The following is a 288,358-nucleotide window of genomic DNA, read 5'->3' as shown; positions in this document are numbered from 1 at the left end:
GTAAAAATCTAAGGAGCAGAGGCAAGGCCAAAGGGTGGCACCACAAACGGATAATTCTACTCTCCCACTGTGAAGCAGAGGAAACCGCTGGTGTGCCTGGGCCAGATGGGGATGTGCAGATAGACATCAAGGATGCCTACTGATGCAAAAAAAAAAAGTAAAAAAAAATCCCATTGACGAAGGGAGGCCAGCACAGACCAAATTGGCTCATTCTGGAACTTTTGCACGTGCACGAACCAGTTCAGAGCTTTGACATCCAGGATCAGGTGAACCCTTCCTTTCTTGGACCATGAACAGGGTGGAGTAGAAACCCCAAAAGCGTTTTCATGGCCAGAACCTGGACAGTCACTGACACAGCAAGTCTTGAACAGCCCTGTACAATGCCCACAGGCAAGCAGATGCAGACTGGAGGGAAAAAACCCGGTATGGAGGACAGAATTTAAATTCTATTTTGTACCCAACAGGATCAACTGGTCAGAAAATGGACCCACTTGTTGGAAATCAAAGAGATCCATGTGGGCCACAAACTAGCACAGACGACCCCCCACCCTAGACATGCAAAGCTTTCTGTGACATCACCACGTTCCGGCCGGTGGTCTGACACCGCTGGAATTTTAAATGTTTACACTGCCTTTATGCACCTTATCTATACAAGTGCAATACTTTAATAAATTCTTTGGTGGTTTATCGGGTTGCACTATGAAGTTTTCTGTTTTAAACCTTTTCTTGCATGATGTGGAGAGCTGTCTGATGTGATGGATTTGTTCAAGTGAACCTGCAGTTGTCTATTCATCTCCTTGATACCGCTAACTAAGGTGTCAGTGTGGGATCCGAACACCATCTACTCATTTGATCTTTTTGATTGGAGATCAAAGTGTCTGGTAAGAGGCCAATTTGTGTTTTTTTTTTCTTCTTTTATGTCAAGCATTTGTGGACACCTATGCACTTGTCGTTGGAGGATTTCTTTAGCACACAGCACAGTTATTGGATTTTGGGACTTTACTATATAAATGTGGACCTATATCATTTGAATTAATTTATGCATTTTTTTTATGTAGCAGCATTTATGTGATTGATTATTGTTTATGATTATTTAGTGTACAGCGCACTCACTTTATATATATATTTCTTCTGCATATAGCTACGAATTATAAAGTGTGCGAATTACTAGGAGTCAAGCTGCAAGTTCCTGAAGATCACGTATACGAACTCTAATCGGTGTGTGACTATGGTTGACTCAAGCCTTGCTGGAAATGTATGGTTTTATGGATCTTCTAGCAAGACAGATGTGCAGTATTTAGTTTCTTGATAAATTGCAAAAGCTTTGAACTCCTGCACAGAGCTCCGTACGCATGCAATGGTGGAATGGCCCCAGGGCAACTATGGGAACACATGCTTGTGAGTCTTTATACCATTAGGAAATTAAAGAAACCCTAACTACACTTTCGCATGTATCCTGAGGAGTTTTATTCCACTCTGTTGACAGTGTAATATAGTATAAGCTTCAGAAATTCTAGCTTAGATGCAATTGCTTGTTTGAAAAAAATAAATAAATACAATTAAATCACACCTGCACACATTTTATTGCTACAGTAATTACACAAGGCACTGGCTGTTAATCTCCAAGTAAAAGAGAAGTGATTGAGAGTAAAAAAAAAAAATGTAGTCACAGATTCAGCATCCAATGTTAGCAATGCTGTGAGATTGTCATAAGTCACTCTACAAAATGAGCCCTTTATACTGCACTTGTGGCAATTTGCAGCCGGTAGGAAACCATTTAATATACAAACATTTTTTTTAATGTAATATTTGGTTGTAATGTCCAAACCTGTACTATTTATACCTGAGTGTTAAAGCAGGCATTTTTTATGGATAAAGATTCAGTCACACATACCTCAACAATGAGGTTAAAAACACTAGCTTCTACCACAGAAGAAGCTTTAAGACTTATGATGATGAATGCAGTGGTGTTGATTTGTGAGAATGGAGGCGCACCACAGACACAGAGTGACAACAGCAGTAGAGGAGTTGACAAGGGTACGCAATCATCAGTCTATCGTGCAGTGCCCTAGTGCACAGGGTTTGGGGCCTGCAGACAACACACTTCTGAGATGACTGGGAATCAGTGCACTGGAATGAATAAAAAAGAAAAAAAAAAAATGAATAAAATATAAAAATGAATTCAAATTTAATAACCACAGATAAGTATTAAGACAAAAAAAAAGGTACGATATCTAAAATTAGTAAAAAAAAATAATTCAGTTTGCCAGGACTTTTATTGAGGGATGATAGCAAAAGCTGCTTGCCAATAGTTATAAGTGTGCACATAGGTGTAACATTCTTTCAGATACCAGATATCCCTTTAGAACAGACAGCCTCCAGAACATTATTAATTATCTGAAAACTACTGAAAATATGACAAAACTATTTCCACCCAAGAATTACAAAAATATAACAAGGTCTTTACTGCGAGCTCTGGAGAAAGCTGCCAAGATGCTTGCGAACACCACATCTGGAGACTGTGCGGCATCTACTGCTGTATGGATCCCATGGCGTTGGTAATAGTCGACAAGTGGTGCAGTCATAGTGTGATAGGCCTCCAGCCTGGACTTCAGGGTAGCTTCATTATCATCAGAACGTTTCACCAAAGGCTCACCAGTCACCTGTAAAGCAGTTAGTCTCTATAAATGAGAAGCCCTGGTAACTGCCATGCACAATCTTCTGAATGGGAAAAAAAAATAAAAAATCACCGAGGCAGAAGCCTCGGACAATAGGTGCCCAGCAAAGGCCACAAACACATTAAAGTGTTACAAAACTCAGGACCCTGCATGCACTATATCTGGACTACCAAAATACACAGAAAATGGAAATGCTATTATTTTAGTAAATATAAACTGCTAAATACCTTTTCTCATTGTGATCTGACCTTGTGCCAGTATGTAAATAGCGGTTGCACCAAGCATGTGAGGCATCGCCGTGAACGTCAGATCAAGTAGTAATTCTAGCACTAGACCTCCTTTGTAAATCTAAAATTGTAGCTTGTAAAGACTTTAAAGCGTTGCCTATGGATATTAAAAAGGTATGCAGTTTGTCACCATTGCATGGGGCATGCGCAGTTTTAAAGCATGTCATGTTTAGTATCCATTTACTCGGCATACCATCATCTTTTGCATTTTACCAAATTGGCCAATATATTGTGTTTTTGTGCATTAAAAGTAAATAAAAAAAAAAAGAAAAGTTTTTTTTTTTTTTTAAATTTGCGTTTGAAAAACATCGCTGCCTGAGTACTATGTGACATAGAAAAATTGCAGCACCCATCATTTTATTCACTAGGGTGTCGAATTTAAAAAAAAAAACAAACAAAAAAAAAAAAAACGTTGTTTGGGGGTTCAAAATAATTTCCTAGCAAAACATACTGATTTTTTTTCATGTGAACAAAAAGTGTTGAGTTTTTTGGAAACTGACAAAAGTTTTTCCCCTCCCACACAAAAAATTGTCAATGAAATGATTTATTGCTCACACATGGCTTCTCCCAAGTATGCAGATACAACATATGACACTTTTTGGCAGTCTAGCCGTGTACAGGACCCCAAAATCCAATAAAGCCCTTTAAAAGCATGAAGGTGCTTATTTCCTCATTACACTTCCTACCTATCTCAGTTTCGGAGGCCCTGAAATGCCAGAATAGCATCAAACTCCCCCACAAATGACCCCTTTTTGGAAAGTAGATACCCCAAGGAATTTGATAAGAAGCATGGTGAGTATTTTGCAGATCTCATTTGTTGCCACACATTTTTGGAAAATGAAAGAAAAACAAAAATTTTTTTCTTTTCTTTTTTTATATTTCAAAACCTTGTGAGAAAAAAAATGAGATCTGCAAAATACTCCCCATACCTCTTTTTAAATTTCTAGGGGTGACTACTTTCCAAAAAGGGGTCATTTGGTTCTATCCTGGCATTTCAGGGCCTCCAAAACTGTGACAGGTAGTGAGGAAGTGAAGTGAGGAAGTTACGCACCTTCAAACTTTCAAAGTGGTCATTGGATTATAGGCTCCTGTATGTGGCTAGGCTCCAAAAAGTCTCACACATGTGATATCCCCATACTCGGTAGAAGTAGCAGAATGTATTTTGGGGTGTAATTCCACATATACCCATGGCTTGTGTGAGCAATATATCCTTTAAGTGACAACTGTGTAAAAAAAAAACAAAAATTATGTGTTTGTCTTTTTATTTGGGGGGGAAAATATTCCATGGACTCAATATGCCCCTGAGCAGATAGCTTAGGGTGTCTAATTTACGAAAAAGGGGTCATCTGGGGGTGTTTGTACTGTCATTTGGAATTTTTAATTTTTTTTTTTTAAAAACACAAAGCTGCCACATAAATGATAGACACAAGCGATGGGTATATATGGAATTACACCTCAAAATACGTTCTGCTACTTCTACCGAGTATGGGGATGCCACGTGACTTTTTTTCAGGAGCCTAGCCGCATACAGGAGCCCAAAATCCCATGATCCCTTTGAAAACCTAAAGGTGTGTAATTTTTTAATTTCACTTCCTCACTACATATCAGTTTCAGAGACCCTTAATTGCCAATGACCCCTTTTTTGGAAAGTAGACACCTCAAGGAATTTAATAAGAGGTATGGAGAGTATTTTGCAAGTCTCGTTTTGTGTCAAAAGGGTTTGGAAAAGAAAAAAACAAAACAAAAAAACACATTTTCGTTTTCCAAAAACTTGTGGCAACAAACGAGATCTGCAAAATACTCACCATGCCTCTTAGCAAATACATTGTCTACTTCTCCAAAAAGGGGGTCATTTGAGGGGGGTCTGTACTATTCTGGCATTTCAGGGCCTTTGAAACTCTCTGATAGGTAGTCAGGAAGTGTAATGAAGAAATAAATCCCTTTAAATCCTAAAAGGTGCTTGTTGGATTTTGGGGTCTTGTATGTGGCTAGACTGCCAAAAAGTCTCAGCTGGTATCCCCATACTTATGAGAAGTAGCAGAATGTATTATGGGATGTAATTCAACATATATCCATGGCATGTGTGAGCAATATATCATTTAAGTGACAACTTTGTTAAAAAAAAAAAAAAAAAGTAAAAATATTTTGGCAAACCAAAAACTTGTGGTAAAAAATAAATTATTCCATTGACTCAACATGCCCCTTAGCAAATAGTTTGGGGGGTCATGGGGGGAGGGGTTGTGCTCTTCTGGTATTTTATGCCCAACATTAGAAGCTTCTGCAACACATCACCCACTTGAAGACCAAGCCTTTGACACATTTTGTTCACATGGGGGAAAAAAATAAAAAATAAAAATCAGTATTATTGCTAGAAAATTTACCTTGGCCCCCCCAAACATTATATATATTTTTTAAAGCAGAAGCCCAAGGGAATATAAAAAAAAGCAACGCCCACCATTTTGTTACACAGTACTAGTGCAGTGATTTTTCAAATGCACATTTTCTGGAAAATATACACTGTTAAATTTTAATGCACAAAACCACAATATATTGGACAAATGTTGATGTTATGCCAAGTAGATACCAAACATGGCATGCATTAAAACTGTGCATGCTCTGTGCAACAGCGGCAAACTACATATATTTTTAACCACTTGCCCTCCAGAGGATTTACCCCCCTTCCTGGCCAGGCTATTTTTTGTGTTACGGTACTGCGTTATTTTAACTGACAATTGCGCGGTCATGCAACGTTGCACCCAACTGAAAATTTACATCCTTTTTTTTCCCCCCACGAACTGAGCTCTCTTTTGGTGATATTTGATCACCTGTGTATTTTTTATTTTTTTGTGCTATAAAAAAGAAAAAAAAACAAAAAACAAAAAAAAAAGCCGACAATTTTGAGGAAAAAAAAAAAAAAAAAAAAAACTAAAATTTGACTTTTTGCTATTAAGCATGTCCAGTACAAAAATGAAAAAAATTCAAACTTGGTCATAAATTTAGGCCAAAATTTATTCCGCTACATGTCGTTGCTAAAAAAAAAATCCCAATAAGTGTAAAATAATTGGTTTACGTGAAAGTTAGTGTTTACAAATGGCGGTATAGATAATAGAAATTTTTTTTTGTTGGTACCAATAATGGCGGCGATCAGCGACTTATAGTGGGATTGCGGTGGGCATCCTGACACTGGGGGAACTGTCTTGGTGTCATTGACATCCACAGTGACACCAATACAGTGATCAGTGCACAAAAAACACTGACACTGTACTAATAGCACTGGGCGCACAGCCATCCAGAGCAGCGTGACTGAGCCGACGAAGGACTGTTCGTAAACAAAGCAGCCCTGCTCCCAGTTGGAGATCCTCGGTAATCTCAGCTGGGTAATCACCAGCCGGGACCCATTGATTGATAGCTGCGGTCGCGAAAGACGGCGTGGGTAGGGCTCGTGCACACCCCTTACCCAGAAATGCAAAATCACACACATGATTTTGCGCACCCCTGTAGCAGTATATCTGCTATAGTGCAGCGGGAGATGGTTAATATCTATAAGCAGCACTTCAAAAGCCTTTACAAGCTACCACTTTAGGTTTACACAGGAGGTCTAGAATTAGTTCCCTCAATTGGACATTCGCAGTGATACCTCACACGCATGGTACAATTGGTGTTTACCTACTGACATGGGACTGCCACTTGCGTTCATCTTTGCGCGCAAGCACGGGGGCGTGTTACTTTGGATTTTTTCTTCTTCTTAATTTTCACACAGTCCCTTTCAGAGCCAATTGAAATAAATATACAGACAGTTTCCCTTAAAGCCAGATGCTGGTACAAAAAAGTACAAATTTATCATCTGGTCATTGAAGTCCACCCTTCCTATGTTAAGGTTATAGTCGTGGATGCAGAGGAGCTTTGCATTGTTGTGTCTGCGTGAATGGAAGACTGGACGAAAACATCCCGTTTGTCCTTCCACTTCACTGCAAGCAATTCATTTTTCATCTGCAAATTTCTGGTTAAGGCGATTTATGAGGGGCCAAATTTTGTGGAGCCGATCATATTCAGGGTCACTGAGGACAGCAAAGTGTACGGTCATTGAAATGCATAAATCGCATTATATTCTCATATCTATGCCTGGCCATGACAGCAGAAAACACGGCATATGATGAAATCGGGTCTGTGAACCAATATGACCGCGACTCTTTTTAGTAATGTCCATGTTGAGCGTTAGGCCCCCCAAAAAATGTTAAACTTGGAAACTAATAGGTTTCCATGCATATTGTCTGGCAAGGTATGAATACGGGTTGGTGGCGATAAATTGTTGTGTATAAAATGCTTTGGTCCACAATCAATCCACACAGATCTTCTGTGACAGAAAAAATAAATAAATAAATAAAAAAGCAGTCAATATTGCGGTTTTCACTTGAGTTCCAGTTAGGCAATGAATGAGGAAGTACAGGTGCTTCAGAATTTGTGGGCTGCCAATCAGGATTTGCAAGCACATCCGGAAGGACACTATGGGCTCCATGGTCCTGTGTTCGAATTCTTGGTGGCTGCGGGACAATACTTGTGTTAGCCACTGCACTAGCTTGTATGGCACCTATGGGACTTACCATGTCGCCAAGTGATACTGCATTGCTGGTATGTAAAATACCAGGATGTACTAGGCCACTGGTGTGGTTCTTGTGTGCTCCTATCAAAGTGCAGAAAGCATGACTTCTAACTGATGTGTAAAGACTGGCAAAATGTTTATTGCGATGCACTGTAAACTTACGTCATCTTTCATGTGTACTTTAGGAGGATTGAACTCTTCATGGTATGATCGTCCACTTGTCGGGTGTATCAACCTACAGCAAAAGATAAGGATGGAGTTGACAAAACCATGACAACACAAAACTAAAAACACCACAAAAGGCTGCCGTTACCTGCCACAGATCCTTCTTACAAGCAAAGAATCGTCTACACTAAATTCGATGACTGAATCAAGTTTTTCTTGACGCTTTTCAAGAAGTTCATCAAGCTAAAAACGCAAGAATGAGATATTACAACATAGGAAAGATACAGCTTTATATGCTGCTCTACCTGTAAACCTATTAAAGCTGAACTTTAGGCAGATATAAAAAGACATTTTATCGTTAATACATCATTAACTTTAATACAAACAGCATTTGGTATTTGAAATTCACCTCTTATAAGCCTCTTGCTGCGCCTGTACTGGATTGGATTGTGAGAGAAGGAAGTAGTTAAAGTAGCCAATTCGTTCATGTGCTGACAAGTAAGCCACTAGGAATTAAATTGACAAAGATGAGCTCATCACTGCTTTTTCTAAACTTCCCTGTCCAGTCACAGAGTAAAGGTTGGCAAGACAATCTGGGCTCAGAGGTAGTGGTTAAATAGTGTTGGCCATTGGATTGAGGACAACCAGTGCAAGAATAAAGTACTGTGGGGAAAATCTTTGGAATGAAGGCAAGCAAGGCTGGTTTTATTTATGTTTTCTTCTTTTACTGGGATATACAATTCTTCTATCTTGTTTTCTTTGGCTGGAGTTGTTCGTAAAATATTGCGCTTACTATTTAAATGAAAGAGGAACAGTGAGATGTCAGTTGGTCTCTACTTAGCCAAAATAGTTGTTTAAGTGACTGTCACCCAATTACAGAACGATTTTTAAACAGGTTGGAAAATCTGTGTGTAATATTGAACTGAAGAGTCTTGTCTTACAGTCAGTTGATCATGTCGACTGCGCTTATCTTATCGGAAAAGGTTTCACGGAAACCATATATGCGGTTATAATCTCTGATACTGTAACTTGCGGCAAGGCAAATAAATTGTCAACTCTGGTCACAGAGGAACAAACTAAGTAGGCAACAATTTGTCCTCTCTAAAGCTCAGTAAGCTCTGACATGACCATTAATAGCAGCACACGTAGCGAATGATGAAAGTGAGGTTTCCCACCCGTTAGCTAGGTGTCTCATCACACGTTACATCACCTCCGCTTGCAACGTGAAACATGTCACTTCAGACCTGCAAATCGTGTAGCGTTTCAATTTTTGTCCGATCCTTGTATAAGCAAAACCTCACACCCCAGTTTTGGATAGACTAAGGAAGTTTATAACTGTAGCAATTGTGCACACTGAGATGGATGCGGTCATCCATCTTGTTCAGAATCTTCCATTTTGTATCATTCCTACTCCCAAATCAGCTTTCCTCATCCCCCCTCCCTCTCTGTTGAGTGACATGTGGTCTGTTTGATGCAGATCACAGGCAGCAAACTCAGTGGGAGGGCATCATGGTTATAAATCCCACAACTAGCTGGTGCCCCCCTGTCTGAGACCCTTGCTGGAGAATGGGTTATAAAGCCATAAACTGAGCCCTCACAGAGCTTCAAAAGGACATTCTAGGGAGTCGTAAAAACAGACTTACATTTAAAAACTCACTTTTCCATATAATTTTACATCTTCAAATAGGACAATTACATAAACATGGAGCACATATTCGGACGGCTCACTTTAAGACAGGTCGCCTGGTATATTACACCCCCTAGCTGGCATATATACTGGAGAGCAGAAAATCAGATCTCCTTAAACCAGCCAAGCAGATATGTCATATTTCATATCTAACTGTTCAGCAGATGCATCTGCATAATACTCTACTAGTGGCCAGGCTGCTAAATGCACCAAGAATAAGTTCTGAACCATGACATCAAATGCGAGGGTTTTTGGTCATAGCTTGGGTCTCCGCCTGCAACACCCGCCCAAATGAGGCGATTGGTTCCCTGCTTCAGGGAGACACCCTGTGGAGTTCCTATAAAAAAAAACTAAGCTAAGCTGAAGAATCTCCCTTTTTAAGATCGGAACTAACTTTGGAATATAAGACCCTTTTGGCTCATGAAACCTGATCTGCTTAACCTAAGGCTGACGGCAAGTACTTTATCCCTCTAAACTTGTTATCGCTTTGCTGTGCTATTGTTGTTTTCTATAGAATATATATATACACATATATACATACACACACACATATAGGCTACATCTTTTTCTGCAAGTATTTTTATTGCACTCTTTTGACCTTTTAGTAATAAATCTTACTTTCTGAAAGTGTTGAACTGTTTCTAAAGCGCTTTAATGCAAATTAAGCACCCCTGCCTCTGAAGAGCGCTACTGTGTGTGTTTTAAACTTCAGTATATTGCTGCCTGCGGTGACAGTGGTATACCGACGATTATTCAAACATCAGTGTTATTGCTGATATTGCCGAGTTTCCTCTTTCTCTGTACAAAAAGGAGATGGTGGCAGTGTGAAGGGTTACTTGCATAATTAACCTGACCCAGTAACAATCGCTCCCAGGCTGCCAGAACACCGGTTGTGGTCCATTAGCTGGAAAATCTTTGTGTAGGGTACAGCTGGGCGTGGCATTGTTACGCATCTGACAGCGCGGTTTTAGATTGGCTAGTCCTTCGGTCACGAGTTTGGCGAGAAGGGCTGGGGTCTGACGCCACGATCGTCACAATAACCAGTCAGGTTTTATTTTGTATGCCAACTGTTTCCACCACTTTCTGTCTCGCAGCCAAAATAGAAAGCAAGATGAAAAATTAAGGGAATATGTTGGAGCCCTCCAGGTCAACAGTAGGGTCTCCATTGGAAGATTTCCCCTCTATTACTTTTCTCAGGGCAACCCAAAAATGTGGGATTTTCTTTTACTTTCACTTTCAAAGATAAACAGGACAAATGGAGAGGGTGAATCTCCCTAACAGGGTTACAGACTGCAATAAATATCAAAAATAGGTGTTATATCTCCTAGATTGTAAGCTCGAAAGAGCAGGGCCCTTGATCCCCTCATGTTTTGCATTGTATTGGTATTGTTCTGTCACATGTTCTGTCCCCCTTTGTAATGTACAGCGCTGAGCGAACTATTGGCGCTTTATAAATACTGTATAATAATAATAATAATAATAATAATAATAACAACCCATCCCCACTATCCAAAACAGGAAGGAAAAAAAGATAAAAATTCCTGCTGTTACTTACTGTAAGCAGGCAAGCTCTTTATTGCAGAAGAGACATGCAATATCTCATCTGCAATAAAATACGCGTACCTGCTATCTCTCAGGCATGTAAATCAAGCTGTGCATGGGCAGCTCAGCTTACAGCGCCAACACAATCCCTATGTGCTGTGATGACTGGCTCCTGCGCATATGCAGGAGTGACATCCTGCCCTGGCTAATGAAGATGATCGAAAACTGGCATACAAAAGATGTCAGAGCTCGTAAAAATCAGAGAGGTTGGAGGAAAGGAAAGTATTGATCCCTTTTGCTCCACTTTTAATTCCTCCATAGTCCATTAGTATCCAATTGTTGCAAGAAAAGCTGAAACCTCTTGCTTGTACCTGGAGTAGGTTTTGTGGTAAATCTAAGATCTGACCACTTCAAAAATTAGATAAAAACATTAGTTTTAAAAACTTCATTTCAGAGAAAATGACATGTCAAAATGGCTAGTGGGTTCAGAGATTTAGGCTGCTGAATGCATATGGAAATCTTCTCATTTTCAGTGAAAGGTAAAAACAAGAAGGAACACTGAAAACACATCAGATCTCAATGGGGAAACACTTTAAAGTATATCAAAACTCAAGAACAAGTCCATCAGTGCCTATATGTGCTGGCTGTATTCATTTTTTTTTCTGGCTTTTTTTTTTTACCTGGGTATCCTGCTAGAGAATGCAGCTGCTCCTCTCAGTTAAATAAAGATTTTTTTTTTACTTTCTGAAAGTCTTTATTTTGTTACCCGAGGCACAACCCCAAAGGGCACTGCTTGGAAAGTGGCTGATCAGGCAATAAGGGGTGAAGATAGGAGATACCCCTCACTCCCAATACTGTGGAACTAGCAAATGGTACTATATGGGAGCAAATTATATAATAGTGCTTTTAACTTATTTAAAAAGCCTGATAGAAACAAGTGAGAATAGTAAAAGGTATATCACAAAGAGAAAAGACCAGCTATGATATACCACTGTAGACTACACTGCTCCAAAAAAGTTAAGGAACACTTTGAAAACACATCAGATCTCAATGGGGAAAAATCTCATGCTGGATATCTATACTGATATGGACTGGGTAATGTGTTAGGAACTCAAGGATGCCCCATCGTTTGATTGAAATTAAAATTATCAACCTACAGAGGACTAAATTCAAAGACACCCCAGAAATCAAAGCAAAAAAAAAATGATGCAGCAGGCCAGTTCATTTTGCTGAAATTTCATTGCATATCAAAATGGTACTCAGTAGTTGTATGGCTCCCACTTGCCTGTATGCATGCCTGACAATGTTGGGGCATGCTCCTAATGGGACGATGGATGGTGTCCTGGGGTATTTCCTCCCAGATCTGAACCAGGGCATCACTGAGCTCCTGGACAGTCTGAGGTGCAAATTGGCGGCGTCGGATGGACTGAAACAGGACATCCCAGAGGTGGTCTATTGGATTTAGGTCAGGCGAGCGTGGGGGCCATTCAGTGGTATCAATTCCTTCATCCTATAGAAACTGACTGAATACTCTCGCCCCATGAGGTCGGGCATTGTCGTACACCAGGAGGAACCCAGGACCCACTGCACCAGCATAGGGTCTGACAATGGGTCCAAAGATTTCATCTTGATACCTAATGGCAGGTTTCCATTGTCTAGCGTGTAGAAGTCTGTGCATCCCTCCATGGATATGCATCCCAAGACCATCACTGACCCACCACCAAAACAGTCATGCTGAACGATGTTACAGGCAGCATAACATTTTCCACGGCTTCTCCAGACCCTTTCATGTCTGTCACACGTGCACAGGTTGCCAGTGGTGGACCTGCCAATTCTGGTGTTCAATGGCAAATGCCAATCAAGCTCTATGGTGCTGGGTAGTGAGAACAGGGCCCACTAGAGGATGTCGGGCATTCAGGCCACCCTCATGAAGTCTGTTTCTGATTGTTTGGTCAGAGACATTCACAACAGTGGCCTGCTGGAGGTCATTTGGTAGGGCTCTGGCAGTGCTTATCCTGTTTCTCCTTGAACAAAAGAGCAGATACCGTTCCTGCTGATGGGTTAAGGGCCTTCTACGGCCCTGTCCAGCTCTCCCAAGCATAAAAGCATGTCTCCTGTAATCTCCTCCATGCTCTTCTGGCAATGGCATGTATTGATGTGCCATCCTGGAGGAGTTGGACTGCCTGTGCAACCTCTGTAGGGTCCAGGTATCGCCTCATGCTACCAGTAGTGACACTGAAAAATGTAAAAAAACAAAACCTCAGCGCTCAGGACTTCCTATTTACCATACAAATCCCCGTGAGATGCTGCTGTGCACAGGTACAAAGGACCAAAAACTTTTAACAATGAAAACCAGCGCAAACCCACATGATCAATTACATTACTCAGTTTAAAAAAACATTAATGTGCTAATAAAGTAAATTATATATAAAATATATTGATATATAAAAATTTAAAATTATAAGTCCAGTGACAAAAAAGCAAAGTGACAAAAAATCAAAAAAATCAAAAAAAAAACCCAGAATATATATATATATATATATATATATATATATATATATATAATTACAGTCCCGTGACAAAATTAAATCAAATTAAATTATAATATATTTTCCATTTGATTCTTCCGTGTTACTGATCCCTTCACCATCCACCAGTGCAGAAATCAACATTAACCGCACTCACCAGATAATGGTGAGTCACACGCCTTTCAGGATTGTTAAGGGCTCCTGGACCCCCTTTACTTTGTCTGAGACCTCCAAGTGCTGTTTCCTCTTATGTCTAGGTACCTCTTCTGCTTACTCCTCTCACCGAATCCCCCAAAGGAAAATCAGGAAGAAGAAAAGACCATAGCGTGATACCGCAGTAACTTCTCCTCAAATTAATCTCTCCAGACCACTCACATTCTTTTGCGGGGTATAGCCCACTTTTTATTCAAAACAACAGCGATTCTCTTCAAGAATGATCCACTTTTCATGTATACCGATTATACAAGGACCCCACAGTTTAGTGTGCAGCAGGATGGCAGACCTCAGCTACAGACTCTTCTACTTAGGCTAAGATGGCCCCTTGGAACGCACCGCTCGGCGTGCGCTCCACTCACCGGAAATGACGTCAGACGACGGACCAGGCAACCGGAAGTGCGTCAACGCGTTTCGCCCCACCCACAGGGCGTTATCAAGACCAGGGTCCAGGAGCCCTTAACAATCCTGAAAGGCGTGTGACTCACCATTATCTGGTGAGTGCGGTTAATGTTGATTTCTGCACTGGTGGATGGTGAAGGGATCAGTAACACGGAAGAATCAAATGGAAAATATATTATAATTTAATTTGATTTAATTTTGTCACGGGACTGTAATTATATATATATATATATATATATATTTTCTGGGGTTTTTTTTGATTTTTTGTCACTTTGCTTTTTTGTCACTGGACTTATAATTTTAAATTTTTATATATCAATATATTTTATATATAATTTACTTTATTAGCACATTAATGTTTTTTTAAACTGAGTAATGTAATTGATCATGTGGGTTTGCGCTGGTTTTCATTGTTAAAAGTAGTGACACTGACCCTAGCCAAATGCAAAACTAGTGAAAAAGTCAGAAAAGATGAGTACGGAAAAAAAAAAATGTCAGTGGCATCCACCTGTAAAACCTTTCTTGTTTTAGGGGTCGCTTCATTGTTGTGCATCTTGTGCACCTGTTAATTTCATTAACACCAACGCAGCTGAAACAGATTAACAACCCCCTCTGCTACTTAATTGACCCGATCAATATCCCAGGAGTTTAATCAACTTGATACTATACTCTGGTTAAAAAGTGTTCCTTTAATTTTTTGAGCAGTGTATCTCATGAAAGCTTGCTGCCTGCAAACAGTGATTCCTGTACGGAATGTGCTTCCTAAAACTCCTGCTCAGCACCTCTGTAGTTCAGAAGGCAGGCTCTGTAAGGCTCCATGCACACTAGCGGTTTTTAGAAGGCCAAAACAGGCGATCAAAAAAAAAAAAAAAGCTGGATGAAAAAACTCACTATATTATCATTATTACAAATGTATGTTTATATATAGGTCATTTTGGATTTTTGTTTTAGTTTGTTTCATATTTTATTACTTTGGTGTTACATACAAAATGTGCTTGGAGTTGTTGTGGGACCATTGTGCAAATTCTCATATTCAAAGCAAAATGTTTGCAGAATGAGCGGTCAATATCAGCCTTCATGCTTTTTTTCAGGAAAAGTTTTCTTTAAGAAACAATTATGCATCAAAGTTATGCATTAAGTCACCATTATCAGTAATCTAGGAGTTCTGCTTGTTTCATTCAGCAGGAGTTACCATTTCTGCTTGCTTGACAGTACGAGGAAATCCATCTAACAGGAATCCCTTCTTACATGGAGGGGTATCCAGGTTCTTTTCAATCAGTTCTACAACCATTTCATCACTGACCTAAAGACAGAACAAAGCAATTACACGTTAGCAAACAATGTTACAGAAATGTGAATTTTAGGAGAAGACAAACACCAACCAGTTTTCCTGCATCCATTGTAGCTTTCAGACGTTTTCCCAGCTCTGATCCTGATGCAACCATAGCTCTTAACATATCTCCTGTGGCAAGGTGACAAACGCAATATTTTTCTGCTAGTTTCGGGGCCTGAAATAAATAGAAAGATCTTAAATGAAGGTGCATCTAAAACAATGTTTCACACCTTACAATATAAACATGACTGAATACATTTTTTCTATCAATGAGGTGTGAAATCCTAACTAGACAATTTGCTGGCAAAGTACTTATTTACTTACTAGCAAAACACAATAGCCAGAGTGTACTATGCCATCTGTAAGCCCAATGGACATCCCTAACCCCATCCCCACCATGAGAAACATCAGTGAATTTCAAGGATCCTTACATTCTCCAAGAAATTCTATGGAATAATAATTTTGATCTGAACGAGTCCCACTTTCCAGAGTGCAGAACTGCAACTTTAGGGCCCATTCAAATCTATGCATTTTAAAGAAAGTCAATGCATGAACACAGGATAGCCATTATTTTACATGGTACCAAGTTACATCTGTGTGATGGGTTTGCATGTGTTGCAAGGCCCATTGGTGGCAATGGTAGTGCATGAAAACACAAAATCACAAAGTGTGAACCTAGCATTAAAGAGAGACTGGCTCATGTTCTATTTCCACAGGTCTTTAACTGCTTTCCGACCGCCCTATAGCAGAAGTACTGCTACAAGGCAGCAGGAATGTGCAAGAGCATGTATATACACATGATTCTGCATTACCAGGTAGGGGAACTATTGGTTCCTCGGCATGTCAATCACTGGGTCCCAGCGATTCTCGGCCGGGACTCTGACCGTCAGCGGAGCTGACAGGGCAGAGGTCTGTATGTAAAACAAAGACCTCTCCACTTTCAGGACGAACAGGCTGCTTTGTATTGCTCTGCACAGCAGAGCAATACAATGCAGCTTGTCTACATAGTTAAACACAACACAGCACACTGTTAACCTTTTGATCGCCCCAGATGTTAACCCTTTCCTGCCCAGTTTCATTAGTACAGTGTCAGTGCTTTTTATTAGCACTGATCACTGTATTAGTGTCACTGGGGATTTCAGTAGCAGTTAGTTCCCCCCCAGTGCCAGAATGCCCATCAGTCCTGACGCTATATCTTTCACCTAAACCAATTCATTTACACATATTGGGTTTTTTTTTTCCCTAAACTCTCTGATCACCGCCATTACTAGTATAATAAAAATAAAATTTCCAGTATATATACCACCATTTCTAGACGCTATAACTTTCATGTAAACCAATTTACATGTATTGGGATTTTTTTTCTTAGCAAAGACATGTAACAGAATACATTTTGGCCTAAATTTATGAAGAAATGTTATTTTTACATTTTATTTCACTGGATATGTTTTATAGCAAAAAGTAATAAATACTGTTTTTATTTTCAAAATGGTTGGTAGTTTTTGTTCATAACGCAAAACAATAAAAAAAAAATTTGTGGGGAAAAGGACAAATTTAATTTAACTGACAATTTATGTCAGTTAAAGTAATAGCGCCATATCGCAAAAAGATGGCCTGGTCAAAAAGGGGGAGGGGGAGGAATTAGGGGTAAATCCTCTGGAGGACAAGCGGCTGAGTAATTACATAATTCACGTGGATTACACACAAGGTCTGCTATAAACAATTACTGGACAAACTTATCGCTCAATCTTCCTTATAGCTTTAGTGAGCTAACTTACCTGTATATTATTATACATATTTATATAGCGCCAATAGTTCGCTCAGCGCTGTACATTACAGAGGGGGACAGAACATGTGACAGAACAATACCAATACAATGCAAAACATCAGGGATTCGAGGGCCCTGCTCAGCAGGTACCACATTGTGCAGCAGACTGGATCCTGAGGAAATCTGCACAGGTCCTCTCCCCTGAGATGAACTTACAGCACTGCAAGCGGTAATAGTTTTGAGTCTTCTGTGAAGCTGCAGTGAACAAGCTCCTGACAGGGACTCACACCCTCCTTCCTCGGGAAAAGTTATTTCATAATGTACACTGAATGTAACACAATCTGCCAAGGAGGAAGAGGACTAATCAAACTCTTCCCCTATTCAGACTGTAGTGTACACAATGAAACAACTTTTCCCAATAGTGGAGAAGGGGCGGGTCTTTGTCAGGAGCTTGTTCACTGCAGTTTCACAGAAGACTTTGCTATTAACCATCACAGCACTGAAGTTCAGCAGCAGGAAGAGGACTTGGCATCCCTTCACAAGATCCAGCTGTGTGCATGAAGCGGGACCTTGATTTTATTGATTTTCCTATCACTACTACACTTAGACAGTGACTCGCTCTTTCCCCCCACCTGGATTTTTGCTTTGTAGCCTCCCTGGCGGTATTCCCGAGTGTAGCTCGGGGTAAAGTTTCAGTACCACAAGCGGTAACCCCGAGCTACACTCGGGAATACCATGCGGCGCTGCTCCGGGATCTGTTCTTCACTTACCTTGTCCTGCGCTCCCGCGATGTCCCTCCTGCAGTGTCCCCGGCAATGTCCTCTGGCGGATGCCGGCATCTGTCATCTGGGTTCCGTCCCCTGCGAGCGTCGGGACGTATGGGGGACGGAACGGTGGGAAATTTGAATATGACAAAAAGTGACATTCACTAAATTCACATAGTAAAACATTACTGTATCAAACCATTTCACATACATTTTGTCCCTAGTGCTTTGTCCTGTGCCCTGCCTGCATTTTTACTGTTCTTTCTGCCTGGAAACTGAGAAATGTCCATGGCGTCCAAAAAGCGTCCCTTTAGGTCAAAAGCGGTTTTAGACCACCTAGAGAACAGCGATAGTAAATTAGAACTACTTGCAGAATTGAGTGATGATTCGTGGAGAAATTCATCATCAGACACTGAAAACGATTTTGTGACTTTGCTCAGTGATGTGTGAACTTGGCTCTATATTTCAAATTTCAGTGTTTTTGGTTTGATTATATTATTGAATTAAATTTATTTTTATTAAATTATAATTTATGATTTTTTGTTTCAAATTGTAACATACCCGGGATGTTTACTAGACTCTTGTTCGGACAGATTTCAGCGACTTATTCCTAAAAATTACATGCCTACAATAAAAAGACATATTTCCATGCAAAAAAAGATACTGCTTTGAGCACAGAAATAAGGACATAATCAGACCGCTAGAGATGTTAAATGGTACATGAATCATCTGCCCTTACTCAAGATGACCATTACCAGAAATGCTAGGGTTTCTTTTCAAAGTGAATTTCTCCGCAAAACAAAGCATGGATGGGCGAGTTTGCTTAAAAGTTTAGTTCACATTTTTTGTTTTTTTTCACAGGTAATAAATATATTATTGTTTTGTTGCAGGAGCCTGTAAAGCATTGCAACAGTAATCAGATAGCTGGTACTATGCAGGTCTCCTGCAGACCTGTCAGTACATCTGCTTGCCCGTATGAGCAAGCCGATACAATCTGACAGGAAGACTCAATGAACTACCATGTGCTCCACAACATCGTGGTAGTTCATGGAGATCTACAAGCTGACAGCCGCTAAGGCTGTCGGGACTTGTAGTCTTCTCATTCACAGAGGACTGTGAATGAGTGACAAAGGCAAAGCAGGGGTGATGTTATGTGCTTGAGTGTAACTTTTTTGCAAAAAACAAAATTGTGTAACTTTTTCCCATCTCATAGAGGACACAAAGTGACAGGTCCTCTTTAATGAGACATGCAAGGTTCCCTGAATGTCTACTCTGGGTGTCACTGAATGCATTGCAATGCAGATAACAGCTGTCTGACTGCTTCCACCTGAGTCTGCCTGTCAGTTTTATTTATACACAAACCCAGCTGCAGCCACTGGATTGAATGTAAAACCCCTGCTGTCAGGTCCGTACAATGTACAGACCTGGCAGTGAAAGGGTTAAGGAAAAGTTCACCTTTGAAAAAAAATGCACAGCATTTCCAGATTAAAAATGAAAAATGTGCATTTATTTTTATTAGGAGCCTGTAAAGCATTGCACCCATGATCAGCAGATCACGGTTTAAGTCCAGGCTCCTGCAAACTACCAGTGTAGCTGTCATCCCATACCTCATATGGGCAGGCAGTTACTAAATGACAGGAAGCATTAATTAACTACCTAGAGCACTCTTCAGCACCCTGGTAGTTCATTGAGAACTATATCGGGGCAGCACAGTGGCTAAATGGTTAGCACTTCCGCCTGGCAGTACTAAGGTTGTTGGTTCAAATCCCAACCACGGCACCACCTGCCTGGAGTTTGCATGTTCTCCCTGTGCCTGCGTGGGTTTCCTCCCACACTCCAAAGACATGCTGGTAGGTTAACTGGCCCTAGTATGCGTATGTATGAATGTAAGTTAGGGACCTTGTGAATGTACAATACGTATGTAAAGCGCTGCGTAAATTGACGGCGCTATACAAGTACCTGTAATAATAAATAAAATAAGCCATCAGCCGCAATGGCTGACAGTAGTTGTAGTTTTCCTATTCACAGAGCCCCCCACAGCCACGTTTATTTTGTTTAGTAAATTGTGACAGTAGGTGCGAGGAGAAGATCCCTAGTCCGCTGTCACAACAGGAGCTCGAGGGGGTATGGGGCTGCTCGTTTAGTAACATGTTACACCCTGGCTACGGATGTAACAGGTTATGAAAGCCGTTATCCTTTAAAAAGAATTCTCTGCAGTGGGGCTGCGCCTGCACTGAAAGAGTTAATTTCTAATCTAGGTCTGGGAACTTGTTAAAGATGATTTACTTACCCAGTCTTCTGAAGCATCTTCTCTCCTACACGCCAGCATTCTAAGGTTCTGATGTCATCAAGACCAATGCAGAGTTCAAACCCTGCATTGGATGTGATGATGCCAAAAGACAGTACACCACCAGAGTGTGGGGGAGTGGAGGCTCAGGTTAGTGCTTCTAATCTCCCCTAGAACAAACAAGAAGTCAACCTTCGCAGTCTGGGTGTATCCCTACTGCATGGGATAATTTTAAAAATTTCTTGGAGTTGGGCCTTAACAAAAAATCTGTTTTGCACAAACTATGTACACTGCATTGCTGACCTCTTTACAAAACACTATTTTTGTCTGGTCATCATTTCAACACAAATTGCTTGAATAATTACTAAAGCCTGGTTCACACCTGTGCAAATGGTTGTGGTTATTGCACCTGTTACAGCACCTGCAAGCAAATTGCGCTGCTCTGTAGAGATAGTGGGGCTGCCATTCATTCTTAATGGCAACCCCATGCATCTCAACCCTGAGCGAGTTTGAGTGTGGGAACCACAGGGGGAAACAAAAAAGATAAATAATAATAAGACGGTGCCAAAGCACCATGCAATTTCCCCACGGTCAAATTTTGAAAAGGGTGCACCTTCTTTCATTGAGACAGGCAGGCACAGTAGCCCATTCAAATGAATCTGTTTAACCACTTGCCTACCGTGCACTTTTACCCCCCTTCCTGCCCAGGCAAATTGTCAGATTTCATCACTGTCGCACTTTGAATGACAATTGCGTGGTCATCTGAAATAGTGCAGCGCTAAACAATAAATATCAAAGTCATGCAACCAACTATACCACAATTATTAAATGAAATAAATGTATATATAAATAACGTGCATGAAGTGCTCAAACTAGTGTGACCTGTGGTCACATAAGTGACCTAAAATCAGTGCAAAAAACTAAACAAATGTGACATCTCTCTATTATATGAATAATATTACACCCCCTATTCATACGATGAAGACCCCCTATATGTAGGGGATATAACACAAAAAGTGATTGGCACCAATGTGCCCAAACTACAAATCACACAAAAAAAACACAGTCTTTAATAGTCCATAAATATTCAAAAAAATGGTGCTTCAAACAACAAAAAAATCATGCAACTTAACAATGGTGGCGATATCCGTGAAAGTGTCAGCACACTTATCCTCAGTGGCTAAATTGCCCCCTTACCTCCTTTAGGCGACCCAATAGGCCACTTCACTTTCAGAATCACTTCTGGATCCTACTCCAATCCTGGCTGGTAGTATTCCACCTGTAGTTCCTCTCCCAGGTATTACTTAAGATACTCCAGGCCTCTCAGGAAAGGTGTATCTGCTAAATACGTAGGGTCCCCCTTTTTTAGTGAGTGTTAACGTAATTAGGAATTTATTGATGCCCGTATTATTAATTCATTTAATATATTTATGTATTATTAATAAAGATTGTTACTATATTTTTAATAATTTAATAGCAATTAGGATGTATTAGTTGTTTTTCCTGTGGCAGTGGGTTTTATTATGGCCAAGGGTGACTAGTCAATAAGGTGATCGTTGGGGTAGGTTTTTTTTCCCTATTTATGGTTGTCGTTACATCACCTTTTTAAATTAATATTAGGAATTAGTATTCCCATTTGAGCTCTTTAAACATGGCCGACGGAGGTCGGACTAAACAAAGCGGTTAAACAAAGTCAGCCACTGCAGAGTATTTTATCCAGAGAACAATTCCCTTCCACAGATGCACAACAACACGGCGCTACATCTAGTGTCGATGCATAGGCACATATTAATGTGAGCATTATACTTCTGTTTTATTTGGATTTTTACTAAACGTACTACACTATGGGCTCTGATGTGGTTTGTGGTGGAAATACTTGAGGAGATTGGAACTTTAACCACAGGCCAAGCGTCCTTCCATTCCTACAGTTACCAACAAGCACAGTTGACCTTTTAAACTAAAGAGGTCATATCTGTCTGGTGAGTTAATTAGGACTACCATACCACTGGGTGATACACGGACACTTTTTGGCGAAGGAGATATTGCACCTAACAACTGAGGATCACAGAACTGTCAGACTGATGTATTATGGTGATTTAACCATTAGCCGCCTGGCCTATAGCTGTTTGGCAGCCGCAAGAATGTACTAGCTTTCTGGGTGCACGCCATTTGGCGTCCTCCTGCACATGCGCAGTTGGCGCGGTTGCAGAGCCGCGCAGCAGCACGATCTGTCACCGGCCGTGTACCTCGGACACGGCAAATGACAGATCTGAGTACCGGCCCCCGTTGCCGGTACCATGTGACCTGCTGTGACCAATCACAGCAGGTCACATGACAGTTGTATACAATGGATGGCTTCATTCATGCCAGCCATTGTATACTAGTTCCTAGCTGTGAATGGCCACAGCAGGTCACATGCACATGTCATGTGATTAGCTGTGGCCAAATCACAGCTAAGCACAAAAAAAAAAAAAAAAAAAAAAAAAAAAAAAAAAGCTGAATGAATCGATTTCATTCAGGTAAATGCTTGCTTATAGCAAAGTAATTCTTTGCTATAAACAAATTGTGTTAAAAAAAAAAAATACTGATCACTTCCCCAAAGTAGTGCAATGTTTCTATGGTAACATTGTACTACTTTGGTCATAGTAAAATATGAAAAAAAAAAATCTTAAAAAAAAATTAAAAAGTAATAAAAAATTAAAAATAATTAAAAAAAAAAATATATATATTTTTTTCATACTGTCACCAGTCAGTGTCCCTGATCACTGCCATGCCAGTTATATGATGACGCTGTACTGCGGTGACAGTATGTAAAAAAATAAATAGTGAAAATAATTTTTTTTAATTTTTTAATTTTCCAAAAAAATGACAAAAAATACAACTTCAAAAAACTCGCCATGCCTTTTATGAAGTATGTCGGACTGTCTACTTTGCAAAAAGGGGTCATTTGGGGGATATCTGTACTGTTCTGACATTCTTGGACCTCAAGAAATTAGATTGGCTGTCAGTGCTTCAGGATTGATCAATTTTCAGATCTATACCATAGTTTGTGAACTCTATAACTTTCCTACAAACTAAATAATACATCCTAATTTGGGTTATTTTCACCAAAGACATGTAGTAGAATACATCTCAGCCTAAATTTATGAACAACAATTATTTATTTGTAAACTTTTATAACAGAAACAAAGAAAAGCGTGGTTTTTTTTCAAAATGTTTGGTCTTTTTTTGTTAATTTAGCAAAAAATAAAAACCCCAGTGGTGATTAAATACCACCAAAAGAAAGCTCTAGTTGTGTGAAGAAAATTATAAAATTTTAGTTTGGGTACAATGTTGTATGACCGCGCAATTGTCATTCAAAGTGTGAGCGCTGAAACGTGAAAAATGGCCTGGGCAGGAAGGGGGTAAAATTGCCCGGTATTGAAATGGTTAAGGACCAGGGGAGTGGAAATTTTTAAAAAAACTACTTGTCCAGGACTAAATCGGGGCCCCAATCTACTTGTCCTTCATGACAATCTACTTGACCAGATAAAAAAAAAAAAAAAAAAAAAATTTTTTAACCAAAACCGTATTTAAATTAGAGGTGCTTTTAGGAAGGTCTGGGGCATTTAAAAACAAAAAGAGGCTTTAAGGCGACTTGAACGTGTAATATTTTTAAATTTGCGCTGTTTATCTCCTCCTCCCCTCCCTGCCTGTCTCCAGCACCGCACCCAGGGACTAGCAGGGAAGGGAGAGACTTTGCAGTGTAATGAGCACCGATTGGCTGCTCAACAGGAAAGGGGAGTGTCAGGGCTTATGCTTTATGCCTTTCGCTGCCAGAGCCGTTTTTGCGGTTTTTTTTTTGCACACGTTTAAAAAATCATTTGTGATGTCCCCGGGTGGCCCCGCCCCTTACATATTGAAGAGCTGTCAAACCACCAGAGCAGGCAGAAGGCTGGAAGCCATTGTCTGAAGCGGAGCCTTTTTTTTTTAAATTCTTTTTTGTGCCAGCAGTGGCGACGGGCATCGTGATTGACGTAGGATCTACTGTGGAGGACATTCTTTTTGTTTTTTTCTTCTATTAAAGGACTTGACCATGTACCCCATACTCATTCACATGGGTTGGGCCCCGGGATATGGGGACCCCCTTGTTAAAGGGGGCTTCCAGATTCAGATAAGCCCCCTGCCCAAAGACCCCCACAACCACCAGCCAGGGTTGTGAAGAAGAGACCCTTGCTTCCCCCCCCCCCCCCCCCATTTCCTGACCTGCCGGGCTGCATGCTTGGATAAAGGTCTGGTATGGATTTTGGGGGGGACCCCCATGCCAATTTTTTTTTTTTTTATTCTGGCGTGTGAGCTCCCCTCAAAATCCATACCAGACCCGAATTGGTATGGATGGGAGACCCCGCGCCGTTTTTTTCATTCATTATGGTGCCAGTCTTTTTAATGAAATTACCGCTTTTTTTTCCCTTGACTATAGCTCAGGAATTCAGCTGTCACTTTCCCCCAAGCTAAGAGAAAAAGTTTTCTTTTAGTTTATTTCCCCCAGTTACGAGAAACAATTATTATTATACAGCATTTATAAAGCGCTAATAGTTCGCTCAGCGCTGTACATTACAAAGGGGGACAGAACATGTGACAGAACAATACCAATACAATGCAAAACATGAGGGGATTGAGGGCCCTGCTCTTTCGAGCTTACAATCTAGGAGGGAGGGGAACAACAATGTTTCCTTTTAGTTTCTTAAAAGAAACAAAGTTTCCGTTAACTCTGGGGAAAGTGACAGCTAATTCTGTGAGCTATAGTGAAAAGAAAAAAAAAAAAAGCCGTCAATTGCATTTAAAAACCAGCACTGACATACACTTCGTATTGCAAAAACAATTTTGTAAACCAAGGTATTATTTTCAATGGATTTTCATTCGTAAACTGAAAATTACGTTAACCGAGGAGTTTGTAAACCGAGGTATTACTGTACATCATTTGCTGCAAAAAAACTGCCAATCACTCCAAACATAATACAATGTATATGCATATTACAAAGGTCTAATCCCTTGTTAAAACCTGTGTCATATGTAATGGGGATTTTACTTTTTCACAATTATTTTTAGAGACATCTTCCCACTGACATCATTGATCTTTTTAACTATCCCACCGACCATCACACCAATGTATCATGAGTTGTACATATAGTAATTTTTAGCTGTGGTTTCCTGAGACTGGGGAGTTATTTATAGGGTTCCTCTGTGTTGAAAAGGTTGAGAAAGGCTGCAAAACTTTTTCATATTGAATAGAGTAATGAAGGATTAGAACCCCTGCCAGGTTTTTTTTTTTGCCATCTTGTGTCCCAGTTGGGAGTTTTATCTTCACCTCCTGTCCCATAGCCAAAACAAGAGAAAGGAAATAACTGCAAATTAAGGGAATCCGTTGTGGTCCCCCAGGTCACCATTACTAGTGTCCCCATTGGAAAATGTCCCCTCTATTACTTTTTTTTTTTTTTTTTAAGGGGACAACCCAAAATGTGTGATTTTCCTTTAATTTACCTTTCAATGATAATGGTAAACAGAGAAAGAGAGGGTGAGCCTCCCTAATAGGGGCACAGACAGCAATAAAAACCTAATGGGTGTTCTAATACCTCTCCAACCCTATCCAAAACAAAATTAAAAAAATATAAATAAAAGGAGGTTTACCTTTAGTTATGTTATACTTGGAGTAAATACAAAACACCTTTCTAAATGTAAAATATTGAATGAACGTAGTATCAAACATCACATACATATATAAATAGCCTAGGCTATTTATAGATGTGTGATTTTTTTATACTATTTTCATTCAATATGGGGTTTATATACTAAAGCTTAAGAGTGAAAACACAGGCTCAATTCTGCATAGAAACCAATCAGCTTCCAGGTTTTATTGCCAAATCATAACTGAACAATCGGAGGTTAGAAATGGATTGGTTTCTATACATAAGTGAGCTTGAATTTGCACTCACCAGCTTTAGTAAATAAACCCTACAGCAGGAGTCGGCAACCCCCCGCACACCGCAGCATTTATAATGGCACGGGAGCTGGGTTGGCAATCAACAGTATTGCCATCTCTCAATCCACTGCCGCTGCACACAATCGCCGCCTCCCCATTGATTCCTGGCGCAGTTGCGCTCATCACTGGATGGCAGTGAGTGCGCAGTTGCTGGGCATGACATCACACTCCGGTTCACATCGGTGGCAGTGGGTCCCGTGGGACTACTATAAGGGGGAAGCAATGGCTGCAGTCCTGTGCTACTTGGAAGCTGGGACACACTGTGAAGGAGGAGCGACTGTCCTCTCCGATAGCTGGTATGTGTAAGCATTCTGTCTGCTGTCCTTTTTATGTATTAGGTACTTACTGGCATTGCTTTTTATTTTTTTTCCCCCCTACCTCCTCTGCTGTCTGGGTCCGTGGGGTTTGGTTTGTTTGCTCTTGTCTGTTGGTTGTGGGTATGGGACTATGAATGCAGGTGGACAGGGTTGGCTGGCAGTGTATTGTTTCATGAATGGGGTGTTGTGACTTTGTAAGTTTGCTGGCTGATGTGTGGCGAATATGTTGCAGTGTGTGTATGTGTATATGTATGCATGTGCAGGAATGTTGTGCGTGGCAGTGTGTGTGTTATATGTGGTTGTGTGCAAATGTGTCGGCATATATGGTGGTGTGGGTGTTGTGTGCTAGTGCGGATATGCGATTTGTCAATGGTAGGGCTATGTATGTGCATGGTTTTGAATGGGTTTGTATGTGATGATGTATGTGTGAGCACACATGTATGGGTGGGTTTGGACATGTTCAGTATTATGTGGTTATGGGGCATTGAGGTACTGCTGGGTTGGATAGAAGGACCCCAATGCAATGCGGCGGGGGGGGGATTTTTGGAACCCTGAAGGAGAAACTCTGGGGATCCTGAAGCAAGAGGACCCTGATGATGAGTGTTTAGGGGGATGCTGGGGACCCGGATTTAATGCGGGGGAACTCTGGGGACCTTGATGTAAGGAGTCTTTGGGGACCCTGATTTAATGGGGAAACTCTTAGAAACCTAAAGGGAAGAAAAACTCTAGGGACCCTGATGCAAAGGGAGGGACTCTGGGAACCCTGATTTAATGTGGGGGAACTTTGGAGACCCTGATGTAAGTATGGGGGGTCCTTGGGGATCCTGATTTAATGAGGGGACTTTGGGGACCCTGATGTAAACGGGGTGGGACCCCAGTGTAAGGGGTTGACTGGTGACTGATGTAAATGTGGCAGCCTCTGGGAACTCAGATTTAATGGGGTGCTCTTGGGACCCTAATGTAATGGGGGAGAACTCTTTGGACCCTGAAATAAGGGGGAGGGGACTCTGGGGATCCTGATGTAAGAAGGAGGGGGGCTCTGACGTAAGGGGGGACTTTGGGAACCCTGATGTGTTTAGTCAGTGGTTGCTAAAAGCAATAGCTAGTGAAGGTGCATCAATGGGGCTGATCTGAGGTGTAACGGTGAAGGAAGTGGGACCGACCTGAGAGGGGGGGGGGGTGCAGGAAGTGGGACTGACCTGAGGGGTGGGGGGGAGATGCAGGAAGAGGGGCAATCTAAAGAAGTCCTTGGTTGGCATATTCATTTCAACCTCACCGCACTTGCCTCTCAACACAGGTCTTTTGAAACAAGTGCAATGTTAATTTCAAATAGTTTTTGTCATTGAGAGTCTGAAGTTAAAGCGGAGTTCCACTCGACCTATCAAAAAAAAAAAAAAAAAAAAAATCAGCAGCTACAAAAACTGTAGCTGCTGACTTTTAAAAAAACAGCCACTTACCTATCCCTTGGTGTGTCCCCTGCAGCTCGTTTCACCGGCCGTCCTGTATTCCAGGAGGCCGGCATCTTCACCGTGGGCACCCAGCTGTGATAGCTTGCATGTTCACCTCCGGGTACCCACTGCGCATGCGCGAGTAGCGCTGCGATTTGTGAATGGTCCTGTAGTCTTCTGGGACCTGTCATGTGTCCCAAAAGACTACAGGGAGGGAGGGCACCTTCTGTTTCGATCGCCTAGGCCAGGGGTCTGCAACCTTTAAGACATAAAGAGCCACTTGGACCCGTTTCCGAGAGGGAAAAAAAGACTGGGAGCCGCAAAACCATTGCAACATTTAAAACAAATCCGACACTGCATATATTGCAAAAAGCGCTCTGGCCATGAAGGGGGTTTAAGGGCCCAGTAAGCAAAGGGTTAACCAGGGCCACAGTGTATCGTCATAATCACAATCATAGCCTTAGGTCAGTGGTGGGCAACCTTTTTTTTCAACTGAGCCAAATCTCGCCAAAACCACGATTGAAATTTATTTTGAGAGAAACATTTTTAAAACTGAAAATACATCCCCCATATAGTAATTCATCCCCCATATAGTAATTAATTCATCCCCCTATAGTAATTCATCCCCCCTATAGTAATTCATCCCCCCTGTGTCAATTCACTTACCTTTGCTCCGCGCGTTCCTCTAGCTGTGTTCCCGCGCCGTTCTGGTCTTCAGGGCGGACTGTGAGAGGAGAGGAGTTCGTCACGCTGCCCCGCCTACATCCTGACAGCCAATGTTTGGAGGAGGGAGGGGAGCGGGCGCCCGGCACATAGAAGAGCTGCATTAAAAGAGCCGCGGCTTGCCGACCCTATTGCCTGTCACCTGGTGGGCAGTGTGCTCCGGAGCCGCAGGAAAGGTGAAAAAGAGCTGCATGCGGCTCCGGAGCCGCGGGTTGCCGACACCCGGCCTAGGCGATCGGACCGGAAGTGGGAGCGGGTACCTGTCAAATTCGGGTACCCACTCCCCAAAGGTGCCAATCCTTAATGGGGAGCGGGGGAACAGTCCTTTTGGGTGGAGCTCCGCTTTAACTTTTTTTGTTATACAACCGGCACTCTCAATTTTCTTTTTAAAAATTTCTCGGCACACTGTGCTCAAAAAGTTGCCTACCCCTGCCCTACAGTGTCCTCTGAGAGTAGCTTCCCTTTGACTGACGATATTCTAGTCACCTTTTTTCTTTTGTATTAATACATTGGCTGCAGGGACTGCACTGACTTCATGAATTTGCATATTTCTAAGGTATAAACCATTTTAACAGTTTATTAGTAACAAAAACTGACAGGGGTTCTAATTATTCTCCACTATCTCACTGGATATTGTATGAAATAAAATACCGCATGGTTTCAGGAAATAAATACTGCCTATTTCGGAAAAATACAGCATGTGGTATTTTAGATGCTTTTTTTGTGAATACCAAAAAAAACTTTGAGAAAGTTTTGTGAATGGAGCCCACTGTATCTTAACTTGTACCTACAGGTAGAGCTTACAATCAGGCTTACCTGGAAGTACAATGAATATCTTCTAAAATGTGCACAGTTTAGAAGATATCCACATTGGCAGTAGCTGATAACTTCACCTGTGCATGCGCTGTGATGCTCTGAATGCCTGCTCCGGTGGTGTGACAGTTCTTAAATATGTAAGAGGTGGGGCCACCCGTGGACATCACGCATGTGACCCAGCTAAAAGAAAGGTTTTATTTTAGTTTGAGTTAAGAGAAATAATGTTTCCTTTTAGCTTCTTAAAAGAAACAAAGTTTCCGTTAACTCCGGGGAAAGTGACAGCGAATTCTGAGCTATAGTGAAGAAGAAAAAAAGCCAACAATTGAATTTAAAAATCACCACTGACATACACTTCGTATTGCGAAAAAAAATGTGTAAACCAAGGCATTATCAATGGATTTTCTTCGGTAAAAAATTGAAGATTACATTAACCGAGGTGTTTATAAACCGAGGTATTACTGTACTGGAAGTTTTATTTTTATTATACTAGCAATGGTGGCGATCAGCGAGTTAGGGCTCGTTCACACTTGGCTGTTTTCCCAACGCCCCTATAGCGTTTGGCAAGCGTTGGTCCGGCATTTGCGGAGCGTTTTTAAACACTTGGCAAACTCTCCGCAAACGCCACATGCGCGGTTTAGCGGCGGTTGCCGAGCGTTAAAAACGCCCCACAAACATCTATAATGCAGTTTGAATGGTGTTACCGCTCCGCAAACGCCCTGCAACCGTGACGCAACCGCACCGCAAACGCCAGCCGGGCGTTTGCGGAGCGGCACCATAGACTAGAATAGGAGGCTTCAACGCCTCCTGACTCAACCACAGGGCGTCCGTTTTGCCGCGACGCAAACGCTCCCGTTAGAACAGAACCATGTGCTGTAATGTGCAGAATTGGCAAAGGCGTTTGGGAAGAGGTAAAAACGCTTCCCAAACGTCTCTCTGCCGCCTGCACACAACGCTAGTGTGAATGTAGCCTTATAGTGGGACTGCAGTGGGCATTCTGACACTGGGTGGTAACTAACTGCCACCGACACCAATACAGTGATGAGTGCTAATAAAAAGCACTGACACTGTACTAATAACACTGGGCAGGAAGGGGTTAACATCTGGGGACATCAAAGGGTTAACTGTGTGCATTTCACATGTCCTGTTTTACAATGGAGCCATGCTGCTTTGTATTTCTGTTGTGCAGAGATATACAACGCAGCATTTCCTTGCTGACAGGAGAGAGATCTGTGTTTATAGACAGATCTCTCCCGTCAGCTTCCCCCAACAATCACTGAGTGCCGGCGGGGAAATCGCTGGCAGGGACCCAGTGATTGACATCTCTAGCCGCCAATGGTGGAATGGGTAGGATGGCACACATACCCCCTACCCGGAACTGCAAATCTCACTATATATATATATATATATATATATATATATATATATATATATATATATATATATACACACATATACACACACAATATATATATATATATACATACACACATACACACACACACGTGATTCTGTGCAGACCTGTAGCAGTACTTCTACTACAGGGCTGCGGGCAAGCGGTTAAATTGTGGGTGCAGGGAGAAGATCCCCTACCCGCTGTCAGAGGGGAATCAGAGCTTGCTGCCCAGTAACATGTTACACCCTAAATATAAGTAACATAATACTGAAGGTGAAATGTGCCTTTAGTATTCAGCTGGTGTGTTAATTTGGAGGCATTGATCCAGTTCTGGGTGCAGTGAAGTAGATGTGAAGCTAGGCCTTAAATGGATGTTATTGCTGTGTGGTCACAGCCAACGTGCTCCCTGCCACCAGCCTGCATGGTTTCATGGACAATCGATTGAATGGGGTTTAGTTGCTCAATTCATAATCCACTCCTACACAAAGGTAGGTACATATCACTATGCATGAACCGTCCGTAATCCAGGGCACATAGCCAGTGTTTAGGACTCCATGATTAGAGATCACAGTTCATGGCCAGTAGACACAGCAATTTCCTGACAGCCTGAACGACACTGAGCGACCTAACGTAACAAGCCATGGGACAGGCTGGCCAATCACAAACCAAACACGCCCTATGCCCACACTTTCATAGTAGGTGGCAGCGAATGTAGACTCTGGCGAGCCTTAAACGATCTACTTTAGCAAGGGAACGTACATAGTGTCATGTTATTTACCTGAGTCCCCTTACCGGCTCCGGGCGGCCCCAGAAGGATGGCCCTAATACCGTCCATGACGGAACCGCGCTCCGTGCCCTCTCTGGGAGCCATATTTCACACTAAGCAGCCGCCGTAAGCGTCCCTGCCACCTTCACACACTCAAAGACAGGCCCGCCCAGTTCACAACATAATTGGACAGGTTGACTGCGTGACTTTTGAAAAGAAGCCCTATTGGATAAAGAGCGTGTCAATCACAAACCATATTCGGTCAACAAAAAGGTCATTGGACAGTCGCGAGGTTTGTGGGTTGTACTATAAAGGCGGGAAGCGGAAGATCGCCAAGGTGTCCCGGTGTAGGGTAACACGTGGCTGTCATAAGGCGTGGCTTGTCCGTCAAAATGTCACCTTGTGAAATGTGAGCGTATATGACTCGGAGAGGGTGGGACATGGCATGTCATGATCCATGGAGCGTAGTCATAGTCTGATACACCATCTGTAGTTGTCACCTGAGGCTTGGAATGGCTGACAATCTTTGTATTATCTTATGGTACGATGGTGACTCTCAGGTGTTTTCTGTCAGTGTGTGCCGTACTTTAGGACTGGGGTTGCCACCTCATCCCTTTCACCACTTGCCCTCAAGAGGATTTACCCCCTTCCCAGCCAGCCATTTTTTTGCTGTTGGGCACTGTGCTCTTTCAACTGGTAATTGCATGGTTGTAAAACAAAATGTATGTCCTTTTTTTTCCACACAAGTAGAGCTTTCTTTTGGTGTATTTGAGCACCTTTTGCGGTTTTTATTTTTTTGCGTCATAAACGAAAGACAGAAAATGTTCAAAAAAACTATATTTTTCACTTTTGGTTATAAATTAAATCCAATAAACTTAAAGTTAGTCATAAATGTAGGCTAAAATGTATTCTGCTACATGTCTGGTAAAAAAAAATCCCAATATGTGTATATTGATCGGTTTGTGTGAAAGTTATAGTGTCTACAAACTATGGTATAGATACTGGAATTTACACAGCTTTTACTTTCTGACTACCTATCACATTTCTTGAGGTGCTAAAATGCCAGAGCAGTATAAACACCCTCCAATGACCCCTTCTTGGAAAGCAGACCCTAAGCTATTTGCTGGGAGGCATGTTGAGTCCATGGAAGATTTATTTTTTTCACAATTTTTTGCAAAATTGCAAAAAAAGGGTTTTTTTTGGAATTGCACCCCAAAATACATTCTGCTACTTCTACTGAGTATGGTGATACCACATGTGTAAGACTTTTTGGGAGCCTAGCCACATACAGGAGATCCAAATTAACCCTTTGAAAGCCTGAAGGTGCGCTACTTCCGCATTTCACTTCCTCACTACCAATCACAATTTCAGAGGCCCTGAAATGCCAGGATGGCATAACCCCCCCCCAAACATGACCCCTTTTTGGAAAGTAGACACCCAAAGGAATAGAATAAGAGGCATTGTGCATCTCGTTTGTTTCTCACAAGATTTTGAAAATAAAAAACAAAAGAAAAAATAATGGGGTGGCGCAGTGGATAAGTGGTTAGCACATCTGCCATGCAGTAAATGGGTCATGGGTTCGATTCCTGACCATGGCACCTCTTGCATAGAGTTTGCATGTTCTCGCTGTGTTTGCATGGGTTTCCTCCTAAAACTCCAAAGATATGCTTAAGGGTAATTGGCTCCTGTCTAAATTGTCCTAGTTTCATCCCTGGCCATGCAGGATCTCCTGCATGGTAGAGGTTGGGGAAAAGACCTGGCAACCTACCCTGTAAAAGAAAAAATAAGTTTTCATTTTTTTTTTCATTTTTCCAAAAACTTCTGGCAACAAACAAGATCTACAAAATACTCACCACGCCTCTTATCAAATTCCTTGGGGTGTCTACTTTGCAAAAAGGGTCATTTACACGGCTTTTACTTTCTGACTGCCCAACACATTTCTTGAGGTGCTAAAATGCCAGGGCAGTACCAGTACACCCTGCCCCCTCCCAAATGACCCCTTTTTGGAAAGTAGACATCCAAAGGATTTTGCAGAGAGGCATGTTGAGTCCATGGAACATTTTATTGTTTGCCACAAATTTTTTGAATATGACTTTTTTTTTTCACACAAAGTTGCCATTTTAATGAAATATTGCTCATGCATGCCATGGGTATACAGTTGCAAGAAAAAGTATGTGAACCCCTTTGGATTACGTGGAGTTTTGCATGAATTGGGCATAAAATGTGCTCTGAACGTCATCTAAGTCACAACAATAGAAGAACACAGTCTGCTGAACATAATACTACACAAACATTAGATGTTGCCATGGTTTAATTGCACATAACATGTAAACATTCACAGTGCAGGGAGGAAAAAGTATGTGAACCTTTGGACTTAATAACTGGTTGACCCTCCTTCGGCAGCAATAACCTCAACCAAACGTTTCCTGTAGTTGCAGATCAGACCTGCACAACGATCTGGAGTAATTTTGGACCACTCCTCTTCACAAAACTGTTTCAGTGTAGCAATATTCTTGGGATGTTTGGTGTGAATCGCTCTCTTTAGGTCATGCCACAGCATTTCAATCGGGTTGAGGTCAGGACTCTGACTGGGCCACTCCAGAAGGCGTATTCTGTGCTGTTGCAGCCATTGTTTTGTTGAATTACTTGTATGCTTTGGGTCATTGTCCTGTTGCATCACCCATCCTCTGCAGAGCTTCAGTTGGCGGACAGATGGTCGTACGTTTTCCTGCAAAATGTCTTGATACACTCTGGAATTCATTTTCCCATCAATGACAACAATCCATCCAGGCCCTGAGGCAGCAAAGCAGCCCCAAACCATGATGCTCCCTCCGCCATGTTTTACAGTGGGGATGAGGTTTTGATGTTGGTGTGCTGTGCCTTTTTTTCTCCACACATAGTGTTGTGTGTTCTTCCCAAACAACTCAATCTTGGTTTCATCTGTCCACAGTATATTTTGCCAGTAGTGCTGTGGAACATCCAGGTGCTCTTTTGCAAACTTCAAACGTGCTGCAATATTCTTTTTGGACAGCAATGGCTTCCTCCGTGGTGTCCTCCCATGTACTCCATTCTTGTTTAATGTTTTCCTTATTGTAGATGTGTCAACAAAAATGTTAGCATGTGCCAGAGATTTCTGTAGGTCTTTAGCTGACACTCTGGGATTCTTCTTTACCTCATGCAGCATTCTGCGCTGTGCTCTTGCAGTCATTTTTACAGGACGACCGCGCCTAGGGAGAGTAGCAACAGTGCTAAACTTTCTCCATTTGTAGACAGTCTGTCTTACCATGGACACATGAACATCAAGGCTTTTGTAGATACTTTTGTAACCCTTTCCAGCTTCATGCAAGTCAACAATTCTTGATCGTAGGTCTTCTGATAGCTCTTTTCTGCGAGGCATGGTTCACATCAGACAGTGCTTCTTGAAACCAGTAAACCCAAAACAGGTGTGTGTTTTTTAAGGGCAGGACAGCTGTCAGCAACACATCCAATATCATCACACTGATTGGAGTCAAGGTTGGCTCACTCCTGGCTCCAATTAGCTCTGGGAGAAGTCATTAAGCTAGGGCTTCACATACTTTTTCCTCCCTGCACTGTGAATGTTTACATGTTATGTGCAATTAAACCATGGCAACATCTAATGTTTGTGTAGTATTATGTTCAGCAGACTGTGTTCTTCTATTGTTGTGACTTAGATGACATTCAGAGCACATTTTATGCCCAATTCATGCAAAACTCCATGTAATCCCAAGGGGTTCACATACTTTTTCTTGCAACTGTATTTTGATAGATTTGGTAAAATGCCTATTCAGTTTCCTGTTTAAAATATACATTTTATATATATATTTACTTTTATATTTTTTTCATATTTCTAAATATATGTGTTGTGCGTATATATTTTGTCTGCTGGGCTTTGCAGTCCTCCTTGTTTGTTCAGAGCGATGTTCTCAACCCCTCCCTTCGAGCTGTGAGGATCTTATACTTGGGCTTTAAAAATGTGAGGGGGAGTGAATAGATAACGGGCGAGAAGCAAGCATCAAGCTTCTGCACTTCTCTCATATTTCAGCCAAGGAAAATGTGCCTTTTAGAATGTGACTATTTACATAATAGTGACGTATACCCTATTGTTCTCATTGTATAAAAGGTTAGGTACTGCCCTGCAATAAACAGAGATGATGTGAAAGTGGTTGTCCTGGACAGTTGTCCGTGTAATTATATTCCGGCGTGTACGCAATCCATATCTCAAAATTAGGAGCAGCAGCAGACATTCAACCCTGAGCCCGATTGTGGTTCCCAAAACCTTTTTATTATGTGGAATAACCCCCCAAAACACATTCTCCTACTTCTGAGTATGGGGATACCACATGTGAGAGACTTTTGGCAGCCTATCTACATACAAGCCCCCAACATCCAATGGCCACCTCCAGGCTTTCAAAGGGCATATTTCCTCATATCACTTCCCCACTACCTGTCAGAGTTTTGGAGGCTCTAAAATGCCAGGGTGGTACAAACAACCCCCCCCCCCCTCTGTCAAATGATCCTTTTTTGGAAAGTAGACAGCCCAAGGAATTTGCTAAGAGGCATGGTGAGTATTTTACAGATATCATTTTTGTCACAGGGTTTTGAAAAAAGGGTTTTCCAAAAACGTGGCAACAAATTAGATCTCCAAAACACTCACCATGCCTCGTAGCAAATACCTTGGAGTGTCTACTTTCCAAAAAGGGGTCATTTGGAGCGGTTGCTTCTACTATCCTGGCATTTCAGGGCCAACATTAGAAGCTTATGCCACACATCACCCACTCTTGAAGACCAAGCTTTTTCTGACACTTTGTTCACATGAAAAAACATTTTTTTTGCTAGAAAATTACTTTGAACCCCCAAACATTCTATATTTTTTTAAAGCAGAGGCCCTAGAGGATAAAACGGTGGGTGTTGAAATTGTTTATGTCACACAGTATTTGCGCAAAAACACATTATATTGCCCAATTGTTTGATAAAATATAAAAGATGTTACGCTGAGTAAATAGATACAAAACATGACATGCTTTAAAATTGCGCATGCCGTGCAATGGCGACAAAGTACATCCATTTTTATTATCGATAGGCGATGCTTTAAAAGCCTTTACAGGTCACGAATTTATATTTACACAGGAGGTCTAGTGCTAGAATTACTGCCCTCGATCTGACGTTTGTGGCAATACCTCACATGCATGGTGCAACCGCTGCTTACATACCGGCATGGGGTCAATGCTTGTGCACGCAGGTGGGCAAGAGTGCTTTTTATTTTTTTTATAGTTATTTTTAATTTATTTTTACACTGTCCTTTTCATTTTTTTTAATCACTTTTAATGCTATCACAGGGAATGCAAATATTCCCTATAATTTCAATGGGCATTGTATTCTTTTTTGAGAAATCTGGGGTCTATCAGACTCTAGATATCTCCTCTGTCCTTACATTATCTAATCTCACCAAGATCGGTCTGATCAGATGCTTTCCCAATGTACAAATGGCGCTTTTTATATCCTGTGAAACTGAAGTGATGAAATGCTAGTAGCTTCCAATTTCTTAGACTATAGAGATGATTGAAGCCATTCTGGTCTCTGACCAGCTCTATGGTCAGCCAGCGTAACTTCCGGCTGCATTCTCAGATTCCCCTGTGGGACAAGAGAGCCCAAGAAAACTGGAAGGCAGCAGGAGGGGGGATATCCCATCCCACTGCTCGTAAAAACAATTCAGCAGCTAATTGGCCACTAGGATTGTTTTTATATGAAAGCCAACCGCCAGCTGAAAAAAAACAATACCAGGATGATGCCTGTAGCTGTATAACCACTCAAAGTCCAGCGACGTACCAGTACATTGCTGGTCCATATTGGGCATACAGTTAGGTCCATATATATTTGGACACAGGCACAATTATAGATTTTTTCAGGTATTTACCAAAATACAGTATATTCAAGCTATAGTTATATAATGAATATGGGCTGAAAGTGCACACTCTCAGGTTTAATTTGAGGGTATGTACATCCAAATTGGAGGAGGGTTTAGGAATTACAATTCTTAAGAGTAGCCACCCCCCCTTTTTAAGGGACCAAAAGTAATTGGACAAATTAATATAATCATAAATAAAATGTTCATTTTTAATACTTTATTGAGAATCCTTTACTGGCAATGACTGCCTGATGTCTGGAACCCATGGACATTACCAAAGACTGGGTTTCCTCCTTTGTGATGCTTTGCCAGGCTCTAACTGCAGCTGTCTTGAGTTGTTCTTTGTTTGTGGGTCTTTCTGCCTTTAGTTTTGCCTTCAGCAAGTGAAATGCATGCTCAATTGGGTTGAGATCAGGTGATTGACCTGACCATTGCAGAAAATTCCACTTCTTTTCCTTCAAAAGCTCCTGGGTTGCTTTTGCAGTGTGTTTTGGATCATTGTCCATTTGTATTGTGAAGCGCCGTCCAATCAACTTTGCTGCATTTGGCTGAATCTGGGCTGACAGTATATCTCTAAACACTACAGAATTCATCCAGCTGCTTCTGTCACATCATCAATAAACCGCAATGAACCAGTGCCACTGGAAGCCATGCATGCTCATGCCATCACACTGGCTCTACTATGTTTTACAGATGATGTGTGCTTTGGATCATGAGCTGTTCAAAGCCTTCTCACACATTTTTCTTCCTGCCATTCTGGTACAGATTAATCTTCATTTCATCCGTCCAAAGAATGCTTTTCCAGAACTGGTCTGGATTTTTTAGATGTTTTTTGGCAAAGTCTAAGCTGACTTTTCTATTCTTCAGGCTTATGAATGGTTTTCACCTTGTGGTGAACCCTCTGTATTTGCTCTCGTGAAGTCTTCTCTTGATTGTAGATTTTGACAATGATACGCCCACCTCCTGGAGAGTGTCCTTCACTTGTCTGGATGTTGTGAATAGGTTTTTCTTTACCATAGAGAGAATCCTGCGATCATCCACCACTGTTGTCTTCCATGGACGTCCATGCCTTTTTATGTTGCTGAGCTCACCAGTGCATTCTTCTTTCCTCAGAATGTACCAAACTGTTGATTTGGCCACTGCTGATATCGCTGCTATCTTTCTGATGGAGTTTTTGAAGTCTTACAATGGCCTCTTTCACTTGCATGGACAGCTCCTTTGAACGCATGATGTAGGTTGACAGCAATAGATTCCAAATGCAAATACCACACTTACAATCAACTCCAGACCTTTTACCTGCTTAATTGATGAAGAAATAACAAAGGAGTAACCCATACCTGGCCATGAAACAGCTTTTGATTCAATTGTCCAATTACTTTTGGTCTGTTGATAAAGGGGGGATGGCTACTCTTAAGAGCTGTAATTCCTAAACCCTTCCTCTAATTTGTATGTACATACCCTCAAATTAAACCTGAGAGTGTGCACGTTCAGCCCATATCCATTATATAACTATAATAACTATGAATATGTTTTGGTAAATACCTGAAAAAAACTAAAATTATGCCTGTGTCAAAATATATATGGACCTAACTGTATATGTAACAGCAGAGAACACGGGCATATGATGAATTGGCTCTGTGGATTAACATGACCGCAATTCATTCTTTTCTGTAATGCCCATGTTGAGGGTTAGCCTCAAAAGAGTTTTAAATTCAGAAACCGCGATAGGTGTCCATATGAATTGTCTGGCAAGAGCTGAATTTAGGTGGGTGGCCATGTATTTTTGTGCGTATAAATTGCCTTGGCCCACAATCAATTGATACAAATCTTCTATGAAAAACAGTAGAGGGGCTAAATGCTAGTGCTGGCAGTGGACGGGACCGATCCTGCTAACTCTGCGTTTTTGTGGACACGATACAAACGAGGCACTAGTATGGTTCTGTTCATTATCAATATATTGATCCGTACAAACACTAAACTAGTAATGGTGGTGATCATTGACCTATAGCGTGACTGCGATAGTGTGCGGGCAATCTAACGCTAGCCGACCCTGGCTGGGAGGGACGCTTACTGACCCTGACGCTAGCTGATGTCACTAGTGGCAGGAATGCAGTGATTAGTGAAAAATTCTATATACTGACACTGTACTAATGGCACTGGCTGGGTGATCAAAGGGTTAATAGGGGCGATCAAAAGGTAAACGTGCTAATCTAACGCATGCGTGAAAAATGTAGTGATGCTTTTACTCGGTGCAGTGTTCACTCTTCTCTCCCTGGACCAATGGGTGGGGGGGGGCAGTGGGGGGCTCAGGTGCGTCCACACCCCAAAATAGGAAGCAAGGCATGATTATGTTGCTTTGCCAAGAGCAGCTGCTTGCTTGCAAAATGCGGGTAAGCGGTTTGCAAGTAGTTGGAAAAAAAAAAAACCTTAAAAAAAACGTAAAAAATTATTCTTAATATGGTGGTTTTTTTTTTTTACATTTTTATTATTTTTTTTTAATGCTTTTATCAGATTAGTACAATGTTACCATAGTAACGTACTACTGTGTGTGGGGGTGATCAGGGGTTTTTTTTTTTTTTTTTTACACTTTGCTTTGCAGGAGCAATAAAGATCATGCAATGCATAGCTTGCTGTCAGAACATAACTCATTCATGAACTGTCATGAATGAGTTAAGTTTTGACAGCTCAGGATAGTGATCTGTGCTTGTCTAGAGCTGGTCACATGGTACAGGGTGCTGTGATTGGCCCCATGTATCGTGACAGCTTTGGGCCAATCACAGCTCACTAAGAAGAGAAGCAGAACTGTTATGAATGACATTGATTCATAACAGCTTTGCTTACATAATGATCATGTGATTGCATAGCGATCACATGATCACTGGGTCCCATTCACTGGGATCTTCATTCCGCTGTGTCCGCTAGACACAGCAGTCACGGGGGGGGGGGGGGGAGGGGGGTGTCCCTTGTGTTAGTACAGCCAGAACCACGTACGGGTACGTCACTTTGCCTGTAGCTACTGCCCAGCCGCAGTACATTGCGGGCGGGCAGGAAGTGGTTAAGACTGAGAACATATTAATTACACATGTTCTGTGGCTGATTAACCTCTTCCATACCACCCTATAGCAGAAATACTGCTACAGTTTGGCATGGGTGCACAAAATCACATGTGTATATATACATGATTTTGCAGTTCCGGGTAGGGGGCGTGCACGCCCTACCCGTGCCACCATTCGCAGCCTTGGCTGTAAATCACTGGGTCCCGGCCGGTGATTCCCCAACAGCACCCGGAGATCACCAAGCATCTCCAATGGGGGAGAGACCTGTGTATAAACAATACAGATCTCTCCTGGCAGCTACTGCTTTGTATGGCTCTGCATAGCAGAGCCATACAAAGTAGTGTGCTTACAGTGAAACACAGCCTCATAGTAAAACAGCACACAGTTAACCCTTTGATCTCCCCAGATGTTAACCTCTTCCTGCCCAGTGTCATTAGTACAGTGTCAGTGCTTTTTATTAGCACTGATCACTGTATTGGTGTCACTAACACCAAGTCAGTTTCCCCCACCACCAGTGTCAGAATGCCTACCGCAGTCCTATAAGTCGCTGATCGCCGCCATTACTAGTAAGAAAAAAAACAAAAAAAAATTTCAGTATATATACTACCATTTGTAGACACTATAGGTTTCACGTAAACCAATTAATTTACATGTATTGGGATTTTTATTAGCAAAGACATATAAAAGAATACATTTTGGCCTAAATTTATCAAGAAATGTGATTTTTAACAGTTTTTTATTGGACATGTTTAATAGTGAAAAGTCAAAAATATTGTTATTTTTCTCAAAATTGTTGGCCTTTTTTTGTTTATAGCGCAAAAATAAAGAAAAACCGCAGAGGCGATCAAATACCACCAAAAGAAAGCTCTATTTGTGGGGAAAAAAGGATGTAAATTTCATTTGGGTGCAGCATTACATGACAACGCAGTTGCCAGTTGAAGTAACGCAGCGCCATATCCCAAAAAATGGCCTGGTCAGGAAGGGGGGTAAATCTTCTGGAAGGCAAGTCATTATACCAGATCTTTATTTTTAAAAAGTGGTAAATAATATACTCACAAAATAGCAAATGTCACAAGCTCATAGAAACAGCACAGTCTACTCCACAATTCGTCATGACGCATGACAGGGCAATAGGACCTTCACCATGCTAATGCGTTTTGAGGACTAGCCTCTTCCTCAGGCAGGAAGAAAAGGTGGTATTTGATCACCTCTGGGTTGTTTTGTTTGCTATAAAAAAAAAAAAAAGACCGAAAATTCTGAAAAAAAACCCTGGTATTTTCTTACTTCTGTCATTAAAAATATATAGTAAACTCAAACTTTTTTATAAATTTAGGCCAAAATGTATTTTTGCTATATGTCTTTGGTAAAAAATATACCAATAGGTATATTTTAACCGCTTCCCGTCCGTCCTATAGCAGAAATATGTGATTTTGCAGTTCCGGGTAGGGGATGCGCACCTTACCCGCGCCGCCATTCACGGCCTCGGCTGTCAATCATCGGGTCCTGGCTGGTGATTACTCAGGCTAAGGAAGTCGCTTGACAGGGCAATAGGACGTCCAACAGGCTAACGCGTTTCAAGGACTAGCCTCTTCCTCTTCTTCTTTTGCTGCCTGAGGAAGAGGCTAGTCCTCAAAACGCATTGGTTTGTTGGAGGTCCTATTGCCCTGTCATGATGACGAATTATGGAGTAGACTGTGCTGTTTCTATATTATGAGCTTGTGACATTTGCTATTTTGTGAGTATATAGTATAGTGAGTATACTAGTAATGGCGGCGATCAGTGACTTCTAGGACTGAAGAACTGTGGCAGGCATTCTGACACTGGGGGGGGAACAGACTTGGTGTCACTGACATCCCCTGTGACACCAATACAGTGATCAGTGCTAATAAAAAGCACTGATGACACTGGACAGGAAGGGGTTAACATGTGGGACAATCAAAGCGTTAACTGTGTGCTGTTTTACTATGAGGCTGTGTTGTGTTTCACTGTAAGCACACTGCTTTGTATGTATCTGCTATGCAGAGCCATACAAAGCAGTGTGAATGAGCGGATGGGAGAGAACTGTGTTGTTTATACATAGGTCTCTCCTGCGTCGGAGATACTTGATGATCACCAACTGGGACCCGGTATTTGACAGCTGAGGCTGTGAATGGCGCCCCCTGTATGTACGTGACCTTGCGCACCTGTGCCGCCCTGTAGCAATATTTCTGCTATAGGACGGCGTGGAAGCGGATAAGGATAATGCATTAGGCCAGTGCGCCCTCTGTTTTGGAGTTGCAAAAATGAATGGCACCTGTGTTAGGGTTGCCATCTCATCCTTTTAAAGGCAAAGCAGTGTGTCTCAGGCTAGGTTCACATATGTGCGGGTGGTGCCGCTGCGGATCCGCACACAAATCTGTGCAGCCTCACCACCCGCACAGAGGAATGCGGACCCGCGGGCAGGTGCCATTAATTCTATTAACACGCCGCCCGCACTGGGAACCGAGGTTCCTGTGCGGGCTTCATTTTCAGAAGAAGTGCAGGGACTTCCCTGAGTATCCCAGGGCACGGGAGTCCATTCAAATGAATGGGCTCTCGTGCAAAATGCAGATATGTGAACAAGGGGTTAGACCCCACTGCTAATGAAGATTAATCATTCACCTGTCTCAAGGACTTGACTGCATCTATACAGGATTTTATGCTTCGTAAGGAATTAAGTGAGCACTGAGAAGTATTTATTATTTCAGGTACTTATATAGCACTGTCAATTTACACAGCGCTTTACATATATATTGTACATTCACATCAGTCCCTAACCCTCAAGGGGTGTACAATCTAAGGTCCCTAACTCACATCCATACATACACATATTAGGGCCAATTTAGACAGGAGCCAATTAACCTACCAGCATGTCTTTGGAGAGTGGGAGGAAACCAGAGTACCCAGAGGAAACCCACACAGGCACAGGGTGAACATGCAAACTTCAGGCAGGTGGTGCTGTGGTCGGGACTTGAACCAGCAACCCTAGTACTGCCAGGCAGAAGTGCTAACCATTTAGACACTGTGTTGCTAAGTATCTTAGCAGAAACCTATATACTGTGACCATTCAGCCAACTGGAGTGGACTTTGGATGTCTCATCATTATATGAAGACAGTGCTGGAGCCTGCTCTCTGCTCGGCCAGACAAAATGACACGTATTCACAGTGTCTTATGTCAAGACATATGTGTTTCTGCTTAAATATATAAGTGTTTATGCTGTTGTAGTGGCAGCCATAATTTCTGGTGAGTTTTCAATTAACTGGGAGATGGTGATGGCAGTTATTGATTGGAGTTGTTTTACTACAAGCAAAAGCACTTTATAGTGGTGGATGGACATAATTTCAACACATTTTTAATTAATTTTGGATTGCACCATTTTTTTCTCACGGACATTTATTTGATATTTTGTATTATTTTTTGATATGCTTTAAATATTATATGTTTAGCGCTGCACTTCACATTTTTATGTCAATTAATTGGTTTACGTGAAAGTTACAGAGTCTACAAATGGTGTTATATATACTGGGCAGGAAGGGGTTAACATCTGGGGCTATCAAAGGGTTAATTGTGTGCTGTTTTACTATGTGTGCTGTGTGTGTTTTATTATGTAAGCATGCTGCTTTGTATTGCTCTTCTATGCAGAGCAATACAAAGCAGCATGCTGGCACTGACGGGGAGAGATCTGTGTTGTTTACATACAGACCTCTCCCGTCAGTGTTCCTCTGCGATCGCCGGAGAATCTCCCCAGATGATTGACAGCTGTAGCCGCCAATGATGGCAGAGGTAGGGCAGCGCATGCGCCACCTACCCGGAAATGCAAAATCATGTATATATACGTGATTTTGCGCAGCGCTGCCACCCTGTAGCAGTAGTTCTGCTATAGAGCAGTTGGGAACTGGTTAAGGATAATGCACTAGGCCAGTGCGCCCTCTGTTTTGTTTTGAGGTTGCAGTATTTCTAGACTTGCCCAGTCTTGTGAGGGCAGCAAGGCGAGAGCTATCAAGAAAGCCAGGTTTTGATTGCAGCCAACTATTATCTTTGGACCCACTCTCAAGTGCAGGAGTATTGGTGTTCTTTGTCTACTTGCCATTCATTTTTATTGGCACCAATACACATCCAGCACATGTGTTTGTGGCCACCAAAAGGCATGGTACTGCAGTACTATGTGGTTTGGTGTGATGCAATTTTAACAACCATGCCTACTATACTCTGTGTGTTCCCATGTGTTTAGCAGGCTATTGAAATGAATGGGCCTTTGAGAACACACAAGCACATAATGGTGTGAACCAGCCCTTAAGGTATAACTAAAAGCGAACCTTTTTCTTTTAGTTCTGGATAGAGTAGAGAGGGATTAAAACACCTATCAGTTTTTAATGCTGTCTGTGCCCCCATTATGGAGATGCAGCCTATTTGTCCTGTTTACTATTATCAAAAGTAAAAGACATCATAAAAGTAATAGAGGGTAAATCTTACAGTGGTGACATTAGTTATGCTGACACGCCAGGATTCCCTCACACTTCCAATGGGACAGGACGTGAACGAAAATCTCCCCAATGGGACAGGACACCTATGGGGAAAAAAACTGAGAAGGGCTATAACCCTCCCTTAGCCACTTGCCACCCTGCTACAGTACATTCACTGCAGCAGGGCGGCACGTGCAGGCTCAGTCATGTGCACATATATATATATATATATATATATATATGGCTTAAAATTTCAAGTCCTGAGCTACTAGCCAGGCCTTAAGAGTTACTCACCACCAATTGCCCCACCCAACCCCTACCCTGCTACACCCCTAATTCCGCCCCTAAACACACCCTCATAAATTATTTCATGAAATTACACTATTAAATGTTACCCACATTACATCAGGGTCCCCAGAGTCCCCCCACATTACATCAGGGCCTCCAATGTCCCCCTAAACACTCCATCATATTTAGACCATGCACCGCATACAACCATAACCCCCCATAATCTTTCACTTACAAAACCATAATTCTACCAAGCATATCCTACCTACTATCCAACCCAGCAGTACCTCCAATGCCCCATACTCTACCACCCATAATAACCACATCATCCTGAACCTGACCAAACCACCCATACATGTAGGTTTACATACAGACACATGTACATACATACACACACACACACCTGTACACACACACACAGACATGTACATACACACAGAAACATGTACACACACGCACAGAGACACATGTATACACACACATACATGTACATACACACAGACACATGTACATACACAGAAATACACACATACAGACACATGTACATACATACATACACAGACACATGTACACACAGACACATGTACATACATACACACACACACGTACATGCACACACACATGTACACACACATACATGTACATATACACACAGACACATGTACATGCATACACAGACACACACAAACACACACACAGATACATGGACATACACGCACACACACACACATACAAATGCACACACGCGTACACACAGACACATACAAATACACACACACACACAACCCTAAAAAGTTGCAGTACTTCTTTACGTTCACTCACAGATCCGGGTACTGCACTCTAGGAGGAGGCAGAGAGCACAGTACACACTCCTTCCTTTGCTTTCACTTTGCTCAACTATTGAGCAGTCTGACGGCTCCCAGTGTGAGTGACAGATCCGGTCCCGAGTTCTGAGCCTGCTCAGCGAGACGACCCTGGGGACACACTCGCCCCCACCATAATTTCCACTTGCCAATGCGAGCAGGCGAGTGTAAATTTCAAGGCCTTATATATACAGTGCTCAGCATAAATGAGTACACCCCAACAGATTTGTCAGAAAACCTTTCCTTTCAGAATCATCATTTTCTATGGGACACTATACTACAAAATACTCCCACAAATAAGGGCCATTAAGAGCAAGCTCAAAGCTATTCATAAATTTAGGCTAACATGTATTCTGCTACATGTCTTTGGTAAAAAAAATCCCAATAAGTGTATATTGATTGCTTTGTGTGAAGGTTATAGTGTCTACAAACTATGGTATAGATACTGCAATTTACTCCATTTTTGCTATACAGTGCTGCACTAGTTTAACTGACAATTGCGTGATCATGCAATACTGTACATAAATTAAATTCATTTCCTTTTTTTCCACACAAATAGAGCTTTCTTTTGGTGGTATTTGATCACCTGTGCGATTTTTATTTTTCACGTTATAAACAAAAGACTTTATAAACAAAAAATATCCAAAAAAATCAAGTTTCATCATAAGTTTAGGTCAAAATGTATTCTGCTACATGTTTTTGGTAAAAAAATATCCAAATAAGTGTATATTGATTGCTTTGTGTGAAAGTTATAGCATCTACAAACTATGGTATAGATAATGGAATTTACACAGCTTTTACTTTCTGACTGTCTATCACATTACGTGAGGTGCTAAAATACCAGAACAGTACAAACACCCCCAAATGACCCATTTTCAGAAAGTAGACACCCTAAGCTATATGCTGAGAGGCATATTGAGTCCATGGAACATTTATTTTTTTCCCACAAGTCTTTGGAAAATGACAAAACATTTTTTTTTTACACAAAGTTGTCACTTAAATGATATATTGGTCACACAAGCCATGGGTATTTTGCAGATCTAATTTTTTTCTCACAAGGTTTTGAAATATAAAAAAAGAAAAGAAAAAAACGTGTTTCTGTTTTCTTTCTTCATTTTCCAAAAACTTGTGGCAACAAACGAGATCTGCAAAATACTCACCATGCTTCTTATCAAATTCCTTGGGGTGTCTACTTTCCAAAAAGGGGTCATTTGGGTGGATGGGGGGGGTGTTGCTATCCTGGCATTTCAGGGCCTCCGAAACTGTGATAGGTAGTCAGGAAGTAGAATTCGGAAATAAAGCCCTTTAAAAGCCTAAAGGTGCATATTGGATTTTGGAGTCCTGTACTTGGCTAGACTGCCAAAAGGTCTCTCATGTGTAGCATCCCCATACTTGGGAGAAGTAGCAGAATGTATTTTGGGGATTAATTCCACATATACCCATGGCATGTGTGAGCAATAAATGATTCAGGTGACAATTTTGTGTAAAAAAAAAATATATATATTTTTTGTCATTTTCCAAAAACTTGTGGGAAAAAATAAATTTGTCTCTTGACTCAGCATGCCTCTCAGGAAATAGTTTGGGGTGTCTACTTTCCAAAAAATTTTGGGGGGTGGGGGCATTTTATGCCCAGCATTAGAAGTTTATTCCACACATCACTAACTCTTCTAACCACCTGAAGACCAAGCCTTTTCTGACACTTTTTGTTCACATGAAAAAAAAATCAGTATTTTTTGCTAGGAAATTACTTTGAACCCCCAAACAAAATATATATTTTTTTAATGTAGACACCCTAGTGAATAAATGGTGGGTGATGTAATTTTTTTATGTCACATAGTACTGGCGCAGCGATTTTTCAAACTTACATTTTTTAAAAAAATACACTTTTTTCACTTTTACTGCACTTTTTTTTAAGTTAATTTTATATTTTTTATTATTTTTACACTGTCCCTTTTCATTTTTTTGATCACTTTTGATCACTTTGATCACTTTTAATCACAGAGAATGCAAATATCCCCTATAACTTCAATGGGCATTGTCATATATTCTTTTTTGAGAAATCTGTGTTCTATCAGACTCTAGATATCTCCTCTGCACTTACATTATCTATTCTCACCAAGATCGGTGTGATTAGATGCTTTCCCAATTTACAAATGGCGCTGTTTATATCCTGCAAAACTGAAGTGATGAAATGCTTGTAGCTTCCAATTTCTTAGACTATAGAGATGATTGGCACCATTCCAGTCTCCAATCAGCTCTATGGTCAGCTGGCAGAAACTCCGACTGCATTCTCAGGTTTCCCCAATGGCACGGGACTGCCCGAGAAGGCCTTGGAAGCAGCGGGGGAGGGTGGGCATCTTCTCTTGCTGCTTGTAAAAGCATCCTGCAGCTAATTAGCCACTAGGATTGCTTTTATATGAAAGCCAATCGCTGTTGGAAAAAAATGAGCAGCTGCAGGCATCATCCTGGTATAACCACTCAAAGTCCAGTGAAATACCAGTACATCGCTGGTCCTTGTTGGGTGTATATGCTATGTTCTTTTTTTTTTTTTTTTTTTATGCAGCCTGTGGGCTGAATGAAAAAAAGAGAAGAAATCTCTGCCAGAAAAAGTGTGTGGTATGCCCACCATTAGAATATTCCGCCCTGCATCCACCCACTTCTAATGGTGGGCACGCATGAAATGTGCCAAAAAATATTATAACATATATATGCTGAAGCATAGTTGCCATCCACCCACTGGCCATCCCAGGCCCCCATGCTTCGGCATATATGCTCTTTTTCTAACTGCAGATCAAAAATCTCATCCAACAGCGCTGCCCACACTGACTTTTATGTATATTCTGAGAGCAAGTTCCTATTGCTGTCAGAATAAACAGGTCGGTGCTGCAGCTGAATGACAAAGAAAACAGCAATGGTTAACAATAAAACAGTAAAATCGTAACAGTAGAACAGTAACAACAAGGACAACAACAAAAAAACTAACTATTTTTGGTTTTTAAATTTTTTTTCTCTTTGGAATTTTTTATTTTTTGGTTTCCTGACTACTAACATCTTTTGAGATCCTGTGTAAATATGTGCCTGAACTGTGCCATGCTGTACCCTACACTAATACTCCACTAGTGTATGGTAGCGACAGAAGCAGTCTTTGAGGCAGAGACCAGGTTGGCCAGGACAAGAGGGACAAAAAAAAAGTGGGTGTCGCGTCCTATTCCGTGTCTGCTACAGACTCAACATCTTCTTTGGGATGACCTTTGGGTTGGGGTACCAGAGAGGACACCTGGAAAATGCCTATCACGTACCTGGTGATGGAGGCCAATGGAGAGAGGGCTTCCCTTGCGGTTAAGTTCCGGACTCCCCTGAGAATGGGACAGCGGGAGTCAGGCCCAAAGTTGCACAGGTCGCTTGTAGGAGTGCTGGTTGGTGGTCCACTTAGAAGCACAGCTGGTGCATGGAGATAGGTCTGCAGAGAGGCGCCTGTGCATGATATGCAAACCCTTCCGGGATTTAGATGTTTACTGGGTAGTCGGTTCAAGCCAAGGTCAGGTACCAGGTGGGAATCAGAGCAGACGTAGTCAGATGGGATAGCCGAGGTCATACACAGAAGAGCGAGAGAGAGTATCCATAAGCCAAGCCGAGGTCAGATCAGGGATAAAGCAGAGTAGACAGGTTCAGGAGCAAGCTGAGTCGGTAACAGGATATCACAGGTCACAATCACAGGAAACAGGAACAAAGTACGGGGAGCTAGGGATCATCCAGCAACTTGAGGAAGTGATGAACCTCCTTATAAAAGCCGTCTGGCACCATACTGAGGCTAATGTGTGCTTCTGTGGCCATGCAGAGTACTGGCAGAAATGCCAGATCTTCCAGAACTTCTGCCGTGGTGTCAAGTACCTGGATAGCGAGACTGACGTGAAGAGGCAGGCCTCCCGTACAACTCCGGCTCAAGGACCGCTGATGGTGAGACAGCGGTTGCAGGGGCACGGTGGGGTATGAGTGCCTGTGATCAGTCCAGTAACAGCTGATGAGTTGTAGGCAGGGAGCAGGGTTCTGATGTAGGCGTGCTGGATGGATGGATCCACTTAAGAGCTGCGTGCTGAGGATGCAGGGTCAGACGAGCCAGGTTCGGTATCGGTCAGGCAGATCAGGCTTACAGCGGCAGGAGGAAGAATAGTCAGGTCACAGGCCAGGTCCGCAATGGAAGATCAATCAGACAGGAGAGGAGACAGAAGAATAATCCAAGACAAGCCAGAGGTCAGGACAGGAAGCAATCAAGCGGAGATCAGGAACAGGCTGGTTCGGTATCAGGAGACAATCACAGGAATCAGAGAACACGAGCAGGGAAAAGACCATACGGCAATGGGACAACTACTGCAGCCAGTTTAAATAGCCCTTTTGGCACCAGTATTAGTGACAGGCACGTGTGTGCGCCTATGTTCAAGTGCCTGCACATCTGTTTGGCTAGTATGGACTCTGCGCATGCGCATATTTGTGCGCCGTGGAACTTTACCTGCACTATGGGCATGCCTTTCTTGACACGCGGACAGGACTCTGACAATGCCTCTTATGCAGCCAGCTAACTGCATCTGGATTTGAGGATTGGCCACAGCACCTTCTGGATACAAAAGGGCTGTGATGATCTCTTCCTGGAATTTTAGGAAGGATCCACTTTGTCCAGTTTTGTAAATTACAAAAATGTTATATATAGCCAATTGAAATAATTAAATAGACACATTTTTGTACCATTGTCGAGCTTTCTGGGAAACTAGGTACGGATTCATCATTTGGTCATTGAAGTCCACCCCTCCCATGTTAAGGTTATAGTCGTAGACACAGAGGGGTTTCTCAACAATGCCAGATACTGTGTTAATTTGGACTGTCACGTCTGTGTGAATGGAAGTCAGGATGAAAACATCCCGTTTGTCCTTCCACTTCTCTGTGAGCAATTCATCATTCCTCAAGGAGGTTTTCTCCCCCTTTCTAAGTCGGGTATTTACAAGCCGTTGGGGGAAGCCTCGGTGATTAGGTTGCACGGTGCACATGAACCAATTCCAAGATTGTACAAATGTTTAAATAGTGGCAATAGTGTTTAAATAGTGGCACGCTTGTATACAAATTGTCCACGTATAAGTGGTACCCCTTACTGAACAAACACAAAACAAAGTCCCAAACTATCTTGCCACTGCTCCCCATGTAGTCAGGGCAGTTGGGGGAGCTCTACTTCGCTGTCTCTTCCCTCATAAACCATAAACTTGTATGTATAGCCAGCGGCCCTCTTACAGAGCTTATACAATTTGACTCCATATCTGGCACGCTTGCTGGGGATGTACTGTTTGAATGCAAGGTGGCCAGTAAAGTGAATGAGGGACTCATCCATGCAGATGTTTTGCTGGGGCGTATACACATCTGCAAATTTCTCAGTGAGGTGGTTTATGAGGGGCCAAATTTTGTAGAGCCTGTCATGTTCAGGGTCACCCCAAGGATGACAGAGTGTGTTATCAGTGACATGCATGAAGTGCATTATCGTCTCTATGCCTAGTCATGTCAGCAGAGAACATGGGCATATGATGAATCGGGTCTGTGTACCAATACGACCGCAACTCATTCTTTTTTGTAAGGCCCCTGTTGAAGGTTAGGCCCAAAAAAATGTTAAATTCGGAAACCGTAATGGGTTTCCATGCAAATGGTCTGGCAAGGTTTGAATTTGGGTTTGCGGCAATATATTGTTGAGCATATAAATTGCTTTGGTCCACAGTCAAATTGTACAAATCTTCTGAAAAACAGCTCCATAAAATCAAGGGGAGTAGTTAAATTAGCTGTTTCCACCTGAATTCTGGGTTGGGCAGTGAATGGGGAAAGTACGGGTGCTGCGGAATCTGTGGGCTGCCAATCAGGATTTGCAAGCATGTCTGGAAGGACACTAAGGGGCTCTACGGGCCTGCGAATTCTTGGTGGCTGTGGGGCAATACTTGTGCTCGCCACCACACCAGCTTGTACTGCACTTATTCCACGTCACCAAGTGATACTGCAGTGCTGGTATAAAAAAGACTAGGATATACTAGGCTTCTGGTGCTCGCCAGTTCACCAAATGGTAGTGTGGCACTAGTACTGGCACTCTGCTGCATATGAGACAAGTCATGCGATCCTAGCACTTCAGCTTCATGGGGTCGGGTACGCCTGATCCTAACAGGGACCTCTTCTCCATCGTCCGAGCTACCTGTCAGGGTACCGCTGCTGTCTACAGGTTCATATTCTGAGGCTGATTGTGTCAGGGAGTCTTCCTCTTCGCTATCACCTGACATGCTCAGGATCCTGTAGGCCTCTTCACTAGTGGACCTTTCGTTGGACATTTTGGACTCTAAGTTTACAGGTACCTAGTGCGACTCATGGGAAAAAGAGCACCTGGCTGTCAGGGGCTGCTTGAACCGCTACAAACAAATTTACCGGCAAGTGCTAACAGAGATCAGGCCTGATTCTGTGAACACTGTGGTTTTCTGTGCAATGTATTACAGGTGACAGTGATCAGAAATTATACTGACACTGCACTTCTTGTTAGGGGTGGGGGGAGCATTGGAGCTAAACACTAGTGCTGGCAGTGAATGGGGATGATCCTGCTAACACTGTGTTTTTGGGGACACTAATACTAACGGGGCACTGGTATAGTTTTGTTCGTGATCAATATATTGATCCGTACAAACACTATACTAGTAATGACGGTGATCAGCGACCTATAGCATGAGTGCGATAGTGTGCGGGGAATCTAACGCTAGCTGACCCTAGCTGGGAGGGATGCTAACTGACCCTGACGCTATCTGACGTTGCTAGTGGCACTAATACAGTGATCAGTGAAAAACACTGTACACTGACACTGTAATAATTGCACTGGCAGAGGCCAATCAAAGGGTTAAATGTGGCAATCAAGGGGTTAAAATGTCTCTATCTAATGTGTGTGGGTGCAGTGTGCTGCTTTTACTCACGTGTGATGTCTTTCTTCTCTCTCTGGAACAAAATGGTTTCAGGGAGAGAAGAACAAGCTAGATCCTGTGCCCGCATTTACAAATACAGGCACAGCTCTGCATCTCCATTCGCTGTAGGAGATCGTCGCTTTGCATGCAGACCAGTACATTGCGGGCGGGACGTGGTTAAAAGAACAGTGTAAAAATAAACCAAAGTAAGAAAATAAATAATAACAAAAACATTTAAAGCGCCCCTGTCCCCTTGTGTTTGCGCACAGTGGTGAATGCATATGTAGGTCACGTCCACATATGTAAAAGGTGTTTGCACCACACATGTGAGGTAATACCATGAATGTCAGAGCAATAGTTCTAGCACTAGATCTCCTCTGCAGCTCTAAATTGGTAACCTGTAGGAATTTTTAAAGCGTCACCTATGGAGATTTTTAAGTACCGTAGTTTGGCGCCATTCCACGAGCGTGCACAATTTTAAAGAATGACATATTATCTATTTATTTGACATAACTTCATCTTTGATATTTTACAAAAACATGTGGATAGATATTGTGTTTTTTTTTTTAATTCAAGTGGATTTTTACTTGTCAGAAAAAGGTCTGGTCCTTAAAGCAGTATTAAACCACAACAAAAAAAAAATTGCCCTGTAAAATAATTGCATAATGTGCTAGTATGCATTGATTACTAGCACAGCATGAAAAACTTACCTTAGAATGCCGGCCTCCAGTGGCGCCCTGTCACCACTGCAAGTGCTTCCATCTTTACCCAGTCTTCCTTCTGGGTTCATGGGCTGTAGCCAGGCAGTCTCAGGGCACTTTTGTTTTTTTTTTAAATTACTTTTATTTATTATATTTACAATTTTTTTAACACATTTTTTTTAAATGTATTACTATCACAAGGGGGCTCACAAGCCCTCTATGTAATAACATTGGGCATGTGACAGGTCCTCTTTATGGAGACCCCCAATGTCTTCCCTGCAGCTACTCAAGCACAGGGCTTCTTTCCCAGCTACAGTGGTTGGGAATAACAGCTGTTAACCCAGAAGTGATGTAATACACTCCACTTCCAGGTTCATGATTTGGAGGCAGCTGTCTAAGGAGATGAATTGGAAGTTTGCTTCCTCGTGTCAGTGCTGTCCCCCTGATGATTGGTGATCTGATATCTGGTCAAGAAGCAGCAAGAGAGGTAGAGGAGGCACAGATTTACAGAATTAATTAAACAGAATCAGAGAGATGCATGCAGTGAAGATTCCTCTTCAGCAGGCAGCACAGTGCAGACATCACCAAATCTGGTGAGACTAACAGCAGTGACATACAGCAGGGTCTTTTATCAGGGGTCTCCAAACTTTCCAAACTAAGGGCTAGTTTACTGTCCTTCAGACTTTGAGGGGCTGGACTGTGGCCAGTTGATGTAGAAAATATCCCAACATCATTGGGAGTAAGAAATTAAATAGCACCTTTGGTCAGTTGGATGTGGAATGTTGCTCCATCCTTAGAATCAGCAGGAAGCACAGGTAATAGGTAATAATGGGAGGAATATTGCCCATCATTGGTGTCAGTAGGAGAAAAAGTGTCCCATTGTTGGTATCATTGGGAGAAATAGTGCTCTTTCGTTGGTGCCAGTGGGAAGAATAGTTTCCCATCATTGATATTAATGGGAGGATTAGTGTCCAATTATTGGTGTCAATAGGAGGAATGGTGCCCCATCATTGGTATTAGTGGGAGAGATAGTGCCCCATCATTGATGTTTGTGAAAGGTATAGTGCCTCATCAATTATAATACAAAAAAGTGCAGCGCTACCTATTACTAATATATGAATCTAATGTGAATAGTGGTGAAACTCCCCTACACAAATATGAAATAATATACTTTAAATTATGTATGAAACTACTGTCATAATACTACTCAAAACCCACCCAATTAAAAATGCTTGTGATAACATCCATACCCATATTTCACACATGGGACACCATGCTCTTATAAAGCAATGTTAGAGACCCCTTAGGGTCAAGTATTCAAAGTAACCTGTGCAATACCACAATAATAAAATAACAAGATAAACTGCAGTTGTGAATAATGGTGGAAACCCCCTAGGGTCCATACTTAAATATCATGTGCAAATATTAATGATGGTGGAAACCCCTTAGGTATATATTATTATTATTATATTAGATTTATATAGCGCCAACTGTTTACACAGTGCTCTAGAACATAAGGGTGGACAGTACAAATACAATATAATTTAATACAGTAGGAATTAGATGGCTCTGCACATTCAAGCTTACAATCTAAGAGGAGGCTAAAGAGATACAAAAGGTAATAACTGTGGGGGATGAGCTGCTCGAGAACATAAAAGTACAGTTGTTATGTGGGGGCACGGTGGGCCTCTCTGAAGAGAAGGGTTTTCAGGGATCACCTAAAAGTGGACAGACTAGAAGATAGTCGGACAGATTGAGCTAGGGAGTTCCAGAGGATGACAGATGCTTGGGAGAAGTCCTGGAGGCAAGCATGAGAGGAGATGACAAGGGAGCTAGAGTGCAGGGGGTCTTGGGAGGGAGGTCTTGGTTTGTATTTTGAGACTAGTTTAGTGATGTAGCTGGGGGCAGAGTTGTGGATGTAAGTTACTGTTAGTATTTAATTTGTTGGGTGAGCGAAAGCCAGTGGAGGGATTGGCAGAGAGGGGTAGCAGACACTGAGCAGTTCATAAGGTGAATGATTCTGGCAGCAGTATTCATGATGGTCTGAAGGGTGATAGCCTATGTAAAAGGTAAGCCAATGAGGAGGGAGTTACAGTAGTCGAGGCAAGAAATGACCAGGGAGTGAACTAGGAACTTTGTGGTGTCATTGGTTAGAAAGGAAACAAAACAGAAAGCGCACCAACCTTGCGCATTACCTCAGTAAACCAAATTTTATTCAGTACAATCCCATGTATATATGGGAGAGAGTACTCATTGTTCAGTTAGCTCTGATGAAGAAGGGACGCCCTTCGAAACGCGTCAGTATTCCTGAGTGTCTACCCCTATGATGGGACTCGCGCAAGCTCTACAATTTTAAAGTTCCTTTGAGGACTTACAGGCTTGATTTACTTCGCTGTTTGTGAGTATCATTCTGTATTGAATAAAATTTGGTTTACTGAGGTAATGCGCAAGGTTGGTGCGCTTTCTGTTTTTCTTTCACTTTGCAGTACTGGTCGGGCTTCTCCAGCCTTGTTTGGAGCTGCACAACCCCATATGCACTGCTGGTCGAATTTTTCAAGTTCTGGTTCCAGCCATCCACCCCTTTTTGGGTCTCAGAGCGCAGGAGAGTTCGTTTTTGGTTATTGGTTAGAAAGGGGCATATTTTGGACATGTTGCATAAGTTGAGGTGGCGAGCTTTAGACATTGATTGGATATGGGGCTGAAAGGATAGTTCAGAGTCCAGGATTACACCTAGCACCTTGACATACTGGGATGGGTTGATGGTTGAGCCGTCGATCTTGACAGAGAAATCAAGGGAATGGGCATGTGGGTGAGGAAATATGAGCTCAGTTTTGGATAGATTGAGTTTGGGTAAGTGGTGTGACAGTCTGATATGTCTGTTAGTAAATTAGTGATGCATGTGGAGACTAATAGAGTGACCTGAGGGGTAGAGAGATAAATTTTGGTATCATCAGCATAGAAATGGTATTGGAAGGCTTTTAACTCACCCACGGAGGAAGTGTGGATCGAGAATAGGAGAGGTCCAAGAACAGAACCTTGGGGGACCCCAACAGAGAAAGGAAGAAGAATTGGAATTGTAAGTGGCATTGAAGGTGCGGTGGGATAGGTAGAATGAGAACCAACAAAGAGTAGTCACGAAGACCAAATAATTTTTTGAGGAGAAGGGAGTGGTCCACCATGTTAAAGGCAGCAGAGAGGTCCGGGAGTAGGAGTACAGAATTGTGTTGATTGGTTTTGGTCATTAGTAGATTGTTTGTGAGTATTAGGAGAGCAGTTTCTATAGAGTGTTGAGGGTGAAATCCACACTGAAGGGGATCAAGAAAGTTGTTCTCAGTGAGATGGTCAAGTGAGATGGTACAGCCCAGATGTTCAAGGAGTTTGGGGGAAAAGGGGTGCATTGCTGGGGGGGAGGGATGGACATTGCTGGGTACTTTCCAAAAGTGATTCTTTATACAAGTGATATGCATTTCAGGCTCTGCATAACCTGAATGTCTAATTTGATCATATCTTCTCTGTCCCTCCACAGGTATGTCCCTGCTTTACATTCACCCAAAACTGGAAAACTGACCAATTGCTTTTACTGTGTATATTCCTGCTTTAAATCCACCCAAAACTGAATACTGACTGACTGCTTTTACTGTGTATGTTCCTGCTCTACATCCACGCAAAACTGAAAACTGACTGAATGCTTTAGCCTGGGTTCACACTGATGTGGTGCGGAATTCACAGCGTTTTCTGTGTGAATTCCGCACTGCATCAGAATCGCAACCTGTACATGCGAACCGATGCAGGTGTGTATGTTAAGTTAACAACACCCTGAAATCGGTCCGCAAAACGCAGTGCGATGTGCAGAATCGGATTGCATAGGTGTGAATACCCATATGATTCGATTCTAGTGCGGACCCAAAAAAGGGTCCTGCACCTTTTTGGTGCGGATGGGGTGGGATTTGAGCCATACATAATGTATGGCTCAAATCGCAATGCACAGAATTCGCATGTGATTTGCACTGTAATATTTTACTGAGGCTTAAGATTTGTTTTACCCTTAGGCGTGAAGGGGTTAAAGCCTAAGTAAAATTTTACAACTTTGACATGTGTTAGTAAAACCGTACATATCACAACTACTTTGTACATCCGGGTGAATTATACCGTGTTTTTTTCAGGACAAATTGGGCATTCATTTGGTGGTAAATGGTAAAGAATATCTCCTGATTTTTTTTTTATTATCAAAGAAAAACTGGCCCAAAATAGTAAAAAAAAAAAATCTTTTTTTTTTAAATTTAGCGTGTTTCTCCTTACTACCATAACCTACCACCAAAGAACAACCCAAAATAAATTTTACAGCTCTTGACAATCGCAGCAATACCATACATGTGTATGTTATTTGTTGTTTGTACCCTCAGTACAGCCCAGAAACAATAGTGCACATTTTGTTTTTTGTTTTTTTACCTAAAACACACTAACTGACACCATTTTTTTTCAATCCTGACCTTTGACCCTGACCTTGACCCAAACACAAATCCTGGCACTGACCTAGATCAAACATTGATCTATGTATTTTTTCTTTATTTTTTTTTAAATATCTATTTATCTTTTTTTTTTTTCTTTTTTCTTTTTTTTTTAACAAAACAGTTGTTTTTTTCTCTCTGCAAGGAGAGAGAGAGATGCAATGTATCTCTCTCCTTCATTCAGAGAGAAAAAAAACAAGGGGGGTGGGCTTCACAGTGACTGATCACTGTAATAGCCAATCAGAGGCTATCACAGCAATCATGTGACCCGGAATCGGGAGTCCCAGGTCCCGATCCTTAGAACGGGACCTGGGGCTCTCAGTGACACCCTGGTCTTTGTGCTTAGAGCACGCTGTGTAGCGCGCAACCAGCACAAAGACAAGTACGCAAATATGTGGCCCCATGGAAAAAAGCTCAGTTCTTTGAGGCTGCATATTTGTGTTGTATCGGCGTGAAGGGGTTAAAGAGCCAAAAATTAGCTGGGAAATTGCCATTGTCTAAAACGTTTAGTCACATCATAGTGGTGTCTTCAAAACTGGAAGCACCCTTTAAACACCTTTCTCCTAGTCTTTTTTGAACTTTAAACCTTGTTGTATCCATTTTGGGGATTTTTAAGCCTGTTTTGACACCGTTTCTGCCTCCTTGAGCATTTGGTCAAAGGCGTAAAAATTTTAAGGGGCACACCCCAAAAACTGCCAAAAAAATTGCAACTTTGTTTTGCATCTTTTCACTCTCTGCAGCTTTTTTTTTATTTTTTTTTACTAAGGATTGACCAGAGGTATGAAAAAATAGTTGATTTCAGCTTTAAACCACGAAGAAATATGCATTTTTTTAAACTGGAAGGGTTTCCTCAAAACCGAAAGTCAACTGAAATCAACTAATTTTTTATCCCTCTAGTCACTCCATCATAAAAAGGAGCTTCAAGGAGTAAAAAGGTGCAAAAAAAAAAATTGGGGGCAGGTTTTTTTGGGGGTGTGCCCCCAAATTTTCACACCTTTGACAAAATGCTGAGGGTGGCAGAAAAGGTATCAAATTGGGCTTAAAAATCCCCAAAATGGATGCAAAAAACGGCTTAAAACTCAAAAAAGTCAAGCAGAAAGGGGTTTAAGGGCTACTTCCTGCTTTGATGACACCCATATGACGTCACTTCCGGTTTTTCAAAATGTCAGTTTCCCAGCCAATTCATTGGCTGATATAGCTGAAATCAACTAATTTTTCATCCCTCTTGGTACAAAGAAGCTTCAATTAGTAAAAATGTGTGAAAAAACATTTTGGGCAGTTTTTGGGGGGTGTGCCCCATAAAATTTTCACATCTTTGATTGAAAGCTCAGGGAGGCAGAAAAGGTGTCAAAACGGACCTAAAAATCCCCAAAATAGATGCAACAAGGCTTAATACTCGATTGAGTCAAGCAGAAAGGGGTTTAAGGGCCACTTCCATTTTTGATGGCACACTTATGACGTTACTTCCAGTTTTAGACAATGGCAATTTCCCAGCCAATTGATTGGCTGTTGAAAGCTGAAATTTTAGAGGGGGGGTGCCTGTCACAGGCCGCGCAGGATGGGAGGAAAGTGACCCCTGCGGCGGACCTCACACCTCTATGGCCATATAGCCGAAGAGGAGTGTCACCCCGCTGAGGGATTCCGAAGCTGGCCCACCAACCGGTCGCAAACCGGGTACAGCGCGGGCCCAAGATTTTTCCACGCTCTCTGCCCGCCAGGAGACAAAGGCCGCACTCACAAGAGCGAGGCCCTAGTCAAGGGGGCATGCCTCGTTGCCCCGGCGACGCGGCGCTGGGCCGGATGTTGCCGGGACAACCAGGTAGCGTCCTGGCTGGCCTTAAAAAGGCCGGCGCGGGACCCGGCCTCTGTCTTTTGTTTCCGCCCCAGCTATTCCGTTGGGAGGTCCGGGTGGGGACCGGACCTCCACAGCCATCCCCGCTGGGCACTCTGCAAGAGACCCCCCCCAAAGGTCAGAACCATTACCTGCTGCCACTCTGCTAATACTCCAGGGCTGGGAGTGTCCCTGGTAGCTGTCCATGGGTGCGTGTGTGCTCGATCCCCGCTCGGAACAAGGTGCTGTGCGGGGTCTGCGCTGAGGCCAGACCCCACAGCCAAGACCCTGCCGAGCCCCTGAAGCCTGCTGTGCCCCTACCTACAAGCCTGCTGTGTTGATCTGCGCTTGGGAGAAGCGCTGTGTGGGGTCTGAGCTGAGGCCAGACCCCACAGCCAGGACTCCTGCTGCTGTCCCTGGGAAGCTGACCACTGTGAGGGCCCTGTCTCAAGCTGACCGATGTGAGGGCCACTGACCACTGCTGTCCCTGGAAAGCTGACCGCTGTGAGGGCCCCTGTCTGCTGATCGCTGCTGTCCCTGGAAAGCTGACTGCTGTGAGGGTCCCTGTCCGCTGACCGCTGTGAGTGTCCCTACAAGCCGCCTGCTGCTGAGTGTCTGCAAGCCACCTCCCATGAGTGTCCCTACAAGCCGCCTGCTGCTGAGTGTCTGCAAGCCACCTCCCGTGAGTGTCACTACAAGCCGCCTGCTGCTGAGTGTCTGCAAGCTGCCTCCCGTGAGTGTCCCTACAAGCCGCCTCCCGTGAGTGTCCCTACAAGCCGCCTGCTGCTGAGTGTCTGCAAGCCGCCTCCGTGAGTGTCCCTACAAGCCGCCTGCTGCTGAGTGTCTGCAAGCCGCTTCCCGTGAGTGTCCCTACAAGCCGCCTGCTGCTAAGTGTCTGGGAGCCGCCTCCCGTGAATATCCCTACAAGCCGCCTGCTGCTGAGTGTCTGCAAGCCGCCTCCCGTGAGTGTCCCAACAAGCCGCCTGCTGCTGAGTGTCTGCAAGCCACCTACCGTGAGTGTCCCTAGAAGCCATGAACTGCCCCTATTGTGTACTCAGATTACCCTAGAAGCCATGAACTGCCCCTATTGTGTGCTCAGATTACCCCGGCCATGAACTGCCCTATTGTGTGCTCAGATTACCCTTACCTGAAAAGCCCCATTGCGTGCCCGGATTATAGCTACCTGGTCTGCCCCCCTGTGTGCTTGAGCCATCGCTACCCGAATCAGACCCCACAGCCAAAGTCCCGCTGAGTCCCCGTGAGCTTGCTGTTGTCCCTAGAGAGCTGCGTGGGAGCTGTGCTGAGGTCAGACCCCACAGCCAAGGTCCCGCTTAGTCCCTGTGAGCCTGGTGTTGTCCCTAGAGAGTTGTGTGGGAGCTGTGCTGAGGTCAGACCCCACAGCCAAGGTTCCGCTGTGTCCCCGTGAGCCTGGTGTTGTCCCTAGAGAGCTGTGTGGGAGCTGTGCTGAGGTCAGACCCCACAGCCAAGCTCCCGCTGAGTCCTCGTCAGCCTGGTGTTGTCCATAGAGAGCTGTGTGGGAGCTGTGCTGAGGTCAGACCCCACAGCCAAGGTCCCTCTGAGTCCCCGTGAGCCTGATGTTGCCCCTAGAGAGCTGTGTGAGAGCTGTGCTGAGGTCAGATCCCACAGCCAAGGTCCCGCTGAGTCCCCGTGAGCCTGATGTTGCCCCTAGAGAGCTGTGTGGGAGTTGTGCTGAGGTCAGATCCCACAGCCAAGGTCCCGCTGAGTCCCCGTGAGCCTGATGTTGTCCCTAGAGAGCTGTGTGGGAGTTGTGCTGAGGTCAGATCCCACAGCCAAGGTCCCGCTGAGTCCCCGTGAGCCTGATGTTGTCCCTAGAGAGCTGTGTGGGAGCTGTGCTGAGGTCAGACCCCACAGCCAAGGTCCCGCTGAGTCCCCGTGAGCCTGATGTTGTCCTTAGAGAGCTGTGTGGGAGCTGTGCTGAGGTCAGACCCCACAGCCAAGGTCCCGCTGAGTCCCTGTGAGCCTGCTATTGTCCCTAGAGAGCTGTGTGGGAGTTGGGCTGAGGTCAGATCCCACTGCCAAGGTACCGCTGAGTCCCTGTGAGCCCACTTACCGTGAGTGTCCCTACAAGCCGCCTGTTGCGGAGTGCCATGAACTGCCCTGATTGAGTGCCTGCCATAGTTCAATAAAGCTTTGTGTGTTTACCATCTTCTTTGAGTGTTCTGTCCTGCCTATGCTTCCGTCACAGTTGCTTTTTAAATTTTCACACCTCTGACCAAATGCTGAGGGTGACAGAAAAGGTGTCAAAATAGGCTTAAAAATCCCCCAAATGGATGCAACAAGGTTTAAACTTAAAAAAAAGTCAAGCAGAGAGGGGGGTTTAAGGGCTATGTCCGGTTTTGATGGCACCCCTATGACCTCACTTCCCATTTTAGATAATGGCAGTTTCCCAGCCAATTGATTGGCTGTTGAAAGCTGAAATCAACTCATTTTTCATCCCTCTGGTCATTCCTTGGTAAAAAGAAGCTGCAATACTCTTGGAGGAAGAACCTCAAGGTTTAATTTTTCTTCTTTTTTTTTTTTTTTCAGCCCCCGAGGCATGACTCTATAAATGTAATTCATAACAGCCTCTAGCCAGGACCATCGTGCAACCTTGCTACCTGGCCTTGTTTTTTTTTTAAATATTTATTCATTTTCAAATATGACAATACAAAATCCAAAAACATTCTCATAAAACCACTTATTTCATATCATTTTCCTCCCCTTAACCCCCTTCCCACCCTCCCCCCCAGCCCTCTTCAATGGACCCCTGACATCTATCTGATCAACTTTTATCTCACATCCTCTAGATACGAAGATTTAAAAGAAAGAAAGACAAATTACTATATATTTTCTTTTTTGTACTTAATTACAAATTAGCTTATTTCCCCTTTGCCTTAAACTCCTCCCATTTCTCCCATTTCATATAATATGCCTCTATCCTATCTTCCTGTATGTAGTATAGTTTCTCCAATCTGATCCACTCTATTCCTCCAATCCTCTTCCTCCGGCGCCTCAACTTTACGCCAAAACCTAGGTATCAAACTTTTTGCTGCATTTAAATAGCACCATATACCCAGTTCTTTATATTTATTCACTGATATTTTTGTATTATGAAAAAGACAAGTTTCAGGGTCCAGTCCAATCTCAGTTCCAGTAATAATCCTAATTTGATTTATAACCTTTCTCCAGAATACTTGTATTTTTGAACATTCCCACCATATGTGATACATCATGCCCAGCCCTCCACACCTTCGCCAACACCAAGGTTGTTTCTCCCCACTCATCTTGTGCTCTACCGTCGGTGTAACATACCACCTTATCAGACATTTGTAGTTCATTTCCACCTCACACATACTGACATGTACCATTCTATATATTTTTCTTTGTGTGTGCTCCTCCCACTCCACCCCTAAATCCCTTTCCCATTTTTCTATATATCTTAATTTTAACCTATTATCTAAATCAGTGAGAATTTTATATACTTTAGCAGTGCTGTGCTTCCCATCACCTCGAACTTCCAAATACTTCTCAAATAAATTCCAATCTTTTCTAGTTCTAAGAGGCTTCGTCAATTTCCCCACAAATTGTTTTGATTGATTATACCTCCATATTTCTATCTTAGTGAAAATCTCTCCCTCTTCCCTTTTCAAATCCTCTAGTGTCCTTAAGTTTACCCCCTCCATTACATCTCTCAACTGAGCATCTTCCTTCTTAATCCATTTTCCTGTCATTTCCTCTTTACCTGGGGGAAAAAACTCTGAATTTCTTAATGGCATTAGCAGTGAATTAAAATCCCAATCCTCTGTTTGTGCATTCTATCCCACTCCCTTAATACAATCGAAGTATATGGACTCGTACTCTCAGCTAATTCTCTAAACTGTGTTGACACCCAAACAGTCCTACTCAAATCCTTTCCACTGAGTGTATTTTCAATTGTGACCCAATTTTTACCCTTTGAATTGTGCATCCAATCAAAGATTCTTGCTAGAATAACTGCCCTGTAATATCTTCTGAAATCCGGCACTCCCACCCCACCTTTTTCTTTGTTTCTACTTAGCACTTCGTATGATACTCTAGGTTTTTTATTTTTCCATATATATCTTGTTACCATTCTCTTAATTGTCCTAAAATACAGCTCTGGGAGTTTAATGGCAATCATCTGAAATTTATACAGGATCTTGGGGACAATTACCATTTTTATCAAATTAATACGACCTAACCGGGAAGGATTTCCTCCACCTATTTTCTTCAATTCCTTCCTGGGATATAATTTGGTTCATAAAGGTTTTTCTGTGAAGGAGTAAGTTTCACTCCCAGGTATTTTATTTCTCTATCTTTCCATATAAAGGGATATAAAGGGAAATTCTTTCTGTATCTTTACTCTTTCACTTCTTGGAAGATTTATATTTAATATCTCTGTTTTACCCGGGTTAATTTTTAGGTTTGACAATTCCCCATATTCCTTCAGTGTTTTCATTAGGTTAGGGCGTGTTATCCTAGGGTTTCCAATATAGAACAATAAATCGTCCGCAAATGCGGCTACTTTGTGTTCTATCTTTCCTACGCTAATTCCCCTTATATCTATATTTTTCCTAATTGTTGATAACAGGGATTCCAAAGATAAAACAAACAACAATGGGGACAGTGGGCAACCCTGTCTGGTTCCGTTTGACATCGCAAAAGTCTCTGATCTCTCCCCATTTGCCATAACCATCGCGGAGGGTCCTTCATATAACCTTCCAATCCACTTCCTCATCCTAATACCCAATCCCAGAGCCTCTAATGTATCCATCATAAAGCTCCAGTTAACCCTGTAAAACGCCTTCTCCGCATCTATCGAGAGTAACACTACTGGATTTCTTCCCTTTCTACTTTTCTGAATAAGCATCAGGGATCTCAACCCATTATCTCAACCCTCTCATCCTCTAACAAAGCCCACCTGATCCCCATGTATCCACTCTGGCATCAGATCTTTTAACCTATTCGCCAAGACCTTTGCATACAACTTCGTATCTGTGTTCAATAACGATATCGGTCTATAACTTGAGCACTGAGAGATATCTTTACCTTCCTTATGTATTAGAACCACCTGGGTCAGTAGGGATTCCCGTCTTATCTCCATCTCTCCCCCCAACGCATTCATATATGTCTTCAACTTAGGTAGCAGTAAGTCACTATATTTTCTATAATACCGCACAGTATATCCATCTGGACCAGGACTTTTTCCCGTCATAAAACTTTTTAATGCTATTTTTAGTTCTTCCTGTGTAATTTCAGATTCTAAGGAGTTTAATAGTTCTTCACTTAATTTTGGTAGTCCTGCATTTCTTAAATACATCCTTCTTTTTTCAATATTTACCATTTTGTCCTTATTTGTAGCATCATTGGGGGCAATGTTATATAATTTACTATAGTAATCCTTAAACACCTTTGCGATATCTTTAGTTGAGTGGACTAACTCTCCTTTGGAATTTTTTATTTTGTCTATATAATTCCTATTCTTTTTTTTCCTCAAAGCTCTCATCAAATATTTTCCCGGTCTGTCTCCCCATTTATATTTTTACCCCGTAATTTTATTACAGATTCTCATTTTTTCTTCCTCCATCACGTTCTCTAATTCTTCCCTCTTTTTTTTCACCTTTTGCTCTATCTCTTTCGTTATATTACTTTTATGTAGGAGTTCCATCTCTGCTAGTTCCTTCAAAAGCTCACTAATCTTCTCTCGCCTTTCCCTTTTTTTCTTTGCCCCAATCGCTATAAGGATTCCTCTTATATATACTTTATGCGCCTCCCACACTGTAGCCAATGATACATCTTCCGTTTCATTCTCCTCATAAAATCTCCTTATCTCCTCCCTAATCTTCCATTCAGTGTCTTGGTCCATGAGAAGTGTCTCATTCAACCTCCATGATAGGCCTCCTGACGACTTTCCTCCCCATCTCAATTTCATTACAACAGGAGCGTGATCCGAAAAAGTCATTGCTTCTATTTTTACCCTATCTAAATCCTCAATGAGTCGATGGTCTATCAATATATAGTCCAATCTAGAATATGTCCCGTGTACATTAGAGTAGAAAGTATAATCTCTATCCCTCATATTCACAATTCTCCAGCTATCCACCAGTTGACTCTCTCTCATCACCTTCTTCAATAATCCCATCGGCTTATTCCCCCCTCTCTGCGCTAAAGAAGTTGTATCTATTTGTGGATCCATACATAGGTTAAAGTCTCCAGCCACTATCAAAAATCCTTTTCCAAAATCCATCAATCTCTTCAAAACCCCTTTCAGAAACATCTCCGGCTTCCTATTTGGGCATTATATGTTAGCGAGTGTACACTCAATGTCCTGCAGTTTACCCTTCAGGAACAAAAACCTCCCATCCGGATCCGTTTTCCTATCCTCCAGTTCAAACCTAATATTTTTCGCAAATCCTATAGCTACCCCCTTGCTCTCTTAACTGGGGAATCTGCATAGTACCATATCGGATAATATCTAGAGTTCAACTTAAGGTTTTTTTTCAACTCAAGGTGCGTTTCCTGCAAGAATACCACTGGAGCCGCTCTATGCTGTAATTCTCTAAATAACCTAAATCTTTTACCTGGGCAATTTAACCCATTTACATTATGGGTTACAAACTGTACTTCCTCCATATTTCATTTATCTTCTTCCTATTTTACCTTCTCCTTTCTTCTTCCCATTCCTTATACCTCTTCTCTTATACAAGATGTCAAGTTTAAAACCCCCTCTCCCCCCTCCCTCCCTCCGGCCCGCCCCAACCTCCCACCCAGCCCCCCACCCCCCAACTTCACCACCCCCCGACCTACTCCCGCCCCTCCTCCAACCCTCTCCCCCCTCCCCCCCACTAGGCCTTTTGTTTGCCTATGAATCATTTGTGGAAAAAGTCCCACCTTTGATTCCAACCTGGGGGCTTAGCTCCGTCCATGTACCGCTCACCTTCCCCCCCTCCTCCCCAGTGTCCCTCTATCTATAGGCTCTCTATTTTCCCTTCTAACTAGCTGCCACTCCTCTTTTCCCAACACGCATGACTCTCCCTCCTCCTCTTCCCATCCCGGGATCTCCATTCTCTGCAGTTCAAATTTATCACAGAAGTCTTTCATATCTTCAGGAGATCTTAAAAATGCTATAACTCCATCTCTCCAACTGATTAAACATGCTGAGCGACCCCATCTATATTGCACATTATGTTTTTTCAACAATTCCAATAATGGTTTCAGTGACCTCTTTCTTCTCAATGTCCCGGCTGCTAAGTCTGCAAGAATTTGGATATTTTCCCCTTGTACTTAATATTTGTTCTTCCTTTAATCCTCTTCCATATCTCATCTTTGTCTCCATAATTATAGAATTGAACAATTATATCTCTTGATTTTTCTGAGCCTTTTTCTTGTTGGATCTTCCCTATCCTATACACTCCATCCAATTTAAACGTCTCCGCAGCAGATCTATCCATTATGGAGTTCAAAATTTTGCATGTGGTCTCCTTTAAATCTTCCCCCTGTAACAGCTCTGGGACTCCTCTTATTCTAATGTTATTTCTCTTTTCCCTATTTTCTTGATCCTCCATCATATAAAGCAGTCTTTTTTGTTCTTTCCTGGTATCTATTATCAATTTCTCTAATTTTGGGATAATTTGGGCATGATTTTTAACTTTTTCCTCCGTTTCTTCCACTCTAGATAACAACTGACCCATTTCTTTCCGAATTATCCTCATCTCTTGCTTTATTGATTTTTCCAAGTTTTTAAACATCTCCGCCATTTCCTTTTTATTTGGTATTTGCAGTTCTTTTTCAGTTTCTCTCAGCTCCATTCCTTCCATTATTTGTTGGCTATTGTTAATCGATCCCAGGGAAGATCTCGGGCTGTTATCTAAGCTTATTTCCAGTTCACTCTTTTCACTTATTCCCTGAGATCTTGCTGGAGTCAGATTCCCCTGCGACGTGTATTTCTTTATCATTCCAGTTTGGGAATTCTTGGGCATACTCCCTTTAATATTTTTTCCTTTCATGTCACATATAGGACTTTTTCCTTATTTTTAAGATTCTGGGGTATATATTTAAACTGTCACTTCTTTCTTCCACTCCTTCAGACCCTCTCTGGGAACCCCCTTCTTGCTTTTTAAACTGAGTATCAGATAACCTATGACACAGTCAGATAAGCTATCACATAGGAAGACCAGCAGCTCTCACTCACAGTTCTCTATGGAGCAGCTTCAAGATTGCAGTCCTCTGTTATTTGGTCTCCTGTGGCCGTATCCTCTCTTTGAGGGGATTCCATTGGGTCCCTTTTTCCTCTTCTCCTTTATACCCCCGAGTCCCCTGGGGACAGCTTAGTAGTGAAGGCCGGCGTTTCACCGGCTTCCTAGGACGCCGGCCGGCTCATCCTTCTCTCAACGCTCCTCTGCGGCAGCCCACGTGGTCACGCCGCTCCTCTTCGTCGCCTGGCAACCCTGCGTTCTCTCCGGGATTACCACAGGCAGGCCTCAGGAGCATTTTATCCTGATAGAAAGATGAGCCAGTAAATTCTACCCAGCTGGACCAGCTATTATAGAATTTTTCCTCCCTCTTTGAAGGGGATGTAAGATGTACTTTTGCCCTGGGGACATTAATTGTACGTAACCACATTTTCTTGGCTGTTGGGCCCTGTCCATGCATATATATACAAAACTAACATCATGAGCTCTCAGAGGAAAAATCTCCAGCTTTATTGTTTCTTCCTGATTTTTTTTTTTTGCCCCCCCATACACACACACTTACACACACTCAAATAGGTTGTTCCCGTTTCCCTTGGGACGTAGAGCGAAGTTTGAATAGATTTTTTTTTCTTTTCTTTTCAGACTTGAGGAATATCCTCCAGCCCCTGATACAGTTTCCTCCTCCTCTTTTTTTTCCTACACTTTACAATAAGTGTTGGGGACCCTGTCCCTCAGCCCAGAGGCTTCTGATCAAATTCACCTCTTTTAATGTGAAAGGGCTTAATGTAGCGGAAAACAGATTAAGCCTGCTGACAGATCTGGCTAAGATGGGGCGTAATATTGTTTTCTTACAAGAAACCCACTTTAACACCTTCCCTCCCGGCCTATAGCAGATTAAAGGCCGGGCGGGACACTCACCATTGTGACTGGGCGCCATATGATGACCTGTCAAACTGAGCCGCTCACGCAGCGGCGCTATCTGCCATCGGCTGTATCCAGCCGATGACACATCACTACACCGGCCCGTTACCAGTGTCATGTGACCGCTATGATCTATCACAGCAGATCACATATAAATTGTATGCAATGGATGGCTTCCTGTCATGCCATCCATTGTATACAATTATGTTGTTAACTGTGTCTGGTCAAGGCAGTCACATGATACAGACAGGGCCAATCACAGCCCATCTGTATCATGTGATCAGCTTTGCCCAATCACAGCTAATCACAACAAAAGACTGAATGAATCAATTTCATTCAGTAACAATGTGTCAGGGACCATCGCGACGCATGGGTCTACACATGCGTAGGCGTCTGTCAAGACATACAGGTAGCAGGGCACTAGGACCCAGGCGCACATGTCGTCTTGACAGTACTAGTCAGGCACTGGGACCTAGGCGGCGATGGTCAGGTGCAGGGCGGGCTACTTAAGCCAGCCCTGCACAGATGCTTGTTGCCGAATGGTCTTTTGTATCCTGTTGCCTGTGTAGTGAGTACTCTGATCTGGATTGTCTGACCTTCTTGCCTTCTCCTGTCCTGACCCCTTGGCTTGCCTGACTCTGCTCCTGGATGTTCCCTTATAGATCTGATCTTTTGGTATTGACCCTGCGTGTGACCCGACTATCCTTTGCCTATCGTCTTGTACCTCACCGACCCGCTAGTTACCGACCCAGCTTGTTTGACTCTGACTTTGCTCATCCGTCCATCCATCCCTCAGGGATCCCTGGGCTCCCTCACATCAGACTCTTAACCCGCTGGAGCCCTTGGCAGACTCCTCTACCTCTGGTAGAGATACCTAGCAGCTGCGACCTGGTCCCGGAGCGCTCCAAGTCCATCCCCACCATCAGGGGCCCTGGTGAACAAGTGCTCCGGTACTTAGACTCTGCACTCTGGGGAGGCTCTATCAGGGGACTGATAGAGGTACTGTCAGGCGGTCCGTTACAGTACCATTCGGCCATGACTGAGTCTGGAGGGGGGCCTACTCCCATAGAAGAGATTTGCCGACATTTGTCCGCCCTAACCCAGGCAGTAACTGCCCTCCAGGACAAATGCTCCCGGTTAGAAAATCGGTTTGACACCATGACCATGTCCGAGGCTCCCCCTCAGAGCCAGGCCTCAACTGTTAGCCCTGAGGTAGCCTCTGGATCTCCCATAGGGGATGCGGCTGCAGATTCACCAGCCGATCCTCGTGTTCCCATGCCTGAACGTTTTCGGGGAGATCGTGCACGGTTTAGGTCCTTCAAAAACGCATGTCTGCTGTATTTTGACCTGCAACCTCGTACCTTCAACACTGAGTCGGTTAAAGTAGGATTCGTGATTTCCCTACTACAAGACGAACCCCAGGACTGGGCCCATAGATTAAGGGAAACGCAGGACCCCCAGTTACAGACCATAAACACATTTTTTGAGGCCATGTCTGTCCTCCTATGACGACCCCCAGCGGGTGGCTTCAGCTGAATCCACCCTCTACTCCCTCCGACAGGGTCGTCGAGCTGCGGAGGAATATGCCTCCGAGTTCAGGCGATGGATGGGGGACACGCGTTGGAACGACGCTGCCCTGCGTCACCAATTCCGGGTTGGACTCTCGGAGGCGCTAAAGGATGAGTTAGCCCGGGTTGGCCTCCCAGAGTCCTTGGAAGATCTGATCGCCCTGGCGATCCAAATCGATCGCAGGTTGCGGGAACGCCGGTCTGAGAGGTCAGGCCATGGTCAAGGAGTCACATGGGCACCTCCCAGGGGCACAGGTCATCTCGCCCCTACCGATGTTCCATCAGCCGTTCCTGTGGCTACTTCAGAGCCCATGCAACTGGGATTGGCTCGGCAGGCCCTCACCCCAGAGGAGCGCCAGAGAAGATGCACCAGGAACCTCTGTTTCTACTGTGGAGGAACTGGACATGTCGTGCGGAACTGCCCGGTGAAGGCACGTAAGTCGAGAACTACAGTTCCCTTTTGTTCCCTGGGTAATATGAGTCAATCCAGTTACTTAGCAGTACCCCTCTTTTTTCAGCTTCCGGAAAGAACCGTGGAGACCACTGCAATCATTGACTCAGGGGCCTGCAGTTGCTTTTTGGACATTGATTTTGCCCGTCAGCAGGAAATACCTTTACAGGCCAGGAAATGGGGACTTAATTTGTTCCTGGCTGACGGTTCCCAGATTAAATCGGGTTTGGTTGACCAAGAAACTCCCCCTATACTCACCACCATAATGGGTCTTCACCGGGAGTTATTACGTTTTGACGCTATCGCGTCACCCCTTTTCCCAGTGATCTTGGGGCTTCCGTGGCTACAAGCCCACAACCCCCAGATCAACTGGGAAACTGGGTCCCTCAGTTTTCCCTTGGCCTATTGTCGGGAAAACTGTCATGCCTCCGGGCCCCGGGCCCCCCAAATCCTCCTATGTGCAGAGGAGGATTCCAGCTTGAGACAGGTTGTTCCAGTGGTATACCATGATTACCTGGATGTATTTAGCAAACGTGGGGCCAACACTTTGCCCCCTCATCGACCATATGACTGTCCCATTGACTTACTGCCTGGATCCGAGATCCCTTTTGGTCGCATATTCCCGTTATCTGAGGTGGAGTTGGGGGTACTGAAAGAGTACATTGAAGAAAATCTCCAGAAGAAATGTATTCGTCCTTCCACTTCACCGGCAGGGGCGGGTATTTTCTTCGTGGAGAAGAAAGATAAGACTTTAAGGCCTTGTGTTGATTATCGGGAACTGAATCGGGTTACAATTAAAAACCGCTACCCTCTACCACTGGTCCCCAAACTTTTTCAAAGCCTAAGGGCAGCGGTTTGCTTCACTAAGTTGGATCTCCGTGGGGCATACAACTTGGTACGCATCTGAGAGGGGGACGAGTGGAAGACGGCCTTCCGTACTCGGTTTGGCCACTTTGAGTACTTGGTCATGCCTTTTGGGCTCTGCAATGCTCCGGCCACCTTCCAGCATTTTGTGAACGATGTCTTTAGGGACTTTCTGGACATTTTTGTCATTGTTTACCTGGATGACATTTTGCAATTTTCACCATCCCTAGACACCCATAGAGTCCATGTGATTAAGGTTCTGGAGCGGTTGCACCTACACGGCCTATATGCCAAGGCCGATAAATGTAGCTTTGAGCAACAGAGCATTTCCTTTCTGGGGTTGATCATCTCCACTGCGGGGATCGCAATGGATCCCCAAAAGGTCTCGGCAATCCTTGAATGGCCGATCCCAATCGATAAAAAAGGCGTCCAACGGTTTATTGGGTTCGCCAACTTCTACAGGAAGTTTATTAGGAATTTTTCAGGTCTGGTCTCCCCTATCACGCAGTTTACTAAGTCAGGGACCCGCTTCAAATGGACATCAGAAGCTCAGGAAGCATTCGAGACCCTGAAACGACTGTTTACCACAGCCCCCATTCTGGGTCACCCGGACACTGCACTACCTTATGTGCTAGAGGTGGATGCATCCGAGAACGCGGTGGGATCAATTTTATCCCAGAGGGAAGGACCAAAAGAATTGTTGCACCCAGTGGCATTCTTCTCCAGGAAACTTACTCCGGCAGAACGCAACTATGACATCGGGGATCGAGAACTATTGGCCATCAAAACCGCCCTGGAGGAGTGGAGATACCTGCTGGAAGGAGCGGCTCACCCAATTTTGATTTTTACTGACCATAAGAACCTCGAATACCTGAGAACAGCTAAACGCTTAAGGCCACGCCAAGCTAGGTGGGCTCTTTTCTTCTCACGTTTTTCCTTCCACATCACCTACAGGCCGGGTTCAAAGAACACAAAGCCAGATGCTCTTTCGCGCATGTTTGAGGATCCCAAGGAAGAACTCAGGCCGGATACCATTCTGTCATCAGGAAACTTTTTGGCCCTGCAAACAGAGCTGCGTGCTAAGCTGCAAGACGCATCTGGGACTTGCCCCCCTCTACCAGGAATACCACTCTCCCTCGAAGGAGGATTGTTACGAAAGGAGGGATTGATTGTGGTACCGGAAGATGTGCAGACGCAGGTGTTAGGGCACTGTCACGACCACCCAATGGCTGGGCACTTTAGAGTGGCAAAAACGCTGGAGCTGCTTAAACGCACCTTCTGGTGGCCTGACATGAACAAGGATTGCAAACGCTATGTAAAGTCTTGTGCGATTTGCCAGAGGAATAAGCCAACCAAAAACAAGGCTTGGGGGCTGCTACGCCCACTACCCATTCCTGCTCGATGCTGGCACATGATAGCAATGGATTTTATAGTGGAACTACCCCCGTCCCAGGGCCATACGGCAATCTTCGTTATTGTGGACCGTCTGTCAAAGATGGCCCATTTTGTACCCCTGAAAGGTACCCCATTAGCTGAAGAGACCGCTCGGATTTTCATCAAAGAAGTGGTCAGGTTACATGGGGTTCCAGAAGATGTAGTGTCTGACCGGGGGGTACAATTTACCTCTAAGTTTTGGAAAGCCCTATGCAAGGCTCTGGGCATTAAGCTCTCACTTTCCTCCGCCTTTCATCCACAAACCAACGGACAGACGGAAAGAACCAACCAGACGTTGGAACAGTACCTGAGGTGTTACACATCGTTTTTACAGAATGACTGGCTGACCCTCTTGCCCTTAGCAGAATTTGCTTTCAATAATGCAAACCACTCCGCCACAGGGCAATCGCCATTCTTTGCGATTTACGGATTCCACCCCACCTTCATGCCTGATCTGGTTGTTGAAAGCACGGTTCCAGCTACCCAAAGCATGATCGATTTTTTCTCAGATAACAACAAACTGTTGCAGGAGGCCATGGCTAAAGCCCAGGAAGACAACAAAGAGGCGTTTGACAAGAAGCGAAGGGGGGAATTGGTGCTGCAGCCAGGAGATAAGGTCTGGCTGGCAACAACTAACCTAAAATTGCGTTGTCCGTCAAAAAAGCTAGGACCAAAATTTTTAGGCCCCTTCCAGGTTAAAAGCATGATCAATGAGGTGGCTTATGAGCTTGCCCTTCCGGAGACCTTTAAGATCCATCCGGTGTTTCATGTCTCATTACTGAAACCAGTGGTCGCAGACCCATTTCCGGACCGGGAATCCAGGCCCCCTGAGGCTATTACAGTGGAGGGACAGGAAGAATTTGAGGTGGAAGCAATTCTGAACTGTCGTAGGAGGGGGGGCCAGACCCAGGTTTTGATTAAGTGGAAAGGCTATGGTCCTGAGGAGAATTCTTGGGAACCTGCTCAAAATGTTCATGCCCCTAGACTTATGCGGGAGTTTGTGCGTGGTCACCCGCAGTGGAGAGATCAGTTGGGCACCCGGAGGATGCCCATATGGGGGGGGCAATGTCAGGGACCATCGCGACGCATGGGTCTACACATGCGTAGGCGTCTGTCAAGACATACAGGTAGCAGCGCACTAGGACCCAGGCGCACATGTCGTCTTGACAGTACTAGTCAGGCACTGGGACCTAGGCGGCGATGGTCAGGTGCAGGGCGGGCTACTTAAGCCAGCCCTGCACAGATGCTTGTTGCCGAATGGTCTTTTGTATCCTGTTGCCTGTGTAGTGAGTACTCTGATCTGGATTGTCTGACCTTCTTGCCTTCTCCTGTCCTGACCCCTTGGCTTGCCTGACTCTGCTCCTGGATGTTCCCTTATAGATCTGATCTTTTGGTATTGACCCTGCGTGTGACCCGACTATGCTTTGCCTATCGTCTTGTACCTCACCGACCCGCTAGTTACCGACCCAGCTTGTTTGACTCTGGCTTTGCTCATCCGTCCATCCATCCCTCAGGGATCCCTGGGCTCCCTCACATCAGACTCTTAACCCGCTGGAGCCCTTGGCAGACTCCTCTACCTCTGGTAGAGATACCTAGCAGCTGCGACCTGGTCCCGGAGCGCTCCAAGTCCATCCCCACCATCAGGGGCCCTGGTGAACAAGTGCTCCGGTACTTAGACTCCGCACTCTGGGGAGGCTCTATCAGGGGACTGATAGAGGTACTGTCAGGCGGTCCGTTACACAATGATTGCAAATATCAATGAAATACATTGGTATTAGCAATCATATGTTAAAAAAAAAATCCTGATCACTTACCCAGAGTAGTTCAATGTTACTATGGTAACATTGTATTGCTTTGGTCACAGTGTGCTGAAAAATAAAATAGTGAAAAAAGAAAAAATTTAATATAAATTAATAGAAACATTTGAAAAAAAAATTCAGTTATTGTTATTTTCACCAACGAAATGTAGCAGAATACATTTTGACCTAAATTTATGAAGAAATGTTATTTATTTGCAAAATTTTATAACAAATGAAGAAAAGTGTGTTTTTTTTTCAAAAGTTTCAGGTGTTTTTAAGCAAAAAAGAAAAAACTCAGTGGTGATTAAATACCACCAAAAGAAAGCCCTATTTGTGTAAAAAAAAAAGATAAAAATTTCATATAGGTACAGTGTTGCATGACCGCGCAATTGTCATTCAAAATGTGACAGCGTTGAAAGCTGAAAATTGGCTTGGGCAGGAAGGGGGTATAAATGCCTGGTATTGAAGTGGTTAAAAAAGTGCCCAAGCTGGTGAGTAAAAGCTTCCCAATTGCTTATCACTGCCCCTCACCTCTATCAAAGGCTACAGGGGTCAGCATCCTCATTGACCACATAGTTCCATGGAAATTGTCCTCACTATTGTTTGACGAGAGGGCAGATACATTTTAGATAAAGGTTTTATAGGCAATATTCAGGTGATGTTACTAAACCTATACCTCCCTAATGTAGACCAACTACAATTTCTTAAACAAGTGATCTGCATTGTGCTGGAACACAGTGATTTTAGGCGGATATTTTAATTTTGCTTATGACCCCCTGATTGATGTTTCCAGGGAGCCTTAAACCTAGCCTAGTCTTATCTTAAAAAACTAAAAATGGAACTTCACACATTATATCTGGTAGATGCATGCATCCATCAGTAAGGGACTGTATGTTTTATTCGCCTATGCATGGCACATATACTAGCCTGGATTATTTCTTTATTCTGCATAAAGACTTGATGTGAATTGTGTCCTCTGAAATGGATTTGATAGTACTTTCTGGTCATTATTATTATTATACAGTATTTATATAGCGCCAAAGGGTATGCTCAGCGCTGTACAGTAGCAAGGGGACAGGACATGAGACAAGACAGTAACAAAACAGTACACGAGGGGTTCGAGGGCCCTGCTCTTTCGAGCTTACAATCTAGGAGGGAGGGGAAGGTGATACAGGAGGAGATGGCTGTGGGGAATGGAGTGGTGGGAGGAGTGGAGGAGGTTGTTAGGTGAGGTCGGGTGTTAGGTGAGGTTGGGGTAGGCTTCCCTGAAGAGGAGGGTTTTCAGGGTGCGCCTAAAGGTGAGGAGGGTGGGTGACAGTCTGATGGATTGGGGTAGGGAGTTCCTGAGGATGGGGGAAGTCCTAGAGAAGTCCTGCAATCGGGCATGGGAGGAGGAGACCAGGGAGCTAGAGAGTAGGAGGTCCTGTGAGGAGCGGAGGGCACGGGTAGGGTAGTATTTGGGTATCAGGTCAGTTATGTAGTTTGGGGCGGCATTGTGAATGGCTTTGTACGTCAGGGTTAGCAGTTTGAATTTGATGCGTTGGGCAATCGGGAGCCAGTGAAGGGATTGGCAGAGGGGGGAGGCAGATGTGGAGCGGTTCGTGAGGTGGATGAGTCTAGCCGCTGAGTTTAGGATCGACTGGAGTGGGGATAGCATTTGTTTGGGTAGGCCAGTGAGAAGGGAATTGCAATAGTCCAGACGTGAGATGATGAGGGAGTGTACAAGTTGTTTGGTGGTGTCTGGGGTGAGGAATGTGCGTATCTTGGAGATGTTGCGGAGGTGGAGCCTGCAAGATCTAGATAGCAGTTGGATGTGGGGTAGAAAGGAGAGGTGGGAGTCCAGGGTGACACCCAAGACTTTGGCGTGTGGGGTGGGAGAGATGGTGGGGGGGGGGGGGAAGACCAGGAGCTTTGTTTTGGATAGGTTAAGTTTGAGGAAATGGAGCGACATCCAGTCTGATATGTCGTTTAGGAGGTGGGCGATGCGGGCAGAGAGTGAGGGGGTGAGGTGGGGGGTGGAGAGGTAAATTTGGGTGTCGTCGGCATAGAGGTGGTAATTGAAATCATGGGAGTGAATAAGTTTGCCAAGGGAGGAGGTATAGATGGAGAAGAGGAGGGGCCCGAGGACAGAGCCTTGGGGGACCCCGACAGAGAGGGGGAGGGAGGGGGAGATGGTAGTGTTGTAGGTGACGCTGAAGGAGCGTTGGGAAAGGTAGGAGGAGAACCAGGAGAGAGCAGCGTCCCTGATGCCAAGGGAGTGCAGTCTGGCAAGGAGGAGAGAGTGGTCAACAGTGTCGAAGGCCGCGGAGAGGTCGAGGAGCAGGAGGATAGAATAGTGGCCATTGGCTTTGGCGGTTAGCAGGTCATTGGTGATTTTAAGTAGGGCGGTTTCGGTGGAGTGCAGGGGACGGAAGCCAGACTGTAGGGGGTCAAGGAGATTGTTATCAGTGAGGTGGGCGCTTAGTCGATTGTAGGCCAGACGCTCAAGGAGCTTGGAGGTGAGAGGCAGCAGGGAGATGGGTCTAAGGTTGTTAAGGTTAGTGGGGTCGAGGGAGGGTTTTTTGAGTATGGGGGTGATGTGCATGTGCTTTAAAGAGGAGGGGAAGATGCCGGTGGAGAGGGAGAGATTGAAGATGTGGGTGAGGGAGCGAATGATGGAGGGGGGGTGACTGGAGGAGCTGTGAGAGGATAGGGTCCAAGGGGGGCAGGTGGTGAGGCGGGCTTCAGTGAAGACCGCTAGGAGGTTGAGGGAGTAGGAGACAAAGAGGTCATGGATGGCGGTGAGCTTGTTGCAAACCGAACGGGCGTTCAGGAGTGCAACCGAGAGGGGAGGGGTGGATGTGGGGAGGAGGGGGACAGATATGAGATTGAGGGGGTTGCGGTGGTTGGCGTGAGTAGGGGGGTGCCAGGAGGGGGAGTGGGGAGATGGGGGGCCAGGGTTCGGGGAGATGTCACCGGCGGTTAGCAGAAGAAGGAGGGTGAGGAAGGTGGCATGGGAACATGCCCCCATACATTTGCTTCTGGACTTTGCTATTGTATCACACAAGACCACTTCCTGGAGGAGTAATGAGCAGGGGCGGACTGACAACTCATGGGGCCCCCGGGCAATAGGGGATCATGGGCCCCTGTGTCCTTGCCCAAACTCAAAAAAGCCTATAAAAAAGGTACCAGGGGCATCTCATGGGGCCCCCTACTGACCCTGGGCCCTCAGGCAGTGCCCGAGTTTCCAAATGGTCATAGTAACGAGACTCTCTTGAAAGATACTGTCACTTTTCAAAAGGTCTCCTCTGAATTGGCTGCCTATTTCACACTCAATGACTCTACGATACTATGGGAAGCTCATAAATGTGTAGTGAGGGGATTATTTTTGAAACACGAATCCAGAATTAAGAAGGAATGCACACAGTTGCATTACTTAGATCAAGACACTGGAACAGGCCCACAAAAAAAATCACTGGACACGACAAGATATAAAGAGTGACAGCAGGCTTAAGGAGGGGGAGGCAGAAGACTGTGCTTGAAAGCCTACCTGCTTCAAAAAAGAAAAAACAAGTTCTCTAAGGAAGAGTGGACACAATACAAACTGAATATGAAGTTTTTGGTTGCAGTTATTGCAGCTAAAGTGGTACAACCAATTAGATGGCAGTTACACAGTGCTAGCTGGTGTTACCAATTTATTTAGCTGTAGAACTGAAAGTCTTTAATCTCATATATCTGACCTGAGAGAGTCAATTTGAATAAGAAAAAAAAAATGTTTTCAAGGAATGTGGTCCTCAGCAGTGATGGGTTGAGGTAAGAATAGGGCAGGACTCGAAAGCACCTAGACAAGGAGGGGATGGGAGCTCAGCAAAGGGTTTTGGAAGATAGTACCTGATGATATGACATACATAAATATGATATATTTTGAAAGGCTGGATTTTCTGTTTTGTCTGGAGTGTACCTTTACCATTTTTTTATAACAAACCTGGAAAATGTGAAGCTGAGAGCTAAGTTAGTTTACATTCCCTGTTCATTGTTTTTTTTCTGATAAAATCTACTTTAAATGCTTTTCAAAGCCTTGTAGCTATTTTTCTGTCTGAGAAATGAAGGATGAACACTCACACATCAGAGCTGCTTCTGGGAAAACATCTGTCTATGTGTTATCTTTTCTTCATCTCAAGACTGGAAGTTTCTAAGACCAGAGTCAGATATGCATGCAGGAAATGTTAGCACTGAGTTCAAATTTCAGATTTTTTTAATGTACTGTATATACAGTGCATTCATAAAGTATTCAGGCCCCTTCACTTTTTTCAATGTTGTTATGTTACAGCCTGATACTACAGTTGTTTACATTCATGTTTTTTTTCCATTAATCTACACTCAGCACCCCATAATGACAAAATGAAAACAGAATTTTAGAATTGTCTGTGAATTTATTAAAAAGAAAAAACAAAAATATCACATGTACTTAACCTACCTGACGGTAATCCCGAGTGTGGCTCGGGGTTAATTTTCAGTACTAAAAGAGGTAACCCCGAGGCACAGTCAGGATTACACTATAGTGTAATTTACCTTGTCCCTTCGATCCCCTGATGTCCTCCCACTGTGTCCTCCGGCTGATGCCAGCATCCATCTTCCGGGTTCCCTTCCCTGCAAGCACCGCGCCACAGGGGGCGGAACCGGCGGGAGATCAAAAAAAGTAAACAAAACATGCCATACACACAATACATTGTCATCTGTTAGGATTACATTACTGTATCAAACCATTTCACCTCAGTTTTGTCCCTAGTTCTTTGTCCAGTGCACTGCCTGCACTTTTACTGTTCTTTCTGCCTGGAAACTTGAGAAAGTCCATGGCATCCAAAAAGCGTCCCTTTAGGTCAAAAGTTGTTTTTGGTTTGATTACATTATTGAATTAAATTTATTATTATTATAGTATTTTTTATAATTTATTATATTATAATTAATGATTTTGTGTTTCAAACTTTATCATACCCAGGATGTTTACTAGACTCTTGTTTGGACATATTTAAGTTTCCTAAGAATTACAGGCCTACAATATAAAACAACAAATTTCCATGCAAAACAATGTACCGCTTTGACACTCAAAAATATTGACATAATCAGACCGCCAGAGAGGATAAGTATTCAGACCCTTCACTCAGTACTTTGTTGAAGCACCTTTGGCAGCAATTACAGCTTCGAGTCTTTTTGGGTATGACTTGTTCTCTTGGTGGTGATAAATACAGTCAGAGGCGTATCTACCATGAGGCAAACAAGGCACTTGCCTTGGGCGGCATTTTTCAGGAGGGAGGGGGGGCGTGGTGCCACCCCCCACGCAGAAGGGACACTATGAGCACTGGCCATGCTGTGTCCAGATTTCACAGGATGTGGCTACGCTAGCTGAGGGAGGGAAATTGCTGTCAGTGCTGTTCTCTCAGAGTCCGCCCACCACTTTATTAAAGTCATCCGTCGGGAAGCTGCCTCTCACAGAGTGACCTTGCTGATAGATCCCCTGTACATTCAGAATGTTGGAGAACATAGGAGGACCCATCTCTCTGACAGGCAAACCACTGATTCTTGGGGTTGCTGTATAAGAAGATGAATATCTAATGTACACAGACCTCAGACTGGAACTGGTATGGAGAGAGCACAATGTCCTGTAACTTCCTCCCAACAGACATCTGTGTACAACGGGAGACCTGAAAGGACATCTGTACAGAGAGGGGCCCCTCTCCAGCTGGGCCCCCTGCCAGCCAAATGCAGGGCCCCACAGAGGGAAAAAGCAAGGCAGAGTTTTACAAGTTGATGAAATGTTATATGTGTATGTAGAATATTATGTGTAGTATATCTGTATATACAGTGCACAGCATAAATGCGTACACCCCAACAAATTTGTCAGAAAACTTTTACTTTCCTTTCAAAATCAACATTTTTTATGGGACACTATACTACAAAATACTCCCACGAATGAGGGTCATTGATTGTAAACAAGATTTATTAATTTGCACACACAAAAAGTATTTTTTATATCAAATTCATTCAAGACCACATTGCAAAAATGAAGCCTCTCCTAAAGCCCATGCAGAAAAAAGCTCACCTAGAATTTGCCAGGGCCCATGCTGAAAAAGAAGAAGACTACTGGGACTCTGTAGTCTGAAGTGATGAGAGCAAGATAAATGTTTTTAAAACTGTATGACGTTGCAAAGGTGAGGAATACAAAGAAAAATGCATGGTGCATACTGTGAAACATGGTGGTGGCAATGTCCTGCGGGGCTGCATGAATGCTGCTGGTGTCGGGGAGCTGCACTTCATTGATGGTGTCATGAATTCACAGATGTACTGCTCTAAATTGAAAGAGAAGATGCTATATCACTCCGTGCTCTTGGTTGTCATGCACTTTTCCAACATGACAATAGTCCAAAACACACATCTAAGGCCACTGTTGCATTTCTAAAGAAGAACAGGGTGAAAGTGATTCAGTGGCAAAGTATGTCTCCTGATCTGAACACAGTCGAACAATTAAGGGGAATTCTGAAGAGACAAGTTGAGCATCACTCTCCATCCAGCATCCAGGCTCTAAAAGAGGTCATTCTTGAAGAGAGGAAAAAGATAAATGTTGCAATATGTCGCCAATGTGTTTATCACATGCCTAGAAGACTTGGTGCTGTCCTTACAAATCATGGAGGGCATACAAAATACTAGATGTAGTAGTTTTTGTTGTGGGTGTGTTCATTTTTGCATCAACTAATTTGAGTAAAACTGAAGATTTTGTAATCTAAGTTATATTGTTAACCTTACTTTCATGTAATGAGCTAAACAAATATTCTATAACATTCAGTTTTGGAAATTGTTCTTGTGTTCATCTTACTTTTCAAAAGGGGTGTGCTCATTTATGCTGAGCACTATATGTGAGATATGTGCATGTTATGTAACCCCTAAAGTGCTGCAGTGAATATATATGAATTTATTTTAAAGACCTTATATATCAGGTTTTCTGCAAGATGCTGTTTTTTCACTTGTTGATAATATATATAAGTATGTATAGCTATATATAAATAGAAGATGTAATATACAGTATGTATATGTAGTATGTGTTTACGTAGTATGTGTGTACTATGTAGTATGGGAGGGGGTGCAGTGGTGGAACAGGTTCTCAGGATGGGGTGCTGAGGTGGACCAGGTGCTCAGTAGGGGGTGCTGAGGAGGAAAAGGTGCTCAGGAAGGAGTGTTGAGGTAGATCAGGTGCTCAGTAGGGGGTGCTGAGGAGGAAAAGGTGCTCAGGAAGGAGTGTTGAGGTAGACCAGGTGCTCAGTAGGCGGTGCAGAGGTGGAACAGGTGCTCACGAGGGGGGTGCAGTGGTAGAACAAGAGGGGAGTGCAGAGGTGGGATAGATGCTCAGGTGGGAGTGCAGTGGTGGAACATGAAGGGTGGATCTTAAACAAGAAGGGGTGGGACAAAATTTAGATGGGGGGGTGCCCAATTTTGCCTAGGGTGGCACAAAACCAAACTACACCACTGACTACAGCATCAACATGATCATCCTCCTCACCCTTAAGAGAAAGTTCTAAGCAAGGCAAAGAAGACCAAGTTCTATTACTCAAAGGATATCTACTTTTATTGGACTTAAAATTTCATGTGTTATTAGTATGTAGAATGTCAGTGGAAAATTAACAAAAGCCATAGTGGCCACACCTTTTTAAAAATGTGAGGTCTTTTAATTGTAGCCCTCAAGGCTTTTACTTATTTAACATAATATACATCTCTGGTAAGTTGTGATCTTATAGATACAAGCACTTCTTTACAGATATCTTTCAATCTTTAGTTTTTGACTCACTTGAGGATGCTTTGTTGTCATCCTGCTAACTTGCCGGTAATATGGACACATCTCTCTCTTTTTTATTTATTTTTTGATCTTGAAAAGGAATTATCTTCACATATCAAGTTCTGATCCCACAGAAAGACATGCTTCTTAAAAAAATATATTTCAGTATCTTGAGAATGCATTGTCATACTGTTAATGTGCTGAAATATAGACATATCTGTTCATGTTTCTCTTTTTTTTGGGGGGTTCAAAAAATATTAACTTATTTTTTTAGGAAAAAAAGTAACTTTATATCTCTAAATCCTGTTACTGTTTACCAAATAAAACATTACAAACAAATGTCAAGGCGTCCATCATCTGATTCTGTTATGATGATATTTTATGGTTGATGTCCTGATGCAAATCTAATAATATGATTAGATTCTCTGTTAATGCTTCTATGCATGTACTTTTTTGCTGCAAGGCACTCCTTTTCAAAATAAAACTAAGATAAAAAAAAAGTTCTGGGGTTTTCATTTATTTTTGGATATATTGTTTTTTATTGTATATTGTATTAATAGGTTCTTTATTTTATATTTGTTGTTGTTGCAAGGCTCCTCTTTAAAAAAAAAAAAGAGGGATTTTGTTTTGGGGGACAGGGGGAGGGTGTTATGTGGGAGTTTTAATTCTTTTGGGGGTATATTGGTTTTTGTTGTATGTTGTTAGGCTGTTTTTAGGTTTGGGGTGCTCAAAGTACATTTGCTACTTAAAAGAGAGGATTCAAACATGACACTTCAGTGCTCGGAAAAAGGTAGAGGCACCCAATGCATTAACCAAAGATCACATAATCTTTTTGCAACCCTAACTGGAAAGAAGTGGCAGTGCAGCCCTCTTCAGTTCGGGGAAATCTGACACTACAAAGCACAAACAAAGAGGGCGCAAACGCCTAGCACATTTTCTTTGACACTTTATTAAAATTATTAGGAACACAAATATTATACTCATAAGCCAAGTGAGCTAAAGGCATGTAAATGCATAAAGCACACACTGTAAGACACCGCTCTGCACCTCCAACTGGAGACAGGATGACAATGACAGTTGACACATTTTGGGGACCCAATCCCCTTCCTCAGAGCTATGGCTAATGTCTCCCAAGCCTCAACCTTCTTAAATAAATGAAATTACTTGGTTTAGTTGGACAGCCCACCTACCATCAGGGGTAGAGAATAGTGATGGGCCAAAAAACCCCATGTTCGGTTTGCGGTCGAACATTCGGACCGAATGAACCTAATGAACTCAATGCAAGTCTATGTGACTTGAACCTTTAAATTCATAAGTGCCCATTTTGAAGGCCCTCATGCAAATTATTGGACATAAAGGGGTATGGGTACTCGGGTGCTACCCTGGGGGACATGAATCAGTATACAAAAAAATTTCAAAAAGTACAGTGACGTCACTGCTAGCCCAGTTACCAGTCAGACGTAAACAATTGGGCAGAGCTAGCAGTGACATTGGCGCCCAATTGTTTACATATGACCAGCAAATGTCAGATTGTGGCAAGTGGTTGGCGGGTCCAGATGGGTTGGCCGGCGTCTGTTTTTTTTTTTTATGTTGGGGAGTTGACGTCATTGTGACAATGCTGGATTCCGGGATTGACGATGGATTACAATGATGGAACCATTTTTTTGGCTTTTTTTTTTATTAACTGGTTGCCGATCAGCCACTGTATAAAAACGGCGACAGGGCGGCACTGCTGTGCAAAATCACGTTTTAAAACATCATTTTGCAAAACAGGTAGGGGGCGCGCACCCGCCATACCCGTGCCGCGGGTGTCAATCACCGGGTCCCGGCCGATCATTACCCGCCGGGTCTCAGCGATTGCCGGCAAACAGTGACACAGAGCACAGCTGCATTGTTTTCAATGCAGCCTGCTCCCTGTCAGTTCCCAACACACTGTTCCTGAGAGCGGAGTTTAGCTCTTGGGATCAGTGTGTTCCTGTCAAGTACACAACCCCCGCCCACTAGTAAAACACTCCCCTCACACAGGTAAAGTTAATCCCTTCCACCCCAGTGCCATTAGTACAGTGTCAGTGTTTTTTTTTTTGCACTGATCACTATATTGGTGTCACTGGGGATGTCAGTGACCCCAAGTCAGTTGCTCAACTTGTGGAGAAAAAAAGATGTACAAAGATTCGTTTTGGTGCAGCGTTGCATGACCGTGCAATCGTCAGTTAAAGTAACGCAGCGCCGTAACACAAACCGCTTATGTAACCGCTTCCTGACTGCCCTATAGCAGAAATACTGCTACAGGGCGGCACATGTGTGCAAAATCACATATATATACGTGATTGGCGCTCCCGTGGTTTTCACGCCCCTCCCAGATGGCGTCAGATTGCCCGTCAGTACACCAGTCATCACATTTAACCCCTTGATTGCCAGGAAGACGCTCATACACAATAAACCTCCATTGCTAGTATAGTGTCTGAACGGATCAATATCTTTGATCAGATCAGATCAGCACTATACCAGCGTTCACATTAGTATAGCGTCCCCAAAAATGCAGCGTTAGCGGGATCAGCTCCGGCACCTGCCAGCACCTGCGTTTAACCCCTACGCTTACCCCCGCCTTCTCCCCCAGCAAGTGCAGTGTTAGTAGGTCTCTGTCACTTGATACATTGCACACAAAACCGCATTGTTGGCAGAATCAGGGCTGATCTCTGTTAGCACTTGTCGGTAAATTTTGATGACTCTCATATGCAGCAGAGTGCCAGTACTAGTGCCGCGCTACCTTTTGGTGAACTGGCAACACCAGCAGTCTAGTGCATCCTGGTCTTTCACATACCTCTTAGATTGTAAGCTCTCAGGATCAGGCCCTCCTAACCCTCTTGTATTGAACTGTATTGTTGCTGTATTGTCTCCTGTTATATTGTAAAGTGCTGAGCAAACTGTTGGCGCTATATACAGTGGGGCAAAAAAGTATTTAGTCAGCCACCAATTGTGCAAGTTCTCCCACTTAAAAAGATGAGAGAGGCCTGTAATTGGCATCAAAGGTAGACCTCGACTATGAGAGACAAAATGAGAAAAAAATTCCAGACAATCACATTGGCTGACTTGGAAAGAATTTATTTGCAAATTATGGTGGAAAATAAGTATTTGGTCAATATCAAAAGTTCATCTCAATACTTTGTTATATATCCTTTGTTGGCAATGACAGAGGTTAAACGTTTCCTGTAAGTCTTCACAAGGTTGGCACACACTGTTGCTGGTATGTTGGCCCATTCCTCCATGCAGATCTCCTCTAGAGCAGTGATGTTTTGGGGCTGTCACTGGGCAACACGGACTTTCAACTCCCTCCAAAGGTTTTCTATGGGGTTGAGATCTGGAGACTGGCTAGGCCACTCCAGGACCTTGAAATGCTTCATACGAAGCCACTCCTTCGTTGCCCGGGCAGTATGTTTTTGGGATCATTGTCATGTTGGAAGACCCAGCTACGTTTCATCTTCAATGCCCTTGCTGATGGAAAGAGGTTTGCACTCAAAATCTCACGATACATGGCCCCATTCATTCTGTCCTGTACATGGATCAGTCGTCCTGGTCCCTTTGTGGAGAAACAGCCCCAAAGCATGATGTTGCCACCCCCATGCTTCACAGTAGGTATGGTGTTCTTTGGATGCAACTCAGCATTCTCTCTCCTCCAAACACAACAAGTTGTGTTTCTATCAAACAGTTTTATTCTGGTTTCATCTGACCATATGACATTCTCCCACTCCTCTTCTGGATCATCCAAATGCTCTCTAGCAAACTTCAGACGGGCCTGGACATGTACTCGCTTAAGCAGGGGGACACGTCTGGCACTGCAGGATCTGAGTCCCTGGCGGTGTAGTGTGTTACTGATGGTAGCCTTTGTTACGTTGGTCCCAGCTCTCTGCAGGTCATTAACTAGGTCCCCCCGTGTGGTCCTGGGATTTTTGCTCACCGTTCTTGTGATCATTTTGACCCCACGGGGTGAGATCTTGCGTGGAGCCCCAGATCGAGGGAGATTATCAGTGGTCTTGTATGTCTTCCATTTTCTAATTATTGCTCCCACAATTGATTTGTTCGCACCAAGCTGCTTGCCTATTGCAGATTCAGTCTTCCCAGCCTGGTGCAGGTCTACAATTTTGTTTCTGGTGTCCTTCGACAGCTCTTTGATCTTCACCATAGTGGAGTTTGGAGTGTGACTGTTTGAGGTTGTGGACAGGTGTCTTTTATTCTGATAACAAGTTCAAACAGGTGCCATTGATACAGGTAATGAGTGCAGGACAGAGGAGCCTCTTAAAGAAGAAGGTACAGGTCTGTGAGAGCCAGAAATCTTGCTTGTTTGTAGGTGACCAAATACTTATTTTCCACCATAATTTGCAAATAAATTCTTTCCAAATCAGCCAATGTGATTGTCTGGATTTTTTTTCTCATTTTGTCTCTCATAGTTGAGGTCTACCTATGATGCCAATTACAGGCCTCTCTCATCTTTTTAAGTGGGAGAACTTGCACAATTGGTGGCTGACTAAATACTTTTTTGCCCCACTGTAAATCCTGTATAATAATAATAATACCAGCACTGCAGTATGACTTGGCGATGTGGCGAGTCCCATAAGTGTAGTACAAGCTGGTGCGGTGGCGAGCACAAGTATTGTTCGAATTTACAAGGGAGACCCCCAGATGCCCAGACTACATGGGGAGCAGTGGCAAGATAGTTTGGTGTCGTCCTTCTCCATATGGGGTACCACTTATACGTGGACAATTTTTATTCAAGCATGCCACTATTTAGACATTTGTACAATCTTGGAACTGGCGCATGTGGCAAAGTGTGACCTAATGTGTGCCCATCATTAGAAGTGGGTGGATGCAGGGCGGTATATTCCAATGGTGGGCATACCACACACTTTTTCTGGCAGAGATTTCTTCTCTTTTTTTCATTCAATCCACAGGCTGCATACAAAAAAAAAACATAGCATATACAGTAATACCTCGGTTTACGAATGCCTCTGTTAATGTAATTTTCGGTTTATGAATGAAAATCCATTGAAAATTATGCCTCGGTTTACAAATGTTTTACTAATTTTTTTCACAATAGTACAGTTAGTGTATGTCAGTGCTGATTTTTAAATGCAATTGTCATCTTTTTTTTTTTTCTACAGTATAGCTCACAACATTAGTTGTCAGCTTCCCAGAGCTAAAGGATACTTTGTATATTTTAAGAAACTGAAAGGATACATTGTATCTTTTAAGAAACTGAAAGTAAACATTGTATCTTTTAACTTGGGGAAATAAACTAAAAGAAACTTTCTCTCAGCTGGAGGGGGAAGTAACTGCTGAATTTCTGAACTACTGCATAGTCATAGTGTAAGGGAAAAACAAAACAAAACCGGTAATTACATTTAAAAACTGGCACCTGACAGCTGAGTGAATTACCTGAAATTAAATTTTTTTTACATTGCAATATTAACATATGGTTGTCACTACTAAAATACTGCATGAGTTAATAAAATAACTCATGCAGTATTTTAGTAGTGTTTACTGTTTTTCTGACCTTCTGAACGGATTAATTGGTTTTCAGTGCATGGTTTTCAGTGCATGGGAAACAGTGTTTCAGTTTACAAATTTTTCGCTATATGAAGTGTCCTGCAGAACAAATTAAATTTGTAACCGAGGTACTAGTACATCACTGGACTTTGAATGGTTATACCAGGATGATACCTACAGCTGCAGGCATCATCTTGGTATTGTTTTTTTCAGTCTGCGATCGGCTTTCATGTAAAGGTAATCCTAGTGGCTAATTAGCTGCAGGATTGCTTTTACAAGCAACAGAAGACGATGCCCCCCCTCCCCCACTGCCTTCCACGGCCTTCTCGGGCAGTCCCGTGCCATCGGGGGAACCTGAGAATGCAGCCGGTGTTTCTGCCTGCTGACCATAGAGCTGATTGGAGACTGGAATGGTGCCAATCATCTCTATTGTCTAAGAAATCGGAAGCTACGAGCATTTCATCACTTCAGTTTCACAGGATATAAACAGCGCCATTTGTAAATTGGGAAAGCATCTGATCACACCGATCTTGGTTTGATTAGATAATGTAAGTGCAGAGGAGATATCTAGAGTCTGATAGAACCCAGATTTCTCAAAAAAGAATATATGACAATGTCCATTGAAGTTATAGGGGATATTTGCATTCCCTGTTAGAGCATTAAAAGTGCAAAAAAAAAAAAGAAGGGACAGTGTAAAAATAATTAAATCAAAATAACTTAAAAAAAAAAGTACCCTTGCCCCCCTGCGCACGCGTGCATCTGTGTTCGTCAGCATTGACCCTGTGCCAGTATGGAAACAGTGGTTGCACCATGCATGTGAGGTATCGCCACGAACGTCAGATCAAGGGCAGTAATTCTAACACTAGACCTCCTCTGTAAATCTAAAATGGTAGCTTGTAAAGGCTTTTAAAACATTGCCTATGGATATTAAAAAGGTATGCAGTTTGTCGCCATTGCACGGGGCATGCGCAGTTTTAAAGCATGTCATGTTTGGTATCTCTTTACTCGGCATACCATCATCTTTTATACTTGGCCAATAATTTGTGTTTTTGTGCATTAAAAGTAAAAAAAATGTATTTTTTAAAAAAAATTGCGTTTAAAAAATCGCTGCGCGAGTACTATGTGCAGGGGCGGACTGACAATTTGGAAACTCGGGCACTGCTCGAGGGCCCGGTGTCAGTGGGGGCCCCATGAGATGCCCCTGGTACCTTTTTCATAGGCTTTTTTGAGTTTGGGCAAGGACACAGGGGCCCCATGATCCCCTATTGCCTGGGGGCCCCATGAGTTGTCAGTCCGCCCCTGACTATGTGACATAAAAAATTGCAGCACCAACTATTTTATTCACTAGGGTGTTTAAAAAAATATATAATTGGGGTTTAAATTAATTTCCTAGCAAAAAATACAGATTTTTTTCATGTGAACAAAAAGTGTCAGAAAAGGCTTGATCTTCAGGTGGTTAGAAGAGTGAGTGATGTGTGGCATAAACTTCTAATGCTGGGCATAAAATGCCCCCACCCACCAAAACGACCCCTTTTTGGAAAGTAGACACCCCAAACTATTTGCTGAGAGGCATGTTGAATCAATAGAAGAATTTATTTTTTTACCACAAATTTTTGAAAAATGACAAACAAATTTTTTTTTTCTTTTTTTACACAAAATTGTCATTTAAATGATTTATTGCTCACACATGCCATGGGTATATGTGGAATTACTCCCCAAAATACATTCTGCTACTTCTCCCGAGTATGGGGGTACCACATGTGAGAGACGTTTTGGCAGTCTAGCCAAGTACAGGACCCCAAAATCCAATAAGCACTTACATTACACTTCATTACACTTCCTGACTACCTATCACAGTTTCGAAGGCCCTGAAATGCCAGGATAGCACCAAACCCCACCAAATGACCACTTTTTGGAAAGTAGACACCCCAAGGAATTTGATCAGAAGCATAGTGAGTATTTTGCAGATTTCATTTGTTGCCACAAGTTTTTGAAAATTGAAGAAAAAAAACAAAAACATATTTTTTCTTTTCTTTTTTTATATTTCAAAACCTTGTGAGAAAAAAATAGATCTGAAAAATACTCGTCATGGCTCTTTTTAAATTCCTTGGGGTGTCTACTTTCCAAAAAGGGGTAATTAGGGGGGGTTTGGTGCTATCCTGGCATTTCAGGGCCTCCGAAACTGATAGGTATTGAGGAAGTGAAATGAAGTTACGCACCTTCAGGCTTTCAAAGTGGTCATTGGATTTCAGGCTCCTGTATGTGGCTAGGCTCCCAAAAAGTCTCACACATGTGGTATCCCTATACTCGGTACAAGTAGCAGAATGTATTTTGGGGTGTAATTCCACATTTACCCATGACTTGTGTGAGAAATATATAATTTAAATGACAACTTTGTGTAAAAAAAACCAAAAACTTCCATGGACTCAATATGCCTCTCAGCAGACAGCTTACAGTGTCTACTTTCTGAAAAGGGGTCATTTGGAGTGTTTGTACTGTCCTGGTATTTTAGCACCTCAAAAAATGTGATGAGCAGTCAAAAGGGAAAAGCTGTGTAAATAGTTTGTAGACGCTATAACTTTCACACAAAGCAATCAATATACACTTTTTGGGATTTTTTTTTAACCAAAAACATGTAGCAGAATATATTTTGGTCTAAAATTATGATGAAATTTTAGTTTTTTTGGTTATTTTTTATGACAGAAATGATAAAATATTGTTTATTTCAAAAACATTTTTTTCTCAAAACTTTTTTTGTTTATAGTGCCAAAAATAAAAAGCGCACAGGTGATAAAATACCACCAAAATAAAGCTCTATTTGTGTGAAAAAAGGACATAACTTTCATTTATGTACCGTATTGCATGACCGCGCAATTGTCAGTTAAACTAGTGCAGTGCTGTATAGCAAAAAAATGGCATAAATTGCAACATCTATACCATAGTTTGTAGACGCTATAACTTTCACACAAAGCAATCAATATACACTTATTGGGATTTTTTTTTTTACCAAAAACATGTAGCAAAATGCATTTTGGCCTAAATTTATAACTAACTTTGAGTTTACTATATATTTTTTATAGCCGAAAATAAAAAATATTGCTTTTCTTCAAAATGTTTGGTCTTTTTTTGTTTATAGCGCGAAAAATAAAAAGTGCACAAGTGATCAAATACCACCAAAAGAAAGCTCTATTTGTGTGAAAAAAGGACGTAAATTTAGTTTGGGTGCAACATTGCATGACCGTGCAATTATCAGTTGAATAGTGCAGCGCCGAGTAGCAAAAAGAGGCCTGGTCATTAAGAGGGGTAAATCCTCAGGAGGGCAAGTGGTTAAAGGATTTTTTTGTTGTTGTTTTGTTTTTTGTTCAATAAAGGAATTTTTCAAAAGTCTGGCTTCTTTATTTTTTACTCAATTTAGCCCTTTAGTGAATGGATAGGGGCATAAATTCACAAGGGGGGGGGCTGCATCAAGGTGCTTTAAGGGGTACCCTGATGCTAATGAGCTCCCCTACCCACAGACCCCCACAACCACTGGGCCAGGGTTGTGGGGAAGAGGCAAAGTGCAGGATTGGACCCTGCTCTAAAAATTCAAATTATATGCACCTGTCACACAGTGTGTTGAAAAAATGGGCCTTGAGTGTTGGTGCCTCTGCACTGCACATGAGCACAGGAACTGGCACTGCTCTAAAAAACTGAAATAATATGCACCTGTCACACAGGTGCGGAAAAATTGGGCCTTTGGGTGTTGGTGGTGCCTGAACAGTGTAGTCCTTCACAGTTACTCTTGCCAGGCACAGGAATGGGCCCTGCTGTTACAAATTGTTAAAAATTAGAAAAATATTGTAAAAAAATTAAATGACATGCACCTGTCAAACAGCTGCAGAAAAATTGGGCTTTGGGTGTTAATGGTGCCCTAAATCAAATACGTTGTTGTAAGCTAGCATAATCAGGAATGGAATAGGCAGCATAAGCAGTTTTCAAAGGATCCCTAACAAATTTAATCAATTACATCAGCATCAGGGGCATGATAGCTGCTGTTGATCCAGGACTGATTCATTTTGATAAATGTCAGCCGATCAATGGAACCTGTGGACAGATGCACTCTTTTATCCACAACAAAGCCTCCAGTAGCACTGAATGTCCGTTCAGAAAGCACACTGGATGCAGGACAGGCCACTAGCTCAATGGCATATTGAGCAAGGTCAGTAATCCATCCTCAAGACCCAGTAACCCAGTGGATCCTCAGTTGGAAAGGTCTCCAAGTCTGCTCTTGCCCCTAGATAATCCTGCACCATATGATGCAGAAGCTGCCAATGGGTGCTTAAACCTAACAGCCCTGGGCACTGAGGACTAAAGAATTGTTTAAAGACATTGGTCAGCCAGCCACCTTCCCCACCGCTCTTCCTTTGATCGAACGAAGCCCCAGAAACACGTTGTCCAGGAAATGGTAACCTCCCAGTGTCTGGAAAGGTGTTAAACAAATTTTTCTTCAAGGCTACCTCAAGATGTTTCATCCTCTGCTCACTCTGTGAAGGCAAGATGAGCTCTGCAACTTTACCCTTGTAACGTGGATTAAGAAGGGTTTCCAACCAGTAATGATCCTTCTTCTTTATACCACAAATGCTCGGGTCCTTTCACAGGCTTTGCAGAATCAGGGTGCCCATGCAGTGTAAATTTGAGGAGGCATGAGATTCTGAGTCCTCTGGGTCACTGAGGGTGACACTGTCAGGAGCTACTTCCTTTCAGACACATACTACTCCTGGGGTTTCTGGGGACTAAAAACCATTCCTTGCAGACTGCCATATGTTATATCTACTTCCATGCTGCCACAATCCTCCTCCTATTCCTCCTCCTGTGTATTCTGCAGATCACTGCTGGTTCAGAGGACAATTCAGCAGTAGAGGCCATAGAGGAAGAGGAGGGGGTGGAGCAGAAAGATGTGGCAGAATCACCATCAGCTTGTTGTAGGCATGGTGGTGGAACAAGCTCCAGCACTGAACCCTGTCCTGCAACCTTCCCAGCTGTCAGCAGAGTTACCCAGTGCACCGTGAAGGAAATGTAACGTCCCTGACCATGCCTGCTGGACCATGTGTCAGCAGTAATGTGGATCTTGCTGCTGACTGCCCTGTCCAAAGAGGCGAAAACATTGCTTTCTACATGATGGTACAGACCTGGAATGGCCTTGTGTCAAAATAATTTTTTTTTTGGAACCTGCCACTGTGGTACGGCACATTCCACAAATTCACAGAAGGGGGCAGCAGTTGTAATGCTACCAATTTGGCCAAGCTAGCATTTAGAGGCTGAGCATGTGGATGTATGGGACAGTTTTTTTTTTTTACAGTTCAGCAACTGGGGTAGCGAAATTTGCCTGGTGAAATCAACAGGTGGTGGACTGCTAGCAGATTGGGTGCAAAAACTTGTGGCACCCATTGCTATACCATCATCCATTCCAGTGGAGGCTGTTGAAACAAATTGAGGTATAGTAGGGGTAGGGATCCTAGATGAGGAGCAAGTAAACGTCTGCACTTTTTCATGATGTGGGTCGTTCAGGTATTGCTGCCAACGGACTGCATGGCAGGTTGTCATATGTCTTGTCAAACATGTGGTGCCCAAGCGGATGGTGTTTTGGCCACGCTTCATCTGCTTCAGACAGAGACTGCAAACAGCAACGGTGTGGTCTGCTGCAAATGTGTTGAAAAAAGCCCACACCAATGAAATTTTGGAAGTCAGCGGCGAGTCAGCAGCGCCCTGCACAAGTGGAGTGCAGTGCATTGTGGGGCGCGGCGGGCAAACAGCTCACTGAACGCCCATACCGTCCTTGTGTTCTGTGAAAACACAAACAGCCAATGTTCTTGTTGAACTTACATTCGGCTTGAACATTAAGCCCATCACTAGTGGAGAAAAGGGGAAGGGGGGTTTTTGGGAGACATTGACCACAGACTATACTCTATAAACATAAAATCAGCAGTATGATAGCAGTACATGATACACAATATAAAAAAATTCACCACAAACAATAACTACCGTGTTTTTCGCTCCATAAGACACACTTTTTTCCCCCAAAAAATGGGGGGAAATGTCTGTGCGTCTTATGGAGCGAATATGGAGCGGCTGGCCCAGTATTCCCCCCTCGCCGACATCGTAGAATAACAGGCCGGCCACTCGGGTCTTCTGTGCAGCAGAACCTGCTCCTCGGTCCTACCTGTTCCTCGGTCCAGCGGTGTCCTTATCACCTCACATCATCTTTAGTGTGGGCACCTGGCTGTGACAGCTTGCGGCTTCACAGCCGGGGGCCCATTGCGCATGCCTGAGAGGCGCTGTGCTTTGTGAATGGTCCTGTAGTCTTCTGGGACCTGTCACATGTCCCAGAAGACTATGGGGAGAGAGGCGATCGCAGCAGAAGTGGGAGCGGGAACCTGTCAAATTCAGCCCCCCCCCCGCTCCCCAAAGGTCTGAAAGTCTCTGGTCATCTCCTGTAGTATGTCCGCAGTCTCTGGTCATCTCCTGTACTATGTCCGCAGTCTCTGGTCATCTCCTGTACTGTGTTCACAGTCTCTGCTCATCTCCTGTACTATGTCCGCAGTCTCTGGTCATCTCCTGTACTGTGTCCTCAGTCTCTGGTCATCTCCTGTACTATGTCCTCAGTCTCTGGTCATCTCCTGTACTATGTCCGCAGTCTCTTGTCATCCCCTGTAGTGTGTCCGCAGTCTCTTGTCATCCCCTGTACTGTGTCCGCAGTCTCTGGTCATCTCCTGTAGTACAGTTGTGACCAAAATTATTCAACCCCCAATGCTGTAAAGGGGTTTAGGGACTATAGTGTACATTTGGAATTGTATTCAGAATCAAATCCTACAAGGACGTTGTAACTACCCAAATGCAACTAAAATGACATCAATTGTTTATGTAATACAGTAGTAAATGGTTCTTATGTGGTTTCTTCATTGCCACAATTATTCAACCCCTTAAAGACTACCACTCTGAAGAACAGAGGTTCATACAGGTGCTTTCCATCAGGTATTGAAAACACCTGTGGATGTCACCGAGCAGCAATCAAGCATAATAAGCACCAATTAGGCAGCTTTAAAATGACTGTGATACTCAGCTCCTTCTAGACATTTACTGGTGTGGTTACAAACATGGTGAAGGCAAGAGAATGGTCCAGGAAGACAAGAGAAGAGGTGATTTCTCTTCACAGGAAGGGCAATGGCTATAAGAAGATTGCAAAGATGTTAAACATACCAAGAGACACCTTAGGAAGCATCATTCGCAAATTCAAGGCAAAGGGCACTGTTGAAACGCTACCTGGTCGTGGCAGAAAGAAGATGCTGACTTCGACTGCTGTGCGCTACCTGAAGCGTAGAGTGGAGAGAAGTCCCCGTGTGACTGCTGAGGAACTGAGAAAAGATTTGTCAGATGTGGGTACAGAAGTTTCAGCCCAGACAATAAGACGCACACTGCGTAATGAAGGCCTCCGTGCCAGAACTCCCAGGCGTACCCCCTTGCTGTCTCCAAAGAATAAGAAGAGTCGACTGCAGTATGCCAAAAGCCATGTGGACAAACCACAAAAGTTGTGGGATAGTGTTCTGTGGACTGATGAAACAAAATTAGAACTGTTTGGGCCCATGGATCAACGCTATGTTTGGAGGAGGAAGAACAAGGCCTATGATGAAAAGAACACCTTGCCTACTGTGAAGCATGGTGGAGGGTCAATCATGCTTTGGGGCTGTTTTGCTTCTGCAGGTACAGGGAAGCTTCAGCGTGTGCAAGGTACCATGAATTCTCTTCAGTACCAGGAGATATTGGATGGAAACGTGATGCAGTCCGTCACACACCTGAGGCTTGGGAGACGTTGGACCTTTCAACAGGACAATGATCCCAAGCATACCTCCAAGTCCACTAGAGCATGGTTGCAGAGGAAAGGCTGGAACATTTTGGAGTGGCCATCGCAGTCACCAGACTTAAATCCGATTGAGAACCTCTGGTGGGACTTAAAGAAAGCAGTTGCAGTGCGCAAGCCTAAGAATGTGACTGAACTGGAGGCCTTTGCCCATGAAGAATGGGCGAAGATACCCGTAGATCGCTGCAAGACACTTGTGTCAAGCTATGCTTCACGTTTAAAAGCTGTTATAACTGTAAAAGGATGCTGTACTAAGTACTAAGATTGAATGTCACTTGGGGGTTGAATAAAACTGATAATGCTGTGAGCACAGAAAAGACATTTGTGGTTATTTCATTATAACTGTTATGTTATATTTGTCTGACCTACAAGTGCCTCTTTAATGTAAATGTAAGCAAGATGACTGAATGATCAAAAGCAATGTCAAACTGGCCAAAACACTCAATTTCAGTGGGGGTTGAATAATTTTGGTCACAACTGTATGTCCGCAGTCTCTGGTCATCTCCTGTAGTATGTCCACAGTCTCTGGTCATCTCCTGTACTGTGTCCTCAGTCTCTGGTCATCTCCTGTACTATGTCCGCAGTCTCTTGTCATCCCCTGTACTGTGTCCACAGTCTCTGGTCATCTCCTGTAGTATGTCCGCAGTCTCTGGTCATCTCCTGTAGTATGTCCACAGTCTCTGGTCATCCCCTGTGCTATGTCCGCAGTCTCTGGTCATCTCCTGTACTGTGTCCGCAGTCTCTGGTCATCTCCTGTACTGTGTCTGCAGTCTCTGGTCATCTCCTGTAGTATGTCCGCAGTCTCTGGTCATCTCCTGTAATATGTCCACAGTCTCTGGTCATCTCCTGTACTGTGTCTGCAGTCTCTGGTCATCTCCTGTACTGTGTCCGCAGTTTCTGGTCATCTCTTGTACTGTGTCCTCAGTCTCTGGTCATCTCCTGTACTATGTCCTCAGTCTCTGGTCATCTCCTGTACTATGTCCGCAGTCTCTGGTCATCTCCTGTACTATGTCCGCAGTCTCTGGTCATCTCCTGTACTATGTCCGCAGTCTCTGGTCATCTCCTGTACTATGTCCGCAGTCTCTGGTCATCTCCTGTACTATGTCCTCAGTCACTGGTTATCTTCTGTACTATGTCCACAGTCTCTGGTCATCTCCTGTAGTATGTCCACAGTTTCTGTTCATCTGTAGTACATCCGCAGTCTCTGGTCATCTCCTGTACTATGTGTGCAGTCTCTGGTCATCTCCTGTAGTACATACGCATGTCTGCAGTTTCTGGTCATCTCCTGTACTATGTCTGCAGTCTTTGGTCATTTCCTGTACTATTTCTGAAATCTCTGGTCATCTCCTGTAGTACATCCGCATGTCTGCAGTTTCTGGTCATCTCCTGTACTATGTCTGCTGTCTCTGGTCATCTCCTGTAGTACATCTGCAGTCTCTGGTCATTTCCTGTACTATGTCTGCAGTCCATTGATTCAGAATATTTTTTTTCTTGTTTACCTCCTTTAAAACCTAGGTGCGTCTTTAAGGTAATAAGGTATATGCAGAAAATAAATAAATAATGATATTAGTAAGCATAATGATAATGGTGATCGTAATGCAGAAATATATAAAATGTACTTTAAATACAACTGAGCACTGCACACTTGAGTCGCTCATCAATCCACTCCTCCATACAACACAAATATGTCTAATAGAATTTGCTTACCCTCAATGAGGAGTAAATAAACTCACCGGCCACTTTATTAGGTACAGCTTGCTAGTACCTGATTGGACCCCCTTTTGCCTTCAGAACTCTCTTAATTCTTTGTGGCATAGATTCAACAAGGTGTTGGAAACATTCCTCAGAGAGATTGGTCTATATTGACATAATGACATCATGCAGTTGCTGCAGATTTGTCAGCTGCACATCCATGATGGGAATCTCCCCTTCCACCACATCCCAAAGGTTCTCTATTGGATCGAGATCTGGTGACTGTGGAGGCCATTGGAGTACCGTGAACTCTTTTTCGGACCATTCTCTGCCTAGAGATAGCTGTGCATGAAAATCCCAGTAGATCAGCAGTTTTTGAAATACTCAGACCAGCCCATCTGACACCAACAACCCTGTCACGTTCAAAGCTACTTAAATCCCCTTTCTTCCCCATTCTCATTCTCGTTTTGAACTTCTGCAAGTTGTCTTCACCATGTCTATATGCCTAAAGAAATATCTCCCCCCAAGCTGGCATCCAGTATAACAATATTTGCCACTGTGCTGTGGAGCACCGTGGTAGTTCATTGATTCTTCCTGTCAGTACATCTGCTTGCCCATACATCCTGTATGGGCAAGCAGATATACTGACATGTCTGCAGGAGATATGCTGATCACTGGTGCAATGCTTTAGAGGCTCCAGAAACAAAAAATTATAAATGCACATTTTTGTAAAAAAAAGCGAATTTATCCTTTAAGTGGCAGGTCACTAATTTGTCTAGTATCGTGATGCATAATCACAACTTCTTAAGGTAAAAAAAACCCAAAATAAAACAAAAAAAACCTGTAACTATTGGACATGATCACAAAATAGGATGTAAATGGTATGTTTAAACAGTACAGTACACCTAATGATATATGACGATCAGAATCTCCAAGAGACAGTGGATCACCTAGAGAAAAAGTTATGGACATTAAATGTTCCAAATATTTACGGGATGTTAAGTAAGTGACCTTGTTTATAAATGGGGCAGATGAAATCATAATGCTACCCCCACTTCCCGATCCATTCTGAAAAAAAGAAGGAAATATTAACCCCTTGTGCGGACACAACACAAATATGCAGCCTCATAGAACTGGGATTTTTTCTGTGGGGTCGCATATTTGCGTACCTGTCTTTGTGCTGGGAGCGCACCACAAGGCGTGCTCTCAGCACAAAGACTGGGGTGTCACTGAGAGCCCAAGGTCCCATTCTAACGATCAGGACATGGGACTCCCGATTCTGGGTCACATGATTGCTGTGATAGCCTCTGATTGGCTATCACAGTGATCAGTCACTGTGAAGCCCGCCCCCCTTGTTTTTTTTCTCTCTGAATGGAGGAGAGAGATACATTGTACCTTACAATATCATAAAATTTTACATCTTTTGTTACAGGGGAAACTTACAATATTGTCCAATATATTAATTGTGGCTCAGACCACGTAGTCTATCTAGTACAGCAATGGGCAAACTACGGCCCGCGGGCCGTATACGGCCCGGCGGACCTTTTAATCCGGCCCGCGGAGCTAGGCTCCCGCTAGGCTCCTCTCACAGTCCGCCCTGAAGACCGGTGTAGCATGAAAATCTGTCTCCTATGAGGATCTGTCCCCCTCGACGTATCTGCGCATGTGCCGGAGATCGCCGATCGCCTGCTAATGCCTGAAACTGGCACATGCGCAGATACGTCGAGGGGAACAGATCCTCATAGGAGACAGATTTTCATGCTACACCGGAACGGCGCGGGAACACGGCGAGAGGAACGCGCGGAGCAAAGGTAAGTGAATTGACACAGGGGGGACTTGGGGACTTAATATGGGGGATGAATTAATATGGGGAATGAATTACTATAGGGGGGATGAATTACTATATGGGGGATGAATTACTATAGGGGGGATGAATTACTATGGGAGATGAATTACTATATGGGGGATGAATTACTATGGTGGATGAATTACTATATGGGGGATGAATTACTATAGAGGGGATGAATTACTATAGGGGGGATGAATTACTATGGGGGATGAATTACTATATGGGGGATGAATTACTATGGGGGATGAATTACTATATGGGGGATGAATTACTATGGGGGATGAATTACTATATGGGGGATGACTTACTATATGGGGGATGAATTACTATGGGGGATGAATTACTATATGGGGGATGAATTACTATGGGGGATGAATTACTATGGGGGATGAATTACTATATGGGGGATTAATTACTATGCTTACTATGGGGGAATATTACTATACTTACTATGGATGACACATACACATCATTCATCTACTCTTGGTCCGGCCCCCGGGTCCAATATATGAACCCATTGCGGCCCTCAAGTCCAAAAGTTTGCCCACCCCTGATCTAGTACAATGTGATAAATGTAAATTACAATACGTGGGCTGTACCATATGCCCCCTGCATATATGGATTTCAGAGCACTTTTGTGACAGTATGAATCCTAATGCAAAAAAAATGTGTCCAATGTATCAAAACACTTTAGAGATGTACAAGGGGGATATGTCCACTTTCTCATTTTGTGGTATTTAAAGGATCTTGCTGTGAGATAGAGGTGAGGATAGACATCACAGACTCCTGGAATGTGATTTTTTGGGGGATTTTCAGATTACAGACCCTCATCCTACAGGGATTAAGCCATAGGTGGGATGTGGATGTCTTTCTGAAATGGCATTAGTAATGTCTGTGAATTTTTTCTTTTCTTTCTTTTTCATCCTTTTTGAAATATTATTATAGTAAAGTTTTTTGTGGTTGTACATTCTTTCTCAGATATATGGGATTTATCTATACTTATACTGTTTATGCCTTTATTAACCTATAGAATGGTCTGGTGCACCTAGCCATTTTGAATTTTCCCTTTTACTTTTTGTATTTCCATAACTGAGGATTGACCGTCTGAAATGCATTGGCTATTTTTAGCTTTGTACTTGCTGTTATTTAATAAAGAAGTTTATGGTTGGATATTATCCTGAGTGTCAACCTTTCCTGCTTTCCACATTGATTTTGGGGGCATCGGCTTCTCCCAGGTCTGAGCATCGGGTGGAGCAGTAATTGAAGGAGGTTTGCAGGGACCTTACACCTGTTTTTCCCTGATATAAAACGTTTTAGCTGGAGTTTCACTTTCAAGTGGAATTCCAGGTGTAGCACCAATTCTGCAGGAGCCACTTGGTTTGACGGGTCCTCTGTTCTCTGACCTGCTTGCTCCCTACCAACACACCTGGTTATAGGTTACTCACACCTGTTTAACTTAAACGTTATTATTCTATGATGGTACATAGAAAAATAGACTACAAGCAACTTGATGATTAATGTATTTTTAAAGGGTAAGCAATTGCAATCCATAAAACAAATAAATAGGACAAAAGAATATGTTAAATGAATTGACAGGCAGGATAATCTCACCTATGGCCATTAACTTATGCCACAATAAGGATAAGCCCCATTACACAGTTCACACAGTATTAATAAAAATTGTGTCAACCATGAAAGCATGAATGGCATAAAAGAAATCTCACTATATTTCCTTGCAAGAAATACTCAATGTTCCTGAGTGCATGCTATACATACAGCCCCAATAGTGGGTGGGTATATGCATTACTAACAAATGGATACCCCTGCTAAAGTACCTGGTGCCTAATTGTCAGTGTTGTTCAGCTTTTGTTTGGGCCCTGCTGTAGGTGGTGCATATGTAGCTGTCAATTTAAGACTTTGTTCAAATTGTGGCTGTCGGGCTGCTAAGTGAGGGGCAGTCTTAGTAAGCATTAACTGTGGGCAACAAGGGGTTACGCTTAATAGTTCCACTCACCACTCCCGATATACAACTGATCAGATCCAGTATGCTTAGCAATCAGTTGTCCCAGAGGTCTCAGTCCACACAATCGGCCCCTCATGGCCAGATTTTCCTGTCCTCTCTAAGTTGGTGGCACATGGCAACAGGTCTCCCCAGTATGGGTTTCAAGGCACAGCAGATATCTCTATGGCACAGTCTCTCTCTTAGTCCTTGCAGGCCCTATGCCAGGCATAGACACCAGCATTGGTCTGCCACTGTTTGCTCCCCGCATTGGTCCCCACATTGGCTGTATCTCTCCTCCTCTGCATGCAGAGAATTGTGAACCTGTAGTTCTGTAGCCATTAGCCTCTATTCACGTGTGTTGAGCAGTGCCCCTTTAACCACTTCCTGACCACGCTATAGCATCTATTTCTTGGAGGGTGTCCATGTCTAGAACCCTAGAAATTCTGAAGGACTCTCTGCACACTGGTATATACCCTTTCAAGCAAACTATGCAATAAATAGGGATATTTGGTTCACACATATTGCAATACATGCTTAAGCTGGCCAACTGCGTCAAAGTAATCCCTCTATGGCCAGTCCTACTCTGCCCTGCCTACGCAAGTGCTACTGTGGACACAATGCTAGCATAGGGGAAAAGACACAATGGGGAGAGCTACAAGGTTCAGGTCTGGTTACTGACCCAACAATACAACAAACAAGAGATCCCTGTGCTCAAATCCATACAGCTAGTGCATGCATTTATCCATCAGGTGCTAAAGGGGTGTAACCACATTAACTCTAGAAATTCTGAAGGACCCTCTGCACACTGGTATATACCCTTTCAAGCAAACTATGCAATAAATAGGGATATTTGGTTCACACATATTGCAATACATGCTTACATGTCTAGAACCCTGCCTCCCGTGTGCCCCCTGGGGCATGCATCGGGCGCTCTGTGACACAGCTGATCACAGATTGCGGTAAAGGGCCAATCACTGCATCTCTTTACCATGTGATAAGCTGTGTCCAATCATAACTGATGACATGTAAACAGACTTACCGATTATCAGCAGTCTTTCCCTCACGCGCTGTGAATGGGGCCAAGTGCAATTACATGCAGGAACCTCAGCGGGAGTTTCTTGTGACTTGCTACGAGAGGCAGCCCCAGTGAGTAGAGAAAAACATGCGTTGTATCATTTTCTCCTTGCTAGGGGAGAAAATTTAAAAAACAAAAAAGTGTGTGTAGAAAAGTGTGTGTAAAAAATTGTGCATGTAATCTCCAAATATTTTTATACTTACATTTGTTATATATATATATATATATATATATACACACACATATATATATATTTTTTAAGAGGGAGCACAAATAACTCGGTTCATTTCACCTCACCATTCATACAGTGTGTACAGCATCACCGTGTGAATGCCCAACTGGCCCTGCAGTGATTCACTCTCCACCGGACAATCCCTCTTCTGTTCCTGCAGTGTGAACATCCTCTACATGTGAACACCTGACTGCCCCTGCAGCAATTGACTCTCCACTGAACAATCACTCTGCATTCTCTTTTTCTCTTGCAGTAACATCAGAATCTCCATGTAAAGACTTGTAGTTGGAAAAAAAGGTAGTAGACTGACAAGGACACCGTATTGGAAAATCCTACTAAACGGCTATGAGAAGATTGTACTACAGAGGGCCAATGAACAACATCCCATCAAGGCTCTATATCACCAACTGAGAGGAAAGCCTCCTACAAACTTCTCAGTAAGACATTATACCAGGGGTGGGCAAACTTTTTGACTTGAGGGCCGCAATGGGTTCATATATTGGACCCGGGGGCCGGACCAAGAGTAGATGAATGATGTGTATGTGTCATCCATAGTAAGTATAGTAATATTCCCCCATAGTAAGCATAGTAATTAATCCCCCATATAGTAATTCATCCCCCATAGTAATTCATCCCCCATATAGTAATTCATCCCCCATATAGTAATTCACCCCCCATAGTAATTCATCCCCCATAGTAATTCATCCCCCATATAGTAATTCATCCCCCATAGTAATTCATCCCCCATATAGTAATTCATCCCCCATATAGTAATTCATCCCCCCTATAGTAATTCATCCCCCATAGTAATTCATCCCCCATATAGTAATTCATCCCCCATAGTAATTCATCCCCCATATAGTAATTCATCCCCTATAGTAATTCATCCCCCATATAGTAATTCATCCCCCATAGTAATTCATCCCCCATATAGTAATTCATCCCCCATATAGTAATTCATTCCCCATATTAATTCATCCCCCATATTAAGTTCCCAAGTCCCCCCTGTGTCAATTCACTTACCTTTGCTCCGCGCGTTCCCACGCCGTTCCGGTGTAGCATGAAAATCTGTCTCCTATGAGGATCTGTCCCCCTCGACGTATCTGCGCATGTGCTAGTTTCAGGCATTAGCAGCTGATCGGCGATCTCCGGCACATGCGCAGATACGTCGAGGGGGACAGATCCTCATAGGAGACAGATTTTCATGCTACACCGGTCTTCAGGGCGGACTGTGAGAGGAGCCTAGCTCCGCGGGCCAGATTAAAAGGTCCGCCGGGCCGTATACGGCCCGCGGGCCGTAGTTTGCCCATTGCTGCATTATACTCTTTTTCAATTACCAAAGTACTTTTACAGAAATATGTTTTTTTTGCTTACATTTATGTGTTTATATAAGCAGTATGGACAAAAAAATGTGGTGCATTCATAAAGCACAATGGTGTGCTTTATTGACGTGCATTACACTCAGTTGGCTTTGGGAGTCCAAAAAAAGGGGAATAAAGAGAAAAAATGCTTGAGCAGAATCTGGTCACGTGACCTGTCAAAATCACACAACTAGCTCTCCTCCAATCATGGAGCACTGTCTTTTGAATTAAGCAGACAGAATTCCCTGGGGTATTGCTGTCTCCACACTACTGCCTACATTTTATGCATGAGCCATAAAAGTTGCCCATGGTGTAGCCTCATATTGCAGAGTTAAACAGAGAGCAGATAGCAATATCTACTCTCCATTATACAGTTAATTGTCCCCTTGGTGATCATCCTTCTTTTATTGTTCTTACCATGATCTGTTTTTCCTAGATTAAATATTGCTTGTGTAAATTTTGTTTCAGTATACTGCTTCCTAACCTTTTCGAGCATTCTGTTGTCCTATCTTGATCATAGTCTCCTAGCATCATTATCATTATCAGCACCATTACTGTTTCCTTTTTTCTTATTTATTTATTGATTGATTGATTTATTACAGGTACTTACAGTGGGGCAAAAAAGTATTTAGTCAGCCACCAATTGTGCAAGTTCTCCCACTTAAAAAGATGAGAGAGGCCTATAATTGGCATCATAGGTAGACCTCAACTATGAGAGACAAAATGAGAAAAAAAATCCAGACAATCACATTGGCTGATTTGGAAAGAATTTATTTGCAAATTATGGCGGAAAATAAGTATTTGGTCAATATCAAAAGTTCATCTCAATACTTTGTTATATATCCTTTGTTGGCAATGACAGAGGTCAAACGTTTCTTGTAAGTCTTCACAAGGTTGGCATACACTGTTGCTTGTATGTTGGCCCATTCCTCCATGCAGATCTCTTCTAGAGCAGTGATGTTTTGGGGCTGTCGCTGGGCAACACGGACTTTCAACTCCCTCCAAAGTTTTCTATGGGGTTGAGATCTGGAGACTGGCTAGGCCACTCCAGGACCTTGAAATGCTTCATACGAAGCCACTCCTTCGTTGCCCGGGCAGTATGTTTGGGATCATTGTCATGTTGGAAGACCCAGCTACGTTTCATCTTCAATGCCCTTGCTGATGCAAGGAGGGTTGCACTCAAAATCTCACGATACATGGCCCCATTCATTCTGTCCTGTACATGGATCAGTCGTCCTGGTCCCTTTGCGGAGACACAGCCCCAAAACATGATGTTGCCACCCCCATGCTTCACAGTAGGTATGGTGTTCTTTGGATGCAACTCAGCATTCTCTCTCCTCCAAAAACGACGAGTTGTGTTTCTACCAAACAGTTCTATTTTGGTTTCATCTGACCATATGACATTCTCCCAATCCTCTTCTGGATCATCCAAATGCTCTCTAGCAATCGTGAGACGGGCCCGGACATGTACTGGCTTAAGCAGGGGGACACGTCTGGCACTGCAGGATCTGAGTCCCTGGCGGTGTAGTGTGTTACTGATGGTAGCCTTTGTTACGTTGGTCCCAGCTCTCTGCAGGTCATTCACTAGATCCCCCCGTGTGGTCCTGGGATTTTTGCTCACCGTTCTTGTGATCATTTTGACCCCACGGGGTGAGATCTTGCGTGGAGCCCCAGATCAAGGGAGATTATCAGTGGTCTTGTATGTCTTCCATTTTCTAATTATTGCTCCCACAGTTGATTTGTTCACACCAAGCTGCTTGCCTATTGCAGATTCAGTCTTCCCAACCTGGTGCAGGTCTACATTTTTGTTTCTGGTGTCCTTCGACAGCTCTTTGGTCTTCACCATACTGGAGTTTGAAGTGTGACTGTTTGAGGTTGTGGACAGGTGTCTTTTATACTGATAACAAGTTCAAACAGGTGCCATTGATACAGGTAATGAGTGCAGAACAGAGGAGCCTCTTAAAGAAGAAGTTACAGGTCTGTGAGAGCCAGAAATCTTGCTTGTTTGTAGGTGACCAAATACTTATTTTCCACCATAATTTGCAAATAAATTCTTTCGAAATCAGCCAATGTGAATGTTTGGATTTTTTTTCTCATTTTGTCTCTCATAGTTTAGGTCTACCTATGATGCCAATTACAGGCCTCTCTCATCTTTTTAGGTGGGAGAACTTGCACAATTGGTGGCTGACTAAATACGTTTTTGCCCCACTGTATATAAAAATTTTATGCATTCACATCAGTCCCTAACCCTCAAGGAGCGTACAGTCCAGGGTCCCTAATTCACATTGATACATACACACTTTTTCTTTTTACAAGTTATTCTTCTATCCATCTTTTTTTGTTTTCAATAGACTGACAGTACCGTAAAAGCTCTATAATTCTTTTATTGTTGTGTCCATTAGGGATCATTTGTCTCACATCCTGTTCCTGTGACAACAGTCACTGAGATAGGAAGTGACGAAAGCCAACACATTTTAGCAGAATGGGGAAAAGTTAGAATTTCTGTCAGGTTTTATATGTACTAAATGTTACAGTGCTGATCCCTAACTGTTTTGTACTATTTATTCCAGGTGACCCTACTATGAAATCAGACTTGAAATCTGACAAATGCAAAATCACAAATGTGATTTCCTGAATTTTTTTTTTTAATTCTGTCTCTCTGAGTGGGAATGCACATACAATGTGAATGTGAATTTCAGACCCCTACATGATTTCTAAGTGGGAGAACTTGCAAAATTGCAGGGTGTTCAAATACTTCTGTTCCTCACTGTATATATATATATATATATATATATATATATATATATATATATATATGTGTGTGTGTGTGTGTATAGTATATACACTATATTGTGAAAATTGGATACCCCTACAAAACATTGGATTCAGATGTTCCAATCACCTCCATGGCCACAAGTGTATAAAATCAAGCACCTAGGCATGCAGACTGCTTCCACAAGCAATTGTGAAAGAATGGGTCACTCTCAGGAGCTCAGTGAATTCAAGCATGGTACCGTGATAGGTTGCCACCTGTGCAATAAGTCCATCCGTGAAATTTCCTTCCTACTAAATATTCCACAGTCAACTGTTAGTGGTATTATAACAAAGTGGAAGCAACTAGGAACAACAGCAACTCAGCCATGAAGTGGTAGGCCACGTAAAATGACAGAGCGGGGTCAGCGGGGCTGAAGCACACAGAGCACATAAGTTGCCGACTATCTGCAGTCAATAGCTAAAGATCTCAAAACTTCATGTGGCCTTCGGATTAGCACAACAACAGTGCATAGAGAGCTTCATGGAATGGGTTTCCATGGCCGAGCAGCTGCATTCAAGCCTTCCATCACCAAGTGCAATGTAAAGTGCAGTGGTGTAATATGCACTGCCACTTGACTCTAGAGCAGCGTTTTTCAACCACTGTGCCGCGGCACACTAGTGTGCCGTGAGATATTGTCTGGTGTGCCGTGGGAAAAATTCCAATTTCATCTGTAACATGTGGCTTCGGCTCACAAATAGACCAATCATTAGAATCTAATGATTCAGTGGTCGGCAAGCCGCGGCTCGCGAGCCACATGCGGCTCTTTACCCAGTCTAATGCGGCTCTTCTGTGTGCCGGGCGCCTGCTCCCCTCCCTCCTCTCGGTCGGCCGCTCCCCTGCCTCCTCTCGGTTGGCAGCCCCAAAAGTCCGCGCGGACCTTTTAATCCGGCTTGCGGATGTGGCTGTCAGGATGTGTGTAGGCGGGGCAGCGTGCCGAACGTGAGGGGAGGGGAGCTAGGCTCCTCTCACAGTCCGCCCTGAAGACCCGAACGGCGCGGGAAGACAGCGAGAGGAACGCAAAAGGTAAGTGAATTGACACGGGGGACTTGGCTTACTAGAAGGGGGGGGGGGAATAGTACTGTGGGGGATGAAATACTATATGAGGGATGAATTACTTTATGAGGGATGAAATACTATATGGGGGGATGAAATACTATATGGGGGATGAATTACTATATCAGGGATGAATTACTATATGAGGGATGAAATACTATATGGGGGGATGAAATACTATATGGGGGGATGAAATACTATATGGGGGGATGAATTACTATATGAGGGATGAAATACTATATGGGGGGATGAAATACTATATGAGGGATGAAATACTATATGGGGGATGAATTACTATATGAGGGATGAATTACTGTATGAGGGATGAAATACTATATGGGGGGATGAAATACTATATGAGGGATGAAATACTATATGAGGGGATGAAATACTATATGGGGGGATGAAATACTATATGGGGGATGAAATACTATATGAGGGATGAAATACTATATGAGGGATGAAATACTATATGAGGGATGAATTACTATATGAGGGATGAAATACTATATGGGGGGATGAAATACTATATGGGGGGATGAAATACTATATGGGGGGATGAAATACTATATGAGGGATGAATTACTATATGAGGGATGAAATACTATATGGGGGGATGAAATACTATATGGGGGGATGAAATACTATATGAGGGATGAATTACTATATGGGGGGATGAAATACTATATGAGGGATGAATTACTATATGAGGGATGAAATACTATATGAGGGATGAAATACTATATGGGGGGATGAAATACTATATGAGGGATGAAATACTATATGGGGGGATGAAATACTATATGAGGGATGAAATACTATATGAGGGATGAATTACTATATGGGGGATGAAATACTATATGAGGGATGAAATACTATATGGGGGATGAAATACTATATGGGGGATGAAATACTATACGGGGGATGAAATACTATACGGGGGATGAAATACTATACGAGGGATGAAATACTATACGGGGGATGAATTGCTATGGGGGATGAATTACTATATGGGGGATGAATTACTATGGGGGATGAATTACTATATGGAGGATGAATTACTATATGGGGGATGAATTACTATATGGGGGATGAATTACTATGGGGGATGAATTACTATGGGGGATGAATTACACTATGGGGGATGAATTACACTATGGGGGATGAATTACTATATGGGGGATGAATTACTATGGGGGATGAATTACTATATGGGGGATGAATTACTATATGGGGGATTAATTACTATGGGGGATGAATTACTATATGGGGGATTAATTACTATGGGGGATGAATTACTATGGGGGATGAATTACTATATGGGGGATTAATTACTATGGGGGATGAATTACTATGGGGGATGAATTACTATATGGAGGATGAATTACTATGGGGGATGAATTACTATATGGGGGATTAATTACTATGGGGGATGAATTACTATATGGGGGATTAATTACTATGCTTACTATGGGGGAATATTACTATACTTACTATGGATGACACATACACATCATTCATCTACTCTTGGTCCGGCCCCCGGGTCCAATTATAAAATACTTTATTATTTCATAATAAAGTAATTATAAAATAATTTCTTTGTGTTTGATTCCTATTCAAGAGAATTACTTTATATATAGTCAATATAGGCACAGAGGTAAATTTTTTTAACATTTTCTAATGGTGGTGTGCCTCGTGATTTTTTTCATGAAAAAAGTGTGCCTTTGCACAAAAAAGGTTGAAAAACACTGCTCTAGAGCAGTGGAGACGTGTATTCTAGAGTGACAAATCATGCTTCTCTGTCTCGAAATCTGATGGTCCTGTCTGGGTTTGGGGGTTGCCAGGAGAACAGTACTTGCCTTGACTGCATTGTGCCAAGTGAAAATTTCGGTGGAGGGGGGTTTATGGTTTGGGGTTGTTTTTCAGGGGTTAGCCTTAGTTCCAGTGAAGGGAACTCTTAAGGCGTTAGCATACCATAACATTTTGAACAATTTCATGCTCCCAACTTTGTGGGAACAGTTTGGGGATGGCCCCTTCCTGTTCCAACATGACTGCACACCAGTGCATAAAGCAAGGTCCATAAACATATGGATGAGCGAGTTTGAGGTGGAGGAACTTGACTGGCCTGCAGTCCTGACCTCAACTCAGTAGAACACCTTTGGGAGTGGAGACTGCGAGCCAGGCTTTCTTGTGCCTGACCTCACAAATGCGCTTCTGGAAGGTGGTCTGGATGGTCATACATTTCTCATAGACACACTCCTAAACCTTGTGGATAGCCTTCCCAGAAGAGTTGAAGCAGTTATAGCTGCAAAGGGTGGGCCAACTCAATATTGAACCCTACGGACTAAGACTGGGTTGCCATTAAAGTTCATGTGCGTGTAAAGGCAGGTGTCCCAATACTTTTGGCAATATAGTGTATATACATACACAGTATATACCATTTGGATTTCAGCTAAGGTATATTGGTATATCTTAATTCAATTGTATAGTGCAGGCAAGTGACTAGACATGAACCTGTAGCTCTTCTAAAATTCATGTTTATTTGTCCCATATTGGCACTGTAGCCACTAAAGTATGCTATAAGCAAGTAAGTAGTTTGTATTTTGCACAGCAGAGTAGGGAATGGCCAGAGAGGGATTTCTGTGATGCAGCTGGCCATCTTAAACATGTGTTGCAATGCATGTGAACTACAATTCCTTGTTTTTGTGCAAAGTTTGCCAGAAAGGGTGTAGAGCAGTGTACAGAGGGTTCATCCATAATTTTTTGTGTTAACCGTTTAGCGCCTCATGACATATATATGTGACAACATCGAGGCATGCTCCTAATGAGACGACGGATGGTGTCCTGGGGTATTTCCTTCCAGATCTTGACCAGGGCATGACTGAGCTCCTGGACAGTCTGAGGTGCAACCTGGCAGCATTGGATGGACCAAAACATAATATCCCAGAGGATATTATGGTATCAATTCCTTCATCCTCCATGAACTGCCTGCATACTCTCACCACATGAGGCCAGGCATTGTCGTGTGCCATTAGGAACCCAGGACCCAATGTTACAGGCAACAAAGCGTTCTCCACGGCTTCTCCAGGCCCTTTTTATGTCTGTCACATGTGCTCAGGGTGAACCTGCTCTCATCTGTAAAAAGCACAGGGCGCCAGTGGCGGACCTGCCAATTCTGGTGTTCAATGGCAAATGCCAATCGAGCTCCATGGTGCCGGGCAGTGAGCACAGAGCCTACTAGAGGACGTCGGGCCCTCATGCCACCCTTATGAAGTCTGTTTCTGATTGTTTGGTCAGAGACATTCACACCAGTGGTCTGCTGGACGTCATTTTGCAGGGCTCTGGCAGTGCTCATCCTGTACCTCCTTGCACAAAGGAGCAGATACCAGTCCTACTGATGGGTTAAGGACCTTCTACGGCCCTTTCCAGCTCTCCTAGAGTAACTGCCTGTCTCCTGGAATCCTTCCAGCAATGGCACGTATTGTTGTGCCATCCTGGAGGAGTTGGACTGCCTGTGCGATTGAACGAAGGAGGACCCCAAAGGGAGGTTTTAAAAGGATATCACACTATGATCTGATTATTCCTCTATATCAACCACCGTGGAAGGAGAGCCTTTCGATTGAACAAAGGAGGACCCCAAACAGCAAGATACCATCTCATCCATACTTTGACCCATTTAAAGGTACACAAGTGTTATGTTACCGTAATGGTTTGGTCATATACTTGTGTTGAGAGCACAACTGGTGGGGGTGCACACTTATGCAAGTTTGTTCTCACTAAATTATCAATTAAGAAGCATGGGATATTTTATTTTTATATATTTTTTCCAAGTGAACTGTGCACGTTTGAAGAAGTATATGTATGGACTTTTTTTCTGGCCTTCTTTTTCACACTTTGTTTCACTTGTATATGGACTTTGTTTCTGGAAATTGATATTGATTGATCTATTCATTCCATTTATTTTATTTTATTACTTTAATACTTATTATTAATAGCAGCACTAGGATGTACATATGATTTACATTTAGTAATTTTGAGTGAAGCGTGGCATAATTTTGGCATTTAGTATTGGTTTGACACACTAGTATGAGTATGTGTTAGGTGCAGGCCATTCACAATCAGCAAGTAGAAGCTTTTTTTCATTGACATAGCAGCTGACAAGCTTTATATATAAATGTTTTGTTTTTATATATATAGCCATCTAAGAACAGAGCTTTTTCATTTATTATCTCACATGCACTGTTTTAGTGACACCTTTTTTCTCTTGATTAGTTTTTAAACACTGTATGCTCACCTTGACATTCCAGTGGCATTATGAACGCATACCAGTTTTTGTAGTGAAGCCGGAGTTACACAGGGCTGACACTTGTAAAACCTGTTCACGCCTCTTTTGCAGTATATAAAGTGTATCTGACTTAGTATTTGTTTCCCCTCAACTTCACTCCTTTAACTTGCCTTTCCTGTTTTTTAGCAACCAATCCTTTTGCTCGTGTTAAGGCAAGCTTTTTTTTTTTCTTTTCCCTCTCGTAAACTACAGGATTAAGGAACTGCTTCTTCAGAAAGTTGTTCTTGATTGTGAAAAGCAGGAAGCTAGGGCCACCGCAAGGCCTTATCACACATATCTGCATGTTATTTTCTCAGACCTACAGTGATAAGTCAGGATCACAGAATGAGCTCGCTAGGTAAGTGTGGTCGTGTATTTTGAGCTGCTATGTCTTCTAGTAGAGATTGTTAAACAGTGCCCTCTGGTAGGGTATTTGTGTGCAGAATCTAGAAAGTACATTTAGCATATAGAAGGAATCTATTTGTTTTAATATTGTTCAGCATTGTCCTGTTTATGTGTTGATTCTTGTCTATTTATATTTTCCAAACGTGCAAACAATTTGAATTCAATTAATGCAAATGGTATACATTTCTTTCATATAAACACACATGTGCATACATTTGTGTCATAACATTTAGTGAAGAGTTGTATATACGTTTGCATAAGTTGGATGAGCTTTTATATTGTAGAATAAAAATGCATTTGCAAATTGTTTCTCATATCATGAGTTGTATAGGGCAGGGTCCTGTTTATTCATTCTATCTTTGTGTCAATAGCAGACAACCTTCGTCCTTCTTCTAACAGGACAGGCAACCTGGTACTCGTTCACTCACAAATCCACGCCAAAGAGTTCACCTTTTCTCTTTTGAAGTGTTGTTTGTCCGAGTGTCTCTGCCCCAGATGTTTTTTCTGCAAGTACAACTCATCAATTTGTCAACAATACATGAGAGCAGACTTAACAAAGCAGCTGACAGGTTCATTGAATCTTGTGGCTAGCTCCCTTTCCTCATTTTACAGACATTAACTCATTTTGATCATGAAATGCTGACGAAAAATGAAAGTGTCCCAAAAATTAAAGCACCTTTGGAAATGTTATAGTGTTGACAGCATATGTTTGTTGGAAGAGGTTTCTTTTTGGAGATCAACAGAGTTACAAAATAAAGTCATAATCATAAAAAATGTCTCAGTTGTAAGCGATAACTGGAATCATGCTGTAGTCCCCTGGTGCCCAGTCTGTGGCCCTTTTTGAGCCTGCCATACGGTCCTTGGACCACAAGAGTCAGCAGTTGGGGGTGTTGATTTTGCATAGGGGCTGCAATGGCAGTGATTTCTAGCAATCTACTATAACATGTTCCCAGTTTCTGGCTCCTACGGAATGTCCTCAACCACAGTTGTGGCATGTCTGCAGTTTTCAACAGTTCTCTCTACTGAGTCTTCAGATTCTGACAGTCTTTAGTAGCATTACATGTACACAATATTATGTAGGACCCTTTGGTGACTTCATGGGCCACAATTGAGGCCCTCATACCTCATAAGTTGACAATCACTAGTTTAAATTTAGTTGAATGAAATTAATTTTGGTAGAATGACTGGTGTACTACATGATTTTAGGGGCCCATGTCACACTAGTGATCCTGTCATTGGTATAAGAAAGGAGAGAGAACACTCACTTGCTGTTGCTGCAGCATCAATCCTTTGCTGGCCAAAATGCTACAGAATCTTGCCCCCATGAGCGAGCAGGATTTCTTATATGAGGAACTGGCCTGGGGACACATTGGGAGCCTTCATCTGCAATTGTACTTTTCTGGGCTTCCAATGCGTCCTGGTACATTTGAGGAGGAATGGGCTCCCCCAGGCATACCTACCCCTAGTTTATACATTGCTATATATGCTTCAACATGAAGACTCTCAAAGATTAGAGTTAGGACCATACTTTTCAGAGGGATCTTAATGAGCCAGTGCAGCTTCCACACATATTTGCAAATGTTGTGCAAAAAAATCCTCTTAATTGTTTTTTTTTTTGTTTTTTGGGTTTTTTTTTTGCTGGCTAGCTGGTAATTGTGCTGGGAAAACGTTTGTTTTGTTTGTGTTGTACAAAACCCTTCCATGTACACCCTAGTTTAAAAGCCAGTTATAAATTGGGATGGTTGTCATTTTCATTTAGCTTGTAGGATTTCTAATATGACATGACCCTAAAAATGAAGAATAGAAAAAAAGTTGATTATTTTGTCTATTTTTTTAAATTTTATTTATTTTTTTCTTGAACAAGAGTCTTATTAAGAAAAAGTCAATCATCGCTTGATGATGAAAATGGCTACAAAGAAAATTACTTTAAGTAAAAATCTACTGAAACTATCACAGTGTATTATTCCAACATAACATGTTGAATAATTGGTAACACAATATCATTCCAATAATTAATATTGCATGGAGGGGAGGAGGGGTTTGATGGGAGGCAGTGGGTATTTCGTTGTGTCAAAAGAAGGCCCCCAAAGTTTCTCTTTGTGGCTGGGTCATTATACAGAAAAACAAGATGATCCTGGGAAGAAGGGCTTGGAATCATAAAGAATGCCAAGGTATGGGAAGAGAAAAAGCACTAAGAGGATACTAGAGAATGGAGGGGGTAGAGTACTAGCTTCTTGGAATAAAGATGAGGGAACAGTATAGTGGGGTTGGGGGGCTACCAGAGGTGGGTAGAACCCTTCCTGCCAGTTAGGAGAGTGGTAGTTTTTTTTGTGAAATGGTAGTAAGTAATTACTGTATGAATAACTATCCAATGGAATCATGTTCTTCTGAATTTTTACTCCATTTGCATAATTTTGTTCACTCTGGAGAACAAATTCAGTATAACTGGGAATTATTTTTTGCTTCCAGAATATTTGTATGCAGGCTCTTCCTGTGTTTAGTGGGTGTATTAAAGTACGTTTTTGTATCTTTTATAGAAGAGAGAGGTGCTGTGGAGTAGGTATGCCAAAGCATAGTCCTGTAGGTTTACATTTGTCTGCTTGTAACATATTGTATGTGTTTCACAGATTTTCAGGTAGGGACAGCTCCATAAAATAGGTACTAGAATTCTTATCTGGGATTATTGTATATAATGTCTGGGAGATTATATGTCTGTGCTCTAGAGATTGCATATGAAACAAAAAAATTCTATTTTTCTATCTGATTACAAATTATTGTAACTAAAAAAACCCATCATAATAATAAAAGTGGAAAACGGTACAAAAGACAGAAATGTATAAGGCTGTATGAATGATTTTAAAGTGGTACTAAAGGCAAAATCAAAAATGACATGCAGGCTGTCAGTAGCATTAACAAAGCAATCTTTGTTTTTCTGAGTCCCTCCTGTAAATTAGTTTTTTTTACCTGTTGTCCCTGCTGTTATTTTTTCAAATTCCTTTAACTGGCCAAGCTGTGCACCAAAAGTGGAAGTTACAGTGCTGAGACAAACCATTTAACAGTGACATGGTGTACAATGGTCAGCTTTTATTCATTTTTTAAATTTTTTTGGTCACCTATAAAAAGTTCTTTTAAAACTACCCTCTCCAGACAGTGCTGATGTCCAAGGGTGACTCTATTGCTCCTCCATAGATTGAGAAGCCACCCTAGGGATGTGTGTTACAGCAGTGTCACCAGGTGAAAATAAAGGAAAAAAAGGCCTAAAAATCAAAATCACCACATTTAAGGATTGTTAATCTGCAAAAATTAAATTTTGGGGTTTTGAGTTAAAACCTGCTTTAACTTGGCACATAGACACCAGGAGACAGAAACTGTGGACCCTAGAAGTGAAAGTTAATTTTTAATGATGTTATAGGATCATATATTTTATGAGGTTATAGAAGAATTTTATATACAGAGGACGCCTATAATTACCTGCCTTTATGTCTCCTGCATTTACTTAACAATGGACATAATGTTGTAAAATCTAAATATTCTTTCTATAGGAAAAGTTCCAGGCTAACTATAGAAACGTTGAATTTCAGGAAAAGCCACATTTCCTACATTAAAATTCACAGCTACAAAGTTCAAAGTCTGCGTCAGTGCCATATAAAAAAAAAAGCACATATGTAAAACAGGGCTTTGTGTATAACTATTCCCACAGGTTTACATCTAGCTGCAAAAAAAAAACAGAAATAAGAAGCAGTTATTGTGTAAGGGCAAGAGTGTGCTGAGAAATATAAATGGCAAGGATAAAGCAGCTTATATTTTGCCTTTTTGCCTCCCTCATCAACATGTCAATTCAATTTTTAAATTAAGCCTTTTGTTTTCACTGTTTACTTTATTTTAGAACCAGTGAAGTCATCACTGGGTCTCCGCGCTTCTCTATGCAATGCAGGAAAACCATGGCTGGTATGAGGAGCTGGCAGAGTGCTGTGTATGGCTTTGATATAGATAGCAGAATTCCTCTCAAGAATCTTCTGCTTTATGCAAACAGTGGGCTAGATCTTGGAGGGAGTTATGCAAATAGCAAAATGTCTTGATGGGTGGATGTTAGTCTGAGGCGTCGGTGTTACTAAATAGGCTTATGGGATTTTAAGCCTCCACGGTTAAAAGAACTGAAATCCAAGTAATGAAAGGGGCGAGCCAGAAACCGCAAAACTGAAGAGGAAAGGGTTAGATCAGCGGTACTGAATTAAAATACACGGAGGCCCGGTTGGTAACATTTTCTTCCTGCAGAGGTTCGAATCTAATTTTTCTTCTATTACTCAGGAGGTCTTTCATATCACAGCCCCTAATTAATGTCCTCAGTTCCCCCTTTCCTATCACAGCCCCCTGTACATTACAACTCCCTTTCACATTAGAGCCTCCCCAACATTATAGTCCCGCTTACATCACAGCCCTCCTTGACATCACAGTCCCTCCTTGACATCACAGTCCCCCTTGCAATCACAACCCCCCACATCACAGTTTCCCCCCTGCTGACATCACAGACCATTCATATCACAACTCCCTCCTCTCACATCACAGCCCCCATTTCACAGCTACCCCCACCCTCACTTCACAGCCCCCCATATCACAGTTCCCTCCTCTCACTTAACCCCCCATATCACAGCTCCCCCTTTCACTTCACAGCCCCCCATATCACAGCTCCCCCCTCTACAGCCCCCCCCATATCACAGCTTCACCCCTCTCACAGCCCCTCCACATCACAGCTCGCCTATATCACAGCTCCCCCTCTCACAGCCCCCCCATATCACAGATCCCCCCTCTGACATCACAACCCCCTCCCCCCCATATTCTTCCCTCTACCTTAACTCAGCATTTTGGAGAGTGGGAGGAATGGCAGGGTGGACTCCTGTTCTGCATGTACTCGCAGGCGCCGCCATCATCGCCACTGCTGTTGAAGTCACAGCAGGGAAGAGGGCGGGAGGAATGGAAGGAAGGACTTCTCTTCTGAATGTACCAACTTGCCACTGCGGCCGCTGAATTCAGAGCAGGGCAGGAGGCACAGAAGATACCCACTGAGCGCGTGAGCTGCCCAACTTTTCTTGTTAAACGGGGAGTGACCCGCTTGTTAATATGAAAGGTTGGCTCCCCTCCCCCACTCCCCCTGTGGACCTGCAGTGCCTCCCGCTCTCCTTCCTGTTCTGAGTTCAGCAGAGGCGGCAGCAAGCCTGTACATTCAGAAGAGGAGTCCTTCCTTCCATTCCTCCAGCCCTTGTAAATGCATTAAAAACCAATTTATCCGGAGGTAAAAAAAAAGTGAAAAAAGTCTTATCTGTTCAAAACTCTTTATAAAGTGCACTTTAACCATTTGATGCCCAGCCTATGGCCAAATGGCGTCCGTAAAAATGTATTAGCTTTCCGGGAGGCCGCCATATGGCGTCCTCCCGCACATGCGCAGTTCGCGCGCTTGCAGAGCCGTGCAGCGGCGCGATCTGTCACCGGCCGTGTACCTCGGACACGGCCGATGACAGATCTGAGTACCGGCCCCCGTTGCCGGTACCATGTGACCTGCTGTGACCAATCACAGCAGGTCACATGACAGTTGTATACAATGGATGGCTTCATTCATGCCATCCATTGTATACTAGTGTCTAGCTGTGAATGGTCACAGCTAATCACATGCACATGTCATGTGATTAGCTGTGCCAAATCACAGCTAAGTACAAAAAAAAAACAAAAAAAAAAAAAAACCTTAAAGGAATCGATTTCATTCAGGTAAATGCTTGCTTATAGCAAAGTAATTCTCTGCTATAAGCAAATTGTGTAAAAAAAAAAAAAAATACTGATCACTTCCCCAAAGTAGTACAACGTTAATATGGTAACATTGTACTACTTTGGACATAGTGAAATATGAAAAAAAAATCTTAGACAACAAATTTAAGAAAAAATTTAAAATAAAAAAAAATATTTTTTTTTTTCCACACTGTCACCAGTCAGTGTCCCTGATCACGGGCATGCCAGTTATATGATGACGCTGTACTGCACTGGTGACAGTATGTAAAAAAAAATAGTGAAAATAATTTTTTTTATTTTTTCATTTTCCGAAAAATTATGACAAAAAAAATACAACTTCAAAAAACTCGCCATGCCTCTTATGAAGTACGTCGGACTGTCTACTTTGCAAAAAGTGGTCATTTGGGGGATATCTGTACTATTCTGATATTCTTGGACCTCAAGAAATTAGATTGGCCGTCAGTACTTCAGGATTGATCAATTTTCAGATCTATACCATAGTTTGTGAACTCTATAACTTTCCTACAAACTAAAAAATACATCCTAATTTGGGTTATTTTCACCAAAGACATGTAGCAGAATACATCTCGGCCTAAATTTATGAAGAACAATTATTTATTTGCAAACTTTTATAACAAAAACAAAGAAAAATGTGTTTTGTTTTCAAAATTTTCAGTCTTTTTTGTTAATTTAGCAAAAAAATAAAAACCCCAGCGATGATTAAATACCACCAAAAGAAAGCTCTAGTTGTGTTAAGAAAATGATAAAATTTTAGTTTGGGTACAATGTTGTATGACTGCGCAATTGTCATTCAAAGTGTGAGAGCGCTGAAACCTGAAAAATGGCCTGGACAGGAAGGTGTAAAATTGCCCGGTATTGAAGTGGTTAAAGGCATGGGGCCAGCGCTATAAACCTCCCAGGCGCAATGCATCCTGGGGAAACTTGCTTCGTATTGTGAAAAAAATTTGTAAACCGAGGCATTATTTTCAATGGATTTTCATTCGTAAACTGAAAATTACATCAACCGAGGCGTTCGTAAACTGAGGTACACCTGTACTCTATTATCTTCTTAGATTATTCAGTTCAAGGGTTTGATAAAGCAGATCTGAAACACAATCTATGAGTCACCAGAACTGCAGTTCCCTTACGCATGAAGCCATTCAGAAATTATTTACCATCTTAAGAAACTATTACACATCATTAGTAACAATTTTAGCATTGTTTGTGTTTATTTAGTATGGCTCATCATTACTAATGAATACCTAAGTGTATCTCATGAAGGGATGAACCTGCTTGCTAGGCAGTGTTTGAAAGGGATGCTACGGTCCAAATAAAATATTACAAATGTGATTTTTTTTCCCGTTCAATATATTTATTGTGAAAAATTAAAAAGGATAAAAACAGAAGGACAATAGAAGCCCAGATCTGCATCGAACAAAGTGACAATTGTTCAAGCAGTACCTGAATTTCACCTGGCTGTCTCTTGTGGTCCTTGTACAATACAGCCAGATTAGGAGAGGGAGAAGCAGCACAAAAAGCCAATCAGAGTGACAGAGAGATGAGCTCTTCACTGTGCTGTTCCTTTTTTCACTGTCCAGTCCAAGCTTGGGACTGGGGCCACGACAGCTTCGGCTTCGAAGAAATAGGTTGAAAGATGCTTGATAAAGCAATATGCAGCGCTAGTGGAATAATAATGGACTAGTAAAAATCCAGTGACAAGACATAAAGTGAATGGATGAATAATTATATCCAAAGATAAGCATGAAATTATGAAAATATTGCACTGTAAATATATAACGAAAAAAATGAGTGCTTGATAATCTGTAATCCAGTAATTATGTGACTGGATGGGAACAAAAAGTGAGCACAAATATTGCACCAAAAGTAGATGTAAACATAAATGAATAAAGTTCATAAAGTGCCAAAAAAGTGCTCAATAATCCATAATCCAGTAGACTCGTGACTGGATAAGAATAAGAACATTATCAAACTTCAAACACAGATGTGATTCTGGTGACTGGGATTAGGAATGACTCCAGTGCTTGTGCCTTCAGATGGTGAACAATTGATAAGTGCTTGCTCTTACAAGAAGCGCAAGTTATATGCACATGTAGCAATGATGTCCAAACAAAATCCTGGTGGTCATCATGGATCTGGTCAAGGGCATAAGGGGGCTCCACTGGCACACTCATACAGCAGGGGAAACACTCCACACGTCCAACGGACCAATCCAGCACAGGGGGTGGCGAAGGAACTGCTCCTTAATTCCCAATTCAGCCACGGCACTATTAGATGTCAATTGACCTCCTTAAATGGCTCAGTAAAACAGGGCACCAGACAAGGATCATATAGTGTAGTAATCTATTTGATAGTGGGCAGAGTATTCCAAGTAAAAATACCAAAGGAAATTCAGCTTACATGTATGAGATAAAGATGGCCGCTGGACCAACATGCGGCCTTGGCGGTGTGATGTCAGCACGGCAAGGCTCCTCACTGACGCGTTTCGTGTGACAGCACATTATCGAAGATGCTGTTCATCATTTAACTGAAAAGACTGAGGAAATGAAGAGGTGGAAAAGTACAAGAGGTGGCTCTGGATTGTAGGTGAATATTGCAACAAAAGTCGTTTTTTTATTTTATTTTAATAGGCTATGCATTTTCTATTTTATTTTTGGCTGGACTTCTACTTTAAGGTTTGTTAATAATGCCAATGGGTTATAGTTACTGGATGCAGGAAGAGGCTAAATTTGGGAATTACTTTTACATCGTATATGCTGGAAGAATAGAAAATATAACATATTCTAAAAATCAAACAACAAAAATTAATATACAATATAGACCAAAAAAAGCAAATAGTATTGTATAGTATTGTGCATGTACTGTCTAGAATAGTTCATCTGAACAGTACTATATTATCTGTAGACTGTTACAAGTAAAACAGACTTGCATACACTTTCATAATACAGAGGCCTCTGCTCTTTTTGATAGTGTACTCATTCAAAGCAGGCCAGCACCACACATGTGATGTTTTAACACAGAACAATGAGCCTCTTTATTAGCAACTCCAACATTCATTTTGTAAATAATATTTTACCTGACATACAGTATGCATAATTACCATACTGTTCCTATAAAAAGTATAAAAGAACCACTATGGATTTATTTATTTTATATGTACAATAATTAACAAAAATATATTTTTCATTATCAAAGTGAAAACAGATCTCTACAAAATAATGTATATTATTTACAATGAAAAAAACACAAAATAGCTGACTGTAAAAATGTAAAGGAGACGTATGGCCAAAGCTTTTTTCTTTTTTTTGGCCATACTTCTCTTATGGGTCACATTAGTACACTTACTTTTGTGACCCAGAGTCAGCTAATAATGGACTATGGCCCGCTACTACCTGACTTCACAGAGCAGTTCCAGGCCCTGGAAGGACCCCAGCCATATTTTGAGGATCCACCCTTCTGGCTGACTGACAGCTGACTCAACATGTGTCTGAGAGCAGAAGCCAGCTGCGCTCGCCCCTCGCCAGCCAGGTGCTCCTGTGAGCATGGGGGGGGGGGCTGGGCGGAGAGCAGTGACTGACAGTCACAGCTCTCTGCTCAGAGCTGATTGATAACAGCAGTCATGTGATCGATTAATTTTGTTCTTAGAGCTGGTGGAGGACAGCTGCAGCAAAACACTGATGCTGCAGCATGGAGGTGAGTATTTGTGTTTGTTTTATATATGGCCCAAAGTTCTCTTTTAAGTATTTAGTAAAGGCCACTTTGGCAGCAGTTACAGCAGTCAGTGTGTAGAATAGTGCATTTCAATTTGTTTTTGATTTTCAGACAGAAATTGGATTTTCAAAGATTTGGATCTGTACAAATCTCTGAATGGACATTCAAATGTAAACGTATCAAAAAAAGTTATGAAATTAATTAATGCATTTGTTTCATTTGGATGACTACGATAGTAGTTCGGGCCTATGGAGAAATGAATTACATTTTCAAATTCATTAATTCGGATTCGAGTAAATTTGTAATTGAAATTGAATTTGTAATTGTCACAGTCAGTCAGTACACTTCCACAGTCTAATACAATTCTTAGGTTTGAAAAATTTAAGTCCACCGAATGTTGCATTATTTATAACGTTGTGTCTGAAAATCACAGATCCTTCCAAATATTTTCAATATATAAATAACAAAGTCACCAGGAATATCGTATTTGAAAACCTAATATACTGTATAGCAATCTTCAAAAAAAAACTGCTAAATTTTTCGAATCCACTTGGACCAACTAATATACGAAAAGAATGCCAAATATAACGACATGACTGCCAAAAACAAATCAGTTCAACATAACGAATACGATTAAATGAAATTCCTCAATGAACGAATGTAGCTGAAATGAAAATTTCCAGAATGCACATATCTATCGGTGTGGATAAATCCCTATCAGCTTGCACATCTACACATACCGGTTTTTCTCCATTCCCCTTTGTCCAAAATTGCTTAATCTTTAACTTGTTTAATGGGATTACGAGTGAACAGCTGAGCTTCAAATTCCATGTTGGACTGAGATTGAGACATTGCCATTCCAGTACATTTAATATTGTTTTTAAGTCATGTGGGCAGCACAGTGGCTAAATGGTTAGCACTTTCACATGCCAGTACTAGGGTCATTGGTTCAAATCCCAACCACAGCACCACCTGCCTGGAGTTTGCATGTTCTCCCTGTGCCTGCGTGGGTTTCCTCCAGGTACTCCAGTTTCCTCCCACACTCCAAAGACACGCTGGTAGGTTAATTGGCTCCTGTCTAAATTGGCCCTAGCATGTGTATGTATAAATGTAAGTGACTTTAGATTGTACATCCCTTGAGGGTTAGGGACTGATGTGAATGTACAATATATATGTAAAGCGCTGCATAAATTGTTGGTGCTATATAAGTACCTGAAATAAATAAGTCATTCTTGTGTACTTTTGGCTTTATTTGAGGTCATTGCTGGAACAAAAATCTCCTCCCAAAGCTCAGGTTTCTTGCAGACTGCATCAGGTTCTCCTCTAGTATTGCCCTTTTTTACTTTTCCTCACTAGTCTTCTCAGTGTGCATCCTATTCTTGGCAAATTTACTAGTGTGGCATGCTCCTTCTATTTCTTACAGACTAAAGCATATTTCCATTAAGTCAAAGACCCCACTATATGTTTGTTATGCATTCCCATTCACACAGAATGCCTGAAAAAAAATCTAGATGTTATAAAAGGGAAGGTGTCATGAGTGAGATTTTAATAATTTCTGGACATTTTCAGTGTCTTTGTCCCCACCCAGATCCCATAAACATAGAACTCAAGGGGTGGTTTTCTACAATTTGAACCCTTTGTTAGGACAGACAGTGGTCACACCTGTCACACCCTCCTGTTCCATGTTCTAGGGTCTTTCCCTCTGTGTGCAACTGTTGGCTTCCAGTCAATCATGGAGTTTTAAAGGGTTGGTGTGCAGATTGCTCAGTGTTTGGGCAACACATCTACACGCTAGCAGCTGGACCCCCTTTGTTCTACAAAGATTTATCCAGATTTTTCCTAGTTCTTCTCTGTATCACTGTGCTCCTTGTGTTCCTAGTTTGTGTGTTTGTATCCTGGAGTGTTTTTGGTCTCCAGTCTTGTGTACAGCTTCATGTGACCCTGTGCCTGTGTCCCTCCCCTTGCTATACCTGCAGGAAATACAGGGAAAAGGTCCCTGACTCTTTTTGTAAAACGCACCCGCAGGGCATCCATTTGGAAATGTGTGGTGCTGTGTCACCATGCGGTGGTTTTGCACACCCCAGAACATGCTGTGTTTTCAGATGCATGGTGGTGCCTTTAAGAATTAATGGCACCCTGTACATCTGCTAAAGAGCAGCATGTTTTGGCTGCGAGTGCAAAAGCACGTGCGATTTACACATACTCCAGCATCCTCAATAGTATGAACCTTGCCTTTCACTTTTGCTACTCAGTTCTGTGAGCTACAAGAAAGTCTTACCTGCCCTTGGATGCAACCTGCTTGGGTGAGTCAGAAAACTGCAACCATGATACCGCCTACAGGGCAACATCTCTACCTCTAGAAGCTCTAGTGAAGACCTATCTTAGATTCGAAGCCTTGGGCATTTTCGGGACTCTTACCTTGCCAAGTGAGTAGCTGGCCGAGTTCTCTGTGTCCACCCTGTGACTTTCACCACTATCCAGCCAGCTGCTATACAAAGTCCTGTCAGCCACTCTGCCCCTAGTCGAAGCAGGTTGCCTAATCCGTGACACAATCTAGTTTACAGCTGATAAAAAAGAACTGTGAACACAGTACAGACAGGGTTAATCAGGGGCGGACTGACCATTTCGAAACTCGGGCACTGCTCGAGGGCCCGGGGTCAGTAGGGGGCCCCATGAGATGCCCCTGGTACCTTTTTCATAGGCTTTTTTGAGTTTGGGCAAGGACACAGGGGCCCTATGATCCCCTATTGCCCGGGGGCCCCATGAGTTGTCAGTCTGCCCCTGGGGTTAATTATTCTAAACATTATTCCGCAGCTCCCTTCTAAACCATACAAAGCAGGGAGAGCATGTAAGGATTTTTTAAATAAGTAAAAAGCACTTAAAAAGGTAAACTGCTACATTAATGGGAACATGTAACAAATATAAAGTAGGCATAAAGTAGGCATCATCCCAATTTGGCTGCAAAGGTGGAAATACACTTCAACTCTTCTCCAAGGTTTATTCAATGACTTTTCTTGTATCTGTCTTCTGATCAGTGCCATTACTATCATTGCTCTAAACCTCTTGACTATATACATGTGATCTTTATTTAACTATGTGTCTTTAAAAATAAATTTTAGGTGTGTCATAATTTGGGTGTGTGATATTTAAGGGGGAGTATACTTTTGCAGCCAGTTATTTTGTGTTGCGTTTTTTTTCATTAAATTATTTGATAAGAGCTGTTTTCACTTTGACATTAAAGCTGACTCCAGGCAGACAGAAAAAATACACTTTCATGCAACCCTGTGTTCAATAATACGTACTGAATTTTTTTTTTTAATGCAACCAGTGTAAGTACCTGAATTTTGAGTGAAAGAAGAAACACAAGGAGATAGCCAGGTGTTTTGGAGCACAAGGAGCATGCTGATATGGGGAAAGAGCCAAAGGATGGAGAGATGAGCTCATAAGTCTGTTTCTTTTTTTGCTGTCAAGTTACAGGTGGCGGGATGGAGTCTGGAACAAAACCTGTATTACTGAACTGCAGCAGTAGTGACAAATCAGGTCTCCTGCCATATGAAAATCTAATAAGTAGAAGGATAGAACTTAAAGCGGAGCTCCACCCAAAAGAGGACATTCTGCTTTAAGCCTTTGTCCTCCACTCCACATTATGGATTGGCACCTTTGGAGAGCGGGTACCCAAATTTGACAGGTACCCGCTCCCACTTCCGCTGCGATCGCCTAGGCGATCGGAAGTGGAAGTTGCTCTCCCTCCCATGTGACATGTGACAGGTCCCAGAAGGCTATGGGGCCATTCACAAAGCACAGTGCTTCTCAAGCATGAGCAGTGGGCACCCGTCTGTGAAGCCGCAAGCTGTCACAGCCGGGTACCCACACTGAAGATGTCGGCACCAGGGAGAGAAGACAGCCGGTGAAACCAGCAGTGGTGAGGACACCGCTGGACCGAGGGATAGGTAAGAGGCTGTATTCTAAAAGTCATCAGCTACAGTTTTTGTAGCTGCTGACTTTATTTTTTTTCAGGTGGAACTCTGCTTTAAAATACGTTGGCAGGTAAAACAGCTCTCCTGTTAGGTTAACAGATTTGCCTAGGTATTTGGCTGCAGTTCATATATGCGCTAATGTGTCTATTCTGAGAGTGTGCTGCACAGAGCTCCGGGTCTTATACTAATGATCAGGAACTGGGAAGCCAGCTTCCTGATCACCTGATCACTTTGATAGCTTTTGATTAGCTACAGTATCACAGTGATCAGTCATTGTATAGCCTGCCCCTTTGTTTTTTTCTCCTGTTTAGTTTTTCCACCTGACCATTCTGTATTTTCATTCATTTAGATTATGAGAATGAATACGCCATGGTATTTTTATGTGTCACTTGTTCAACTATATTACCTGTAGGTACATTTTGAAAAGCTATAATGTTTGTCTGTTCATATATGTTAACCACTTCCCGCCCACAATGTACTGTGGACTGGTGGCAGCTACAGGACCAACGAAGTACCCATATGTCGCTGAGGCTGTACCAACACAGGGGGTGCAGCGCTCCCCCCTGCGTCTGATGTGTCCACTGGACACAGCAGAATGCGGATCCAAGTAATTGGGACCAAGTGATCATGTGATTGCTATGCATCACATGATAAAAATGCTAGCAAAGCTGTTATGAATCAATCTTTGCTTTGCTTCTGATCTTGGAAAGCTGTGATTGGCCCACAGATCTCACATGGTAAATGGGCCAATCACAGCACTCTATACCATGTGACCAGCTGGAGCCAATCACAGATCACTGTATTTTGAACTGTCATGAACTTAACCTATTCATGGCAGTTCAAAGCAAGCATTGCACTGCAATAATCTTTTTGCTCCAGCAATGCAACGTGTAAAAAAGAAAAAAAAAAATCACCCCCCAGAGTAATACAATGTTACTATGGTAACATTGAACTACTCTGATGAAAGTATTTTTTTTTAAATAGTAAAAAAAAGAAAAAATGGTAAAAAAATAAAAATATTGAAATCCAATTTTTTTTATTTTAATTTTTTTTAATTACTTGCTGTCCACCCACAATGTGCAGGTGAGCAGTGGCTCTGGGCAAAGCGACGTACCCTTACATCGCTTTCTATATACAGATGTGCATGCACATGCATGTGCTCCCCGCTGCCCCTTATGCCACTCCAGGGAAAGAAGAGAGAACACTGCACTAAGTAAAAGCAGTAGATTTTACACACACACACACACGTTAGATTACCACATTTAACCATTTGATCACCCTTATTAACTTTTTGATCACCCTGTCACCCAGCCAGTGCCATTAATACTGTGTCAGTAAAACATTTTTTTCACTGATCACTGTATTACTGCCACTAGCGACATCAGATAGTGTCAGGGTCAGTTCCCCTCCCAATCCCTTCTTCTGTTACATACAGGTGAAACTCGAAAAATTGGAATATCGTGCAAAAGTTTGTTTATTTCAGCAATACAACTTAAAAGGTGAAACTAATATATGAGATAGACTCATTACATGCAAAGCAAGATAGTTCAAGCTGTGATTTGTCAAAACTGTGATGATTATGGCTTACAGCTCATGAAAACCCCAAATCCACAATATCAGAAAATTAGAATATTGCGAAAAGGTGCAATATTCTCGGCTCAATATTATCAGCTAATTAAGCCATAACACCTGCAAAGGGATCCTGAGCCTTTAAATGGTCTCTCAGTCTGGTTCAGTAGGAATCACAATCATGGGAAAGAATGCTGACCTGACAGTTGTGCAGAAAACCATCATTGACAACCTCCATAAGAAGGGAAAGCCTCAAAAGGGAATTGCAAAAGAAGTTGGATGATCCCAAAGTGCTGTATCAAAGCACATTAATAGAAAGTTATGTGGAAGGGAAAAGTGTGAAAGAGAAAGGTGCACAAGCAGCAGGGATGACCTCAGCCTGGAGAGGATTGTCAGGAAAAGGCCATTCAAAAGTGTTGGGGACTTTCACAAGGAGTGGATTGAGTGCATCAAGAGCCACCACAAACAGACGGATCCTGGACATGGGCTTCAAATGTTGTATTCCTCTTGTCAAGTGCTCCTGAACAACAAACAATGTCAGAAGCGTCTTACCTGGGCTAAAGAAAAACAGACCTGGTCTGTTGCTCAGTGGTCCAAAGTCCTCTTTTCTGATGAGAGCAACTTTTGCATCTCATTTGGAAACCAAGGACCCAGAGTATGGAGGAAGAATGGAGAGGCACACACTGCAAGATGCTTGAAGTCCAGTGTGAAGTTTCCACAGTCTGTGTTGATTTGGGGAGCCATGTCATCTGCTGGTGTTGGTCCACTGTGCTTCATTAAGTCCAGGGTCAACGCAGCCGTCTACCAGGAGATTTTGGAGCACTTCATGCTTCCTTCCGCAGACGAGCTTTATGGGGATGCTGACTTAATTTTCCAGCAGGACTTGGCACCTGCCCACACTGCCAAAAGCACCAAAACCTGGTTCAATGACTGTGGGATTACTGTGCTTGATTGGCCAGCAAACTCGCCTGACTTGAACCTCATAGAGAATCTATGGGGCATTGCCAAGAGAAAGATGAGAGACATGAGACCGAACAATGCAGAAGAGCTGAAGGCCGCTATTGAAGCATCCTGGTCTTCCATAAAACACAGGCTGATAGCTTCCATGCCACGACGAATTGAGGCAGTAATTGCTGCAAAATGGGCCCAAGTCAAGTACTGAGTACATATGCATGCTTATACTTTTCAGAGGTCCGATATTGTTCTATGTACAATCCTTGTTTTATTGATTGCATGTAATATTCTAATTTTCTGAGATTGTGGATTTGGGGTTTTCATGAGCTGTAAGTCATAATCATCACAATTATGACAAATCACAGCTTGAACTATCTTGCTTTGCATGTAATGAGTCTATCTCATATATTAGTTTCACCTTTTAAGTTGCATTACTGAAATAAATGAACTTTTGCACGATATTCTAATTTTTCGAGTTTCACCTGTATGTATTGTAGCTTCATGTTTTTTAAAAAAAACTCTTTTTGAACTGTTCAAAATTTACTATATAAGAGAAATGTGCCATTAAAGTCCCGTCCAAAAGAGGATTTTCCCCCCCCTTATATACTTTTTTAAAGCAGAGGCCCTAGAGAATACAATGGTGGGTTTTGCAAATGTTTATGCTACACAGTATTTGATCAGCAATTTTTCAAACGCAAATTTTAATGCACAAAAACAAAATATATTGTCCAATTGTTTGATAAAATATAAAAGATAAAAGGTCTAGTGCTAGAATTACTGCCCTCAATCTGACGTTTGTGGTGATACCTCACATAGTGCAATCTCTGGGTGCCTTTTCTCCCAAAGTTGGTTCCTGATGTTAAAAGGGAGAATCTCTTCTTCTCTCTCTCCAGGCATGACAGCCTGTTTTCTAGGAACCCAGCAGGGTGTTTCCTTAAAGCAGAGAACCAATTGCCTCATTTGGGGAGGGGTGTTTCGGCGGGGACCTTGGCTATGACCACTCACATGTTTATATAATGGTCAATAACCATTCATAGGTGCATGCAGCAGCCTAGCCACTGGCAGGTTAATATGCAGAACCATATTCTGAACGTCCAGACATCAAATATGACATATCTGGCTGTGATGGTTAAAGAGATATCGCTGTCTGTTCTCTGGTAGAGGTTATCTAGGGGTGTAAGATATCAGGTGACTCGTATTAAACTGACCTCTCTGAATGTATGCTTTGTTTTATTGTACCTTGTTCCTGCCGGGACTTATGAAATTGCATGAAAAAGTGGTTTCAAGTGGGATGTATGTTTTACTGCCACCCTGGAATGTTTTCATGTCCAGTGACTGACTGGTTTATAGCTTTACGATCAGGCCAGGGCAAGAGTCTGACAGACATTATGGAACCAGCTAATTGGGTTTACAACCATGAAGTGTATCCAGCTGTGCCTGATGACCTTGTGACCCCAGCATACACACACACCACATGCCATTCAAAAAAAAGGGAGGGGGACTGATTTGGAGTGAGAATGACATTTACAGAGTATGATCCAAATTATGGCTGTCACTGTCCATATCTGTGCGCACAATTATCACAGTTCACACTTGACGCATTTCGAGATCAACAAAAATCTCTTCCTCGGAAGTGCTCAAGAAGGCATGATGCCTATAACAAACATACATGTATCAATATACATTGCACGATTTAATTAGAATAAACAATTTGATAAATTTATGATATGATTCTACACTTACATGATTCCATGTAAGGTAAAAAAAACACCAAACATTTTTTAAAAGAACAAATTGTTATATGAACACAGCCAAAGACTTCTCATATATCTCAGGCAAAAATAATAAAACAAAACAAAAATTGGTAAAGAAAAGAAAAAATGAACCAGTGCAGGATAGATGTCGCCCAAAACGCCTCCTGAAAAAAAAATATAATGTTTGGGGGTTCAAAGTAATTTTCTAGCAAAAAATCTGTTTTTCATGTAAACAAAAAGTGTTAGTAAAGGCTTGGTCTTCAAGTGGTTAGAAGAGTGGGTGATGGCATAAGCTTCTAATGTTGTCCCTGAAATGGCAGGATAGTAGAAGCAACCCCCCCCCAAATGTCCCCTGTTTGGAAAGTAGACACTCCAAGGTTTGCTAAGGGGTATTTTGCAGATCTCATTTGTTGCCACAATTTTTTAGAAAATGAAGAAAGAAAATGAAAATGTATTTTATCTTTTTTTTTTTCTTTTTTAAAACTTTGTGACAAAAAATATATCTGAAAAATGCCCACCATGCCTTATCAAATTTCTTGGGGTGTCTACTTTACAAAAAGGGGATATTGGGGGGAGGGGTGTTTGTACTGTCCTGGCATTTTAGGGCCTCCGGAACTGTGATAGGTATTGAGGAAGTGACATGAGGAAATATGCCCTTTGAAAGCCTGGAGATCATTAGATTTTCAGGGTCTGTATGTAGCTAGGCTGTCAAAAAGTCTCTCACATGTGGTATCCCCATGCTTGGGAGAAGTAGCAGAATGTGTTTTGGGGTGTTATTTCACAATATATCCATGGCATGCATAAGCAATATATCATTTGAGTGACAATGTTTTTTGTCATTTTTTCAAAAAGTTGTGGCAAAAAATAAAATCTTCCATGGACTCAACATTCCTCTCAGCAAATTCCTTGGGGTGTCTACTTTCCAAAAAGGGGTAATTTTGTGGGTTTTTATATTACCCTGGCATTTTAGCACCTCAAGAAATGTAATAGGCAGTCAGAAAGTAAAAACTGTGTAAATTTCAATGCATATACCATATATTGTAGACACTATAACTTTCACACAAATAAATATACACGTATTTGGGTTTTTTTTTAACCAAAGACATGTAGCAGAATACATTTTGGCCTAAATTTATGACTAACTTTGAATTCAATGGATATTTTTATAACCGAAAGTAGGAAATATTTTGTTTTTTCAAAATGTTCAGCTTTTTTTGTTTATGTCACAAAAAATGAAAAAACCCAGCGGTGATCAAATACCACCAAAAGAAAGGTCTGTTTGTGACAAAAAAAAGGACATACATTTGTTTGGGTACAGTGTTGAATGACAGCGCAATTACCAGTTGAAGTAGTGCAGTGATGAATAGCAAAAAATGGCCTGGTCATGAAGGGGAGTAAAACTTCCAGATGGCAAGTGGTTAAAAAAGTCAACAATTTCCATGGGATGTACTTACTTTTGCAAAATTGTATATAATTTAGGGTTTGAGAAATGCCTGTATCGCTATTGCTATTTTTATCTTATGTTTCTGGCATAGTTGTGTCATCAATTGTTATGTAGTGCTTTCTTTCGATTTTTCCCCCTTGCCCCCTGCCGCCTTGCAGTCTCTTTTTTTTTTTTTTTTAATTTGTGATCATGTAATATCCCCTATCACAGTTACACAATCTTCAACACATGCAAACACTATGCATTTATCCTTTAAAGAGTATGTGGCTGGAATTTAATTAGTAATGCTTACATAAATAACAGCTTGAGTCAGGACATAACGTACACAGTAAAATACGTGCTTACACATGAAACAAAAAATAAGCATTCATTATTCACTTCCAGAAAAAACATGGATGTTCGATCAGTCATCGTCTCATGATTTAGTTAGAGGTATAATTAGTATCATGCATCAAGTGTGTTATCACCTGCTTTTTTAAGATATTGCATTGGCTGGTATGCAGGTTGTGCTAACTGGCCAGGGCTGTACTAAATAGACTTCCATTTATTATTTCTTAGCGCTAACATGCTCATTTAAGTCTACTGTATTGTTATAGAATTTTTACTACTACCACTAATACGCTAGTGTGTTTCAAATAAAGTATATACCTATACAGTTGTACCCTTTTACCAAAAACCCTGTATGAGTTCCCCTACCCCTTATTTAAAGTTACTACCACCCCTTGCTGTAATACCAAAAATCAGACATTAGATGCAACACAGTTCCCCTTTACACTGTGCAGCTTTCCCCTGCCCGATGCACAGGTGTGACTACAAGCTTCATAGTAATGACTGTAAACGTTGAATTGGGCTTTGGCATTCATCTCTATGCAGCTTTTACTTTGATACACATTTGTAAGGCAATGTGATGTGTATTTGCACTCATGCACTGGCATTGTCATCAAAAGAGGCATTTAGCACCTGTCAGCACCTGTAACTTTCCTGGCACAAGCAAGGCAGCATCTTAAACAAGGGGAGGAGAAAGAAGAGGTAGGTAAACAACTGGATTTCCTCTTGTCCATTCACAGAATGCCTTGCATTCTGTGAAAAGAATACAAGGCTTTTTTGAAGGGATGAGGAGGGAGGAAGGGAGGAGTGAATGACATGTTCTGTACTATGGCCAGAACTAGTAACTAGCAGTGCTGCAGTCCTTTATTAGAGGTAACTTATTTTCAATGGAGACTTTCCAAAAATATTTTTCCCTGGAGTTCAGTATTAAAGATATCTTTAACTCTACTTTTGACGCTTACCAGACCATTTCTTCTTTTGTTCAAATATTTTATTGATGGCCAGAAAACATTTGACATACTTTACATGTCTCATGTACAGTTGCAAGAAAAAGTATGTGAACCCCTTGGGATTACGTGGAGTTTTGCATGAATTGGGCATAAAATGTGCTCTGAACGTCATCTAAGTCACAACAATAGAAGAACACAGTCTGCTGAACATAATACTACACAAACATTAGATGTTGCCATGGTTTAATTGCACATAACATGTAAACATTCACAGTGCAGGGAGGAAAAAGTATGTGAACCTTTGGACTTAATAACTGGTTGACCCTCCTTTGGCAGCAATAACCTCAACCAAACGTTTCCTGTAGTTGCAGATCAGACCTGCACAACGATCTGTAGTAATTTTGGACCACTCCTCTTCACAAAACTGTTTCAGTGTAGCAATATTCTTGGGATGTCTGGTGTGAATCGCTCTCTTAAGGTCATGCCACAGCATTTCAATCGGGTTGAGGTCAGGACTCTGACTGGACCACTCCAGAAGGCGTATTCTGTGCTGTTGCAGGCATTGTTTTGTTGAATTACTTGTATGCTTTGGGTCATTGTTCTGTTGCATCACCTATCCTCTCCGGAGCTTCAGTTGGCGGACAGATGGTCGTACGTTTTCCTGCAAAATGTCTTGATAAACTCTGGAATTCATTTTCCCATCAATGACAACAATCCGTCCAGGCCCTGAGGCAGGAAAGCAGCCCCAAACCATGATGCTCCCTCTGCCATGTTTTACAGTGGGGATGAGGTTTTGATGTTGGTGTGCTGTGCCTTTTTTTCTCCACACATAGTGTTGTGTGTTCTTCCCAAACAACTCAATCTTGGTTTCATCTGTCCACAGTATATTTTGCCAGTAGTGCTGTGGAACATCCAGGTGCTCTTTTGCAAACTTCAAACGTGCTGCAATATTCTTTTTGGACAGCAATGGCTTCCTCCGTGGTGTCCTCCCATGTACTCCATTCTTGTTTAATGTTTTCCTTATTGTAGATGTGTCACCAAAAATGTTAGCATGTGCCAGAAATTTCTGTAGGTCTTTAGCTGACACTCTGGGATTCTTCTTTACCTCATGCAGCATTCTGCGCTGTGCTCTCGCAGTCATTTTTACAGGACGATCACGCCTAGGGAGAGTAGCAACTGTGCTAAACTTTCTCCATTTGTAGACAGTCTGTCTTACCGTGGACACATGAACATCAAGGCTTTTGGAGATACTTTTGTAACCCTTTCCAGCTTCATGCAAGTCAACAATTCTTGATCGTAGGTCTTCTGAGAGCTCTTTTCTGCGAGGCATGGTTCACATCAGACAGTGCTTCTTGAAATCAGTAAACCCAAAACAGGTGTGTGTTTTTTAAGGACAGGACAGCTGTCAGCAACACATCCAATATCATCACACTGATTGGAGTCAAGGTTGGCTCACTCCTGGCTCCAATTAGCTCTGGGAGAAGTCATTAAGCTAGGGCCTCACATTTTTCCTCCCTGCACTGTGAATGTTTACATGTTATGTGCAATTAAACCATGGCAACATCTAATGTTTGTGTAGTATTATGTTCAGCAGACTGTGTTCTTCTATTGTTGTGACTTAGATGACGTTCAGAGCACATTTTATGCCCAATTCATGCAAAACTCCACGTAATCCCAAGGGGTTCACATACTTTTTCTTGCAACTGTAAGTTGTAGGCATAGTTGCCATGCAATAGAAAGATAACAATATAAAAATTGTTTGTTTAACAATAAAACATTCCAGAGCTGCAGATTTGACATCAAAAGACTTGTAGAACTTAAGGCTTTGAGAAGCTCTGGTATGAGACACAATAGTGTTGTTACATCAAAGAGGTATAAAAACGTATACGAGGTTTTAATGTGTAACAATAGGTTAAGGAAGAGTCTCAACTAGGAAAGTAGCCTGAGTCGCTAAAGGCAAGAGGTTCCTACTTAGGAGTTGTCTCACTGGAACCTAAAGTACACTGCTCAAAAAAATTAAAGGAACACTATGAAAACACAGCAGATCTCAATGGGGAAAAAATATCATGCTGGATATCTATACTGATATGGACTGGGTAATGTGTTAGGAATGTAAGGATGCCCTATCGTTTGATGGAAACAAAATTGATCAACCCACAGAGGACTGAAATCAAAGACACCCTGAAAATCAAAGTGAAAAAATGATGCAGCAGGCCAGTTCATTTTGCTGAAATTTCGCTGCAGCAACTCAAAATGGTACTCAGTGGTTTGTATGGCCCCCACTTGCTTGTCTGCATGCCTGACAACATTGGAGCATCCTCCTAATGAGGCCACAGATGGTGTCCTGGGGAATTTCCTCCAAGATCTGGACCAGGGCATCACTGAGCTCCTGGACAGTCTGAGGTGCAACCTGGCAGTGTCAAATGGACTGAAAAATTATATCCTAGAGGCATTCTATTAGATTCAGGTCAGGCAAGCGTGGGGGCTATTCAATGGTATCAATTCCTTTATTCTCCAGGAACTGCCTGCATACTCTCGCCATATGAGGCCGGGCATTGTCATGCACCAGGAGGATCTCTGGGTCTAGAGTGATTCCAAGGTCCTTCTCCCATTTAGTGCCATATGGAGGTGGATTGCAGCTAAAAGGTTCTAGTATTTATTTGTAGAAGGTGGAAATAAGGCAGCGGAAGAATTCAGAAGATTAGATACCAAATGATTTGCACAGGGATGGGAATCATAGGAATGTAGTTGACGTGAAGAATTGATGTGTTCAGATCAAACCTGCCGAGGACCAAGCCAAGAAAGAAGAGGGGGAAGTCCAGGAAGGGTAAAATGATGGGTTGCAAAGGAAAGAGAGAAGGGGTATGTGCGGGAATTGTAGGTTATATCGTGTTTTAGGTCGGTCCCAAAGGATGAGACTGTGGCGCGTTACAGGATGAGTAAGAGGGCAGCAGTGGGAAGGAGCAGGACACCGGAGGTTAGCCACCGATGGGGGGGTCACAATCGACAGGTTCCAGTGTGATCCAGAGGGGAACTTCTTTGGTAGAAAGGTATTTGGGGAGTTGGGATAGCTGTGCAGCTTGGTAATATTTAGAGATGTTGGGTATGACCAGTCCACCTTTAAGTTTTGAGGTGTAGGAAGTCAAGGTTTACCCCAGATGAAAGTGTTAATGCGACATTCTAATATTCTAAGAAAGTGTGCTGGTACTGAAGTTTAGAGGACATGAAAGAGATATAATACTTTTGGGGAGGACTGTGATTCGGCCCAGTCAGGCCAAAGGTATGAAGGACAGGAGGACATTAGTGCAGTAAGGTGGGAAAGCCTGGAGGGGTAGTTAGTGGCGAAGAGGTTTGAGGGATCTGCAGGGAGATTAATGCCTAGATAGGACATGTGATGTGGGCACCAAGAAGATGGTAAGGCCTCTTATAGTTGATTACATTGATCTTCTGGTAAGAAAATATTGAGGACTGTAGATTTTTGAGGGTTGACTATCAGGCCTGAGACAAAAACCAGACCATTTCTTATGGTCATTCCCAGGCAGGCTGTCCTACATGTCCTGTCTAAAGTCCCCATATCAAGGTTTTCTAAATGTCTACTGTTTGGGGAGAACCCTGTTCTGGTGGTTTTGGGGGCTACTAAGGTCCGTAAAGATCTGGCAGTGGCTTGTGACTGTTCTTGGAATGCACAGAATGCATTCCATTGCTTTATTTCTTTTTTCTCCCATCCTTGCTGTCAAGCCTCTCTCTGGGTGGCACAGACTCGCTATATTAACATCACTATAACTGGTGTATGAATGAGGCCAACTTTGGGTAAAGTTTTAATAAAAACTTCACTTTAGCATAACCTTTCTCTGCATCATCCAACTTCAGGAGATAGAAGTGCTCCTTACTCTAGAAAAGAGTCACAGTCAAGATCTCTGCATCATTGCTCCCAGTCTCACCACAGCTCCAAAGACAAAAACAATTTTCACATTCTCAAAGACATGGTTATTTATCAGCAAATCAATGTGGGGCATGTGGCAAGCCTGTGGCAAGATAAATTAGTTTGTGTTATTTGTCTGTCAGAGGCCAGAACAGAGAGAATCTGATAACATACAGGTCAATATTATACAGGTCAGATATATAATCAAACTGTTCAAGAATCCATTTTAGCCCTATCATCCTAGGTACCTGCACTTTCTAATATGGGTTCTTAGCCAACAGGCATGATTCCTTCCTTCCTCCTAATCCCTTGGAGGTTGCAAGAAAGGCAACAGCCTCTATGATACTCAGGGATGACTTACAGGAGCCTATTAGGTTAGGTTTTGATTTTCCTCTAGTACAGTCTTTTGTTACAGCTGTCAAACAAGTTATTGAATGGCCTAATCCAGACTCTGCTCCTGCAAAGGCTGAACAGTTTCTGGCACCAAAAGAGCTTTATTGAAACATTGAATATGCTTTAAAGCGTTGCACAAACTATTGGCACTCTACAGATCCTATATAATAATAAAATACAAAACTATAATCTGCATAAGCATTAATGAATATAACATCTATAAAGTGAAGAAAAGTCATGCACCCACGCTGGGGTCTGCAAAGCAGTAGTAGTGTATAAGGTTGTGAATATGATCTATTACAAAAATGATAAGGTCGCTCATACTGCTATGAATCTTAAGCTCTGTTGTGTACAGTGCCCTGACAATCGTACAACCTAGTCCTAAAAAAATGGTCATTGAGCCAGTTACACAATGTACAAAAAGAAAAAAAAAGGGTGGGGGGAATCGCACTGAAAGCCGACAGAATGTTTGATCATAGAAGCAGACCAGTCTGTGCCTACTAAAAGAAGGCGTTGACACCACAACATTAAGTGATATCGAGTCAATTTAAAACCATGAAAGAGGTCCTCTTGAGAACTGTGAAAAAGGAAGCCAAGGAAAAAAAAAAAAAGTACTAAAAGTGGGAAAGTGGAAAAGAAATAGGGCGTTCTCACCATGGGGGGATTTAGAATGCGGACCCATCCCTAAACAGGTCAGGCGGGGGATGTTATAATTACCATTTAGAGATGGGCCAGCCATGTAGTGAATCTAGACACTGGTTAGTAATCAAGCCAGGGCTACCAAATCAACAGAAACGTATTGCGTTTGTCTTCCAATACTGCTGTTAGCTTTTCATTAATCAACATACACTTGATTCTTGACCTACCTTCTTTAAAATGAAGGATCAGAGATTTTCAGGCACATGCTATTGTTTGCCTTTTTGCCATAAAGGAGAACTCAATCAGTGCCCAGGATATATGCAGGATAGCCTTTAACAGTCTGTGGAGAAGGGCTTCACTTGGGTTTTTCCACAGGTTGATATGCGTGAAAAGAGTGGATCAAGTTATATACCCTAAAAGGCTGAATGTTTTCATTAAAAAAAACATATCCTCTTTTCCATTCATGGAAAAAATAAAGAAGTTGTTTTTTAAAGAGTGGAAAAAAATTAGAAAAAGCCACCCATCAACAATTTGTTTAAGTTATTACAGAGGAGGACATACTGTACCTCCTCCTGCATTGTAAGGTAAAAAGAACTGGATTCAACCTCTCCATAGCCTTTTTTATTGAGGCAGATCACATTAAACCTGTTGAGAAATGCTTGCATTCAGTTATGGCACCTTTTCCTAAAAGGTAAGGAATATCTTAAGCTCCTGCTCACTGCTTTTATGTCTGGTTGCAGGGTTTTGGAGATACAAGCTTTGGGCACACTTATGCTTTCTCCAGAACAGAGTAGCTCTCAAAACATTACCTTATTTCCAACCTAAAGTCATGTTTGACCTAAACCAAGAAACAGTCTTGTCAGCCTTCCCAAGTAGTTTTTCCAATCCAAATCATGTGTTGGATGTGGGCTTTGCTATCCAAACTTATGTAAACAAGACCGTAAGTTTCAGATACTGTTTTGAAAAGGTTAGTTCAACGAATTCAAGGACAACTGCATCATGATTTTCTAAGATGATAAAGAAAGCATACTCTACAAAAGGTATGAAAGCTCCTATTGGCATCATGGCATAGTTGATAAAAGATATGGCATCTTCGGTAGCTGCATGTAAGGGAATTACACCTGAAGAGATCTACAAGGCAGCAACTTGGTCATCTTTTAAAACCCTCTTAGGGAATTACAGAGTAGATCCTGCTGCCCTTTCCACATGGGGCTTTGGTAGATAAATTCCAACTTTAATGATTGCAATTTTTGCTTGCAATTACCCACCCCAATAATTTTTGCTGCCACATCAGAAAATTGTGTATTTACCCATTCACAGCTTTTCGTTTTTAATGCATATCAGTGCATGTACAAAGATTAGCCATAGTTTTAAATGGTGCCAGTTCACATCTGTGTGATATATTGATGATTGTTGATTATTGAATGTTGAAACATGCAAAAAGAAAAACACAAGTCAAGGTGTAAATCCAGCCTTAATGTAACATGGAACCAGCTGGGAAACGTCATCCTATTTTTTTTTATTATTATATCTTTTATTAATTTTTTTGATACAAAAAGAACATCAAATACAAACATAGATAAAAACAAAGAAAAAACTTCACCAATACCTAAATTCCATTTGCAACTTCTTATTTCCTACCCCCCAACCCGCCCGCTTCCTCCCTCCCACCCCCCCTCCATTTTCTCTTGTCCAAACTGCAATCCTAATTTCTATCCTTTCTCCTGATTATCTATCTATATCTGTATTCCTTCACTCCCATCTCCTTCTCTCTGTGGGGCGCTCCATTAGAACTCCCTCTAATACGCTTCCACCTATTTTCCAACCAGTTCCAGATATCTTTTAGATGTTTTGAAAACCAACCAACTACTCCACATTTTCCTAAATTTTTCTATTCTATCCTCCTCAATGTGACAGAACTCCTCCATCCTGTAGATATTTTCCACTCTATTAACCCAATCATTTTTGCTTGGTGGGTCTGGGGCAAGCCAAAATTTGGGAATCAAGCTCTTAGCTGCACTGATTAGATGATATAGTACCCTGTTCTTATGTAGTTTTACTAAAGGTTCAAACTTATAAAATAAACATGTCCACGGGTCTCTCTGTACAGTAATCCCACATATTTCCTGAATATTTTGCAATATTCCCTTCCAGTAATCCTGTTTTTTCGGGCAATCCCATCGTATGTGTGCCATTGTATCCTTTTCCCCACATCCTCTCCAACATAAAGGTGAAACATCTACTTGTTTATGTTCCTTACTTGGTGTATTACATCATCTAGCCAAACTTTTGTAATTCATTTCAGCCATGCTCCTATTTGTTACCTTGTGTGTTAGTTTAAATATATTATTCTTTTGTTGCTCATTCAATTTTGATCCAAGCTCCTGTTCCTATTTTTCCAAGAACTGGAAGAACCTCTATGTCCATAAGAATCTTATAGATCTTAGAAGTGCCCTGTTTAGGGGCTATAGTTACGTTCAACAATTTCTCAAATGGATACTGATCCTCCGACATCCTCAGTGGATGTGGGAGTGTTGAAACAAAATTACCTAATTGGCTGTACCGCAACTTGTCTAATGTGAAAAATAAATCTTTTTTTTTCTTTAACCTCCCTGGCGGTCTGATTATGCTAATATTTTTGAATGTCAAACCAGTACATTGTTTTGCATGGAAATTTGTTGTTTTATATTGTAGGTATGTAATTATTAGGAATAACTCACTTAAATCTGTCCAAACAAGAGTCTAGTAAACATCCCAGATATGATAAAGTTGAAACACGAAATCATAAATTATAATATAATAAATAATTATTAAAAAAAATAATAATAAATTTAATTCAATAATGTAATCAAACCAAAAACACTGAAATGTGAAATTAGAGCACCAAGTTCTCACATCATTGAGTAAAGTCGCAGAATCGTCGCTGTCGTCACTTTCAGTGTCTGATGACGAATTTCCCCACGAATCACTATCGCTCAATTCTGAAAGTGTTTCTAATTCACTATCGCTGTTTTCTAGCTGGTCTAAAACTGCTTTTGACCTAAAGGGATGCTTTTTGGATGCCATGGATGTTCTCAAGTTTCCAGGCAAAAAGAACGATAAAAGTGCAGGCAGGGCACTGGACAAAGCACTAGGGACAAAACTGAGATGAAATGGTTTGATACAGTAATGTAATCCTAACAGATTACAACATATTGTGTGTATGGCATGTTTTGTTTACTTTTTTGAATCTCCCGCCGGTTCCGCCCCCCTGCATAACGGCACTCACAGGGAAGGGAACCCAGAAGACGGATGCCGGCAGTGGGAGGACATCGGGGATCTCAGGGACAAGGTAAATTACACTACAGTGTAATGCTGAGTGTGGCGCGAGGTTACCGTTTTTGGTACTGAAAATTAACCCTGAGCCACACTCGGGATTACCACCAGAAAGGTTAAATAAAAAAAAGCGTGCAATTTCCCCTTACTCAGTATATCTTTCAAACATTTATTCTGACCTTTTATCCATTTCCCAGAAATATTATCCTTCCCTGGGAAATACTCTGTTCCCGCCAAGGGAATCATAACTGAATTATATTTCCATCCCTTTTGAGTATACATTCTATCCCAAACACTTAAAACTTTCTTTGTCAGTGGACTAATATTCACGTCTAATGTGTGGAATTTATGTGGTACCCAAACCATCTTCCCTAACTGTGCCTTACTCAAAATCTCTTCCATATTCACCAAACCTTTCCCTTGTGAATTGAATAGCCAATGTATTATTCGTGATAATATCACCTCTTGATAATAATTCTTAACATTTGGCATACCCAAAGCCCCATTCCCTTTTGCCCTACACAATACCTTGTGCCTAATTCTTGGTTTCTTATTTGCCCAAATAAACTTAAGTATCATCTTCTTTATTATCCCGATAAAAGATCCTAGCATGTGTACTGGGAGCATGTGAAACTTATACAGGATGTTTGGTACTATCACCATCTTTACCAGGTTTATACGACCTATCCAGGTAGCGCCACCTTTGGACAATCTCCCCAGTTCCTCTTTTATTTAATTTACTAATGGAATGGAATTTGCCTGGTACAACTAACTTGAAGAAGTTAGTTTTATTCCCTGGTACAAAGAACTTGAAGAAGTTAGTTTTATTCCCTGGTACAAAGAACTTGAAGAAGTTAGTTTTATTCCCTGGTACAAAGAACTTGAAGAAGTTAGTTTTATTCCCTAGTAGCCTATTATCTTTTCCCTTCATGTAAATGGAAAGTCTTTTTATAAACTCAGCCTCTCAACTTTTGGTATATAGATATTTACAATATCTGACTTTGCAGAATTTATTTTCAAATTTGATAGCTCACCATACTGTTTTAATAATCTCATTAAGTTAGGCAACATTATTCTAGGATTTACTATATAAAAGAACATATTGTCTGCATATGCAGCCACTTTATGCTCCACTTCTCCTATCTTTATTCCTGCTATGTCTGCACACTTCCTTACCCTCGCCAGGACAGGTTCCAGGGATAAAATAAAGGAGAAAGTGGGCATCCCTGGAAAGGATGTCCTATTAGGATGAAACCCATAGGTTAGGTAAGATACGTTATCATACATGCTGCCAGTCATATAGGTAGCAGCCTAATTTGCACATTTTTTGCATATATGAAGGCTTAGTATAAGCAGTTTTATATTAGATTTTCATAACAAAGAAAGCATTGGGTAATCTACAGTATTGGAGTTTTTCTATTTTTGAGGACCTTGATTACCAAATGTAACATCAGAAGGTATGAGGTGGTGTGATACATTCATTAATCCTGTATGTGAATTGTACCATACTCATGTTTAGAATAACCTTTAGGCTTTGAGGTCCAACCTTCTGGAAAGCCTTCGATTCAATTGTAGTGGCAATGGTCAATGTTGTTGGTCACGGAAGGCTCAGTCATGCTGTGGATATTACACAGAAACAAAGTAATATAGTTGGACCTTGAGATTTCCTTTGAACATCATGATGGAGTATTTTATGATACAGAGGAGTTTCAGTACTATGATTGTTTATGTTGACTTTTTAATTGAAGAGTCTTTTTACTATTGTTGCACTCTTTTATATCTGTTGTTTATAAGTTCTTTGTATTAGTTACCAGGGAAATGGCCTTAATACTATTGTTATATATACACATTTATGAGGACTTGTGTTGATTCTCACTACTATTGTTTACGTTTGAAAATTATATACTAGCGATGCAGTCTTCCATATTATTGAATTAGTATTTACTGTATACAGTATATTGGTCTTCCTGCTGGCAGTGGGTTTTCATAACTAGAGGGTGCACAAAATGTTTCATGTTTTTTACTGCAGATATTTTAGTATTTTTAAATATTTTGGGTTACCTGTATCTTTTTTTCTGGCTTGGATTTCACTGCATAGTTTGAAATATAAAAGTTTTTTGTTACCTGGATACTTCATAGAGCTTAAAACTAATAATAAAATGCTGACTATAAAACTGAACTCCATTTACATTTCCCTTAAACATGTGTTAACTGGATATATGAATTACAGAAACACATTTACACCACCATTGGTTATTTAGAGGAGGTTAAGGTGTATATCTGAAGAATGCCCTTAGCACAAGGATTTTATATATATTTCTGCTACTGATCATACATGGCCTGATAGAAAGAGACACAGCACAATTAGGTGTTGTTTTCAGTGAACAGACCCTATTAGGCTTTATAAATGATAATTTGTGTTTTCAGGCTTTAAGACCAAGTTCTAAAATCCTTTGTGTTTTTTCAGATGGGCAGTGAGGGGATGGTAATAACAGGCAGCTGAGCTGTGGTTTCACCACCCTAGGACGCCCACCTGGACTGTCCATATACAGCCAGACAGGATTTACATATGCAATAGCTATGACATTTTGCTTCACGGCTGTGACATTTTTAACATGGGGGGGCCACCTGTCAAACTCCATTGAGTTTAATGGAGCTGCAACACAACCATGTGCAATGCACATTATTGTGGAGTGTTAAATCTGGCAGTAAGGAGGACTTCTAATGCCTCCTCCCCACCTGTTCAAGCTCTTCAGAGGGCACTCACAGCAGGTGTGAAAGAGCCATTTTTCATTTTGGAAAGTGTGAAGAAAGGTTAGTGCCTCTGTCAGTTTTTTTATTGCCATCTGTGTCACTTTTGGGGAGATATTCCTATATTTCCTGTCAGGACAGGAAGTGGGGGAAATCATTTCAATGGGCAAATGGGCAGAAACAAAAATACAATCTTTGTATAGTAAGGGTAGATTAGAACATATAGTAATGCTTTTTATTGCTGTTTGTGCTTATCTGTCCTCTGTTTCTTGTATTGGTGTAACAGGGACAAATATTGATGGGGAATAAAAACAGAAATTATAATCCCCAACTTCCAAAATGAAAAGATAATCAGTATCCTGGTGTTTAGCCCTGACACCATTTCATTTTCCTGCAGTCCAAATCAAGCTCATATTTTTGTTGGCATGGAGCCTTGCACCAACAGGTGCCTGAGCTTGAGGTGCAGCATTAAAAATGACTTTGTTACAGCAAATATTTGTATTGATTAAGCAATATTTGAGCTCTGCAATGTGTGCTATTATACATATACAGTGAGGAACAGAAGTATTTGAACACCCTGCGATTTTGCAAGTTCTCCCACTTAGAAATCATGGAGGGGTCTAAAATTCACATTGTAGGTGTATTCCCACTCTGAGAGACAGAATTTACAAAAAAAATTCAAGAAATCACATTGTACGATTTTTAAAGAATTTATTTGTCTTGCACTGCTGAACATAAGTATTTGAACACCTGAGAAAATCAGTGTTAATATTTGGTACAGAAGCCTTTGTTTGCAATTACAGAGGTCAAACGTTTCCTGTAGTTCTTGACCAGGTTTGCACACACTGCAATAGGGATTTTGGCCCGCTCCTCTACACAGATCTCCTCTAGATCTGTAAGGTTTCGGGGCTGTCGCTGAGCAACACGGAGTTTCAGCTCCCTCCAAAGATGTTCTATTGGATTTAGGTCTGGAGACTGGCTAGGCCACTCCAGAACCGTGATATGCTTCTTACGGAGCCACTCTTTGGTTATCCTGGCTGTGTGCTTCGGGTCGTTGTCATGTTGGAAGACCCAACTATGACCCATCTTCAATGCTCTGACTGAGGGAAGGAGGTTGTTGCTCAAAATCTCACAATAAATGGCCCCATTCATCCTCTCCTTAATACAGTGCAGTCGTCCTGTCCCCTTCGCAGAAAAGCACCCCAAAGCATGATGTTACCACCCCCATGCTTCACAGTAGGGATGGTGTTCTTGGGATGCAACTCATCCTTATTTTTCCTCCAAACACGACGAGTGAAGTTTAGACCAAAAAGTTCTACTTTGGTCTCATCTGACCACATGACTTTCTCTCATGCCTCCTCTGGATCATCCAGATGGTCATTCTTCAGATGGGCCTGGACATGTGATGACTTGAGCAGGGGAACCTTCCGTGCAATGCATGATTTGAAACCATGACGGTGTAGTGTTCTACCGACAGTGACCTTTGAAACTGTGGTCCCAGCTCTCTTCATGTTATTGACCAGCTCCTCCCTTGTAGTTCTGGGCTGATTCCTCACCTTTCTTATCATCAGTGATAACGCACGAGGTGAGATCTTGCATGGAGCCCCAGTCTGAGGGAGATTGACAGTCGTCTTTAGCCTCTTCCATTTCTTAACAATTGCTCCAACAGTTGATCTATTTTCACCAAGCTGCTTGGCAATTGCCCCGTGGCCCTTTCCAGCCTTGTGGAGGTCCACAATTTTGTCTCTGGTGTCTTTTGACAGCTCTTTGGTCTTGCCCATGGTAGTAGTTGGCGTCTGACTGACTGTGGGGTGGACAGGTGTCTTTAAAGAGCTCAGACAGGTGCTACTAAGTTAGATTAATGAGTGGAGTAGAGGTGGACTTTTTAAAGGCACAGTACCAGGTCTTTGAGAGCCAGAATTCTTGCTGTTTCTTAGGTGTTCAAATACCTATGTTCAGCAGTGCAAGACAAATAAATTCTTTAAAAATCATACAATGTGATTTCCTGAATTTTTTTTTTAATTCTGTCTCTCAGAGTGGGAATGCACCTACAATGTGAATTTCAGACCCCTCCATAATTTCTAAGTGGGAGAACTTGCAAAATCGCAGGGTGTTCAAATACTTCTGTTCCTCACTGTATATATAGGGATAAGCTTTGCAGCACAACCAATACCAATATTCCTTTGCCTTTACCTTCATTAGCAAGTGGAATGAAATTTTCTTAAAAAAGTAAATGTACAGCCACCCAAGAATGGTTACTTATTTTAGGGGCAATGGGCTCCATTCATTAAAGTAGATCGTATGCAGTATTTAGGTGTCCAGACATAATTTCCATAAATGTCGCATGTGATCCTGAAATTCACTATTCCATTTTGTGGTATTTACTACAAAACGCTTGGTACATACCGCATAACATTAGGTTAAAGTCCATTCGGATCAGTTTTCCCAAGGGTGATGCAAAGGAACCTAAATGTGGAAATATGAAAATCATTGGGATTGATTTACTTAATGTATAACTAAAGGACAAACCTTTTTTTTCTAGGTTTGGATAGAGTGGAAGTGGATTAGAACAGGTTCTGGTGACCTGCGGGACCCCAAGGGGTTCCTTTAATTTGTAGGGATTTCATCTCACTTCATGTTATGGCCATGGGACAGGAAGTGAAGACAAATCTTCCCAATAGGACACAGATGGCAAAAAAAAAAAATCCTTACTATATATAAAATGAAAGATAAAGGTTTTGCCTCTAGTCCTACTTTAGATAAAATAGACTGTCCGCTTTGCAAGTAGCTGCAGAGCTTTCTAAATGAGGTAATGCTTCACTTTACAAAGAAAATCCAATCACATGCAAGGATAAAAGCAGCATTTTTGCTTACACATGATTGGATGATGGAAGTCAGTACAGCTCCCCTTCATTTACTAAGCTCTGGAGCAACGTCACTTGCAAAGTGCTCAGTCTATGTGCCTTTAGTAAATTCACCCCATTACTTTTAGTAAATCCAGCCCATTACATGTATTAAAATCTATCTATTTTCTCTTGTCATTTCACCAGATTTTGGAGACTTTTTTGTGTATATACAAGCATATACATAATTTGCTGTAAAAAACCTCCCTATCACTCCAAACAAAATACAGTGTGCTTACATATCACAATGGTCTAATTCCTTGTTAGAACATACAGTATGTCATATGTAATGGGGATACTTTACTTTTTCACAATTATATTTAGAGATATCTTCCCACTGACAAGTTCCCACTGACATCACTGATCTTTTTAGCTATGTATAAGGGAGTAATTCTTTCCAATGACAACAAGTGTAAGGAGCATTCATCCCACTAACCATCACAATAATGTATCATGAGTTGTACATATAGTAATTTTTGGCAGAGGTTTCCTGAGACTGGAAAGTTATTTCAAGGGTTCCTATGTGTTGAAAAGGTTGAGAAAGGCGGCTTAAAATTGTAACTAAAGGCAAAACGTTCTTTTTATTTTTGTGTAGAATAAGGGAGGTTATAACCCCTGCCATTTGTGTCCTATTGGGGAGATTTACCTTCACTTCCTGTCCTATTGCCAAAACAGGAAATGAGAGTAAATCCCTACAAAATAAGGGGATTCCTTGGGGACCCCCGTATCACCAGAACTAGTGTCCCCATGTCCCCTCTATTACTGTTCTGGGTACAACCCAGAATGTGGGATTTTATTTTATTTTATTTTCAATGATAATGGTAAACAGGACAAATAGAGAGGGCAAATCTCCCAAACAGGGGCATAGACAGCAATAAAAACCTAACAGATGTTCTAATAACTCTCCACTCTATCTAAACCTAAAAAAAAAAGTTTTTTCTTTAGTTATACTTTAGGTAAATACAAAGTATATTTCTAAATGTCAAATATTGAATGAAAATAGTATAAAAAAATCACACACATATATGAATACCCTTCGTCCACCAATAAAAATGACAAAGTTTTAGAAGAAGGGTAATTATATATGTATTTGATTCTTTTTATACTATTTTCATTCAATATTTGACATTTAGAAAGATATTTTACAATTACTTAATTTAATTTAGATGTTTTTGATACACCACTTGTTTCCCGTAAAAGCAGCTCCCCTTTGACTGGTATTCTAGTCACCTTTTTTTTCTTATGTATTAATAAATATGCTGCAGGGACTGCACTGACTTCATGAGTTGGCATATTTCTACAGCCTAAACCATTTTACCTCTTTATTAGCAATGAAAACTGACAAGGGTTCTAATCCTTTTCCACTGTAGCCATCCCACTGGATATCGCATGAGATAAAATATTGCATGGTTTGCATGCGGTATTTTAGAAGTGTTTTTTTTTTCTTCAAAAAACATTTTGTGAAAAACGCTAAATGGAATTGAACCTCATTCTTTAAAGCAGTAGATACAGCTTTATGAATGGAGCCCTATATGCCTAGGGAAATCTTCAACTGTCCACTATATAGACCTGGGGATTCCAGCTAAATGTCATGGCACTGCTGTTAATATGTAGTAATGCACTAGGAAATGCCCACATCTATGAAGCTCAGCAAAGTGAAGTGGTTTGTTTAATGCAGTTCACCCATTGCTGGCCATCTACATGGTGATGTATGCTTCCCCCTATAATGTATTACCCACACACAGATAAAGGAAGAATTAGGTTCTTGACAAAGTAGCAGCTTTGTTCAACTCCAATTCCTTCAGCTCACATTGATTGGGAATACAGTAGGTACAGAAAAGCTGCTGTATTTGCAAAGACTTCTCAGACATCGTCTGCCTACAAGTGGATCATACCTTGTGAAGTGACAGAAAGGTGCACGGCTTTGACCAATTGCTCTATTCCCCTTGGTTTACTGTAAAAGCAATAATATTATACCTAGGCTTCTCAGACATTCACCTGGCCCTAGGCTCTTGTCTAGGTGGCTTAGTGGATGTTATGGCTCCATTATTACCTGTTAAACTGATACGATTCCTTTAGACTGTCCTAGCTTCCCTCATTTCACCCTATAGCCACAATAAATATTCACTTTTTTCATTGACTGACACAAGTTATGAATTTGTTCTGGTACTTCTCTTACTATTGATTCATATTTTTCAAAGGTGTTGTCCTCACTTTTGTTTTATAACACTTGGGATTTAAGATTAAAAACGAGAATAAACAAATTCTTTATCTTTATAGGAGACATGCTGGCCCTTGTAGACTTTCAAGGGCAGCTTGAAGATGAACTAAACCTCAAAGCTGGAGACGTAATAAAAAATGTGAAGAAAACAGCAGAAGAGGGATGGCTAGAAGGAGAGAACAATGGAAGAAGAGGACTTTTCCCCCAATTGTTTGTAAAGGTACACACATCTTTATGTTATGTTTCTGAGTGTTGTCTATTTTTTAAGATCAGTTTTAGACAAGTAGAGGCATTTATTGAGCTACTAATGCTATCAGCACCCACAACCCCTCTCCCCAACCCCCGTTTGCCCACAGCCTTCTGGGATATGTCACATGACCCAGAAGACTGTGGGACCATTCACAATGCACAGTGTGGCTTTCACATACAAGCCAGCTTAGTAAACATGTGCCCGGGGAGCTGAAGATTGGTGAAGAACTGGCCTGAGTGAGGACAGTGCTCGATCCCTGGACAGGTAGGTTCTTTTATTAAAAGTCATCAGCTACTGTATTTGTTGCTGTTGACTTTTAATTTTTGGGGGGAAGTTGACGCTCCTCTTTAATTTGAGTTCTTTGTAATCCATAAAGGGTCAAATGTAGGGTAAAAGGAACATTTCCTGAAGCCTGCAATGTGTAACTTTCTCTGTCTTTACTATCTGAATCACCAGTCGCATTTAAACTTCCAAGGTAGGTCTTAATCTGATTGGTGCCTGTGACAAAGCATTAGTTCTGTATTTTTCTTATGTCTTTATGAGTGTGGTAGGCAGCCAGGAAGGTGTTCTAGCATCACCAGCAGGTTTGTTCCAAGAGATTACATGCAAAAGAGAATAGGGTGGGCTGGAGCACTATATGGGGAAAATCCAAAGACATTTAGCTCTGTGCAGGTTTCAAGTTGCAATTCTTCTTTTTACGTCTATGAACAACTGTGCATGAACAACTGTGGGAGGAGGAAGCGTAGGGCAAGTGCTCTGTATACCCAGAAGTTGTGTTTCTCTTCACTCACGTCACCAAAATGGAGCAGTGGGCAAACAAAGTATGTATTACAGAGGAGGGAGGTAGCTAAGTGAACCTGATGTCTTTCATTGGCAAAACACGGGTTCAATTTAAAGTGGAAAAAAGGAGTACAATTGTCTGTTACTAATATTGTAGAATGATGATGAGTGATAGAAAAAAGAGCTACAGTCAATGACACAGAGCCTGACTGACAGTGGAAATGACAGAAGGGCATAAATGGGGGTGAGAGGACATGCAGAACAGCACGGGGAACCTAAGAAATATTATAATGATGTACAAATGACACAAAAAGACTGGTTTGTGCCCTACTCAGTTTATCATGATTATCCGAGTTGAATCTCAAACCTGGCAAATCAATACACTCATCTGTACTCTAGATATTATTTATTATTCTGAGCACAACAAGGAGGCACAGTGCCTATGAGAACAAAACAGGTTTTATATATTTTGTTTCTAAAAAAAAGAAAAAAAAAAGCATTGTCTTGATTAGTTACTGCTCTATTTTCATTTGCTTTAGTTTTCATAAATGGGCTGCAATTAGCTGCATTCATGGTCTTTCACAGACCTGCTTATGGCATATTGAGGTTTGTGAAACAGGAAACGCGTATTGTTCTACCACACAATGATTCATGCCAAGTAACATTATGAATGTGCTTTTGTTGATGAAGCCCCTGATACCAGTTATTATGGAACACACTTTAATAACATTTGCAGAGATTAAAAGCTAATATGCTTGCCTATTTTCTTACAAGTAAGTTTTTTTGTTTCTGTTGCAGGAAATACCCTCATTTTTTCTAAATAATGGACAGAGGTTCCCAAGATCTGTCAGGAAACCTAATGGTAAGAGAATGTGTATTTGTGTAGATTCAACTTTTTAACAGTGAAATAAAATCAAAAGGCAATGTCATATTATCCAGCCATTTTGACACTGAACATTCCCCATTATGTATTTGCTTCACATAAAGAAAGACCAGGTAGATACAATAATACTAAGGACCAGGCTCATCAGAAGCCATCTAACCTAACAGAATATGTTTGAATTATAGAAGGAAAATGGAGTTCCCAGAGGCAATACAATTATAAACGGTGCACCTCACAGGATTTGAATCTGGGACCCTAGCTAAATTTCACTGAACAAATGTCTGATTGTATTCTGCTTTAAACACTGAGAAGGTGGCAAGTGTTTCTGTTTTATTTTCAGCAGCATGGCAGCATTTAAAGCAACTGTTTACTGAAATAGTAGTAAAAAAGATTAAACTAAAGCATGCAGTGGGGTACCAGACATATGACACACATGGAAGAGTTTCTAATGCTGAATATTCTTTACTTTATGTTATGCCCACATTTGTCTCTACAGTTATACACACAGAGGGCCACACATTAAGAGAACATTGCAGAGCTGAGGACCCATTCACACCGATCACATTTATTGTGGTGTGGTTAATGTGCTTTATGTGATGCACTAACAAGGAAAAAAAAATTAACCTGCTGCATTTTTACTAGTACACAGTGCACCAAATGTTCAGTAATGAGCTATCAATTTAAAAAAGTAACAATTTCATTTTGAATATGATAGGAAAAATACATTTGCAGTTGTAAGATAAAAAAGCATACATGTGTTTGTTAGAGGGTGGTCATCAGAGACCCTGCATAGAAACCAGTCAGCTTCCAGATTTTATTGCCAATGCTTGATTGAACAAGCTGAAGTTAAAAGCTGATTGGCAACCGTGTACATCTGTACCAGATTCTGCATGCACCAGTTTTAGTAAATCTACCCCTATATGTTTTTATTTGTAGCCAGTATGGCTGATTAGATGTGCTCTCTTTGCTCTTGAAATAGAATGGGGAGGTGCTGGGGGGGGGGGGGGGGGAGAAATGTTAGAAGAGAACATGAATGTAAAAGTGGGATAATCTTACCAATAGCTGAGATGTAACACAAATGTAAAACAATCATGGTTATAGATATAGTTTAATTCTGTTGTATGTAAGATACAGTATAATCAGTCATTATTCATAGATATACACTATATTGCCAAAAGAATTTGGATGCCTGCCTTTACACGCACATGAACTTTAATAGCATCCCAGTCTTAGTCCGTAGGGTTCAATATTGAGTTGGCCCACCCTTCGCAACTATAACATCTTCAACTCTTCTGGGAAGGCTGTCCACAAGGTTTAGGAGTATGTCTATGGGAATGTTTGACCATTCTTCCAGAAGTGCATTTGTGAGGTCAGGCACTGATGTCAGAGGAGAAGGCCTGGCTCGCAGTCTCCACTCCACAATTCATCCCAAAGGTATTCTATTGGTTTGAGGTCAGGACTCTGTGCAGGGCAGTCTCGTTCCTCTCCCCCAAACTTGCTCATCCATGTCTTTATGGCCCTTGCTATGTGCATTAGTGCGCAATGATGTTGGAACAGGAAAGGGCCATCCCCAAACTGTTCCCACAAAGGTGTGAGCATGAAATTGTCCAAAATGTCTTCGTATGCTGACGCCTTAAGAGTTCCCTTTACTGAAACGAAGGGACCAAGCCCAACCCTTGAAAAACAACCCCACACTATAATCCCCCCTCCACCAAAACTTTCATTTGGCACAATGCAGTCAGGCAAGTACAGTTCTCCCGGCAACTGCTAAACACAGACATGTCCATCTGATTGCCAGATAGAGAAGCGTGATTCATCACTCCAGACAACACGTCTCCACTGCTCTAGAGTCCAGTGGTGGTGTGGTTTACACCAGGGGCGGATTGAGCATTTGGAAACTCGGGCACTGCCCGAGGGCCCGGGGTCAGTAGGGGGCCCCATGAGATGCCCCTGGTACCTTTTTCATAGGCTTTTTTTGAGTTTGGGCAAGGACACAGGGGCCCCATGATCCCCTATTGCCCAGGGGCCCCATGAGTTGTCAGTCCGCCCCTGGTTTACACCACTGCATCTGACGCTTTGCTTTGCACTTGGTGATGTAAGGCTTGGATGCACCTGCTCAGCCATGGAAACCCACTCTATGAAGCTCTCTACGCACTGTTGTGCTAATTTGAAGGCCACACAAAGTTTGGAGGTCTTTAGCTATTGACTCTGCAGACAATTGACGACTTCTGCGCACTGTGTGCTTCAGCATGCACTGACCCTGCTCTGTCATTTTACATGGCCTACCACTTCATGACTGAGTTGATGTTGTTCCCAGTTGCTTACACTTTGTTATAATACCACTAACAGTTGAGCGTGGAATATTTAGTTTCACGGATGAACTTATTGCACAGGTGGCAACCTATCATGGTACCACGCTTGAATTCACTGAGCTCCTGAGAGTAACCCATTCTTTCTCAAATGTTTGTAGAAGCAGTCTGCATGCCTAGGTGCTTGATTTTATACACCTGTGGCCATGGAGGTGATTGGAACACCAAACGTCCAATGATTTGGAGGGGTGTCCCAATACTTTTGCCAATATGTTCCTCCATTAGAATTTGAAAAGCACAGAACAAGCCTCTAGACCAGAAGTGATTCCCCCATCTTGGCAGATATAGAGTTGTCACCTCCCCGAAGAATCAAGTGGGAAATCTAGCCAATTCATCTACGGAACAAGCAGGGGACGATGCCTGTTCATGTTAGAGACTCCCAAATGTCTGCCAACCATTGTTTTTTGTTAAAGATCAGAGGGATCTATTTTAGCTCTCATAAAAAATAAAATATTAGTTGCAGAGAGATGAAAATAATTCCTTCTGAACGCTGACATTTTGGGGTTCGTGTGCATGTAAACTGGCTTATGTAGTGTATATAGAAACCAGGAGAAATCCCCAAAATAGTTATATGGTGCCTGATTGTGACAGCCAAGCACTGATTTGTCTTGTTGCAATCAGATTGACACGCTGGTGTCAAAAATCCTATCCTCAACCCAGCCATCAGAACCATTCATGGCCCATTTACCCTAATCACTTTGGAACACAGAACTGTTCTTTGAACTGGCAAGGGAACACTCCCCTGGGTTGATTGGCCAAGGGCTAAAATCCAGCCTAGATCCATAACTCAATAAATTGATGAACAGGAGTTATGGAGGGTGTAATTCACACCAAGCGCGTCCAACTATTGAATAGTGGACATTTCTGACATTATTCTGACTCCAACTGTTGTAATAGTGACTTATCCCTTGCTAAGACCTCTATGCCTGGTCTGTATAAGCAGATACAATCACCGCAGACAGTCTTTATCAGATACTGTAGCTGAACTCACCAAACACCTGTTCTCATCCACGAAGATCTTTATTGAATGCAGCAGGTTTACAACAGGATGTGGCAGATGATTGAAAAGCAGGTAATTGCAGGTTAAAACATGGTAATGTGTTCCCCCATGTGAGCAGAATAACATGTGGCTATGAGACAAGCAACCATTTTTATCCCATAAAGACAAGTGAGGAGAAGGAGGAAATACATCATAATATGGGAGGGACCACGTAAAAAGATGATGCAATAACCAAAATGACCACAAGATAGCAGTATATTAACCAACTATATTGAGGTCAATAAACAATGGCTTAAAGTGGTAGTAAACCTTTTACTTTGTACCTGCAGGTAAGCCTATAATAAAGCTTACCTTTAGGTACTGTAAATATCTCCTAAACGTGCCCTAGGAGATATTTACCTGTGTAGAGCACCATTGCATGCACTCTGAAGGAGCTCTGTTACTTCAGTAAAAAGTGACATCATCGTGGCTCAGTCATTCAAGCTGCTGGAGCCCGCAATCCCGGAAGAAGGACCAAGTGAAGATGGAAGCACTGTCAGTGGTGACAATGTGTTGCAGCATGGCTTCGTTTTAAGGAACGTTTCACATAATGTTCCAGTATACGATGCATACGATGAATGCCTTGCAGGGGAAACATTTCGCCAAGGCTTAGTGATTGTGATGAAATTCCACTTTGCAAAGAATACTCAATATCATACAAGGAAAATAGGGAAAAACAGTATTTTCACTTGCATATGACTGGACGATAAAAGTGAATCTGTAGTAAAGCTTCTCATCTGGAGATCATTCTAGTAATTCTAGTAACTGCACTTCCTGTTGCATTTTGACAATGCTAAGCTACAGCCTCACAATTAGCAGCAGCATTGTCAGAATGCTGTATGCGTTCCTTCAGTTGGCTGTTGGGTTCCCTATCTGATAGACCTGATAGGCAGCCAACTGAAGGGGCACATACAGCATGGAGACAACACTGCTGCTAATTAAGAGGAAGTGGCTTAGTGTTGGCAGCTGGAAACAGGACGTATTCCTAGGTAGAGTAGCAATAGTGCTATAATTCTATGTTTATGATTTTTAATAGCATTTCTTTTGGTGTAACCATGTGATATTCTGATGTTTTAGATGATACGGTGGGTTAAATTCTCACCTGATTTGATTTGAACATGTCATTCATTGACTGGGATAATTGACTCCAATTAAATTCAAGATGTCATTATCTTACAGGTAGCATTCTTTTTAGTTAAAGCGGCACTTTACCCATAACAGTTTGATAACAATTATGTTCTTTAAGAACATACATTCCACATTGATAATTAAGCTACCAAAATGACTGAACCGGATATCGTATGTTCTCTCCAGCGCCTCAGGATATGCACAGCCAAAAGGGAAGCCAAGGGTACCAGGACAGCGACAACCAAAGGAAATGGTTCAGGGGTGCAGCCCTCCTCAGATGGGGAAATCAGCCACTGGATAGAGAGAAAACAGGTGGCGCACACACCTAGTGCATTATCCAAGGTTTATTGTAGGAGTGAAAGAATAATAAAAACATACTCACAGACGAAGCATGTATCTAAAAAGCATAGAAAAATGACAATGGCCACAACGGCAGGCAAGGTGTTCTCACTGTCAGTGCGGTCAAATGGCTGACGCGTTTCGGGGACGAATCCCTTTCCTTAGAGCTGATGACCAACCTGCACTTGACCTCCATACAGGTTTGCTCCATTAAGTTTTCCCTCAACTCTGACCAGTCTCCCAGTCCCTGCTGCTGAAAGCACCCCTCCTAGCATGATGCTTCCACCACCATGCTTCACTGTTGGGCAGGTGATGAGCGGTGCCTGGTTTCCTCTAGATATAATGTTTAGAATTGAGGTCAAACAGTTCAATCTTGGTTTCATCATATAGAATCTTGTTCCTTACAGTCTGAGGGTCCTTCAAGTGCTTTTCTGCAAACTCCAAATGGGCTTTCATGTGTTTTGCAAGACTCATCATGTAGTGTGTTAAGATGAGCTGCTGCTGGACGGCTGGATGTTTCACCTGGATCTTAGCACACCACACGATGAGTCTTTTTAACTATTTATCTTGTAAGTGCAATTCATCTATTGTTCATTAGTAAATTGTCTATACTGCACTAAGAGGCGCCTTCCTCTCTTTTTCATGACAGAAGCTTTAGGACTCTTGCTTAATGATGTTTGAGCATCTACTTTTTTTAACGTAATTTGAGGCGCTTGTTTTTCACATTTGTGCGCACAATATATTATTAGGTAAAGTTCAATAATATTTATGCCCATATGCGTATGCATACTTGCGCACAGGCGGTGTAAACTACTGACCAAAAATGCAGAGTTTCCTATATTTTTTTTTACTGAGGAATATGCGGTACTTATTATTATTATTATACAGTATTTATAAAGCGCCAATAGTTCGCTCAGCACTGTACATTGCAAAGGGGGACAGAACATGTGACAGAACAATACCAATACAATGCAAAACATGAGGGGATCGAGGGCCCTGCTCTTTCGAGCTTACAATCTAGGAGGGAGGGGATGGTGGCACAGGAGGAGATAGCTGTGGGGGATGGAATGGTAGGAAGAGTGGAGGAGGTCGGCAAGTTAGCAGGGGGTGGGGTAGGCTTCCCTGAAGAGATGGGTTTTCAGGGTGCGCCTAAAGGAGAGGAGGGTAGGTGATAATCTGATGGGTTGGGGTATGGAGTTCCAGAGGATGGGTGACACCCTGGAGAAGTCCTGGAGGCGGGCATGGGAGGAGGAGACCAGGGAACTAGAGAGAAGGAGGTCTTGTAAGGAGCGGAGTGTGCGTGCTGGGCGGTACTTGGATATTAGGTCAGTGATGTAGTTTGGGGCAGTGTGGTGGACAGCTTTGTACGTCAGCGTTAGGATTTTGAATTTGATCCGTTGCGCAATCGGAAGCCAGTGGAGGAATTGGCAGAGGGGGGTGGCGGAGACAGAGCGGCTGGAAAGGTGAATGAGTCTGGCAGCCGTATTCAGGATAGACTGAAGCGGGGACAACCAGCGGCGAGGCAGGCCAGTGAGGAGGGAGTTGCAGTAGTCAAGTCGTGATATGATAAGGGAGTGGATGAGCTGTTTAGTGGTTTCTGGGGTTAGGAACGTGCGTATTTTGGCGATGTTGCGGAGGTGGAGTCTGCACGAGTTTGTTAAAGATTGGACTTGGGGCTGAAAGGATAGGTTGGAGTCCAGAATAACGCCAAGTACTCTGGCCTGCAGGGCGGGTTTGATGGTAGCGTTGTTGGATATGACGGAGAAGTCAATGGGGGGTGGTGTCCGGGCTGGGGGGAAGACAAGACTTACAGTTGCAAGAAAAAGTATGTGAACCCCTTGGGATTACGTGGAGTTTTGCATGAATTGGGAATAAAATGTGCTCTGAACGTCATCTAAGTCACAACAATAGAAGAACACAGTCTGCTGAACATAATACTACACAAACATTAGATGTTGCCATGGTTTAATTGCACATAACATGTAAACATTCACAGTGCAGGGAGGAAAAAGTATGTGAACCTTTGGACTTAATACCCGGTTGACCCTCCTTTGGCAGCAATAACCTCAACCAACCATTTCCTGTAGTTGCAGATCAGACCTGCACAACGATCTCAACGATCACAAAACTGTTTCAGTCTAGAAATATTCTTGGGATGTCTGGTGTGAATCGCTCTCTTAAGGCCATGCCACAGCATTTCAATCGGGTTGAGGTCAGGACTCTGACTGGGCCACTCCAGAAGGCGTATTCTGTGCTGTTGCAGCCATTGTTTTGTTGAATTACTTGTATGCTTTGAGTCATTGTCCTGTTGCATCACCCATCCTCTGCAGAGCTTCAGTTGGCGGACAGATGGTCGTACGTTTTCCTGCAAAATGTCTTGATAAACTCTGGAATTCATTTTCCCATCAATGACAACAATCCGTCCAGGCCCTGAGGCAGCAAAGTAGCCCCAAACCATGATGCTCCCTCCGCCATGTTTTACAGTGGGGATGAGGTTTTGATGTTGGTGTGCTGTGCCTTTTTTTCTCCACACATAGTGTTGTGTGTTCTTCCCAAACAACTCAATCTTGGTTTCATCTGTCCACACTGTATTTTGCCAGTAGTGCTGTGGAACATCCAGGTGCTCTTTTGCAAACTTCAAACGTGCTGCAATATTCTTTTTTGACAGCAATGGCTTCCTCCGTGGTGTCCTCCCATGTACTCCATTCCTGTTTAATGTTTTCCTTATTGTAGATGTGTCAACAAAAATGTTAGCATGTGCCAGAGATTTCTGTAGGTCTTTAGCTGACACTCTGGGATTCTTCTTTACCTCATGCAGCATTCTGCGCTGTGCTCTTGCAGTCATTTTTACAGGACGACCGCGCCTAGGGAGAGTAGCAACAGTGCTAAACTTTCTCCATTTGTAGACAGTCTGTCTTACCGTGGACACATGAACATCAAGGCTTTTGGAGATACTTTTGTAACCCTTTCCAGCTTCATGCAAGTCAACAATTCTTGATCGTAGGTCTTCTGAGAGCTCTTTTCTGCAAGGCATGGTTCACATCAGACAGTGCTTATGGAAACCAGTAAACCCAAAACAGGTGTGTGTTTTTTAAGGGCAGGACAGCTGTCAGCAACACATCCAATATCATCACACTGATTGGAGTCAAGGTTGGCTCACTCCTGGCTCCAATTAGCTCTGGGAGAAGTCATTAAGCTAGGGCCTCACATACTTTTTCCTCCCTGCACTGTGAATGTTTACATGTTATGTGCAATTAAACCATGGCAACATCTAATGTTTGTGTAGTATTATGTTCAGCAGACTGTGTTCTTCTATTGTTGTGACTTAGATAACGTTCAGAGCACATTTTATGCCCAATTCATGCAAAACGCCACGTAATCCCAAGGGGTTCACATACTTTTTCTTGCAACTGTATTTACGCACCTGTGTGCAAAGGCACATTGTAAATAATGGGCTACATTTTACCTCAGTAAAAAACCCCCAATGTACTGAGCTTTTTTAAACTGCAGTGTGCAAGAGGCCTTACAGTGCTGAACTTCATAGTGCTGCCCCTGCTGAAAGAGAAAGGAGAGAATATAGTGAAATAGGAAAAGACACTATTCATGTAAGTTTAACTCTTTTGTGTGTGCCTGGTAGCAGAGTTTGTCTTGTCACCTCTCCTGCTTTTCTTTGTCTCTCCCTAATCTGTGTTCCCTCTACACAGTTTGTATCAATATTGCTGCCCGCTTCAACAACAGTAAAAGTTGTTAGTTGTTTGGCCTCTAGCGGCTCTGATTTTAGGCACAGTGCCAAGAATAGAGACTAAATGAGCATGTGCAGAGCAGGGTGAGACAGTGCATTACTAGATTTAAACAGTATAGGCACTTATTTGTAATGTTTTACGTAGTTATACCTGCAAAAGGGGCCTAAAAGATTCCAGTTTGTTGTTGAACTTAGTTGTACAGTTTATAGGTTACATTAAAGGTGGAAAAAGTTCTGAAATGATTTATCTTTGTCTCATTGTTTTACATAATAGAAACCTGACATTTTAACAGGGGTGTGTAGACTTGTTATATCCACTGTATACTAAAATGTTTTTTATACTAGTAATGGTGGTGATCAATGACTTAAAGCAGGACTGCAATATTGCGGTGGACAGTCTAACACTAATTGACACTGTGGGAACCAGTGATGCTAATACAGTGATCAGTGCTAAAAATATACAGTGCCACTGTATTAATGACACTGGCTGGGAAGGGGTTGAACATTTAGGGCAATCAAAGGGTTAATTGTGTGCCTAGCCAGCATTTCTGAGTGTGCTGTTTTTACTAGGCAATCTGCTAGATTTTATTCCCTGAATAAAATCTACCAGATCGCAGTTGACATAACACAGCTCTGCCATGTTTACATAGGCAGAGCCTTTTTATATCAGTCTCCCTGGCGATCAACAGATGCCAGGTCTCATCCATTGGCCGACACCTATTGATCACAGCAGAAGCGGTGGTCCAGTGCAGGCACGCCCCTCCCAGTGGTGCAAGTGCAAATCACGTTTAAATATGTGATTTTGCATAAAATGCAGTAAATCTGCTATAGGGTGGACGGCAAGTGTTTTTTAAAGCCCGGCTCCTGGAAACATAAAAAATCCTTCTATGCAGTGGGAGTGAGTCTGCACTGCAAGGTTTAACTGCTTGCCCAGCTCCCCAATGATCCAGTGCTATGTTACGGTCCCTGCATTGGTCTTGATGCTATCTACCATCAGAACGTAGGGGAGAAGAGGCTATTGGGATTGTCTAAAAGTGCCTAAGAACTTAAAGGAGCAGAGGATCAGGTAAGATAGTCCTCTACCAGGTCCCCTAGATATAAGCAAGCTGTTAATCCTTGCAATGCAGGCACAGTCCCATTGCATGGAAGATTTTTAGGTTTCCTAGAGTTCATCTTTAGGGCTCTTTCACACGGGCAGAAAAAAACCTCCTCGTTTAGATGTCCATAGTGTGTAGATTTGTAGACATCTAAACACAGCACTATAGTAATCAATTAGTCTATACACATAGCTGTGTCTACATGCAAAAATGTGTGCCACATTTAGTTGCACAGAAAAAACAAGTAGGACCCAGCTGCACCCAATGCTACTCAGATTTTATGTGTGTACATGCATTAAAGCATGTAAATGCATGCAGCTAATATGCATAAGTCACTGTATGCATCTAATCACTTGTACACATCTAAATTCAAAATCTTCTGCTTGCACTGCCAGCGAGAACCTGCATTCTATACAGAAAATATGCATATGCCCATGTGAATGAAGCCTTAAAAGTTGACTTTTAAAATACAAACTCTTACCAAACCCTCGGTCCAGTGTCATGCTCACCATGGCTGGTTTCACCGGCTGTCTTCTGTCACCGGCACCTTCAGTGTGGGCACCCGGCTGTGACAGCTTGCGGCTTCACAGCCGAGTACCCACTGACCATGTGCGAGTAGCGCTGCGCTTTGTGAATGGTCCCGTAGTCTTCTGGGACCTGTCGAGTCCCAGAAGACTATGAGGAGGGAAGTACAACTTCCTCTTCCGATCACCTTGGGTGAGTGCAATGGAAGTGGGGGTGGGTACCTGTCAAATTTGGGTACCTGTCAAATTTGGGTCCCCAAAGGTGGCAATCCTTAACAGGGAGCGGGGGACTAAGGCTTAAAGCGGAACTTCCCCTTTTGTGTGGAGCTCCTCTTTAATCTTAAGGCACAAATAAACTGTCCCCAGGTTGGAGCCAGAGCCTTCTGTCATGCACCTTCCAAAATCCAGAACTGTCTGGGAGAGGCTGGGAGGAATAAGCAGTAATTGTCTCTTTGGCTAGAGTCAGAATTAGCAACAATTCTTGCTTCCTTGCATGTATATGGCTGCAGGAAACATGTCTACTTGTAAATGTATTAATGTGCTGGGTGTGTCAGAAGTAGCCCAGGCTATTGTTGTCTGTGGGGAACTTGTCACTGTCTGGAAGGCATAACAGAACAGACACAGAGGTGTCAAATAAAGTCCACAAACTACTTATAGCAAAATACAATTATCTTTCCTTGGACCAGTTTTCCCAGTGTATATGTGTGTAATGGCAATGCATTTACAGTCAAAACCCTGCCTACAATTCTATGTACTCTGAACTGTTGGGGCAGCATGCTCATGATCCTGTTCAGTTCATGTGTGTGGTTCCAAGTTAACCTCATTGACAAGTTCAGGATCTCTAATTGCCCCAATACTCCCTGACATGACCTTTCATCTCATTTACTTACAGCAATTGGCATCAGGCTATCATCTGACTCACTGCTGTGATGATTTATCTTTTTTTATAATGTGAATGACTTCATCCCTTTCAAGCAGCAATAGTAAAATAACATTGGTGCTTACACCATTGTTACATACATCTTGAAGAACACGATTCTCTTTAATAGAAAGGAAAATAATGCTCCCTTCTCCCTCTTAGTAGAAGTATAGTGAAATCAAGCAAATAGGTAAAGCTCAGCTCTGGGCAGATTTGTACAACACCATTTAATCCAATTATGTGTAGGAGACACTTTTATGTTTTCCATGGGCTTCCCTTTCTTCGCCTCGCAGCCAGGCACAGTTTATTTATGCAGCCAAATACACACAATTCCACTTGTTGTCTTCAATGACCAGTCTAGGGGATGCTTTGTTTATGGAGTTCATTGTAGAAATGGTGATAGGGATGGGGAGTGTAGTAGGATACTCCAAACTCAGAACCATTCACACTGAGGACATCTGAATTTATCTCTCAGTTGAGCAATGCAGGAGTCCCAGCTAAGAGCAGATAGCAGACTTTCTTGTCATATAGCAGCAAGTAGTTTTAGAAGACAGCTAAATCTCTTTAGCTGTAGTAGCAGTTACAGGGCTGAGCTCCTCAGGTATAAGCTAGTTATGACAGACTGCAACAGCCCAAATGTAACGTAGCTGAGCAAACTCCCTTTGCAGTAGCAACACTCAGACATGCTCTTCAGAACACTAGCCAGTGTTCCCTTTCCTTTTTAGACCCACGCTGACTATCAAGCACCAGAGTGGTAGCAAGCACACAGAGTCCCCAAGATCTCTCAGAGTCTGTATTCACAAGTCCAAGGACAGAATGGTTACCTACTTCCAAGCAACTCTCTCCAGTGATACCAGACAGATATTTGACAAACAGCTCCCCTCAGTCAGCTTATTGAAGAACCAGGATCCCTCTCTCTAACCTCAGGTCAACTCACTTGAGGCCACATGGCAGCAAGTGCCAGGTGAAGCAGCCTGCCTTGCTTGGTGCAATCCACTCCTGGGAAAGACACTGAACCCATGCGCTCCAAGAACACAAATGCCATCCCAGCATGCAACGGGATCACCCTCCCCTGCAATCGGCCAGGGCTGCATCCACACACATGCTGTACACCTGCCCAGCCCCCCACCCATGTCCTGGAAGGCTCTCATAGCTTCCTGAAGGCAGGCAGAACTCAGACAAACTCCAACAGCACCAGAGCAGCATGAGCAGACCTAACCAATCAGCCAACGCATTCTGCTAAGCAGACTCCACCCTGAACTTACCTGACAGCCTCTCTGGTAAGCAGAGAAACACAGCTATGCTTGATCTAACTATACACATCCTAGCACCTAACTAGGAAGGTGCTGCATCTGTATTCATTTAGAAAAAAAATACATGAATTTTACACACAACTAGCAGTAGTACCTTACTCTGTATTGATATAATCCAAATGTAAATCCCTTTACAGCAGCACCCAGACATGGAGTCAGTACATTAATGCCTAGTACACACAATCAGATAATTGAACGACTTAGCATTCGTTTTTTGTTGCATGCTAGTCTCATTCAAAAATGAAGACGTTACTAAAGTTACAAACATTCTTGCATAACAGAATACAACTTTGGAAGTGATATAATGGGTTGTATTGTAATGTATTCTTTCGTTTTTGAGCATGCGTTGTCTTGGTCTCTCAATTTTTTTTTTTTCATACAAACACGGTGCTGATTAAATGAAAATTGTATAAGAAAAATTGTCATGCTTGTTCCTTCACATATTGTCACATGAACTGTCGTGATCGGCTCTTGAAAACTGTGTACTAACGATCAGATTGTTGTACGATCCCTCCAAAAGTGATTTTTGTCATCCAATTTTCTGATCATGTGTATGGGGCATTAGTCAAGTCAGCAGGCTGGCTTGAATCTTTAGACTAGGATGCATTGATTAACTGCAGTGGAGAAAAGTGAGGTATTTCACCTGGTGGTACTGTCTGGCAGGACTTCCTGGATTACATGTGTAGCGCCATGGCCGGATCTAGGGGAGTGCTAGGGTGGGCTGTGCCCCCCCAGAGATCAGTTGCGCCCCCCTAGGCAACCTGTGGACGATGATGTCCATGAGTTGGGGCTGTGTGCAGCGGCTGGCTGCATCTATCAACTCTGGTGTCTGTGACAGAGCCCAGCCAGTACACTCCCTCTCCCCTTCCCTGCACGAACAGGAGAGGTGAGATCGATGTGCACCTCCTCCTCCCGCCCCTCTCCTCGTGTCTGCCTCGCCCACACTGCAATTCCCAGCCAGTGCTGTACTTGAGAAGATGTGTGGGTGGGAAACTTGAAGCACTGCAGCCGGAAACTACATGGTGGCTGCAAGATTGAGGCTCCATGCAAACGGGCATTTTAGTAACGCTGGTAACGTTAGCTGTGTAAAGTCACATTAAAAATGTGAGTTTTTCTACATTTTTTAGCATTTTTTGTATTAGCGCTTTAGCGGCATTTTGACGCTTTTTTTCACATTTGTGTTTTTTAGCATTTTTTAGGGTTTTTTTGATCAAAAAAAGTCTAAAAACGCTGGTTTGCCACTATTTATCGCGTTTTGCTGCGTTTTTCATTGTTAGAGCGTTTTTACAGTTAAAAAACTCCTCTAGAAACCCACTAGTCCTGGGTTTTTTTTCCAGCCAAAAGGCGCCCCTGCCAAAAACTGCTGATTACAGTCTATGTGTGTTTGGACACATAGGATAACATGCTGGGGAGTTTTTCTGTAAACCAATGTTGCCACCAATGATTGCGAAAATCGGCCGTTTTTCACAAATTCTCCAGCATGATCGATAAACTAAGGAGGAACCGCGAAAATTGGCCGATGCCATTGCCCCGCTAACAGTGCGAAAATCATCCGATTATTCTTTTGGACGAAAAATCAGCCGATAAACAAACCGTCTATGGCCTGCATTACTCCTGCACTCCATATGTTGTTTTGTTGATTACCTACACCTAACCCCTGTACTTTGTACATTATGCATTGATATACAGTGAATAGACTTGACCAAGGTATTCATTGTCTCAAACGTTGCTGGTTTTAATGAAATTCTTCTTTATGGTAGGCTCAGTAAGGCCGTCTATACATTAGCAATAAGAATTTAAAACCAGAACAGGAACCACAGCAGATTATTTACATGTATTACTAGCTGCCGACTCACCTCCAATATAAAAGGTGGTGTCCTTAGGACCAAAATATACTTGCTACAAAATATGATGTGAAATAGTGTTCACACAGAAAAATAGGTCTCAATAGAGAACAAAAACTGCGGCTGAAAGCTAATGAATATAACAAGCTTTATTGAAAGCATCAAAACTACCAAAGAACGATTACCTCTTCCTCCCAGCATAATTAAAATAAATTACAATGTTGTCATGAACGATAAAACCAGCCCGGGCCACAGGTGTACCAACCACACATACATGGTGATGCATACATATCATGATGTATACTGTGAAGTAGCCCAATGCAAGTGGTTATACTGTAGCAACTACACGTGCACACTGGAAAAAGCAGGAAACCTCCTATGAGTATGGACAACTTTGTGGCTAACTGCAGGTAATTGAATAACTGGTGTTGCTGTCCATGATGTGAATAAATGGAGGTAAGGGTCCAACAATCAGTATGACAGACTAGTATGGCAGGATTTTATTGAGTCCATCTTGTACAGAAAATCTGATAACTAGTGTCATGCTGTGGCAGTGGTATAAGGATGGCAAATAGGAGCAATCCCCCTATCAGCTGAATTAGACAGGGCAAAGCATATATCATGCTATACTTGCAGGAACGGAGGTGGCGGCAGGGCTGGTTCACTTAGGGCAGTGTTTCTCAATTCCAGTCCTCATGGACCCCCAACAGGTCATGTTTTCAGGATTTCCATTATTTTGCACAGGTGATTTGATCAGTTTCACTGCCTTAGTAATTACCACAGCTGTTTCATCTGAGGGAAATCCTGAAAACATGACCTGTTGGGGGTCCATGAGGACTGGAGTTGAGAAACACTGCCTTAGGGATTGGGATAAGCCAGATTATAGCCGGAAGCCAGACTAAAGATAAAGCGGCAGCGACAGCGCTGAGCAAACTTTAGGGCGCTATATAAATACTGTATAATAATAATAATAATAATATATTCATGGAGCAGTACAAGAGAACGTCCATTCATGGCATACACGTAAATGTAACTCGCCACGTGTCCATGCTTCCCAGTGCAGATACAGTCCCAAAATCAGCTCCCAATATAAATACCGCCAAGATGGGAAATGATACTGCTCAGCACACCAGGTATAATGATCTGCACAATTCTGTCTCATCGCTACGGACCTCCGTGCTTGGCTTCCATGATAACCTCACTGCAGATCAGATGACTCCATCCAGAGTCAATACATTAGTCATATTTTGTTCAACAGCGGGTTGAACAAAAAAAAAACTAGATTCCCACATCCACACATTTGACATGTATAGGAGAATCACTCCCCCTGAGGTAATACACTGATAAGTGCTGCCAGCTACTGGTGGTGCTGATCATGTGGAAATTTTCCTAGAGGCTGGTTGTACAGAAGTCGATCAGTTCACTGCCCTACGAACTGCTGATCCCTGCCCTCTGCTCTGCTAACCCCTATCCTCTGACCTGTTGACCCCCAGAACACTCAGCTATTTATTCCTGTTTTTGTACACTGCCCTGCTGACCTCATATCCTCTGCCCCCTGACATTTTTTACTGCACCCCCATATCATACTGGCTAGATGTGGCCCTGTATAGCGCACCCCTTAGGGAACCGCTGGTGAACTTGATTTCTTTTCCCCAGTTAAAGTGCACACATATAGGCACATAGCATTTTATCCACTCTTCCACTGGCTCAAATATAACAGTCTAGGGGGGTATTTTTGATGTTTTATTGGAATATTAAACTTGGATGGAATGAAGGGAGCATGGGATACCCCAAACTGGTGAACTGAACTCTTTGTGGACTCTTCTCTATCTCATTGAGCTGCACAAATACTCCTACAGAATCTCTACTGCTGACTGGTGATTATGACTTCTTTCAAAAGACTGAGAGCTACACACAGTCGCTAACTTCCAGCACTTGAGTTGTCTACTCACAATGCCACAGGATCATCTGTTGCCTCCTTCTGATATCTACCTGGTACCCTTCAGTGAGGGAGATGCAGACTCATTCCACCATAGGACAGCTGAACTTTTTTCCCCCAACTTGCTCCTGCCACTCTACAGGGAGCTTCTCCAGACCCAAACTGACTCCAGGACTAAGGTTTGCCCCCCAGCTAAGGCTACAGCTGTCTTCTAAATGGCACCTCCAGTATTTCTTCCACAGGGGTACAGCCGCACAATGGTCTGGACTGCACCCAGGAACTCCATCTGCCTTAGTCCTCAGACTATTTATGTGCTCTCCAGCCACCTACTAGACACATCTCCCCAGTGATTGGCTGGCTTCCCTATAAATATTCATGCTGCCCACTCTGTTCTTCCTCTCTCTATGATTCTAGAATCCTCCAGAATACAGGAGGAAGTATCAGAGCAGCAGCCTGTGAGAAACTGAGCAGGCTAAAACAATCAACCACACTCCACTGATTGCTGATAAGCTAAACTAAACTTACCTAACAAACTGCAGCAAGTAGGAGGGTGCTACACACATTTGTATGGATATTATTACAAGTCCTTTGGTGCAGCCTTTCTCAGTTCTGTGGAATCCTAGGGTCCCTCCAGAGGTTGCTAAGGGTTCCTTTAGCAATGAACAATTTCTAACTCTCAGATAATTAGCCACTGACACAAATGACTTTTTAGGCTATCTGAAAGGAGTGAAATCATCCTACTGAGCACAAATGTAGGGAGCATTCTTGCTATTGACCATCATGCTAATGGACCATGAGCTGTGGATATAGTAATTATTAGCAGGGGCTCCTTGAGATCAGAAAATTATTTTAAGGGTTACCCCATGTTAAAGGTTAAGTAAGGCTGCTTTAGAAGGTGAAAGTATTCCCATATACAGTATGTATTTCAGCTGTGCTTTCTACTGTTTGCCTGGAGTTCGTATATGTTATGGTACTTCACTGCAACTACCAGATATATGAAGTCTTTTTAATTTGGTGTTTCTTAACTTGAAATTCACATTTTTCCAGTCTCTGCTCAAAAGAAGAAACAGCGATGGTGTCGGGCAGAGTATTCGTACAAACCAGGGAAGCCAGATGAGCTGGAGCTTGTAGCAGGGGAAGTGCTAGAAGTCCTAGAGGAGGTGAGGCCATTTATATGTGCTCAACAATTTGCCCTTCAGCTTTTGTTGACTATTCTTTAACAGGTCATCATTGCATTTATTGCTAAAGCCTTCTATTTTGACTTGTTCACTACAGAAGAATGATATGTTTTAGTTATCAGTAGTAGTCAGATTACAGTTTGACATTTTTACATGATTGCACAATATTTTTATAAAGTAACTAACTAAGGCGTTTATATTTGGTAAGGGTATGACTGCTATTAGTCAGAAAAACACTACTCCTTATCCTGTCTGCTAATCTAGCTTAATGTAATTGAGACCAAGCTTGGCAGAAACTATTTTCATCCAACATGTAACACATGAAAGTGGAGGGCACATAGTTTCTGGTCTGAATTAATAACTTGGGAATGGTGAGAGCTTTAACAACCAAGGATGAAAAATGAGGAATATATTCAACAGCAGCTCACTCTTCAATAGCTGAAATAAGATATTGTTTGTTTAACCACCACCCGCCTGCCATATAGTCCAATGATGGGTGCAAGGTGGTTCTCTCGTTCTGATAGGACGTCATATGACGTCCTTCCATTCTCTCTGCGCATGCGCGGCTCAGGGAGCGCGCAGCGTGGCGATTGGCGGTGCTCTGTGTCCCTCAGACACTGCGGATCACCAATCCATGGACAGAGCCGAAGATGTCGGCTCGGTCATGTGATCAGCTGTGTCCAATCACAGCTGATCACATGTAAACAGGGAAATGCCGGTTATCAGTTTTTTCTCCTCGAGCTGTCACGCTGACAGCTCGAGAGGAGAGGAGAGGCGGTAATCGGCATTCCGTGGAGGGGACATGTACACTGATCATCAGGGCACTGATGATCAGTGTGCCCTGATGATCAGTATGGCTCCAGAAGTGCCACCTGTCAGTGTCCATCAGTGCCAGCTGTCAGTGCTGAATAGTGCCACCTGCCAGTGCCACATCAATGCCACATATCAGTGCCTACCAGTGCACATCAGTGCCCATCTGAGCTGCCTTTCAGTGTCACCCATCAGTGCCAGTCAGTGCCACCTATCAATGCCAATCAGTGTCACCTATCAGTGCTGCCAATCAGTGGCACCTATCAGTGCCAGTCAGTGCCGCCTATCAGTGCCAGTTAGTGCCACCTAACAGTGCCAGTCAGTGCCGCCTATCAGTGCCAGTCAGTGCCACCTATCAGTGCCAGTCAGTGCCACCTATCAATATATCAGTGCCATATATCAGTGCTGCCTTTCAGTGCCCATCAGTGATGCCTGTCAATGCCCATCATTGCCACCTATCAGTGCCTTGTCATCAGTGCCCATCAGTGCCACATATCAGTGTCCATAAGTGCATCTTATCAGTGGCCATCACTACAGCCTCATTAGCGCACATCAGTGAAGGAGAAAAATCACTTATTTACAAAATTTTATAACAAAAACTAAGAAAAAACTTTTTTTTTCAAAATTTTCAGTGGTTTTTGGTTTGTTTAAGAAAAAAATAAAAAACCCAGAGGTGATTAAATACCACCAAAATAAAGCTCTATCTGTCACAAAAAATGATAAAAATTTCATATGGGTACAGTGTTGCATGACCGCGCAATTGTCATTCAAAGTGTGACAGAGCTGAGAGCTGGAATTTGGCCTGGGCAGGAAGGGGGTATAAGTGCCCTGTAGGCTAGTGGTTAAAAAGATAACTAATAATTTGAGTAAGTATTTCATTATAAACCAAACTGGTATTCAGGGGCGGACTGACCATTTGGAAACTAGGGTACTGCCCGAGGGCCCGGGGTCAGTAGGGGGCCCCATGAGATGCTCCTTTGTACCTTTTTCATAGGCTTTTTTGAGTTTGGGCAAGGACACAGGGGCCCCATGATCCCCTATTGCCCGGGGGCCCCATGAGTTGTCAGTCCGCCCCTGCTGGTATTTCAGTATACAGTAGGTACTGTTAGAGATTCTGTATATAGCCCTACAGAACAGACAGAGCACAGTCCATATATGTTTATCTGCTGCTTCTCCTAACAGGAAACAGGAACTTTATTATAGAGTAAAGACATAGAGTTCATCATAGATGCAGCTATAAACGTATAAACACTGCCATCTACTGACTGAAGAATATATCTCTACTAAATACTTATGTAGTTGTTGCACAAAATACATGAACATTGTATTCCAACTGGAACAAAACAATTCTAGAAGTCTTAACAACTAGTGACTAGTGAACTAGTGTTTTCTCTAACTGGTGTGTAGCAATAAAACACACATGTGCTAGTATAGTATGAGCACTCATGTCTGTGCTCTGCTCGCCTCACAAGTGACTTATACCCTGTTAGCAGCAAGTCAGCAGAACATATATTCCCTTCCTGGGAGGGCAGTCATTGGGCTCCACTGGCCCACAGGAAAATACTTCATCTTATTCTTAAAGCGTTAGTAAACCGGCCAAAAAAATTCTAAAAATTCTTCTCCCTACATCGCATATTAGCACATTACGAAAGACTTACCTGAAACCAAAGCCCTCCAGCGGATCACACTCATGGCTTCTTCCATCCTCACTCATTCCAACTTCATCTTCCTTCCGGGTTCACAAGCTGTGGCCATCAGATTGGCCGACCTGCGATGTTGTCAGTCCTGAGCATGCACGAAGGGAGTTTTAGCTGTGGCACAGCTCTCTTAAGGGATGTAAATTAAGAAAAAAAAATTCTAAATGAAAATAAATTAAAAGGTATTAAAAAACCAATTTAGGAAAAATACATTAAAATACCACCTAAACCCTAGGCTTTTGATTTTAACTGAAACTGATTCCTAAAACTAACTAAGCTTCTAGAACTGCACACCCACATGATGGCTCTATTTGCCTTCCTCCAACCTTATCTTCTCTGGTTGTAGGCATGAAGCAGCGGTGCTGTCATTTAGTGTTTGTAAACATTACTAGGTGTAAATCAAAGATCACACTGTCTTCAGGAATACCTATTAGCTGTGTTAGTCAAGTAATTACATCACCCCTGTAGTCTGTGGAACTATGCCGGAGGGGTTGAAGTCAACATCAGGACAGGAAATGACTCTGGATGTTGCACAGCCAGAAGTACTGTGTACAAAAGCCCATACAATTAAGTTTTTTCTTTCACTGAATCATTATTGCATACAAGTAAATTAGCTTAGAAAATAGAGGTGTGCTATCAAGACACACTCTACTAGAGCAGATAATTATCAAATATAGAATTCCACTTTAAGTGTCAGGGGTTTTATTTAGGAGGTTTAATTGCTGAGGACTTTAAAGGTTAGGTGCTTTACTTTAAAAGGACCAAGGGACTCTAGGGTTGGGGGCCTAAGCTTAGGTAGCTTTAAGGTTGAGAACTTTAGGGAGTTGTGGATAAGGGCTATTTCATTAAAGGCTTTAGTTTAGGGTTTTATGTTGTGGGCTTTAGGGTCCATGGATTTTGGGTTTTGGGGGGTTTAGGTGACTGTAGATGAGTGGACATCAAGGTCAAGGGCTTTATTTAGGGGCCTTTAAAGATTGGGGCTTAAATGTTTCGGGATTTAGTTTCGGAGATATAAGATTGGGGCCTTTTACTTGGAAGGTTTTTCAGTCATGAACGTTAAAAGTTATGGGTTTAATGGTTGTGAACTGGGGTTCTGGATTAGGTGGCAATAGACTCAGGGGAAATAATTTAAGGGGTTTTAATATTTGATGACTTTAACTTTGAAGGTTTATAGTTTTGGGCTTTAGTTTCAGAGGTTTGACATGTTGGGTGCTTTAATTTGGGGGCATTAAAGTAATATATTTAGTTTGGAGGGCTAGGAACTTTAAAGTTTAGAGATTTAGGGTTAGAGGATTTGGTTTAGGAGAATTTAGAGGTCTGGGTCTTAAGTTTAGAGGTCTGTATATAATGGGGCATTGGGGTCATTGGCATTAGTTCAGGGGGAATTAAGAGTTAAAGACTTGAATTTAGAGAACTGCAAAGGGTGGGGCATTAGCTATGGAGGTTTAGTTTTGTACATTAGTTTAGAAGGCTTTAAAGGGTATGAGAGATTATTTTAGTGAGCTTTAAGGGCTCAGTGCTTTAGTGTAATTGGTTTTAATAATTTGTGGCACTTTTTTACTACATCCCTGCCCATCTTTTTTTGTCCTGGGTAGAGTCAGCCTTACAAGTGAAAACATAACATAAAAAAGAAACATAAATACTGAAACTAATAGAAAAAAAAGTGATGGCGGATAAGAATCTGTTAATGTATGACTGCTCATACCAGGATCATTGCTCTAAGTAAAAGGAGTGTTTCTGCCCAAGCTTACCAGACCATATGTGGGTGGTCATGTGTACCCTGCAGCCAACAGCATGGTCACATGACACAAGTACATTATATTCCACATGCAGGTGGAGGGAAGGTAACATACTGGCAGCTGGGTACCTGCCATTGTGGTGTAGAACAGGCTGTAAATTCACAGGAGGGGCTGATTCAACTAGCTAAAATGCAAGCAGCTGCATAGGCAACATTTTTGCCAAACTGGCAACAGAACTCCAGCAGTTGCGAAGGAGGTATCTGCTCTGGGAAGGATGGAGATTGTGTTTGAATGCTTTAGTGGAGGTTGGAAACATGGAAAGTGAGGAAGTAGAGGATGTATTGTATGAGGTGTGGCTCTCACCAAGCTCAGTAGTGCAGTCACGTGTTTTCTTCATGGCTGCAGATCACAGCAGAAGTTGCACTACAAAAAAGCCAACACTACAGAGCTTTGTGGACTAGCCCTAGGGAATAACAGTGGCTATGCCTGTGGGGCAATGCTGTCACCATTAAATTGGCTACTAAACAGCAACTACAGTTGTTGTTGATGCACACAAAATGTTAGTCCTAAGAAGTTCGAATTGTTGGGTCTCTGAACTGATGTGCCACTGGCCAGCTTTTAAGGGTATTATCTTTATATTTTTTTGAAAATTTTGAATAGCTTTCAGAACTGTTATGGTTGCCTCTTCCACCTGACATTTCGTGGCCTACCTTCACTTGCAAAAATCAGGCTTTGCAGTAAAACCTACACATCGTACCTAAAAAAAGCCTTTTTTTCAAGCTACATGTAAAAGTAAAAAAAAAAAAATTACACATCCAAAATATGTCATGCCAGAATACTGTCTATGAAAATCACATTATTCCATAACAGTACATACATTTTAAATGCAAGGTTCTAATTTTTTTGGTAGGAGGGGGATAACTTGGGTGCCACTTTAATTTTTTTTTACTTAACTTTATTGCTATAAAATAGGTTATTTTTAATGAGACATCAGGGGGTTTATTTACTAAAGCTGGAGAGTCCAAAATCAGACTCCCTTCTGCATAGAAACCAATCAGCTTCTAACCTCAGCTTGTTCAATGAAGCTTTGGCAATGAAACCTGGAAGCTGATTGGTTTCTATGCAGAAGGGAGTCTGATTTTAGACTCTCCAGCTTTAGTAAATAAACCCCCAGGGGTCTGTTAGACATCTGTTGTTTCCCCTGCTCTCCACTGAAGCTAATGGCGCACAAATCATACTCCATTAGCTGTTTCCGTGGCCAAAGCTGCTGGCAAAAGTGATAGCAGAAACTGAAAGTGATATATTATATGTGTCTTCTATGTTCTTACTAGCTACCTGATTAATCCCACCATATGGGACACAGGCTCACAGGTGTGATAGCAGAGGCCAGGAAACAAGGGAAGGGCTGGTTTGGATAACTTCCATCTGAAAGCCAACAGCTTCTGAAGTGTGCACACATCACTGGCTGCTATAGCAGCTGAATGTGTGTAAAACGACCTCTGCTGTGAAAGTAAGTACCAGGGGTGGACTGACAACTCATGGGGCCCCCGGGCAATAGGGGATCATGGGGCCCCTGTGTCCTTGCCCAAACTCAAAAAAGCCTATGAAAAAGGTACCAGGGGCATCTCATGGGGAACCCTACTGATCCCGGGCCCTCGGGCAGTGCCTGAGTTTCCAAATGGTCACTCTGCCCCTGGTAAGTACTACACCTGTGAACTCCAGAACTCCACAGTTGTATAAGCTCCTCTCTAGTACTGAAATTTCTTTCTCTAATAAAACTGCACGCTGTAGACTTCTTAGAAACTGTAACAAGTCAGGTAGGGTCTGCCTGGAGTACGTCAAACATTATATAACACTTTTCACCCCTGCCTGATTGTTATTGATCTGCCTCTTTCATTCACTAGTTTCAATCATAGTTTAGCAGTATTGCCTACTAAGAAATGCCCACTCATCTAAGCTGACATCCATGAGGGCATTTTGATAATGGCATAAATCTTCTCAAAGGGGGAGGGGGGGGGTATGGAAGGGTTAATATAAGATTAAAATTCAGTTTTGAATATATTTTAATCCCACAATTTGAGGTGCTCTTTCCCTTTAAAATATATTTGAGATGATCACTTTTTGTTTCTTTCCTGTGACTTGCATCACACAGATTGAAGATGGTTGGTGGCTGGGTAAAAATGGAGATCTAATAGGAGCTTTTCCATCCAACTTTGTACAGGAGCTTTCTGAACCACCACCAGGTAAGGGCCTTACCCAAAATAAGTTATTTTCATAAAATTGTTGAATGACATACATACTGCACTTTTTTGGAGAATGAAACCTTGTTTATATATGTTTACAAATTGTACATTTTTTATCTTGTACAGAGAAGTTTGCAAATTTTAAGAAAAACAATAAACAAAGACCAAAGATGTTGGAAATAAATTTTAAACCTAATGAAGAAGAAACGGTAAGACAGTCCAGCGGTACCTAGTTAGAAGTAAGAAGTTAAACATGGGTATGCAATATGAAAAGAACAACAAATACCTACCATTATTTCTTAAAGAGTTTTTGTAAACCTTAGCCTTGTATTCAGTTGTCATTGTAAAAATCATGCATTGTCCTCACAATTCTCTAATTTCAAGTGCCAAAATAGTCATCATTGAAATTGAAGATTCAAAGCAGCAGCATGGAAAATGTTTCTGTAATGATTTTCTAACACTGTATATAGTTTTCAATCAATTTGTTCCAAAATTGAATGTTAAAGCAAACAGGCGATAGGTAGAGGAAGCTTCTCAATAGAGAGGCTTGGTGGATTTTTAAGTTACAGACTAGATCCCCTTAAGGGGTAAATGTGAGATGGGATCTGGATCTACATTTGTATTAAAGTCTCCTTTGGTATTTTGTGGTCTTATATACATTGGGTAATAGTTTCAGATGCCCTTTTTTTATTCTTTTCTCTCCCTCTCTGCCCTCTGAGCTACATATAAAATGTCCAGCTTTCCTTTTTTCTTTAAATGTATTGATATGCATGAACTTTTTTGTTCAGTGTTTGCTTATTATGGTGGTTCGGGCATGATATGGGCTGTCTACTTCAGCTGTTGTCAATTTCCGTAATTTTGTGCTTGATTGGCCATTTAATGGGTGGATCCTTGTCCTATCCACCATATATATGCATTTTCTATGATTCATGTCACTGTATGGGTTATGACTAAGGCTTGTTAAGCCGAAACGCGTTAACCTTTGTACCTGTGATGTTTTTACTGTGGTCGATTTAATAAAACAAAGTTTTTAGAGCAATGGTGGTAGTGTGGATAGATTTCATTTAAAGCAAACAATACTTTTAGATGACATTTGTCAAGTCATTGAATGTATTAGGAATTTTGGTATGAATGTTCTATCTAAAATCTACTAATGAATGGCCAGCTTTAGTTCTTTCTGCTGTCTAGGAAGTGGATAGAGGATGAGGAAGAGTTATATGTTAGTTTAGATCTTATTTATCCTACTTACCAATATTTACACTTTAAGCTTCATACCTAGATTGACATAAAAAGTTCTGGTAGGCATTCTGATCTATGTTCTTGTTTCTTTCATTTTTCTTTAGCTAATCTACTCCATTGTCTAGTAATTTTTGGTTGTGAGGCAATATGCCCATTAAATGTATTGAGATTTCAGTAAAATGTAAGTTTGACATAACCGCCACCCCCACACTATTAAGTAACTATGTCCCCACAATACATTCTGTTTAAATTAATGCAGCAATCCTTTTTGCTTTATACCACGGACAGGCGGTCTGTTTTATCCGACCACCCATTGAGGAGAACGAGCTGCTCAGTGTCTGCTCTGCAGCAGTGGAGTGGACACGGATCTGTCATCTGCTTGCTCAGCAAGGATCAGCAGAGAGATCCCCCACTGAGCAAGTGGAAAGGGTCCACCCCGTGTGAAAGGACCCTTACAGGCACTACTATTGTCTGTCAGTTTTATAAATACAAACAAAGAATGTCATTAGAGATGAGCGAATCGAACATGGCGAAGTGGAATTCGTTTCGAATATTGGGAAATATTCGATTCGCGCCGAATCCGAAAATTAGCCAACTTCGGATGCACGAATCGAATTTTCCCAAAAATGGCGGCGACATGTGTGGCGACGGAGCGGGGATCTCTGGGAAGGCGCGCAGACAAGGCGCGCTGACCCATAATGCATTCATTCATGACATGTGATCGCATTAGCCAATCAGCAGCCAGCCAGCCAGCACTGTGTAATGGTCGAGCTATAAATTGCGGCCATCTTACAATTCTCCATTAGCCTCCGGTCATTCAAGAGAGACAGACCTGTCTGTATTAGGGACAGAGTTAGGGCCAGAGAGACTTTAGGGCCACAGAATCGTTACCTAGGGACACAGAATCGTTACTTAGGGACACAGAATCGTTACTCAGGGACACAGAATTGTTACTCAGGGACACAGAATTGTTACTCAGGGACAGACACAGAATTGTTACTGAGGGACACAGAATTGTTACTGAGGGACACAGAATTGTTACTGAGGGACACAGAATTGTTACTCAGGGACACAGAATTGTTATTCAGGGACAGACACAGAATTGTTACTGAGGGATACAGAATTGTTACTGAGGGACACAGAATTGTTACTGAGGGACACAGAATTGTTACTCAGGGACACAGAATTGTTACTCAGGGACACAGAATTGTTACTCAGGGACAGACACAGAATTGTTACTGAGGGACACAGAATTGTTACTGAGGGACACAGAATTGTTACTCAGGGACACAGAATTGTTACTCAGGGACAGACACAGAATTGTTACTGAGGGACACAGAATTGTTACTGAGGGACACAGAATTGTTACTCAGGGACACAGAATTGTTACTCAGGGACACAGCATTGTTACTCAGGGACAGACACAGAATTGTTACTCAGGGACACGGAATTGTTACTCAGGGACACAGAATTGTTACTGAGGGACACAGAATTGTTACTCAGGGACAGACACAGAATTGTTACTCAGGGACACAGAATTGTTACTGAGGGACACAGAATTGTTACTCAGGGACACAGAATTGTTACTCAGAGACAGACACAGAATTGTTACTCAGGGACAGACACAGAATTGTTACTCAGGGACACAGAATTGTTACTCAGGGACAGACACAGAATTGTTACTCAGGGACACAGAATTGTTACTGAGGGACACAGAATTGTTACTCAGGGACACAGAATTGTTACTCAGGGACACAGAATTGTTACTCAGGGACAGACACAAAATTGTTACTCAGGGACACAGAATTGTTACTCAGGGACACAGAATTGTTACTGAGGGACACAGAATTGTTACTCAGGGACAGACACAGAATTGTTACTCAGGGACACAGAATTGTTACTCAGGGACACAGAATTGTTACTGAGGGACACAGAATTGTAACTCAGGGACAGACACAGAATTGTTACTGAGGGATACAGAATTGTTACTGAGGGACACAGAATTGTTACTGAGGGACACAGAATTGTTACTCAGGGACACAGAATTGTTACTCAGGGACACAGAATTGTTACTCAGGGACAGACACAGAATTGTTACTGAGGGACACAGAATTGTTACTGAGGGACACAGAATTGTTACTCAGGGACACAGAATTGTTACTCAGGGACAGACACAGAATTGTTACTGAGGGACACAGAATTGTTACTGAGGGACACAGAATTGTTACTCAGGGACACAGAATTGTTACTCAGGGACACAGCATTGTTACTCAGGGACAGACACAGAATTGTTACTCAGGGACACGGAATTGTTACTCAGGGACACAGAATTGTTACTGAGGGACACAGAATTGTTACTCAGGGACAGACACAGAATTGTTACTCAGGGACACAGAATTGTTACTGAGGGACACAGAATTGTTACTCAGGGACACAGAATTGTTACTCAGAGACAGACACAGAATTGTTACTCAGGGACAGACACAGAATTGTTACTCAGGGACACAGAATTGTTACTCAGGGACAGACACAGAATTGTTACTCAGGGACACAGAATTGTTACTCAGGGACACAGAATTGTTACTGAGGGACACAGAATTGTTACTCAGGGACACAGAATTGTTACTCAGGGACACAGAATTGTTACTCAGGGACAGACACAAAATTGTTACTCAGGGACACAGAATTGTTACTCAGGGACACAGAATTGTTACTGAGGGACACAGAATTGTTACTCAGGGACACAGAATTGTTACTGAGGGACACAGAATTGTTACTCAGGGACACAGAATTGTTACTCAGGGACAGACACAGAATTGTTACTCAGGGACACAGAATTGTTACTCAGGGACACAGAATTGTTACTCAGGGACACAGAATTGTTACTCAGGGACAGACACAGAATTGTTACTCAGGGACACAGAATTGTTACTGAGGGACACAGAATCGTTACTGAGGGACACAGAATCGTTACTCAGGGACACAGAATCGTTACTCAGGGACACAGAATTGTTACTCAGGGACACGGAATTGTTACTCAGGGACACAGAATCGTTACTGAGGGACACAGAATTGTTACTCAGGGACACAGAATTGTTACTCAGGGACACAGAATCGTTGAATTAAAGAGTATGTCAGACAACACGCAGAGGAGTGGCAGAGGAGGCAATGTTTCAGGAGCGAGCAGACGTGGCAGCAGAGGAAGGGGTCGAGGCAGCACTAGTCGCAGCCAGAGGCCAGTGCTCCCGGTGTCATCCAGCGGTCGTGTTTCCACCGACAACCCTGCCGTCATCGATTGGTTGGCTCGGTCGTCTTCCTCTTCCCAGGTCACCTCTGACACCTACAGCCAACGGTCGGTGGGTACGTCAGACACAACCGTTAGTTGGCATGGCCCAGGAGCAAGCCCACTGAAATCACGTGTCCTCTACCTGCCCCTGTCCTTTGGTGTTCCCTCACCAAGCGAAGTATCGCATGCTGTGGGCTCAGCCCCACTGTACAGTGAGGAAGAGCTAACAGAGGGCGGTCAGGAATGGGGGAAGACATCCGCCTCTTCAGCAGCCAGGCGAAGAAGTACTGGCGAGGAGAGTGGCTCGGTAGCCGGTCTAGAGACAGGTCTGTCTCCTGACCCACACGCAGCCGAGGGGGCTAGTAGTGAGGCGGAGACCCTAATTGATGATGATGAGGCTGATCGCACTTGGCAGCCTCGTCGTCATCTGCCAGGCCCGTAATCTGCCATGGGCCCCCGTACCGACTCCTCATGCTGCTGCCAGGCCTGTAATCTGTCATGGGCCCCTGTACCGCCTCCTCATGCTGCTGCCAGGTCCAGAGTGTGTCATGGGTCCCTGTACGGCCTCCCATTGCTGCTGTCTCCATCGCCACACTCTGCCATGTGCCACTTTCAGGTCTCCTCACACTGCTGGTGGGTTCCATTTTGTCATAGGGTGCTGGCAGATTACGGGCCTCCCATTGCTGCTGCCAGGCCCGTAATCTGTCATGGGCCCCTGTACCGCCTCCTCATGCTGCTGCCAGGTCCAGAGTGTGTCATGGGTCCCTGTACGGCCTCCCATTGCTGCTGTCTCCATCGCCACACTCTGCCATGTGCCACTTTCAGGTCTCCTCACACTGCTGGTGGGTTCCATTTTGTCATAGGGTGCTGGCAGATTACGGGCCTCCCATTGCTGCTGCCAGGCCCGTAATCTGTCATGGGCCCCTGTACCGCCTCCTCATGCTGCTGCTAGGTCCAGAGTGTGTCATGGGTCCCTGTACGGCCTCCCATTGCTGCTGTCTCCATCGCCACACTCTGCCATGTGCCACTTTCAGGGCTCCTCACACTGCTGGTGGGTTCCATTTTGTCATAGGGTGCTGGCAGATTACGGGCCTCCCATTGCTGCTGCCAGGCCCGTAATCTGTCATGGGCCCCTGTACCGCCTCCTCATGCTGCTGCCAGGTCCAGAGTGTGTCATGGGTCCCTGTACCGCCTCCTCATGCTGCTGCCAGATCCAGAGTGTCTCATGGGTCCCTGTACGGCCTCCCATTGCTGCTGTCTCCATCGCCACACTCTGCCATGTGCCACTTTCAGGGCTCCTCACACTGCTGGTGGGTTCCATTTTGTCATAGGGTGCTGGCAGATTACGGGCCTCCCATTGCTGCTGCCAGGCCCGTAATCTGCCATGGGCCCCCGTACCGACTCCTCATGCTGCTGCCAGGTCCAGAGTGTCTCATGGGTCCCTGTACGGCCTCCCATTGCTGCTGTCTCCATCGCCACACTCTGCCATGTGCCACTTTCAGGTCTCCTCACACTGCTGGTGGGTTCCATTTTGTCATAGGGTGCTGGCAGATTACGGGCCTCCCATTGCTGCTGCCAGGCCCGTAATCTGTCATGGGCCCCTGTACCGCCTCCTCATGCTGCTGCCAGGTCCAGAGTGTGTCATGGGTCCCTGTACGGCCTCCCATTGCTGCTGTCTCCATCGCCACACTCTGCCATGTGCCACTTTCAGGTCTCCTCACACTGCTGGTGGGTTCCATTTTGTCATAGGGTGCTGGCAGATTACGGGCCTCCCATTGCTGCTGCCAGGCCCGTAATCTGCCATGGGCCCCCGTACCGACTCCTCATGCTGCTGCCAGGTCCAGAGTGTGTCATGGGTCCCTGTACGGCCTCCCATTGCTGCTGTCTCCATCGCCACACTCTGCCATGTGCCACTTTCAGGTCTCCTCACACTGCTGGTGGGTTCCATTTTGTCATAGGGTGCTGGCAGATTACGGGCCTCCCATTGCTGCTGCCAGGCCCGTAATCTGTCATGGTCCCCTGTACTGCCTCCTCATGCTGCTGCCAGGTCCAGAGTGTGTCATGGGTCCCTGTACGGCCTCCCATTGCTGCTGTCTCCATCGGCACACTCTGCCATGTGCCACTTTCAGGTCTCCTCACACTGCTGGTGGGTTCCATTTTGTCATAGGGTGCTGGCAGATTACGGGCCTCCCATTGCTGCTGCCAGGCCCGTAATCTGTCATGGGCCCCTGTACCGCCTCCTCATGCTGCTGCCAGGTCCAGAGTGTGTCATGGGTCCCTGTACGGCCTCCCATTGCTGCTGTCTCCATCGCCACACTCTGCCATGTGCCACTTTCAGGTCTCCTCACACTGCTGGTGTGTTCCATTTTGTCATAGGGTGCTGTATGGCCTCCCATTGCTGCTGCCTCCACCGCCACACTGTGGCTCCACACTCTGGTTTTGGCCCCGTGACTGCCCAAATGAGTGAAGTGTGCGGTGATTCTAAGATCGACGGCACTCATCTGCATGTCATACTGACTGACAGTATTATTTCTCTTCCCCAGCAGACTCCAAGGGCATTTAAATTAAAGGTACAGTGTTCTGCACTAATATAAAGGCTCTCTGAAGCCTAGAAACACCCTTTTTATAAGTTAAATTCGCAGCGAATATATTCGATTCGAATCGAATTTATTCCGCGAATTCGCCGAATCAGCCGAATCGAATTTTTGAATACTTCGCTCATCTCTAAATGTCATGTATAGGTAAACGCTGGAAATAAATCTGAAGCAGATAGCACAAAGGTAAAGGTAACAACTCCTTATAAAATATGGTATAAAGTACAGCGCTAAATAAATAAATTAGATAAATAAATAAGTATTGTGAGGCAACCCAGTGCAGCGCTGATATAGGGCACAGCACTAAATAAATAGTTGATAAATATGGAACACTCAAGTGCAACATATAAAGTGAAAATAAAATAAATAAAGTCCATATATAGTATAATAAATAATGTCTGTGGGACTATAAGGCACAGCAATCATGGTGAAAAAACTGTGAAATCATCCAGTGAAGGAATCCACCACCTCTGTCAGATGTAAACTCACCAGAAAGCTACTAGTAAACAACATGTAAGCACATCACATCAGGACATAGGAAACAGCCAAAAGCCTCTATATGGAATGCTTTGCCAAGGACAAACTGCAGATGGACCCTCTCCTATGAAGAACAGCTCACCACAGGAGCCCAGAAATGGTATATAGTGTAGTACTGTATTGCAAGAATCAGTAAAAACAATCCACTTAGAGTATATGGTAAAAGAAGTAAATGGAGTACCAAGATGGCCGCCGCTCTGACTTTTGGCAGCGGTGGCATGACGTCAACACGTGCAGCTCCACCCAATGCATTTCGTGCGCATGCATGTGTTCATGGGCACGCCCACTCGTACAATACTACACTATATACCATTTCTGGGCTCCTATATTGAGCCCACTGCAATAAAATACTACACTATATACCATTTCTGGGCTCCTGTGGTGAGCTGTTCTTCCTAGGAGAGGGTCCATCTGCAGTTTGCCCTTGGTGGAGCATTCCATATACAGTAGAGGCTTTTGGCTGTTTCCTATGTCCTGATGTGATGTGCTTACATGCTATTTATCAATAGCTTTCTGGTGAGTTTACATCTGTCAGAGGTGGTGGATTCCTTCACTGGATCCTTTCACAGTTTTTTCACCGTGATTGCTGTGCCTTATAGTCCCATGGACATAATATATATATATATTTTATAATATATATGGACTTTATTTATTTATTTTCACTTTATATGTTGCACTTGACTGTTCCATATTTATCAACTATTTATTTAGCGATGTACCCTATATCAGCGCTGCACTTGGTTGCCTCACAATACTTATTTAACTATTTATCTAATTTATTTATTTAACGCTGCACTTTATACCATATTATAAATACAAACAATTGGCTCAGCTGAATATTTGTGTTTATGTAAACAAAGGTATAATATAGTGTAGGGCATGCAAAGACCATTAGTGCTGCTTAGCATGGAAGAGGAGGGAGAGCAATACTGACTGGGAAAGATTTGTTAAGTTGTCCAATGTGATATCCACAACAGTAGGGTGGCAGCGTCAGGGAGTGTCCAAAGACAGAAGATTTTAACCCAAATGAGTATTTGTCATTTCATGTCTTTGAAGGGAGGTCTGGCTTAAAATGATATTTACCTTGTATTATTAAGGGCCACCTAAAAAAAAAACAATGCCAAGGCACAAAATTTAATTATCCATAGCAACAAATAGACTACACGAACAGTAAAAATCTTTGTCTGGAATGGGTCTGCGTACACCTTAGCACTGCATTGTGGTGCACGTTTAACAGAATCTGTATGTTGGAATCATTGCACATGAATCGACAACTAAACCTAGGAATCTATTATTTCTAAAAAAAATGATGTGTACATGCCTCAGTATTAGAACAGCCATCATGAATAATCTCAGAAATAATCCCCTATGACTGTCCGTTCCATCTAGTGACCATAATGTGGTATTTTCCTGAATAAAGAATTTCAGGAAAATACTGAATTATGGCCACTAGAGGGACCTGATGATCATAGGAAATAAACATATTAGACACATTATGGGGCTTATTCACAGTGGCTATGCAAAGGCTTGAACATTTGCACTGCATTTAAAAAAAATATACCCCTAATGTAAGGCTTTCTAAATAGTTCCCCTTCTCCAGTGATACTGGTGACACTGCAATGCAAATGACCATTTTGTCTCTCTGTTAAGTGTACCTATAATGTACACAGGAAAGTGTCATTAAGAAACACTGTGATACCTAAATAAATAATTTATTGTTAAAGCTGGTCTGTGTCCATTCCAGTAATGTTCTATTTATATTTCTGCTACACAGTTATGCTGTAAAAATTTTTCTACTGGGGAATTCTAAGGTTTTGAATTTACAATCCCTTGCAATTTCCCCTTTTGACTAGCAATACAGGGCAGCTGTGATCTCAGTGTGAGTTTGGATAATGTGCCCACCAACACCCCCATCTTTTACCTACAGAAACACCAAATATACTGACTATGTAATGGCCATTTCTGATTGTGCCAGCATGTTTTTCTGAATTCCTGCTCAAGATGATGATCAGTGTATTCATTGAACTGAAACAACCACTGTAGCAGATGTGGCGATAAATACGTTCCCTGGCACTCCTAAACTCTGCTCATATTTGAACATATTTTGGTGCTTTGGTGTATAAGAACAGAGGGGAAAACATTTGATGAAAATTAAAAGATTTTTGCCTTGTTTTGTTTTTTTTCATCACTTTTTGACCAATATGGAATAGAATTGACATTTTTTTTGATTTATTCAATGTTACTTTTTCTTGAAGATAATAATTTAACTTGCAATTGCAATGCTTGCAGTCTCATGTGCTCTTAAACCTGGGTGGATTTCAATATATGATTATGATTGCTTATCTTGTTTCAGGTGAAACAAGAAGATAAAGCTGAAGTGAAACAAGTAGATAAAGCTGAAGTGAACAATGAAAAAGGTAAAAAAAAAACTGTGTGAAATTAAAACCTAACTCAACTCATAAACTGACTATAGATTTGTTGAAATTCAATTGGTTCAACAAGGACTAGTTGTTGTGTGGCAGTCCGTTTGACAGAAGTCAATCATTAGGTCGACTTCTCTCAAGCTGAAAAGTTGGAAAACTTTTGTTAATTAAGGGTGCAGCCTCAAAGTATTCTGAGAGTGCTGGGTCTTGCTGTCAGAATATGGCCGGCAGGGAAGTTGTGGGGGATTTCTCTATCCACCTCATTTCTGTGGATGGAGGAATCTGTTTGACCAGATTTAATATGGTCATGCACTTGAAATGTGGCCAATCCAACAGAGACTGGCCAAATTTCCATCAGTGTGCAGACTCCTCGGATAAGTAGAAGTTGATTATTTATTAGGCATCTGTCGACATGTCAGAAAAATTTCAGTCAGCAGCCGCAGCCACTGATCAGTGTTTCAGAATGCACTGTGCCAGCAGAGGGGAAACCTCCATCCACCTTGTTTGTATGGATGGAGGAATCTGTTGCTGGCTGGATGAAAAAAAAAATTGAGTATATCCAGTATTAGGCACTCTTCTTTATAGTCTTTATTTCTTGCAGGTAGAGGAGCCATCTGTGTTCTGTTGGTTTATATGGAGCGGACACGACAGAGTCCGCTCTGCTCTATGGGTGGCCAGGTGTAAATGGACTCTGGCTGCCCTTTTATACCTGACTGCCCTCTGATCCGATCCACCTAGCCAGAAGAGGACACATCCCTTTCCCTTTTTTTTTTCAGTGATTCCAGATCAGACAGGAGGTAGGTGGGCACAAGTCCATTTACACCAACTGGTCCATAGCGGTGAATGGACCATCTGATCAGGTCCGTCTGAAAAACTGACAGCCAGACCTGATCGGACCCTTCATGTGAAAGGGGCCTAATGATTAGAAAATCAAAGTGTTTTGAAAACAAATATTTTCACACAAAATTCTACTAGTGTATAGGCAGTTTTAGTTTAAATCAGTCAAATACATTCCAGGTGCATCAGATCAAAAGGTGTGCAAATTATTAAACTGGCCATAAAAGATTCTTCATATTTTGTTCAGCCAGCTGACTGAACCCAGCACAAATCCTCTCCTACTCAATCCCCTGCAGAAGAAATCCTCTCAATCCCCAAACCTCCCCCACTTCAGCATAAATTTCCCCTCAGAACAAATCCTTTCCCCCGCACAACTCATCTCCTCCCCCAAATTTACCAGTGCTAATTCTCTCCTCCCCCAAATTTCCCAGTGCTAATCCTCACCCCCAGATTCCCGCCTTAGCAAAAATCCTCTCTACCATAACACAAATCCTTTCGCCCCCATAAATCCCCCCTGCCAGTACTAATCCCTCCACCTCCAAATCCCCCCTCCCAGCACAAATCCTCTTCCCCCAAATCCCTCCTCTTAGCACATATCAACACCTTCCCAACTTCACCCTCCCAGCACAGATCCTCTCCACCCTAACACAAATCCTTTCACCTCCATAAATTCCCCCTTCAAATCCCCCCTACCAGTACTAATTCTCCCCTCCTAGCACAGATCCTCTTCTCCCCCTAAATCCCATCTCCCCAGCACAAATCCTATACCCCAAATCACCTCCTAGCAATAATCATCTCCCACCCCCCAGCACATCTCCCAGCACAAATCTTCTCTCCCAAATTCCACGTCCCCAGTACAAATAATATTCCCCCCCAAATTTCCCCTCTTAGCACAAATCCTCTCCTCCAACACAAACCCTCTCATCCTTCCCAAGTCCCCCCTCCCAGCACAAATCCTCTCCCCCAATTCCCTCCTCTTAGCACATATTGACCACCCTGAATTCACCCTTCTAGAACAAATCCTCTCCTCCCCCCAAATCCTCCTCTTAGCACATATTAACCACCTAATTTTCACACTTCTAGCATACAGTGGGGCAAAAAAGTATTTAGTCAGCCACCAATTGTGCAAGTTCTCCCACTTAAAAAGATGAGAGAGGCCTGTAATTGGCATCATAGGTAGACCTCAACTATGAGAGACAAAATGAGAAAACAAATCCAGACAATCACATTGGCTGATTTGGAAAGAATTTATTTGCAAATTATGGTGGAAAATAAGTATTTGGTCAATATCAAAAGTTCATCTCAATACTTTGTTATATATTCTTTGTTGGCAATGACAGAGGTCAAACGTTTCCTGTAAGTCTTCACAAGGTTGGCACACACTGTTGCTGGTATGTTGGCCCATTCCTCCATGCAGATCTCCTCTAGAGCAGTGATGTTTTGGGGCTGTCGCTGGGCAACACGGACTTTCAACTCCCTCCAAAGGTTTTCTATGGGGTTGAGATCTGGAGACTGGCTAGGCCAATCCAGGACCTTGAAATGCTTCTTACGAAGCCACTCCTTCGTTGCCCAGGCGGTATGTTGCCCAATGGCGGTGCAGGTAGGGCAGTGTGCACACATGTGTGTGCCCCCTACCCAGAAATGCAAATCACGTATATATACGTGACTTTGTGCAGCCCTGTAGCAGTATTTCTGCTATAGGGAGGAGGGCAACTGGTTAAGAATAGATGTGTCTATTGGAAGGAGGTGAAAAACCAGTGACACAGCTGGCCAGAAAGTCTCATGGTCGAGTATCTTCTCTCTGTTGCATTCAACCACGTGGGATAAAATGTTGTACCATGGATTTGACAATCTTGAAAATGACATTTTCTGCATGAACTTACATTGATTGAGTCTATAAAGGTGTCAGTATTATTGTTCCACAAGAGTAGAAAAAGTCTTATCACAAACACAAGTTTGGTTTGAAACACTCATTTCATCTCCAGTCTGTATATTCAGGTAGACATTACCATTTCAAGCTTTCTATTAGTAGATGTTCTACAGTTATGTAATAATGTCACATGCCTTTCTTAAGATGACAGATCAGTGGTGTAACTCATGGCACTGCAACAAGTCATTACACAAGCAGTGTGGTTATTAGGGCTGGACTGCTAACTGATGTCCTGATATTTCACAGCACAGCTTTGAGATTACGTGTTAGTGGCTTGTTCTCTTCCTGCCAACACCATGAGAAATACAGAATCACATAATTCATTTGTATCCAAACCCAAAAACAAACATTTAAAGTGTTACTAAACCCAGGGCCCTTCATTCACTATATCTGGTCTCCCGCAGTACACAGAACATAGAAATGCAATTATTTTAGTAAATATAAACGTCTAAATACCTTTTCTCATCAGCAGTTAGAGCAGTCTTGTGACTTTTATCAGAGTCCAGCTGAGCACTTGTTAAAGCATGTAGGAGGAGTTTTATTTCTGCTCTAGGTGGATGCATAACCCCTGACTTTTGTCTGGACAGTGCTGATTGGCCCTGTGCTGATCACATACACTCTCCCAAAAAAAAAAATAAAACCACCAGCAATACACACCAAACTGAGCATGTGCAGAGTGTCTCCACACGGTATGTCTTATCAAGAGATCAGAGGGAGACACTGGAAGAAGGGGAGGGTCAGAAAAGTCAGGATCAAGCAGCATTTTTACACAATGCAGAGGATTAACCCCTTAGGTTCCAGAGTGAGTATAACAAGCGTGCTTTACTGCATATGCAGACTGAATTTACTGTTGTGGGTTTAGTACCACTTTAAAGCGGAGCTCCACCCAAAAGGGGAACTTCCTCTTTAAGCCTTTGTCCCCCGTTACCCATTAAGGATTGGCACCTTTGGGGAGCGGGTATCAGAATTCGACAGGATTGTCACCTTTGGGGAGTGGGTACCCGAATTTGACAGGTCAAAGAAGATTACGGGTCAGTGCAGCACTTCTCGCGCATGCGCAGTGGGCACCCGACTTTGAAGCTGCAAGCTGTCACAGCCGGGTGCCCACACTGTAGATTCAGGCACCAGGGAGAGAAGACAGATGGTGAAACCTGCAGTGGTGAGGACACCGCTGGACTGAGGGACAGGTGAGTGTCTGTATTTTAGAAGTCAGCAGCTACAGTTTTGTAGCTGCTGACTTTTTTTTTCAGGTGGAACTCCTCTTTAAGTTTAGTAGTCCTAAGATGTGGTGGCTGCATCGGTTTTCTTTTTTTCAGGCTTTTTTCTCTATATTATCCTGGTAATCCTGCTTATAACATGATTCCTGTCCTAGGGTGACAGCATCCCACATTCGTTCTCCATGGTCCCAGTGTATGTAGGAATGTAACCAAGCTCTCTTGCTCACTCCTGAGAGAGACTAGGGACCACAACTAAAGGGCTGTGCTTGTTCCAGACAAACAGCAGTGGGGGGAAAGAAAAGGAGGTTTGAGAGCTCACATAGGACAGTATGAGTAAGTGGAAAAACACAGTAAGAAACAATTTCATGGAAAATAGATTACAGGGCCAATGAAGCAGTATTGAACCCAATATCAAAAATTTTAAATATTGCAGTTTACTAATTCTTAGATATGACGGCTGCATTAGGTTTAGTTTTTTGGATTTTTTTCCTTTTCTTTTCCCCTGTTGAGCCGCCAGTGAGTTATTTTTCAACTTGCTTTATTAGATCATTTCAGTTAACTCTTAGATGGGCTTCTTAACGAATACAATATACAGGGAAGTGGTATTGACATAAACATATACACACACACAGACTGAACTGGATGGACTGGTGTCTTTATTCAACCTTATCAACTATGTAACAAAAGTGTAGCAAACGTGGCGGTTAGAGGGTTTAGACAAACCATTTAACACTGACAGGGGTGCTTACAATGATCAACTTCTATTTTTTTTATGTAAAACCTTTATCCCAAAAAGAATAAAAAACTGTTTGCTGTAACTGCTTTTAAATTGTTATCTGGAGTTCAGCTTTAATTTGTTAGTCAATTTCATCTAAATCTAGGGAATCTAATACTCCCCTCCCCCCCAGATTGACATTAATACTGTCCAACTGTGTCTCGGTTGCTCTTCCATTCAGAATGGAGACAATGTAATACAGGAAGTACAGTATGTTGCCGGCCAGATCACCAGGTGAAATAAAAGGAAAAAATCGAATAAAAAGAAAACTAATGCAGCCACCACATTTATGGATTGGAAAGCTGCAGTATATTACATTTTTGTTTTTCGGTTTAGATGTGTTTTAAGTAGTGGATGTGCGTGGTTGATTTTTTGAGGAATAAGAATATCATTTAGTCCTCATGCACATTGGATGTTTTTACAGCTGCTGATTTTGGCTTTTGGCATTTTTTTCTACAGCCAGTAAACTCCCCAACATGTTATCCTATGTGTCCATGCACATATAGACTTTAACCACTTGCCCTCCAGAGGATTTACCCCCCTACCTGACCAGGCCATTTTTTGTGATACGGCACTGCATTACTTTAACTGACAATTGCGCGGTCATGCAACGCTACACCCAAATGAAATTTATGTATTTTTCCCCCACAAATAGAGCTTTATTTCTGTGGTATTTGATTGCCTCTGCATTTTTAATTTTTTAAGCTATAAACAAAAAAAACGACAATTTTGAAAAAAATAATATTTTTTACTTTTTTCTATAAAACATGTCCAGTAAAAAAAATAAAAAAAAAACAAATTTCAGCATAAATTTAGGCCAAAATGTATTCTGCTACATGTCTTTGCTAAAAAAAATCCCAATACATGTAAATGAATTGGTTTACGTGAAAGTTATAGCGTCTACAAATGGCGGTATATATACTGGAATGTTTTTTGTTTTTTTTTAAATACTAGTAATGTCAGCAATCTGTGACTTATGGTGGGACTGTGGCGGTCATTCTGACACTGGGGGGGAGCTGACTAACTGCCACTGACATCCCCAGTGACACCAATACAGTGATCAGTGCTAATAAAAAAGCACTAACACTGTACTAATGGCACTGGGCAGGAAGGGGTTAACATCTGGGGAGATCAAAGGGTTGTGTGTGTTTTACTAGGGAAATATGCTACTGTGTATTTCTCTGCGTTGTTTTACTAGGGAAACATGCTACTGTGTATTTCTCTGCGTTGTTTTACTAGGGAAACATGCTACTGTGTATTTCTCTGCAGTGTTTTACTAGGGAAACATGCTACTGTGTATTTCTCTGCGGTGTTTTACTAGGGAAACATGCTACTGTGTATTTCTCTGCGGTGTTTTACTAGGGAAACATGCTACTGTGTATTTCTCTGCGTTGTTTTACTAGGGAAACATGCTACTGTGTATTTCTCTGCGGTGTTTTACTAGGGAAACATGCTACTGTGTATTTCTCTGCAGTGTTTTACTAGGGAAACATGCTACTGTGTATTTCTCTGCGGTGTTTTACTAGGGAAACATGCTACTGTGTATTTCTCTGCGTTGTTTTACTAGGGAAACATGCTACTGTGTATTTCTCTGCAGTGCGGAGAAGTACACAGCAGCATGTTACTGCTGGCAGGAGAGAGACCTGTGTTGCTTACACACAGGTCTCTCCCCTGTCACTGTTCCTTGGCAATTGCCAGGTGCTGGCGGGGAATCTCTGTCCGGGACCCGGTGATCATCATCTGTAGCCGCCAATGGCGGCGCAGGTAGGGCGGCGCGTGCGCGTCTCCTACCCAGAAATGCAAAATCACATATATACGTGATTTTACGCAGCCATGCCACGGGGAAGTAGTTAATCAGCATTTTTTGCCCAAAACTAGTGGGTTTCTAGAGGAGTTTTTTAGCTCTAAAAACGCTCTAATGTTAGTAAACACAGAAAACGTGGCAAAGCGGCTTTTTTGGCTTTTTTGGGGATTTTTTTTAACAAAAATTGTATTTATTTTTTGTGTGTAAAAAACGCTAAAAAATGCAAACGTGGAAAAACATGCCTAAACACTAATGCAAAAACACTAAACAATGTGGAAAAACTCGTGTTTTTAACGTGACTTTATACAGATAATGCTACCAGCGGGTTTAAAATGCCCAGTGTGCATGAGGACTTAGTGTCACTTTAGCTTCTTGTTGGCAGCAAACTCATTTGCAACACTCTATTAGTGTGCTGCAAATGAGATATTTGTTTACAATACTGTCTGATGTAGATAAGAGAAAGAACATTTCTAAATTGTGAAGTGGGTTGCTGCAATCTGTACTTGCCCAGAGGAGGAACTACCAGTCTCAATGCACCAGCAGTGACATACGGCATAGATACAGACAAGCTGTTTCTTGTGTGTTCCAGTGCACTGTTATACTATTAATCAAATAAGGCTTGGCTTGGAGGAGGAACTATCTCAAAACAATCTGTCTGTTCTTTTTAACAAGAAGAGACCTGTAGCTAAGTGGTTTTGGAGTTTTCTCATAGATAAGAATGCATATTAAATCAACTATGTCAGACATTTACTAAGCTTACCTATTTTTTTTTTAATAGGAAATATTGTAAAGCATACTAGAATGCATAAAATATACATACTTTATCTTGTAAAGCAATATCTGGCCAGCTCCACAGCACCGTGGTAGTTCATTGAGAACTACAAGCCGACAGCCATTAATGCTGGGCAAAGCCCTGCACGGTCACGTTTTTTTAAAAATTTAACAACTAGCGAGGGAGAAGATCCCACGCTAGCTGTCAAACTGGGGGGGAGCAGGGGCCGGTCTGATCATAACATGTTACACCCTGAATATAAGGGGAAAAGTATCATGTTATGAAAGGTGAACTTATCCTTTAACACGGTGAAGCTGTGAGGGCAGGTGTGAAGCTGCGAATGTGATTTGGGGCAGTGGCCATCAGGAGAGTGCACAGTAAATACTGGATACTGAATGTGATACATTTAACTGTAGAATTTGCTGTAATTGACTCATACACAGGGTATGTGCCTTTATCTACTGTATGTTTGATTGTTTTTTGAAGGGTGCAGTAGCCCAAAGTATTTATGGAACAGCTATGGGATAAATGGATATATGGCAGGCTTCATATTCTTTTGTAGTAGCAACTTTGGGAATACCAGGTAAAACTCCGGACATGAGGAAAACAAACCTTTTATTCCCCAGCTGATGAGAATCACCTAGCCAGACTCATGTCTGCAAAGCTAAGTGGCTTGAAAAACATCCCACAGGGTATACATTTTAACAATTACATGCATATATTTCCTCTTTCACCTTCTGTACATTCAAAAGACTTTCTAAACTGTGCAGTATATGGCGTTGAGTACCAGCTACAGATAAGAATACCAGCTACAGAATGGAACACATTACTTCACAGGAAATAAGGAATGGGGGAAGTGAGCTGATAACCTTTCTTTTGCAAACAGATGCTGTTAGAAATGTTAACGTTTAAATGGAAAATCTGCAATATTTGGGTGCTGCCACACTTTCATGATATGTGTACTGTAAAGAGAACCAGTCAGGAATAGTTAAGTCTTTGAGTATCCACTTGTACTGTGTTGTTTTATTATGACAGTTTTAGCACTGTTATTTATTTGTACTCTCTCCTTGTCAGTGTCAGACTTCAAGCCTCTGATGGACCTGACTGTTAATTAAAGAAACGCCTTTAGTTTGCTTTCAGTGTGATTATATAGTGCAACATTAATGCAACTTGGATGTGGTTTGGATATTCAGTATGCATATTCTATGGGGCCAAAATTGCACTAGCATGCCACCAAAGTAGTACAGGAAAAAAATGCATTTACCAAAATCGCATTGATGTGAACGAGCACCACTGAAGACATTGTGATTTCCTTTGTCATAGGATTCTGTGTGACTCAAGTCCCATATGAAATCGCACTAGTGTGAATGGAGCCTAATGCTTTTTGTCCTGTCAGGAAGAGAACAAAAGGCAACTGTACATTAACTATTCAAAAATGGTGTTTCATGATAGTACATCTGTATACTAGATACTTTCTCTCCTTAGTTTTGTGTATGTGTTTAACTTGAGAAGTGAACTTTTACACAGAAAAAGTTATGCAAGTTATGTTGCGAATGTGAAAACCTGTACCTGCTTCTGCTATTTTGGAACATATAAGAGAAAGAAATACCCATCTTTTCAGATGTGCAGCACGAATGATTCCACTAATATCCATCAACTACCTGCAAGTGACTTGCTTTACCCCACTAAAGCAAATGTCCAATGTTTTTCTGTGCATGCTTACATTGCTTTGATAATTACCGTACTCATACTGCTGTCACATCAAGCATACAATTTTGGGGGATACAGTAAACCTTTATAGTATAACTGCCAAAACCTATATTCTAGTTTTACATAAAGAGTTAAAACCATTGTAAGGTCATACTACTGTATTCACCTCATGAAACAATGACAAACAAAAGCAGCGAAAAAAAAAGAAAAATAAAACACAATAGCAAAGTGAAAATATGACACAAAATATAACACTTCAATAAATATACACAAATATTTAAATAATTTGACATAAGTCCATCAACTGAAAAATGTGATGAAGTGCAAAGTCCTTATTGAGATCACCATGTGAACAACATAACAATAATTGATTGAGTAAAACGCACTCAGATATCACCATGTGTTCCAGAGGAAAACCTCCCCCAATTCAGTGGCACTCACCAGATATAGTGGCCCATCCAAACCTGATAGGCATTAGCACTTATGGTGAGTGTCAGCGTAGTACAGATCATCAATCAACAAGCCCTTCATCAATTAGAGACTGATATCATGGCGGGACATCCTCCAAACTATTACACTCCGTAATCCAATTGCCATGTTCCACACTACTGTATGTCTCTGGCCATCTTCCTTTTCTGTTGACTAGTGCCACATAAGAAGTGAGATGAAATAAGCACATACAGCAATTTAAACACTTTAGATTTAAAAGGAAAGTGTAGTTTGATCAGCAATCAGTTTGATGTAAATAATATTGTCAATGTGTGTTAAAGTAAAAAAAAAACTATTTGTAGTTTGCAATTATATATGTACATGGATACAGCCACATTTCCCCATTACATATGCAGGCACTGCTTCCTACTCTGCTGTGCTACAGAATGGTTGTGCTTTATTGCTCCTTCTCAAACTGCAAGTCTTTGAGTTGTCCAACCCTTTAAGAATAACGCACTCCCTATGTGGCTAATATCCTCTCTCAATAGTTAGCTACTTCCGTCCCTCTGGTAGGGCGTCATATGACGTCCTTCCCGGATCACGCTTTGCACATGCCGGCAGGGCTGCGCTGTGGCGAGATTTGTCACCAGCTGTGTACCTCAGACATGGCCGATGACAGATCTGTGTAGCGGCCCTGTTGCCAGTACCATGTGACCTGCTGTGACCAATCACAGCAGGCCACATGACGGTTGTATACAATGGATGGCTTCCTTTCATGCCATCCATTGTATACAAGTGTGTCTAGCTGTGAATGGTCACAGTGATCACATGCACAGGCTGGGCCAATCACAGCCCATCTGTGTCATGTGATTAGCCATGGCTAATCACAACAAAAAAACCTGAATTAATCGATTTCATTCAGTTAAATGCTTGCTTATAGCAAAGAAATCCTTTGCTATAAGCAATCAAATTGTGTAAAAAAAAAAAAAATACTGATCACTTCCTCAAAGTAGTACAATGTTACTATGGTAACATTATACTACTTTGGTTATAGTGTAATAGTAAAAAAAATTGTAAAAAAAAATGATAAATTTTTTTTTTTTGTACTGTCACCAGTCAGTGTCCCTGATCACTGCTACACCAGTTATATGATGTCACTGTACTACACTGGTTACAGTATGTAAAAAAAAATTGTGAAAAAAAATTTTTGTATTTCTTCGTTTTGTAAAAAATTATGACAAAAAAATTACAACTTCAAAAAACTCGCCATGCCTCTCAACCTGAAAATTGGCCTGGGCAGGAAGTGCCTGGAATTGAAGTGGTTAAGCATGGTGCAAGTGAAGTAACATAACAGTTCAACGTGTGTATGTGCTTGTGTTAATGTCACTACCATTTTCCATATCCCTGTATATTGTGTCCACTAAGAAACACATCTAAAAGCTTTGTTTGAATTTATCAACACTTTCTGTTGACGCCTTCAACTGTGGAAGGGAGTTCCACATCCTTACTGCTCTAACAGTAAAAATCCCTAATGTAGTTTAAGATTGAACCACTTCTCTTCCAACATCATTGTGTGGACGTATAGAGACCTAAGATTAAACGAAGATTTCTCCAAATGATACAGTCAACATTTAGAGATTTGTATATTCTTCAGGAGAATAAGTTTCGTTTTTTTAGTCGTTCCTCATAACTGAGGTTTGGCTGTCAAGTCCACAAATGCTGGATAGCAGGGCAGCAGTGTATCTCTTGTAAGTGTACCTCTATGGGGTGATGCAGTTCAATGGGGATGGGCTCCTCTTCCCAGAGTTACCGAATATGGATGAGTATGCATTTCAGCGATTCACCTTCTTCATCAGCCGTCGGGCTTGTGCAATATATTACCTATGGGTTCCTTTAAAATGTTTACTTTGCATTTAATCTGTGCACTCTCACCTCTGTTTGGACTGATGTATTTCAACTATGCACCTAATCATATTTCTTGTATTTAATTTAAATCTTTACACTGAAGAACCTCAAATGCAGTGTAAATGTGTTAATTACCATGTGAATCATTTTAACTATGCTGATGTATTTTGCTCTTAGGCTCATCATCCTCTAATGAATATGCCCGAGTTATGTTTGACTACATTTCTGCTGTGCCAGATGAGCTGTCATTGAAGAAGGGAGATGTTGTATCCATTATAAACAAGGTACAGTGAAATTAATGTTTATAAGATGTAATTATTTCTCACAGGTATTCATATAGTGCTGAAAATTTATGCAGCGCTTTACATACTGTATATATTATATAGTCACATCAGTCCCTACCCCCAAGGAGCTTATAATCTACAGTTTCACATTTAAACACATATTAAGGCCACTTTAGATAGGATCCAAGTACCTGCCAGCATGTCTTTGAAGTGTTGGAGGAAACTGCAGTACCCAGAGGATATCCTTGCAGGGACAGGGTGAATATGCAAACACCAGGCAGATAGCACCATGGTTGGGATTTGAACTGATGACCCTAGTACTGCCAGGCAGAGGTGCTTACCAAAATAAAATCAAAGCAGAAAAAGCGAGCACTAAAACCGTAAGCAGCTGATGCACCAAAAAGGTAACCAAAAAACAACCTCCAAAGTAATCAAATAAATGTAGGTGCAGCGCTAAAATGTCAGAATAAATGAATGTAACAATCATATGCAATAAATATATAAAAAATAATGCATAAAATCAAATGATTACTGGTATACCCAAATAAGGTGACAAAGTACAAATATTGTGTTAAAATAAAGTGCTAATCAGGTGACAATCGTGAGCATGTAATAGTGCTAAAATATCAAACTCCAGTATATGACATAGGAATGTCCATAAAGTGTTAATCGTGAAGATCCATCCAAGAATGATCTTAGGTAAGTGCTTCGTATACTCTAACGATTATTCAGGTGATGTGCCGAGAATGTGTTAAGATTAAGTTCTCACCAGATGCGTAATCATAATACGCATTTGTATATAAAGTTGTCAGCCGGAGGTCCCCTTAAGGATGTATACAGCCTGGTGTGGTCAGAGAGATCCCCTTCCCCTGGGTTATCTGCAGCACCTCAGCCGTCCTCCAGAGTGGGCTCTGTGGTTATGTCAGCTCATAAAGAGCCAAAAAGAAGGATGCCCATAGTGTAGTATTTCCAAGTAAAATTGTTTTATTAAGGTAAAGTAAGGTGAACCTTAATAAAACGATTTTACTTGGAAATACTACACAATGGGCATCCTTCTTTTTGGCTCTTTATGAGCTGACATAACCACAGTGCTAAACTTCATTGATTTACCTTTACCAATATAAGATGTATTTAAATTTCAGAAGTGTATTTAATAATTATAAAATTAACACACAAGCAGTATTTATGTTATGTAAAAATTGTACTTGGACCTGTAGAACCTGTGAAGAAAAGATCACCTTTTAGTAAGGCACAGAAATGCTTGAGATTTTGTGTAGGGTTTATGCTTACAGTAAGCTTACATCATTTTTCATTTGTGTTTACTATCAGCATAAAACAAGAGACTGCTCTCTCTAAAATTAGAGGTCTCTTACAGGGGCGGACTGACAACTCATGGGGTCCCTGGGCAATAGGGGATCATGGGGCCCCTGTGTCCTTGCCCAAACTCAAAAAAGCCTATGAAAAGGGTACCAGGGGCATCTCATGGGGCCCCCTACTGACCCCGGGCCCTGAGTTTCCAAATGGTCAGTCCGCCCCTGGTCTCTTATCATCCTAGTACACCAGCAAGCTGAGATATGAGCTATTTTAATGACACAGCACTCAATCCTATTACCCAACAAAAAAGACTTGTTTAACCCGTTTCTTATTTAAAATAGAGTTGCATACATTTGCAAATAGAAATGGGAGTTATACGTGACAAGGATTCTATCATTCCCAAACTTGCAAAAAAAAAGCAGATGAAGATGCATACACAAATAAAACACAAATTAATTTAAAATGAATCTGGACTGCACACATCAGGAGGAGTGTTTTAAGCACACAGCTCCTCTAGCCAGCAAGAAGATCATTTATTTATCTATTACAGTTTATTACTTTATATAGGTGTCCTTTTATGAAACTGAGATCAGCGGCGATCCTGAGATCATTACTGATCTCAGATCATTAGTGGCTTAGGAAACAGAGATGATCAGCGGAGAACATGTTCTTCGCTGATCATCTCAGCACACAGATGGCCAGTATATAAAGGTTTGAAGGAGCGATGTCAGCCCTTCACTGGCAATCTGTGTTCTCCCTCCAGAGTCTCCAGCCCAGAGGTGGAGAATCGGGGGAACCGCAAACGAAGCAGAGGTAATTTACAGCTGCTTAGTAAACTGTGTTTGACGAATCTCTTACTGTAATCTCGCGAGATTACAGTAACAGCAGCCGTTTTCTAGCGTTCAAAGCATTTGTAGATCACTTCTTTCCTCATTCGGAGAAGCGATCTACACCGCTTCATAAAAAGGCATTCAGAGGAGAACTCTCTCCTCTGAGAATGCCAGAGAATTGAGCAGCGGTCATTTACCGCTGCATGATAAAAGGACACCATAGTGCTGTAAAGTTACACAGCTTTTTACATATGTATTGTACATTCACATCAGTCCCTGCACTCAAGGAGCTTAAGTTCCCTAGCTTACATTCATATAGTACACATATTAGGGCCAGTTTAGACAAGTGCCAATTAAACTACCAGCATGCCTTTGGAGTGCCAAGTGAAAACCTATTAAGGCACAAGGATAACATACAAACTCCAGGCAGGTGGTGCCATAGTTGGGATTTGAACCAGTGACCCTAGGGCTGCTAAGCAGAAGTGCTAACCATTTAGTCACTGTGCTGCATTGATTTGAGAAGGCTGTGAAAACACCAAAACAAACTTAAGATTGGACAATTATCTTTTTTTTCAATGCAGCACAATAATTTAATAATATGTGTTGCAACACCTGTTGGAGGTGTGTTGCCTTAGTGTGTTGTTTGGGATGCCATTGAAAATGAATGGCACTGCAATGAACTAACATATGCATGGTATGTTACTACAAAACACTGCAATAGATTGGTGCAAGTGGGCTCCAGCTGTTGTTGAGGGACACGTGACTATCCCTGAGATACAAAAAAGATTCAAACAAACAGCCATCCTGGTGGCTTCCCTTAATACATGCATACAGTTGTGGCCAAAATTATTCAACCCCCACTGAAATTGAGTGTTTTGGCCAGTTTGACATTGCTTTTGATCATTCAGTCATCTTGCTTACATTTACATTAAAGAGGCACTTGTAGGTCAGACAAATATAACATAACAGTTATAATGAAATAACCACAAATGTCTTTTCTGTGCTCACAGCATTATCAGTTTTATTCAACCCCCAAGTGACATTCAATCTTAGTACTTAGTACAGCATCCTTTTACAGTTATAACAGCTTTTAAACGTGAAGCATAGCTTGACACAAGTGTCTTGCAGCGATCTACGGGTATCTTCGCCCATTCTTCATGGGCAAAGGCCTCCAGTTCAGTCACATTCTTAGGCTTGCGCACTGCAACTGCTTTCTTTAAGTCCCACCAGAGGTTCTCAATCGGATTTAAGTCTGGTGACTGCGATGGCCACTCCAAAATGTTCCAGCCTTTCCTCTGCAACCATGCTCTAGTGGACTTGGAGGTATGCTTGGGATCATTGTCCTGTTGAAAGGTCCAACGTCTCCCAAGCCTCAGGTGTGTGACGGACTGCATCACGTTTCCATCCAATATCTCCTGGTACTGAAGAGAATTCATGGTACCTTGCACACGCTGAAGCTTCCCTGTACCTGCAGAAGCAAAACAGCCCCAAAGCATGATTGACCCTCCACCATGCTTCACAGTAGGCAAGGTGTTCTTTTCATCATAGGCCTTGTTCTTCCTCCTCCAAACATAGCGTTGATCCATGGGCCCAAACAGTTCTAATTTTGTTTCATCAGTCCACAGAACACTATCCCACAACTTTTGTGGTTTGTCCACATGGCTTTTGGCATACTGCAGTCGACTCTTCTTATTCTTTGGAGACAGCAAGGGGGTACGCCTGGGAGTTCTGGCACGGAGGCCTTCATTACGCAGTGTGCGTCTTATTGTCTGGGCTGAAACTTCTGTACCCACATCTGACAAATCTTTTCTCAGTTCCTCAGCAGTCACACGGGGACTTCTCTCCACTCTACGCTTCAGGTAGCGCACAGCAGTCGAAGTCAGCATCTTCTTTCTGCCACGACCAGGTAGCGTTTCAACAGTGCCCTTTGCCTTGAATTTGCGAATGATGCTTCCTAAGGTGTCTCTTGGTATGTTTAACATCTTTGCAATCTTCTTATAGCCATTGCCCTTCCTGTGAAGAGAAATCACCTCTTCTCTTGTCTTCCTGGACCATTCTCTTGCCTTCACCATGTTTGTAACCACACCAGTAAATGTCTAGAAGGAGCTGAGTATCACAGTCATTTTAAAGCTGCCTAATTGGTGCTTATTATGCTTGATTGCTGCTCGGTGACATCCACAGGTGTTTTCAATACCTGATGGAAAGCACCTGTATGAACCTCTGTTCTTCAGAGTGGTAGTCTTTAAGGGGTTGAATAATTGTGGCAATGAAGAAACCACATAAGAACCATTTACTACTGTATTACATAAACAATTGATGTCATTTTAGTTGCATTTGGGTAGTTACAACGTCCTTGTAGGATTTGATTCTGAATACAATTCCAAATGTACACTATAGTCCCTAAACCCCTTTACAGCATTGGGGGTTGAATAATTTTGGCCACAACTGTACATACAGCGATATGGCAAATCATAGATGTGTGGGTTATGTGGAGCCACCATTAGGTGGAGAACACTAGCACATACAACATCTATAATTTACTAGATCCCTGTGACCCTCAAATGGTGCAATAAAAAGATTTTATTTATCTTTATATGAAGACATACAGTAATATTTGGTCAGATGTGCCATACTGATTGTGGGGTAGAGAGACTGGGATCAATTCATGGTGGGGAAGTAGAAGAAGCAAAAGCTGATAATGATTCATTGGAAGAAGAGGTGTAGCTGGTGTTATTGGTAGGCAGTGGGTGCGGAGGGTGGAAAGGCAAGGTAACAATTGATCGTTAACTCCAGTGTAGATAGAGAAGGCAGAACAGCAGCTAATTATGGGGGTATCGCGACGTAACAGCAACGTCAGATCATGGAACATTGGGCAGAGCAGGAGCTGTCTGTGAACCTGGGAAGAAAACTGAAAGAAAGCTTTGCTAGGGAGTGCACAGCCTACCTGCCTCTAAAACCCAAAACAATTTTATTTTATTCTTTTTTTTTTGCGAATGATTTGAGGTCAGCAGTTATTTTTAGTTGCTGACCAGTCCATAGCAAACTTTTTTTTTTGCTGCAAGGGTTCCATTTAAAATGGCCTTTTGTTGGTATTCCGGGGTTTTCTTTTTTCATTTGGTGGTATTTTTTTATGGTTTTATGATGATAATATGTATATTTTATGTTAACCACTTGCCCTCCAGAAGATTTACCCCCCTTCCTGATCAGGCCATTTTTTTGATACGGCACTGCGTTACTTTAACTGATAACTGCAGTCATGCAACGCTTCACCATCTTTTTCCCACAAATAGAGCTTTCTTTTGGTGGTATTTGATCACCTCTGCGGGTTTTCTTTTTTTGGGGGGGGGGGGGATTGCGCTATAAACAAAACAAACAAAATTGGAAAAAAAATGATATTGTTGACTTTTTGCTATAAAACATATCCAATAAAAAAAAAATTAAATTTCTTCATAAATTTAGGCCAAAATGTGTTCTGCTACATGTCTTTGCTAAAAAAAAATATCCCAATAAGTGTTTATTAATTGGTTTACTTTGTTTAATTGGTGAAAGTTATAGCGTCTACAAATGGTAGTATATACACTGGAATTTTTATTTTTATTTTTTTTATACTTGCAATGGCGGCAATCAGCGAGACTGCGGGGGGCATTCTGATGACACTGGGTGGGAACTGACTAACTGCCACTGACATCTCCAGTGACACTAATACAGTGATCAGTGCTAATAAAAAGCACTGACACTGTACTAATGACACTGGGCAGGACAGGGTTATTATCATGGGCAAACAAAGGGTTAACAGTGTGCTGTGTTGTGTTTTACTTGGGAGACATGCTGCTTTGTATCTCTCTGCTGTGCAGAGATACAAAGCAGCATGTCCATGCTGACAGGAGGGAAATATGTGTTGTTTACACACAGATCTCTCCACTCTCAGACCTGCTGACAATCATCGAGTCCCATCCAGAACCTGGTGACTGACATATTCAGCAGCCAACAGGGTAGGGCAGCCTGCGCACGATCCCTACCCAGAAATGTAAAATCATTTATATACAGTGCGCACCATAAATGAGTACACCTCCTTTGAAAAGTAAGATTTTAATCAATATCTCAATGAACACAAGAACAATTTCCAAAATGTTGACACAACTGAGTTTTATAGGACATTTGTTTAGCTCATTACATGAAAGTAAGGTTAATAATATAATTTAGATTACAAAATCTTCAGTTTTACTCAAATTAGTTGATGCAAAAATGAATACACCCACAACAAAAACTAGTATTTTGTGTGACCTCCAGGAATTGTAAGGATAGCACGAAATCTTCTAGGCATGGAATGAACAGTTGGTGACATATTGCAACATCTATCTTTTTCCATTCTTCAAGAACAACCTCTTGTAGAGCCTGGATGCTGGATGGAGAGTGATGCTCAACTTGTCCCTTCAGAATTCCCCATAGGTGTTTGATTGGGTTCAGATCAGGAGACATACTTGGCCACTGAAGCTCTTTCACCCTGTTCTTTTTCAGAAATGCAACAGGGGTCTTAGATGGGTGTTTTGGATCATTGTCATGTTGGAAAAGTGCTCAACGACCAAGGGCACGGAGGGATAGCAGCATCTTCTCTCTCAACATAGGGCAGTACATCTGTGAATTCATACCATCAATGCAATGCTGCTCCCCTATACCTGTAGCACAGTTTTGAAGCCATCAGTTCCAAAAATATTTATCTTGGTATCATCACAGAGTCCCAGTAGTCTTCTTCTTTTTTCAGCATGGGCCCTGGCAAATTCTAGGCGGGCTCTTTGGTGCTTGGGCTTTAGGAGAGGCTTCCTTCATGGACGACACCCATGCATGCTATTCCTCTGCAGTGTACGCCGTATTGTGTCACAGGAAACAGTCACCCCAGTTTAGCTTTCTACATCATTATATGAATGCAGTGAACTTATATGGTGATTTTCTTCAACTCTTCTCATCAGAAGACACTACTGTTGAGGTGTTAACTTCCATGGACAGCCTGGACATCTCTGTGAGATGTTTGCAGTTCCATCTTTGTTACATTTTTGTATCACTTTTGCTACAGTATTCTGACTGATATGTAAAGCTTTGCTGATCTTCTTGTAGCCTTCACCTTTCTTGTATAAAGAAATTATTTTCTTTCTCAGGCCTTGTGACTTTTCCCTTCCATGTGGTGCCATTGCTGACAGCATGAAAGGGGTTTTCTTTGTTAAGTAAGGTCCTTTTGTAATTAACTGTCTGCTGGACACCTGTTTAATGAATAACTAGACTCACCTGTAGTTGAATTCTTGTGCATTAGGATTTTGTTGACTAAAATTTAGCTTTGCACCTAAGATTTTCATTGGGGTGTATACATTTTTGCAACATGGTCTTGAATGAATTTGTTTGGAAAAATACTTTTTTTTGTGTACAAATGAAAAAATCTTGTTGGCAATCAATGGCCCGCATTTGTTGGAGTATTTTGTAGTATAGTGTCCCACAGAAAATATTGATTCTGAAAGGAAAGTAAAGGTATTCTGACAAATCTGTTGGGGTGTACTCATTTATGCTAAACTGCTTTTTTGCCACCAGGCTTCATTTTATACTGGGGATATACAGTATTTCTTTATTATGTGTTGACAGGGCCTTTTATGGGGGGGTTTATTTGCTGTAAGGATTTCACTTAAAATGAGGTGGGCTTTTGTTTAGTTAGTTTTTTTATCATTGATAGATCATTTTTTAGGTTTGGGGTACTCAAAGCACAGCATTCACTTGTTACTGACCATCTGTTTTTAAAACTGCCTTTTTTGCAGCACTTCGTTGCATCATTTAAAATAAAAAAATAATTGTAAGAACACTGTGCATCTACGCCAGACTCACATTATATTACTCACACTGACCTCACCCCATAGTTAAAAATGAAGTTAGGCATTCATCGGTTAGGCCTATTATCCCCAATTAATACTGTCAGTTAGTAGTAGTAGTAGTACTGGCTAGTTTTACACTGCTTTACTCTCTGCAGTATCTCAATTCTTGTAAAGCTTGAGCCTGTTCTCTTTGTCCCCAGTAAATTTGGACTTATAGGCCCAAAGTACATGTAGTACTTTGTCCCATCTCCTTCTACATTCCTCTTTCTAGTACTTATCTCAAGCAAGGCTTAGAGATGCAAATAAGTGCGAGCTGTCAATAAAGTTGTCACCTTGCTAGCTTTGTTTTTGGATGAGAGGGGGGCATCCTGTCTGACCATATAGCTAGCCTTCCACAGCACGTAGGAAGTCCCTTGAGGGACAGAATACTGTAATAAAAATGAAATTAGACTACTACTTGTTGCACTCCTATAGACGTGTATGGGTAGAAAAGCAGTTTCACAGCTTACAGCTGAATTCCAGGGAAAACAAGGGGAACAGGTAAGAAAAAGTGCTTTTTTTTTTGGTAACCCCACTGCAAGGGTTAATTGCGCGTTTATATCTCAGATACCACAAAAAGCACTTTTTCTTGCCTGATCCCCTACTCTTGCAGGCTGCCTTCAGGCTACATGACTAGTAGGCACAGCCTCTTTTCCTGTATGCTCCAGCAGTCACAGGTCTTCTGATGTCATCAAGTACACTCAAGGACCATAGCTCTGCACTGGTTGTGAGGATGCTAATGAACAGTAAACAGGCCAGAGTAGGTGAGACGAGGAGATCGCTGTCTGCCAAGGGAGTTGGTCATTTAGGTAAGTTAGAGTATTTTTTTTACTGGTACTCTAGACATAAAAAATCATTTAGCCCATATGGTGTGGGGGCAGCCCCTCTGCAAGACAGGATTTTCCCTCTCAGAGATTAGCTTAAATAAAATGCATTTACAGTATACAGGCCATTAGTAACACCATAATATAACAAATGCTGATGAGCTTATCATAGCGATGCCTCCTTTAGTACAATAAAGGAGTAAAAGCATGCATCTGTGAATCAGAGCTGAACATTGTGGTCCAAGAGCAATTGCCTTCTTTGGCTGTACCTGTTGCCATATACTTAATACGTGTGATGCAACATGGAAAATGCAATCAAGTGAATAAGTCAATAACCCAATAAAACAGTGTTCAGAGAAGATCAGCTGTTACAAAATAGGGCCACCTGCTGATCCTAAAACACAGTCAAGATGGCTATATAGATGAGCTAGGAACAGATTCATACTTGTTCATAATTGGTGCAATTAAATTCATGATAATAACTGTCATTATAGTCACTGACTCTGTTGTACCCTCTCTTTTTCTTCATGTTCCAGAGCTTTTTACAGTAATGACATATCTCATTTCACTTTCAACTTGCCAAAATGCTCAAGTATAAATATAGTTTGAAGCAGCCCATATGATATGCATATGAAATTGCTACATACAGACTTGCTGCTGAGTGTGCAAGAAAATATAATTATTTATGATACTATATAGATAAATTCCTTGACAATTTTCTATATAGGAAAAATTACATGTATTCACTGTTACCTTTAAAATGCATGACTTCTCATGTTAACTGAAAGGGTAACTCCACTTTCATGGGAAAAAAAATTGCAAATTAAAAAAAAATGTATATAGCAAATACATTGTGTCTCAAATCATATTGTAATTGAATGTTATTAAAAATTACCTTTCTTTTTCATTCTGCAGTGCTGTAATTTTTTGTGGAAAATGCAGTTCAATATGCTACCTAGAGGCTTTCTGTTCACAGGTGGTGTGAATGGTACAGAACGCTCCCTTGAAAATGTCTTTTGATGCTTGTGTCATTGGCTTACTGATTTTCCCAGAAGTCTGCACTAAGATACAAGTCAGATTTTTGGCATCCCCTGCAACAAAAATGTCATTTTTGTTGAGATAACCCCAAAGGGAAATCACATCTAAAGGGATGGTGGCCTTGCCACTTTCCACATTAGAGCCCTGCAGGTGCAGGAGCTGATTGCTAATGATAAAATAACTCCCATACTCATTCACTCTGCATATGGACACAGGCAAACAAACAGCTATTTCTTCTGAATAACAAAAGGTAGGAATCTGCAACAAAGTTTGTTAAAATCCTTGCAATGTACATTGATCACCCATAGCGGAATATTTTTTGTAAGCAAAAGTGGAGTTACTCTGTAAGAACATTTCCTAATTTCAATGTATTTAGCCAGTATAAAATATAAACTATTTTGTATATTTCAGAAAAGACAGTCTGAAATTTGGTAAAGTGTATCTAAAGGCAAAACCTTTTTGTACCATAATCTGGAAAAGTTAGCAACCCTATTAGGTTTTTACTGCTGTCTGTGCCCACTGGGGAGATTCACCCTCTCAATTTGTAATAATGACCACTATCAATGGCACAAGTGAGGGAGGATCCAAAATTTTGTTTTACATATATTTGATTGTGTGTAACTGTCAAGGTGGTGTGGGGTATTATAGCTGACTCCTGTAGCACTTTAAAGGGAGTGGAGAAAATGGAGAGAGAATTTGGGGATAATGCTGGATGAAATGTAGGAAACAAAAAAGTATAGGGTGCAAAAAGAGACAGGGGGTTTGGGGAGGGATCAGCCGGGGTCTTCCGTTGTCTAGGGCCTTAATTTATGTAATCCTTACAGCAAGAGTAGGGAGTTGTAATCAAGCCACAGTGACCATACATTCAAGAATTCAGACTATTGTTCAGTATAAAAGTGAATTTCTCATGGATCCTGATGTCCATTATCGACTGTTCATGTTCAAAGAGGACTGTTTCCAGGCTTTAGCTATAGTTTGGTATATAGCTGGAAAGATAAAAGCAGTTAGTTTTCTTTCATTAGTGGTGAGGTCAGAGGTAGGTCTATTAATTAAGGCTACCTAGGAGTTGTGAAGTCTTTATTAGGGATGGTTCTGATCAAGCTGTATACTCGTATCCATAACTTTTGAACTTTTGAGCACTGCCATCAAATATGGTGGAATCTGTCCTTTTATCATTGTCTGAAAGTAGGACACAGACAGCAATTTAAAAAAAAGGGTTTTAACCCTTTCTTACTTTATCTAAAAACCAATGTAGTGCCCCTCTATATAGCCAGGGGGAGCTAGTGATTAATTTTTTGTCAGAGGCTGAGTAGTAGCTTGGGTGTAATAGTTAGCAGGGTTAAATTTGGGTCAGGGCTGAGATACTCTGTAGGTCAGTTCCCTGATACCTCCCCCTGCTCTAGAATCTTGGAGAAGATTCTAGAAGCAGGCAGGAGGTTTGGCATGGGACCAGGGCAGCTCTTAAATGGAAATCGAAACAAAAACGAGAAGCGCACCAACCCTGCGCATTACCTCAGTAACCAAAGTTTAATAATAATAACAAATAATAAACTTTGGTTACTGAGGTAATGCGCAAGGTTGGTGCGCTGCTCGTTTTTGTTTCGATTTGCAGTATTGGTTGGGCTTCCCCAGCCTTATTTGGAGCTGCACAACTCTACATGCATTGATGGTCGATCTTTCCAGGTCTGGTTTCATCTATTCTCCATCCGCCTGAGTCCTTGAGCGCAGAAGATTTCGCTTATGATCAGCTCTTAAATGGGACAGAGCCTGCTCAGTAGTAGGAGAGTTCAGGTGAAAGATGGACTGAGAAGGCTGAGGTGCAGGAGCCTGGTAGGTGATACAGTTGGAAAGGGACTCACCTTCAGGCAGTGGCACTGGAGAGGAGGAAAGCTCAGAACTTCATCGGCCCCCTGAGTGAGGACCACCTGTGCAGCAGGGAAGGAGCCAGCCCAGCTGAAGGCCTGAAATCAGCCACCAACCCACCAGCTCATAGGAACAGGACTGAGTGAGAAATCCTACACCCCCTTGGGCAGTTAGGAAGAAAGGAGAACTCTGGTAGGACACTGGCTTTGCTCCTTGCCCTGGACTGTTCAGCTTAAAGTGGTAGACACTGGATCCCCTGCTCAGGTATTCCTTCAGACAGCTGGATAGAGGAGGATTATCTGGGGTCTGGGATGGTACACCAGGAGAGGCTAGAGTGCTCTCCAGGAAGAGAATTATGCTGTGTAAAGACGTGTACATAGTTCCAGGAAGTTGTCCTCAGTTGCAGTTCCCTTGGGCATCCCATACATCCCTACCCCATCCAAGTTCTAATTGTAGTGCTACAACAACAAAAAAAAAAATTTTGGTTTTAGATATACTTTAAAGGAAATGAGTGCTAGGACAAAAACATAGACTGATGTAGCTGACTCCTCCTTATAAAAATGTTAAATGACTGTAATGTTTTATGTGTAACTAACACAGAGTAGTTCTGCAAAGACAAGGAGCTCTAGCATCACTAGTTCAAATCAAATCAGAGACTGAACACATTGACGGCAAAGAATTAGCTTGACTGCCAGCCAACAAGCATTTTCAGAAGTTTGTGACAGTAGTGGACTATACCTTCCAGTACAGATTCCCAATATGTTCCTTTTCATTAAGGTAGTCTATATATTTAAGAAGATTGCCAACACAATACAAAGGTCCAGAAAATGCACTTGCACCATTTTTGACACAATCCAGAGTAGTGTGGTACCATGTGTTTAAGGTGCATTGGGGAAGCATTACTTTCAGACGTTGCGGTGCCATTCAAAATCAAAGGCACCTTTAGGCCTGGTTCACACCTATACATGTTGCCAAGTCACACACAAGATAAGTGCTGCAACCCTCATAACTTATTCCAGAAGGAGTATAGATCTCACCATTCGACTCCTGCGGTCTCCATCCGCTGAACCAATAAGTCAATCATATAGGATCGGCAACAAGGTGAGGATGAATTTGAATGCAGAGTATACAAAACATTCCAGAAGACAAGCAACACTAATGCGTTTCAGTCAAACAAGACCTTGCTCATACTCTATGATGTCTATTGTTACCTAATAGGTTGTCACAATCCCTTAGATGGGATTTGGACATGCATCTTGGTTGATATTCATGGTTCTGTGTATTATCTTTCCTCCTGTCATTGCCTTTTTTTATGAAACTTTTTTTTAGCATTCACTACAAGTTTTGATTAAGTGTCATATTCATATTTATATTTATGGTTGCTATTTTATATTGTTTTGCTTTTGGTGTATTTTTTTATATTGTGACAGATATGTAGGTCTCATTGACTAAGCACATGGATCAGTTAGTGGTGGTCACTCTTTCTTTTTCATTGGATGTAACAGATGATGGCTATCTTCAATGATTGGCCCTTAAGGGAGTGATAGACCACTATATAATGGTGTGCTGCACTACAAATAACTAACTATGAGTAAGGTCTTGTTTGACTAAAATGTGTTAGTGTTGCTTGTCTTCTTGGGCGTTTTTATACTCTGCATTCAAATAAAGTCTCTACAGTTCATCCTCACCTTGTTGCCGATCCCATATGATTGACTTATACGTGTTGCGATTGATGCATTTTTCCAGCGTGTTTTGTGTTTTTTAACATGCACTTCTGATGTGGTTTGCATTTTTTTCTTCCAATAGGAATGGGAGTGTGACTTTGAAATGACTTTACACTCTCTGGTACTCAAAGTTGCATCAAAGTAGTGCAGAAACCTTTTTAAAGTTGCAGCAACTTTGAAAAGGTTCCTGCACTACTTTGGTGCAACTTTGATACAACTTTACACTCCCTGGCACTTAATATCACATCAAAGTAGTGCAGAAACATTTTCAGTCGCTGCAACTTTGAAAGTGTTCCTGCACTACTTTATTGTGACTTGAGTACCAGAGAGTGTGAAGTTGCATCAAAATCACATTACAGTCGGCTTCAACACTTTACTATTGGCCACAAAAAGCATCCAAAATGCATTAAAAAAATGCAACACTTGCATTTTTGGTAGCATCCATTTAAGTCTATTGCACCAAAAACACAACTTGCTGCAGGAGAAAAAGTCCCTGACCCTTTCCAAAAACACAGAAAAAGGCAGGAAAAGCACAGATATGAATGTGTTCAATAGAAAACCATGTTAAATGGACTGTAGTGTGTTTCTGCAAAAAGCCCTAAAAAAATGCATTGGTGTGAACCAGGCCTTATTGTATTAAGACCTTTATACTGCTCCTCTGATACACAGAGGATTGCTTTTCAGAGGGTTGTAGAGCAACGGCTTCCAGATTTTTGGGAGGCAGTGCTGCTGCATCCTGAATCCCCCCCTTTTTCAGCTGAAGGGGGATTTTGCATTTAAATACTGTGCCACAACCAAGAGTTTGACATGTAGTTCCTATTAGCATATGTTTGCCATGGCATGTGTACAAGCACCTCCCATTGCTATGGTAAATTTTAGGTGTGCGGTCGGGAGGTGGTAAAAACGTGGATCAACCACCTGATTTACTGCCACTTTTTCTATCCATGACATTTAGGCCTAATTCAGGTAAAGTGAGGTGCCATGCATTATGGTAATACATTTAAAAGGAACATGTTAACACAACACATACTGTATATGTGGAGTCAGCCCTAAATATTGCCTTATTACTCTTGGTCCAAGGGTTGCTAACTATACCAGTAATAGAGTATATTTGAACTCATAAATGAGACCATTTGTAAATGCCGTAAGGGGGCGTCAGTGTTGACACCAGTACGGATGCAAACATACCAAGAGTGTCTTTTCTACAGGATGAGAAATAGAAATACATTCAGAAAATGTGTGTATAAAATTATGTATACATTGAAATATTGAAATGATTACAAACAACACATTCAGATTGAACTTTTTTTGGAAAACATCATTTTTTCTGTTTAAAGATGTGAGATGTTCACATGTCCCAGGAGACTGCGGGACCAATTTGAAAGCACAAAACATCTTGTGCATGTGTGTGAAACAGCAGGAAATCCCAGCCATCTTCCCACAGTCAAGATGGCAGGGCCAGGGACCCAAAGACTGGAGAAGAACCAGCCTGTGTGAAGATAGCACTGGATCCATGCATTCTATGAATGAAGATGAAAAACCTTCTCTGTGCAGCATCCCCCAGCCTTCCCTAATACTCACCTAAGCCCCCTCTCAATCCAGCAATGTGCACTGAGCTCATAACTCAGCTATCCCAAGACTCTCTCTTCTCATTGGCTGAGACAGAACGAAAGCTATTGGCTCCCACTGCTGTCAATCACAGCCCGTGGCCAACGAGAAGAGGGGGGGGGGCAGGGCCAAGCCATGGCTCCATGTGTGAATGAACACACGGAACAGTGGGTGTCCCCATAGCAAACTGCTTGCTGTGGGGGCATCTGACAGGAGGGAGGGGCCAGGAGCGCCAGCGGGGGACCTGAGATGAGGAGGATTCGGGCTGCTCTGTGCAATACCACTGTACAGAGCAGGTAAGTATAGACATGTTTGTTATTTTTTCTTTAAAAAAATAAGCCTTTAGAATCACTTTAACCCCCTTGAATTCTTTTTTGTGTAATCCTAAAGAAGAGGGTGTACTCAAGGAGAACCACAGATATAAATCACCTGAGGGAACACATCATGAACATATGTGCTCAAATTGACGAAAATGTGGAGTTACTGCATTGGGTTTACAGTGGGGCAAAAAAGTATTTAGTCAGCCACCAATTGTGCAAGTTCTCCCACTTAAAAAGATGAGAGAAGCCTGTAATTGGCATCATAGGTAGACCTCAACTATGAGAGACAAAATGAGAAAAAAAATCCAGACAATCATATTGGCTGATTTGGAAAGAATTTATTTGCAAATTATGGTGGAAAATAAGTATTTGGTCAATATCAAAAGTTCATCTCAATACTTTGTTATATATCCTTTGTTGGCAATGACAGAGGTCAAACGTTTCCTGTAAGTCTTCACAAGGTTGGCACACACTGTTGCTGGTATTTTGGCCCATTCCTCCATGCAGATCTCCTCTAGAGCAGTGATGTTTTGGGGCTGTCGCTGGGCAACACGGACTTTCAACTCCCTCCAAAGGTTTTCTATGGGGTTGAAATCTGGAGACTGGCTAGGCCACTCCAGGACCTTGAAATGCTTCTTACGAAGCCACTCCTTCATTGCCAGGGTGGTATGTTTGGGATCATTGTCATGTTGGAAGACCCAGCCACGTTTCATCTACAATGCCCTTGCTGATGGAAGGAGGTTTGCACTCAAAATTTCACGATACATGGCCCCATTCATGCTGTCCTGTACATGGATCAGTCGTCCTGGTCCCTTTGTGGAGAAACAGCCCCAAAGCATGATGTTGCCACCTCCATGCTTCACAGTAGGTATGGTGTTCATTGGATGCAACTCAGCATTCTCTTTCCTCCAAACACGACGAGTTGTGTTTCTATCAAACAGTTCTATTTTGGTTTCATCTGACCATAAGACATTCTCCAAATCCTCTTCTGGATCATCCAAATGCTCTCTAGCACACTTCAGAGGGGCCCGGACATTTACTGGCTTAAGCAGGGGGACACGTCTGGCACTGCAGGATCTGAGTCCCTGGCAGCGTAGTGTGTTACTGATGGTAGCCTTTGTTATGTTGGTCCCAGCTCTCTGCAGGTCATTCACTAGGTCCCCCCGTGTGGTCCTGGGATTTTTGCTCACCATTCTTGTGATCATTTGACCCCACGGGGTGAGATCTTGCGTGGAGCCCCAGATCGAGGAAGATTATCAGTGGTCTTGTATGTCTTCCATTTTCTAATTATTTCTCCCACAGTTGATTTGTTCACACCAAGCTGCTTGCCTATTGCAGATTCAGTCTTCCCAGCCTGGTGCAGGTCTACAATTTTGTTTCTGGTGTCCTTCGACAGCTCTTTGGTCTTCACCATAGTGGAGTTTGGAGTGTGACTGTTTGAGGTCGTGGACAGGTGTCTTTTATACTGATAACAAGTTCAAACAGGTGCCATTGATACAGGTAATGAGTGCAGGACAGAGGAGCCTCTTAAAGAAGAAGGTACAGGTCTGTGAGAGCCAGAAACCTTGCTTGTTTGTAGGTGACCAAATACTTATTTTCCACCATAATTTGCAAATAAATTTTTTCCTAATCAGCCAATGTGATTGTCTGGATTTCTTTTCTCATTTTGTCTCTCATAGTTGAGGTCTACCTATGATGCCAATTACAGGCCTCTCTCATCTTTTTAAGTGGGAGAACTTGCACAATTGTTGGCTGACTAAATACTTTTTTTCCCCACTGTATGTGAATCATGCAAAGCGCATGTGTCCAGATTTTAGGGACACCCTGTAGTCAGCAGCTACAAATACTGTAGCTGCTAGTTTTTCCATTCAATAGGTTTTTATGTAATGTTATTAAACAACACTTACAAGCAGACAAAGCCTACAAAAATACAATTTTAGCCGTTTAGAGGATAAAAAAAGACCAGTTGCCTAGTAGGATGTTGTAAGCCTGGTCATTCAACAAAGTAAGTTTTTGGGTTGCTGTGAGATGGAAAGACCCGTCACTCTACGGAGCATAGAGAATACCCTGTTCCAAAAGCCCCTGATTTTTGGGTATTCACACCATATATGAAGCATAGAACTCCACCAGCAAGCACCCTCTAACACAATCTGGAGCTGCTAACCTTTAATAAAAGGACTCTTACCAGTCCAAGGATCCAATGCTGTTCTCACCTAGATGGGTTCTTCACCGGTCATCAACCAGTCAGTGTTGATGTGGGAATCCCTACCTTAACTCCATTTTGTTCTCCAGGGGCGCGGGGAGCCATCACTACTGGGAGAACACAGTGATTGTTGCTGGCTGCTATAGCCACTGACAATAATCAAATGTAAAAATCCAATATGCTGGCTGTACACAAGTCAATCGATGGATCAGCCTGCCCACAGATTCTCAGCTTTTCCCTGCTGAACGAGCCGAGATTTGAACCATCTATGGCCAGCTTAATTTTAGGTTGTCACCAAGAACAGGAATAGAGGGGAAATCTTCCAATTGGGATGCTAGCTCTGGTGATCCTGGTGACAACCAGGGATTCCCTCATTTTGAAGGGACTTTCTCTTACTTCCTGATTTGGCTTTGGGACAAGAAGTGAAGGGAAATCTCCCCAGTGGTATACAGCTGGCAAAAGAACTGACAGAAGCAATGTCCTTCCCTTACTCTACCCAAAATAAAAAAAAAAATCTTTTGTCTTTAGGTAGAAGGGCAGGAGATCTGAAGCTATGATGGCTTTATATGCTATCACTTTTATTTAATAAATACAATTTTAATATTTAATAAATGTAGTACTAGTTAGTATAACATTTAAATAAAACAAACATGCACTTATGTTAAAATGACATGTTTACAATCAACATATTCATTTTTAAGCCATATTCCTATTTCCCTTTGTTCACACCAGCCCTTGACACATTTGAGTTTAGTGTTAAAGATGCATAAATATACCACTTTAGGTACACACAGTTAACTAAATATTATTTCACAAACAGCCCCCTTTGGAAGTGCATGCAGTAAATACATACATTAACATTGGCTTTCGGGTAGTGGGGCATAGGCTTTTTTCAGCTATTGCTTTTGTTGCTCTGAATGGGCTGTCAGACTGAATTTTCTGTGAGCCACGTGTGACCCGTAGGCCATAGTTTGGAAATCTGGGCTTTAGAATATATGATTGTCTTCAAAGCTCTTCCTTTTATTTTATGTAAGATCCGACATTACATCAGAGTCCCCATCAAAGTCTGACCTTGCATCAGAGTCCCCATCAAAGTCGAACCTTACATCAGAGTCCCCATCAAAGTCCGACCTTACATAGTAGTCCTCATCACAGTCCCCTCTTATATCAGATGACCAGATAAAATCTTGCAGTGGGCCACGTGTGACCTGCTGGCCATAGTTTGAAAATTTGTGCATTAGAATACATGATTGTCTTCAAAGCTCTTCTTTTTAGGTTTTGTAGGGTCCAACCTTACATCAGAGTCCTCATCAAAGTCTGACCTTACATCAGAGACTCCTTCAGTGTCCTACTTTACATCAGAGTCCCCATCAATGTCTGACCTTACATCATCGTCCCCATAAAAGTACTACCTTACATCAGAGTCCCCATCAGAGTTCCCTTTTACATCAGAGGGCCAGATAAAATCTTACAGTGGGCCATGATTTTCCTGCCGGCCAGAGTTTGAAGATCCGTTCTTTAGAATACATGGTGGTCTCCAAAGCACTGCTTTTTATTTTTTGTAAGGTCCAACCTTACATCAGAGTCCCCATCAAAGTCTGACCTTACATCAGAGACCCCTTCAGTGTCCTACTTTACATCAGAGTCCCCATCAAGGTCCGACCTTACATCATAGTCCCCATCTAAGCCCTACCTTACATCAGAGTCCCCTCGTACGTTAGAGGGCCAGATTCAATACATGATTGTCTTCAAAGCTCTTCTTTTTATTTTTTGTAAGGTCCAACCTTTACATCAGAATCCCCTTCAACGTCCCACTTTACATCAGAATACCCATCAAGGTCCGACTTTACATCATAGTCTCCATCAAATTCTTACCTTACGTCAGAGTCCCCATCAAGGTCCGACCTTACAACAAAGTCCCCAATAAAGTCTGACCTTGCATCATAATCCCCACCAAAATCCAACCTTACATCATAGTCCCTGTCAGAGTCCCCTCCTACATCAGACGGCCAGATAAAATCTTGCAATAGGCCACGTGTCACCTGCGGGCCATAGTTTGGAAATCCGTGCTTTAGGATATATGATTGTCTTCAAAGCTCTTCTTTCTATTTTTTTTTCACAGCTGGTGTTATCACCCTTTCACACCTGCCCTTGACCCCCTTGCGTTCAGTGTTAAAGATGCATAAATATCCCACTTTAGGTACTCACAGTTAACTAAATATTATTTCACAAACAGCCCCCTTTGGAAGTGCATACAGTAAATGCGTACATTAACCCCTTGACGCCGACGTAACACAAATATGCGGCCTCACGGACCTGGGCTTTTTTCCGTGGGGCCGCATATTTGCGTACCTGTCTTTGTGTTGGGAGCGCGCCCCTCAGCGCGCTCCCAGCACCGAGACCGCGGTGTCACTGAGAGCACCGGGTCCCGTTCTAACGATCGGGACCCGGGACTCCCGGTTCCGGGTCACATCATCGCTGTGATAGCCTCTGATTGGCTATCACAGTGATCAGTCACTGTGCAGCCCGGCCCCCTTGTTTTTTTTCTCTCTCTCTCTCTATGAATGGAGAAGAGAGATACATTGTATCTCTCGAACTCCTGTCAGAGAGAAGGAAAAAAAAAAGTTTGTAAAAAAAAAAAAAAAAAAAGATAAATAAATAAATATTAAAAAAATAAAAGAAAAAATAAAAAAAAATACCTAGATCAAGGTTTGATCTAGTTCAGTGCCAGGGTTAGTGTTTAGGTCAGGGTCAAGGTCAAAGGTCAGGGTCAAGGTCAAAGGTCAGGGTCAAAAGTCAAGGTCAGGATTTAAAAAAAATTGGTATCAGTGTCAGTTAATCTTAATGTCAGTGTCAGTTAGTGTCAGTGTGTTTTAGGTAAAAAAAAAAAAAAAAAAGACAAAAACAAAATGCGCACTATGGTTTCTGGGCTGTACTAAGGGTACAAACAACAAATAACATACACATATATGGTATCGCTGCGATCGTCAAGAGCTGGAGAATTTATTTTGGGTTTCTCTTTGGTGGTAGGTTATGGTCATAACAAGAAACACATAGCTAAATTAAAATAAAAGGATTTTTTTTACTATTTTTGGCCAGTTTTCCTTTGATAATAAAAAAAAAATCAGGAGATATCCATTACCATTTACCACCAAATGAAAGCCCAATTTGTCCTGAAAAAATCAAGGTATAATCCACCTGGATGTGCAAAGTAGTTGTGATGATATGTACGGTTTTGCTATCACATGTCAACGGTGCAGAATTGTGCTTAGGCATTTAGATTTGTTTTACCCTTAGGCGTGAAGGGGTTAACATTGGCTTTTGAGTAGTGGGGCATAGGCCTTTTTCAGCCATTGCTTTTGTTGCTCTGAATGGGCTGTCAAACTAAATTTTCTGTTGGCCACGTGTGACCCGTAGGCCATAGTTTGGAATACATGACATACTTTAGAATACATGATTCTTTAAAACGCTTCTTTTTTTTTTTCTCTAAGGTCCAACTTTTCATCAGAGTCCCCATAAAATTCGGACCTTACATCAGAGTCCCCATCAATGTCTGACATTACATCATAGTCCCCATAAAGTACTACCTTACATCAGAGTCCCCATCAGAGTGAGAGCCAGATAAAATCTTACAGTGGGACATGATTTTCCTGCCGGCCAGAGTTTGAAGATCCGTTCTTTAGAATACATGGTGGTCTCCAAAGCACTGCTTTTTATTTTTTGTAAGGTCCAACCTTACATCAGAGTCCCCATCAAAGTCCAACCTTACATCATAGTCCCCAACAAAATCCGACTTTGCATCGTAGCCCCTATCAGAGTCTCCTCTTACATCAGATGGCCAGATAAAATCTTGCAGTGGGCTATGTGTGGCCTACCGGCCATAGTTTGGAGATCTGTGCTTTAGAATACATGATTGTCTTCAAAGCTTTTATTTTTATTTTTTGTAAGATCTGACCTTACATCAGAGTCCCCATCAAAGTCATACCTTACATCAGAGTCCCCATCAAAGTCATACCTTACATCAGAGTCCCTATCAATGTTTAACCTTACGTTAAAGTTCCCATCAAAGTCCGACCTGACATCAAAGTCCCCATCAAAGTCTGACCTTACATCTTAGTCCCCATCAAAATCCAGCCTTACATCATATTCCCCATCAGAGTCTCCTCTTACATCAGACGGCCAGATGAAATCTTGCAGTAGGTCACGCATGACCTTGGGCGGACTGACCACTCATGGGGCCCCTGGGCAATAGGGGATCATGGGGCCCCTGTGTCCTTGCCCAAACTCAAAAAAGCCTATGAAAAAGGTACCAGGGGCATCTCATGGGGCCCCCTACTGACCCTGGGCCCTCTGGCACAGCCCGAGTTTCCAAATGGTCAGTCCGCCCCTGCGCATGACCTGCGGTCCATAGTTTGGAAATCTGTGCTTTAGAATATATGATTGTCTTCAAAGCTCTTCATTCTATTTTTTTTTACAGTTGCTGAACACCAGCCCTTGACACATTTGAGTTTAGTGTTAAAGATGCATAAATATGCTGCTTTTGGTACACACAGCTAACTAAATATTATTTCACAAAGTCCCCTTTGGATGTGCATACAGTAAATGCATACATTAACATTGGCTTTCGGGTAGTGGGGCATAGGCTTTATTCAGCCAGTGCGTTTGTTGCTCTGAATGGGCTGTCAAACTGAATTTTCTTCTAAGGTCTCTATGATACATTTTTTGCTTCATGTGACAATGGGATATATAGATACATTATTTCATTTGACAGCTGTTGTCAGGAGAATCCTTTTACTCTAGACCAGTGGTGGGCAACCTTTTTTTTCAACTGAGCCAAATCTCGCCAAAACCATGATTGAAATTTATTTTGAGAGCCACATTTTTAAAACTGAAAATACATCTCCCATATAGTAATTCATCCCCCATAGTAATTCATCCCCCATATAGTAATTCATCCCCCATAGTGTAATTCATCCCCCATAGTAATTCATCCCCCATAGTAATTCATCCCCCATATAGTAATTCATCCCCCATATAGTAATTCATCCCCCATAGTAATTCATCCCCCATATAGTAATTCATCCCCCATAGCAATTCATCCCCCGTATAGTATTTCATCCCTCGTATAGTATTTCATCCCCCGTATAGTATTTCATCCCCCATATAGTATTTCATCCCCCATATAGTATTTCATCCCTCATATAGTATTTCATCCCTCATATAGTATTTCATCCCCCATATAGTAATTCATCCCTCATATAGTATTTCATCCCTCATATAGTATTTCATCCCTCATATAGTATTTCATCCCCCCATATAGTATTTCATCCCTCATATAGTATTTCATCCCCCCATATAGTATTTCATCCCTCATATAGTATTTCATCCCCCCATATAGTATTTCATCCCTCATATAGTAATTCATCCCTCATATAGTATTTCATCCCCCCATATAGTATTTCATCCCTCATATAGTAATTCATCCCTCATATAGTATTTCATCCCCCCATATAGTATTTCATCCCCCCATATAGTATTTCATCCCTCATATAGTAATTCATCCCTCATATAGTATTTCATCCCCCCATATAGTATTTCATCCCCCCATATAGTATTTCATCCCCCCATATAGTATTTCATCCCTCATATAGTATTTCATCCCTCATATAGTAATTCATCCCTCATATAGTATTTCATCCCTCATATAGTATTTCATCCCTCATATAGTATTTCATCCCCCATATAGTATTTCATCCCCCCATATAGTATTTCATCCCCTCATATAGTATTTCATCCCTCATATAGTAATTCATCCCTCATATAGTATTTCATCCCTCATATAGTATTTCATCCCTCATAAAGTAATTCATCCCTCATATAGTAATTCATCCCCCATATAGTATTTCATCCCTCATATAGTATTTCATCCCCCCATATAGTATTTCATCCCTCATATAGTAATTCATCCCCCCATATAGTATTTCATCCCCCCATATAGTATTTCATCCCTCATATAGTAATTCATCCCTCATATAGTAATTCATCCCTCATATAGTATTTCATCCCTCATATAGTATTTCATCCCCCCATATAGTATTTCATCCCCCCATATAGTATTTCATCCCTCATAAAGTAATTCATCCCTCATATAGTATTTCATCCCCCACAGTACTATTCCCCCCCCCCTTCTAGTAAGCCAAGTCCCCCGTGTCAATTCACTTACCTTTTGCGTTCCTCTCGCTGTCTTCCCGCGCCGTTCGGGTCTTCAGGGCGGACTGTGAGAGGAGCCTAGCTCCCCTCCCCTCACGTTCGGCACGCTGCCCCGCCTACACACATCCTGACAGCCACATCCGCAGGCTGGATTAAAAGGTCCGCGCGGACTTTTGGGGCTGCCAACCGAGAGGAGGCAGGGGAGCGGCCGACCGAGAGGAGGGAGGGGAGCAGGCGCCCGGCACACAGAAGAGCCGCATTAGACTGGGTAAAGAGCCGCATGTGGCTCGCGAGCCGCGGCTTGCCGACCACTGCTCTAGACAAATACTCTGCTGGGAGCATTTATGCAGCTTCCGGAGCTGTTCTGTGTCTTGTGTGCCGGACAATACTGATTATTCACTGCATTTACAGATCATAAGTGTTTGGTTTATCAGCAGCACTTTAGGCTGCCTAAGGATCTATGTTTAGACACTCTAGGGGTTATTTACTAAAACTGGAGAATGCAAAATCTGGTGCAACTATGCATAGAAACCAATTACAGAAATCATGCCTGTTTTTTAATGCAGTTCTGCCTGAGGGCCCAAAGATCAAGGGCATCCAATATTGCATTTCGACCTTGTCCCTTGCTCACTGAGATTTTTCCAGATTCTCAGAATTTTCTGATATTAGGTACTGTAGATGATGATATACACAGGGGCATCCCTAGGGTTGGTGTCACCCGGTGCGATAACACTCGGTGACACCCCATCCGACGATCCCCGCAGAATGGATCGAATCTGCCGATTGAGTTGCACCAGATTCTGAGTCCACCAGTTTTAGTGAATCCCCCACATATGGCAAGCTATGTGATTTCTGTTTAAACAAGTGGAATGGAACAGTTTGATACAGTTGAAGAGATTGGGCATTGGGTATCCTGTCACACTGCCTCTATACATCTACACTAGCCCTCACACTCTAATAACTATTAACTTATGAGCAACCAAAGTCTGTGTAAATAGCAGGTTCACTGTTTTAAAAGGTCTGCACAATCTTGTTATGGGGTATTACAAAAGGTTGATATAAAGACATGTTCAGGTATTTATACTAGATTATTATTATTACTAATATAGTACAGGATTTATATAGTGCTAGCAGTTTGTGCAGCTCTTTACAAAGTGAGGTATATGTAGAAATACATTGATGCTTTTTTAATTAAAAAAAAACAACAAAATCTTAACTTAAGCATAGCTTTTTTATAATTGTCTGTAGTTTTGCATGGTTTATTATTATCTGCTTATATGTATGTCAGTTTAACCCTGTTTTTACCTTACTCTGGATCTTACAGATATGCTGAATACCTTGTATGAATTCATCAGTGGTGTATTATAAACCTCAGAGCTGAACTATGTTGTGGTTATGTCCTGCAGGAGACAGAAGATGAGGGCTGGTGGAAAGGAGAACTAAATGGAAAAACTGGCTTATTTCCAGATAACTTTGTAATATTATTGCCTCCCAAGTCTCAAATTGTAAGTATCTGCATTGTAAATTATTACTATTATTATACAAGATTTATATAGCGCCAACAGTTTGCTCAGCGCTTTACAATATAACGGGAGACAATACAGTTCAATACAAGAGGGTTAGGAATGGAGGGCCCCTGCTCCTTGGAGCTTAAATGGTGCATGGGCTATGCTGATTGTAGCATGCATACTATTTTAGGATTGCTTTACCTAAATATGATTGTGATGATGATGATGATGATATTGGTAACCATTTCTAGAAAGTTGTTTTAAGCTTTAAAGTGCAACTTTAGTCAGAAAATTAAGTCCTGCTATATCACTTCAATCTGGTCCCTTTTGCAGGTATACAGTGGGTATAAAAAGTCTACATACCACTGTTAAAATGCCAGGTTTCTGTGATTTAAAAACATGAGACAAAGATAAATCTTTTCAGCACTTTTTCCACCTTTAATGTGACCTATACACTGTACAACTCAATTGAAAACAAACTGAAATCTTTTAGGGGGGTAAAGTAAACATAAAATACTAAAATAATGTGGTTGCATAAGTGTGCACACCCTCTTATAACTGGGGATGTAGCTGTGTTCAGAAATAAGCAATCACATTCAAAATCATGTTAAATATGAGCCAGTACATACCTGCCATCATTTAAAGTGCCTCTGATTAACCCCAAATAAAGTTCAACTGTTTTAGTAGGTCTTTCCTCACATTTTCTTAGTCACATCCTACAGCAAAAGCCATTTCCCTCAGAGAGCTTCCAAAGCATCAGAGGGATCTCTTTGTTAAAAGGTATCAGTCAGGAGAAGGGTACAAGAGAATTTCCAAGGCATTAGATATACCATGGAACACAGTGAAAACAGTCATCATCAAGTGGAGAAAATACGTGACAGTGACATTACCAAGAACTGGACGTCCCTCCAAAATTGATGAAAAGACTAGAAGAAAACTGGTCTGGGAGGCTGCCAAGAGGCCTACAGCAACATTAAAGGAGCTGCAGGAATATCTGGCAAGTACTGGGTGTGTGGTACATGTGACAACAATCTCCTGTATTCTTCATATGTCTGGGCTATGGGGTAGCGTGGCAAGACAGAAGCCTTTTCTTATGAAGAAAAATGTCCAAGCCTGGTTAAATTTTGCAAAAACACATCTGAAGTCTCCCAAAAAAAAGCATGTGGGAAAATGTGTTATGGTCTTATGAAACCAAGGTTGAACTTTTTGGCCATAATTCCAAGAGATATGTTTGGCGCAAGAACAACACTGCACATCACCAAAAGAACACCATACCCACAGTGAAGCATGGTGGTGGTAGCATCATGCTTTGGGGCTGTTTTTCTTCAGCTGGAACTGGGCCCTTAGTCAAGGAAGAAGGATTTATGAACAGTTCCAAATACCAGTCAATATTGGCACAAAACCTTGCGGCTTCTGCTAGAAAGTTGAACATGAAGAGGAACTTCATCTTTCAGCATGACAATGACCCAAAGCATACATCCAAATCAATAAAGAAATGGCTTCACCATAAGAAGATTAAAGTTTTGGAATGGCCCTGCCAGAGCCCAGACCTGAATCCAATCGAAAATCTGTGGGGTGATCTGAAGAGGGCTGTGCACAGGAGATGCCCTCGCAATCTGACAGATTTGGAGTGTTTTTGCAAGGAAGAGTGGGCAAATATTGCCGAGTCAAGATGTGCCATGCTGATAAACTCATACCCAAAAAGACTGAGTGCTGTAATAAAATCAAAAGGTGCTTCAACAAAGTATTAGTTTAAGGGTGTGCACACTTATGCAACCATATTATTTTAGTTCTTTATTTTTACTTCCCTCCACCTTTTTTACATCACAGAAACCTGACATTTTATCAGGGTTGTGTAGACTTTTTACATCCACTGTAGCTATATAAAACATTAATATTAAGTTACTATACTGTTTAAAATCCAGTAATGCACTGTCTCAGTCTGCTTTGCACATGCTCAGTTGCTCAATTTTTTGGCACTGCTGAAAATGTAGAGGCTGATCTACTCACAGCCTAAAGATTTACTAATGCACATGCAGTCTCAAGAGTCTCAAAATGGAAGTCTCAAGAAAAAAGAAATAAGAACAATGCTGGGGGCAACATACAGCACACAATTATTTGGTAGCATAATCATTAATGTGGAATGCATTTCCTTACTAAGAACATTATTTTTTATCAAGTTGTTATGGATAAAGTTCTGCTTTAAAAGCCGTTATTGTTGAATTTGCAACAAAACATAAGAGGGGTTGATTTACTAAAGGGAAATAGGCTGTTTCCTTTCCATTTGTAATAAGTGAACAAGCTTTTCGCTGTGCATTTGCTGCACCCATCCACTGTCTATGATGGAGAGAAGATAGTCAGCATAACAGCTGAAGAGCTTACATTTTGAGGGAAGGCTAGTGATGATGGGCCTGGTTGGTTCTACAGTAACTGGTTTTCTTTCTAGTATAAAAAAGAGAGAAGGGTTAAAACCTCTCATTTTTTTCTGTCTGGGATTCATTGGTAAGATTTCCTTTTATTTCCTGTTACAGAAAGTTTTGGGAATTTTCTTTTTAGAATGTTGTTACTGAAACAATTGTGTAAATAAAATTCAATAAAATTGGCTACTAATATACTTAAAGCAGAGCTCCAGTCATACCTAAAAGTTTTTTACAAAAACTGTAGTTGCTGACTTTTAAAAAAACAGCCACTCACCTGTCCCACGATCCAATGGGGTACTCACCGGTTTCACTGGCTGTCCTTGCTCCCCCCCGCCGGCATCCGCAGTGGGCACCCAGCTGTGACAGCTTGTGGCTTCACACCCGGGTGCCCACTTTTGGGACCTGTCACATGTCCGAGAAGGCTGCGGGGAAGGAGCGAGGACAACTTACGCTTTTGATCGCTTATGCGGTCGCAACGGAAGTGGGACTGGGTACCTGTAAAAATCAAGTACCTGCTCCCTTCCCCTGCCCCCCCCCCCCCAATGTACCAATTCCTTTAAAGACGTGTTGAGAAATGTTGTATTGTCATTCCAATGGATGTGTATAATAGTATATTTCACATACACAGGGGCGGACTGACCATTTGGAAACTCGGGCACTGCCCAAGGGCCCGGGTTCAGTAGGGGGCCCCATGAGATGCCCCTGGTACCTTTTTCATAGGCTTTTTTGAGTTTGGGCAGGGACACAGGGGCCCCATGATCCCCTATTGCCCGGGGGCCCCATGAGTTGTCAGTCCGCCCCTGTACATACATAAGGGTTTCGTACTATACTTTTGCTTTCACTACTATGAAAAACTAAGAAACAACAATTCACATCCTGTGTCTGAAAGAAATGATCTTCAAAGTGCACATTTCCTGTTATATACCAAAGAGCAGTAACCCGCTGTCTGCCCTACATATTCACTCCTGTGTAGACTGTCAGCATTACAGACACCAGAAGGGTAAAATTTACTTTAAATGATATTTATTGTATTACAATAAACATGGGAATCATTTTGTAGTCACAACAATGGTATTCACAACTATGATTTTAATTTTTGATTCTTTCCATATGTCTTATTCAACGGTTATCAATCTAGCTAGATTGTATATTAAAATATATGACTGATTTTTAAAACAACATACATTGTAATATAGCTAATTTTTTGCATGTCTCCATGATAGCATATTCAGCTTCCCAATTTAAAGAAGAGTGTCAAAAAATGTTATATGCATCTAATCTGGCCATCTAATATAACTCTGATGCAATTTCAGAATATTACCTTTTCTGTAAATAAAGGCATTGAAGAAACTCTAGCCCCCAACTGTTTTTTAGTTTTTTAAAGTGAAAGAAAGCGTTAGAACCTATATCAGGATTGTATTGTTGTCTGTAAATCTAATGAGGGGATCCATGGACAGATTTGTTTAGACTAGACTTTTAATGTAAATAATCAATCCCATTTTAGTGCATTCAATGTGACTTTATATTTTTATTTCTTCACTGGTGTTTGTTTTCTTAACCTCTTCCCCTCCACCCTATAGCAGAAGTACTGCTACAGGGTGGCGGTGCGGCGCAAAATAATATATATATGTGATTTTGTATTTCCGGGTAGGGGGTGCGCGTGCTCCGCCCTACCCGCGGCGCCATTGGTGACTACAGCTTTCGATCACCGGGTCCCAGCCCAAGATTACCCGCCGATCGCTGAGGAACATGCTGAGGAGAGGTCTGTATGTAAACAATACAGATCTCTCCCCTGTCAGCACCAGCATGCTGCTTTGTATTGCTCTTCATAGCAGCACCAGCATGCTTACATGCACATACCACACATAGTAAAACACACACAGCACACAGTTAACCCTTTGATCACCCCAGATGTTAACCCCTTCCTGCCCAGTGTCATTAGTACAGTGTCAGTGCTTTTTATTGATCACTGTATTAGTGTCACTGGAGATGTCAGTGGTAGTTAGTCAGTTCCCACCAGGGTCAAAATTGTCAGTTAAAGTCATGCAGCGCCGTAACGCAAAAAATGGCCTGGTCAGGAAGGAGGGTAAATCCTCTGGAGGGCAATTGGTTAAAGGAAAACATTTTCAGAGAAAAGCATAAAAACTAGCATTGCTGACTAATTGTTTTCCAAATGTAAGTTACATGACTGTTAAACTCATCCTCTGGCTTAAATTATTTCAGTCACTAACCCAGAAAGTATGAAAATAAGGACTTCTGACTTTTCTCTAAATTTCCTCATTAGTATACTTGTTTTGGGTCAGTGGTTCAGAAAGTATTGAAGCCAATGGATTAATGGCTAAGCAACTAGAATTTCAGAAAAATATTTTCACTGGCAGCTCCTTCTCTCAGGAAAGATTTGGTAAAACCGATATAGGCAGTTAATGCAGAGAATCCTGTAATTACCCTCTATGGTAAGGGGCATGTGCACTGTTTCAAAGACCTGAAGGAGAAATTACACTCTTTTTACTTTTTACCATGCACGAGATAGGGACATCCAAAAGCAGTAAGTTTGTCCTGCATGTTTATTCAGCAAGGCATCAAACAGAATTTCAATGCAGGAGGGCTTTGTACAGCAAGTCTGTAGCATAAGGCGTAGTTCACACTGGCATTGAAAATAGGCATTTGATGAGCATTAAAAACATCCCTCAAATGCCTGTTTTCAATGCCAGTTTGAATGATACTATGGGCAGCACACAGTGCTGTTCACATTATCAAAACATGAAAAATTGAAGCCTCAAGTCAAGTCAGGCTGCCACTGCATCTGACGTTTTGCATTGCACTAGGTGATGTAAGGCTTGGATGCAGCTGCTCGGCCATGGAAACCAATTCCATGAAGCTCTCTATGCACTGTTGTTGTGCTAATTTGAAGGCCACATGAAGTTTGGAGGTCTTTAGCTATTGACTCTGCAGACAGTTGGCGACTTCTGTGCACTGTGCGCTTCAGCATGCGCTGACCCCGCTCTGTCACTTTATGTGGCCTACCACTTTGTGGCTGAGTTGCTGTTGTTCCCAGTTGCTTCCACTTTGTTATAATACCACTAACAGGTGACTGTGGAATATTTAGTAGCTAGGAAATTTCACGGATGGACTCAAAAAATTCACTGAGCTCCTGAGAGCGACCCATTCTTTCACACATGTTTGTAGAAGCAATATGAATGCCTAGGTGCTTGATTTTATACATCTGTGGCCATGGAGGTGATTGGAACACCTGAATCCAATGATTTGGAGGGCTGGCCCAATACTTTTAGCAATATAGTGTCCACAATCCTGCCAGCCTGTGCCTTACAATATATATCAGCTAAATGTAAACAATCTCATTAGGGTGTGTCACCGTTTTAAAACCGTTATATCTAAGTATATTATGTACATGTGGCAACCATGACATGTCCATTAGGGGACATGCAATAAGGAGGAATCAGGAGAAACTGGACACTAGCAAACAAAAAAAAGATGTTGGCCAGCCAGATATAACGCCTCCCTCTCCCGGCATGCCTTGCTGGTGTCTTTTGGAGGATGGATTCTCTATTCAGATATGTTTAACTATTTCTTACAGATTTGTTTTGTTACATGGGCATATTGGTATTTTGTTGCTGTTGTTCACTCCTCACTTGGAAAGCTTTTGGACATCCAAGTTGTCTATTAATTCCCTTCTGATCTTGTGTCCCTTAATAAATTATAAAACAGCAGGATTTTTGTATCTATTGTATAATCCATTTCTTGAAGTTCAAAAAGGGACACAGAGACCACCCCTCTGCATTTGTGATCTACTTCTAATACTGCTTTTCTACTAAACTGAAGCATGCTGAAAGTGGGAAGGGTTAAACTTAACTGGCCGACTGCCTTTTTTGTTTGCCAGTGTCTCCTAATGGTGGCAGTATAACCCAGTTGTCTATAAATGTATTTCAGACCCCATGTCCCCTGATGGAATTCAAGAAATAGATTTTACAGTAGGTATAAAAATCCTGTTTTGTTCATAAGACCATATGCATTCTGTACATTTACTTGGGTTTGTCTGATCAACAACAGACTATTCACAGTCTCTAATGACATAAAATAATTATAATGCATCAGCATTTTTAATCACATTAAAGAGAGTAATATAATATATACTGTATATATATATATATAGAGAGAGAGAGAGATACAGTGTGCAGCATAAATGAATACACCCCTTTTGAAAAGTAAAATTTTAATCAATATCTCAACGAAAACAAGAACAATTTTCAAAATTTTGTCAAAACTAAGCTTTATACATGAAAGTAAAGTTAATACTATAATTTAGATTACAGAATCTAATCTAATTTAGATTGCTCAAATTAGTTGATGCAAAAATTAATACACCCCTCAACAAAAACTACTACATCGAGTGATTTGTATGACCTCCATGATTTGTAAGAACAGCACCAAGTCTTCTAGGAATGGAATGAACAAGTTGGCGACATATTGCAACATCTGTCTTTTTTGCATTCTTCAAGAACAACCCCTTTTAGACCCTTGATGCTGGATGGAAAGTGATGCTCAACTTGTATCTTCAGAATTCCCCATAGGTGTTCGATTGGGTTCTGATCAGGAGACATACTTGGCCACTGAATCACTTTTACCTTTTTTCTTCAGAAATGCAACAATGGCCTTAGATGTGCATTTTGGATCATTGTCATGTTGGAAAAGTGCACAACTACTAAGGGAACAGAGTAATGGTAGCATCTTCTCTTTTTAATATAGAGCAGTACATCTGTGAATTCATGATACCATCAATGAAATGCATCTCCCCGACACCAGCAGCACTCAAGCAGCCCCACTAAAGGACACTGCCACCACCATGTTTCACTGTAGGCACCATGCATTTTTCTTTGTACTCCTCACCTTTGCGACGCCATACAGTTTTGAAGCCATCCGATCCAAAAACATTTATCTTGGTATCATCAGTTCAGAGTACAGAGCCCAGTAGTGTTCTTCTTTTTCAGCATGGTCCCTGGCAAATTCTAGGGGGGCTTTTTTGGGCATGGACTTTAGGAGAGTCTTCCTTCGTGGATGACACCCATGCTTTCCATTCTTCTGCAGTGTACATCATATTGTGTCACAGAAAACAATCACCCCAATTTGGCTTTCTACTTCTTTAGCTAACTGCAGTTAACTTGCATGGTGATTTTCTTCAACCCTTCTCATCAGAAGACGCTCCTGTCGAGGTGTTAACCTTTGTGGACAGCCTGGACGTCTCTGTGATATGGTTGCAGTTCCATCTTCATTACATTTTTTTTTATCACTTTTGCTACAGTATTCCGACTTATAAGTAAAGCTTTGCTTATCTTCTTGTAGCCTGCACTTTTTTTGTGTGAAGAAATTATTCTTTCTCACGCCTTGTGACATTTCTCTTCCATGTGGTTCCATTGCTGACAGCATGAAATGGGAAGAGGTTTTCTTTGTTAAGCAACGCCCTTTTATAATCAGCTGTCTGCTGGACACCAATTAGACTCACCTGTAATTGAATTCTTGTTAATTAGGATTTTGTTATCTAAAATTTAGCTTTGTTCCTAAGACTGTCATTGGGGTATATTCATTTTTGCAACATGGTATTGAATGAGTTTGTTAGGAAAAATACTTATTTGTGTGTGCAAATTAACAAATCTTGTTTGCAATCAATGGCCCGCATTTGTGGGAGTATTTTGTAGTATAGTGTCCCATAGAAAATGTTGATTCTGAAAGGAAAGTAAAGGTTTTCTGACAAATCTGTTGGGGTGTATTAATGTATGCTGAGCACTGTATATGCCTGTGTTTATTTTATACTATATACTAATGCTGTCATGTTCTCTAGTACCAAATCAATGTATTTACTGTATGTATTTTAGTCAACACTGAATCAGTATACAATCAGCATACATAATCAGTTGATGCAACTGACTTCTATAACTAAATCACATACAAAGCAGACTGACAACTCATGGGGCCCCCGGGCAATAGGGGATCATGGGGCCCCTGTGTCCTTGCCCAAACTCAAAAAGCCTATGAAAAAGGTAGCAGGGGCATCTCATGGGGCTCCCTACTGACCCCGGGCCCTCGGGCAGTGCCCAAGTTTCCAAATGGTCAGTCCGCCCCTGATACAAAGGCAATATCCTTTTGTCCATAACAACATATTTTCGTAGTTGTCTTTTTATTTTCTTCTGATATATACTTTCAGAAAGCAAACAAGCCTCCTCAAAGAATAGCAACTGTGAAAGGACCAGGTTTGTAGATGATGATTCTTATTTCTATCAATATGATTTATATCTTTTTTATTTAAAATGTTACTCTGGGGTCAGACTAAGGTATGCAGAGCTTACCTATAACAACATAGTATAAAATCTGTATGCAAAATAGATGCTTTTCATTTAAACTGTGCATTTTTTTTTAAATGTACTTTTACTAAAGCAGTGGAATGCCCCATCCTTTTGGCCAGCACTGTGGACCACTAAAAGCAGTTACTTTTTGTGCTGGAGCTGCATTGCACTGAACAAGACTAAGCAGTTTCAAGCAGTCCATTGAACACATACTTGCCTGACCTGCAAGTCTGTGGTCACTCCCCTGGGTACACTACATGTGCTATGATTACTGATATCATTGTGTGTGAGAACAAATTTGAATATTTGCTCTGAGTGATCTTACTATCTAAGCTCTCATGTACACTGCAGCTGATAAACTCACGTTTAGGAGCTGTTCAGTGTTTTTTTCAGCAGCCCCTGAACGCACACTAATGTTTTCCTATGTGTCCATGTACACATCTTCGTTTACAGGAATTTGAGTTTACAGTAATTTTTTTGGAAAGCAGAAAACATGCTTTCAGCAGTTGATTTTGTCAGTGTTTCAAATGCAAAACGTGGCTAAAGGTGGCAAATAAGCGTTTGCGTTTTTAACTCTTCCAGTTCCCTATGCTGTCCAGAGCCTATTTTCATCATGAAAAATGCATGGAAAGCATTTTCAAGGTACTCAGATGGACAAAACACTGAACATAGGATGTTCCTACCAAGCTTTTCACACATTGTAATGACCAATTCCCACCTCAGACCTCTCCCACCCTTGGAAACAAAAGATATGTTAATGACCATTCACACCTCAAATTCCTCATGAAGACCCCTTGCCAGGTGACCTTAATGACTCACTCCACCAGACACCTTTCCCACCCTTGGAAACAATGTTAATGAGAAACTCACACCTAAGCTAATCTCAACACATACTGCTCTCTCTGCTTCTACTTTTTGTATTTCTCTGAAACAGTCTGAAAAAGTTAATAATTTACCACTTTTCAGTGCATTCTGGGCATTTGGGAGGTTCTCCTGTGCTTATCTTTAAAAAACTCTTCTAAACGCACATAAACCTGCATAAATAAGTTATGCGAATGCAGCTAAACAGACGTTTTTTAACCTATGTTTTTCAGCAGTCAGTTTCCATCATTCAGAAGAGTCCCGTGTACATGGGGCCTTAGAGGCTGACCACTAGAATGTTCAAGAGAGGAGCGCTTGGACAAAAAAAACACTGATTGCAGCAAAACGCATGTAAACAGGCCTAAACACTAGGTGCGTTTTGCGCTTGAGCGTTCATACAATCATATTCTGATCGTTGGAATGAATGAATGCCCAAATGCTTGATGTACCCAAACGCATCTAAATGCACCTAAATGCATTTGTAAAATGCGACTTTAGGCTTGTTTCCCACCCTTGGAAACAATGTTAATGAGAAACTCACACCTAAACTAATCTCAACACATACTGCTCTCTCTGCTTCTACTTTCTGTATTTCTCTGAAACAGTCTGAAATAGTTAATAAATTACCACTTTTCAGTGCATTCTGGGCATTTGGGATGTTCGCCTGTGCTTCTCTTTAAAAAATGTTTCTAAACGCAAACACGTATAAACGCTCATAAACACATTATGCAAACACAGCTAAACAGATGTTTTTAACCTAAGTTTTCCAGCAGTCAGTTTCCATCGTTCAGAAGTGTCCCGTGTACATGGGGCCTAAAGGCTATGCCACATATGTCTGTCTGTGCTGCTGGTTGAATCCAACAAGGCCATTCCCTTCATATGGTACTTACAGAGCGTGTGCTTTATCCAAGTCCTTACAAAATGCAGGGGATTTCCATTTAATTGCTGAATGGTTTAACTGCATTTAGAGACATATTGGAAGACACTGGAATTACTTTGCATATGATAAAACCAAAATTGCCCCGTGCTATGGGGGTTGATTTACTAAAACTGCATGGTGCAAAATCTGGTGCAGCTCTGCATAAAAACAATCACCTTTCATGTTTTATTGTCAAAGCTTAATTGAACAAGCTGAAGTTAGAAGCCAATTGGCTACCATGTACAGCTGCACCAGATTCAGAGTGCACCAGTTTTAGTAGATCTCCCCCAATATAATAATCTTAGTACACCACAGTGCTAAAGCTACAGTATGAATTTAATATTAAAGTTATTGTATTGTATAACAATATTGTATCTAATGTAACATACATAGAGTATACTGTATATTTTTTATATATACAACGTGGTACCTTTAAAAAATAAACAATGACAAGATCCATCATACTCTGATGATACATAAGATATTATCAATGGAAACACATACCCTTTGAGCATTAGTTTCAGGAGCTTTCAACCCACACAGGAAAGCAACTTTGTGATTCTAAAGTGGTAATATTCAGTAAAACACTCTGCAGCTTACACTTCAGTACAGGTTGAAGCTCCCACATGTGCAAGGAAGCGAGAGAATATTTTCAAGATTTCTAGTCTTCTCTGCTAGGTATATAGAGCCTTATTTTTTTGGGTGAGGGAGGAGGAACAGTATGAAAGAATACATAGTCATTTTTACAGCTTATAAACTGCTAACGGATAATTAGCCAGGTTACACTCACATTCCCAAATAACTTACTTCTTTGCTTTTGCTTTTTTTTAGCGGCTAAAAAAGATCCACCCAATATGGACCTCAAGTCCCCTGTGAACAGGCCGCAGTCTCCTGGTGCCTCAGCACAGAAAGGTAACATACATATTCTGCCATTCTGGATCCTTTTGGTTTTTTGTTTTTGGGAGTGGGGGGTGGTTCTAAAACTGGTCGTATACTAGTAAAATTTCATTTTTAGAATGCCGGTTTTATTTTCTAATGGTTACTGGGGTCAAATCTATTTGAAATTCGTTTTTTAACCATAGTGGTGAGAAAATTCAAAGGCGCAGGATGGACATTTTTTCTTAAACAAATAAAATTCTGTAAATGTGGTTCTCATTGGGAAAAATTTGTATATATAATGTGCATGTTCTAGACAACTGGATTTAATTTAAGTAGCAGGTCTGGACAAAACTTGAAGGGTCTTTGAACAAAATTAGTTGGCTCAGTTATGGCAAAATTTCTGCACGAACTTTCTAATGAAATTCTATTGGTGTAACAGTTGTGCTTGTGCATTCAGTTTTATCTTGCTGCAAACGTATTCATTGTCCACAGTAAATGTTTCAAAATTAGAAAGTACGGTAAATCATATGTATCCTGAAGAAATGGATCATATCATTTCCTAAATATATAGAGAACATATGTACAACGCAAACATGTTTAAAAAAGGGCATTTGTGAGTATTACTTCAAATTTATAGTTTTGATAATTATTTATTTGGCAAAGTAGTAAAAAGTATGAAGTAATGCATTATAAAGAACGTGTACTTCATGAAAAAAATGCAGAGATTAGAGTTTTGTAAATTTCCCTCTTAGGTCTGTCACACCAAAGATGATTGGTCATGAAATGTCTGTGTGGCCGGTGCAGTACATGTAAAATGAGCCCTCTTTTAGTCATTAACTGTTGTACAGAAGAAACTAAAAAGGAAAAACACATTATGGACTGTCCTTAGACTTAATAGCAGTGTAACATTTATAATGTGATGTGCTGTGTAAATTGACAGCGCTATATAAGTAACTGTAGCAAATAAATAATCTCTCCACTTCTAGAAATAGAGCTCCTTGTGATATTTTCTGTGACTGCAGACCTGGTTGCACAACTAACACTATCTAATTACCAAATCAGAAATAACATTTAAAGCATATCTAAAGGAAAAAATCAAATATTTTTTATATTTTCAATTAAATGTGGGGGCTGCATTAGTTTTCCTTTTTCAGGCTAATAACAGAAAATACCTGCTGATCTTGCTAGCAATATAGTATCCTTGTCACTTTGTGTGAGCTGAAAAGACAGCAAAAATTATTATTATTATATTATTACACAGGATTTATATAGCGCCAACAGTTGCTCAGCACTTTACAATATAACGGGAGACAATACAGCAACAATACAGGTTAATACAAGAGGGATAGGAGGGCCCTACTCCTTGGAGCTTACAATCTATGATTTCTTTCAAGAGTAAACTATTAATCCAACCAACTACCATGTAAAAAAAAAAAGATGAACAAAGGCAGATATGCTTGAAGTCTAGTCTTTGTGACAGCCATGGCTCCCTTTGTACATACAATGGAGAAATGAGTGTATGTGTAAATAAAAGAAAGATTCTTAAACAATGAATGCAGCCATCATATCTAAGGACTGGTAAGCTGCAATATATTACTTTTTTCTCTTTGGGTTTAGATGTGCTTTCAGGTTCTACATCACAATAAATACCTAACTCACCATACAAATCATAAATCAATTGTTGGATGTCAGCCAAATCTTTATTTGATCAAGACATAACATTTATGAATTACTTTTTAAAACCACCACTAAAAGTATATCAAATGTTTCTTAGTTGGTTAGAATCCCTTGTGTCAATTCCTAGATCCAATAGATCCTCAATATATGCATAAAATGGTACCTTATTTTTTCTTAATCACAAAGTAATCCCCTAATTTCTGTAATGGTTCCATCACTCTTGCAATACACAGTTCTGTGTGTTTCAAGCAGTATTCATCAGTTCACTGTCAGTTCTTTGTGCCAATGTGTCTCCTTCCAAGATTAGTATTTGCAATATGTTGTAAAGCAACTGTGTCAATGGAATGTCCTGTATTCCTTCCATAAAGTATCTCCTAATGTTTTGACAGTATCTCAGATTTTTTAGTGAACTTGATTTTTGAGCCATATGATGGTTTGTGACGGGTTAAGGGGAAAAAAATGATCAGGCATGTTACCTCTTTTTCCGTAATAGCTATTCTTTTTTTAACTTGCTGGATTTTCTCTAAAATTACCTCTGTCAGTAAAACATATTTTTTGTATAAACGTGAAATGCATGCAGGGATATAGCTGGCAGAGTGCATAGGCTATGGTGAGTATTTGCATAGGATTTTTCCAGGGTTCTGAAGTGGGGATCAAGGCAGTAGAAATGTCTGCTGGAAGTTGAGTAGTGACATCGATGGGCTTCTTCTAAAATGTCAAGAATGTCAGAAGCCAGATTCATTTTCAAAAAGTGGATCATGGTACATGACAGGCTTGGTATATTTAGCATTTGGCTTCTGCCTAGAATGCAGGAGTCGGTACTTAAGTATATGGTGCAACCAGAGCCAAGCATGGCATGCCCTACAGGTGCATTACCATTGAACTATGTATAACATACATTTTGATGAAAGCGCATCAAAGATGCAGCAAACAGGAATTTTATAAAGCACATGTAAAATACACAGGTGGGAACAGTGCCTTAACCACTTCAAATCTGGACACTTTCACCCCCTTTCTGTCCAAGCTAATTTTCATCTTTCAGAGTTATCACACTTTGAATGACAATTGCGTGGTCATGCAACACTGTACCCATATGAATTTTTTAGCATTTTTTTTTAGACAGATAAAACTTTATTTTGGTGGTATTTATTCCCCACTGGGATTTTTATTTTTTGCCATATAATTGAAAAAGTCCACAAATTTTGATAAAAAGTGTTTTTCTTATAAAATGTTGGAAATAAATAATATTTCTTCATAAATCTTGACCAAAATGTATTCAGCTATCATTTTAGTAAAAAAAATAACCCAAATTAGTTTATAACCAAAAATTATTACTTTATTATTATTAACATTTTTTACATTTTTATTTTTTTTTTATATTTATTATTTGTTTTTTTAACATACTATCACCCTAGCAGTGCAGTGTCACCATAGTGACACTGTACTACTTGTGGGGGGGTGATGAAGATTTTTTTTTTTTACACTGATTGCTTTTACACCCATAAAGGCTGTAAAAGCAATCATTTCTCCTTCTCTCTGGCTGCATTCTTGCAGGCATTGAGAAATACTGTGTGAGCTGTGTTTGGTCTCTGCTTGTCACATGGTACAAGGCTGTTGTGAATAGACATCTTGATTACTACTGTTCATGTGATCACTGATTGGCCAATCAGTGATCACATGATCAGCACCTCACAGAGGCCCCGTAAAGCGATCGGTGTTCCACTGTGTCCTCCGGACATAGCGGGCACGGGATTGCGGTGCCGCGTGCTCCCAGGGAGCGTGCACAGGCTGAAAATGCGGGCGCCGTTTATGAACGGCAACCCACTCCTGCACTCCTCCCATCCGGCCGTTTATGTACATGGGTCAGACGGGAAGTGGTTAAGATACCAGATTATGCTGTCACTTGGGAACACTCAAATGGTCCCACAGAGCATTCTTATATCAGCGGTCTGTTTTCCTTTGTTGTATCAAACATATCCTTGGCCACTAATTAAAACTGAAATCCAACATCTAAACCAAGGAACAAAAAGCAATATTTTGCAGCCTACAGTTCATGGATGTGGTGGCTGCATTAGTTTTCTTTTTTTTTTCTACGCCAAGGACATTTGTAGCATGTACACAGAAAATACAGTATCCTTGCCAGAAATGCAGTGTCCTTGTCACTTCCTGTGACCAAACCTAATAATATTTTCCTTCTTAGCTAGCTTCAGTAAACTACCAATTGCCGTGTCCCCAATGTAATGGAGATGAAGAGATATGAAAATGTTTATAGTGCATATCTGGAGGGCTGCCTAGGGTGACAACCATGGCTCCATCCATAGATACAGTAGAGAACTGATGTAGCCACACAGGGACAGAAAGTATATTATTATCAGGATAATTGGTTGAAAATAAAGCATTGAAGGAGCTTGAAAAGAGGAAACATGGAACCACTAAACCATGTCCAATAGTCTTCAATATTATACATTTTTGGTTTTGGGTTTAGATACACTTTAACTTTCTTGGCTACTTTCTATTGCACCAGTCTAGTCAGTACCTGGTTGTTGCCTTCTCCAGATTACAAATAGGAATTATCTGCTTTTTTTTAACACAAAGACCATTGTCCTAAATCCATAGCTATGGCTGCAGTGCTGGAGGGTCATTTATCCCCCAACAACACATTTCTGTCTTTGGGCTATGGCGCTAATGATGAAAATGCTAGGACTATCCTGACGATAGACACAGGGGATGATTTATTATAAGCAAACAAACTCTGCACTTTGCAAGTGCAGCTGCACTCATTTTCCCCAGAGCTTAGTGAATGCGTTGAAGCTTCCCTTTGTAAAGAATACCAGTGCAATGTGCAAAGAAAAAAACTAAGTGCACAGCCTATTTGCCTTTAGTAAAGCAACCCCATTGAGTCACTCACATCCTTCTGACCTCAGAAAACTTGTACGAATATAGAATATATGAATATAGCCACTGGTGTTATTTGGAATTAGGATTTCTGTGCTGTAAGACATCCATACTGACCACTGCACCTCTATTCTGCTCAAATTTACTTCTTCCTTAAATCTTACCTATATATCAGCATTTTCAGTGATGATTTTGAGCCTGTCTGTCTGTATGGTTCCTTTGGTTGCATGTAATAGGGTGCTATTTCCTGGCTTGGTTCTCAGAAACCATCAGCAACTCACATTTTTCTTTTCTTGTCATAGATCTTAGTGTTATTAGTTTACAATGTTTGTAATTCACATATTTTGCCTTGACATTCTGCCTGGACATGAACCTGAGCTGGAAAGTATGGATAAAGGGTGAAAGAAAGAAAGGAATACTTTGGACTCATTAGCCTTGTGTTTATGTACTAGTTATTTATATACTGCTCAACTACTTGTACAGGGGCGGTAGAAGGGGGTTACTTGGGTTTGCTGAAGCACTCCCAAAAAATTTTCTAGCACCCCTATAAAAGCATAGTTAGAATCCAGCATTCCTAATCATTATCAGAATTTCACCTGTCCTTGAATATTTGCAATTGCCTTGATATAAACAGCTCTACTGACAAGGACTTGTTGCTGTCTGTGAAAGGATGCAGAGGCTCCTGGCTGCTGTTCCCTATACTTTGCTTTTAGGTCCATGTCCTGGAGCTCTGTCCGGGCTGTTCAGTAAAGCACATTGATCTAGTGGCATGGAGCTGCAATTGGATGTTGGTGGGAAGAGGAAGGAGTTGCAGTGCCAGTGGGAATGGAACAGCAGGACAGATGGTGGGTGAAATGAAGCTGGCTGCTGTTTACCAGACTGACTGTATACGTATTTATCTGATGGTAATTTGTGTGTTTGTATGTATATGTTTGAAGGTGAGAGTGTATGTATGCATGTACATGTAACTGAGAGCATGTATATATCAGAGTGTGTGCATGTATGTATATATGTATATAACTAATTGTATGCATATATCTGAGTGTATTTGAGTGTTTTTTATACTGTTTCTTGGTGTGTGTGTGTGTGTGTGTGTATTTCAGTGTATTTATTTACACTATATTGCCAGAGGATATTGGGACACCCCTCCAAATCATTGTATTCAGGTGTTCCAATCACCTCTATGGCAACAGGTGTATAAAATCAAGCACCTAGGTTTGCAGACTGCTTCTACAAAAATTTGTGAACTAAATATTCCACGGTCAACTGTTATTGGCATTATAACAAAGTGGGAGCAACTGGGAACAACAGAAACTCAGCCATAGAGTGGTAGGTCACATGAAAGGTCAATGCATGCTGAAGCGCACAGTGCACAGAAATCGCCAATTGTCTGCAGAGTCAATAGCTAAAGACCTCCAAACTTCATGTGGCCTTCAGATTAGCACAACAACAGTGCATAGAGAGCTTTATGGAATGGGTTGCCATGGCCGAGCAGGTGCATCCAAGCCTTACATCACCAAGTGCAATGCAAAGCGTCGGCTGCAGTGGTGTAAAGCATGCCACCACTGGACTCTGCGTGTTCTCTGGAGTGACCGATCACACTTCTTTGTCTGGCAATCTGATGGATGTGTCTGGGTTTGGCGGTTTCCAGGAGAACAGTACTTGCCTGACTGCATTGTGCCAAGTGTAAATTTTGGTGGAAGGGGGATTATGGTGTGGGGTTGCTTTTTAGGGGTTGGGCTTGGCCCCTTAGTTCTAGTGAAGGGAACTCTTAGTGCATCCGCATACCAAGACATTCTGGACAATTTCATGCTCCCAACTTTGTGGGAACAGTTTTGGGATGGCCCCTTCCTGTTCCAACATGACTGCGCACCAGTGCACAAAGCAAGGTCCATAAAGAGATGGATGAGCGAGTTTGGGGTGGAGGAACTTGACTGCCCTTCACAGTATCCTGACCTCAACCCGATAGAACACGTTTGGGATGAATTAGAGAGGAGACTGCGAGCCAGGCCTTCTCATTCAACATCAGTGCCTGACCTCACAGATGCGCTTCTGGAAGAATGTCCAAACATTCCCATAGACACACTCCTAAACCTTGTGGACAGCCTTCCCAGAAGAGTTGAAGCTGTTATAGCTGCAAAGGGTGGGCCAACTCAATACTGAACCCTATGGACTAAAACTGGGATGCCATTAAAGTTCATGTGCGTGTAAAGGCAGGCGTACCAATACTTTTAGCAATATAGTGTATTTGAGTGTATGTATATAGTATGTATTTATGTATGTATATAACGGAGCATATATAAAAATATCTGAGTCTGTGTATGTACTGTGTACATATGCTCAGATAAGAAAGCGCTGCTTATCCTCCAATGATGTGAACCAAGATATAAATAAATTGTTGAAATATACAAAATGGTACTTTTCAGGCATGTGCAATGTAACAAAACCATATTTTAGAACATTCAATAACAGTCTTATTTCACAAGAAACTATTTTCATAGAATGGCACTTGTACATAAAACACTATGGCTAAAATATATAGCTAATACGTCACCATATTCTCTCTACTACCCCATTTTTTCGTATGTACTCTGGAGCTAATTGAGTAAACCATCAATTTTCAGTTTCTTGAATGGGAAATGGCACAACGGTTTTCAAAGCACCTTCTTCATCAGAAGCAAAAGCTAAATTAAAGCAGATGACCAAAAACATTTATCTTCCACATGGATTTTAACAATCACATTCACAATGCTGCAGTCACGGTAAACACACAATATATGTAGATGAGCAAAGAGGATGTAGCCTGACAAGAACCCAAGAATGTGTGCTGGTAAATAGGCCACTTTAGTCTGTCCACGATTTGCGTATCATCACCAAGGTTATCATGTGTTCCCTCCTTCCTTGAGGGAGCTTATGATAACACTGGTCAAGCGTACATATAGGAATATGGGGTAGTAAAGAGAATTATGGTGACATATTAGCTATATAAGTATATATGCCATAATGCTTTATGTACAAGTACTCTTCTTTTAAAATAGTTTAATGTATAATAAAACTGATATTGAATCTCTAAAAATATGGTTTTGTAACTTTGTACATACCTGAAAAGTCCAATTTCGTGCGTTTCAACAACTTGTAGATACAGTCTAAGAAACAAAATATAAACATCTGATAATTCCTACAATTAGTTCATAGTCATTCCCATATATATACATATATATATACCTAAAAATAATGAACAAAATATTCCATATATATATAAACACCTAAAATAAATTTTAAACATGAGTATATTTAATGAATTCATGTAAATGTCCACCATGAAATAACTGAAGTCCATTCATGTGAAAATATATTGAAAATTGTGTTTTTCTTTTAACAGAAGACAAAATTTGTCCAAAAATCTTATACCATCACCTCGTGCCTCACACCCAAAGGCTACATTCACAGGCATTTTAGGAATTCCTGCTGCAGTGCTTAACAGTTGTGAGTGGCTAGATGCGGCCGCCAAGCCTGTACACTTCACTTACAGGTTGTCGACAAATGCAGCTATTCATGACTGTTCATACAGCCAGGGATTACCTGCAGCTATCATTGCTGGACACACTTTGTGTATTCATGTCTATAGACAATGTATGCAGCTCCATAATATCCTGGATTGCAGAAATACACAGTGTCTTTATGCTGCATGGGCTAATGTGCCCATATGCATGAAGCCAAATATTGTATTTCTTTTTTGTATTTATTTGTTTATTTATTGGTTTGTGGATTTGTTTTCCTTACAAGCTAGGCTGCAGTTATGATGTCTAAAATTGGTATATTATAGTTATTGTAATCCTATTTGTAGTGAACATTACATTATAATAATTTGTTTTGTAACAGTGACAAATCAGTTTTTAGTCATTTGTTAGCAATAGATGGTCACTTGCTTGTGGTTGTGGCTAGAGTGTAAAATTATTAGAGACAATACAAGTTTCCTGTGAGCGCTGAGATATTAAATTTTTTTATGATTACAGATATTAGAAGTTGTGTTTTTTACACTCCAGGTAAAATTGAAAATTAAAGTTTAATTGCATACAAGGAGAACATCCTCATGCCCAGTAAAGCTGGCCGTGCGCTAGTAGATTTTTTATAGACATTCCTAGAAAATTCGAATCAGTACATTCAATGATTTGATGCATGTTGTTCAAAAGTAAATTTTTTTGAACATTTGATATTGGAATGAATAAAGTTTCCTGAACAAAAACCACATTTATTGTTAAGCTTGCCATACGTGGATCGAAATTTGTCCAGTTCAGCAGGACCGGATGAATTTCAGTCCATGTGTGGGCAGGCTAGTTGCACACAAGTCAGTCTATCAATTTACTTGTGTACAACCAAACTGTCCAGTTCTACCCGAACGATCAGAGCTGTCAGTTATACCCAGCAACACTGATCATTGTAATCTGACAGCAGGGAAGGCCCCCCCCCCCTGTCAGAATACAATGATTCAGCGGGAAGGATCCCCCCCCCCAGCCTCATCTGTGTGGATAGGGTAATTGGATCTTTTTTTTTTTGTTCATTTGCTGGTTGAATAAAAAAGAAAAGAAAAAATATATGGACTACTTCATTTGTTCCAGGAAATTTCTCTATCCTGCTCCTTCAAATTTTCTCATCACTATGATCAAAAATAAATAAAATGATTCGACCCCATTACGAATTAGAAAATTGAATGAATGTTCTTAAAACAAAAATGAACAAAATTCTACTAGTGTATAGGCATCTTTATTCCATGTTGCGTTAAGGCATTGCTCTACTGCACTTCACCACCATATTCCCTGTTGCCTGTTATCTGAAAACCCCTGCTTGTGGTGTCAAGAGGTTTATTCCTAAACACACCCTTGGCAGACACACTGCTGTCGTTCATACAGACAACCTGATGTAAGCAATGTTTTCTCCCAGTTATTGAAATTTAACTCTGACTAGAAAGTTTGAATGCAATTGGTGATACGGGAAGCAGAAGGTAAGAGAATTGCACAGCATAGACTTCAGGAAGTATACTGCCAGTAACCCTGTGAAGTGTTGAGTAAACTTCCTGATGTTACACAGCAACAGTGTCTGCTGCGTAGTGTCTGTATCTCTGTGATTGGTTTGACTTTTTGTCTGGAATGACTGTTTAGTTTTCCTAATGATTACTATAGTGTTGGTGTCAGAGCATTTTATGCAGACATTGACAGAAGTTTCTGCACATATTACTTATTTCTTTTATATAGTGGCAGTTAATACATATCACTTTAATGAGTAGGTTGTATATAGAGCTGATTATATCAGTCCTTGTCATATTCATACAAACCCATAAACACTCTAGGGTCAGTTTAGGTACAAAACAATGAACTATCACACAAAGAAAACCCAAACGGAGAACACACCTACTCCATGCACATAATTGCCTGGTTGGAAATGAACGCAGAACTCTTGCAGTACAAGGCAAGCATGCCACCACTTAGCCACTGTCCCTCCCCATTAAGTGTTAAAGGACATGCAATTTTTAACAAATATTTACTGAAACAGTAGAATTTAAACTGTGTGAAAATACTGTCCCTGCGATGAGGAACAAACTTTGAATTGAGCAGTCTAATAAGGGATGAGTCACTGGGATGAGGCAAAGATTGTGTGTGTGTGTTCAACTTGCGTTATTGAGGTCTATAAACAGTTTTTACAGTAACATGAGAGCCTGGAAAACCTGAAAAGCTAGTTCAAAGAATGCAGATATTTCCAAAATTCTATATTTACCTGAAAAGCACCTTTAAAAACAAATGCATGTCCCTCATTTTCCATCTTGATGGTCCCTTTAAGTGCTGCTTTGGAGAACACAAAGTAGATGAACACTCATGTCTTGAATTCCAATGTCCCTTGACTGAAAAATGCAAAATTGCATGTTTAAGTCATTCCTTCACGTGATATTGAAATAAAAAAATAATAATTTACATGATCCAATCCAAAGAGAACCGAAAAAAGACAATAAAAGAAATGAAGAAGCTGCCAATGCTGACCTCTTAAAACCCTAAAAATCTCAGTTACCTGACTATCGTGCTTCTCCTAGGGGCTTCACTATATCCTGGTCAGGAACAAGCATAGAGATCAGAAGTTTTGACTTTTCTGATCTTCATCTTTTTCCTGAATCCTTGATATGGAAAGTATTGAAACAAGAGGATTAGTGTGGCAACCAGGCAACTAATTGAAGGTCAGCAATGATATTTCTCTCATGACACATGCAGTTTATGGAAAGATGTGACAGCTAATTTAAAACAGTCCTGTTTGCAAAAAAGAAAAAATATAGCCCCAAGCAAGTAGGACATAACTTTTAGTATATTTTGTTTCTGATCAATGATAAGGGATCCTATTTACAAAAAAAGACACCTTTATGGAAATCAAACCAATTGCATGATAGCATGAAAAGAACTGCAGTTATTGTCTGATGTTTTGAAAGAAAATACCAACAGGAAATCAGCATTGTAGAGAGACTCTAAGTGATTGCTCACATAACAACAGTTATGAGTTGAGTCATCAACATGTTTTGTGAAGTATGCACAGATAACCTGTGAGTTGAGTAATAGTTTAGGTAACTTTGTTGGAGAAACATGAAGGCTGCCATTTCTGACATTCTAATGAAAATACTAGCTGTCTTGCTGCCAATAAACTTGCATTTTTGGAAGGAGGATGGCAATGGCCGCCAAATGGCCGACTTTGCTTTAGCACAAAAATGCTTACTTGCATATTTCTAGAGACGTTCAGAGAGATACAGAAATGGCAATGATGACCAGAATAAAGTCAAACCAAAACTACATATATGAATTAATATTTACATACTCTCCTTGTTTTTCTGGGTCGAAGCTCATGTTAGTACTCGTTTTGTATATCCAATAAGACCTGTACAATGTATTGTGGATGTGACAGAAACAACAGCCCATAGCATCAAGACTATAATTACTTTTATTAAAGAGGTTATTTGGATTTGGTTGCTACTGGTTAATGGATTTGGTTGCTACTGGTTATTGCATTTTTTTTTACAACCACAAAATCACAAAATGTTGATTAGCAGAGAATTTGTTTATGATTGAGGATATGTAAGTTTGCATAGATTAGACCTTGTTGCTAAGTTTTAACCTGTTCTTTGTTATTTAGGGCTCATGCTCATGAACATAAGTACAGGCATATGGCTGCACAGCATAAAATAGAGCTGTATTTACAGCACTTGGGAGCCCCAGAAGGGGTGTTTTTCTGCCCATACTACTGTTTTACAAAATACAGGCGTACCTCGGTTTAATTCGTTCTGCGGGACTTTTCGTATTGCGAATAATTCGGAAACTGAAATGCGGTTTCCCATAGGAATGCATTGAAAACCAATTAACTAACCAACCTGTTCCGGAGGTCAAAAAAAGTAAAAAAAAAGTCTTTTATCTGTTAAAAACTCTTTATAAAGTGCATTTTAAAGGCCTAAATACTGTACAGAGACATGATTAAAAATTAATTTGTAAATGCATTGAAAACCAATTAATCCGTTCCGGAGGTCAGAAAAAAGTCAAAAAAAGTTCTGTCTGTTCAAAACTCTTTATAAAGTGCACTTTTAAGGCATAAAGGGACATGATTAAAAAAAATTTCTTAAATGCATTGAAAACCAATTATAGTAATCCATTCTGGAGGTCAGAAAAAAGTAAAAAAAAGTTGAGACAGAGATATAATTAAAAATTAATTCGTAAACACATTGAAAACCAATTAATCCATTCCAGAGGTCAGAAAAAAGTAAAAATAAGTATTATCTGTTCAAAACTCTTTATAAAGTGCACTTTAAAGGCATAGTACTGTACAGGGACATGATGAATAAAACATTTGTAAATGCATTGAAAACCAATTAATCCGTCTGTATTGTGAAAAAAATTGTAAACTGAGCCATTATTTTCAATGGATTTTCATTCGTAAACCGAAAATTACATTAACCGAGGCGCTCGCAAACCGAGGTACGTCTGTACGCTTTGTTGCTGTCATCTTGTGTAAATGTCGGTGCTCATGATTACATGTACATGGCAGTATTTTCCAAAGAACCCAAAGGGAAAATAATCAATGTAAGTATAATAGCAAGCACATGTGTTTACATGAGATTACAGCAGCTCTGTGTAGCTTGTAATACAGTATTATGGGCAGAAATACACTGTACCAGGGGTTTCCGAGCACTGTAAATACAGGGTTATTTTATACTGTATGGCTATACCCCTGTATTTACGTTGGTGTGCATGAGCCCTTTCATGTGCACAAGCTCTTACATGTTCAGTGATGCCAGCTAGTGTAGCTCCCACTATGATTTCAGCACTACGACTATGAGAGCTGCGTCTCTCATACACAGAAGATGTACTGTCCTCTCCACTTGTCTATTCACAGAATGCTTTGTATTTGGTCAATTAAATATAAGGCACCCTGTGAATGGATAAGGGGAGAGGATAGGCTAATAAACAACAGTATGGCTTTGGTGTATGCGATCTGCAGCTCTCATAGTGGCACCACCTGAAATATAGCAAGAACTATACTATCTGGCATCAATTAAACTGTAAATAATAATAGAATTGCAGTGATCCTGGAGATGACATGAAGTTCATTGCCTAGACATAAAATTGCCTGGAGTCCTGCTTTAGCCTCGGTTCACACTGGAATGTAGTGCTGGAAACTCACAATCCCTACGCTTCCTGCACCGTGTTCAAAACACACTGCCCTTGTGATCTGTAGTGGGTGTCAGTGCAATGGTAACAACATTCCAAACACAGGTCGCAAATGCAGTGTGTTTGCCCACACCAGATTGCATGGTGCAAAACTACCATGTGATCTGCTTGCAGTTCATTTCCAAAAGTATTGCATGCACTACTTTTGATTTAGTGCTGTGTGAATTCAGCCCATTCAAAATGAATGGGCTGAAATTGCACCACATTGAATTGTATGTGAATTGCACAGGAATGCAGTGAACATTCCTGTGCTATTCATAGGGGATTCATAGTGTGAACCTAGGCTTAAACAGTATGATCTCCTCAAATGATCATATGGAGAAATTCTGTTGTGTTGATAATGTTATGTCCATCTGTTTTAGAGCCAAAAGAGAGCAAAGCAGAGCCAACCAGTAAAGTGAACCATCAACCTGTAAGGAAGCCAGTACCTCCTCCACCAGTGCCAGTCAAGAGCAAACCTAATACCACTCCTGCCAACAAGTGAGATGAGCTTTATATGTCTGCAGTAGTAATAAGTACAATTCCAGCCAAAACCTTTTATTCTTTTTTTTGGATAGAGTAATGGTTAGAATCAACATCGGGTTCAGTGAAATTGTTGAGGAGATTTCCCCTTACTTCCTGTGAGTGCGCTGTGTCCAGGTCAAAAAGTGAGGGGTCATCTACAACTGAGACACACATGGAATAAAAAAAAGCTGATGGACCGTCTGGACTTTCCAACTGCTAAAAAGAAAAAGTGATGAAATACTGTTGTGCCACTGACAGAGAGATTCAGCATCACGTCCTGTTCTGGCAACAATGTTGTCACTAGGACAAGTAGTAAAGGTCCCAGAACAGGTCACAGCACTTTTAGCTTGATAGGGCTTCTTGCACTTCTTCAATCTATCTGTCCTAAACCAAAAAAAAAAAATTAGGAAGTGGTCGGGACATGTTTTATTCTGTGGCAGTGCTATTTTACGAATGAGGCTATCTAACTATAATAAATGTTTCACATCTGCCTCACTGCTCCTGTGTAGCATTACCTAGCTGTGCGACAGAATTGATAAATGTCCCCCAATGACTATTGTATCCTAGTGGTGTCTGACCAATAGCTGGTATCCTGGCATTACTATTTTAATAATTATGTTGTACATATTTCATTTCACAAATACTTGAATATTTCAATTGTTTGAGCATTGGGTAAGAAAATAATGATAGTTTTATAAACACATCTTAAATTGCTTTTTGTTTTAGGTTTGTGATCATATTAAAGTGCAATACTGTGCATATGTGTCTATACAGAATTCAGCAACATCGCTTGGGTTAACCCCATATCCATGCAGCTGAAGTAGCCATACTGCAGTGAACAGTGATAAGAATGTACCACTATTGCAGTGAACATGACTTGATTATTGTCACAGTGAACATACATATGGTCATATCAATACCGTATGGAATAGGTCCAATAACTAACCTCTTCAAAGTGCTTCAAAACCACTGGGTAATCCTAAACAATATTACAAAGATTGCTGCTTTTATATGAGGCTGTCTGCTCCTTTAGACAGCATACGTGGTTGTATACCCTTACATATACCCAGTGAAGTGACTAGACTCAGGTGATACACTGAGATGAGATAAATCCTCCTTGATAAGTTGTACCGTTTATCTCCAAATTTTCTCCTGTCGAACCATCTAAAGCACACAGATCAAAGAATATTTCACATCAGCAGAGAGCAGGGGATGGGCATCTGATGTAATACACACTGCATAGCTAAAGCACAGAGATGCCTGCTGAATAGAGGGAAGAGCCCCCCCCCCCCACAGGCCTATAGAAAAACATGCAGAGCTGAGGCTATGAGTCACCTGCTGTGTGCTAGGGAAGAAAGCTGTTGAGTTGGCTTAGAGTTCTATTAGTGACTCATGCAGATAGCAGAGGGATCAGACATGAGAAACTAACTACACTCCTTGTTCTGGATTCAGACTAATACACACCATAGAAAGAAACGATTTATTCATTTTCCGTGTCTGAGGTTTACAACCACTTTAAGCACTCTTATACTAACACAGAAGTTACACACTAGCCTTGTAATGCAAATTCAAGTCTCAATATTCATTCATTAAAAATTACCCACAAGCTTAGATGCGTTTAGTGCTTGAGCATTGATTCATTCCAATGACCAAGAATAAATTGATATTCCGGTCAATGGAATGAATGAACTCCCAAATGTTTGATGCGCCTAAATACCTTTGCAAAACGCGGCTTTAGGCTTGTTTTTACGCTGCTGCATGAGTCCTGCTTTGCAGGGGATTATATAAAGATAATACTAAAACAAATTTAGGTACACAAAATAAACAGTAATGATTTTAACAACAATATACAATAATAATGTATTGGAATTTTTCAATTATCTGCTTGAGGCTGATCTTTAAATAGATATTCTAGTTCTTGAGGCATGTGAATAATCTATGAATGGCATTAGAACCTCTTTTTACCTAAACATCACTTATGAATAGTGCCTTGCAAGGCCTTGAACCATTTATGTGACAAAAAGAGAAACGTTTTACCTTGGTCATTATATACAGTAGCACACAGAGCTTGTTAACAAAACAGGTATGTCTCTCGCCATGCAACTAATATTCAAGATTTTTTTTTCTGGGTATCTAAGACCTGTTTTATAACCTAAATGAAACATCTAACATTTAACCCAAACTGGATAGTGACAGGAGAACTGAAGTTTTATTCTGATTGATAACTACGGGAAATGCCTATAAACCTTTTGATTTGAAACTGTCAATATCCTACAGGTCTACTACAGAATCCCAGACAAAGTTAACAGAGGAAAAGAAAGAAAAGAGCAAAGAATTAAGTAAGTTAAAATGTTAAATGTGCTAGCACTGCCCCCTTAGGAGTTGCTGAAGATTTGGACCACCTATAGTCCTGCACAGCCAGGCAACATGCATTTTCACATAGTCTTGCATCCAGGAGTCAGAGACCAGTCCTTGTACTTTGGTTTTGTAATGTTTATTAAGGGATTTGAACTGGGATAGGGTTAGGGGTGTACAGGATGCCCAATGGAACTGTGAAACTTCCTGGAACTATTTACAAGAGTTTACAGCAAAACAATCTCTTTTGGAGAGCTAGCCAGCGTCTCCTATAGTACCACCCCAGACCCTAGATACTCCTTATCCAGCTGTTCTGGGTGAATCCCTGAGCAAGAGATGAAGTGTCTAGTCACATATATGGTGAAACAGTCATGGGTGGCAGGCTAATCCAGTTTCTAGAGTGCCTCCTTCGCCTATCTGACCCAGGGGTTGCAGGTCTACTCACTCAGTCCTTCTCCTGTGCTACCAGGCCTTTTAGCTGGGCTGCTCCTTCACTGCCTCACAGGAGGTCCTCTCTCAGGGGGCCGGTGAAATCCCAAGCTTTCCTCCTTCCAGGGTCCTCTGCCTGTAGGTAAGCCCCTCTCGATCTGGGCCCCCTCACAGTCTCCTGTCTTCCAGCCTCACATCCTCCTCAACTCTCAAGCTTCCACTCTCTTCATGCTGAGCACGCTCATTTACTCTTAAAGGTTTTCCTGGCCCCTGTTGGGGATTGACCACGATCCTCTAAGATTACAGACTAGCCACCCCTCAGATCCACCCATTGCTTCTGGGACCTTTCTTCAAAGTCCTAGAGCATGGGGAAATTCCATAGAGTTAGTCTGCGGAGCCTCTCATCTCTGACCACAATTTGACCCCTGCTAGCTATCACACCCAGACTGCTACTCAGCCCTCCTAGCTAACAATTGAGGTCTAGTTCCTCCTAGCTGACTAGGAGGGTATTACACCGTATTAACCCAAAACAAAGAATGTAATATATTGCAGCTTATCCATACTTAGATGTAGTGGTGGTACATTATTCTTTTTTTTAGTTTTTTTTTCCCCACTGTTTCTGTAGCTGAACTAGCAGATTAAAATGCACTGACAAATTGAAGCCAAACTTCAGCTAATGCTTTAGTTACAGCAAACTGTTTCATTACATTTTGGATAAAGTGTTACATAAATGAATTAAAGTTGATCACTGTAAGCACCCCTGTCAGTTCTAAACAGTTTATCTCAACCTTCTAACTGTTACTTTTGTAGGACAGCTTGTTCTGTTGAAAAATAACAGACTTGCTGGCTAGATCACCAGCTGAAAATAAAGGAATGAAAGCCTAGATTTTTTTTTTACCCGTTAACTTTCCTCTCCTCTCCTATACATCTGATCACTGTTCTGTCTCTAATGACCTGTATATTAATCCCTCACCTCTCTTAATCTGCATTAACCCCTTCATCTCCATCCTCCCACTGTATGTGACCTGTACACCATCTCCTTCATCCTAAATTCCCACCTATGATGCTGCTGTATCTAGTGCTATATTACCAAGCTCCATGTGTTAAGAACCCTCTTGGACAAGAGAATGTCTGTTTAAACATTTAAATCAGTGCTGGTTGGTCTGTTATCTGGTGTTTCTTTTTCCAATTTTGCATGTCCCTGATTCTTTATATTAGACTTTACATCAGACTAGCCATCAAGATAGTCCTGAGCAAAGATCACCAGTCTTTGACATGTATCATTGGGTAATGTCAGACACTTAACTGTGACAGTCATAACTGAATAACAAAATCTAACTTAGGCAGGCTGTTCTTCTGATGTTCTTCTTTTCCATATTCTGTAGATACCTCTACACTAGATGGACTTAAAGTGTCATCAGTGAAACTGGCACATCCCACAGCAGACAGGCCCAAAATGCAGGGTAAACGGCCACCGAAGACCAAGGTCATCTCTTCAGAGGTGAACTTTTATAGTTTTAGGGTCTTTTTTAATTTACTGTAAAGAATATATCCTGTGTTCTTAATGTCCCTGATACGTGTGATGTTCTTAAATGGTGTAAACAATGTATGCATGTAGTCCAGCATGTTTGGTGCTTATAAATATTTACTATAACTACAGTTATAGCTTGGGGCAGATTAAAGTAGAACTATTGGCAAAACTTTTTTTTTTTCATTTTGGATAGAGTAAGGGAGGGTTAAACCCTGGTCAGTTTTTTTTGCTGTCTGTGTCCCATTGGGGAGGTTTACCTTCACTTACTGTTCCATTGCCAAAACAGGAAGTGAGAAATTCTCTACAAATGAAGGGAATTCCTTGGGGACCCTCAGGTCACCAGAATTAGTGTCCCCATTGGAAAATCTTCCCTCTATTACTTATTGGAGATAACCCAAAATTTGGGATTTATTTTACTTTCACTTTTGATGATAATAGTAAACAGGACAAATAGAGAGGGTGAATCTACCCAACAGGGACGAAGACAGCAATAAAAACTGACAGAGGCTCTAATCCATCTCCACTCTGTCCAAAATATAAAAAAGGTTTTGTCTCTAGCTATACTTTAAGGATAGATAGGCCAAAGCATCTGAGGTTAGGAAATGTTGACTGACCTATTTTGTGGCAGATATTGTTCAACTGGTCAGTTGTTAGTCCTGGACTACAGTATTTCTAAAATGATTTTATACATTCAGTTTTATACAATGACTTTTTCAGTAATTAGGTCTTAATACAACTAAGCAAAGGTGGATTCAGAGATGGAATGAAAAACTTTTTCTATATAGAATTTTTTTCTATATAGGAATTTTTTTAGAAACTTTTTCTATATAGGAATTCCAAGAAGGTCCACTTGACCTTCTTGGAATTCCTGGATACAGTTGTTAATTTTGTTTTGTTTTATACGTTTGCTCTTCAAATTAATATATTTAGTGCAATTGTTGGAAGTAAAAATAATCTTAAAAAAAAATCAAGGTGATTACTTTTATATCTCCACCACTCTGTTGTAGAGTTGAAAACTATTTAGCAACAAATTTGAAATGAATTTGCATTAGACAATACATGTGTAAACATGTTTAATCTTAAAAACAATAATGCCACAGGTTTGACAATTACCGTACTTTTTTTCTCTTTTCTCAACGCTTTTAACACGTGTATGTCTTTCTTTTAAATTGATTGCATTTAATTCTGGAATTGGTCATTTCATAATGTCATCTGTGACCTTACTCTGGAGCTCTGGATAAAACCAGCTGGTGCTTAGACTCCACACCGCAGGTAAGCCTGCACCACCCACCAGGGGCATGTTGCCATAACAAGGACCCTCTAGACCCAGACAGGTAACTAAGAAAACAAAAACATTTCTTGGCTCTGGCTTCTTCCTCCAGGTAAAGAGCCAGAGAGGCATAGAATGGCCCTCTCTAGAACTTTGCCCTTCCCAGGCAGCAGGACTAGGAAGGGAGGATCTCTGGATTCACATCTTCTGCAAAGCCCGGGAGGCCAAAACCTTCTGAAACTACATTCCCTCCATGCAAAACTTGGGAGGCAATGGCCTTTTCAGAAGGTCACCTCAATAATTTGTCTACTTTCTCAGCATACCTCACTGGCATAAATCCAATAATGGTTGGCCAAGGCAGAATAAATATTTGTAACCCCTTTTAATTTATAACTCTATATTCTGGAAATCAATGTCCTTGGCTTAAAGGGGATGTGGCTTCAGTTCAACCATCATGTCACCACACAGCCTTCTTTCAGCTCCTTTTCCATTAGAGGGGGTGTGTCGATCTAGGAACACGTAGGCAATTACTGACGTCACACACAGAAATGGTACCAATTAGATCTCAGCCAACTGTGCTGTTCTGTTGGCTACAAGCAGCTGCAGTTTTACATAGAGGCCCCTAAATTAAAAAGGCAAGGCTTTAGCAGTACTGTATAGTATTGCAGTAGCTACAGTATCTCTCCCTGCAAACACTCAACTTTTCCCATCTACTTCTGTGGTTGGCATTATCAGATTAGAAAAAGGAAGCAGGGGGACTGACAGGATCACCAGCTATTTATCAGAAAAACGTGAATGAACAGAAAACAGACTACTTTGACACAGACACATATCAATTAATTAAAATTTGGAGTATCATACACTTTAAGACTAGGTTACTGTGTGCCACATTTATGCAGACATGCAGGGAAAGGTCACCTTTTTCAAAATGTACCAGCAGGGCAGCTGCCTGGTGCTTTTTCACCATGTGGTTTCGTGCACCTTAAAAATGTGCTGCGTTTTTAGATGCACCCCTGCATGTCTGCTAAAGAGCTGTGGGTGGCTGCGGGTGCCTACAGGTGCAGGAACGTATGCGATTTACACACTTTCTCACATCCACATAGTGTGAACCCAGTTGAAGGGAAACCCAATTAACATTGATAACATAAACAAAACTCTGGCTTGCTTGAGCATGAAATTTGGATATGGACACTCAAGCTTAAACTGCGGGCACATTAAAAAATACGCCCTTGCAGTTGGGCGAAAGGGCTCTCCCCCCTCCCCACACATACACTGTAAGGGTTAAATGCTTGTTAAGTCTAGGGGGGAGAGAAGATATAGATGAAGCTGTATAACTTACCTGACTTGAGCTACAGCAGGCTCCAGAGCAAGCACTCCCGTGTCCACCATGTACAATACAAGGTTAATAGCCCTGCACTGTATGTGATGATGTCAAGGTTCCACCCACAGACAGGAGCTTTAGAGAAATGTGATGAGCAAGGAGTCAGAAAAGCAGCCTCTTCTAAAACCCCTAGGCTTAATGAACATCTAACCCTTGCAGTTCATGGGGGTCCACTGCATGGATTTCTTTTTATGTGTTCAGAGTTTGGCTTTAAGGCAGAGTCCCTATACCTCCATTATTGGCCAGCAACGCTTGTCGTGTTTATGTTTAAAAAGGGATCTTAGGAGTCAGTTTGTTTTGTTGGAGTTCTTTTAGAAATCATTGTGAAATCGACCTTTTGAATAACTACCTCATATGATAAAGAGCTTGTGTTGTGATCGTTTTTAACCCATCTACAGTCAGAGTGATACACCTCTTTATTTGCATCATCTTTTTTTGGGACAACTGCAAAATTCTATATATAGAGAGAATAGGAAATTGTTTGATATTATTAGATATCCTTTACTTTTTGGATTCTTCTATTTTGTAGACTGACTCTGTAAGCAGTAAAGAAGAAGATCAGTTGAATTCCCACATTAAAAGCCCTGCAGCTAAGGTACAGCCTTATATATGCCTGCTCTAACCTGTATACACCTGAATTGAAATTAGACACGATATACCTTTAGGGCATACATACAGGTGACACCTGTTTGATGTACTTTCTTGAGGGACACTTATCAATTCTGTCAAACAGGAAGCAGTGCTAAACAGGAACATTGGGGCAGGTTTTGTATATTCTTTCCTCTACTGCTCTTAAAGTGATACTAAACACAAACTGTTTCATTTACATTGTCCCTTATCTTTCTGTATTTGGATGATGGCATTGTAATTATTTCAAGAAAAAAAATCTAAGTACCCTTTTTCCTAATTGATATATAGTTGTTACAAGACACAGCTCTTTCCCAGCCTGTGTGCAGGGAAACAGTGGCAAGAGGAGCTTTCAATCCTCTGCTGCTGGTCACATGTTCAAAATAAAAAAAACAGAGCCTTTGGGGGATATAGAGAAAAAATAATTAATATCAATAAATTGTTTTAAATTGTTATATATATATAAGTACAGAAGTATCCCACCCCCATTGTCTTTAGCTGGTTAGTTGGCTCATAGGAGGGGGGGGAGTGGGCTGTCAATTACCACTGTGTATACACCCACATATGTGGCTCAATAGTCACATGGGGTGTTCAGATGTGATAGGGAAGACATGCTCAGGGTAGAAAATACACTGAAAACTTAGCATGTGCATTATCTGCCAACACTGCACTGCAAAATCCCCATCTGCAGTAGGGACATGGACAGGAGGGGGAGACAGAGAACAGCAGAATCAACCAGGCTTATTGCAGAATACAAATCCCATAGTAACTGGGTTTGTATGAACAGCATGTAATACAGCATTTATTGATAGTTTTTTATGATGTGGGTTTAGTGACACTTTTAGTAGCTCTGATGGAATAAAAACCTGCCCCTGCCCCTGCCTCTGGCCACTTAACTGTGTGTCTGTTTAGATTAAGATCTGCGTCATACTCAGTTGTAAATCTGTCAGACTTTAACAAAATTTGTCTAAATTTGATGCCCAGGATTCTAGGTGCTGGGGTAACATATATATTAGCTGTTGCACATACTTTTATAAATAAGAAACAGCCTAAATTGCTTTTAATTGTGTGTATAATCTGCTTTATAAATGTCCACCTTTAACTATTTTTTCACAATAACTACAGACACTTGTGTTTCACTCACAGAGTACCCCAAAGCTCTCTATCAAATCAGGCACTCCGTCTTCAAAGAGCAGCACACATGCTCAGTTATCCAAGAGGAGCCTAGAACCTGCACAGAATGCTCAAGTAGAAGCGCTTACAGAGGAAATCAAAGCACTTAGACTTACGATTGACATACTTAAACATAAGCACATGTGAGTTATCTTTTTTTTCAATTTATAGTTATAATATTACAACAGAAATTCTTTTATATCACTCTATATCACTGTGGAATCTTGTCACAAACCACATGTGTTATACAATTAACATGCAAAAAAAAAAACGCACGCACACGCCAAAAAATTAGTACATGCAAAAAATAAAAAAAAAATATTTCCTGACTCTCAACCTGAGAATCATTCATGAACTCCTAAAAATATTACACTTATATTCAAATTAACCCATAATTCTAACCTTTTATCTGTATCTAATCTTCAAAGTTAACCGTCAAAGCCTAGCTCCAGGGTGAGGTTTTCCCAGAGCCCCCCCCCCCCCAATGCCTGTTATTATTTTAAACATTTTAATATTCATAACGTTTTCTCTATAGTTCTGTCAGTTACCATAATGTCAGGTGTCCTCCGGCTTTGTGCAGGTCCTGAATGCTAAAGAGACCCAGACACTTGTGAACAAGCACTCCTGGCTTTGTATTTTACCCACAAATGCTCAGTCCACTCTCTTTCACTTTTGCAGAGTGCTGAGCTGCAGGAAAGAACGTATTGCACATCAATGGGTAGAGAAGGCAGCTGGGTGTGCTTGTTTGTGAGTTTCTGGGGCCACACATCCAACACTCTGTACGTCCTGTCATCTGCAGGATGGAGAGGAGAGACCAATAATATGAACATCTGAAAAAGTAAGAATTTATTTTCAAAATGGAGCACAGCATTTTAATGCATTAAGGACACTGTAAGGCCTAATGCTCACAGGGCGTTTCTTTTTTTTTTTTTCTCCCCTGGATAGTTTTGCTCCAGGGGAGGAAAAAGCTTTAAAAAACGAGCCTAAGCTCGCATTTTACAAATGCGTTTAGGTGCATTTAGATGCGTTTGGGTGCATCAAGCATTTGGGCGTTCATTCATTCCAGCGACCAGAATATGATTGTATGAATGCACAAGCGCAAAACGCACCTAGTGTTTAGGCCTGTTTACATGCGTTTTGCTGCAATCATTGTTTTTTTTGGCCAAGCGCTCCTCTCTTGAGCATCCTAGTGGTCAGCCTCTAAGGCCCCATGTACACGGGACTCTTCTGAATGATGGAAACTGACTGCTGAAAAACATAGGTTAAAAAATGTCTGTTTAGCCGCATTGCATACTTACTTATACAGGTTTATGTGCGTTTAGAAGTGTTTTTTAAAGATAAGCACATGAGAACCTCACAAATGCCCAGAATGCACTGAAAAGTGGTAAATTATTAACTTTTTCAGACTGTTTTAGAGAAATACAGAGAGAAGAAGCAGAGATAGCAGTATGTGTTGAGATTAGCTTAGGTGTGAGTTGCTCATTAACATTTCTTTTGTTTCTAAGGGTGGGAAAAGTGTCTAGTGGAGTGAGTCATTAAGGCCACCTGGCAGAGGGTCTTCATGAGGAATTTGAGGTGTGAATGGTCATTAACATATCTTTAGTTTGCAAGGGTGGGAGAGTTCTGAGGTGTAAATTGGTCATTACAATGTGTGAAAAGCTTGGTAGGAACATCCTGTGTTCAGTGTTTTGTTCATTTGGGTACCTTGAAAATGCTTTGCATGTATTCTTCATGATGAAAATAGGCTCTGGACAGCATCGGGAACTGGAAGAGTTAAAAAAAAATACCAAATGCTTATAAACGCGATTTTCCGCGTTTAGCCACATTTAAAAGCGTTTTGCATTTGAAACGCTGATAAAATCGACTGCTGATCCCAAGTTTTCTGCATTCAAAAAAACGACTGTAAACTCAAATGCCTGTAAACGACTGTAAACGAAGATGTGTACATGGACACATAGGAAAACATTAGAGTGAGTTCAGGGGCTGCTTAAAAAACGCTGAACAGCTACTAAATGTGAGTTTATCTGCTGCAGTGTACATGAGCCCTAAACGCCTCTAAACGCTCTTCTTCTAATACGCCTGTAAACACTTACTTGTGCATGGCTACTTAGGCTAACATAGAGGCGCATTTAGAGGCTGAGAAAAAAATATCATGTCATAGCTGTGTTTTTTTACATCCTCTGCATACAGAGGTTTTGGGAAAAATAGGTAAAATTACACTAATCCTTTAATAATTTCATTCTGACAATTTCTGCAGACATTTTTCAGTTATATGCTGATATAGCACCTTGTGCATAAGTTATTAATACTTATACTAAACTATGACTAAAACATTGTTATGAAGTCCCAGTGAATGTGCATTGGTTGTAAAAGTTCGTAAATTACTGTTCTGAGTGTGAGTGCGTAGACACTGTTTTTTGTTCCAGGAATTTATTATTTCTTGGACATCAACTTTTACAATAAAAAAATGCAACAATATTGACCTTCAGAAATGACATTATACCTTTATACAGAAATGAACTAAGATTGAGACTGTTCCTGCTTTTTTACAGGACAGATATGCAAGATATTAGATCAGAAATATGTGAAGAGAGAGTGAAGCGACTAACACTGCAGGTAAGAGATAAGATGCTGTGGGGTTGATTTACTAAAACTGGTGTACTCAGAATCTGGTGCAGCTGTGCATGGTAGTCAATCAGCTTCTAAAACTGGCCATACATTATACAATTTTTCTTGAGAATTTTGCTTTAGATTTACCAAAAACCATATAATATGAGATCAAACCTAAAAAACACTTTCAATTGTATCCAATTAGGCAGGCCCTTGCATTACATAATTGAAGGTAAATCTAAAAGAAATTGGGCAGAAATTGGACAGAAAATTGTATAGTGTATGGCCAGTCTTACTTCAGCTTGTTCAATTAAGCGTTGAAAAAAAACCCCCTGAAAGCTGAGTGTTTTCTTTACGCAGCTGCACCAGAATTTGCACTATGCAGGTTTGGTAAATAATCCCCTGTATTTTTCTATGTCATGGACAGCACAGTGGTTAACCAAAAGAAATGGAAGTCCACTAAAAAAATTAAAACCTATTGTATGACTGCTATAATTATTAATTATACTGAGAAACTTATAGGCTATTGTGACATTAATAGCTTCCCCAAGAATGGTCTGGACAGTCTGGAAACTCATGTGGGCGACTTGTGGCTGGAACGCCAAAGAAGAATAGGCAACTGGCATGTGGAGGCAAATCCAATACTGAACACTGAATAGAATGAGCCCTTGCATGTGTTTAATGATGGTGAATGCTTTCCAAATGATTCTAAACCACTCTTAGTTCTTACTTTTTAAGGTTTGGACAGAGCGAAACCACACCTAGATATAATGGGATATGCAAGAACTATGATGTTAAGATTCAAACAAAGCAAAAGTGTTCATTTTCCCCTGTATTTTACACTGAATTTGTACATATTCTCTGTTTTATACAAATGTAGCTTAAAGCCAAGTTGAAGATTTGTATATTATTACTGTGATGCAGTCAGGTTGCATCACAGTAATAATATACAAAAATAAAAGTGTGAGATTTTCTGATTACTATTTTCTGCGGCCAGAGGCGTATTTGCTGCAAGGCAAACTAGGCATTTGTCTAGGGCGGCACTTTTCAGGGGGGCTGCACGGCGGCAGTGCTGCCCCCCCCTTTCCACGGAAGGGACACTTCCGTGGGAAAGGGACAGGGGCAGGGCCGCCATGGCTGAGGGACCGGCTGCAGAGGAGAGCGGAGTGGTGGGCGGATCCCCGGTGTGCGCTCAGAGCGCGTGAGGGGCAGGGCCCGCTGTCAGTGTTGCGGGATCTGCAGGAAGGCCAGAAGGTGCCAGCGAAGGAGGAAGCAGAAGCGGACGAGGTCAGGGGGGGTGGAGCCGGCCCGCTCCTTTGCAGCTGCCGCCGGAGATCGTGGGGGAGAAGGGACACAGGCACCTGTCCTGGAATGATCCTGACACCATCTGGAGGAGCCACTGCTGGACAGGTAAGTGCTTGGAGGACTGGTGCTCCCCCTGTCCTGTCTCACTGTCCCCTGATACACTGCCCCCCACCTGTTCTACTTCCCTCCCCCGTCCCATTGCCCCCCATCCATCACACTGCCCCCACATGTCACCCTGCCCCACACCTGTTCCACTTCCCCTCCTGTCCCCCACATTGTCCCACTACCACCCATCTGTCCCCACTGCCCCCTACCTGTCCCTCTGCGCTCCTCCTGTCCATCTGCCCCTCACCTGTCTCTCTGTGCTTCTCCTGTCCATCTGCCCCTCACCTGTCACTCTATGTTTCTCCTGTGCAGCTGCCCCGATCCTGTCCCATGCCCCCTGTCACGCTGCCCCCCACCTATCCCTCTGTGCTCCTCCTGTCCCACTGCCCCTCATCTGTCCCACTGCGCTTCTCCTGTCCCACTGTGCTTCTCCTGTCCCACTGCCCCTCACCTGTCCCACTGTGCTACTCCTGTCCCGCTGCCCTGATCCTGTCCCATGCCCCCCGTCACGCTGCCCCCCATCTGTTCCTCTGCACTCCTCCTGTACCCCCTGCACAGTGATCCAACCAACAGTGCAGCTTAACCGCCTCCTGTCCGCCATATAGTGCAATGACGGGCGCAAGGCGGTTCTCTTATTCTATGACGTCTTGTGTCCTTCGGACACAGCGGATCACTGATCAACGGAAAGAGCCGCAGATATCGGCTCGGTCATGTGATCAGCTGTGTCCAATCACAGCTGTTCACATGTAAACAGGGAAATGCCGGTTATCTGCATTTCTCTCCTCATGAGCTGTCACGCTGACAGCTCGAGAGGAGAGCAGAGCCAGTAATCGGCATTCCTCAGAGGGGACATGTACACTGATCATCAGAGCACTGATGATCAGTGTGCCCTGATGATCTGTGTAGCCCCAGCAGTGCCACCTGTCAGTGTCCATCAGTGCCAGCTGTCAGTGCTTATCCATGCCACCTGCCAGTGCCCATCAGTGCCACATCAATTCCACATATCAGTGCCTACCAGTGCACATCAATGCCACATATCAGTGCCCATCTGAGCTGCCTTTCAGTGTCACCCATCAGTGCCAGTCAGTGCCACCTATCAATGTCAGTCAGTGTCACCTATCAGTGCTGCCAATCAGTGCCACCTATCAGTGCCAGTCAGTGCCACCTATCAGTGCCAGTCAGTGCCAACTATCAGTGTGCATCAGTGAAGCCAATCAGTGCCTGTCAGTGCTGCCAAACAGTGCCGCCTAACAGTGCCACCTATCAGTGCCAGCCAGTGCCACCTATCAGTGCCAGTCAAGGCCGCCTATCAGTGCCACCTATCAGTGCCGCCCATCCGTGCCACCTATCAGTGTCCATCAGTGCCCATCACTACAGCCTCATTAGAAGGAGAAAAATCACTTATTTACAAAATTTTATAACAAAAACTAAGAAAAAAACGGGTTTTTTTTCAAAATTTTCAGTGGTTTTTGGTTTGTTTAAGAAAAAAAAAAACCCCAGAGGTGATTAAATACCACCAAAATAAAGCTCTATCTGTCACAAAAAAATTATAAAACTTTCATATGGGTACAGTGTTGCATGACCGTGCAATTGTCATTCAAAGTGTGACAGCACTGAAAGCTGGAAATTGGCCTGGGCAGGAAGGGGATATAAGTGCCCTGTAGGCTAGTGGTTAAAGGTAATAAAATAAAAACAGACCAGGCCCAAGGTGACCTTAAAGTGATTCTAAAGGTAATTTTATTTTTTTGTAAAATAACAAACATGTTAACACATACTTACCTGCTGTGTGCAGTGGTTTTGCACAGAGCAGCCTGGATCCTCCTCTTCTCAGGTCCCAAGCAGGCTCTCCTGGCTCCTCTTTTCTGTCAGGTGCCCCCACAGCAAGCAGCTTGGTATGGAGACACCCATTCACACAAGGAGCCGAGTCGTGGCCCTGCCCCCTCTCTCTCCTCATTGACTGACTGGCTGTGATTGACAGCAGCGGAAGCCAATGGCTCCCACTTGCCGTCCCAGCCTGGGCAGAGACCCAGGACAGTTGAGGCTGTCGTGCACATTGCTGGATCTCGATGGGGCTCAGGTAAGTATTGAGGGGGCTAGGGGCACTGCTGCACACTGAAGGTTTTTTACCTTCATGCATAGAATGCATGAAGGTGAAAAACCTTGAGGCTTTTAGAACCACTTTAATCTGCCACTGCATGCAATGCTCCTTCACTGGTCCTTTGGATACATTTTCTAGGACAGTCTGGTTTAAATAGTGGTGTTTTTGTAGTTTTCAGTGATATTCTGAATTATATGTGTCAGATTTAGCCAGACTTTACTCAATCTCCCCTGTGCCCAAAAAAACATATTTTTGTAGGATTATCTATATAGATATTTCTACATCGCCATAAACATATACAGTATACCATAATGAAGTATAGTAACTCTGAACTATCCATGCTTTATATTAATGTTAAAGCCTTTATACAGCCCCCCACCTGGCAGAACCAGATATACATGATTTGGCTCACATTATTTATTTATTTATTTATTTATCGAGTTTATATAGCGCCAAAGGGTTTGCTCAGCGCTGTACAATAGAGGGGGGGACAATACAAGAAACAGTACAGTAACATCAAACAGTACACAAGGGTAAGAGGGCCCTACTCTTTCGAGCTTACAATCTAGGAGACATTACTGCTAGTTGTCATTTTCCAGGCAGCTGTATTGTGCTTCACCAATGCAATGAGGTCACCGTGACACAACACCAACTCTTCTAGCTTTCTTAGGATGGAAATAAAGACACTCAAGCAGCATATAGAGCCTTAATCTCAGTGGAGCACTACAAAACACATAACATATTTAACAAGATCCTGTGAGCTCAGGTCACTAAAGCTGAACTCTTGGCAAACACCTGAATAAGCACGTGAAATACATACAGGTGAAACTAAAAAAATTAGAATATTGTGCAAAAGTTCATTTATTTCAATAATGCAACTTAAAAGGTGAAACTAATAGATGAGATGGACTCATTACATGCAAAGCAAGATAGTTCAAGCCGTGATTTTTCATAATTGTGATGATTATGGCTTACAGCTCATGAAAACCCCAAATCCACAATCTCAGAAAATTAGAATATTGTGAAAAGGTGCAAAATTCTAGACTCAAAGTGTCCCACTCTAATCAGCTAATTAAGCCATAACACCTGCAAAGGGTTCCTGATCCTTTAAATATTCTCTCAGTCTGGTTCAGTAGGAATCACAATCATGGGAAAGACTGCTGACCTGACAGTTGTGCAGAAAACCATCATTGACACCCTCCATAAGGAGGGAAAGCCTCAAAAGGCAATTGCAAAAGTAGATGGATGTTCCCAAAGTGCTGTATCAAAGCACATTAATAGAAAGTTATGTGGAAGGGAAAAGTGTGGAAGAAAAAGGTGCACAAGCAGCAGGGATTACCGAAGCCTGGAGAGGATTGTCAGGAAAAGGCAATTCAAAAGTGTTGGGGACTTTCACAAGGAGTGGACTGAGGCTGGAGTCAGTGCATCAAGAGCCACCACACACAGACGGATCCTGGACATGGGCTTCAAATGTCATATTCCTCTTGTCAAGCCGCTCCTGAACAACAAACAACGTCAGAAGTGTCTTACCTGGGCTAAAGAAAAACAGACCTGGTCTGTTGCTCAGTGGTCCAAAGTCCTCTTTTCTGAAAAGAGCAACTTTTGCATCTCATTTGGAAACCAAGGACCCAGAGTATGGAGGAAGAATGGAGAGGCACACACTGCAAGATGCTTGAAGTCCAGTGTGAAGTTTCCACAGTCTGTGTTGATTTGGGGAGCCATGTCATCTGCTGGTGTTGGTCCACTGTGCTTCATTAAGTCCAGGGTCAACGCAGCCGTCTACCAGGAGATTTTGGGGCACTTCATGCTTCCTTCCACAGGCAAGCTTTATGGGGATGCTGACTTCATTTTCCAGCAGGACTTGGCACCTGCCCACACTCTCAAAAGCACCAAAACCTGGTTCAATGACCGTGGGATTACTGTGCTTGATTGACCAGCAAACTCGCCTGACCTGAACCCCATAGAGAATCTATGGGGCATTACCAAGAGAAAGATGAGAGGCATGAGACCGAACAATGAAGAAGAGCTGTAGGCCGCTATTGAAGCATCCTGGTCTTCCATAACACCTCAGCAGTACCACAGGCTGATAGCTTCCTTGCCACGCCGCATTGAGGCAGTAATTGCTGCAAAAGGGGCCCAAACCAAGTACTGAGTACATATGCATGCTTATACTTTTCAGAGGTCCGATATTGTTCTATGTACAATCCTTGTTTTATTGATTGCATGTAATATTCTAATTTTCTGAGATTGTGGATTTGGGGTTTTCAGGAGCTGTAAGCCATAATCATCACAATTATGACAAATCACGGCTTGAACTATCTTGCTTTGCATGTAATGAGTCTATCTCATATATTGGTTTCATCTTTTAAGTTGCATTACTGAAATAAATGAACTTTTGCACGATATTCTAATTTTTCGAGTTTCACCTGTATATGACAGCTGTTTTGCCTGCATGCAGCTGTATTTATCTGCATCCATTCCTGAGATTTACATAGCACTCTCATACAACAGAGCCAGACTGGTGACCTCTCATTACTGCAGTTAAGCAATGCAGATAGGTCTTCTTGCTGTCCCCAGGCTGTGGGCCCTCTCCTTACACCAGTGGCATCCCAAGGCAGGTGCGGGGGGCACGGCCCGCACTGGGTGACACCTACCGCATGGGGTGACACCGGACCCACTCCACGAAAAGGTAAGTTGTGAAGCAAGTCGACGACCCCCGCAGGATGGATCGGATCCATCCTGTGGGGATAATCGGCTTTCTTTACAGCTTACCTTTTCGTCGAGCGGGTCCGGTGTCACCCTGTATAGGTTGCATGCCGATGATCCCCGCAGGACGGATCGGATCTGCGGATTGGGGAGCATAATGCATAACTCCGATCCATTATGCTCAATCTGCAGATCCGAACCATCCTGCGGGGATCGTCGGCATGCAACCTATATGGGGTGACACCAGACCCACTCCACGAAAAGGTAAGCTGTAAAGAAAGCTGACGATCACTGCAGGATGGATCGGATCTGCGGATTGGGGAGCATAATGGATCAGAGATCAGAGATTCTGCGGGGAACGTTGGAGGGGGTGTCACCAAGTATTATCGCACCAGGTGACACCAACCCTAGGCACGCCCCACTCTTACACCGTTCTACTGCTGGCAAGCTTCTAGTTGAGAAGTGTATGCAGCCCACCTGACTGCCTCAGAGTACTGAAAATCCCTCTCCCAGTCCCTATTCTACTATACAGGGGATTATAGGAGGCTGACACCAAGGAAAACATCTTACACAATTTCCACTTAAATACAGGCATGCCTTGGTTTACGAACACCTCGGTTAACAAAGTTTTCGGTTTACGAATGAAAATCCATTGAAAATAATGCCTCAGTTTACAAATGTTTTTCACAATACGAACTGATTAATTGGTTTTCAATGCATTTACACATTTTTTAAAAATCATGTCGCTGTACAGTAATACCTTTAAAGTGCACTTTATAAAGAGTTTTGAACAGATAAGACTTGTTTTTACTTTTTTCTGACCTCTGGAACAAATTAATTGGTTTTCAATGCATTTACAAATTTTTTTCGCAATATGAACGGATTAATTGGTTTTTAATGCATTTACGAATTCATTTTTAATCATGTCCCTGTACAGTATTTATGCCTTTAAAGTGCACTTTATAAAGAGTTTTGAACAGATAAAATATTTTTTTTAACTTTTTTCTAACCTCCGGAACGGATTAATTGGTTTTCAATGCATTCCTATGGGAAACCGCGTTTCGTTTTATGAATTTTTTGCAATACGAAAAGTCCCGCAGTATGCATTGAATTTCGTAAACCAAGGTACGCCTGTAAAATACAGTTACTTTTTTATACGGTGCATTCATATTTGCATTAATTATTTTGTTATAGCTGTCTTGAGTTGACCTTTAAAGCTAAAGTCCAGGATACGTAGATATTGTCTAAATACAAGAGGCATGTGTGTTTTAACATAAATCATGTGGTGTTTTATGTATTTGTTCCAGATCAGTGCAGTAATATACTGTCAAGCTTTGCCACTTTGCAGAGTTTCCTGTAATAGTCACTGCACCTTTTTCAAAATTAATAACTGGGTTTGTAAAGGCACTTGTTGCACACAAAGTGTATTTATAATCGTTAGTTATTGAGGAGTATATTTAAATATGAGGTTTTGTGCCTGGCGTTCAGCTTTAAAGAAGATGCCTACAAACTTCTGTAAACGTTTTTCTGAGAACCCCGGGAGACATCACTCTAACATGCCATTAGTCACCAGAGCATCATCTTGCTCCCCCAATTGTCCACTCACCTGTCAGCAGATCATTTTACAGATTATGAGGGGAAGCTGTTCATTCCCAACCTTAATGGTAGCTGCAAACTCTATGGCTATATCTAATGTCACATGACATAAAATGGTGAAGGAACTCAGGCATTTTGACAGGAAGCCTGAGTAGGGGAGCAGGGTGATGTGATGAATGGAGAACTATGGAACCAGGTTAGAATGGTGCTTTTTGCAACCACATGGAAAAAAGACAGGGAGCATGCTCCAATACAAGACTCATGGTGCATTGTTCTCTTTTCTCTTACCCAATCACATTATGGAAAATCACAGTAACTTTGCACTTTAGCCACTCACACATTTATTGCTTATTTAATAATACATGCACAGCACCCTATGGAAGTCTGCTATGTGACTGGGATCAAGATCTGGGCATTATCAAATCCTACAAAATTCAAAGGTTCTTATAGACTAAAGCAGGGGTCTCCAAACTTTCTAAACAAAGGGCTAGTTTACTGTCCTTTAGACTTTAGGGGGGCGGGACTGTGGGCAGTGGGAGTAGAAAATGTCCCTTCATTGGTTTTAGTGGAAGTAATAGTGCCCCATTGTTGGTATCAGTGGAAGGAATAGCACCCCATTATTGCTATCAGTGGGAGGAATGGTGCCACATCATTAAGCCCCATACACACGATAAGAATATCAGACGAATGATCATCTGTTTTATTTTTTTGCATGCTAGTCTCATATCAATAATGAAAAGGTTACTAAAGTCATGAAAATTCTTGTACGACAGAATAAAAATTCGGAAGTGATGTCATGTATTGTAATGTATTTGTATTGTATTTTCTAATGAAAACTGTGCTGATTAAACAAAAATTCTACGATCTGGTATCATATGAAAACATTTTTGTGCTTGTCCCTTCAAATAATTTTAGACGAAAGCTGTTTACTAACAATCAGATTATCAAACGATCACTTCAAAAGCAGTATTTTTTGTCTGATTTTCTGATCCTGTGTACTAGGCTTTAGTGTCAGTTGTGAATGGAATAGTACCTCAAGGGCCGGATAGAGGAAAGCAAAGGGCCACATCCAGCACCAGAGCCCCAGTTTGGAGACTAGTGGACTAAGGTATCAAAGCATGCCCTTTATATGATATAACTAATGTCTTTTTTTTTTGCAGATGGAGGTTGAAAACCTGAAGAAAATATCATCATCCTAACTGAATTTTATGACTGGTCCCACAAAATGATCTGATGACATGAGCCACTGGTGACAGGTCTTTACAACAACTTCTGTACGCTTCATTCAGAAGAAAGACACTATTTGACGTATTGAGATCAGATCATGTGAAACCTCAGAAACTAAGAAATAATAGCACTGCCTTCGTTTGTTTACCACATCTAAGTTTAGTATTTTTGATTTAATTGTTTCTGTGTATTTCTTGAAGTCACATGTCAATAATAGCCCATGTTTGGTTCTTGGGCTGTCTCCATGTACCATCAGATTTTGGGAAGATGCAGAATACAAATTACACTTTAAAATGTTGGTCCAGACTCCAGAGCAAGACAGTACCAAGCCCAAGATAAACAACTGTGCACAGTCAAAATATGCTCTACTTTCCCCTGATGTAAATTAATTGTTCACGTTTTCTTCCAAGTTTTGTTAAAGTGATTTTATTTGTGTGGTTAGTATTGCCATTGCACTTAAAGCGGAATTAAATTCAAAAACTTACAATTTCTTAGAAAAAAAAGCCTAAAAAAGAAAATCTATTTTCACCTGGTAAAAATAAGTAAGTCTGTTGTTTTTTAAACATTTTTTAAATTTACAGGGATCAATAAAACATTTAACACTGGCCGGGGAGCTTACAATGATCACCTTTTATTTACTCATGTAAAACCTTTATTCCTAGAAAACTAAACACTGCTGTAACTGAATATAAAATGTGAGCTGGAGTTTGGCTTCAATTTGTTAGTATATCTGAAACTGCTAGTACATTTAACATTCCCTTCCATCCAAGACCGACAATACTGCTGTCTGCTATGCTCTCTGTGCTCATTTATCCAGAGTGGGGGCACTCTAATACAGGAGGTGTATTACTGGCCAGATCACCAGGTGAGGGTGAAAGCCTAAAAAAACCCCGAATGCAGTCACCACATATAGTGATTGGCAAGTTGCAATATATTAAATTTTTGCTTTTGGGTTTAATACCGCTTTAAACAGCGTGTTAGACAACAATTATAGTGTATGCACATTACATATCTAAAGTATAACGTGGAAAATTGCATTTTCAGGAGAAAATATGTCAAGAACTTTTGTATGTTTTGGTATTGTAAAGCTAAATGGAATCTTCATTTTAATGCATTTGTTGCACATGACTTGTCACATAATGTTCAGTGCTATATAAATGTTCTGCAGGGGTTTGGTTAAGTCTTCAAGATGTTTTTTATAAATGTAGCACTCCCCCCCCTCAGGAGTCGCTGAGTTTTGGGTCCCCCTAAATCTCTGCACCGCCAGACAACATGCATTTTTTTTATCACACTTTGCACACTGGAGTCAGTAAACAGTCCTTCAGCTTGGTTTTGTGATTTTATTAAGGGGTTTAGATTATAGGTGCCTCGAAGATCCAACTTTGTGAAGATTCGGGCAGGGTGTACAAAATGCCAAAGGAAACTGCAAACTTGAATTCAAACTCCTTAGCAACTTTGTACAGATGTTGACAAAATAGTTTCTCCTTTAAGAATATTCTAGCTCTCTGGTGTACCTCTTCAGACCCCAGATTAATCCTCATCTTCACCCAGCTGCACTGAGGGTATTCTCCGGCAAGGGAGCTCAGAAACTGCCAATTTAGCACAGCAGCCCTGGATGAGAAGCTAGGTGGATTCTCCACCTGACTGCCCTCTCCCCCTATCTAGCCCAGGGGGTGTAAGAGTACTCACACTCCCGATAGCTTAATAGGTTGGTGGCTGCCTTCAGGCCTTTCGCTAGGCTGGCTCCTTCCCTGTTTTTCAGGATGTCCTCCCTTGCAGATGGTGGTACAGTGGAGATCTTCTTCTCCTGCACCTGTCTGTAGGTAGGCCCCTTCCCTGGGCCCCCTCCCAGGCTTCACACTCCAGTCTCTCTTGCCATCTTCCACCTGACACTGCCCCTGCTGCACAGGCTGTGTGATACATAAGGGTTGCCTTGGTCACCATACCCAGCCTCCAGCCAGGGATTAGCTAAGGTCCCTCAAATATGCAGATCCGAGCTTCCTCCCTTCCTCCATCCCTCCTCCAAAAAGCTCTCTTCTGGAGAGGCGGGATGGCTCCAAAAGCTCTGACCCTCAGAACCTCCCTACCCTATCCTGAGGTAACCTCTCTACCGCACTCCCAGGTTGTCTCATCCCAGGCTGCTACTGAGCCTCTGCCTAAAAAAATAAAACAAAAAACTGTTATCTGGCTAACCTGGAGGGTGTTACATAAAGTTAGCCAACCCATCCCAATACATACTTCTGAGCATGCTCCTGCTTAGAACCACTGCTTGACAGTTTAAGTCCCAATCTAATGAGAAGGAGACAGTCAGACTGTCTAAAGCTTGAATAATAGTAACATATACTGAATGAGTTTCTTAGTCTAACATCAAACTGCCAAACACTTTTTTTGTTTTGGATAAAACATGAGCAGCTTAGAATGTTTGTCAGTTTTTTATTACGGTCTGCATCCCCATTTGGGTAAAATTTCCTTCCTTCCTGTCTACTTAACAGAAAAAATGTGAAGGCAAATATATGCATTTCCTGGCTATTTGACAGGTGTCAGACAGAACAGGAAGGCAGTGGAATCCCCCTCCCCCTTCCCAAAGGGCACTCCGTTACCAGTCAGAAGTACCTTGAACTGTTCTGTCTCTATAAATTCAAATCAGATTGGTTGTTATGGGTCACTGTATTTTGCATATCATCACTAATCTCTGTACTTGCCTTACAGACTAAAGATGTACTGTATATATACTGTATGTTTTTTGCTTACATTTCCAGTTCAAAAACATAAAAAAATTAATGCTGATAGGCAAAACTTTTTTTCTCCATTTTGGATAGAGTAAGGGAGGTTTATAACCCCTGCCATTTTGTTTGCCATCTGTGTCCCATTGTGGAAATTTACTTTCACTTTCTGTCCCATAGCTAAACAGGAAATGAGTAGAAATTCTTGTTAATTAAGGGAATCCCTTGGGACATCCCAGATCACCAAAACCAGTGTTTCCAATGGAAGATTTCCATTTCTGGGGACAACCCAAAATGTGGGATTTTCTTGTGCTTTCACTTTCAATGATAATGGTAAACATGATGAATAGAGGGGGTGGATCTCCTTAACATGGGAACAGACAGCAATAAAAACCTAATAGATATTCTCATCCATGTCTACTCTATCCAAAACATAAAAATACTTTGCCTATAGTTACACTTTAATCTAACTTTTTCTAATGCAAATCCTATTTTTTTATGCATGTACTCCAGAAAAAAATAATACATTGCTTTATCTTCTCTGGCTTCCTTTGCTATGATGTCATCAGGTTGTGATTACTGTCTTGCTCTTGGATACAGCACATGTCTATTATCTTTATCTACCTGTGTTGTCTTACTCTCTATGGGAAAATCTAATTTCCCCCTTGCCCCTCTCATTGCTGTGGCCTGCCCAGTGCTGAGCAATGTTTACATCTTACAGTGTTCCCATCTACCTTGATCTACCATCTTACAGTGTTCCCATAACATTGAAATGTTATTCATACACTGAGTCATAAAAAATGATGGTCATGGCCAGCCTATGGTTGGGTTCAGAGTATGTACACTGTTCCTGAAGATACAAACCTGTTTAATGAAACATTTATAAATTATGTTTTTAAGGTTTTTTTGTAGTATCAATATTTCTGCTGCTATAGCTAAGTAAACCTTTAATGGCTAAATTATGGTAACATAAGACTGCAGGCAATTGCAAGTGTGCCATGAAAAAAAAATGTTTTTGTTTAAATTGAGTATTGGACCTTTCACAGTGTAAAATGTGCAATATTTTCAATAAATGTACATTTATTTATTTAGATTCAGTGGTTAAGTGTTTCTGTATGTTTCAACAGTATTTCAAAGCTAAATGGAAGCTTATGTTAATGTATTTGTTGAAGTTTGTCACCTACTATTTTGAATATGAAAAACCAAGACAAGTCCTATCTGCACTTCTCCGGAGATGCAAAGGAAAACTTAACCGTAAAGGGATAGTTCACCTTTACCAAATTCAGATAAGGGGTGTCTGTAGATAAAAACAAACTGTGGAGCTCTGACTAAAGTTGAATAATGTCCTTGCTATAGGTGTAGGCCATTTACATACTTCCCGAAGCCTGACTGGAAAACTCCCAGGGTGTTGCTAGGTGAGGCCTAGTCATTACTGCTCACCCCTTCCATCACAGGAGTGAGCTCTTAGATGCTGAGCTCAGAGTTACTGCATCAGGGGAGAGAGAGCATGGGAGGGGCTTTGATTAAGAGAAAAAGTTCACTCCTGTGATGGTGGAGGTGAGCAGCAATGACTAGGCCTCACTTAGCAATGTCCTAGCAACGTCCTGGGAGTATTCCAGTCAGGCTTCATGGGGTATGTAAATGGCCTAAACCTATAGCAAGAGTATTATTCAACTTCAGTCAGGGACACACAGTTTGTTTTTATCCACAGACTCTTATCTGCATAGGCAGGTTTCTAGTAACACTTTTAAGTATATCTAAACTCACGAACAAGTCTATCAGTGCCTATATGTGCTGGCTGTATTCATTCTTTTTTATCTTGTTTTTTTTTACCTGGGTATCCTGCCAGAGAATGCAGCTGCTCCTCTCCTGTCAGTTAAATAAAGATTTTTTTTTACTTTCTGAAAGTCTTTATTTTATTACCTGAGGCACAACCCCAAAATTAACTGCTTGGAAAGTGGCTGATCAGGCAATGAGAGGTGAAGGTAGGAGATAACCCTCACTCCCAATACTGTGGAACTAGCAAATGGTACTATATGGGAGCAAATTATATAATAGTGCTTTTAACTTTTAGTTAAAAAGCCTGATAGAAACAAGTGAGACTATTAAAGGTATATCACAAATAGAAAGGACCAGGTATGATACACCACTATAAACTACCACTATAAACTACACTGCTCAAAAAAATTAAAGGAACACTTTGAAAACACATCAGATCTCAATAGGGAAAAATCTCATGCTGGATATCTATACTGATATGGACTGGGTAATGTGTTAGGAACGTACGGATGTCCCATCGTTTAATGGAAATGAAAATTATCAACCTACAGAGGACTGAATTCAAAGACACCCCAAAAATCAAAGTGAAAAAAAATGCAGCAGGCTAGTTCATTTTACTGAAATGTAACCATTTCAATACCGGGCACTTTTACCCCCTTCCTGTCCAGGCCATTTTTCAGGTTTCAGCGCTCTCACACTTTGAATGACAATTGCGCGGTCATACAACATTGTACCCAAACTAAAATTTTATCATTTTCTTCACACAACTAGAACTTTCTTTTGGTGGTATTTAATCACCGCTGGGGTTTTTATTTTTTGCTAAATTAACAAAAAAAAACAAACATTTTGAAAAAAAAACACGTTTTTCTTTGTTTCTGTTATAAAAGTTTGCAAATAAATAATTGTTCTTCATAAATTTAGGCCAAGATGTATTCTGCTACATGTCTTTGGTGAAGATAACCCAAATTAGGATGTATTTTTTAGTTTGTAGGAAAGTAATAGAGACCACAAACTATGGTATAGATCTGAATATTGATCAATCCTGAAGTATTGACAGCCAATCTAATTTCTTGAGGTCCAAGAATGTCAGAATAGTACAGATATCCCCCAAATGACCCCTTTTTGCAGAGTAGACAGTCCGACGTACTTCATAAGAGACATGGCGAGTTTTTTGAAGTTGTATTTTTTTTGTCATTTTTTTTACATACTGTCACCAGTGCAGTACAGCGTCATCATATAACTGGCATTGCGGTGATCAAGGACACTGACTGGTGACAGTATGAAAAAAAAATATATATCATTTTTTTTTTTAAATTATTTTAAATTTTTTATTACATTTTTTTTCTTTTTTTTAAGCTTTCTTTTTCATATTTCACTATGACCAAAGTAGTACTATGTTACTATAGTAATAATTAGTAAGAATTACTTTGCTATAAGCAAGCATTTATCTGATTGACATCCATTCATTCAGGGGTTTTTTTTTTTTTGGTGCTTAGCTGTGATTTGGCCATGGCTAATCACATGACACAGCTGGGCTGGGATTGGCCCAGCTTGTGCATGTGATCGCTGTGACCATTCACAGCTAGACACTAGTATACAATGGATGGCATGAATGATGCCATCCATTGTATACAACTGTCATGTGACCTGCTGTGATTGGTCATAGCAGGTCACATGGTACCGGCAACGGGGCCAGTACTCAGATCTGTCATTGGCCGTGTAGAGGTACACGGCCGGTGACAGATCGCGCTGCTGCACGGCTCTGCAGGCGCACAAACTGCGTAGGATTTTGCCGGCCATCAAACGGCCATTGGCCGGGCGGCTAATGGTTAATTGCAGCAACTCAAAATGGTACTCAGTAGTTTGTATGGCCCCCATGTGCTTGTATGCATGCCTGACAATGTCGGGGCATGCTCCTAATGAGACAACAGATGGTGTCTTGGGGTATTTCCTCCCAGATCAGGACCCAATGCATCACTGTGCTCCTGGACAGTCTGAGGTGCAACCTGATGGTGTTGGATGGACTGAAACATGATATCCCAGAGGTGTTCTATTGGATTTAGATCAGGCGAGCGTGTGGGCTATTCAATGGTATCAATGCCTTCATCCTCCAGGAACTGCCTCCATAATCTCGCCACATGAGGCCAGGCATTTTCGTGCACCAGGAGGAACCCAAGACCCACTGCACCAGTGTAGGGTCTGACAATGGGTCTAAGGATTTCATCCCAATACCTAATGGCAGTCAGGGTGCCATTGTCTAGCCTGTAAAGTTCTCTACATCCCTCCATGGATATGCCTCCCCAGACCATCACTGACCCACCACCAAAACGGTCATGCTGAATGATGTTACAGGCAGAGTAACGTTCTCCACGACTTCTCCAGACCCTTTCATGTCTGTCATATGTGCTTAGGGTGAACCTGCTCTCATCTGTGAAAAGCACAGGGTGCCAGTGGCAGACCTGCCAATTCTGGTGTTCAATGGCAAATGCCAATCGAGCTTTAAGGTGCCAAGTAGTGAGTACAAGGCCCACTAGAGGACGTCGGGCCCTCAGGTCACCCTCATGAAGTCTGTTTCTGATTGTTTGGTCAGTGACATTCACACCAGTGGTCTGCTGGAGGTCATTTTGTAGAGCTCTGGCAGTGCTCATCCTGTTCCTCCTTGCACAAAGGAATAGATAGAGGTCCTGCTGATGGGTTAAGGACCTTCTACGGCCCTGTCCAGCTCTCCTAGAGTAACTGCCTGTCTTCTAGAATCTCATCCATGCTCTTAAGACTGTGCTGGGAGACACAGCAAACCTTCTGGCAATGGCACGTATTGATGTGCCATCCTGGAGGAGTTGCACTGCCTGTGAAACCTCTGTAGGGTCCAGGTATCGCCTCATGCTACCAGTAGTGACCCTAGCCAAATGCAAAACTAGTGAAAAACAGTCAGAAAAGATGAGTAGGAAAAAATAATGTCAGTGGTCTCCACCTGTAAAACCATTCCTGTTTTGGGGGTCATCTCATTGTTGCCCATCTAGTGCACCTGTTGTTAATTTCATTAACACCAAAGCAGCTGAAACTGATTAACAACCCCCTCTGCTACTTAACTGACCAGATCAATATCACAGGAGTTTATTTGACTTGATGCTAAACTCTGATTAAAAAGTGTTCCTTTAATTTTTTTGAGCAGCGTATGTGCTGTGCTTACTTGTAGCATGGGGACACCTACTGAAAGCTTTTAATGTTGCAGTCCTTTTTCAATCAAAGGGTTGCACGTTATTAAACTTGTACATTTACTGGCACTAAAGTTTACTGGCAATAAAGTTAGAAATAACTGAACAAGACTCTTAGATTATTTTTTAAGTTAAAGGTTGCCTCGTGTTTTTACATTCAAAAAATCTTGTAATATGAGTCATTATTGTGAAAAAACTCTTTGCCACCATCAAATTATTTACAAAAAATGTAATAGTAAGAAACATGATTTATTTCTGAAGTATAATGAAAACGTTTAAGCAGATATCAGAGTCTTCTATCGTCACATCTATGCAGGTTGCGGTTGATGTGGTTTTTTTGGCATGTTTTATGGTGCGTTTTTTAACACATTTTTGATGCATTTGCAGTTTTTTGGCTAGTAGGAAAGTATGTGAGTTCTGTACATGTAGTGCGACTTTGATGCAACTTTTGCAACCTTGCTCTCTGTGGCACTTAAGTAGCATTAAAATCGCATCGAAGTAGGAACCTTTATGTGTTCAAAGTCGCATGTTAGAGTTAAGGGCTAGGGTTAGATGTTAGCATTAAATGTTAGAGTTAAGAAATAGGGTTAGTGTTAAGGGCTAGGGTTGGAGTTAAATATTAGGGTGAGGGTTAGCGGTAGTCATTAGTGTTAAGGTTAGTGGTCATCGTTACCCTAACAATTACCGCTAACCCTAACATTTAATCCCTAGACCTTAGCCCTACTCACATGGAAGAAAAATATATTTGAAATATATTTAAAAAATATTCTTCCCAAATATATTGACATATATTTGAAATACTAATTTTGGCCATTTTCAATATATTTCAAAATATATTTCAATAATACACTGCATGTTGAAATGTGTTTTTATAACAAGATATATGAAGAATATTTTCAAAAATACATTTCAAATATACTGTATGTCTTTAAAAATACAAATCAAATTTTTTGGAATGCATTTACAAATATATGTAAAAATATATGTTAAAATGACTTGTTTATATGTTAAAAAAAATCTGAAGAGTATATTTAAAAAAAATATTTTTCATATATTTTGTAATAAAAATGCATTCTAATATGCAGTATATATATATATATATATATATATATATATATATACCGTATTTTTTGCTCCATAAGACGCACCTGACCATAAGACGCACCTAGGTTTTAGAGGCAGAAAACAGGAAAAAAAAAATTCTGAACTAATGGACTGCAGACATAATAGAGGAGATGACCAAAGACTGCGGACAGTACAGGGATGACCAGTGACTGTGGACAGTGTACAGGGATGACCAGTGATTGTGGACAGTACAGGGATGACCAGAGACAGCGGACAGTACAGGGATGACCAGTGATTGCGGACAGTACAGGGATGACCAGAGACTGCGGACAGTACAGGGATGACCAGAGACTGCGGACACAGTACAGGGATGACCAGTGATTGCGGACAGTACATGAGATGACCAGAGACTGCGGACAGTACAGGGATGACCAGAGACTGCGGACGGTACAGGAGATGACCAGAGACTGCGGACAGTACAGGGATGGCCAGAGACTGCGCACAGTACAGGGATGACCAGTGATTGCGGACAGTACAGGGATGACCAGAGACTGCGGACAGTACAGGGATGACCAGTGATTGCGGACAGTACAGGGATGACCAGAGACTGCGGACAGTACAGGGATGACCAGAGACTGTGGACAGTACAGGAGATGACTGCTGACCTTTGGGGAGGGAGGGGGAGCGGGTACCTGAATTTGACAGGTACCCGCTCTTACTTCTGCAAAGTTTTTCTTTGATCTTACCTGTTCCTCTATCCAGCTGCGCGCTGTCTACCCGGCTTCTGTAGTGTGGGCGCTTGGCGGACAGCCCGATGCCCAGTGCGCATGCGCGAGAAGTGCTGCGCTTTGTGATTGGTCCGGCGGCTTCTGGGATCTGTCATGTGTCCCAGGTACCGCCTTACCATGCGCACTTGGGACCCGGCTGTCACGCACACTACAGAAGCCGGGAAGACAGCGCGGCGCTGGATAGAGGAACAGGTAAGGTCCCACTGCAGAGCTGAGCGGCTGGCCCGGTATTCTGACACGGCGGCGGTGAAAATACCGGACCGGCCGCTCTATATTCGCTCCATAAGACGCACTGACATTTTCCCCCCTTTTTTGGGGGGGAAAAAAGTGCGTCTTATGGAGCGAAAAATACGGTATATATATGTATACATACTGCATGTTGAAATGCATTTTTATTATATATATATATATATATTTATTTATATATTTTTTTAAATATATTGAGTATGGTATGGGTAACTCTAACATTTAACCCTAGCCCTTGACCCTAACTCTAGCCATTAATCCTAACCCTAACTTTAGGTTCCTGCACTACTTTGATGCAACTTTGTTGCTGCTGGAGTTGCAGAAAGTGTAAAGTTTCAAGGTCTCATCAAAGTCGCACTACATGAACATACTTTGCTATTAGCCAAAAAAATGTGACTTTGGACACATAGAGGTTCTTGCACTGCTGGTCCATTAAAGTCTATTGCATGGAAAACACAATTTGTTGCAGAAAAGAAAGTCCCTGACCCTTTCCAAAAAATCCACTGGCTCAAAATGTACAGATGTGAACTAGATCTATAGGAAACCAAGTTAAATAGACTGCAGTGTGTTTCAGCAAAATGCATTCAAAAATTCATGGGTGTGAACCAAGGGTAAATCAGTGGTCCTCAAGCTGCAGCCCATGGACCAGATACTGCTCTTTGCCTTTAACCAGCTGTGTTAGGAGGGCCTTCTCCAACTGGTCTCTAGTTTATACGTTATACTTATATCCTCGTTAAATGTCCTCAAAAAAATTAGATCTTTAGAGAGGCTTTATGTAGAATTAATACACAAAAAATGATTGGTTAAACCTGAATTTTTTTTTTTTCACAGTATGTAAGTAGCTTTTATTAGGCTGTATTTTCACAGGGAGACAACGTGTAGTCTGTAAATCAACATTAGAGCATATTATCACATTATTATTTATCAGAAATAAGCTAGCAAAATACCGTACTGACTTTTTACACTGTCTTTAAGCATTTTTACTAGGCCACATTTTGAAAAGGAGACACACTAGGCAACTGCTTTAAAACTCTTGTTTGTGTTGTCTTAATGTTAATTATTATTTCCAGTACTTTCATGGGGTTCCAAAAGTGAGACTTCAAACTCCTTTGAAACTTCAGTGTTCACTTTTGCCATTATGGTATCAGTAGCCTCCATGTTGTCAGAAGAGACCAGGGATGCAGTTGAGGTCAAAAGTTGTTTTGCAGCTGTTTACATTTCAATAGTTTTTATTGAAGTTTTAGTAACAAGACATTTTAGGTAAATATGGTTCAGTTAGAACTGAAAGTTTTTTTACCACTGCTTTTCCTTTATATTGGCATGCGAAATGTAAAAAATGCAAAAACTAAAAATTGGATGAAAGGTTTAGTGCAGTAAAATGCTTCCAAATCAGGGACAGTTGAGAGCTATGGGATGTGTGAGCAGAAGTGACAATTCCAAAAAACCCTACTACATATAATGTAAACTGAAATGCAAAAAAGGTATACCTCTACATACCTGAAATGTATGTAAGATATAAATGGAAATTAGGCCTTTTCTGCTTGATATGAATTAAAGATCTGAAGTGGTTTTCTTTCTTGTTAAGTTAGTCACAGCATTAGAACCATAGGTGTGAGCAACCTATAGCATTAGGGTGTGCACCCCAAAGCTCAAATACACCTGCGTACGTGTAAATAAATGAAAACAAAATTTTTAAATGTGTTAAAACATGTACGGTCAGTAGGGCAGCGGAAGGGTCAGTATGGCAGAGGTTGGTGTCAGTAGCACAGTGGATGGTGTCAGTCAGTACAGCAGTGGACAGCAGGGAAAATCTGCTCCACACAGGGTGATTAGGGTGTGCCCAGGCACATCCACCACACCCTGTGCGCATGCCTATGATTAGAACTAAAAAGTCTTTATAACAACTTGCAAATTGCAGCAACTCCTATTTTGCAATTGGTGCCTTTACCACTCTAATGCCCAATTAATTGCACCTGTCAATCTACACAACAGTTTTTCTCATGTTTTGCTTGGGTTTTGGGGGGCTGACATTTCTTTTCGGAGATAATAAAAGAGAAATATGGTCAAAGATTTTTTGGTCATACTTCTCCTGTGGGTCACAGGGGTGCACTTGCGTTTACTTTCCTATGACCCAGAAAGCAGGCTTTTGCTTGCTATCAGCTGATGGGGCAAAGCGGCTCCAGGCTCTAGAAGGATGCCAATAATATTGTCAGGTTCCACTCGGCTGGCTGATTGATAGCTGTACTTGCCCCCCTCCCCTTTTTCAGTACTCCACTGAGTGCAGGAGAGGCAGAGCAGAGAACAGTGACTGACAGTCACTGCTCTTCACTCCGAGCACACTGAGAGGTGGTCATGTGATTGCCCAGTTCTCAGTCTTAGATCTGATGTGTGATAGCTGCAGCATTGCTATTTTAATAACAGCTGTTTTAACCACTTGCTGACCACACTATAACCGAATGACGGCTACAGCGCGGGTGTCCAGTTCATGACGCCCTCCCAGAATTCCCCCCCCCCCTCCGTGCCCGCTGGGACGCGCTCTATGATCACTGTATCCATTGGACACAACTGATCACAGATCACGGTAAAGGACCAGTCACATCGACCCTTTACCGTGTGATCAGCTGTGCCCAATCACAGCTGATCACGATGTAAACACGGGTGGTGGTTATCGGCACCATTTTCCTCATGCTGCCACAGTGTGAGCAGAGGAGAGCTAGTAACCAGCAACTGTGAAACGGGACATTTACACTGATAATCAGGGCACTGATTATTCCTCATTATCAGTGCAGCCCCCACAACGTTCATCAGTGCTGCCAGTCAGTGTCCAGTGTTGCCAGTCAGTGTCTATTAGTGCTGCCAGTCGGTGTCCATCAGTGCTGCCAGTCAGTGTTCATCAGTGCTGCCAGACAGTGTCCAACAGTGCTGAGAGTCAGCGCCCATCAGTGCCGCATATCAGTGCAGCCTTATCAGTGCCTCTTCGTCAGTGCCCATCAGTGCACCCTATCAGTGCAGCCTCATCAGTGCACATCAGTGAAGGAGAAAAATTACCTGTTTGCAAAATTTTATAACAGAAACTAAGAAAACATTTTTTTTTTTCAAAATTTTATATATTTTTTTGTTTGTTTACCAACAAATAAAAAACCCAGTGGTAAATAAATACCACCAAAAGAAAGCTCTATTTGTCTAAAAAAAATGCTAAAAATTTTGTTTGGGAACAGTGTTGCATGACCACGCAATAGTCATTCAAAGTAGGCATGTGGTTAAAAAAAGAAACCTAAATGGCAAAAGCCTGAGATCCATGAAGACAGGGTGCTCCAATTTTTAAATGTTTGTGATTCCAAAATATAGTGACAGGCCTTATTTCCACACTGATTTTACCTCTACAAAATCTTCCATTAATTTACTAAAGGGAAATAGGCTGTTCGCATTTCTTTTAGCTTAGTAAAAGAAGTGAAGCACTGCTGACTTCAATTGTGTGCAAGAAAAAATGCTGTTTTTTTAATTTTCCTGTGATTAGGTATTCTTTGCAAAGTAAATTATCACTGTGATGGGAGTGACTTTGGGTGGGAGGCCCATGGAACCCAGCTCACTTTAGAGAGGTCGGGAGACCCCTGTCTCAGCTCGCCATATCCCTATTATGTGTAAGTCACCCTGTGCCTGTTAGGGGTACAGGGTGATCTGTCCTAATATTGGGGTGGGGGGTTGTTGATTGTTTAATGTCATGTGGTTGCATCCCATTGTTCTATTGTGTGTCTTGCTTGGGAGCAAACTATTATGGGATGTATGTGTTTATGTTTATTAGCTTAGTGGGGGGTGTCTCCAGCAGCCTTCCCTCTTGATGAGACTGTCTGCTGTTATGAAGTTTGAATACCTGTGTGTCTCTTGTTGCTAAGTGTAGATTGCCCCGTAGTGTCATTATGCAGGGAGGGGGGAGTGCCCCCTGAGTGTATAAAAATCCAGTTTGAGTTTCAAATAAAGAGTTCAATGTTCAGACAGACTGGTGTCGTCTAGTCTTGTTAGGTCGGCTGTGGTGTCTGTGGTCAGTGTTCAGACGGGGGAAGCGGTATTATAACGGAAGTACCCAAGTGCAGTCTGGGTCGGTTCCGTTACAATCACCACATTCATATTGCTTAGGAAAAATTCTCTTACAAAGTGAAAATTCCCTTTCAAAGTGCCTTTAGTAAATCAACCCCTATAAACCGACAACAAAACCTTTATCAAGCCAATTTGATGTTCACAAGTTTAAAGTATCCCCTATAAAGTATAAGGTATTACCTAGTTTAGAAACTTCATACACATAATTAGATTCCTTATATTGGGCTTTCCAGTTTTAATAACACCCCAGTCTCACATATGTTGTTTGGTCATATAAAGGTACAAAAGCAAAGTCAGACAACATTCCTACACCTAACTCCACCATGGTTTTCCTTTACTTGGTTTATGCATTTTAGGGTAATTTATCAAACCTCGATAGTAAAGTCTGGTAAAGTGAGCAAAATAATTGTAGTTATGAGAGAATAAAAAACATACAGGAGAAATAAGTAGTAATAGGTAACGTGAAATGATAGATGCAGATAGAAACGAAGACTGCAGCTAAAAACATGGCAGAATCATAGAGGGCTAGGCTGAGTGAGACTCCTTAAAAGTAATATTGTAGTCAGACGTTAAAGTGGGTGTTCTGCAAGTGGCATTGTCTGTTAAAGAGTTGTGAGAGTGAGAAAGGTAGTTCCTTCTTTTTATGCTAGAATAGGAAGAGAAATAGACCCATTCAACCTTTGGGGTGGATTCAAGACTATAGGATGTTGGTTAAACTGCAAGATGGCTCTATGTCATATATGGGGACAACAAAGCTCTAGCAAACTTCATTATTCTTTACAGGATCAGTAAGTCAGAAAAAATAGCATCCCTTGGCCCTAATTCAGATTTGTTATTGCATTCTGGTGGTAGAGATGAGCTTTTGGGCCTTGAAGTTTCAGCTAAAAACAAAATTGGTGTCATGTCTAGCGCTCACCCCCGAAGGACCCGCTGGAATTAACGGGCACTTCTGTCCTACTTCAGTGATAAACCATATATATTGGATCCACAATACACCAGTACACCTTGTGGGAAGTTTTATAACAGGTTTAATAAGACAGGTAAAACTTTGCAAATAGACTGCAAATTAACTTGGAAAATAGTAGTTAGATGCACTGAATGCACAAACCTTCTAGAACTGACACAATAACATCAATAAACACAATATTCATGTATATACGTATATATCGGTATAGCTATAGATCAGTATTAACCCCCTGCTACTACAGCAGCAATATGTCCCCAGCTAAACGAACATTTCTTTAGGCTCAGTCCCAAATTCACTTGTATACTGCAGGATTGTAACATTGTGTGAGTCTATGTGTTGCACAGGCCTGTGTTAGTGAATCGGTGGAGCGCTCTTAAGGACTGACATGTCACTGGTTAGCAGTTGCTCCCCACATCCAAGAAGAACAATCTCCAGTGGTTAACTCCTTGAAGGGATGATCAATGTGGCTCTCCCTCTCTGGCTAGTGTTTCCTGTTGTCAATTGTCGGTGCTGCACAATCTCTGAGGTTTCTCACCTAGGATGGTCACACGCCTCCTCTGCGATTTCCAACACTCTGACCTCTCTCTTTGTGGTGGGAGATGTAGTTGCTGTTGGTAATTGCCATCGCGGGTGACTGGTACAATGATCACAGTTGCTGCTGACTTCAGCTGCTATAGCAACCTCTGCTGTTCTGGAAACAGTGTCAGTGTACTTCAACAGTAGGGGCTGCAGACTAGATCCCACATGTCCTCTGCAAAGGCACACATGGCTCCCCCACCCTCCTCCTTGCAAAGCCTCCTGGTCCCTGTAGTCCTGTGCAGTATAAGGTTACATTGCCTGCCTCTGTGATGAAACTGCAACTCCCACAAACACTCCAGTACTGCTGAGAGCTGAGCCAATCAAACCCTTTCTGAACACATGCAGTCTTAAAAGGGAAACAGTTCTTTAAAAGGGAAACAGCAATGGCCCTGCTACACATGTATTACTTGTCTTTGGAACATTCAGTTCCATACTGCAGGCACATAGGGAACTTTACCTATCAAAGTCACAAACCTCTGAAGCTCATAGTAAGTTTTGCCTTATGTTATACTGTGATGTTTCTTCACAAACATGCATACCTACTTAGTTAGAAAAGGCTGTAATAATTACACCACAACTTGCTGTGCTGCACCCTCTCCATTTGCCCTTCCAACACTACCTGAATACCAATCACTTAGCCAGGTCTTCTGCAATTCATATTTGCATCGCAGAAGACCTTTGAAAGTTGAATGTCAGTGTGCATGGCATACCAGAATATAGGGACAGGGCTAAATCTGAACTTGGAGACAAGTTGAAACTCTGTGTACAGTTCCAACAGATCTACAGGCACACAGAAATGACTTGTTAGTGCCATGTTGGCAAGGAGTACTGTGATCCCAGGTGTTATGAAGCACCTCAAGGGTAGGACTTTGATGCCCTGAGCTCACAGGGTGGGATGATGCTGGGTGTTAGTTAACTAAGAAGAAAACTGGCACTGGACTGTAGAGCAGTGAGTCTCACCAGAGAGCAGGTACAGCCAGAGCTGCATTTTTTATTTTCAGATCTGTTTAGCAATTACTTTATTATTCATATGAGAAGCATAAAGTTAGGTGTTAAAGCCAAGCAAAGTAAATGATCTGCCATTCCAGTTGTGGAATCGGGGAACAGAGTCAGGCTCTCAGGAACAGAGTGGGCGCTGCTACAGAATTATAAATCTGTGTACAAGGTAATGGCTAACAGAAAAAGGCACAGCCAAACAAAAAAGTGGAATTACTATTCATATCCTACAAGTGTCCATGACAATAACTGACGGTAGCTATATAGTACATTGCTAGGTCATACGTGAGACTTTCGTTCCTACTGTGACTTTCTGAAGGATCCAGCCAGATGAGCAACACTGGTGTTTCTTTTGCAATTCCTTTGAGGGAAACACAGTCATTGCCTCACACCACTTCCTCTTCTTAACCTGGAAAAAAGCAGAACATTCAGAGTGCATCCTCATTTATCTAGTACTGGAGCACTTTAAAACCATTATCTTTAGAGAGCAGAGAATGGCATGGTGTGTAAACAGCGATGCAAACTGTACACCATGTTCCTGCCTGTGGTGCACACATGCTGTATACTTAGCAATCATCCAGCTGTTATACCTTAAGGTTTCAGGGAGACAACTGTTACACTCTGCTTAAGTGACCACATTACCATAAAACCAAAAAATGTTACATCATTACAATATGCGAAAGAGCTATAAATAACACTCACAATTTTGGTCTATCTTTCTGGACATCAGCAAAATCAATAAAATTAGTTATCTGCAATTCTTATTAACCTCCAGGATAATCAACACTCAAAAAGTTAGATGTCAACCGTTTATGTAGCACCCTCTTAGTTAGGTGCTAGGGGCAGACAGATTCAGTTCCGGTTCACTGTATTTTTGTTGTTAGGTAAATTTAGCTTGGCTCACTGTACTCAGTATGGCTGTAATTCTAGGTTTTACACATTTAGTTCTAGTTTGCTGTAGTCAGTGCACTAGCATGTGATTGTTTAGGGTTTTCTCTGTGGTTGTTCTCACTCTGTATCTCCAGAGCCACATAGCTAGTTCTGAAAGATGTAGAGTATGGTAAATGGGCAGCATGAATATTTTTACAGTCCCAGCCAATCTTTGTGGGCCCTGCACAAGTGGCTGTTGGGAAATGGGTATAAATAGTCTGAAAGCTAGAGTCTTCTTGTCTTGTACTGGAGAGGAGGAGTCCAGTCTTGGGCTGCCCTGTGAGCAGTCCTGCCATGTTCTTGCTGTTTTGTGAGGCCTGAGCTTGGCTAGCTGAGAGGCCTGAAAGCTGACTGAGAGACTGTCTCTCATTTGATCTGGTCTCGGAGCACTGGTAGAGGTGTTTGGGGGACAATGAAAGGAGGCATTGGAGGAGGACATTTGTGAGTACAGTTTGTGTGAGAGATCCTGAAGACAGTGGGCTGCTGCCACCCATCTGCTTGAGAGTCAGCTGAGAATGCAGGAGAAGGGATACCTGCTGGTATCCTGAAAAGCTTAGTCCATCTTGTTCTGTGTTAAAGAGACTCAACTCAAATTGCTTAAAGAAAGAAGTTTGTGCCTTTGTCTGCTTCAACTAAACTAAGTCCATTATGGGCACCTACAAGGACTGTGCTTAAAGTGCTGCATAAGAAAGTCAGTGTCCTCATCTGGTACATAATTCATTTTAGAGCATCCCATTAATCCACAATCACTATCCCAGTTATCCCTAAAACTAAAAACATCAAACAGAACACCCCTGGACTGTTTACTGAGCCAAAGAGTGACTGTGTTCATGTGCTTGGCTGCAGGGCAAAACTACACAAACATTCCTCAGGGACCTATCTAACAGCTGGCTCCAAGGGGATACCACTTCACTGAGAATGTAAAAAACCCAAACAATTTATGGGTTGTTCAAACTTTTGCAAGATATTACAACCAAAATTTTTTTTTTATGGTTGAACTGGATGGACTTTTGTCTTTTTTCAGCCAGACTAACTATGTAACCTATTTTATACACCTTGTCAAAAGGTGGTAGCTGAAAAATGACAAAAGTCCATCTAGTTCAACCATAAATAAAAAGTTATAATCCTATACCCACAGTTGATGCAGAGGAAGGCAAAAAAACCAGCAAAGTATGATTCAATTTGCTCCTGCAGGGGAAAAAATTCCTTCCTTCGAATATTCCCTGGATCAAATTTACCTATAAATGCTAGTATCCAGTTACAATATGTGTATCTAGGAAATAATCCAGGCATTTTTTAAAGCAATCCACTGAGCTGGCCAGAACCAACTTTTGAGGGAGTGTATTCCACATTTTCACAGCTCTTACTGTGAAGAAACCTTTCTGTAATTGGAGATTACATCTCTTTTCCTCCAGATGTAAAGAGTGCCCCCTTGTCCTCTGTGATGACCTCAGGGTGAATAACTCTACACCAAGTTTACTATATGAACCACTGATGTATTTATACATGTTGATCATATCCCCCTTAATCTCCTCTTCTCAAGAGAGAATACATTCAGTTCCTCTAATCTTTCCTCATAGCTGATCTCCTCCATGCCTCTTATCAGTTTGGCTGCCCTTCTCTGCACTTTCTCCAGTTCCCCAATGTCCTTTCTGTGAGTTGGTGCCCAAAATTGAACTGCATATTCCAGATGAGGTATTACTCATGATTTGTACAGGGGTAATATGATATCTCTCTCTCTGGAGTCTATACCTCTTTTAATACAAGAGAGGATTTTGCTCGCTTTAGAAACTGCAGCTTGGCATTTATTAAGCTTGCGATCTATCAGAACCCCCAGATCCTTCTTCACCATTGATTCCCCCAATTGTACCCCCCCTAGTATGTATGATGCATTCATATTCTTAGCCCCCAAAGTGCATAACCTTACATTTATCAACATTAAACCCCATTTGCCACATAGTTGCCCAAATAAACAGAGAATTGAGGTCAGCTTGTAAGTTGGAGACATCCTGTAAAGACGTTATTTCACTGCACAGCTTGGTATCATCTGCAAAGACTGAAAAACTGTATTTTTAATCCCAGACCCTATATCGTTTATA

The 288,358-nt window shown here is 41.7% G+C and overlaps 2 protein-coding genes across 3 annotated transcripts; one reads left to right on the top strand and one right to left on the bottom strand.

The window, feature by feature from the left end:
• Window positions 1-1,564: 1,564 nt before the first annotated feature.
• On the bottom strand, window positions 1,565-31,906 carry AK2 (adenylate kinase 2). Of its 2 annotated transcripts, XM_089678988.1 has the most exons (7): window positions 31,749-31,906; window positions 15,485-15,610; window positions 15,295-15,405; window positions 7,879-7,973; window positions 7,728-7,800; window positions 2,468-2,663; window positions 1,565-2,130 (listed from the first exon to the last, which is right to left on the bottom strand). In XM_089678988.1, exons 1-7 carry the CDS (start codon window positions 31,839-31,841, stop codon window positions 2,123-2,125), a joined length of 702 nt encoding a protein of 233 aa, XP_089535114.1. In that variant the 5' UTR covers window positions 31,842-31,906; the 3' UTR covers window positions 1,565-2,122. The 2 variants fall into 2 exon arrangements, with proteins under 2 accessions (XP_089535114.1, XP_089535113.1); XM_089678987.1 differs by lacking the exon at window positions 1,565-2,130 and having other exon boundaries at window positions 2,258-2,663.
• Window positions 31,907-113,364: 81,458 nt separating this feature from the next.
• Window positions 113,365-272,692, top strand: MNMIP1 (manchette microtubule inner protein 1). Its single transcript, XM_089678986.1, has 18 exons — window positions 113,365-113,621; window positions 150,354-150,514; window positions 152,123-152,186; window positions 169,508-169,620; window positions 176,037-176,127; window positions 176,254-176,336; window positions 186,137-186,200; window positions 197,763-197,869; window positions 223,101-223,199; window positions 231,840-231,885; window positions 234,590-234,670; window positions 248,322-248,439; window positions 250,741-250,802; window positions 252,633-252,748; window positions 255,959-256,024; window positions 257,203-257,372; window positions 259,782-259,845; window positions 268,810-272,692. The coding sequence occupies exons 1-18, from the start codon at window positions 113,609-113,611 to the stop codon at window positions 268,846-268,848; spliced, it is 1,557 nt and encodes a 518-aa protein (XP_089535112.1). The 5' UTR covers window positions 113,365-113,608; the 3' UTR covers window positions 268,849-272,692.
• Window positions 272,693-288,358: the final 15,666 nt, after the last annotated feature.

The sequence above is a fragment of the Staurois parvus genome, unplaced genomic scaffold, assembly GCF_062004578.1.
Source record: "Staurois parvus isolate SC_StPar_1 unplaced genomic scaffold, SC_StPar_1.0 ptg000214l, whole genome shotgun sequence".
NCBI classification, from domain to species: Eukaryota; Metazoa; Chordata; class Amphibia; order Anura; family Ranidae; genus Staurois; species Staurois parvus.
Note: the sequence above shows the minus strand (reverse complement) of the source record. Positions and strands in the feature narration are given on the sequence as shown.

Coding starts and splice junctions, on each gene's coding strand:
- AK2 (XM_089678987.1), bottom strand. CDS start 31,841: ATGGCTCCCAGAGAGGGCACGGAGCGCGGTTCCGTCATGGACGGTATT. Junction 7,801..7,878: donor GTAAGAAGGATCTGTGGCAG/GTAACGGCAGCC, acceptor CTTTTGCTGTAG/GTTGATACACCCGACAAGTG. Junction 2,664..7,727: donor AAGTACACATGAAAGATGAC/GTAAGTTTACAG, acceptor ACTGCTTTACAG/GTGACTGGTGAGCCTTTGGT.
- MNMIP1 (XM_089678986.1), top strand. Junction 152,187..169,507: donor ATCTGTCAGGAAACCTAATG/GTAAGAGAATGT, acceptor ACATTTTTCCAG/TCTCTGCTCAAAAGAAGAAA. Junction 250,803..252,632: donor AGAAAAGAGCAAAGAATTAA/GTAAGTTAAAAT, acceptor CATATTCTGTAG/ATACCTCTACACTAGATGGA.